General features: G+C 42.4%; 7 protein-coding genes across 12 annotated transcripts; 3 read left to right on the top strand and 4 right to left on the bottom strand.

Moving 5' to 3' along the window:
* The first annotated feature begins 3,753 nt into the window (after window positions 1-3,753).
* LOC117267312 (G patch domain-containing protein 2-like) lies at window positions 3,754-33,742 on the top strand. The gene is made up of 10 exons (XM_033643154.2): window positions 3,754-3,882; window positions 6,584-7,249; window positions 15,610-15,671; window positions 16,536-16,694; window positions 16,807-16,892; window positions 16,991-17,055; window positions 17,169-17,208; window positions 17,323-17,414; window positions 22,502-22,587; window positions 30,191-33,742. Exons 2-10 carry the CDS (start codon window positions 6,588-6,590, stop codon window positions 30,328-30,330), a joined length of 1,392 nt encoding a protein of 463 aa, XP_033499045.1. The 5' UTR covers window positions 3,754-3,882; window positions 6,584-6,587; the 3' UTR covers window positions 30,331-33,742.
* On the top strand, window positions 32,476-128,994 carry esrrb (estrogen-related receptor beta). 6 transcript variants are annotated; one of them, XM_033643146.1, is made up of 8 exons: window positions 32,486-32,601; window positions 87,565-87,633; window positions 99,259-99,668; window positions 106,681-106,806; window positions 112,701-112,811; window positions 113,327-113,488; window positions 122,279-122,548; window positions 125,723-128,994. In XM_033643146.1, exons 1-8 carry the CDS (start codon window positions 32,567-32,569, stop codon window positions 125,965-125,967), a joined length of 1,428 nt encoding a protein of 475 aa, XP_033499037.1. In that variant the 5' UTR covers window positions 32,486-32,566; the 3' UTR covers window positions 125,968-128,994. The 6 variants fall into 6 exon arrangements, with proteins under 6 accessions (XP_033499040.1, XP_033499037.1, XP_033499035.1 ...); XM_033643144.2 differs by lacking the exon at window positions 32,486-32,601 and adding an exon at window positions 83,133-83,681; XM_033643145.2 differs by lacking the exon at window positions 32,486-32,601 and adding an exon at window positions 83,135-83,681 and having other exon boundaries at window positions 106,681-106,797.
* A 40,821-nt stretch (window positions 128,995-169,815) lies between these two features.
* On the bottom strand, window positions 169,816-180,759 carry prox2 (prospero homeobox 2). Its single transcript, XM_033643336.2, has 6 exons — window positions 180,694-180,759; window positions 179,831-179,950; window positions 176,741-178,368; window positions 174,795-174,902; window positions 173,072-173,266; window positions 169,816-170,692 (listed from the first exon to the last, which is right to left on the bottom strand). Exons 3-6 carry the CDS (start codon window positions 178,292-178,294, stop codon window positions 170,525-170,527), a joined length of 2,025 nt encoding a protein of 674 aa, XP_033499227.1. The 5' UTR covers window positions 178,295-178,368; window positions 179,831-179,950; window positions 180,694-180,759; the 3' UTR covers window positions 169,816-170,524.
* Window positions 180,760-180,818: 59 nt separating this feature from the next.
* dlst (dihydrolipoamide S-succinyltransferase) lies at window positions 180,819-191,172 on the top strand. Its single transcript, XM_033642768.2, has 15 exons — window positions 180,819-180,968; window positions 181,976-182,009; window positions 182,119-182,158; window positions 182,938-182,999; window positions 183,108-183,182; window positions 183,310-183,365; window positions 183,785-183,893; window positions 184,851-185,030; window positions 185,200-185,285; window positions 185,436-185,533; window positions 188,337-188,467; window positions 188,846-188,919; window positions 189,023-189,106; window positions 189,215-189,382; window positions 190,471-191,172. Exons 1-15 carry the CDS (start codon window positions 180,906-180,908, stop codon window positions 190,603-190,605), a joined length of 1,395 nt encoding a protein of 464 aa, XP_033498659.1. The 5' UTR covers window positions 180,819-180,905; the 3' UTR covers window positions 190,606-191,172.
* A 565-nt stretch (window positions 191,173-191,737) lies between these two features.
* rps6kl1 (ribosomal protein S6 kinase-like 1) lies at window positions 191,738-201,162 on the bottom strand. Its single transcript, XM_033642767.2, has 12 exons — window positions 201,051-201,162; window positions 200,233-200,349; window positions 199,899-200,072; window positions 199,460-199,584; window positions 198,511-198,603; window positions 198,368-198,415; window positions 196,073-196,205; window positions 194,527-195,987; window positions 194,353-194,442; window positions 192,418-192,500; window positions 192,190-192,285; window positions 191,738-192,013 (listed from the first exon to the last, which is right to left on the bottom strand). The coding sequence occupies exons 3-12, from the start codon at window positions 200,032-200,034 to the stop codon at window positions 191,903-191,905; spliced, it is 2,376 nt and encodes a 791-aa protein (XP_033498658.1). The 5' UTR covers window positions 200,035-200,072; window positions 200,233-200,349; window positions 201,051-201,162; the 3' UTR covers window positions 191,738-191,902.
* An 821-nt stretch (window positions 201,163-201,983) lies between these two features.
* Window positions 201,984-205,082, bottom strand: LOC117266732 (olfactomedin-4-like). Its single transcript, XM_033642058.2, has 5 exons — window positions 204,961-205,082; window positions 204,714-204,878; window positions 203,212-203,424; window positions 202,993-203,134; window positions 201,984-202,907 (listed from the first exon to the last, which is right to left on the bottom strand). Exons 1-5 carry the CDS (start codon window positions 205,015-205,017, stop codon window positions 202,114-202,116), a joined length of 1,371 nt encoding a protein of 456 aa, XP_033497949.2. The 5' UTR covers window positions 205,018-205,082; the 3' UTR covers window positions 201,984-202,113.
* Window positions 205,083-206,580: 1,498 nt separating this feature from the next.
* Window positions 206,581-208,537, bottom strand: olfm4.2 (olfactomedin 4, tandem duplicate 2). Its single transcript, XM_078175029.1, has 5 exons — window positions 208,399-208,537; window positions 208,146-208,313; window positions 207,840-208,052; window positions 207,610-207,751; window positions 206,581-207,523 (listed from the first exon to the last, which is right to left on the bottom strand). Exons 1-5 carry the CDS (start codon window positions 208,450-208,452, stop codon window positions 206,730-206,732), a joined length of 1,371 nt encoding a protein of 456 aa, XP_078031155.1. The 5' UTR covers window positions 208,453-208,537; the 3' UTR covers window positions 206,581-206,729.
* Window positions 208,538-209,741: the final 1,204 nt, after the last annotated feature.

Below are 209,741 nucleotides of genomic sequence, written 5' to 3'. Positions count from 1 at the left end.
GGGACTCCTCCACTCTAAAAGGACAGGAGAAAGAATGCTACAAACAAAGAGGAACGGAAAAAAAACTCGAGAATCCAACTCATTTTTTACTGTATGAAAGTTTCACAAGGTCGTTTGGAGAGTAGTGTTAACACAACACCTGAATACAGATTTGTTTCCTTGTTCTACAAGTCACGGAGCCCCGAGTCTTTAAGCGATCATTATTACCATACAAATAGACAGATCTATTTAACAACCCCCTTTTTATCGCATAACACTTATTCTTTAGTGTTGCTCCCTGAAAGGCACTGAAATGCGTCTCCCCCCTCCTCTTTTTTTTTTTTTTTTGCAGGGAAATCGTCTCCGGGTTGATAAAGGCTCAGAGCAATAGAAGAAGCAAGGCTGACATCTTCTTAAGAGATGATAGGAGGGCCAAATCAAATAGGATGGAGCAGTCACTCTTTTCACAGATAGGTAGCTCATTTCTGGTGGCTGAGAGTTTGCATCCCTAGTGGCGCTCTGCCTGGGAAAGATAGCTCACTCGGACTCCATTCATTATTTCATTCCCTGCCTCCTCTTTTCACGTCTTAGCTGCTGCTTCTTCTTCTTCTTCTCTCTCTCTCTCTCTCTCTCTCTCTCTCTCTTTTGCTTTAATGAGTTGCCTATTTTTCTCAAGTGTTGATGGGGATCTTGGAATTTAGATTTGGAGACAAAATGTTTAATCACAAGCGTTTTTCATTTGTGGGAAAGAGGCAAAAATCAATTATTTCTATTAGACAATGCTGATTGGAAATGAATGGAAGTGGTAGCGTTTTTGAAACAAAGGCTCCATGGTGGCAAAGATAAGTGTCAGTCTTGCCCCCCTGAGGTAAGATATGTGGTTTGGCTTAATAAGCAGTTCGCAAACATTTGCCATGAATCCACGCAGAGGGTTTGCCATGCCAATATAAACACAGGCACATAATTCATGATAACAGTACTTATAAGTCGGTAATTGTGAAATAGAAGTAAATAAGCCAATATCAAGCTACAAATCTTGCAAACTGAAGATGTTTTTTATCTGTGCTGATACATCTGGATGTCCTTTTATCAAATATTATCATTCAATCTTGAGTATTCTTTACTTTCTGATCTCTGTCATTAGTCGTAGAGGTTTTCGCTGCAGTATAACTTCCCAGTAAGTCACAGGAACTTTTCCCGGACACTATTTACAGCCAGACTTAATCAATCAAGCACAAGCTCCGCATGATATTCAGCCCAGCACTTCCTGAAGAGCACTTTGCTATCATATCCCTCACATTCTTTGCAAATCCCTTTGAAAATTATTTATAAAAATTAACTTCTCTTGCAGAGGGCTCATTGAAAAGAAGAATTACATGAAAGATAAAACACTTTATCGCCAGTGAAAGACTAGACAATGTACGTTGAGAAATTGGGAAGATGGCAGAAACAATGAATATTAAGTGCCTAAGAATCTAAAGCTGCTGACTAAATTGAAACTGTATATCCTGAGGGGGCAAGGTTTCCAAATTGCTAATTACTGCCTCTGAAAGGGGGCTGTTTCTGATATGTTTGCTTGTGAAAGGCTGCCGCTTAATGAAGCAGTGGCTCAAATTTTTTTTTTTTTTTTTTAATATTCCCTCTCTCCAGCTTTCAGGGCTCTCTCCGGACTTTCCTCCCAGCCCAGAACAATGGCGGGCCCAGGAGCCCAGCTTCCCCACAGGCCCCGGCGAGAGGAGGCCGGGGGCTGGGTACTGAGGGAGCCGCTCAGCATGCTGAAATATGGAGGCGACAGATAAGGTGGCAGCGGCACAGAGAGGCCCTCTCCCATGGGCCCAAGGGGAAATTTGCAGTTATTAAGAGGAAGATGAGAGAGATTAAATGGCTTTTGTACTCATTTTCACAGGCTTTTATTTTTTTTATTATTTGGGCTGCCTTCATCTGAGAGATGAAAGAAGTGGTAAATGACTTTTTTTTCCTTCTTTTTTGTGCGTCATTCAGCAACACACTGGCTTTGAGAGACAATTCTTCATTACTGAGAGTTGTCACACATCATGAAACACTTGTTAGTGCGCTATTGTTTTAAAAGGTGCAGAAGTAATAGAATTACGGTAATCTACAGCTAATCTCAAATGTAACATGGGTTAGGAATGTGTTTGAGGAAATTACAATATGTTACATACATGTAGATTTATTAAGATGATGTAAATCTTAAATCTGTTTGAGTTCCATTGAAACTCTGTCACAGAAGGTTTGACTCAACTATATAACAATTACTGAGGTAAATGGTTAATGAACTGCATTTATACAACACCAATGCACACTCACAGACTCACACCTGCTGTAGATGGCAACGGAGGTACCGTACAACACCACTGACTTAAGGAGTAGTTGGGGTTTAGTGTCTCACACTTTGACATGTGAACAGGGGTAGCTGGGGATCAAACCACCAACTGTGTGATTAATGGGTGACCTGCTGTCTCTTGTTTTGAGGTCTTTGTGTGTGATTTATATTGTCTTGCATTGCATTACATTGTGAGTAGGCCATTGCTGGTACATCACCTGACAATATAATGCAATTCAGTGGTGACACCATACACAGCGCTTTTAAAAATCACCTTTGTGAGACAGTCACAACAAAAACTGGACTTAATTTTAAGACTTAAAGTAAGTTTATATTTAGTAAAAAAGTATGTGAAGATGCTTTGAAACACAACTTAGCTTTTTGTGACAGGGACTGGTTGTTTTGTTTTGGGGGTCTGTAATTTCCCAATAATTTCTTAAGTAGTTCCTGGAAAGACCCTTTTAATTTGGTGATATTGTCATATTAAGTTCAGGGTTATTAAGTTGTGTGGAATTTGTTTGTCTTTTTTTTTTGTTTTGAATCGTCAGACTTAAAATAAGGGGGACAGAGCGCTTGCTGTCAGGGCCCCGAGGCTCTGGGACAATCTACCCGAGGAAATCAGGTCGGCTGTGTCAGTGATCTCTTTAAGTCCCTTCTTAAAACATACTTTTGTAGAAGAGCCTTTCCTGATTTTACTTGTGTTGTCGGTAAAGATTCTCAGTCATCCAGGTCATGGTAATCATAGGTGCTATATCGTGGGCAGCTGGACTTGCTTGAGTTTCTTGAAAACGTTTAGCCTCTCGTCCAAGAGGCTTCAGTTCAGAACTAAAGATGCCTCTTGGATGATGTCCTCAAACAAGTCCATTTGCCTACGATATTGCACTTAAGATTCATTTAGACTGTATTTTTTTCCTTGGTTTTTACACACTTAAGTGCTTTTATTAGTTCTTTTAGAAGTTGTCGTTTGCCTGTTTTAGTTATTGACATGTAAAGCACTTTGTAACTCTGTTTTGTAAAGTGCTTTATGAATAAAGATTATTATAAAATAAGAAAATATGGTGGAACACCTCAGTATGAGAAATACATATAAAGAAATCTGAGACTTTCTGGGGGGGTGGGGTGGGGGGCGTTGACTCATGACCCTAGTATTTCAACAATCCTAGCTACGGCCCTGATGGTTTAAATATACAGGGACATTTTGATTTTTTCATCCAAGAGCCCACTATAGGAAATAAAATAAATACTACACTGCAGGATTTCTATTGGCTAACACAGACATAGTACAGGAAAACTGCAATGAAATAATTAAATAAATAAAGTCTAAACCCATAGTTTGTCAGCTTGCCATAGAGTTGTTATGGTGATCTTGTGGTAATATTAAACGCATTATCTGCAGCACAGCAGACTGACTTTTTGGTTTTTATCTGCAGGCGCACTGTGGTGGTGTGGCGATCTGTCAGCGAGACGGAGACACCTGATTGGCTGGACAGCAGGGCGGAAGTGCGTCTGGTGGTGTCCCAGCTGTGCTGCTGAAAACAAAACAAGACAAGCTGCGACTGGTGAGTGCTCAAACACAGAGGACTGTGTGCTGCCTATTGTTACATAACATCACGATAGCTGCTCTGAGTCGTATTGTGACACGGTTACTGTGCTAAACTAAACGCTGTTAAACGGTGTGTTTCGCTGATAGTTAACAGAAGGAGGATGTGTGGCTGGACTGGCTGTTGAGGCTGTCCTTGTGCTCAGCTCACGTGTTAGATGTTATGTAACACAGAGCATGCAGGCAGACCAGCCTGCCTCTGCCATTGTGTTGCTGCACTGATGTTGCAGCTTTCTTAGCTAGTAATGGAGATGCGGTGAGTGTTTGTTAGCTGCTGGTGGTGTGCAGGCGATCAGACAACCGTTTCAATCAAACAAGGGGAGCCTGAAAGTTTCACAGTTATATGCTGCTAGATAGGCATTAGCCTGGGTATATTTGATCAGATCTACCTTGGCATTTCTGGGTCCATTTTTAGCAGAGAGATTACAACCAAAGATGGAGATGACATCACTTCCAGTGGTCAGATTAGATTTCAATTGCAAGAGCTCCTTGTAAGATGTGTCATTTAATATCAGTGCTCAACAATTAGCTTATATGGGTCTATTCTGTCAGTGCCTAAATAAAGGACATCTGTGCAAATGAAACAGAAGTTTGACCCTGAACCATATGTAATATCTCGCTTATCTAGAAGCCAAAAATCTTTAGATGCACAGCTGAGAATTTGTACTCTTCCACTGGCCGTTGGGGTTGGGCCATTCAACAGTATTCAGGAGGAAAACAGATTATGTGAGTTATGTGATTGGGTGAAGTCGAAAGTGAGTCCCATTTTCTTTTATATTGTACAAACTATGATGACTTAAGAGAGTAAATGTTCCATGAAATGGTTTGTCTAAACCAGGGGTGTCAAACATATGGCCCAGGGGCCACAACTGGCCCGCCAAAGGGTGCATTTGAGCCCACTGGATGGCCTTGCACACATAATAGTGATGCACGTGTGAAGTTAAACAGTGAGTAGTATTCTTTAAGTAAAAATGTTGCTTCAAATGCTTTTCCACCAGAATACAGATCTTTTCTTTAACTTCAGTTTGGTGTGGTGATGTAAGGATTACTACACAGGAGTAGAAATGTACAGAAAAATACACATGTAATACCAGTGAGTAGTCGACTTAATGTGGAAAAACTGAGAAATATTGTTGAAATTGCATTTATTTATTTGTCATCTGTTTTGTAAATGGATTAGCATTTTTGAAATGTACGTCTTTAAACAAAAAAAGGGACAAATTTGGAGGTGTTTGTTATATCTAGGATATTATGCAGTGGTTTTACTGCTCCGGCCCACCTGCGATCAAATCAGACAGTATGCCTGTGAACTAAAATGAGTTTGACACCCCTGGTCTAGACCCTAACATTTTCTGGTGCTCAGATGATTGTTTAATTAGTACTTATTTTGATTTTCATCAGTGCTACATGGTAAATGCCTTCATGAGTGATCCATGAACTTGATCTTAGACAGTGACAATCTGATTATGTAGGAGGCTTTTATTGCTTTGCTACATTTTCCCTCCGTTTAATGTTGCCTGAAAATATGTACACTGGACTCTGGTCCTGGCTTATTTTGATTTCATGGTGTCTTGGAAGCCCATGCAGGCTGGGCATTACTGCATGCATGGCACAATAATAAAATTCCTTCCTTCCTTCATTCATTCATATACAGAGAGAAATCCTCTCTGGAAAAAGCAGAAAACATGTTTCCATTGGTAAAAACCACAGTTACAGACAACTTTGGGTAGAAATGGGTGTATGTAATGTTATGTTTGTTGAGATATTGATAATGATGGGATATTGAAATGTTCTGTAAAATCCCCTGAGAAACAGTTTAGGACTAAATAACCAAGACAACAATATGAGTTTTGGATAATTCAGCATATGAAATACCTAACAAGATACAAGATACATCATCACATTGATGCAAAAACCATATGAAAATACAATACTGAACAAAATCAAATGCTGCCATAAAACAGTCTTGCTCATTGACTTGCAACTTTGCTCACAATGGCATCATACACCTAGAAATCGTAAGTGACAACAATCACAACAGAAACGATAGACAAATGTATATCATCTCATGGTATATAATGTCACCCTGTCAAATATATTGATTTTTTCAACCCCTGCTACCACAATTACTGGTTCACCTGCACTTAACCATTCATAATCAAGGTCATTAAGTGTGATGTCACTCTTGGGTTCCTAAATGCATTGAAATGGCTTAAAGGGTTTTGCCACATAGCCATTTTGGAGCTAGAATCCCAGAATTGCCTCAACCATCTTGACACTATTTAATATGCCTACACCTTTTTATCCAGTGAACATGGCCCCAAGCAAAGCAGCCACAAAGTCCCAGTTTATATGAAGTGAAATTAGCTGCTGTGACGGTGTATCAGTCCTGCGGAAAATGAGGATTGAAACCATCTCAAATATTCTGAATCGATATGCATTGATACGTATTAACATATGTATTTTGCCAACACCAGAATATAGTGGTCATCAGAGGAGCTGTCTCTTTAGGCACTTCAGCATTAGCTTCACATTCTGCCTCTGTTTATTGTAATAGCTGTTGTATGTCCGACTATTTGTTTTCATGTAGCATCATCCATGATGTTAAACTTTTTGTCTTGACATCACCTGAGTTTACTCTGTTGTACCTTTGTTTCCAGCACCATGATGGATGAGCTGGTGCAGGACCTGGTGTCTGCTCTGGAGCAGACCTCGGAGCAAAGCAAGCTTGGGGAGCTGTGGGAGGAAATGGTCCTGAGTCCACTGCACCAGCGCAGGCAGATCCGCCGCCGCAGAGGCCGCAAGCGATATCGCGAATCTTCCCTCTATCCGCTAGAGCACAGACAATGTTGGATTGAGGCTTCTGAGTCTAGTTTGGACGAGACTAAAGGATACAGGAAGAACTCCTCCTCAACCATCACCACCTCCATGGCCAACTGCAGTGACTCTGACGACATGACTCCAACCAACCGATGGCGCTCTGTCATGAGAGGCCCGGTCAGGACTAGGCAGCCCTCCTGGCCAGAATCTGACTCCTTCACTGAGAATAATCCAGGAAGGCAACTCAGGAGGCGGAGGAAGGTCAAACGTATGACCTCAGATGTCACAGTTAGGCTGCAGCAGAAGTTAAAAGTTTCCGGTGTAGATAGGAGACGGAGACACAGGCCGTCCAGGATGCAGCATCTGTCAGGATCAAAGAAGAGGTCTGGCGGTTGGGTGGGAGCAGACCAACAAACCGAAGGAGCCCGGCTGATGGGAAAAGAGTGCTGGAAGAGGAAGATGGCCAAGGAACACAGAGAGGCTGCGGATGAGAACATGTCTGAGGGGTAATGTTAAATTCAAGAAAGGATATTTATACTTTCTTCCTCTTTTTGTTTTTATGTCAGAGTCAGAACTAACTCTTCATTTATTACAATTTAATCACACAGTTAGACCTTAAAGAAAAAAAGATCCAGCCCGTATTTGGGAGTATTCAAAAAGCTTTTAGGTTCATTATTTGTCCCAGTTTTCAAAAGCCTACGTTTAATTGACAGCATTGCAATAAGCCAAATGTTAAGCTTGTCATCGTTTAAAAAGTCAGGATTAAAACCATACTGAAAAAGGAGCACAAAACTCTAAAAGCCCTTTTTACCCTTTAAATGGAAAGTTACCAAGGCAGTTAAACCCATAACATAAAAGTCATGGGCATAACTACTATCAGACAGGAGCAATTAAACAAGGCGACATTTAAGATGATCTATACTGCCTGTCTTCATCGAGCCACTTGTCAATATTCAGCGTGTCCTCAACTAAACCAAAAAAAAAAGTATCACAATCATACCGCTCCACTTTAAAGTATTGAGTTGACATTAAAAATGAATGATAGAGTCTCTTCATCCTCATCTCCTATAGCTGAAATGATCACCAGGGAAGGATCTTTGATAGTTATGCCTCCGGGCATCCGCCAGCTCATTATTTCCTTTCGAGAAATATTGTCACAAATAAATAAGTGACTTGGTGTGGTATTGATTTGTTTTGAAATGAATTCCTTTCTTGGGCTGGGTAATTAAAGCCCGGCCTGTCCCAGTGTCCCTGAGTGCAGCCTCTTGTGTGCATTTTATTTAGCAAAACTAAATGTGGCTGTAACTGGCAGCAGGGGGGCATTATATTATCACAGCAAAGCAAAGATTACAATATACTGTGGAACCAAAATTACTAAATGTGACAGATTTTGTTCCAAAATGACTGATAATTGTAAGCTGTCATCTTGTCCCAGTGTTTTCTGGCATAAAGAGCTGCAACTAATGAGTATTTCTGTTTTGATTAATCTGATGAATATTTTTTATTAATCATTTGATCTTTTTAACATGAGGAAATCATAAAGTTAAAGTCAGTGTCTTCAAATGTCAATACTTTCATTTGTTTTGTCAAAGCAGCAGTCCAAAACCCAAAAATTTACAAGATAGGCAAGTTTATTTGTGTTGCACCTTTCAACAACAAGGTACAGTAATTCTCTTCTACAGTGCTTTACAGGTACAAGACATAAAAAGGCTACAATGATAAAATACCAAAATACAAATGTTGTGTCAATCCATGCAGTAAATGTTGAGATATTTCACTGGAAAAGTGAAAGTATAACCTGTCGGTGGTAGGGCTGGTTTATAAGGAGAAAATCAAATGTCACAATATTTTTGAGGGATTACCTTGATATCGATATTGTGATAAATTATGTGGATATAAGGACTAAGTGGGTAATGGCAAATAGTAGAACAGCTACAACTGTCTGGTAAGTTCTGAAAATTACATGACTTCAGTGTGATGTAGCCTTTATACCAGGAAAAGACAAGTCTTTTGATATTACAATATCCAGAATCCAAAACGATATCTAGTCTCATATCGCGATATCAATATAATATCGGTATTTTGTCCGGCCTTAGTTGGCGGTACAAGAGGAAAAGTCAGTAGATTCGTTTTTAGGATTCATTCTCTGGTGTTACCTGCCCTGCTTTGACAGGTTACCAGCTCTGTTCCGTAGTTGGGAACGCTGTCTAATTAACATTAATTTAGCTTGGCCAGTAATTAGCTGGTAACTAGCTTCTAGCAGTCCGGACTACTCTGCAAAAGGAAGGACGGTGAGGTGTTTGGATGCCGTTCACCAACAACAGTTTTATTGCAGTCTTCACAACAAAACAGCAAAATGGCCTTCTCATGAGGTCTAACAGTATCCCTGAGCTTATCTAGACACTTAATGCTGCTGACTATCATCACTCTTTGCCACCTGCTGTCTTCACCGTGACACACCGAGAGAGCTGCTTTTCTCCATATATACCATGAAGTACATGTCACACCCTCACAGGTTACCCACAAGGCCACCACCCCTAAAGGTGAAAAAGGGTTGGCTGGTAACACTGGGGACAACGAATGTCTGTACAGAAGGTCATGACAATCCATTTAACAATTGTTAAATCTGGTCTAATGTGGTGAAAAGACTGACTGATAGACATTGCCAATCCTACAAACACAGAAGGTGAAATTAGTAAATGTTTTGCCATTTCTGCATAAAAAACATCAACTATTAATTAATTGACAAAATTGTTGCAGATTAAATTTCTGTCAGTCGATTTACTGAAATATTGACTAATAATTTCAGTTCTACTGGTATCAGCACTGGTATGTATAAATAACGTGGTATATTGGATTAGTTAGAAATTCCAAAGCTACGACCATCAAAAACACAGATGCTCCATTTTCTATTAAACTGATACAGAGATGCTGTATTGAGGCGATGTAGTGTGCAGTGTGCGCCACCAGAGGTCAGTCTCTATTTGTGGAACAGGTAGCTAAGACAGCAGATGCGAATGGTGGGGATAAAAAAAATATCAAAAAAGAAAACTGTCTCTACTCCTGTCTGAAAGCATCACCACAAATATCTTTATCTTGGGATGACTCCTTCTAACTATAAAAGCAGTCATTAGCTGCACGATTTGATTCAACACATCATCTCCCCCCCCCCCCCCCCCCCCCAAATGGAGGGGGGGGGGGCATTACGCGTCGCCGCTGAAACGTTCACTTATAGCCTCTGTTTGTCATTTGAGCAGCTTTATAAAACTCTTAGCAAATTAGCAAGTTGACTTTACATAGACGGCATATCTTTTCAATTTCTCCTGACATTGTGTTGTTTGTTTTGTTCACCGCTCCGCGACATGTGCGTTAAGGCCCGAACATACTCGGGCGTAACATACACGGAACGGACTCCGCGGAGGTCCGCGTGGACTCAAAGCGGACGTCCGCAAGTCCTGTGCACGCAAAGCTCAGATTTTATGACCGCGCACCAGTGACTGCTCAGCATGTATTTTTCACATCGCGGGGATTTTTCACGGACATTTTTACAGGAAACTACAACGCGGAAGTGCGCTCGACTATGAAAGCCCGAATGACTGCGGACATTCCTCGCGGAGTCCGCTCCGCTTATGGTATGCCCGAGTATGCTTGTGTCAAGCGGGCGGAGGCGATGATTCCCCCCCCCTCTAAGTATGCTTATTTCATATTAGTAACAGAGCATTGTAGGCTAGACAATGAAATTCATGCTACAATGACTTAAACCGCAAGTAGCGTAGCTTTTGTGGGTTTCTTTAAACACAAATTCTGTCATTTACCATATACGCATGTGAAATGGCAGAAAGGTATTAAGGTATGAAAAAATAGATACTTGTATAAATGGTATTTTGGCATTAAATACCTCGTATGGTCCACATGCATACAGACAGAAAAGGTGGGCAGCACAGTTCAGTTGTGTGTGATGATAACATTCAACAACACCCAGTAGTCTTTTGAGCCTTGGAGTTCCTGTTCTCAGTATCTTGCCTCGCTCCTGCTCAATATATTTCATTTGCCAATCTCATTATCTGTTGATCATATAAAACATGTGAGAAGAAGACATTTGAGGTAAGCGGTAATGGGACAGACAGAAGGCTTTACATCTTCTGGTTTAATTTGTGCTGACCTCCCTAGCCCCTAAACGGTACTTGTTTTCTTACTTTATGGAAAAATCAATAGCCGTTCTGACAGAAAACAGCTCCGGAGAAGAAATAAATGGGAACACCAAGGCACGCTGTCAATCATTTCTCACTTACACAACGCCAACGCTCTTGATTGCTGCTCAGTAGACTGCCACACTGCACTGAGGGCTGAACAATCTAATGGTTAAGCTGCGGTGGAGGCAAAGGATACGAACAAATGGCAGCCGTGATGAGAGGTTGACAGTGGTACAACAGCAATATTTATACTCAGAGTGTACGCTCCATTTAATGTCAGACACAGATGCCATTGTTGAAATGTCTTTCGAAGCACTCGGATTTCTTTGGTCTCCATTCATTCCATTAACCTTTTTCATATGGAGTGTCTGGTCTCTTAAAACGTGCCTCTCCTCAAGGTCACTCCTCTTACGCACAGACTGAGTAGAGCTTTGCCTTCAGCCACCCAAGTTCAAGGGGAGCAGATGTTGGCAGCTCCAGTTGGGCTCCACATCCTTGATTAGACCTGGCCCAGCCTGCTGGCAGTGAGGCCACCTGGCACCCAGGCTGGCCCAACAAGCAGGCCTCACCTGTGGGTAGACGCCGTCCTGGGCTCAGCCTCCATCTCCAGCTGTGAGCTGCTACTGGTGATTTTGACTTGCCACCAGAAAAAACAAAGCCACCGCACGTGATTTTCTCACACTCGGCTTTATCATGCTGTAATTTATATTTTGAAAACTCTATGAGGAGTTTTGGAGAAAGCAGTGCAGCATTTGCCGAAGTTAATTTTCATAAATCTCTGAGACTAATCCAATTACTGCAGCTCAGGGATGGTGGGATAACCTTATAATCAGACACCCATGGAAGAGGGCATGGATTTGGGTTGGGGCTGCTTGTTTGAAGAGCCCACAGATCCATTGTTATCAGCGCTTTGCCCCCCTCCGTCTCTGCCTCTTCTTTATTCTTCTGCAGAATGAGCCAGGGCTCAATAAATGGCGGCTAGCCTGTAATCTCTGTGCAAACTGGTCTGCCTCTCCCAGGAGCTGCGGATTATATCCTAATGATTAGTGCTCATCTGGATACTGTGTTTTGCTTCACCTCTTTGGCTTGTATAGAGACAATAGGGCCATGTGGGGACTTAAGTTCAGCTTTAAAACACTGGAGTGCATTTTTTTTTTTGTTTTTGCCCTTGCCTTTGTTTCACCATGGACATATGGTATTTTATGTAATTAAGACTTATTTGTTTCTGTAGCACCTAATCCACAACAGAATATCTTATGACTGGGGGAAGTGCAGTTTTGTGTGTGAGCCAAAGTTGGGCCAAAATGTTTGTCAACTATCTTGGCAAAGGTCACTGCTGGAGAAGGAAGAGGTGTTTCTTTAGGTCCCAAGAAAAATGGGGGTCTCAATTATTCATGGCATTAATTAGGCAGTACTTAATGGAAATGGTTTCACATCGGCCCTGTGCTGCTCCAAGCGACATCACATTACACCTTTAATACGGATAAATACTTAATGGGTGTCTCTAATTAATTGTTTATACCCGTGATTCTTTTCAAACTTTGAACAAAATCCCTCCAATAGGAAGCAACACACATTTTTTTTACTTATAAAATGAAAGAAGATGTCACACTGCGAGAAACTGTTAATCAACACTGGTTCCAAATTTCTAAGAAAGGTTGTGGAATGAAGCATAAAATCCAAAGTGGTTGTGTTTGTAGAGCTTGTGGCTGTGTCCTCTACTGATGTTGAAGTGTTGAGTGCTCCAGATGCCAGCCAATGTGTCCAGAGGTGGGGTACAGCTGAGCAGAGGCCCGGGGAATCAGTCTGGAGAGAGGGCTGAAGGGGTGGGAAGGGGGTGGAGGGACGGTCCAGGACTGCATGGCGAGGCCAGACATCCTCCATATTCCCCGGAGAGGCCTGCTCCCTCTCACATCTGCTTCTTATGGATGTGAGGGGAGATGATGCAGGACCATCTGGCCAGGAAGACACACAGGCTGGACAGACATTTTTCTGATCCTGCCATCACTTGCAGGCCTCTGCAATATGGTGAAGCACGGTATCAGCGCATATCTGACCTTCCAGCTTTCTCCTGTAAGCAAGGTCAGCGATGAAAAACAGGAAGAAGAATGCAAGGCAATCAAGAGCATCAGGCCCTCCCTCCTTCATAAAGTAGTTTGGATGAAGATTAGCTTTATGCAAAGGATATAGCTTGCATTATTGTATATCTTTCTTATGGTCAACAAATTTCATGAAAAAACAAAACCAACAATGAGTTAGTCTGTCTCTCTCTGTCAACATATATGGCACCTTTTATCTTGTGTTTCTAGAGTTATGTGTTTCTGCCAACACACAAGGAATTTTAAAGGGAGTTTGCCGTAGTATTTTGCACCAGGAGCAGGATGGGAAATCATCTCAAAAGGAATCTAGTTGCACTCTTGCAAATACTGAGCCTGCAACATCCCCGGGCTTTGCAAAATCTTATAGTCTGTGACTAAAAAAATATTGTGTTTAGAAGTGAGAGGGTGTCAGACTTAATTCTTTTCAAAGTCTTCTAAAAGTCTTTTCAAACAAGATAACCACAAATCCCAGATAAAGTGTTTTAAAAGGAACTCAATGATTTCAATGATCTAAAAATAAGGTCTTATTTGGTATGGAAATGTTTGAAATCAATCATTCAAATGTCCTCAGAATGCTAAAACATAGGAAGTACAGCATAATAAATCAGTTTTCTGATGCTGCATTATAAAATCTCAAAATCATCAGTAATATTTTTAAATAATTTACAGATTTTTTTAAAATGGTAGAAACGGTAGATCAATGGTGGACTCATTGATGTTTTCCAGACTGAGCCGGGTTGAGCGTTAGCTGTTCTGCACAGATTTAAAAAAAAAAAAAAAAAAAATCATTCCCAAATTTTACATTTAATTCAGACTAGCATTTAAAATGTCTTAAAAAGTCTTAAATCTAACTTGCCTTAGGAACCCTGTCTTGGCGTGTATGATTGCATGGCATTAACCTTAACCTGTCTGAGGCCCTCTGCCCCAAACCCATTTGTTTCTAAAAAAAAAAATTGAGAATTAGCTGGCTAACACTGACCCATATACAAAAATCAGGGGTGTAAATATAGACAGCGCAGGCAGTGCAATTGCACTGGGGTCCATGGGGTGGGGGGCCTGTAGAGAGAGTTGTTGGAGGGCCTGCTCTTTCTTGAGCAGAGAAGGGGTCGTGCGAGTGATTCAGCTTACCAACTCAGAAATACGCCTGTGTTCAAGGAAGCACTCACTTTAAAGAAAAATTATGAAGTAAACTATAAAAAAAAAACTCATTAAAATAAATATTTTTTCATTTTATTTTGTATTTTTGTCATACACAGATTTGCAGTGGTAATTGCTGGGTAGTATGTATATTGATGTCCAATGTCAAGTCTCTTTGGGTCATGTGACAATACTATAAAATATATGGTAGCTGTTTGGATGCAAAATCTGGCACTAAGGCCCGTCATAATGGTGTGCACTGGGGCTCATCCTAACTACTGTACGCCACTCACAGAAATGTTGATCAAAATAAAGAAAGTGAAATTATCCTGTTTCATTTCAAAAAGGCAAAGTAATTTCCTAAAACAGCTGTGCACTGTAGTTTTTAGCAAACATTAACAAAACAGGAGTAAATATTGCCTTTGTTGGGGATTATTTTCATCTGTGGATCAGCACACATTAGTGAGCATTATGTGGCAGCAGTACAACCTATACTGTGTGAGAATGACTCGAAATAAAGTTAAGATAACCTGTATTCGGAAAAGGGCTTTAGGAAATAGAAAAATATTTCTAGATATATGTAGCTATACTGTGCTTGCTGATTTTGCTTGTTATAAGTGAGCAATGACAGCACTGTGACAGTTTACTTTCAGAGAGAGCAAATCCTTTTTTGTGTGTTCATCTCTGTCACCTCCACCCCTCCCCTGACCCCCCTCCACGACCTTGGAGTGTCTGGAGGTCCCAGTTCAAGGTGGCTGAGGTGTGAGAAAGCCAGAGAAACCCAGGGTGGTCTGGGGTAGCAGAGGGTGTGGAGGCAACATAACCAGGGGTTGCCCTGGGGGTGTGGAGAGGAGCAGCGACGGAGCAGTCTAGGCAGTAGGCAGTGGCAGCCCGCACAGCAGATGTTGGCCAGTTGTTGTATGGAAGCGGCACGTCTGTGGGTCGCTCCGTGTGTGGGGCACACCCAGAGGGAGGGGCGGGCAGGGGAGTGTGTTTCGCTCTCCTGTCATCCTCCACAACGCAGGCCAGATTAGATTGGAGCTGACAGCGGAGGATATTCAATTAGATTGTGCATGTCACTCAGTGGCTTCGATCAGAGCCTCTTCTCATGCCTTTGTGTTTGCTATCGCAACAAGGGAGAACATGGCACGCTCTGTCTTTTTGTGTCATTTCCATTTATGTCGACCTCTAGCTCCGGACTTCTCCATTATTTTTATTATTGAATGTTACATGTTAAATATTGACATAACAGCGGCATGTAAATTTTTGATTCACATTGTTCACTTTTCAGATGCTATAACATTGTCTGACCTAAAAAACCCACAGGTCTGAGATGAAAAATCAAAACAGAGTTCTTTATCCTCTGATGTCATTGATCTTAAAGAAACCGTCAGTGGCGATCATTCACAAGTGATGTTTTTCTTCTTTTCTTTGCAGGGAAACCAGCAGCACATGCAGCAGTGACCCTGGCCTCTTCACCAATGATGAGGGACGACAAGGTATCAAAAAATTAATAACTTAAACATATGGTGAGAACTATTTAACAGCTACATCAGTTAATGTGGTTCAAACTGGTAAGTAATTTGATTCTGTGTATTTGGCGCTCACAGATGAAGTGTTCCTAATCACGGAAAGGAAGATGACGAGTTGTCAGATTTGGACAATACCCTGCTCGACTCTGAGGGAATGTTGGGGCTAGAGAGGGAGGTTTTCGATACAATGGGCTGGTTGCTGGGCATCCAGGCGACTCTAATAAGACGTTGTCATGTCGTGTTAATGAGCGCTGAAGCCTTTGCTAATCTCATTAGCCGTGGTGGGGCCAGGCGGCCTCTGATTTAACAGTTGTCACTACACCTTGACTGTGAGAGGCATGGTTCCTGCGTGTTCTTTGCTGACTGACAGGTCTGAAAAGAGTTCGCCGTCAGGGGACGAGACTGGTGTTGTCTGGTTGTCTGGTAGTGTGTGGTTCAGGCTGTTTTCATTCACCGTTCGTACTTATACCTACAAAATGTGATGCAGTATAATTTGTGTATAACCCACGTAATCGTGAGTAAGGAGGCTGCGATCATATGACCTATGCGGTGCAGGCTGTCATCCCTCATATGTCTGGAGCAAAGGAGGAAGTCAGGTGATGTAATATAAACAGCGACAAAGTCCGTAAAGGGAGGTGGTGAGGGTGGTGGGCAGGTCAAACAAACACAGGACTTTGACCCAGGAGACTGGGATCTGTGTCCCATGTGAAACCAAAATGTTAGTTGCATACATACGTAACATCTCAGCATTTTAATTTAGTGATACTACATTGGTAGGAATATGCAGTAACATGCTAACTGATGCCGCATCTTCCCTGTCCCTGTGTGCAGGCGATGACGAGCAGAGTGACTGGTTCTTCGAGGGGGACTGTGGAGTGGGGACAAGTGTGGCCGGCCTGCTCCCCAGCTGGGACTCAGACACGCAGCTTTCCCTTGAGGACAGCCGTCCCCCACCCACCTTCCTGCAACCTGCACGGCCCTCTCAGAGAGGTAGTAGATGTGGATGATTTTGTGCTATAGACTCAAATTCCTGTTAACATTAATGATCTATTTTGACCGTTTGGCAACACAAGAAGATAAATGTGCTTCGTTACTATCACAGGGTATCGGTATCATTCACGTCTGAAGCGAGTGCCTGGCTCTGCTGCCTGCTGCATCAGGAAGGACAGGAGGCGGCTTCCCAGCAAGGTTAAAGCTAACTGGCATCTTCCTCTTCACTAGAAAACAGCTACACTGTTTTTATGGTCTTGGTTTCTCACTGTGTATATTTGATTTGTGTTTTACAGGGCAACGGCATGCCAGTGTTTGTAGAGAGACTGAGACACTTCTCCCAAGATCCTTACCAGAGAGAGTAAGTTATACTGTTTTAAACTCTTTTAAATTTATATAGAACTCTTATAGTTTAAAGTTCATCTGTTTCCATCATCATTTTGCATCTCGTGATTATACTTTATCTCCTTTTAGCTTTTGGCTGCCTCCTGTTGGAAAACGAGACCGAAGCCAGGTATGATGCAATACAAGTCTTTTCCAAGCTTTATTATCTTTTTGGCCCCACTTTGTTTAGACTTTAATGGTGACGTTGCAAAATCTAAATGTTATTGATACTTTCAATTTCCAGTTGAACCCTTTGTGCCCATTACCAGTGTGTCCTATTGACATGGTGTCAGAGAGCTCCCGTCTCAGATGTTCCGCCTCAGTCTGCAGAAACAGGTAGTTGATGCTACATGTTAGTTAAATAAAGCAGCTTCTCAAGGGTCTATTGGAGACACCAGTCAGTGTTTCCAATTAAAGCTCAATATATTGATAGACAAGTCTATGGCCATTTAAATGAACCAGTTACAGAGCACAGGTCACTGTTAACTAGAGTAATCTGTGTTAAGGTAATGCCTCAGAGACTTTACAGGAGGTAGTTGTTAGAACTGTTTTGCTGCACAACTTCATGTTTCATGTTGCAAACACACTATGGGTGAATTCAATCTTAAACTTATACTTATACACAGATGCACATATAATCTTAACCCATTTTGTTGACATTGGTTTTTCATCCTGATTTCTTTTGCTTTCACAGAATCAAATGCTGTATGTGTAAAAATAATAATAATTGCTAAATCAACCTTTTTCTCCCTGTAATTATAAATGTTTTGCTTTTCTCTTGACCTTATTAAAACCCAGTTAGTAGAAAAGTATTGTATTAGTGACCCCTTCCCTTTGAGCATGCAAATTTGACAAAGGTGGCAAAATACAGAATTTACAAACCATAATTATTACATCTAATAAGGTAATGTTTCATGTGTTACATGTGCTATGCATGAACAAATTCATTTTGTTGATGTCAAAAAGTCATCCACAGACAAAAAAAAAATCTACAGTATGCTCTCCTACACAGTGACTTTATTTATGTTTGGGGTCAGAGTGTCAGGTCCCTGTTAAATGTCTTCTGAACAAATTTCTAAAACTCTTAATAAGAGGATTAACTTGCAATTTGGGCTTAAAAAGCATTGTCAACAGCAATCCTAAACTTGTATCAGTCAAAAATCATGTTATAAGCATTTTTAATATTATAAGTTAAAGGGACAGTTCTCCCAGAAATCAAAAATACATATTTTTCCTCTTACCCGTAGTGCTATTTATCAGTCTGGATTGTTTTGCTGTGAGTTGCTGAAGGTTGGAGATATCGGCTGTAGAAATGTCTGCCTTGTCTCGGATATAATGGAACTAGATGGCACTCGGCTTGTGGTGCTCAAAGTGTCAAAAAAATACATTTAAAAACTCAACAGCAACATCTCATTCAACAAATCATGACCCTGTTACTACTGAACTACACCTGCCAACTGCATCACAGTGCAGAAGGAAGGGTGCATCTACTGCTAGATCACCTAGCTCCACTGAGCTAGCTAACGTTACAGCTCAGCTAAAGAGGACACCATTACTGTCATGAGCCTCAGTCTCTCGTTCATGAGCAGATGCAGGTGTCCTTCTGCACAGTGATACTCACACCAAGACAATCAAGACTGGTAAATAGCACCACAGGTAAAAGATGAAATATGTAATTTTGATTTGGGGGTGAACTGTCCCTTTAAGTAATGAAGTATCAAGGTGATAAAACAATGTTACGTGTGTTTGTCGAGGTTTTAAAGAGAACAAGCAACAGATTAGCATTGATATAAATCCTGGCCTCAAACCTGGGCTAACCTGACATTAGACAGCTCCAGTTGGACGCAGCTCTATTTCAGTTCAATAGTTTTCAAGGTCAGCGTTCCCAAATAGAGAAATACTATGTGTTGACATAGTTGTAATGCAGATTCAAATCCCTGCATTTCTGGGACTGCACACAAAAAAAAGGTTTATCCAAAAGATGTTTGTCAAAGCATTGCATCGCTCCCAGTCATCCCTGGAACTGTTGGATCTGCATGGGGGACTGTTGAGAAGCCGCTTAGCCCCCTTGGCCTCGAGACTGTGGGACTCCTCATTGTATTGTTTCCACTCTGCCTATTTATGGTGCATTCTTAATTTTGTTTCACACACACTCTTTCTCCTCCCTCTCTCTTGGGCTATTTCACAGAGCGCTCCAGCACTCCTTGATGAGGGGCAAAAACACGACTGCTATGAAAAGCCCCCGACTTCTTAGGGCTTTCTTTTCTAAACTGGCCCTTTCTTCTCCACCTGAAAGGTTCCTTCAGATTCCAGTTTGAGGCATTGTGAATACTAATTTCTCTCTATTAAAAAGCCCTCATATCCCTGCCATGCTCTCATTTGAATGGCAGACTCAGGGGAGACCTCTTAATTCCTTTATAGTGGGATTCAAGACCCTTCACTTCAAAAAGTATAAATCATACTCCCAAATGAATGAGGGAGAGAGGGGGGATTGACGAGAGGGGCTTCTGATGTGTCCCGTTGGACGGCACGAGCTGAATCTATCTCCCCAAGCTGCTCAAATCCACTCTCCAGTGAGATGGCTGCTCCGTCCTTACGACCCAGCTCTGCACACATGACACCCATTTACTTCCCTTAACTTCCTCCAAAATTCACATGCAAACACAACACTAGCTACAGTTATTGTTTTGCATGACAATAAGGAACGCTATAATTGCTGGTGCCTGCTGTTAACAAACTTAAAAACGTCCAATCCTGATTTCACTTCACTATATTTTCATTTCTTTTGAGCACCTCACCCGCGTGATCGATTTCTAGTGCCGAGCTCCCATACATCTGACTTTTCTTTGTTTCCAAACACCCTTGAGAGAAAAGTGTTTTCTCTGTGGGCAGAGTGTAAGCATTAATCTTGTACCGCGGCCAGGTTGAAATGATACTGTATTAATAAAAGCTGTCATCTCCTGTTTGCCGAGTGTTGACGGCGACAATCAGAGATTTGATGTTAAGTGATAAAGGCTGTATGAGGTTGCATGCTGTTTATCCTCGTATCGGGCGCGCGAACAGGCGCCATGCTTTGTGGGATTTGGCTGTAATGCTCGGGGCCGGTGGCCACGTTAAAATGCATAACTGCCTCCCACCTGAGCCGGGCAGCAGCAGCTTTTATCCATTGACTTATTTATTTCTAAATGACACTTGCGCTGTGAGATAAATCATAGTCTTACGCCAGTCCCTTCCCAGTTTTCATTTTAATTGTGAGCTCTCGGTGTCAGCAGTTAGTATATTGGTGTGAGTGGCCTATTGATTATTGATTTGGAGCTATTGATTATGTTCCCTGGAGACCCTAATCCTTTCTGATTCATTTGAATACCTCTATTAATCTTGAGATCCTGCTCACACCTGAAGCACCGTGTACCCTAATGAAAATAGATGGCCATTTTGTAACTGCAGCTCCTCACTCCTCTTTTGATTTATTATTTTTAATTGATATATTTGCTTTTGGATGTGGGCGCCAAAATTACAATTGACCCTGTGTCAGTGCTGTTTTACTCTGTACCCTAAGGGACCGCACTGCATTTAAAAGTGTCTCATATGACCTGAAAAATCCATCTTGGAGACTTTTTCCTCAGTGTCCTTGTGTCTTTGATAGAATTGAGTTGTTGTTGGTCGTCTTCATCACATATCACTTGTTTTTTCATTGCTCATTGCCTCTAAGTCAATCTTTGTTTTCTCATCACAGTTTCTGTATATTTAGGGACAAAACAACTGGCCGACATCTGTCACGCTGTTAAAACTGATGAAGTAACAGATGTTAAATAATAAAAACAGTGTTGTGCATTTTTTAACGCTTCTCTCAGTTTTACACTGAGCCACGTAACGTACTTATAAAAAGCCTTTGGGTTCGGCTCCGAGATGAATGGTGGTGTTTTGCCTTGGTTAATGAGCCAGCTGATGGTATTCTCATGTTTGATTAGCATTGTGCTGAGTGTCTCAGTGGGCTCCTGGCGGCCCCGCAGCGGCTCTGCCTCTCGGCTCTCAGCAGCAGGGGAGGGCCCTCGCCTCCCTCCAGGCTGCAGGGGCCCCGGAGTGCCTCGGCCTCGATGTAATGAGGGAAGAGATGGAGGGATGGACCTCCACACATTAAGACCAAATGCATCAGGGTATTACTTTTAATACCGCAGGCGTGCCTCGTGAAATAATGCGACGTTTAAACAGGGATCGATTTTGGAATTAAAAAGTTAGTTTGCAAAGATTTACTGTGGGGAGTTCAATGCCTGAGCTCTTTATCAGGGGCGCAAATGGCTGGTTATGTGCTGTCCGACAGAGGTGCGATTGAGGGATCGATAGGCGCGTGATTTACTAACTGGAGTACAGGTAATCAATAAGTATAAAAGTAAATGAAATATGCATTACTGGGATTTTATTAGAGAGGGGTAGCAGGGAGAGAATAACGGTCAGGCCATTTATTTTTATATCTATTGATTATACAACATAGAGACTTCGCTCAAAGCATGCCCCGCACAGCTCTCGACACCCCGAGCCTGCACACCCGTCATGTGATTTATGGGTGTTGAGGTCATGGAACACGCTGCCTGTTAAAAGGCTGCCCTGACGGGGCCTTATTGTAGCATGTGCCTGTTAGGGTTGTGAGCTTTATGTAGCCTGCAGTTGGAGATGAGCCGCGCTGGTTAACAAGGAGCTCTCCTCTGAATGAACCTCTGTTGTTTTGCAGTCTGTCATGAATTCATTTTTACAGGTTGTGTTTATTGGCATTTTCAAACAGCAGGTCATATTATTCTTTAAATCCTCTGAGATGCAGTCCAGCTGCGAATGTGAAAGATTTTAACTAAATTCTTTGTATCTGTCATTATATCATGCTGTAGCTCCCTCACACACTCCTCTCTTTCACTCAATCTGCCCCCCTCCTCCCATGCACAAACACGCACACCACATCAGCTGCTCCCCCCCCCCCCCCCCCCCACCCCCCCCCCCCCCCCCCCCCCAGAGATGGAACGGACCTTGACCTTAACTTTACATCTCCTGAAGTCAGGGCTATTAAGCTGGTGGGGGGGCTTTTCCTATTTCAGGGCTCCTGACATATGACACAAGAGGCATAGAGCAGGTGTAATTTGTTTATGTGAACTCTGCAGTGACTCAGCCCCATGCACCCCAGCACCTCTCCTCATCGAATATTCTCTCAGCTGAAAACATATATTAATGAAGAAAAATTAAGATGTAGCAAAATACAAGGCTAACTGTAAGTTGCAGTGTTGGCAAATGTGCAGCGCTTGCGTTTATCGACTTTTGTGAAATTATTTAATTTCTACATGTTCAAGTGTGTGTGTTGTGGGTGGGAGCTGCATTATCATATTTTGGGTAACATTTGTTTTTTTCTCTGTGTGTGCCCCCCCCCCCCCCCCCCCCAGGCGGACTAATGTCTCCTGTGCATACCAGTCCTGGAGTGACATCAGGAGGAGAAGGGAAACAGAAGCTGTGTCTGTCACAACATCAGGTATCACCCTCCACACATACTAATGAATCTCTGGCCTTCTCACCCATTTAAAATATTATTGGAGGTGTAATGTTGTTACATACAAAACTAGAGCTGCAGACTGAGAATTTTACATGTCCCAAAGAAAGATCTTCAGGTGTCATATTTGTTGTTGTAGCTTTGTGTTTATAGCCATGTTAGCAGCTAGGGATGACAGTGTCAGTCGTTTGGTTCACCACTTAAGCTCAGACTGAAATATCTTAAAGGTAAACTATGCAAGCTTTTGTAGCTTCCTCTTGGATGCGTGCTGCTTACGGTCTGGCACCAGGCTGCTTCCTTTTTTTTAAAATCCCAATCTCACCTGTGCGCTATGTCCAGGAGTGTCTTGAACATAGTAAAGGAAGACAAAACAAGAAAATACAGGCAGAGGGCAGAGTCTCTGCAGATAAATACACCACCACACACTTATCGAGGGCCATAGATTATAATTGAGAGGGATTATTTTATGAGACTATGCATTGTTTTTGGGGTTTTTTTTGTAGTAAAATCCTACATTGCAATTATTTGATGCAATGCCATGAAATTTTGTACAGACTATCATCATGCCCGGAGGATGACTCCTAATGACTTTGGTGATCCCCCCACTATTTCTTTAGCAACAACATGAAGTCGGCATGTGGTTTGTAATTAAACATCTCAACAACTGTTAAAAGAATGTAATGAAATTTGGTACAGACATTCATGTCCCTCTCAACATGAATTGCAATCATTTTGGTGATTACAATTAAATTCAGTGCCACCGTGTTTTAGTATTGTGATTGATGAAATGAAATCTGTTTTTGCTGGGGTGGTGGGAGCATGACAGAAAAAAAATCAGAGAATCACTGGACTAAGATGGCGAACATGATGAAAGTTAAACCTGCCTAAAATCAGCATGTGAGCATCACCACTGAGCATGTTAGCGTGCTGATGTTAGCATAAAAAAAGCATAAAAATAAACTTGTTTATCATGAAAAAAGTGGCAGGGGAAGATACCCCAGACCTCTGTCAGGGATGTCCAGGGGATCCTACCCTGGTTAAGCTCAGAATATGTTCCAAAACACTCCTGCATATACCTGACATGTTCGGGGCTGCTGCGACTGGATGTGCCTCTTGGCAAAAATAACTGAGGACAGGAAAGGGTAAAAACTGGTAATTCATTAATTATACTGTATATATTGCTAAATATCATTGATGTTTGTTTCCTGTCATTTTGCAAACGTGGCCCCTAAGCAAAGCAAGTTAAGTATCTCCTCTGTAGACTCTTAGTCTTCTTTATAATTCTACCAAATTAACAAAATGTGAGATATTTGGTGAGTTAACGGCAGAGGGAAGTGTAGTTAGCCGTGTTAAGGTCAGAGCTTCCAGTTAATAGCGAAAGAAGAGAAGTGTGATGTGGAGTTCACCCCATTGGAGGTGGCCTCTGAGCAGCAGCCGTTGTGTCTGTTTGGACCAGTGGAGCTGCCTTTTTTCATTAAAGTCATGGCTCGGGGCCTTGTGTCTTTGCCGGATTGAAATCTGAATTGGTTTGTCCACCTTTTCTTCTGCGTCCCCTCTCTGTGCTCCACTCCTGCAGCTGCTGTTTGTCATTTAAATAACAAATGCTGGTGGTTCCCTGATTTAGTGAGGGGTGCAGGCCTCTGATGTATATTAATATTGTCGCACAGTGCACTGTACCAGGGTCCATCATTCATTTGGATAAAAGAGGTGGAATTTAAAAACAGCCAATGCTTTACTTGGATACAGATTGCATCCATTTATTGCACTGAGTGATGGAACGGCCAGCAACTCTGTCCTTCACCTCCCCTGCGCTGAACCACTTCCCATAAAAGTAAAAAAGGATTCACCCCTGGCCCTTAAGGACCCCTCATATTCAACACGCGGAGCGAGGGGCATCCCTCAGTTTCCCGACAGTTAACAGACCCACAGTCTGTTTTAAAAGGTGGAAGAGGGGGAAAATACATGTGTTAAATCTTACACAAACATGATAACTGCTTTATTCTTTTTCCACAAATTAAAAAAATATACGAGTGTCATCTGTGCAAATTATAAAATAGGGCAGTTACCGTATATTACTTAAACAAGTACCGTATTTTCTAACATGTTTTTTTTCTAATGGAGATGCGGTAAGGTGCTCTGGGATATTTTATTGTATGTGTTTTGGATTAAGCGACTAAAACATGATCTGTTTCCTAAATTGAATAGAAGAGTCCCTGATTGGCACATCCCCCCTCAGCCCCGTTCACAGTGTTTTCCTGCTTCTGGAGTCTAGTGCCCCCTGTCCACCATGATTTATCATGCATCCCATGTCGTCCAATGTCAGTTTCTGCAGCTGCAACTGCTCTGTATAAATCTTTACTTTGGCAGCCTGCTGCACCATGTCTCTCCTCAGTAATCTCACCACTGCCAGGAGATGCACATTCACTCTGACAAGCTTTCACACTCCCTGTGTACAAATTTTGGTTTGTTGCCACTCTGACATAAATTTGTTCAGAGACAAAATCAGATTCAGTGATTTGTCGAGTGGACTTGTTTTCTGGTAAACATCTTGTTTGCATGGAAAGATTGTTTGCTGCATTTAGCAGAAGGAGCAGCGTGTTGCTCTTAGTGAACACGACAGCCAAGTCTTTGTTTGAGTTGGCTGGAGGAAGTGGATTGTTGTATGTGTTAGTGGTTGATTTGAAACTCTGTAATCAGGAGTGAAAATGGTCTGCGGCTAGAGGTGTCTTCCAGGGCTCCATGGGGAATTACTGAGGCGGTACCCAGCTGTTGCTTTGTCTTCTTTCTTTACCCTTTTAGCACTGCCGTAGAAGTGCTGAAGCTGGTTGTGAAGGGAAAAAAAAAGGCCACAACAACTTCTATCTATCCAACTATCTGTTTGGATTAGATGACCACTCCATTTCTCAGCCTTAAATTGGCCATTTTCTACTTTTCTCACCAACATCAATTCAACAAGCCAACTCAATCCAACAAGTCTTTTCTAGATACAAAGCAAGAGATGCTGTTTTCTATTATATGTTATTGGTTATTATTAAAAATACAGATTAAAATTGAGACTTAAAGGACTATTTCACTAATTAAAAAAACACATTTTCCCTTTTTTTCTGTAGTGCTATTTATCAATCGAGATTGTTTTGGTGTGAGTTGCTGAGTGTTGGAGATATCGACCATAAGGGTGGCCGCCTTCTCTTGAATATAATGTAACTCAAGCTTAAAGCACAAAAAAAATAAAATAAAATAAAAAAAAGCAAAAAACTCAACAGCAATGTCTCTCTCCCTCCAGAAATCATGACCTGTATACTCAAGATAATCCACAGACCTGTTCCATGTAGGAACTATTGTTTTTTTCTACCGAACTATACTTGCCAACAGCATCACAACACAGAAGGAAGCGTGCATCTACTCATGGATGAGAGGCACGTGACAGCATTAGTTGTAAACATTAACGGCATCCAGGGCTATAATATTAGTTAGCTCAGTGGTGCAAGGTGAGCTAGCAGTGGATGCTTGCTTCCTCTTGCTCGGTGATACATTGGGCGGGTGTAGTTTGGTAGAAAGAAAGTAGTTCCTAGATGAAACTGCTCACAACAAGGTCTGTGGATTATCCTGAGTAACCAGGTCATAATTTCTGGAAAGAGACATTGCCTTTAAGTTTTTCAAATGTACTTTTCTGACGCTTTGAGCACCACAAGCCGAGTGCCATCTTGTTCCATTATATTGGAGAGAACGTAGACATCACTATGGCTGATATCTCCAACATTAGGCACCTCACAACCAAACAATCTACATTGATAAATAGCACCACAGGTAACAGGAAACATATATATTTTTGATTTGAGGGTGAACTGTCCCTTTAAACTGGATTTATTTGGGCTTTGTCCTATTTCTACAAATATTGATATTTTCTAGAAATATTTGTATTTCTAGTACATTTTTGAAAATCACAGGAAGTGGAATTTAATACATTCTTCACACTCCACAGTTTTGGGAGAATTATTCGTAAGGCAAAGATGAATCAGTATGTGTAAAGATCCTGATGGATTTTAATAGCCTTGGCTGGTCTCACACACAGACTAATTAATTATTGCAATTTTACTCCTCCCCTGCTGTCTCCTCCTGTATAATGCCCTTCATCTTTATCTCTATAAAGGGACGATGGTAATAAACCCAAACTTAAACTTATTCGGCGTGCTACATTTCAGTAAGACTTAGAGTTTGGAGTAAATAGGCAGTTAGTTTAACCCCGTCAGACTGTGAGTGTGTTATCTCTATATGTTGCAAAGTGCCATATGTGGGTGCCCATGTGGAGGCCAGCCCCTCGGTCAGCCCTGCCTCCTCTCCTCTCCCCTCTGTCTTCATGTGTCTCCTTGCCCAAGCAAGACGGCTGTGTGACAGATCACCTGCGTCTGAGGCCCGCCGTGTTCCTGCCCGGCGGTCCGGCCCCCTCTCATTAATGCCCAGGCTGGTGCGAGGGCCGTATGGCAGCACAAGACAAATAACGCTACCACTCAGCCATCACTTCTGCTGACAGAAATGCAGCCCACCGCACTATTTCGCCCTCTCCGGCTCCACTCCGCACCCTGCTCGCGTCCTTCAAATCCCCCCCCACCACATCTCCTCCATCTCCACCTGCACCTGCCTGCGCTGCTCCACCAAACTTTCACGGTGGTTTTTCGCTGTTGCTGGAGGCTGAGCTTAACACTGAAACCCACACAAGTTGACATAGTGTAACCATGAACTCACTGCCTTTGTAACCACTCTAATTGTTTTCTGTTTGTGGAGACAGATTTGTTTTTAGCAGCTCAGTCTGTCAGGGGCTTCTTGACTCGCCTGTGTGCAAACCCTCTCAGCAGGAGGTCTGACTTGAATGTCCTATTTTTTCAATTGTGAAAAGAATGATGTGTCTGTGTGTGTGTGTGTGTGTGTGTGTGTGTGTACGAGAGAGAGAAGGAGAGCGAGCAGGAGAGAGAAACACAAAGGCTAATCATTAAAGAGCTATTCAGCCCTGTTCATTTAAGTGTGGGAATCAGCAGGCCCATTACTGTCAATGTGTAATTAGCTGATTAATAAACACGGGGAAGGGGAGTGCTCCAGGAAGCCCTGTAATGATTGTTTTTAGAGAGCATCACATGAGAGCTTATTAAGATGGTAAGATGGTTCCATTCAACCTCCCATTATCACCCACAATAAATGCGTGTACTGTAATTCTCCCATTGACAGAAAACCTTTACGTTGTAATGTCTTTATCGACCTTGATGTAACACCAGTGTAGGTGTTCTGACCAAATTAAACTATGTTTAATTTAAGCTGTTGATAATTCACATTTATCATTTTTAAATGATCTTGTATTGTACACATTAATGTATAGATATATTGTAACTTTAATGAGTTGTTGTCTGTGAATGCTTTATGTTATTTACAAACAGTGGTGGAAAGTAACAAAGTACATTTACCCAAGTGCTGTGTTTAATGCTGTGTTTCAGTACAATTTTGAGGTATTTGCACATTACTTGAGTATTTCAATTTTCTGCAACTTTATTACTCTTATAAAATATAATGTATTGTTAGATACTTCTCGGCTTGTGATCTCTTATATAGAACCAGTGTTAGATTTCCCCTCGGTGAGGATGGAGCACCTGCCGCACGGCAGGCAAACATGCGGTCATTTTGACTTGACCAGCGGACTTTACTACAAGCCGATTTGCTATTCAAACAGGTGACGTGCTTCACGTTTGAAAACCAGCCGCCAGCAATTTGACCAGCTGAGTCGCAGGTTGTACCATCAGCTGGCTCGAGTCAAGCTCAGACCAGCCAGTTCACACGGCTGCAACTGTTCTCTGAATTCTTGAACGGTTTAGTCTCATAGCAAATCATTGATCTGAACTGGGCTTAAAGGTTTTGTATATGACATCTAGAGCATTAATTTAGCAGCAAGCAGGTATTTGTTATGTAAAGACATAGTGGAGTCATTGTCCTGGGCAGAGAATGAAGTCAGGCTACCTCTGTGCGTTTCAATCTGAGCTTCTCTGTTCTTTGTTGTGGTAGACGGTCCCGCTGCTCATGCATGTTAATGCATGTGAGTTGGTTACTAATGATATTGGGACGTCGTTGTCGGTTAAGTGTGTCACCACACTCAACTTCCTCCCAAGTTAACTCCATTAGCTCTGTCAGCACCATTAGCTGCTAGCCGCCAGCTCATCTCTATGCTACAAACCATGGGCAGACAATGTGAATCAGACTGAAGCATAGATATGCTCTGAATGTCGTGTAAAGCTTCAATAAATACATTTAACACATTTTTACACATTTTTACTGAAATGTAATTTTGTTTGCAGAATTTTGTCTTGTCTTGTCTTTTTAATTATTGCATCGTTACTTTTACATACTGTAAGTAAAGTACTTCTTCCACCATACAATAAGCTAAAGATGAGAAACCTGAGTACTGGTGCAGCGATAAACTGAAATAATGTCACTTTCCTTACATTAGTAAAGCTTTGGTTTGTGTTGTCAAATGTTTACTTATATCTGCTGCCTTGATCACAATGTAAAATTGTGTATAAACTGCTTATTGTGATTGTGACCTTGACCTAGAATAGAGGCTTGTATCTGGTATGCCCTGTGCATGTTAACACACTCACAAACTAAATGTTCCCAGCCATTTCTGTGTATCTGTCAAATATGGAAACCTCTGAATTTTGATCCAAGCTTTTGACCATGTTTAACCTGAGTGTTTGGGTTGAAACTCAGCAACGGTTAGTCATCGTTCCCTCAAGAAATATTAATCAATTATCTTGCCCGCTGGATCAGTTTGGGGAAGAAGTCATCTGGAAAGAGGCACAAGCAGATATAATGGGAAGGAGCAAAAGCACATGCCAGTGAATGCTGTAATGCCTAATCCTTTGAGACAGCCCAGAGCCACAATGTCACTTCTAGTTCCCTTGTCCTCTGCTCTGGGACTGCCTTGCAAATGTCTTGTGTGACCGCCGCTAACTTTTTTTTGGGCGAGATCGGGAAAGATTTATTTATCAAGCATGTTAGGGAGCGCAATTGTTTCAGAGTTCTTCTGTCTTCTGCAAAAATTGGCCCCTTTTCTCTTTCAGATATTTCCCCTCATTCTCACAAACAAAAAGCTTTTAAGGTGAGCAAGATCAAGAGAAAGAGGATCTTTAAAAAGGAAGGAAGTCAGTGAGATGTGAACGTGTGATGAATGGAGTTGAAAACATACAGCTCCTTACACTGCATAACCGGAGAGAGGGGGAAGTTAAGCCATAGGAGCAGCACAGATTGGCCTTTTAATAACCATGTCCACAAGTCATATGGGGCCAAATTGGATTTGGCTCACTTGACCAAAAGCTCATTAATATTTAACCTATTAGAAGAGGATTGCTTCAAAGTTTTATTTTAATATACCTAAAACAGCGAGCGATCCATGAGTCGTGGGCTAAATTTAATTTTTATTCGAGAGGCTGTCCATTGAAACAGTGAAGGAAAATGTGATTTATGCGAGTATCTTTTACTGTTTGTCCTCAGTGTTGTGTTACATGTCCAGAATATGATATGTGTTTTTTTTCTCTCCTCTCTGCAGCTAGCAACCCATTTCATAAGGATCACCAGCGAGAAGAGGCACAGGGAGCCAGTAACACCTCAACCCCTGAGGCTGTGGGACCAAGTGCACCAGGTTCACAGAGTTTATCTTTCCTCCAGGGGGACCATGAGGAGACCTGAGCGGGACTGGGGACTCGACATGCACACCTAAGTGACAAAGAAAAAGCTATTGTGCCAGAGAACGAACAGGCCAAAACTCCTCTTGCTGCACAAACTTTATGACAAAGAAAAAAAATACAAAGCACATCATTATTCCTCAAATCAGCATGTTACTGCTAGATCCAGTCTTTCCAGGTAGTGTATTAAGCATGACAAATGTTAATGCAATCAAGCCTTGTTAAGCCCTTTGCCATCTCCTCAAAGCAGCTTCAAGAGGCTCCTCGTTTGACTCAAGACTGGAACGGCTCCTCCTGTTTCCACACACAGTCTCCAGGCCACCTGCTACCACACAATCCCAACAATTATGTCCACTCTAGTAGCGCAGCGTTTGTCAGCGGGAGCACTGGGAGGATGGTCAGGTGAAGCCGGATGGCCGGGGGTGGGGAGCCTGCTCTGCTTTACGGCAGCCGACAGTGGCTGTGCTGGCGGCACGTAGCTACCGCCGAGACAGGAGAGCATCAGAATGTTTAGCTACCACATGCTGCTACTGGGTTCAGAGAGGCGACCACCGGTAGAGAGCCACACAAAGTACAGGCCTCCTATTAGCATGGATTTGAAAAGCTACAGTTTGTACAAAGGTGCTCATTAGCACAACACAGAGGGAGTGTAGTCGCCGTCCTCAGAGGGCCGCCTCTGTTCTCTTTAGCTTACCTTCCATATTCAAATTCCCCCAAATGTATTTAAGTTCAAGGCCAGCTGCAAATCTGTTTGAACAGCCTGTTTTTCAGCAGTGGAGGATTACTTGCTTTTGGGGCTGTGCAGAGAGCCAGCAGAAAGGGAGTTGGAGGAGCAGTCTGAGACAGGAGAGGAGAGTCGTACACTGTATTTTCACCTACCCTTGGGGTATACATTTCCCCGGCTCCCTCGGCATCAGATGCATTAAAAGATCAATGGCAGCATACAGTGAGATCAAACACAACACTTCTCTCCGAGCTGGTAAACACGCAGAAAAATGCATTTTCATATAGGAGTCAAGTGAAATACAATTTTGCTTGACCCAAACCACACAGGTGATAACGGTCTGTAAAAACAGAGACACATACTCCTGTATGTAAATTCTGCTGGTGTCTTTTACAGTCAAAAAAGCAGAGTAAATTTAGTAATGTGCTGAAGTTTCATGCTTTTAAAGAAAGCTTACCTGAAATCTTCCCAGCACTAAAAGTCAGAGGTATGCACTTTCTCTAATGATTGCAAGATACCTTTTTTAGTGAAATGGACTGCATTATCATCAGCTACACTCTGCATGTCTTTTTCAGACACGTTAAAGCCTTATTTAAGAGAAGAATCGCATTTAGTAGAATGAGATTTGCCAATTAATGTGAGTTATATGTCTGCAATAATCCGTCTGAGAAGGCTTTATGTGATCATGTTGGCCAGGGATGACATTTATAAATGCTGTGTGTGCACACTCGTCTAAATGGATGCCTCACACAAGACATCCTGCCACGGGTATCAGTCAAAGTGTTGAGGCAGAGAGTACCCCCCCACCTCCACCCATCCCTTGCTACCGCTGCTACAGCATGGCCAGGGAGTCACCGTGGGCTCTTCCCACACCAGTAATACATGGTCCAGACTGAATACATTCATAATTAGAAAAAAGAAGCTTTTGATAAATACAATGGTGGCATCTTCAAGACATATGCCCCTGGACACGATGACAAGTATTGACTGTGTAGTGTTTTAAGGAGAGCTTCTCGCCGCTGCCCTATCCGTCAGTCTGTGTTTTGGTGCCAAGGCATTGACAGGGCAGGAAGACGTATCAGTTCGGATACAGTTCCATTACCAGGAGGAGGGGGATCACCTCGCCTGCCTCTCTGGTAATTAGCAGTCACCATAATGACATCTCAGCCAGACTGTATGCCCCAAAATGTATTTCCAATGGCCAGGAAGTGGGGGAATGGCTTCCGTGCAGCCAGTCAATTGCCCTGTTACAGTTAAGGAATCCAGCAGGTTGGTACCACTCATATTTCATCCCAGGTAAAGATTACCTGTCAGGCCCATGGGAGATGTATTGATCTGTTTTCCTTTTTCCGCCAGCAATCACCTGACAAAGGCACCTAGGAGGCGAGTGAATGAGTGATGCCTGGTCTGTCTGCTCCAGCATAGTGGCTTCTAGTGTCCACTGATGGGTGGAGAGGTGATGAGGAAGAGGAGAGATAATGCAGTCATAAACTCTGTTTGAACCTCCTCTGTATGCATGCAGGGCAGCCCCTCGATTCCCATGGGTCACAGGTCAGTGGGGAATTTGCCTTTTTTTTTTTTTTGGCTACTTTCTTGTCAGTTGCGTTTGTTCTTGGTGTGTAGTGTGTAGTGATGATAGAAACACATGCAAAAGAGGCTCTCTGGTTCCTGCTGACAAATGCATGTTGCGAGTCACTGTAGTTCAACTCACTTTGGGTTTCAAAAGTGATCCCGTTTGATCCCGTCACCCTTCTCACGATGAAATCCAACCTTGTGTGGTCAGGGTTTCCTGTGACTGTCAGTGTGGCGATTCTGCACTAGCAATGATCGATGTATTTTACATTACCTTGTGTTTTTTTGGCAGCTAAAAGTATTTATATATTTGCCTTGTTCAATGGAATGTCAGACTTGATATTATCCATGAAGCCATGCATTTTAAAGTGATTGCACTGTATAAAACGTGTAGTATTTATAATGTGATGCATAATAATAGGTCCATTAATTGAGGATTTAGGTCTAAGGACATTAAATTCATAAATTCAATTTCATGATAGATAGTCCAGTAGATATGTCTTTCTAATTTTTTACTGTCGTATTTTTTAATTTCATTTACAAGGATTTAAATATATCTTCCTGATATCAGGGCTCTTAGGCAGCTATCCACATTTGATATGTAGTACAAATAGCATCTTATCTCATAGGCTGTTATCTTTATATTTAATAGCAGTGGAGGCATGCCTAATTGCTTTGCAAATGATCTAAAGAGGATTACTCCTCCCTTAGAAAGCCTGCACGATGTCACTAGATGTTAGACGTTACAATGGTAAAATTCAATCAAACCTGCAGTGCAGAGTTTATGCAGCAGCTGTTTTCTATGATGGTGGTGTGTCAAAATAATTATCAGTATGAGGTGGATACTCTGCTTTTAAACAAACTGTATGCACATAATTATGTACTGTTATGAGTAAGAAGCTGTTTTAAGATGTTGTAATTCTATTTATGTCATTTGTGTATTTTCAAAATGGTATAAATGGGATTTTTTAAAAGGATGATGTAAGGTCATGCCTTCATGTCATCGGTGATGTTATAATCATTCCTCCATGTTATAAGTATTCATGGAAAAACTGCAGTATGTGTTTATTTCCAATGCTGAATTTGTGTCCAATAAATGAGTGATAATGATTGTGAGAAACGTGTAGATGTGACTTGAGATTAAGGTTATAAAGTTGTACAAACTGTTCTTAATTTAGCAGTATTACAGTATAGAAAGGAAACACTGATAGAGACGGTGTATTGAAATGGGAATGTCATAGTTAGGGTTTATTGTAAGCATTGTAACCACTCCAGCAACAGGACACCTCAAAGTATTTTTCTTCTAAAACCATTTTTTAGACAAGCTATTGCCCTGACATAGATATCAAATGCATTTGTGTTGAAACAATAGGCCTAGCTGATTAATCTATTAATCAACTAACAACATTATCTACTCACCCTCATGCCGAGGAAGGCTTTGGTGAAGTCCTCACATCCCATGCGGAGATTGGCAGGGGGAGCGGCTAGCATACCTAATGGCTGACGGCGCCCCAGACTAACGTCCAAGAACACAAAATTGAAACCACAAAATATCTCGCAACATGCTCATCCGTAGTGATCCAAGTGTCCTGAAGCCCCGACATAAAAAGTTGTTTCGAAAAACGTCATATGAACTCTGTTTTTAGCCTCACTGTAGCCTGTAGCTCTGACTGCTTCTCTGTGCTCCGCACTCACGTGTGCACGCTCAGGGTGATCGGTGATGCACGGTCTCTGAAGAGCAGCAGTCTCGTCAGTACTGATGTCCAGATTCCCAAGTGAAGGCATCACCAATTCCCAGTCTGAGCAGCAAAGACTTTCCTCATCCGTTGACTATGCTTTGCATTTGAAACAATTACACCACCAGGTTTCCAGTGGTCGACTCTGGTATTCTGCGGCTGGCTGAGGGTTAGGCTCATGAGCTGCGGCGGCTGCTTTGTCCAGTAGCCTGAGTTCCGCGTCCGTTTACTCGGGCTCAAACAAATACAGCTCAAAAAAGAAATGCTGTTCCTCCTCAATTTCAAAGTCTTCAGACATGTTGGGCTGTCCTTTGCTAAAAGACCGTAGTGCAAATTATCTTTTAGCTACTGTGGTTACTGTTGTCTCCCCCTGCGGTGCACGTGTCATGTGATGTAAACACGGGTAAGCAAAGCTCATGCTTTCGCTGGTCTCGCGCAAGCACGCACACATGAGCGCGGAGCACAGAGAAGCAGTCAGAGCTACAGGCTACAGTGAGGCTAAAAACAGTTCATATGACGTTTTTCGAAACAACTTTTTATGTTGGGGCTTCAGGACACTTGGATCACTACGGATGAGCGTGTTGGAGATATTTTGTGGTTTCAATTTTGTGTTCTTGGATGTTAGTCTGGGGCGCCGTCAGCCATAAGGTGTGCTAGTTGCTCCCCCCGCCGATCTCTGCAAGGGATGTGAGGACTCTATAACTTCACCAGAGCCTTCCTCGGCATGAGGGTGAATAGATAATGGCTGAATTTTCATTTTTGGGTGCACTATCCCTTTAAGTAATATACCAAGAAACAAGTCTAGGTCCATGCCAAGCAGCAACCTGCAAGGCAAAAAAAAAGAAAGAAAGAAATGAAGCCAATGCTGAAGTGCCAAAAGCTGCAGTTCATAAAATGACCACTAGAAGCAGGCTCCAAAACAGAGTATATTCCCATAAACCCTCATATTAAAATGCCGAAACTTAACAGCAGAAATAAACATGTTTACAGCCTGATACAAATAATGATTGGTTCTGTAGCTAATTTCAACCTTCATGACAACTGTACAAGGGGTGAATTATTTTTGGGTGGGTGCTTGAGTGACAGGCTGTCTGCAAGGCCTTGCTGCACTCTGTGAGCCAGATCCACCCCTCGCTCCTCCACAGCCCTCTCGTCCATATATGGTCACCTCTGGCAAAAAAACAAAACAAGATGGCGACAGCCAAGGTGCCAAACTCAAGGCCTCTAAACGGGAGTCCACAAAACAATGGGTTACACCACGATAGCTTCGTCTATTATTTTTACAGTCTACAGAGCTAAATGCTAACATCAGCATGCTAACATATGAACAACAACGCCAACATGTTTTTTGTAATCAGGTGTATTGTTCATCATGTTCACCATCTAAGATTGGTGTGTTAGCATGTTTGCTAATCATCACTAAACAAAAAAGTAGCCTACAGCTGATAGGAATGTCATTAGGTTGGAACTAGTTGAAAAGGTAAAGTTTCACCAGAGTGATTTTAATTTATACTGAGGAGACACGAATATGTGTACTAGAAAATGTCACTCAGAAATACAAATTTAAAAACAGTTGTGCAGTGCCCGTTCAAAATGTGCCTGTTCAGAATGGGCATATTGCTTGGTCTGCTGTATTGCCGCTTGCAGATTTCTCGAGAACGGCTCAGTCAAACAACTTCACACTCAACACTGCGCTTCCTTGAGAGTGCTCTTGTCATTTACTAACAGCTAGCTATTTGGGACCAGGCTATTTTCAGGAACAACAGCGTTCATTTTGAATATGATGCAGATGCTAACAATGTTTGAGTTTGCTACAGTTTAATATTTCTGGTCTCTGTGGTCTTTCTTTGTTCATCTGTTCTTGCATGTCCTATAGCAAGTGACGGAGAGCGTACTCAGCAAGCTGTTTAGCGGTGGGTGTAACAGTACTACTACTAATTATGTCCCATAGATCTCAAGAGAGCGCACTTGACACTGCACTTCCTTGGGTCCTCAGCCATTCATCTGCAAAGTAGATCAAATTAATGGCTGTCAAGTGAAATTTAGGATGCAGAGGCAGACAGGGACTCTTTAGTTAGACGATGGAACAACAAGAAAAGTCATTAGGATTCATCCTCTGAGAACCATGAATGTCTGTACAAAATTTCACAGCAATCCATTCTCTAGTTGTCGAGATATTTCTGTCTGACTAAAGAGGTGGACAGAATGACCAACAATCCGACATTGCTATCCACTGAGCTGCTGCCAGCATGGATAACATAAAATGAAATTATTTGCTGCGCCTCTCTGTTTAATATCATCATAGCTTGAGTATCTGTTGGTTTTGGACTTCTGGTAGAACAAAACAAGCAATCCCACCTTGGCTTCTGGGAACCTGTGATGGGCATTTTTTCACTATTTTATAGACTAAATTATTAATTGAGAAAATAATGAACAGATTATCCGATAATGAAACTAATTGTTTCTTGCTGCTCTGGAATACTTCTCACAATGGAGTGACACTGGCCCCACAAGATTTGACAGCGGTCCTGTTGAATACAAATGTCAGTGTGGCTGACAGTGAAAATACTCCATCGGCTGATGGAGATTATCAGTAGATCCCCCACTGTTAATCTTGCGGCTGAATGCTGAAGATGGTGGTAGTCACTTTGCCACGTGTTGAGAGTGGGAGCAATTCTCTCCGCTCACCGGTGGTCCAACGGTTACAAATCACATCATCAGCTGTCTGAGCACCCACAGCCACCTCTTCTCCACCAGATTGATGGTGAAATGGAGGAAAAATCAATGGCTTCCTCTCGTCAGAAAGTGCCAGCTCTGTCATGTTTGGGAGTTTGACGTTACCCCTTCTTACTCTCTCTAGGCGATGGGAAATTGAAAGCCGAGTTTGAACAAATTGACAGACGTGAATAGACTGGAGTGTCTCGAGTCGATATAATGACCGATTTCAATCTGCTGGAGAAGATCACTGTGATCAGGTTGAGTTTCTAGTAAATAATAGTTAGTCTTCAAACTGACTTGGGAGCTCCTGTGTAGGTGACCCTGTGAGTAACAGCAGTCAGTTTTCTTACTAGTCAGCCTCTCAGGAGTCCCCTTCCATCACTTCATCCTTATCACCACCATGACACACTGCAACTGTGAAGCAAGGTTTCCATTCAGTGCCTGCTCTGAAATGAGCAAGCATCACTGAGCTTTTTCACTCCGACACACATTCCCCCCCTAATGGGAAATTCAAATATCACATATCAGCTGAATGCAATATTCACTTAGCAAGAGATAACACTCTGCTTGATGTGTCTCATGTATCCGGTTCAGAATAGGCACAGCTCAGGCTCTGACACCAGATCTGACTGTGAAACTTGGTGTATAAATTCTGTCTGAAGCTCGTGTGTGCGGCCCGTTCATTCGTTCAGTGTGCTTTATTGGCGTGCATGTGTTGGTCCTCTTGTGTATTTGAGGGAGAGCAGATTCCAGGGCATCTGTGCTTGTCCTGCTGCCTCTCCCGTGTCTTTACACCAGCACCATCCCTTTTCATTTCTGCTGGCATTCTAATCAGAGCGTTACGAGCTTCAGCGGGTGAAGTACGCAGAAAGTTGTGTTTCCTGACAGCCAATAAAAACCGTATAATCTCCCTGATTCAAATGGCCCATTTAAAAAAAAATACTAACTAGTGCTATCACTCAGACCACCCCCTTCCCTTTTTCTTTAATGCCTTTTTTTATTTAATATATAGCCCATGAAAAATGAGAGACTCCCGCTTCGCCGTGTAGATATTTTGTTGCTGATGATGCGAGACGAATTTCCATCACAGCTTTGTTTCCAGCGGGTGAGCGGATAATCTTTTACAGCGCAGGGAGGGAGGGCACCACTCCCATCAATCTCCAGGGCTTATAGCCGCCGCATGGTTGCCTTACCTGACCAGAACGCCTGCACGGCACCACGCCGGTGGCCCACTCAGGGTCAGGAGCCACCAGGGGACGTGGCCACACTGGAAGCTCACTCATGGAGCAGCCACCTCCCAAACCTTCCTTCACCTGCAGAACAGTGCTTCACTTGTGTTCCATTATTCCTGTCATTGTTATTATGTAATTTTTCTAACAAGGCAGTCACGTCTGAGAGAGCAGCAATGCTTTCCTGCTGACAGCCCTGTGAAACTGTGTTTGCAGCGAGGCCCTTTTGTCGACACAAAGCTGCTCCAGAGGTTTCACCCCTCCGCGCTTCTCAGCCATGTGCATTATGTGTTGTAAAGCGAAAGGTTTCAGTTTTAGCTGTGGCATCCTGCCCAGGCAGCCTCTTGAGAGGGGGCCCCTGGTGGCCCCCGTGCTGGTGGAGTGGCTGGCAGGCGTGCTGCCTGCTGCTCTCCGAACCCTGCTGCCCTGGCAATCGCCCGATGCACAGCTCCTCCCGTGGAGACTGTGCCGCTCTGATTGACAATAATGGGAAGTGGCAGAATCGATGGGAGACGAGAGGGGTGCACGTGAAATTCTCCCGGAGCTTCCAGTCACAGACCACGGGCTCTGGCACCACTCACCTGTCATCCCCGCGGCACCAGGATTAGGGCCTGTGACAGCAGGAGCAGCCTGAAGAGGAAGATGCAGCGGTCGTCATCGCCACTGACAGCCAGGAAATGGTGCCTCTCCTGCACACTTAGACTACATATACGTCTTGTTACCTGGCTGCACGCGAGCCCCACACTGCTCCATGGGAGTTCTATCAGAGAAAGTGGCTAAAATTTTACCCACAGATGAAAAAAATCATACGTCAAATCGAGACAAGATAAAATGACCCCACACAAGAACACGAGATGTAGAATAACCTGAAAGGAGTGGATGGCAGTGCCTCTAATGAGCCATTTAAGTGAGTGCTTTCAAAAGGTATCTCATTTCAAGGATTAAAATAGCAGTTCACCTTGTGCTTGGGCATGTGATGTGTGTGTGTTTGTGTGTGTGTGTGTGTGTGTGTGTGCAGCAGCAGCGGATGGAGGGCAGGTGTCGTGACAGAAGGGGCACTCCATTCTCTAATTGATCAGCAAAAGATGCACATGAAGAAGACGTTAAAGCAAAATGAAGTCATAACAGTGGATTGAGACATTTATTAAGTCAGACGAAAGGCCCTCAGAAACGTTGAGATTGTTTATTGATTTTTGTGTTTTGGCTGGCTGCGCAGGAGTAATCGCTCGTGCTGCTGCCACACGGAGGCTACGGGGGCTTGAGTGCAGCCAAATGTTCAGGTGGAGGCGCTGACTTCCTCCTAAAGGAGGCAACTTTAACCAGCAGAACACAGACCCTTCATTACCACTGCAGTTGTTTCATCATTTAAAGAAGGGTCCTGACCTGATACGCTTTCAGTCATTTAGCTGAGAGTGCCACTACTGTCACGTGTAATGATTCCTGATGTGTATTGCTGATATATTAGCAGGTGGAAAAAGTAGGTTGTTCTGAGAGTACTTGATGGATACAGTGTCATAGTGTTCTCATGAGATGTAGAGATCTCTTGGCAGACTGCACTTTCCTGTTTTTGTTAATGCGAAGTAGTTGCAAGTAACATGTTTATGGGAGTGTTACATTTGGAGTTTTTTTTATAGCCTAAATCAATTGTAAAGCATGCATTTTTTTTGCCCAATGCCGTTTGATAATATATTAGCTCTGAAACATACATTATATTTCACATTTTCGTGCCTTTTTTGTATCATATGTCAATCTTTACTGCTATAAAGACATGAACAATAAAATATCACTTTGGGCCATTTTCACTATTTTATGACAGTTTATAAACTAGGCAACAATTTGGTGTCAAATAATTAACACATACATTTAAAGTCATTCTTAAAAAATGGAGCAAAACCTTTTTTTTTTCCTCTTCAATTGAGCCGGGAAAATATATTTGAAGATGATTATTAAAATATATTTTTTAAATCAAAGTCTTGACAGTTAAATCTTGTAATGGGCCAACCTTCCAGTGATTTATTTAATTTTTTAAAATAGATACATACATAATGTGTGTCAGAGGTAAGATCTGATGTAGTTGACATCTTATGAAGCTAACAAAAAGTCATATTTTTATTCATTTCAAAGCACTCATTGTAAGTAGAAATTTATTTTTCAAAGTTGCAAAGAGGTCTACTGTTGCAAAATACACATTTAATTTAAAACAATAATTCTTATTTAATTCTGATTTAGAAGGGCTATGAAGTTGCAAGTTTAGAAGTGTAAAAAAACAAAGAAAGCAGATCAAAATACTTTATAAATCATTCATTCATTCATCTTCTAACCGCTTCATCCTCATGAGGGTCGCGGGGGGGCTGGAGCCTATCCCAGCTGACATCGGGCGAGAGGCGGGGTACACCCTGGACAGGTCGCCAGACTATCGCAGGGACTTTATAAATCAAATATATATAAATATACAAAGTTGACCTGTTATGGTTGAAACACACCTGATAGCTATATTATTTAATAAATTTATCAAAAAAATATATATATATATTATAATTGTGAGGATTTTTATACTCCTGTGCTTTTTTCTCTGCCAGGAGAGGAAATGAAAATAATTTCCCTGCTTCACGGCTGTCCCGCTGTACATGTGTGCCACCGTGTGTGTGCTGAGTGGTGCTGGTGAGTGTTAGGTAGAGTTCAACCATACTGGTGACATCAATCTGCCTGCTCTTTATTAGACGGAGCAGTGAGGTGTAACTGACTGCATTGTCCACAGATGGACTGGGGCCCATAGCACACGGGACCCTGGTCAGCCACCCTGACAATACAATCAATAACCACACACTCATTATGGGATCCCTGCCTGCCTTCTCCTGCCTTCCTGCCCCGTGGAGCCTCCCTCCATGCTTCACCCTATCTTTAACTCCCCATTTCACTCTCTATTTCAGTCATCCTGTGTTTGGAGTCTTCCTCTTTTTCCTCCATGTATCACTTTGGAGTTCGCACAGGAGTGTTTTTCTCCCAAAATATATGAAAAGCTGAAACAGGACCAGGTGAGGGGACACTTGGAAGTCTCAGCTCAGGCTACTCAGGCTGCTGCGGTATTCAGCAGTCAGGCTGGACAGTAGCGGATGACAGTGATCCAGCATGGAGCCTGGGGCCTATAAATGGTAATGCCCTCCACTTGCCTTCCTCATAAAGCATAATAAAAGGAGGTTATAAATCCTACCAATTAGCTGCGTCCATCAGTCGCCTTAATTGGAGTGTCGTGACTGGCTAGGGGATGACCTTGTGTGCCAGAGAGCCAAGACAGACGAGGGGGCCAGGGGGGAGATCTATGTGGATGTGGAGGACTTGGGCTTCTTTAAATCAACTGTATCTAACAGGCCATACTGTAGTTAAGGGTCGGGCCATATGGCGGTAAAACGTTTATGCTGACTGGTCGTGTTGATGTCGTCAGTGTAAATGTGTAGGGTTTTTAAATGCATATGAATATGCTTCAGGACACCCGCTGGTAATAGGTAGAACTTAAAGGGACAGTGAGGCAAGGGAAATGGTAATTGAAACTTATTGATGTTTGTTCGAAAAGCTGAAGTTATATCAAGCTGATAAAGCAATGTTAGAGCGGCTGTCAAAGAGCGGTGTTTCTTCTTCCAAGTGTTTCTGGTTCCAAAAGGTCAACATGTACCTAATTTAGCTTATAACCCACTCCTGAGCAACACCTTAGTATCAACTCAACTCACTTGTCTTTCAGCCAATAGTAGCATCAGTGTGTAAACTTATTGTTGGAGAGGTAAGGGTTGCCAGTAAAACCCAAATCAGTGGACTGATAAATATTTTACCTAGCAGAAAACCAGTGTGCTTAACCCTCATCCTACCAAGATATTTAACACACAAGGACCATCTACTGGGGTCCCTTTATTAGTATTATCCTATTTAGGATAGTTTAAGTGAAGCTACAGTTATAGTTAGTTGACTCTGAACATCATTTTACCGTAGAAAGAGCAGTCTGAGGAGTCATTGACAAAGCACATGAAGACTGTGTCTGTCTCCTTCAAAATGACTGACAGAGGGTCCCTTATTGTATGTGATACTTTAGCTGAGGGCCCATGGCAAGCATGAACTCAACTCAACTCAGCTCAACTAGAAAACTTCCATCTTTTAAAACTGCATAGGCAGAATTTGGCGCTTTTCACTGGGGTGCTTGAAGACCTCAATAAGTAACAAATAGATTGACAAAGTTATAAAAAATTTGAATGCTAGAATAGAGCAACAGTCAGATACCTCAGGTTCACGCGTACCACAGTGGTTGGCAATGAAGAACGACAGCATAAAATGTCAGTACGACACCATACATGCCTATTTTGAACAAAACTATTCCCAAAGCACATATGGGAAAACTAAAACGTAACAAGCTGAAATCATCATGGCTACCAGCATAATAACTGTAGTCAAACATGACAAAATCCTCATTTTCAACTATGAATACAGTGAAAATCTCATACTGCAGTAAACTAAATACCACTTACACTGGTGGCTCACTGCACCTTTTGTGTTCAAGTTAAAGGACTTGGTTACACTTGGTAACTAGGGCTGCAACCATTAATCGATGAATTGCCAACTAATCTGATAATCAATTAATAAGTTATTTCTAAGGAAAAACAAGTGAAAATTCTTTGATTCCAGTTTCATTTATGTGAATATTTTTTGGTTTCTTTACCACTCTGTGACAATAAACTGAATATCTTTGAGTTGTGGATAAAAAAGACCTTCGAGGACGTCATCTTGGGAAATACTGATCAACATTTTTCACTTTCATTTTTCATTTTTCACATGTTTTGACCAAACAACTAATCGATTATTTGAGAAAATAATTGTTTGTAACACCAGAAATTCTGTGTGTTGACCTCTTGTATTTTCATACTGGCTGACTGTAAACTTCAGTAGAGACACAACTGACGTGTAAACCTTCCTGTAAACTTTTACTTAGTTGAGGTTAGATTCTCTTGAGTACCTGATTATGTGAACAATATGGCTGATACAGCTCTGTACCCTCACACACACAGAGACATTGCCTTTGATCAGTGACCACAGGTGTCCTGTGTTCAATAGGCTCCACTCATCCTGTAGTGCAGCGCTTGTTCTTTCTTCCCCTCAGTGCTGCAGTTAAATCTACCCTCCGTCCTCCTGTGGGCCCGTCCTCCACACCTTTCCTCTCAACACCTCAGTCAAGCGCTCTCTGTGGCCACTCAAACCTGAGACCTCAGCTTCCGCTCTCGCTACCAACATCCACTATCTCATGACACTGCTCTCTCCGAGAGGAAACACTGAACCCGTTTGTCTGTGGAGAGCTCCGTGTGCAGACGCTGATGTGTCCTTACACTGCGCTTTCTCTCTCTGTGCTCCCGTCCCTCCACCTTCGGGATTAGGCAGTAAAGACCAGTTAACCAAGCAGCTGTTGGAGGAGAGTTTCTCTCCGGCTGACTGAGGGCTGCCGACAGTTGTTTCCTTTCTCTCTTACCATCCGGAGATAATTCAGTCAACGGGCTTTGAACTGTAGATAAGAGAGGAAGAGGATGATCCCAGGGATGGGCCTGCTGTATATGAGGCAGGGGTAAAGGAGTAGAAGGGCAGCGCAGGCAGGGGGAAGCAGGGGCAGGTGTATGGGAACTGGAGAGGGCCAAGAAAGATAAGACCTGAGGCAGATGCAACTGTCCAATTTACAGTGTGCTCTTAGTTTTATGTGGTTTAAAATGAATGTAGATGTTTGTGCTCTCACATGATAACCTCCTAACTTCAGTGTTAATACTTTCCTTTTTATATAGCATTCAGTTATTACATCATCGTCCCACCTGTGCAAACATTTAATGATCACATGGTGTACAAGCTTAACAAACACCAACAGATTTTCCATATGAAAAATGATCAGAAACTAAATTGTGTCAGATCTTAATCTAAATTTAACTTCATTATACAACCAGTGAGTTTTATGATTATCTTAATGACCTATTGCCCGTGCTCAGTCGTATCTCCTGTGACTACACATATTTGAGTGCTGCCCCACATCATCCTGTTCCTTTCCGTCCTGTTTTATGAATGCAAAAAGACAGGGGAGAGGAAATTAATTTTCAATAAACGTTTGACAGAGTGGCTTTTGTTTTGTCTCAGGCACGTGGTTTTGCATACCTGCCAGGTGTTGTGCGGTGCGAGCCCCCCCCTGGGGCCCCGTGCTCCGTGGTGAGGTGCATGATGAAAGGCCTCGGGTGGCCCATCAAAGGGCCCATTGAGATGCAGCCACGAGCAGGACAGAGGGCCACAGTGTGGGCTGTGGAAATTTGACACCCTCTGACAGAAGTTCCATACAGCCCACTCAGGGCCACGCTGACAACATCGCTAGCAGGAGATCAGGCGCGCTCTCATTCACTTCTGCCTGCTCGCTACCTGCTGACCCCGGGCAGAGAGACAGTTAGAGAGACAGGGAGAGAGATGTTTACAGTCAGAGAGATTGAGCTGAACAAACATGGTGACAAAGATTATCTTAAGTTTTAAAATGTTTATCTTTCCTGAAACAGCTGATGATCCAGATAGATATTTTCAGCAAAGCTTCTGGGCGTTTTTTTATTTTAGAATTAAGACAGGAATATTTTATGAAATGACAATTAGGACGAACATTTATTTCTGCAGTGTCTTTACCTTGACATGGGACATGACTTTTTGACCCACAAGGTTATCTGATAAGCAATGTTCTGATTAACTATGATATGTAAGTTGTAGGTATGTGTGTGAGACAAACAAAGTTTATCTTGGAGCCGCTCACTGAATCTGCATGTCATAGTGACCTCCCACTCTTGTCCTGCCAAGACTGTAAATACTGTAGTAGTTCATGGTTGAAGGGAGCGTACTGTAACCACATGGTTGCTGATCTGAATCAGAGGGACAGTGGACATAGTTCCTGTTTCAAACTACAGTCTCCCGGCACACAGTATGTACTATTCTTCTTACTGTTGTTCAGTTAATCAACAATTAATGTACGTAACAATTTTACACTAACAGGTGAATACATGTGCTGCTGGACCTCAATCACATTGTGAATGAAAGTGTCCATGAAAAGTGCTCTCAAAAAATGTGGTATGCATACTGACTTCATTGAGTCATTCTTCCTGTGTAAACACTGTATTGCATTTAAATTCAGTCCTGAGGTACTTGTACTTGACTTTTTTCCATTATATGCTACTTTGCACTTAAACTCAACTACATTTCTTGCTTCTCGTCATAACCTATATTACATGTCATATCAACACAGAAATTCTGACCAAATATTAACATGTGCTCAAATGGCTCTTACAATGACCCCTTCACTGCACATAATCCATCTTATTACAGTCACATCTACTTGATAAATTGACCCAAATATGGATTTAAGAATGATTTTATTAGCATCTGTCATAAGCATCTATGATCAAAACTGTGTCCATAGCAACACTCTGTCAATAACAGCAGCGGTCTACTATTCAGAAATAAACCAGTGTATGACGTAACAGACCAATTACTATTAAATATTCAACAGAGCCGCGAATAAATAAGTTGAAATTACCCCCAACTTTACAAGCTACAACACTGGTGATGCTTACACTCAAATGCATCATCATCATGTATAATCCAATGTTATCTATTCTGCATGATAAGTACTTTAACTTTTGGTATTCTGAGTATCTTTTGATGTCAACACCGTTCTGAATGCAAGACTTTTACTTGTAACAGAGTATTTTTCCACTGTGGTGTTGCTATTTTTACTCAAGTTAAAGATCTGAGCACTTCCTCCACAAATGTACTACACTTTTTCACAGCATACAGTGCATAAAAACATGCTCAGAAATGGTGTGTGTCCTGGAATTGTCCATCTTAGTGTAGCCCGTTAGCATCCTAACATTTGCAAATTAGTTTTAGGTCTCTCAGAGATATGAAGACGACCCAGCACACTGACAATGCCATACCCAGAACCTCTAGCATGGCTAAAAAGCAACACATTTGCTCTGTCCTAAAATATGCGCAGTGGCTAAAACAGAAGAACAGCACTGTGAGAACATCACCTAGAGCCTTTCAGACGCCTTTGCCCAACTGACGTTTGCCTCTAACGCACCATGCACACAGCACCACTTCAAAGTTGAGGATCTTTAAGCAGAATGATCTTATTAACAAAGCACTTCCTGAATGTCATTCCTACACAGATAAAAAAAAAGAAGTGTGTTTTAATGAAGTGTAATATAATTTTAACTGTGAGTCTCTCGAATTAGCGGCGGCTGGGTCACGACTGGGCTACTGCTCTCATCGATGCCCTCAAATAAGTCTCACCTGTCGGGCAGTAAAAGAGCACACAGGACCTTCAATCACCAGCGAGTGAGCAGCAGACAGGTCCGTGTCCCCCCAGCCTGCAACTACAGGTATTAATAGACACAAGCAGAGGCATGACAAACAGACACGTATACTGATGATCTAATGCAGGCACCTGTATGTGTTCATTCTGTCCTTTTTATATCAGCTTTGTACAGTATATGTATAGTAGAATGAGGTGTTGTAGCACTCAAGAGGGTCTCGGACTCGACCGCATTTTTGCTGGGTCTTGTTTGGGTCTCTTGAGAGACTTGAGATTTTATTTAAAGACAGGTCAAGACCACAACTGTGGGGATATCACTAAGTTGTCTGTGCAAAAAGCATTGAATAAAGATAGTTAAGTTGATTTCAGCTCCTTAGTGTTTGTTTGCTCATAGAAAACAAAGGAAAAAAATCCCCACATATAAAATTTACCTCTGCAACACCTTTTGATTATTTTATCCAGGAGTTTCTCATGGTATACTTACTGTATACATACACACAGTAACTGTCCCAACACTGCTTGCAGGGTCGGACTCGTACTGGTCTGGTCTCGGTCTTGACTCGCTCTCAACCCCTCAAAGCCTTGGTCTTGTCTCAGTCTCGATACACTCTGTTCTTGGTCATGACTTGGTCTCGGTTTAGGTGGTCTCAACTACAACACTGGTAGTATATAATATTTCGGAATATATCAGTTGTTTGCTTTCTACTTAATCTTGATCAACTTGAGGTAAATAAAACAAATGAATTCAATTTATCATCCCTCCAGTTCTCGTAAATAACACAAACAACATTCAAACCCCCAACTTGATTGCACCATTCTCACCATTCAAGCTCATCACCTTTGAAAGACACAGCCTTAAATAATAAGAGGTGTTCGTGGCTGATGTTTGTTGCTCAGTAATATATTGCATCGGCAGCGCGGAGCAGTTGTCTGTGCTCTGCACCTGCACCAGCCATTCAGCCTGAAGTCTATAAATCCTACGGTGCTGCGAGCTGAAATGTTTCACGGCCTGCTCCCTGGACCCCGGCTTTGCCTCCTCTGTCACCTTACGCTATGTGGACCCTCAGATATGTGTTTTTGCTGGTGCATGTGTGTTTGTCTGTGTGGTGCACACTGGAACCTTTGCATGTGGCGGCGCTTTGATTAGCTGCCCTCGCCACATGAGTAAATCCCCCCCTCCACCCACCTTCTTCTACGTTGCCCCCAACCCCCAACGCCACGTGCCACCGGGCTGTGCATATACAAATCACTACGGCCTTGTTAGCATAGTTTAGTGAAGATGTCAGCTTTACGAGGACCGGGATGCTTGCTATGCGTGTCAGGGACAGCAGGGGAGGGGCTGACCCACAAGGGGAGTACACAAGCCCCGCACTGTAAATTTAGGTCTGAGGTATGGGAGCTGTGAAACAACAGGCCCGGACCTTTGTGGAACAGTGTGAACCCACGCCGCACCGTGTGATTTAACAGGGACACAGCAGAGCAGGCAGAATTGAAACTGAGAGAATGGGATCCTCGCATCAAATAAAAAGAGCTCCCTGTTTTCTGATATATCATAAATAATAATTTGATCATACATCACTGAAGATGCCTTTTCCCGTGCTCATAATCAAAGCTACGATAAATAGACATTTGCTTATGAGTATTGTTTTGTGTGTGTGCATGTGCGTGTGTGTGCGTGTGGGGGGTTGCTGGCATCATTAGATTGTTAATCTCATTTCCTTTCTGATGATTGAAAATGGAGAGAGGCTCTGAGTTTATCAGGCAGATAAATGGACGGACCATCCTCTGAGAAGATCTAATCTGTCATGCGTCAAGGCTAGGGTTCACCTGCCGCCGGATAATAACCATGTCGAAGGGCACAGATGATTTAGGAGAGCCTGGCTCTTTGTTTGCCTTTGCAAACACCTGATGGTTTCATTAATTAACCGGCCACAATTAGCGGCCCACGTCACACCAGGTGGACTCCTTCAAGAGAAATATGAGATATTAAAAAGCAGGGAGGAACTCCATTAGAGCTGACCTTTTCTGTGAAATTACTGATATTTGAGATTTAATTCAGAATTCAATGAAAACTTCATCTTTATTCTTATGGCTGAGGCCCTTTCTGTCTCCATTCTGAAATGGGGTCTCCCGCAGCCTGCAGGTCGTTAATTATGATCTTTATAAATTAAATTAAGAGGATGTCACTGCTTGATTTTTTTTTTTATCTTCCTGTCCTACAGGTTAAAGAGTAGATAAGATATTTATCACCCCTTGACTCATCTCCTACATATTAATTATAAAACAGAGCAAATCCCCGATTGGCTTTCTGTTACAGTCTGTCAGTTATCACGTAAACATTTATTACATATTACCAGAATACACTGTGAGGATCAGTGCCGCACCTTGCAGATCCAGTACCCTGGGCAAGCTAAGCCCCCCTACCAAAAAAAATTGTATATATTACAAACAAGGAAGTAAACGACAGAGCTAACAAACAGTTATAACCAACAAACAATAAAATAATACGTGCAAATTTCGTCTTTATTTTTCTTTTTGTGCTGTGCCCTGGCACCTCAGCTCCACCATACCCATCAATGCCTCACTGACAGGAATAGAGGTACATGAGGTGAACATGTTTCCCTTATGTTTGATTTTTTCAAAATGTAGATTTGGGTTGGTGGCACCCTAGACACCCGCCTATGTGACCTATCGGAGGATCCACCACTGGTGAGAATCCTTATGCGTTTATTTGAACAAATGGCCTTTCTTCCTGTGAGGCTAAAAACAATCTCCGCTATTCACCTGATAGTCGGGTGAAATATTCAGCGGCTGCAGCTGCCTTTGACATGTGACAGATATGGAGCCTAGGACAGGAAAAACAATGTAACTCGAAGGGTATCCATCCTGATAAAAACGCCTTTGGCAAGATTACGCGCAGTGTATTGTTATACAGTAACGTTTGAAGACGTGTAATACTCCAGATGATTTTCAGACGTGGAACTGAGAGTACTGTGCTTCCTCTATTCTCAGTCGATACGTACATCACATTTCTGTTTTACTCTCTTTCCCCCCTCTTTCACTTACTTTTAAACACTAAAACACAAGTCCACCACCACTCTCATCTCTCTGAGTCTCCCACTCCCGACTCAGGGCCACTGCAGCTGCCTGCTCTCATCTCATCTTATCTCTTCCTCCTCTCCCTCTCTCTTTCTCTTCTTCTCACACTACACACTCACATACGCAAAAACACACACACAGCCACTGCCACCCGCATGCATTTATTTATTCGTTATATTTCCTAATTCAGTTTGACGAATGAGTGACAGCTTGACACTTCATTCGGCAAGATTAATAGAACGACACAATATTTACGTGGCAGAGACAGCCAATTATCCCACCATCTATCATCCAGATTATCTTTCTGATTGAAAACTACTCGTCCATGTAATCGGAATTATTTGGAATTAGAAGGGAATTTATGGCTTCTTGTGTCACTTTTCCTGGACGGTGGTAAATTAGAAATATTAGATACATAAAGAGAGTATAGGAAATGGGATAAATAGAGGCCTGGAATTAATGTCATGCATTTCCATTTTATTTTTTATTTTTATTTGCCAGTGTGGGTGCCCCTGAGTGAACTGCATATTTGCCTTTGCATTTTATAGATTATCTTCACAAATTATTGACACACACTTTAGGTTATATATTCTGTTGATAATACTAATAAAACGACGTAGATATGTTTGATTGAGCAGTTGTTTTAATCAGAAAGCAGAATTAAACGTGTTGAACTTTGAAGACAGTAATGGATAGATGTTATCAACAGAGATAGCCTTGTGTGTATTGATCTCTGGCTATGTTTTTAAATGTCCATCTCACTCAAGGCAGAACCGACATTAGTTTACTCCTCCAACCTCTGTCCTTCAGCCTCTGTTGATTAATTTGCCCGACTCTTTCTATCTCACCCTACAATACTTTGTATTCTGTTTTCATACATCACCTTTTTGTACCATTCTCTTATCAAACTTTCATCACTTGATTAATTTACCTAATCTCTTAGCTCTGCTTAATGTCTTTGAGTATCCACGTTTCATAGCCAAACCATATTTCTGTTCCATTTTTAATGAAAGACAGAAAAGAGCAGAACAAATGAAGTATAGGTATAGGTATGTGATGTGGTTGTCAGGCTGTCGTCAGATCAGCTGTGACACAACGGATGGGCAGGACTGACAGTAAAAGCTCCAGCACCTCAGTGGAGGAATCAATATGCTTCACTTGTGCAGAATGGGAAACTTGGTTTTGAACAGTTATATCGTAAATTAAAAATAGACTTCTAATGCAATCTGTTGCCAAAGTGGTCAATAGCTGCTCCAAAAATAAACGTACCTAATATTTGTTATGGTACATGAATTGACTAAGCATTTTCCGCTGTAGGTCTTTAGTAATGAAATTTGGAAAGTGACGTTTCATCCATTTAGTAAATCCTGGCAGTCTAAAAGCCTAGCACTCAGTCATTTCTTCTTTTAGAAATGGTGAAAATTGCCACATATAACAATGTTGCAGGGGTTTGATTTTATTGGCCAGAGTGCGTTCAGACTTGTAAATGGGATTATGCCATCCCAATATAGTGCTTCAACAACTAGCTTGTTTATTTTTATCCTCTTATTAAGGGAGTTGAATCCTTAAAGGGTGCCAAAATTATCCTGCAAATCGCTGACAGGGAAAAATGAAAGGTCTCTAACGGTTATTATAAGCAATCTGTCTGCATTGAAGCACAATGTGACTGCTGTGCTTGCGATACCAACGAGGTGACCTCGGTGAGATGGGGAGGAGAGACATGTTGAAAGTCAGACACACCGTCTGGATGGGACCACCAGGAATATACACACACCTCACACACCACATTTACACCGCATACACCCTCAAAAGGACACTCGGCATGGACTGTAGAAGTATTCATGTGACTGATAGCATATCTTTTAAACTTTTGCGCGGTGAGTATTTTATATGCGTAGTTAACCGTATGTGGGACATCATAACCTTTGTATTTGTACGCTGTATGCTGTCTAAGCTAAATAAAATGGACTCTCTCTGTCCGTCTATATGTCCGTCCTTAAAATCTGTGTTAGATATTTATTGGTATTCCGACACTGTATTGAGAGTGGAAGATGGATGACATGACAGCCCCCCAAAAGTGAAGCTAAAACATCTCAATTGTCCCATAGTGGCTGGCTGCAGTATAGGTCATAAACCCCGGCCCCTCCATTTTAGCAGATGGGGCATAGGCCAAACTAAAAGGTCAGAGCCCTTGTCAAATTCTTCCTAAGGTTGTTTTCTGTTATTGTAAGTAGTTCTTCAAATGCTGATGCATGTTCAAGTTTTCCTTTATCTTTTAAGTTAGATATTTGATGCTATAAATAGGAGTGTGACATCATGATCAACAGCTATATGTGCCTGTGTAGCCAGAACTACTGTGCAGACTTTGGCTCCAAATGATGTCACAAGTGCAAAATGGCAGCAGCTGTATCTGGGATTTTTTTGTCTTAATTTTTGCACAGTGGGAGGAAGTGCGAGGAACATGCGCCATTACACACAGTCATTGCAGGAGCATTCTGCTTGCTCTTCGTCTTTCACTAGAATGCATTCAAGAAAAGATGACAGAGAAAGAAAGACCAGAGAGACTGGGGATGTTACTTTGTGGCAAATTCAGTTATTTTACACATCAGTGATGTAACTTTTTGTTCCTGAAAATATCCTGGCTTTGACCTAATTTAGGCTATAAAAGTTTGTGCGAGGTTTTGTATCCAAATGATGTGTATACTCTATCATTGCTGGTAGGGCACCCCTTAAAGTCAGGGTTAGTCGACAGAGATTACTTCAAGTCCAGCAGTTGTCCAGTAGATCTTGCCGCAGAGTGAGCACTTTTCGCTTTCACTCTGCTTTTCGCTATAGGCTGCTGCAGACACAGAGTCAGCTGCCCCGAGGTGGAGAGACTCAGACACACTGAGTCTGGTTTTTTTTCAGATGTGTTTTTTTAATCTTTCATCCAAAAAAAATTGCTACATACAGAAACCCTACACACTGATTCCAATGTGTATTATTGTTCTTTTCATTGTGAAAATTCACAATGCGTGACAAAATGAAAAGACATTTTTCCTCCTTTGCCACCTATCTGGCTGTCACACCACTCCCTCCCTGTCTTACATTTGGCACCGCAGCTGCATGACAGGTTGGAGCTGTCCTCCCTCTCAGTCTCTACATTCTGTGTGTGGTCCACATCCTTCTCCTTCATCTTCATCATCATCCACCTGAATATCATTATCTGACCAGTTGAACATAAGCTATCCAAGTTTCTCTGTCTTGTTGCAGATGTGTGCCGAATTTTCTTCACTGATTCTCGGTCAAGCGTCTCTAAAGGCTTCTGATGGGTGCGAAAAATGCAAAAAATAGAAACTGTTGAAAATTTTGATGATGGATAAAAGTTTTGGACTCAGTGTGCAAACATGATTGACACGTGACGTCATATTTATTTATGACACAACACTGTCATGACAGGTGTATGCTCAGCGCCCAGAGAAGTGCAGTGTTGAAACTGTTTGGATCAGGCATCGTCCCGTTCCAAGCAAGCATGTTTTTAACTGGCACTTGGTATGGAAATCTAAATGTACACAACAGGAATAAACTGGGAAATATTGTCAAGGTGAGCGGCAGCCTTCTCTGTCTGACATTTACATCAATTCAATCCATCATATCAGTTCCGAACCAGGATGGTTAGACGGATTTAGCTTCTTAAGTAATTTGACATCCTTCCCTCGTTTAGCCACATGCAATATCTACTCTTAGTGCTGATATACTTTAACCACCCTCTTGGTTTCCCACATGGCTTTGCATTATACTCTCTAATCTTTAATCTTTAAGTTACAGCCTCAGCATCATACAGCCTTTATTTTGTCCTGAACTGTGCACACAGTACTGTGTTTATGTTTCAGGTGCTATTATGTTACCTTGCTGCAAAAAGAATTTCCTCCTGTGGGACAATAACAATCTAAACTGAACTGAAGTAAACTGACCTAAACAATAAACTAGCACACAGTACTGGCATGCAACCAAAAGCTTGGCAAGATCCAGTTTGGCAAGATTAACTCAGATAACAAAACCTGCATGTGTGAGATGGACATATCTCCAACAGTGCAGAAGAGGACATGTCAGACACAATCAGAATATAACTAATCATTGTTTGCTATCGGTGGCTGGTAGGGTGATGACCTAGTATAACAATACAAATAAGTGCTTTGTGAAATGCAAAATGATGTGTTTTGGAATGGAAAAAAAAATGTTGTTTCAGTCAAAACATATTAGCATGTTAAATTTGTTATAGCCACACGGCTTGCTTTTTACTGTGTTTTAGGAGCAGGTCAAGATGAGTGTCATAGGCCTACTGAAGGAAGTGTAAAAGAGAGAGAGACGTCTACTCAGGGATGGATCACAGAGGCAACAACAGCTCAGCAGCAGACCTGTAAGCTAGGAAAAACTGCTGTACACCTTCGCAAACCAGTCAAGTTGCACTTGACAGTTTACATCCATGTCTGTGAAAACATGGATGCTTCACATACATCTTCCCCACAGCAGCACTGAAGATATATGCAATCAGCACAGTTTCAAGGTGGGAAACAAATAGACAGATATCATACAGATTAGAGTCACCAGTTCAACATCTGACAAAATGTCTCCCCCTCTGTTTCTGAGTTATGATGTTGAGTAATATCCAGTTTTCGCAAAACATTATGAAGCCATAGTGAAGTTGACCTTTGACCTTTTGGATACAAAATGTCATCACTTCATCATTTTATACTATTACACAGTTCATTGCTGAATCTAAATGAATGTTAGTGCTAAATATAAAGACATTCTCTTTGTGTGTTCCTGAGATATTGCATTCACTAGAATGAGACAGATGCAAGGTCAAAGTGACCTTTGACCACCAAAATGTTATCAGTTTATCGTTGAGTCAAAGCGAACATTTGTGCCCAATTTGATAGCACATTTAGAAGAATGGGACATACCACAGATGTACGGACTATTCGAAAACATAATGCCTCAAGCCACTGCGATCGCTAGCGCGGAGGCATAAAAAAAACAGATGACAATGAGGCTATTGATGTTTTAATTGCTTTGTATTTCATATTATAGGTTGTGAACTAAAATGGGCTAATCTGAGGCCTGAAACTCCTGGGCTAAAAATGAGTTCCTCTCCGACCCTGAATCCAAAGGAAAATAGGGCTGGCATTATGCCAGATTTTCAGATTTTCACAATACAATTATTGCTGACAACAGAATTTACGATAACGATATTATCATATCTATAGAAAATTTTAAATATATGTATACTAACTGTATATATGTAAAATACAATGCTATCAGTCGAATTCATCTTTAACTTTGTTCGTTGTGCATTTTGTCTCTTTTTTGGAAAACAAATGACGAGAAAATATGAGCGTAGGGAGGTGGAGAAAGAGTCATTAATGATTACTGTACAAAAGCATTCAAAAGGAGCAATTACATTAACGGATAGTGAAAAGGCAGCCAGACAGGGAGACAAAAGGAGAATGTAAGGAAACGGAAATGACTTAAGAGGCACTGGGTTATTTACAAGACATTATCATATGTGTATTATTAACACCATATCAATATTATTTTTTAAAATATGGTAATCACCAATACTGGTATATCATGACTCCCCTTGTTGCTGATAATTCACCTGCCACAGTCTGACTATTTATGTCATGGAGATGCTCTTTGTCAGATTTCTTTATCATAGATGGCTGCAGGCTGCCGGAGAAGTTGGTATTTTGGATAGTTCTCATGAGTTAGCGGAGCCAGATCACTCTGCTGGTTGACTCCTTGGACCCCGGGGAGCAAATTAACAGTATTGAGCTCTTGGCTTCCCTGTAACCTTTCCCCATCCTGACTGACATTTGTGTTTTCCTTTGCCTTGGGCCTGGGCGTATGGCGGCCTGTGAGAGGATGCATGGAGATGCTGCATATGTTAAACAACTGCATGCATGCGTTGCTGTAGGGTTGTGTGTGATGTGAGAATGTGTAAATGTGTGTGTGTTTGTCTGCAAGCCAGTCCAGCTGTTGTGTGTTTGTGTGTGTGTGTGTGTGGGGGGGGTTTCTACTGCTGTGAAACTGAGACTCTAGCTTCAGTGAAGGGGTCACGACCTCAGAACATGGCACAGATTCACAACTTGGACTGGGATGCAACCAGAGAAACACTGATGAAAACAAAAGCCTCCAAGGAGAGCTGGTATGTTGTTCTCAGGCTGCGAAATCTTGTCATGGTCACGTTATCGTAACACTTCCATAATACACAACAGTTAATTGTGTGTGTCAGGACTGTATGTTAGGCGATCAGATGCTCACTCATTTACTGATTCACTACCTGCTGACAGAGAGACAAATGAGGAAACAGGGAATGACAGATGTTAACAGCCAGAAAAGAACACAATGAGATTATCTTAAGTTTTAAAATGTTTATCTAGTGTGACACAGCTGATGATCCTTTAGATAGATTTCTGCAGCAAAAGTTGCGGGTATTTTTGACAATGAGGTTGTGGTTTGTTCGTTTACCTTGCAGGAAAAACTATCAGCCTGATTTCATGAAGGGTGCAGCACGAGTCAAAAAAGAACCAAGTATATTTTGGAGTGGATCCGAACCACGAGGTAGATCATTTTCATCTTCATGAACATTGCGAGAGAGCGCATTTGGCCTTGGCTGTACATCTTAAAATCAAGTAGATGGAAGTGAAGTTCAATAGTGATAATAACCTTAACTTTATTTATATAGATCTTTCAGAACACAGGTACAAAGTGCTGTACAATAAAACTAAACACATTTAAAACACAAGGAAAATGAAACAGACAAACAATTAAACATAACTACTGTACTGACCTTGACATGTGATGAGATTGTGTTAACCTGTGCACTGATAACTGATAAGCGATGTTCTGATTTATGAACGAGATGTGAGCTGTTGGTATGACAAACAAAGTTAATCTTGGTGCCACTCACTGAATCTGCACCAGTGTGTCATAGTGGCCTCCCACGCTCTTCCTGCCAAGTTGTTTCTACTGTGGCAGTGATGGTTAAAGGTGACAAGCTGTCACCATGCGGTGGCCAATCTGAAATTAGAGGTCCATTTTTATACTTCATACTATACACTAATCTCCCTTGTGTTGTGCATTTAATAAACAACACACTATATAAACAGGACAGTACATGCACTGCTGGACCTTAGTCACACTGCAAAAAGTTCACAAAGAAAGCAAAATGTTTTCCTATGAATAATTTTTGGTTTGTTTTCCAAGATCTTGCTTTAGTCGTCGCGCCACCAAATTCATTAGAATTTCCTGCAGCTGTCAGTGGCTCCTTTGTTTCCTTCTGCATTGCTTTGTGGATTATAGTGTTCATGAAAAGCACACTCAAATCTTTTATAATGCATATAAAACACACTCCATAATATTCTACTATGCCCAGTGGTGTAACTAAGTACATTTACTCTGTTGCTTTCCTTAAGTTCAGTTTCAGAGCTGCATCCTTGCTTGACTACATCCATTTCCTACTTCCTACTTTATACTACTACTATTACAACTACTCCACTACATTTGTTTGACAGGTAGTTACTATTAAATATGAAGATAAATATTTTACACACTAAACAGGACCATCTAATAAAATAGAATGCTCTGCTGTAGAGCTTTAAGTAAATCACATATTATACAGTTTAAATTAGCTCAGCCTCAACCAGCCATGACATTAAAATGCATCTTTTACATTTATGCATCAGCATTATAACCAAATGATATAATATCCTGTAATAATATTACTCCAGCAGGGGCAATCTGCTGCATAATGAGTACTTTTATTTTGATTCTTTCAGTAGATTTTACTGACAGTACTTCTGTACTTTAGTTAAGGAAGTATTTCATTGCTGGAGAGATGATGGTTTCATAAAACTAGGCTGTCTTTGCAGTAGAAAGGTGCAAATACTTTTGATATTGGTGCTACATGACCAGAGAAAACAAAGAAAAGGGCTTTGGCATTTGCTTTTGCTCAAGAGGTAGAAAACTACTAAAATAAACCACACTGTGCCAAACTGGACCATCGATCTTTTACACTCTTTGAATCCATGGTGGTGGGTGTACAAAAATGGGGAAGTACAATCTGTAGTTCAAGCAACAGCCCTAGAGCCAGTGAAAACATGTCATCCAGTGGACTTACCCTGAGAGAGTAACAGGGAGATGTGAGTGCTAGATGGAGGAAAGTTTACCACAGTTCATTTACACATACTATCCAGATTGTTATGATATTAAGTATCCCTGTAAGTTTTACATTTTGAAAGCAGGAATTTTTCTTGTTGTGGAGTATTTTCATGTTGCTTTTACTTACGTAAAGGCCCTAAATTACTCTAGCACCCCTGGAAGCCCTTACAAATTTTGAAGGCATCTCAATCGTATTCTTAGGGAGGTTGAATGCACTTATTTTAAGTTGCTTTGGACAAAAGCATCTGCCAAATGAATGTAATGATAAAAGGCTATGGTTATAATCGTCACATTAAAAAGAAAAAAAAAAAATCTAGTTCTTAAGGTCAAAAATCACTGTATTAGGCCTCAGCATGGGTAGATAGTCTTCTATAGTTAAAGATACAGAGGCAAAAGTCAAATGCAGTATGATTATATTTTTATTCCCTCTTTTTTCCCAAATCTATATTTCAATTACTGGTATTTACATTGCTATACTATAACATGTAGACCACTGTGCAGAACAAGAGCATGAAAAAGACACAAATTTTAAAATGTGAATGTCTTAACGCTGAGACTGGATGATAAAGCAGCACTCAAACAAGTGTAATTGAACTTGTGAGGAGTGAAGCGGACGCAGTGCATTTCAGTTCCCAGACCAGTTGGAGTGGTTTGTGAGAAGAGGGATGGAAAATACGGCTGGGTATATGAACCTTACAGTGGAGCTGTCATGGTGCTAATGGAGGAAGTGGAGCAGAGGGTCAGGAGTCCTCAGCACCTGTGTGGAAGATTAATGACCACAGAGCCACGGGAGGGAAAGACAGACAGGAAAAGAGAGAAACTCTAAAACAGGCCCCGGCCTATCTGGCGAACTCAAAGGTCGGACCTGCCTGACCTTTGCTAGGGAGCTGCGATATTAACTACGTCCGTGCACCACCACTGTCACTAGTGTTAGAAAATGATATAGGTATAATTCACTTCAACGGATATCAAAACTAGCCTGAGAACATGCTACAGCATCACCTGGGATCATCGTGCTGCATACAGAGTCTATGATAGAGCAGTTAGATTCATATTCAGCACAAGCTGTTGTCCCTTTAGACCATAAAAGGTGCTCTCAGGCAGTGATGACAGTAGAGACCTTTATGATTACCTCAGTAGCATGTAGCGCCACAGAAAAGAGATATCATCATTATCTCGACACAAAGGCGGCCCTCACATTGTTAAAACAATTTGCTGCTTGCTAATGTAGGCTGTCAGAGCAGCGCACAGGTCTACTTCCAAGAGTTAAGTTGTAGGGCTTTTTTCCCCCCTCCCTGCCCGCCTGCCTGGGGAATCACGGCGGGTACGAGGCTCATTTCCTCATCAAACACAGGACGAGTGATTTGGAATATTTATGAGGCTCCCAATTTAAGTTAAACATTTAACAAAAAAGCATCCGATTAAAATGAGACAGCAGAAAGGGTTAAAGTCCCCGTGGGCAGCCAAGGCTAAAAATTAAACATGGAATGCTGGAGATGAATTAAAGTAGCCGCTCTAAGACAGATCTCAGCTCGGTGGCATTACTGTATGGAAGCAGTGGTGATACGGTATATGTTGAAACAAGCTTTTCATTGACTGTGACTAGAATTCTAATTAGGTATGAAGAGATAATGCTTTGATAAAGTGACTGCAAGATCATTTTTGAATAATCTGCATACTAATGTGACAATTTCATATAAATGAGACATCATGTGAAATATGTTAGAAAATAAAACAATATAAAGACCTTAAAAACTAAAAATTTACATGTATTTGTACTTTGCCATTTCATAATCTGTTTGTGTGGGGAAAAAAAAAAAATTCCACAAGAAGAACATATCAGATGATCACTATGTGATATGGAGAACTGGTAAACTAGTCACCATGATAATTCAATCAGAACACTGTTTAAAAAAGAAGGAAAAAAAAAAAAGACAAACTCTGATAAGCACACATCTAAATGTCGACTCCAGATAAATGATGACTGTGTCCTAAAATACTCCTGTCACAATAAAGATATCAGACCTAGTAACCCTGCTGAGGTCAGAGGGCACGTGTAACACAATGCCACATTGACTTTATTGATAATCTATGGCTCCCTTTCATTCTTTCCCTCCTCTGCTCTAGTCTTTGTAGCAGCAGATCAGTGAGCGGCCCGAGAAGGGGGGGTCAGCCAGCTCCTGGTCTGCTCAGTGACTCTCTCTACTTCCTGTTTAATCACCGCTCCCTCAGGGATTTTCTGCCATCCATCTATCACACCAAGAAAAAGTTCAGGTGCTCTATACTGTGGAGGGATGAAGGGCTTGCATACACTGGTTTCTCTGAGATGCATATGAGATAGTGAAAAGGCATTAGTATAGGTGTGTGCACTTCTCTGTAGTTCTGTACACGTGGTGGACCAGATTTACTGGGTATGGTGAATGAATGGTGGTGATTGTGGTGGAAACGTCCCTTTGTGAGCTTGCAGCTATTATCCCAAGATGTCCCCTCACTCTGGCATCATTAAAGCCTCATGTCCACCGAACAGTGTAGTTGAGTCCCATTCAGTTTGGTACGCATCAGAAAGGTTATTTTTTTGTTTCCATGGTGTAAAATTGTGGACGGTACCAACAGAATGGTCCCCATTTTTTGTCACCCCTCTATCGGGGCACCTTGCACACTGATCTGGTACTACAAGTGAAGCTAGAAACACTGCAATACCTTGACTGTTCAATAGAGAACTGTCACTCTGCTCAGGGCTGAGTTGTGTCAGGTTTTGAAGCTTATATAACCATTGTTTATACCGTGGCAAGTTTTTCATACATTCATAAACCATGACGATAAAATGACAGATGTTTACTTACTTGAGCAGCAGTTTAAGACGGAGAAAGAGATACTAAACGTCGGCTCTTCCTCTATAAGGACTCAATGCACAAACCCACTATTTTTAGATATCCCATTGAGACATACTCTCACTACAGCCTGTTCTTTTTCATCGGTACAAAACCACCACACGTGTAAAAAACACAGTAAAAAGTAGCTGCAGATTTACAAGGGGTGGTGTTATGCTCCAGATTATTTCTTGGCATGGGTCAGTGGGGTCTACGCTGGCTGTCTGACAACTTAAAAGCTGTTTTACAGTTGTGTGTAGGTTCTACACAGAGACTGTGCTGTAGCCTTCGGAAGTGGTCTACACCGTTGTGAGCATTACCTGCGTGGCGGTGCGTCTGTGTCGCCCTGCAATTACACCTCCAAAAAACACTAGTTGGCAGTGGGGTTCCTGGCCACTGTGTTGAGTTTCTGTGAAGTTCTGTAAAGTTGACTGATTCAACTAAAGGCTTGCTTATAGTTGTGTGCAGGCTTTACACAGGGCCTGCACCGTAGTCTACTTAATTGGCCTATCCTGTTACGAGCATCTACATTGTGTGGGGATGTGTCTGCATGCTAAAGTTATTAGCATCAGCCTATGACATTTTACATTGCATAAGTAAGCCTAGTGGCTCTCAACCTTTCCTCTACTCATAAGAAGCCAGGATAAATCACACACAAGACTTAAAATGATATTTTGTGGGGGCTTTATTGTCTTTACAATTAATTGATTCTTATCAGTGAAATTAAAGTAAATAAAAGATTTGTTTTCACCAAAGGGAATGGTTATCATTTTTCAAAAATAAACAGGAGGTCTACAACGCTGCGTTTTTACATTTCTGGGGAGGTGCATGTCAAGCGAGGGTATGCGTCTAAGCAGAGCCCACACTGTACATAGGCGAGTGAGGATATGACTCATGGCTAAGATAAGCAGCTGCCCAGCTTCCTAGAGCCAGCAGAACCCTATGTGTCTTATCTCCTTTTAAAGACATAAAGTCTGATTCCCACAGTGACCTGATAGCAAGATAAGCTTCATCATTCATTTCGTTTCTGTCTGACATGTTTACAAGATCAGCATCACCTGTTTTTGTTTATCTCTAAGTTACATCCATTTAACTTCACTACAAGTTTTATGTAATTAAGCCCCCTGCCATACTTCCACATCCCACCCCAGCCCACAGTTTGATAACCACCGTATTACTGTCAGCAATACCTGCATTAATTCCCTTTTTTATCATAGTAAACGTTTTATATTGAAAGAGTTTTCTTGAATGCTTCCCCGGAGAGAGGGAATGCTGTTTGTTTATGTTTTCACTGGCAGCCCTGAGGGAAGTGACTCACGCCTCAACCTATGAAACACTGCCTCAGGCCATCATATGTTGCCCTCCAAGGTTCCCCGATGCAATCTTCATCCGCTAGTGTGTGTGTATATGCACATATATGTGAGTATTCAGGTTTTTCTATCTATCCATCTGCACAGATGTGGCAATGACATTTTTAGAAAACTTGCAAAGGTACACAGAGGCTGCATATTGCTGCATAACATATTGATGCGGCAGCCATTATGCTGTGTTGAAAGGCACAATGGTCAAACATGGACCCTACATGGGCTGAAAAATGCATAACTGTATATTGACTTAACATCTTGCCAATCTGCAGCCTCGCTGAATTAACAACCCTGGCAGTCCCCCCTCAAAACAAACAAACTCTATTTCATTACATTAGTATTTATTGCAGGTCTTCTGTACTGTATTGTAAGATGATTATATCTGAAGATCCTGTCTATAATTTAGTGTTTGAAAAAGTGCCTGAGTTCAAAGATGGTGTATCTCTGGAGCAGCTGAGAGCGTCCACTAATTTAGATTTTCATAACAAATCACAGAGGCCTTCCTCAGCTCTGTAGCTGCTGGTAAACGACAATAATTTAGAGTCAATTAACACCTGTTAGTGCTAAGCATTGAGAGAATTTATCACGGTGTCTGATTTATTATAATGTCCCCTTGGTTGATGCAAATGGTTTTCCGCTGTTATCTTGTAGCCTGGAATGAAGGTCTTCCAAAGGCAGCCCCCCTATTGTGGCGGTGTGATCTAATTTTCTCAGCGATGAAGCAAACCGCTTGCCTCCCTCTGATCCACCTGGCAGGAGGGGAGCTTGGACTGAGACAGGCTGGCCAGCCCACTGACCTCTGGGTAAAATCTCTAGCTGCGCTGGGCAGGCAGCCGGTGTGGGCCAACGATGGGGCACGAATGACTGAAGCAATAGGGCTGTGATTAGCTGACATGGCGGCTGGGTTTTGCAAGCTGTCCTATTCTCGGGCGTGGGTGGGCAAAGGGGCAGAGCAGCTAAAATGGGAATGAATGTATTGATCCTGCTGCCGTTATGAGAATGACACGCACAAGCTATTTTTACAGGAGGGGGAACACTTTGCTGGCGAAGGCAATCTGTCTGTGACGTAGATAAGCTCCTATAAAGGATAGATGGAAGAAAGATGCAGGCTTGACTTAAAGGAATAGTTTGCCTTTTGGGAAAACACACTTATTTGCGTTCTTATCAAGAGTTAAAGAGGCAAAGATCAATTTCACTCTCTCTAAACATGTAGCTAGAGTCAGGAGCCATTTAGCTTAGCTTAGCATAAAGACCGGAAAGTCCAAAGGAAACAAAATCCACCTACCAGTATCTTTTAAACTCACAGATTAACACATTATATGTCGTTGTTTCCATTCAAATACTCAAGAATAAAAATAAAAAGTTGTGGTTGCACGGGGGGTTATGTGCCGTACTATTTCTCGTTTCGGGCCAAAATAGGGCGATGAAATGTTGTTTAAAAACTTACAACACCAGGACCAGTATCTTTAAAGGAGTACTTCACACTCATAATGACCATTTGCACATCAATTACTCACCACCTTCAATTCATGAAGAAAACTTTGTTTCCTGGCATGCCGCTACTTTGAACGGAAAATCCAAAAAGCTTTCATGAATTAAAGTAAACATGGTCTGCTTTTAACAACAGCAATACTACAGTATATCAAGTTTAGGGATATCACAATATTTCTGACCAAATATTTCTCTAATAACTTTGTAGTCTGAGTGGGCGGAAGTTCGCTGCATAGATCAGCCTCTCATTGGGCGGAACAAGCCACCCGCTGAAGTCCCGCCCTATCACCTCCGGTTATGTAGCAGTTTTCAACCATTTTCAACATGTCCTTTACTAACTTTTGCGGTGTTTGATCTTGCGGGGATGTAGCAATTTTTCTGCCATGGTTCGTGTCCTGTAGGCGATATTTTTGTGGGCGTGTTACACCAAAACCTGTTTCCCCCCAGCAATATTTTTGCAAGCGCACCGTTGCTGTGGCACCGCCCAGAAGTGTGATTGGTTGAAAGAAATACAAGCAGCCGGGGTGTTTTTTTTTCTCCAATCTTAAAGTGAGAGTCGGCCCAGCCAGACCTTTCTTTTCTTGAGAAAGGTCTGGTGAGCGAGACTAATAACATTGTGACGATATAGTTGGATTGGCTTTTTTCTTTCACAAAATATTTACACAATCAGATATTTGAAGAATAATCTTCAGTAATGTGGATATAATGACAGTTATAGTGTGTAAAGGTAAGTAATAGAACAGCTTTAACAGTCTGGTATGGTTAAAAAATGACATCACTTTACTGTAATGCAGCCTTTGAAACCAAGAAAAGGCAACAGCTACAATATCCAAAATCTAAGAGGATGTCTAGTCTTGTATCATGCTATCTATATAATATGGATATACTGCCCAGTCCTAATCAAAGCATCCATTTACAAGGGCCCATAAAACTTATGCAGTATAAACCAAATCTCATTTATCCAGTCGTATACTCAGTACTTTTGTTTACTTCAATTCATGAAGAATGGTTGCCTTTTTTGGATTCTTGCAAGAAAAAGAGATAGTATGGCACATCAACTCCCATAAAACCACAATGTGTTGCTTGTTTTAGAAGAGTTAGAAGCTGGATTTTGTTTTAAATTTTATACAGAGCCATGCTAGCTGTTTACCCAGGTCTTTGTGCTAAGCAAAGCTAGTCTGCTGCTGGTGGTAGCTTCATATTTACTGTACAGAAAAACTGATTGTGGTTCCGATCTTCTCATCTAACTTGTGGCAAACATCCAAATAAGAGTGTTGTAATGCACAGTTTGAGTTGGATTTTGGGGGGTGGTGGCACCATTCAGCATGAGCACAATAACAACGAACCCCTGCAATTATGTAATATTTTTACAGCAGAATTTTATGAATGATGCTTAGATGGGCAATGTCACAACAAGATCCCTGTCATGGTGCAACAAGGCTGTCCTCTGCCATCTCCCCTCCCTCCTCGCTGCCCTTTAGCTCCCACTGGGAAGTGAGCTGGTCCTATTGGAATGCTGCAGCCTGCCAACAGCCAGAGTTCAGAGGAGGCTTATTCTCACTCACGCCACTCACTGAACTCCTCCACTCTTTTTGCATAAAGTAATTGCTGTCAGGGAGTGTGCACTGCAGAGAGTTGCTTGGGCTCCACAAGCACAGAGGGTGAGATTAGGGAATAAAAGAGCTAAGTCAGTGCTACTTAGGCACTCCCAGATCCTGCGTCTGTCATTGTGCTGCTATGGATGAGGGCTGACAGTGATGAATATTGGCCAAAAGTTGGTATTCCACATGATGATTTTCCCTAATGAGAATTGATGAATGCGGGAGGGAGGGACTCAGGATTGTGTGATGAGAGGAGGAACCACTCATTAGGAGCCAGTCATGCTAAACTGAGCGGCTTTAAGGTGGGCAGGACTGCTGGGCTGAGCAATGCCACTCCAGCAGTTCTTAAAAAAAAAAAAAACGTCAGCTGATATCATTGATCAATACTGCCTGACACAGAAGAGTGTCAAATGAGATATATCCATAAGAGGAAAAAAATCAATAAGCAAACTCCTCCCTGTGCACAAATAGCATTTAGCAATACTGTCCACATAGCAGAGCATTTATTAGCTGTGTGTCAGCTTCCACATATGTTATCAGAGATCTATAGCAATCTCTGAATCCATATGCATGAAGCTGTGCTACACACCTGGGTGTGGGACAGTCACAGGCCTCCGCTGTCCCAGCTGCACACCACATCAGCCGGGGAAGGGGAGCAGGGCCGCTGGTCTAGCAGATGGCAGTGTGGGCTTTGAAAAGCCATGGCCCTGAACGAGCCTCAGGCAGCCCCAGAGGCCAGCGCTCAGCCAAAGCTCCACATGTGGCAAGCCAGGAAGGACATTAAGTGGATAATAGTTAATAGTGAACCAGGTCATTTACTATCATGTGCGTACTTTATGGAGCACAACGGCCGTGTGTGTGCAGAAGGGGGTTTGGCTAGGAGAAGGTTTAACTTTTAGATGCAGATAAAAGTGCTAAATGATCATGCAGGGCCATTTGCACACTGTCACATTCCTGGATAAACATTGTGCAATACTTCAGGTCATTTAATAGCTTGTTGTTGGGTTGATGAGAAAGCATATTAGCGGACATGTTCCTTTAGTCATATGACTGACCACAGGATATGGCCCTACTCATTTCAACATTTTCCGAACTAGATGTTATTGCCCCCCTTCTTAACAGGGCCCAGGGCCATGTGATGTGTCATTCCACTATGGTTAAGTATAGATGAAGAGATAGCCTCTTTAATATCCAGGAGCTCATTTCACAGTGGCTGGCAGGTCACAGCATGATGACAGCTAAACAAGCCAGACTACAGGATGGAACACAGAGCACGTCGACTGAGGCCTGGCGCTCTCCTGAGTGTACAGTGGATACCAAACTCTCAAAGTGGATTATGGTTTGTTGTTAAGGGCCTAGTGTGGAGGATTTAGGGGGATAATAAATATGTTTTCTTCGATGTGTTATCACCTGACAATAAAATTTGTTGTGTTAGAATTAGAATGAGCGGTTTATATCTGCATAGGGAGCAGGTCCTCCTCCAGGAGATCACCATGTTGCACCACCATGTTCTCCTTTCTCCTCTCCAAACCAAACACTGGCTCCAGATAGGGTCATTTGCGTTTTGGCATTTTTGTGTTGGCCAGCCCCTCTGCAACAAGCAGTGTTGGAAAAACACTATTTTTTTTAACTTGAAACGGCTTATTCAGTGTTTTTACCGGTTTAAATCACCAGGTTCATTTGCTTTGGAAAGGAAGAGATCTCTGAAGATAACTCAGCTCCTGATAAAAACCTCTTGAACATCTAGATCTTAAGTTATCAAAGAAAAAAGGTGAGCGCACAGTGGTGGGTCCTGGGCGAACAGCCCGTTTCAGACGAGCTGAACTGCGTCACAGAAACACTTATTTGTAATATGAAACTGCTTTATTTAGTAGTTTTACCATTTTAAATCGCTGGGTCCTTTTGTTTTAGAGAGAAAGAGACCTCTGCTGATTATTCGACCCGCAAGAAAAATCTCTTGAATGTCTGGATCAGAAAAAAGGTGAGCGCAAACTAAGTTATCGGCGCATTATTAGCAGGTGCTGGTTGAGCGTCCCGTCTCTGAAGAGCAAAACAGGGTCAGAGAAACATTGATTTAAAATGTGAAGCTACTTCATTCAGTGTTTTTACCGTTTGTTTTTGAGAAGACGAGACCTCTGCGGATAATTTGACTCCCTAAAACCTCCTGAACAATAAACACTGAAGGAATCCTAACTGGGAGAAGTTTTAGCTGGTTGCAATCTGCAATCCTCATGGCTACATGCCCCTAAATCCCCCTAAATCTTTCACACTGCTCCTTTAAGATACAGTTAATGGTGAAAGCGTACATGCATGGCAAACATTTCTCAATGACGATGCATCCATCTTCACTCATAAGGACAGTCTGAATGTTTCCTCTTCCTCAGCCACAGTGACAGACTCTGTCATTGGCAGATGCAAAGCAGGGATATCTAGGGACACATAATAGGATTGCCTTGTCTACATTGTATTTTCTCTCAAAAGTGAATTAGGATATCTCTTTTTCATCTCGTAGTAAAATAATGTATCCAATGGGTGCATTCAAAACCATTTAACCACTTTGTGCTGTATTCATAATTGGATTTTAACTGCAGGTTTCCTCAAACATCGAGCCGTCACCATCTCCAGTATTAGATTTTCAGAATACTTCCATTCATGAAGCCCTCTCTTTATTCCCTTCCTGTTGAAATGACATGGTTTTTAATCAGCCAATGCAAAAAAAAAAGTCTGACTACACTGGAGTCATTAAACCTGCCTCTACACAGAGACATGCACACATCCCACTGACTGCAGCCTATTAGAGAGATGGAAGATTATGGCCTAAATGAAGCCATTAGTTACGCAAACCTAATGATCATCTTATTTGTATGTATAAATCTGATCCATTCCCCCTGCTTAAGTCAAATATTGCCTCCCTCAAATGATTCTGGAGGAACTAAGTAAAAACAACCGCAGCGTCAACAACAAAAACAACATCAGGAGCCGTAATGAAAGGAGAGGAGGCAAAGGCACTCAGGCGATTGCATCCATTACCCCTCTCCTCTATATGGACCCCTTCATAGGGATTACCCCCTGGTTCCAGAGAGGTTGATTATTAGACGCTCGCAAAGGTTTCGTTTGAATCGCCCCAGTTAAACGAGAAATTGCAGGCTGAGGAGAGAGGCTAATAACAGTTATTAACCCCGTGCGGGCGGCAGTGTAAAAGAGCGCCACAATAACGAGGTGCACCACCAAGGTTTGAGGCGCAGCGCAGCTAGCACACCCCCGAGGAGAAGCTAACTTATTAAAATAATGAATTAGCCGACCAGATTACTGCAGCCTGCGGCAAAGGCAATTATCCCCCTCCAAATCCCTGGACAGGGCTCCCTAGCGCCACCATAAAACAAGTGCTCAGAAAGCAGGAGCCCTCCGCTCCACACAAATGAATAGGCTGTTAATTAGGATCTCTCCCGCTGCGGGTAGCCTTCCCACTGCCATAACAGAAACCACTTCCACGACAGGCAGAGGAGGAGGGGAACAAAATAATGGGAGGATACAGAATGATTGCAAAAGACAGTGAAATAAAGAGTGAGGAAAAGTGAGACTGCGAATAGTTTCAGTAGCATGAAAAAATGCATAGAATGACAACGCAAGGGCTAGTTTGAGATCTGAGTGATGGAGAGACAGCAGGAATCGTTGGTGGCCTGGACTGAAAACTGTGTGTGAGGCATCTGTAGAAACAGCATTCAACCTCTGCCCAGTGCTGTGTTCTCTGAACATTTGATGGCTTTATGCAGAGGCACAGGTTTCATTTAAACTTTGGGGAAGGAGCACTTGAAATGAGGGGTTTGGGGTCCTCCGGCAGAAAATTTTGAGTGTCAAATACTGCATCTCCTGCATTTTGGTGATTTATTTTGCACCAATTTATAGTGTAGATGTATTTTATTTTCTTAAAACAAAAGTTCTCTGCTACTTTTGGGGGGACACATGCACGTTTTAAATACTGAGTCCACTATGTCCCCCTCGAAATCTACGCTTATGGCTTTATTGCAGTACCTGAATCTGCGAATTAGACAAGCTTTACACAACAGCAATTCTTGGTCCAACAACAAACAAGTGTATAAACTACTGAAGACCACCTACAGCAACTTACTGTTCCCTTAAAGGAGGAGTTAAAGTGTCTCTCCTGAAGTAGGGATTATCAGTCCTGGCGTGAAGAAACAGTCGGACAAGGATGGAAGTAGGCCAATGGCCACCCTGAAAAAGAGCTCGCTGTACTTCATGACATATATACAGCCCCTAATGGTTATAAATACTAAAGTATCACATGGTTGACATCATGAACCAAATCTGGCCACCCTTCTGCTATCACCTTCCAACTCGACATCGGTAGAAATCACAAAGTTTTGAAGGCTGGACTCACCTTGTCCTGCATAGCTATACTTACACAGAGCAGGGAGATAACTGTCAAAGTAGAAACAGTGCCAAAGGGATAACTGCTACACATATTGTACTGTAGTTCAGCCACACATTTAGATGTTCTCTTATGCATTTCAGTTCCAAAGCCTGTGTGAAAGAGCCTTGATCAGGAGTCTCTTTATTCACAATATGGGTAAAGATTAACCAGATGCAGCTGGTCTACATGTGAATGCTTCGACCAGCTTGTTAACTTTTCCTCCAAGCAGCTTTCTTTGCAGTGATTATTGCTGTTTGACTCCCTATGGATTCTTATGTTTTCATGAGGAATACTGCATGCCATCTTGCAGGAAACAAAATTGTTTGTTATGGAAATATTATCTTCCATAATGTCAGCTACTCTTGGGTATATTATGCCGCTAATTTTAATTAGAAAAGACTGCTATATTTACATTACAGTGAGGAGCATCGCATTTCCTTGACACCACACAGTGCTGTATTTACTGTATATATGTTAGTCGTTTGAAAAATGAAACATTATGTATTAACAGTTTCTAAAGCATACTCTTTATAGTGCGATTTGCTCCCAAGAGGACGATTATATAGTCACACAGATATGCAGGGCACGAAACAAGACATTATGCCAGTGTACTGTATGAATATGCCTGCGAGGCTTGACATGAATGCAATTTCATGTAATTTGAATGCCTTTCATGAGGCAAGGACTCTTTTGAACTGTCTTAAAAAGCTCATCCACCATGGTAGCTGCCAGTGGCCCTGGGTACAGAGGAGTCATGTCGACAGGCCCAATTAATGATGGGGCGTCTGAGAGTGAATGAATGAGGAGCTTTGAGAGGATTCCTCCACCTTAAATCCCCCTGTGCTGCTGCTCCCAGACTGCCTGTGAAGAACAATCAAACGGCAGCAACCCCCTCCTATTTATCACTTTAAGACATTAGCCAGACATGGGCCTGAATATTAACCAGCTCCTTTTCCAGGAGAGTTCCACACCAAAGGCTGCGTGTGGCAACATACATTTTTAATCACAGGGGAAAACGAGGCCTCTCAATCGCTCTCATCCGTTACTGTGTGCTTAACTCTCCGCATTTTTTCTCCGGGGCTCTCAAAACAGGAAACAAGCTGTCATTGTTGGTGCTTTTCCTTGCAGTTATTGCCTTAAATTGATATTGTTAAACATTTTATCCAAACTGCTGCAATCATGATTTTATGCTGTTTCATTCTGCCGTTTCTTAATGGATCTGAGTGAGTCCTTACCAAGTCCAAATTGTTTGTAAAGCAGAATCTAACTCTCTCTGTCACTATCGCGACTGTGCTGACAGAGTTCATTTCCCTGGGTTTACTGTGTGTCTTCCTGCGTAGGACAACTGGGCTGAGGCAGTGGAGCGTGAGCCAGGCTTCCACAGCTTAATTGGAGTCATGTTCTCCAGAGCCTGGAGCTGCTCCTCTCCCTGCACCGGCCTCTCTGGTGCTGGGCCTGTGGTGGGAGCAGGAAGGGTAGGGCACGGGTACCAGGCATGCAGGGAGATGATCTGTTCACCCCACCCTCTCCCTCTGGGTCCCCCCACTGTGACACATGGCACCCTGGTGACAAGGTCACTCCACTGTTGTGGCACCACAGGGGGAGCTGGCCTTATTATCAGGAGAGAAGACATTCTTAAGAAGAATCTAAAGGAGAATCTGATCTCCAATCACATTTATTCACGCAAGACAAGGTTTTTTATATCCAGGAGCTTTCTTAATAAGTTTTTCAAGGTTAAGAAAATACTTGAAATTATAGAATATCATCATGGTAACAAGTTTATTTCAGATCTTGATATGAAGAAATATCATAATGGATAATTTTCTTAAAAATATACTTATACTTTATCAGAGATTGCATACAGGGGGACATATTAACAGCAATACCCACAAGATAGCACAAAACTGTATGTAACTTAAAATGTCCAGAGACTTCTGAGACAGTGTCAGAGTTGTATGGAGTAAACATAATGGTAATTTTAAAATTCAAGACCTTAAAATGTTGTATTGGCATGCATTTAAGGTGTCCACTGCCTATACATAAATATATCCCTTTTTTTTTGCACTGAAATACAACACATAAGAGCTGCATCAGCACATCTCTGAAACATCTAACGAAAAATTAATATTTTTGCTTCATTTAAATAATATTAATGGCAGGAATACTGCATTATAGAACAATATATTGTACAAGTGTTGCTGATATTGTTCACTCCTTGTAGTATTGTAGCATACAACTTAGATGGCAAGGAAAGGGTAGGTGATAAAGTGACAAAGTTCTGGACTTCAACATATAAATATACAAACCGACTACAAGCGCATCAGCTCGTTGTGTACCAAATAAGACTTTCATTTTGAAATAGTTCTGTGTTTGCTCTTCTTTACGTAAGGTGGGCTTCAATGAAAATAGTTATATTACTTTCTTGCGAAATAAAAATGTATGTTGAAATTGAGCGGCTGAAAAATGAGGAAATGCAGAAGTGCCACAAGCTGCAGTTCTCGAAATGACCACTTGAGGCTGGCTCCAGAAGTGAGTCAAACCCCGTAGACACCCACATTAAAATGCCCAACTCTACAGCAGAAATAAAAATGTTTTCAGCCTGGTACAAAAAAAGGTTTTGGTCTCTATAGCTGATTTCAACATTCATGACAACCATACGGGGGTGAATTTTAGTGTAACTCACCCACTTACATTAAGGCTTACAGTTCCGCATATTTAAGGGTGGGCCGCTTGAGTGACTGTCTGCTAGGCGTCGCTACAGTCAGATCCACCCCTCTAATCCAAATATGGTCACCTCTGGCTTCAAATCACCAATATGGCAGCAAAATTTTGAGCTGGCTAATGCGTGCATTTGTTATATGGTGAAAGATGCAATTTATTCAATTTTTTTTAGAACAGCGGTTTGCAGGACGCACAGCAATGAGGTTATGTATCTATTTATGGCTATGTATGATTCATAACTGTATTGTGATGATGGTGTAACAAAGCAAACTTTGTTTTAGCTACCAATGTGACATCATATACAGATGTAAAACCACATCTAGCAATGTGCTTCATACATAAAATAGAATAAACATATTACAATAGGGCCAATTCAGGATCAGTAACAAATTCTTTAATATCCCTTAATTCTCTCCATTTGTTGAATGATCGACCGAGGTTGACTCAGTGTCCCTTTTAGCTTGTTTCTTTTTGTTCTTCGGTCAAATCTTTTCTTCTTCTCTTTGTTGATCTGGCCTCAGTATCAACCATAACCACAGAGTGTAACATCAAAATAAAACTCACTTAAGGAAAATCTCTTGCTGCTTTCTTCTGACTAGCTAGTGTACTACTGACTGTGTAACTACCTGGGAACATAGAAGCACAGGCTCTTCCAGTCTGTGTGCTGTAAATCATTTTGCCTGATTTTGTGAGGAATCAGACCCAGGAACATGCATTAAGAATAAATAAAGAAACAGAAAAGAAATCCTGTCACTGATGGTCTATAAGCTCATGTAGGTAATATCAAGGCATCAGTATTAAACTGAACCTTTTTCTTAACCAGTCAAAGCTCACTTTAGCAACTTTAAGAATATGAAAATCTTAGCAATTCTTTTTTGGCCTATGTCCCATTTATTTAGGTAACCATTTATTAATCACTGTTTAGTGAGGAAATTACAGAAATTGGTTAAATGGGGTGCACCATGCATGGGCTGGCACTGCACTGCCAGCATGTATCAATCTCAATCTCTCCCAGTGTAAGAAAGTAAAAACTGAGGAAAGTCATTTTGTGCCCAATAAAAGTTTTCCTTTAGAAATTTTGCCTTCCATTAAGAATAAAATTAAGCACTGGACCAGTGCTTTCTAGAAAGTTCACCCCTGTCAAAATACACACACTTCTAATTTGTGATTTATTATGTTCTTGAGGTGTTAGGAGCATTGCTGTTGAGTGAGAGGCGGTTTGTCCACTCCACGGTGGGTACAGTATATGCGTGTGTGTGTGTGTGTGTGTGTGTGTGTGTGTGTGTGCAAGCATTTTATGTGTGTTAGCCAGTGCATATGTGTCACAGAGGGGGGTGAAGCAGAGTATGCAGCCATCATTCACTGCTGTGGGTCAGCCCTCGCACGTGACAGCAGGTGACCAGTGTCAGACAGGAAAGGTCACAGGCCTGCAGTCTGCACTCTCGCACAGTTTACACGGCTTAAAAAATCCTGCAGACAACCAGGCAAAATCTGACTCTGTGAAACAGATTATCTGCCTCTCACGCAGTCATGGTGCTGTTCTGAAGTTTGGTTTGTGGTGAGATATTCAGTGGCTGGAGCAGCGAATCGTGCAAGCTCACTTAGCTAGATGCCTCTTTGCCTGCTGTGTTTCCTCTGTCCCACTCTCCTCTCTCACTATTTCACTTTCTTCACTGTCCCTTTTTCTACAAAACTTAGACAGCACGTAGCCTTTCTTCCTGCCTCGTCTGTCTGCATGGACCCTGATGACAGTGAAGTCTGGAGGCAGTGTTTTTGAACATCTTTCAGCCTGGCTACTCTCTGTGGGAGTCCTCTGACTTGAAGGCACTACCTTATTTGTGTAATGCGTGATGCACATTTGACATTCACCTGTGCGTGCGTGTTGTGTGTGTGTGCGTGCGTGTTGTGTGTGTGTTTGTCTGGACCTTATTCTTGTGTTCACAGGCCCATTAGTTAGATAGATAAAATGCATTCCTTTTTCATCTCTGTATGGCCTGAGGGGTGTTTTTCCTTGATTGCATTACAATCATAGTAAGCGTTCCCTCATTAGTGGTAAGCATGTTTTAATATCTTAATTTAGACAGGTAATTTCACACAAACACATGCACATTTTTGTTTCTTATTTGTGTGAGCACAAGCAGCCAAATTTTTGTTTTCCTGCTTAAAATGTTGGTTGCTTTGTTTTTATTTTTCAGGGAGGATAAAATCTGCCTGATGAAGATTAGCTATGAAGTGTTACGTAGGAAACCTTTGCGCTAGCCCCTCCATTGTGGGAAAAGGGCATTGATAGGAAGGCAGATACAGCTGATCAATAAGTAGTGCAGTTTTCTCCCCAGGCCTTCTTCCATATCTCTTTCTTGTTTGTGTTTTGAAGGGGTCGGGGGTAGGGTCTGGTAAAGTGGTGGCGTGGGCGGGCTTGTGCCCCTTTATCAATCAGGATTTTAATTACACACGTCTAGGGCGACAGCTAGATTAGAAACCAATCGACGCTATCGGCCACAAAATCTAATTACTGTTTATTGACAGATAAGGGCAGGCCCCCTTCACTTTTCCAAATAAGATAAACCTCCCCCCTCGTACACAATGAAGAGCAGCTCATACTGTCCATGAAAGACTCTATGATAAGTAAACCCCCACCAGAGAACTATGCTTATGGAGAGACGGCACCTCTATGGACTTCTCTGTTATAGATGACACAGGATCAGTGTGAGGGAGCCAAATTACACCTCTCCTTTAAACTGCATAAGCTTTGTAATAGTAGACGCTTTTTGCTAATACATGTGTGCTCTGGATTTCTTTTTTTTTCACTCTCATCTCTGTAACCTTTAACCTCTTGTTTCACAAACTACAGTGTCTCCCGTTTTTGTAAGTTACTCATAAATCAATGGGGTCTTAATGATGAGTAATGAGTGACCCTTAACCCTGCCAAGTGCACACAGGTGAACCATCGCATCTCCTGTAGACACACATCTCGCCTGAGGACTGAGTCCATCCTCGCCCTCCTCGATGTCCTCCTCTCTCCGGGCTAGAGTCTGCCCCCAGCACCTCCCGCACCCTCGCCCCTATCAGTCGTTTTACAGCCTCCGTCACCGCGCAATGCACTTTGCCTTTAAAGCCGAGAATCTGCCTCAGGTAAATATGGAGTAAATGATTGGATTATTGTTCTTTCATTTGGCTGTGTAGTAATGGCTGGATTATAAACATTGCAGAGTATAGATTTCCTGTCAGATCCTATGAATCAGACATCCTTATCTCATTTCCAGACTGCCGCTCCACCCCAGCACTGCCATCTCCCAGCCAGGGAGTCTGGGAGAGCATGGGGAAGCCGTAGTCGTGCATGCACGCACACATGTGGACATAAACATAAACAGACATCCAGACACAGTCACACACACATATGGGTTAGATGGGAGAGAGAGAGACAGAGAGACTGTTGTCACCCAGCACAGCACAGGCACTCCAAAGTCCATTCGAAGATTTCAAAAACCACTTAGGCCCCCTGTCCATATTTGTTAAGCAAGTAAATCTAAGGGCCACGGCGCACTGAATTCAAAGAGAGAGAAGAGACAGCGATGTAGAGAGCATGAGAGAGAGGGGGAAAGGGAGAAAGATGTCTCCTAAATGAAATTTAGGCGAGGGTTGGATGGAGTGTGGCTGACAGCAGGTGGAGGGAGAGAGGCTCAGGACCCTCTGATTTGGTTTGAATCGCGCAAAGAAAAATGTTTGGGTTTGAATTATGCAGCATTTTTGACCAGGGCTGGAGATTGATGCGTGATTCATCTGCTGCTCGGACATCAAGTCACAAGCTGCTATGTTTCATGTTTTTCCATCTCTGCCCGCCTCTCCGCCTCTTCACTGAATTTCTGTTCACTGGATTACCAACACTGTAATTGGGTTAGGGAGCTGTGTGGACCAGTAACCACAACATGAGCATGCTTTTGTTGGAATACATCAAAAGTCACTGCAGAACTAGGGGAAGTCAACAAAACGACACACGCAAAACTGGTATTACAGAAATGTAGGCAGCATGTATACCCCTATGTACATGGTGACATTGACTCTAAAGATAAAAGCAACAAACAAAAATGTAAATCTGCATATCAGCTTACATTTTTTCTCATGTATAGGTGCTATTCCAGTGCATTCCAGTTTAACCATTTAAGTACAGTAGCAGGCAGGACAGAAGGCAGGTGAAATATACTGTTATATGTCACAGTGATGGTAGCCAATTTCATAATGTATTGGATGGTGACTTTCAGAAAACCATGAGAAAACCCCTTGAAATCACATTTGATGGGAATAACCATTTAATACAAGCAGGGTGGAGGACTTTATAAGTGCTGGATTAAAGAAATCACGCTAAGACAAGAATCTGTCAAAAGATCCGCACATTGCATTAAATGCTCCCAACAATTTTAATTGTGCAACGTTTTGTCAAGATCTTCATCAAGTTCTCTCTTTGATCGAAATGTTGCACTATAAAAATTGCTGTGAGATTTTAATACAGTGTGCAGATATGGAGTTTGGCGATATGTAGAAAATAAAATACCACAATATTTTTCACCAGATACCTTAATATTTCAATTATATTGCTATTGGTGCTTTCACAAAAAAATTACAAAAGATTTTTGATGAATAATCAAATGAGTAATGGGGATAAAACCAGGAAAAGTCAACACTTACAACATTTCGCTCCCCAAAAGATGATATCTAGTCTCATATCACGATATCGAGATAATGCTGATATATTGCCCTGCCCTAGTTGTTTGGTCTATACAGTGTCAGACAATGGTAAAAATGACAATCGGTGTTTCCCAAAGTTCAAGATGGCATCATCCAATGTCTTGTTTTGCCCTAAACACAAAATTTTTTCTGTTTTTTTCTGTCATAGACGAGTAAACAAACCAGAAAATATTCAAATTCAAGAAGCTGGAAACGAAGAACTTTGACATTTTTCTTAAAAAATTCCTCAAACTGGGGCGTCGGTAGCGTAGTGGATAGTGCCGGCGCCCCATGTATAGAGGCATTGCCTCGCTGCAGCGGCTGCGGGTTCGAATCTGGCTCACGGCCCTTTGCTGCATGTCAGTCCCCACTCTCTGTCTCTCTCTGTCTCTCCATTTCACCCTCTGTCCTGTCAATAAAGGCAAAAAGCCAATAAAAATAATCTTAAAAAAAAAAAAAAAATCCTCAAACCGATTAATCAGTTATCAGATATCAAATTAGAGTTCAACTCTTTATCTAAACCAGCACTGACTCACATGTGTTTGAAGTAGAGCTGCCACAAATGCTGACCTATACTATCAAGTAATGGGCCACTTACTTCCTTGATTAATTGACTATTTTGATCAACAAAATGGAAGAAAATGGTTTTAAATGTTCACCACAATTTCCTGAAGTCCACAGTGACAGCTTTAAATTGCTTGTTTTGCCTGACCAATCGTCCAAAACCCCAAAGAAATCCAGTTTAGAGAAACTTAAAGCAAAGGAAGGCTGCAAATCCTCACATGTGGGAGGCTGGGAGGAGGTAATAATTGACTTTTTTGATTAATTAGGAATCAAATATAAAGATAAATTTTCAGGTGATCAACTAATCGACTGATCGACTCATGGTTTCAGCTCTACTTTGAAGTACATTAAGCAAAAACCTCAAAGAGTTGAAACTGAAATAAAGATTCTACAACTCCATAAAATCACTCTTCTATTTATTAGCAATGATGGCTCCAAGCAATATCTCACATGACATTACATATTACAGCCATCCATCTCATGGCTCCTACTTTTAAGAGAGGATTGTTTATGTTAGCCAATAAAAAAAAAAAAAAAATCACATGTGAATTCATAAATTTAGGCAATATTCTCCTTCACACTCTGAATAATCTCTCTGTGGGTTGTTGAGAGCCGCTCACTGGTAGTTAATACGCCTAACAGAGGGAACTGAACAGGACCGCTGTTGTCATTCCTTAGTGCTGAAGCGCTGTGCCATTACATTTATAGATTTTCTCTTTGATGGGATAATTTGGTCTTTATATCTCTCACAAATGAAGTGATCCTCAGTGCTCCTTGCACAGCTCAATGTGCAGGTCCCATTTTCAAATACAGTTAATTGCATTCGAAAAGAATCAATGATACTTTCACGGTGACAATATCATTCTTTTAATGTCACTTAATTTCCTCAGTGAAATGATTACATCAATAGCCTGGAACCCATTTCTATCTTTCAGCATGAATTAATCTATTAAGGACAATAATTACACGTTTGTAATGGATAGGTTTTTGTGCTCACGAGTAAATGCAGCCGAGTCTCCATTGTGCGCCTGGTTGTTGGCACTGTCCTGACTGTCATTCATTCAGTTTATGAATTACACTATCACCCTGGGAAAATAAATAAATAAAAGGTACCTCTGCTGCAGCTCCTTGGTGGCCTTGTTGTGAGATAGCCCTCCCTCTAGTGGAGATGATAAAGTCGGTTACTGCTGTCAGCTGGCTTCATGCTCTGCTCCACAGCTGAGGCAGTCAGTCAATGATGGAGAATGTGAGACGTGTGGAGGAAAACCTTTCATGAGACAGGATAAAACAGAAATTATATCAACAATTACAAATCTTTTTAATCACTTTTCTTAATTAAAAAGGGACTCCAGAAGTTGTAAAGTCAAGTGTACTGCTGGGAAATGTATTTTTAAATTGTTTGACATGCTGATGTTTCTGGTATATGCAGTGTTTTGCCATAATAAGACAGTAGATCCTAAAATAGGGCCCAAGAAGACTACCAGGGGTCATGCAGAGGGGTACCTCAGGAACTAGTAGTAAGTTTAATTTCACAGAAAACTGCATAACAAACTACACTGAAATGCATATTTAGATCACCCCTGAAAATCATATCAAATGGATTTTGTGAGCACCTTGGTGATGTGATACTGTGATCTCTGCAGCAGACGCGCCACTGCTATCATCCTGTTATTTATTCATCAATAGTGGAAACCAGCCGACTCCCGTTGAACCTTTTCATTTCTGCTGTCACCTGTTTCTCAGGTGAACATGTTTACCCACAACACCTCGGTGGTGGTGATGAGCAGAGAGGCACAACAAACCAAATTCGAGCCTCTGACAGAGCTCAACAGACTTCGAAATGAGACTGAGTGAGTTTCCTTACCGGGTTTGAGCTCTTAAGAAGCAGAGAAAATAATAACGGTGGAATAATACGCAGAGAATAGTGCGGTGTTAGAGTCACGAGACAAACAGGCATTTCCTCGTTCCTTGAATCACATTTGACCCCGCGCGCTAGGGTCCTGCTGCCGGTGGAGGTGTTTGGTTTAGCCACAGGGCGCGCGCCGGAGGAGGAGTTGATAGTGTGGCTGCCGTGTGTGACAGTTAAACGGCGCGCTCAGACACACAGAGCCACACCACCTCCTCCTCCACCACCACCACCACCACCACTACCACCACCACTGCAACCTGGAGACGTCTACTGCGCGCTGTGCTCACGCGGGGATGTGGCATGACTTGTCCGAGTAAGGTACCTTCATCAACCTAAAGTTCGTCTGCTTGTTTAGTTTTTCTCAGTTTCATTTACTTGTCTTTATTTTTAATTTAAAGAGTTTTAAATGTTTTTTTTTAAAAATGTAGCTTCGACGCACCTGTAGCTACTGTAAATGACATCAGTGTGCACGCGACGTAGCTCTAATTGAGGCATGTACAGTGCGCGCGGACCTGCTGCACTGTACCTTTTCCTCTGGGAATGGTGACTGAATTACGTTATCGATTTGGCCATTACTGTATGCATGAAGAGGTTAAATATGGCGACTTTACAAGGCCTGGCTGTCTGTTTATTCACAGAGGTAAAATTGTTAAATGGAAATCACTTGACAGTGCGGATTTATTTGCTTATTCTTCGCAAAAAAATTAAGTTTTAAGGATGCTGGGTTGTTTAAGAGCCAAACTTTTTTACAGCAGCAGACTTAAATGACAATTTATAGTGTGTAAAATTGACATGTAAATGAGAAAAGTTGATTAAAGCAACATTATAAGACCATAATCTTTTTGCTTTGGAAAGTTAAGCATGTTGTAGTTTAACTTAAGCACTGTGTAAACTGGAAAATTAGCTGGTGTTGTGTTTAAGTTCTGCTGTGTGAAAAACAAAATGAAGGCATTATCATTTTATGACACTAATTTAATTCACTTAAGGTGACCAAACTGCTTTAAGCTACTTAAGTTTTCAAGTGACTGATTAAAGTAACTTAATTTCAAAAAGTGACTACATACATGACATGTAAAGAGACATACACACACACACAAGCTGCACAGAGTGTATTAATGCAGATATATATGATGCCATAGGATAGAGATATCAATAAAAGATATATCAATTAAAAAAATAATGTTAGATAATCAGCCCTGCTCCTGGTTGTCATACTCCACTAACTTTGTCACGCCATGTGTGATCGAGCGTTTGCACAGTGCACCTCTATTCTTTATTTGTATCAGATCCCTTCCTGTCAAATCAACTGTCACATGCCGTGATTTTTTTTTCATAACAGAGCTGATAAGAAGCAATGATAGCAGCAGCAGCAGCAGCAGCAGCAGGGCTTTCATAGCTCACGCTGCGTGACAAAAGTCTGTGTGGTGTCAGTCAAAAACCTTGGGAGGCCAAAGGGAAAATATGCAGAAATGTGATTTATCAAGTGAAGACGTTTATCAACAGGACAGACATCACAAAGGCTAGATAACCAGGAAAATGCTGCAGTCTGTCCTGAGAAAGGACCCCCTCTTGTGAGTCTCTGGCGAGTAGTTACTAAGTCTCTTGACTTAAATCATGCTGGGTCAGCTGTTTGTAGAATTATGTTGTGATTTGTGCAGTGATTTGACTCAGAATTAGGGGTGTGTTGTAAGTTTTGGTTCCTTTATTGAAGCTATTGTTCTTGAAATGTTTTAAAATATTTTCCCACCCTAAATGAGGAGAAACAGCTGAAAATTATGGTTTTAAATTATTACAATTCAAAGGAATAAGGAAGAACAATACACATAATAGTTTGTGCCTTGTGAGGTGTACAGATGTGTTTTATTTCGTTCTTTCTCCTGTGTTTTGCGCAGTGTCCTATTGAAGTGTGAGAATGGTGTTTGATAGTGATTTTACTCCTCTGTAAGGAATTAAACTGACAGGTGTTTGATTTGGCATCAATCTTAATTGGATTTTCATTTATTTTGTCATTTGTTTTTGTCACAAAAAGAGAGCAGATGCTGTGTGATCTGTGCCACTGTGGAGGCACTCTTGCTGCACATCAATAGGCCTGTGATGATCAATAGGGATTGCGTGATGTTTTTGCATTGATTATAGAAACGTGAGCCGATGAATGGAACCGGATTCCTCTCCAAGGGTTACACTGTTCCTGTTCAGCAAAGAAAAACCCAGAGAGCAGCAGGGGCGACCTAACACACCTTTTTTTCGCATGAATCTGCTGGTAGATCTCGACTCCTCCTCACTCACTCCTATTTTCACTGAAGTAGCTGAAGACCGTTGTCAGACACCTTGTGAGTTTTCGAGAAGTGGGCAAGCTGCTGCGATTTCCCTTCTTGACTCGGCCAAGTGTCGGCCATTGTCGGACAGCTCATTTCTCCAATAAGATGCCATGGTAAGCTCTGCTCTTATAATGTGGGGATACAGTAACATGGAGACCCTCACTGACTGTGAAATGGTATCTGCATTCTCGGCATTCTTACTGAGCTTGATCAACAGTGAAACACAGGCGGTTCTAAAGCTGGGGTTAGAGAAGACAGAGCTGGATTTTCCGCTGCTTTAGAAGCTGATGGGCTTCCAGAATATGAGTTATGGCTTGAGATCATCTCTCACAGGCGGTGAAAGGTTCACAATGGTACCTCACATGTAACACCCGCAAATGGAGCTAGCGACACAGCTCAATAAATACATTTACTGTCCTTAGTGGTTTGAAAGCTATTGCTTTTTGAGAGTGAAGTGCTGCGGATGCACTCGACTGCTTGCTGGAGCTTCTATAGTGTGGCTTAGGCTGGTGTCAGATTTGACTTTATTATGTGTTATATAACAGCGCAGGGTTCATTTTGATATCTTAAAATGCATAGAGTTGATTATGGCAAGTTTTTATGTTGTCAGGGTCGAGTTCTGAAATGTCAGCTGCTTGGTGAAGTTCTCAGGTGTTGTCATGTGAAGTGGTATTGCTTTGGCTTTGCTTGATATCATTGCAATGCTTATTGATGTAAGCAGACAAACATGATATAGAAATGCAGACAAAATGTTTTTTTTCTTTTTGCAAATTCTTAAATTATAAATTACAAAATGTTATAAAAATGTTAAAATACTTTGCTATTAAATACAGTAAATGTTGTGTTTTCTACAAGTCAATACAGAAATAAATAATTCAGTAATTTTTTTTCATATATTCCACAAATTTATTATCTATACTTATGTTTTTATGTGAGTTTTGAGCATCCAGAAACTCACAACTCTTTTTACTTAACTGAGATGGAAACTTTGACTGCTCTCCGAGTTGCATCTCTGTTGTTCATGTGATAGGTTGTTTTGTCTATGTGTGTGTGAGCCATGTGTGTGTGTATGTTGTATCTGTGCATAGTGGAGTGTGTGAGCGAGCGTTTGGATCCCTCCTCCCTGGTGCTCCGCCGGCCCCTCTGTCGCTTTAAGTCCTGCCCCTCGGAGCCAGCCAACAGCAGCTGTTCCATATTCATCAAGCCCTTGAGTCTTAAAGAGCCCTATCCCGACCATGGAAAGAGTCATTCCTCTCGCTCGCGCTCTCATGCTCTCTCCATCTTAGCGCTCATCCCGCTGCTGCCTGCGCGTCTCTCTCTGTCTCACCCCCCTTTACCTCTCCGTCTATCTGTCCCTCCCCCCTTCACTCTCTCTCCCTCTCTTCCTCTTCCTCTCTCTCTGACATACACACACACACTTTCACTTACATACACTCAGACACACACTCTCTCTCCCCCACACATATATACATAAACACACACATACACAACACACATGCTCACGCACACACACGCGAGTCCAACATACCTGTGCAGGCTGGGGGGAGCGGTGCTGGAGGGGGCTTTCGGCAGCGTTGTCTCTGAGGGTGCTGTGCCATCATTTGGGGAAGAAGCGGGTCTCAATTGTTTTCTCTTTCCTCTTCCTCTCATTCCTGGAATGCTAAAACTGGACTGATGGACATTTCAGAACTTTGTCTTCCAGACCCTCTCAGCTATCATAACCAGTAGGTGTACCTTGTTTCTTTCTGTTTCTTCTGCCACTTTTAACCCCTCTGTTGTGATGCAGTTTTGTTTCTTCACTGTCTTTTCTTTCATTCTTTTTTTCCTCATCTCCTCTTTTAACAGTGCCTGCTCTAGTTTCCTGAACTAGTCTAGGCACTGAACTTTTTCTTGTTTTAGCAGTGATGTACTTTCCTCGGCTTCTATCTTTATATTCCCTCTCACACCTACTCACACTCTTAAAAATGCACTTTCTCTTGTTCATTGTTTTAAGGGCTCTTAAATCATGTAAGGACTTGACAGTATAGAGCAACAGGGCAGGTGCAACTGTGTATGTGTGTGTGCACGAGTGTGTAGATTTATTGTGTGAGCATATCACGTATGCCAGTCTTTATAAATTTTACTCAGAGCATGGCTGATTGATTAAGCTCGCCCCTCTGCAAAAAGTGTGTATTTTTTTTTTGTTCCTTAAAGAATTTGGGGTACCTGTCCAGTTGGGTTAGGAGGTTACTCGCTGATGGCTTTGTTCCTAGATCGGGCCGCCCGCAGAGAATAATATTTTAAGGAGATGAGATTAACGTGAATCCGTGGAATTGGAGAGGATAAATTACACACTGTAATATTTGTAGCCCGAGAAAGACGAATGAAAGCACCCTGTAACCTCAGTGAGCCGGCAGGTCTGTCCCAGCCAGCGGCACACGAGGCAAGCTGCTGTCTCAACAGTTCCTGGCTGCTGGGACAGTCCGAGCTCACAGCACCTGCCACACTTTAACTCTGTAAATCCATCAGTAACTTACAGTTAATACAAAATAAACCTTAAGTTGTGAAAAATATATTTTTTAATTTTATTTTTTATTGGAAACAGTTCTATATACTTACTTCAACATATTCCTGTTAATGTTTGAACAACACACTAAAACATTGGGCTTGTGTAAAGATTATCTGTTTCAATTAACAGATTATTTTTATATCATCCTTTATTATATATTTTATAAAATGCCATAGATAATATTGATAAAATGCAAAAGTTGGGATTTGTGGAGGACCTATCAGATGTTTAAAGATATTTCAATAACCTGTTAAAGTTGCCTGATAACTCAGTGCGTTTAGAAAAATTAAATTTTAATCTGTTTCTTGTGAAATGTCCACATCATTCCAGTTTAGATTGTGCATTCTTATTATCAGCCCAAACTGACTGTTCTTGTAACTTAACTTTTCATGCACTGAGCATTTTTTAATGGCACCATAATTGAAGAGATTATTTTTTATTTCATCAAATGTTAAAGCAATACATGCAGTAAAAATACCTAACAGAAAATAATTTAGTGTCAAGTTAGACAACTGGATGTTGTAAGTGTGTATTGCTTTACTCATCCCATGTGTTTACACATATTCCTTACTTTGGGCTTTAATCCCTACAAATTGAGAAAGTCATTCTATAAAACATATTAATATCTTAGACATTCATTTAGTAATCACCTTAATTTTTTCTCCAAAATTGATTATATAAGTTCACTTCTCTCTCTCTGATACACCTAAATACACATTTTCACAAACAGCAGTAACAAAGTGTGTATTTCTGTAACATGTCAGTTGTTATATGTACAAGTGTATTTATATTTTACATTGTGGTATTCCCTGAAAGTATTCCCTAAATTGTAAAGCACTATTAAAATAAATGTCTAGTTTTAAAACAGATCTTCACACCACAACACTATACATGTATATTTAAAATTTTAATACAGGATAATCCTGAAGTGTGAGGAGACATTGATATTTTTCCTTTTTTAAATTATTTTGCCTGCAAATGCACTTTCCAACACATTTTGAATCATAGTCATTCCAACAAGCAGAAACATTATTAGTCATGAAAACATGTTCGATGATGTTGAAAATAATCAGTTTAAAATGTTTTCAGTCTCAGTCGACTTTATTTGACTTTATCTCCTTTCAGATAATCTGACGAAATTCAGAATTGTTTTTTTTACTTTTTAAATTTTTACTTTACTCTCGAATGTTACAGTGAATTTATTGAGTACGAAATAAAAAGTTACTAAATTTGTAAATGCAAAAATATGTTTTAGTAATATATGTTTATGTTTGTTGATTTGCAAGGTATTTCTTCCAGTTACATATTAAAAATTAAGTGATGGTGTGCACTGAATTGCATTGTGTATTTAGTAAAAGAAAATACTGATTAATATTTAACAACACTCCACACAAGAAAAAAAAATTGCGTCTCATTTTCATACTATTTGATTAATTTGGATGCACGTAACATTTAAAATAAGGATGAACAAGGTATTTACTCTTTTAAAGCTGAGCTGTGAACAGGTATTTGATATATAAAAAACTTCAGAGACTCACTGTAGATGTGTGTAGAAATTGTTTGTGGTAAAATGTGGATGTCATGTATTTTTTTCTCACTCCTCAGCTAAAAATCCATCACAATAACTTATCTAGAATTGAAAATAGTAAATAAACATTTTCCTGATTATGTGTCTGCCCACCAACAGTTAGTTATTTGTGGGATCTCTCCAGCACTGGCCTGAGTGTGCTGTTAATTTTGGTTCAGCAGTGGCTCTCTTCTGCTAATTGTACAGCGGTATTTGCAGCCCCTCACTGTGGGCTGGATGTGTCCGTGATGCTTGGCTGAGAGGATTAGTGGGACGTATGTGCTCCATGTAATTAGCACAGCACTGTGGTGGAATCACTGTAGTATACTCTCTATAGATTGACCCGGGGGCATCGCCACTGCCTGGGAATTAGATGGAAACAGAGTTTTGCCTTCAGAGTAGACAGACACGCTCCTCTTGTCTCTTTGCACACTGGCGAGATTTAGAAACGTGAGCGCATGCAAGTTTTCACCAAGTATTCTGATGACACGTTTAATTCTCTGACATATGTATTTTCTCAAAATTGTTTCCTTACATTGCCGCTGGTATGCAGCCCATTATACTCCACCTGTTATTTACTTTTGCTCGACATGTTCGAGTCTAAATACCTCTTGGCTCATGCAGCGAGACGAGCCATTTACTGTATGAGTCTGACAGGCTTATTGTTGATCTTGTATTGCAGTGGCAGTTCGCGCCACTCAGAAGTCAGCCAATGCTGAGGATTGTCAGTTTGAGTTCCTCTGTACTCGCTAGAAAACACACGCGGTCTGAGCGGCAGTGAATTGAGATGTGACTTCTTTCTGCTTCTAAATGCTCCATCAACACCCTCACTTTCCTTAAGCCCTGGCACCGCCACTGCTGTAAACTAACTAGGCTATCCAATTTCCCTTCGTGAAATAAGAGCTTTTTAATGTATTTTTTAGAGAAGCAGAAAGAAGTTAGCACACAATGATGAATTAGATTTCAATTTATTTGACTTCATTCCCAGCTTGCTGCATTAGAGCCTGCAAACACCCATCCCTAGCAGTCCGTCTGCTTGATTCTTATTAGGTTTCAGAAAACAAGGCGAGGGAATTGCATTAGTGTATCTTAAGTTAAAAGCTCTTTGCTCTTTGACCAAGTGTTTCATTGTTATTGGGTTAATCAGATTTTTGCTGTCTTCATGGAGATGCTATCGCAGGCTAGAGGCAGTGGTGGGTAACCAAAGCAGCCGTGCACAGACACTATCCAGATGGGATCAGCTTACGGTAATTTGGTTTCAGAATACATTACCAGAAGAGGCTCCTGGCCGAGAATGGCCGCCCCGCTACGAGCCAGGAGCTGGTGGCCTCTGTAGCTGCAGCGTCCAGCCCAGCTGACCAGCCAGTCCACCTGTCCCACTCCCACCCTCCTCATCTCCCCGAGCTTATAGGGGCTGTTTTTAAAAGAAAACCTAATGTTTTAAAATTCAGTCTGTCACTCAATTCTAAATACTTCTTCCTTGTACCAACAGGGCTTTGTTGTCCAATTCATTAGAGAGATTCCTGAGTCCACTGGCCACGCTGGAGCCCTCTCATTTCTGGTATCTAGTATCATTACTTTCACTGTAAATATGTCACTCAGCTCAGGCTGAGCGGGGGGAGGGTAGAGCATGTTGTCCCTCTCCAGGCCAAATGGGGATGCAGAGTATATTGACACTCTGTGGATGTGCACTGTTCTGTAGCTTCAGATGTTTTCAGGATCATACTTGTTAGTGCTTAGGCTGGCTTTTATTAAGTCGCTTCAGCATCAAACTCACCATTCATTTGTGGTAGTTCTACCCCACCTTTGGGTGCTCTATTTCATTGGTAATTAATTAGAAATAAGCATAAGAAAAGCATGCAATATCCAGACTTGTTTTTTTTTTCATAATTCTTCATGTGGATTCCAGAGCACCATATTTAATATTGTGCATAAAAATCTGTGTAAAAATGCAAGTTTATTTCTAACATCACGTATGTAACAGAAAGTTTGCAGAAAGTATGACATTTATTTTTGGATATTGGACATTTTTGGAAGTTCCTGTCATTATAACATGCTGTCTCTTGAGACCCCATCTGATGTTCGGCCTTTACACCTCTCAGTGATTAGCTACCATGCCTCTTTGGCTATCTCACAACATCCACCCACACAGAAAACCGCCAGCCGTCACCGCACGCGTCCCTCCTGATTTCTCATCCATGGTAACCTTGGACACCTCCACCACAGTGTGAGAATCTGTTTAAAAATAACTAGGTCCATTAGTCTAGAAGGATAATGCTAGCCTACGTGGGCTCTCATGCCCTTGTGGCAGCAGAGTGCTATCACTGACACGGTGCGTCAGCACTTCTTCCTGTTGCTCCAACATTGAAGGGCTCCTCTTCATTTACACACACATGCATGTCTGCACACACACACACACACACTCTAAAACACAGAAGTTGAGAAAAACAACTGAGTCAAGAAAAGAGATATTATAATAACACAATACAAGAAACTTAAAACATTAAAGTAAAGTTTTCTGTGTTTGCCATGTGTCCTTCACTTCGCTCCATTAGTAGTGTGAAATATATGAATGCTCACCGCAATGCTGCAGCTTTTCAACCACTCTGAATGTAGCGGAGTGAAAATTCTAGGCGCACTAATTCACACTTGGTAAGAAAATGTGATGTAAGGTGGGTAACTATATGGGTGTTTATCAGTGAAGGCTATTGGTATTGAACGGCCAGTTGTTTGAAGGTTATGTTTCGGAGCAGTAATTGAAATGCAAAATAACATTAGGATCGATGGTTAGCTTTGTTTATTTATGAAATCAATATTGAAACCGTCCGTCACAGTAGCAGCTCTGATTCCCACTGACAGCTTCACCAAGTCTCCTCTACAAAGCCGGGACGAGCCTTGCACCCATTACAGCTTTTAGACCAAGTACTTTTTTTTCCTCATCACTCTCAGAAAAGCTGTGATTTAAATGTTTTACGCTCATTTTAAAACACACATCCCAGTGTGTTTATGTAATCTGAATAGCGTGGCATCATCAGCTGTTTAAGACTGTTCATTTAAAAAGACTAATGCAGTGTACACACTTACAGTAGCTATGTTATGAGTGGGTCTTTGAAACAGAGAGAGAGTACTACTATCAGTCATCCCTGATTTGCCCAAGGGAAGTAGATGTGACCAATAACCATCCATTAACATGGCAGTGTGCAAAAAGCCAGCCACTGTGGGCCTAGTTTCTCTCTGCTGAGCAAATCTGTATTGACGAATTTGCAGTGGCACGCTGTCAGGCAAATGTTTGGGGGCCACCCAAAGAAATTTGGGAAAAGGGGCCCCCGATGGCCACTGATATTGGCACATTTGCAGTGACATATATAAACCCCATTATACCTTCCATGAAGGCTCTACAGTGCACTGCTGCTGCCCCGAAAATCCTCTTCTAGCTTGCGTATTATAGCTAAATGTTCAAATACGGAGATGTGTATGTGTGCTCATGGTGTTATTTATTATTTTTTGATAAATTATTGTGACTTTTGATCAAGCAAAATTGACCGTATGCATTTTTTACTTAGATTTTCTGTGGGCATGGGGGGCTCGATGCCCAGGGCCCCCAAGAGTTTAGGATTGCCACTGCGTATTCTAGTCTCTCGACCCATTTCAAATATGCATTGCTCATATTACAGGTAATCTGCAAGTGGCTCAAAACACAGCTGTAAAATCCTGTTCCTAGACATCAGAACTAAATGGTCTTCATTATATTTTTGATGCAACATAAACCCAAATGTATTCTTACTTTATAAACTAATTTTTTCCCTTTGCTTTTTTGAACGATGGCCTGTCATTTGACTTATTTGTTTAAACTGATGGTGCTTTCATCTCAGTTTCAATCTGATTATGAGGCTAGGCTATAACTCTCTGTTGCACAAAATGTTATTCATTACAGGTAACTTTGTTTGTCTCATGTCTCATAAAATCTCTTGTTTACAACTTCACTTACACAATCATTTCATCTGATAACTGACAGTTTTGTTAGTGTAAAAGTGTGTATGTGTGTGTGTTTGCTTCTCAGTATGTACTCCTGCCTGCTTGTGTGCATCTGTGTGTATTTTTTGTCGCTCACAAAACACGTTCACATTAAAATGCCTCCTTATAAGACCATCCCTACAGCGCTAAGTGCGATCGAATGGTCACATTGAGTGTCTGGCTGTTGAACCTGCCACTTGGAGAGTCCCTCCCTCCCAGTACATCCGGTGACACCAGACGTGGCGAACGCTGAAATGTATGTTTAGATTGCCCCCTGAAGGAGACATTAATTCAGGAAATATCCCCAAAGTTTAATTATTCCTGAATGGTATGGTGGTGGACACTACCGTATAAATCAGTTAGGCCCACCCGTCTTTTTATTACCAGCACTATTTATGGGGAATGTGTGGCAGCTGGTAGAGATGAGCCTGTAAAAAGCTAGAGGCTATTGCTATGACTGTGTCTGCTGCTGTGGCAGACAGTCACAGCAGTAGTGTTGTGAGCAGCATCAATTCATGTTGGAATTGTTTGAAATGTGTGCTACAAAACAACATTTTATAAATGTGAGAAATCAAGTTAAATTTGATGATCATGTGTTATCATGCATGTTATTTTAATCTAACTTATGTGGCGTGCTGACACACTGACCGTGAACCTGTACAAACATTTACGCATCTGATTGCCTTTAAAATGATCCTGGACACCTGATAAACCTGCTAATTTTGGCCTGTTAATTTTGCAGTGTACGTGTGTGCATGTGTGTTTGTCTGTTTGTATTTGGCCCCTCTTCATATGAAGAGGACAATTTATGATGGAGGCATGGTGGGCTCTTTGTTTTAAGCAGGTAGAGTTCCCCCCTAAACAAGGACGGCCTATCAGAAGAAGATTAATGAAGTAATTTCATGCATGGCTCTATGCCTCCGTCCTCCTGTACGCACAGTCACTGTGTCTAAACCTGTGATTTACACTGGACTGTGTTAAATAGCCTTAACCCTTTACAATAATATTTCTTTCTGTTTGTGACACACACACATGCACACACACACACACACACACACACACACACACGATGCAAAAGACATGCAACATAATCAGGAATATCCTTCACCTCTCTGATAAAATTAACCAGTCTGGCTCTTTTGCTCAAGTTTCCATCATTCATATTTTATAATCCCCCCTCTTTATTTTACATAAGGAACCCTACGGAGAGTACGTGAGAGGTGTGCTGTGGTTGATATCTGCTGGCTTTCCACATAATTTATGGCAGTTAAACAAAACCTCGTCTTAAAAGGCTTTTGTAGCATAAAACAGAATTTTAAGTCTTATCCCTGCGACATCAGCCTGGTCAGTTATTTGGGTGCATATCACCAAATTCTTGTTGTTTCTTTTCTTCTTTTTACTTCTTTAACAACAGAGATGACACTTTGGTGTTCTTTGAATTAGAGGTTCACTGATCTCTTCACTGTGTGAAAGTGACTGGGACCTTTCTATTATGTGTGAGGCAACATCAGACATGACTGAAACATTGCGTTCCTAACTTTGTAAAACAAAATATAACTAATACATAGATATTACAGCTGTCAAAAATAACGATTTATTGATACATATCGTTCGTATGCTCATTGTCCAAAGTATCGTTGCTATTGATAGGACTTTATCTCGATCTCTCTTCTCTCAAACAGAGTTGACACACACACACAGTTATAGCGCCCCCATAGCTTCGCCTCCTCTCACTCACTCACAGTGCTGTCTTCTAGTCACTCGTGTCATTCGCTCTGATTATATAGAGGATTTTGTAGCACAGTTTTGTTTTTTACTTGCACTTGACTGCATTTTAAACACATGAAAATCTCAGAGGCTTTCTAAGATGTTCACTTCCACAAGAATATTGTTTCCTTTAATGTTAATGTATGAAATGTTAGTTTATGAAGTTTTAATTATTGTTAATGTTTACTATTTTTTTTTATTTTCATTTTAAATGTTATGCCCTCAGTGTCAGTTTTCTCAATATGTTGTATCCAAAATCGTATTGAATATTGATATTTTTCAAGGTATTGTATTAAAGTTATAAATTCCAGTATCGTGACAACACTTGTAGATATAAAAAAAAAAAATTGAAATGCCTCCAAACAGCTGATATGTCTGTTGTTAGCTCCGTCAGCTGTGCAGTCTAATAACGCACTTCTGATGCATGGCATAGTATAGCCATGTGTAATCAGCCTTAAACATACTAACTAATGCCTGATCCAGCTGTATGAATCAGTATCGGCCCGATATCCATTATCAGTATTGGATCGGGGCATCCCTACTTTGGATCTTTTACTTTATCCATTCATGATATTATCATATTACATACGTAAATGAAGGAAAATCACAATTTTCATGAGTGGCTGAGGTAACTAATGATTAGTGTCACGATACTGGAATTTATAACTTTGATATGATACCTTGAAAAATACTGATATTTGATACCATATTCAATACTATAGTGAAACACTGACATTGATGGCATACAATAGTGTTAGTTACATTGATAAGAGTTTAATAATAAGAGAAAAAAATGTTTCAATAAATCAATATTTTGACGACACTACTTATGATATTTTGTCTAGACAGTGTTGATGATGGCGTCATGATGCAGGAGATTCTGTGACAAAACAATATCTTGCACAATACCGTGTGTGTAACACGAGGAAAACACTCAGCTCCACGTATTATTATAGCCAAACAAGTGTAAAAATGGTCTTTTCAGTAACATGTTCCCTCATTCAAATGTTAATCAGTCATAAAGTGAAAAATAGTTGAACTGTCATAAACTAGAATAGTTAAAACATGTATTGTTGCAAAGGAAGGATCCACCTGTGCCTCAGCACTGCAAGAGTGTATTGGGATATTTGCATCAGTGTATCAGTGACATATCACACAACACCAGGTTGTCTCTGATGTCTTTACCTCCACCAGCCCTGGAGGAGTCTTAATATACAAAACGCTGATAATTAGAGACTGTTTTTAAGGGTGATTTTTGCCAGTAGCGGACTATAATTACTTTTTCTAGTTATCATGGGCCATTGTAAATGTGTGTTGTTAAATTATACCATGGCCATGCCACATAATGGGTGTAATGGAAACTAATCTTTTCTAATGAAAAGGCCGAATTAGAAATTTGATCCCAAATGTACTGCATGGCAGGCTAGACTTATCACTGAACTTCTTTTTTACATTCAGTGTGATGAGCCGTCTAATTCTGCGGGGAGCTTCCCCGCAGGGTCTGCACAGACTGTTAACTCTTTGCTCTCCACAGCGGGAAGTTTAGACAACTCTCTCACATCCCCCACTGACAGTAGCTCTGTCATTAGCCATTTGCTTCTCTCAACATCCTGAACTCAGCCCTCTTATAAGAACTAGATCTGCCCAGTGCGGCCCAGACAGTTTACGTCAGACAAACAGCAGCGCCTGTATCACAAGAGGCTCTCTCTTTCCTGCCAGCAGCAGGAAGGAGCAAGAGGGGGGGGATCAATAGATGTGATCTGCTTCTTGGCCAGCGCTATCTTGTGGTGCCGCTGGAGCATGGGGCTCATGTTGTCGTAGTGGAGTGAGCTCATAGCTTTATAAAGACTACAGTGACATCGCTGTGGAGCGGCTAAATATAATCCTCTGCTGGAGACTGAAAAACTTAATTGCCCAGGCCACAGAGCAGCATGGTCCCCCCCAGTGGTAACCCTGCACGAGCCCCCAGCCTACGGACTATTGATCCAGGGCCCTCGCTCTCCATTGGTACCATAAACACCGCTCTCTCTCTCTCTATCTCTTCTCTCTCTCCCCCTCATGTATCGCTTACTTTCTCTTCCCCTCTTTTCCTGTTTTTCTGTCTCCTCCACTTCCCTTTTGTTTGCCTCCATAGATCTGCACATCATAAATCTCTGTCAGCTTCTCCTGAGTGTCTGGCATATCCGTTAATAAAGAGGCCCCTCCCCTCCCTTCAGGTCCACCTCCTCCGCTCCCTCCTCTCTCTGCCAGAGCAGGACTAATGAATGAGAAACTCCAAAATTAGGGGCCTCTCCCTCATAGATTAGAATGGGTCCCTATGGAGTGCCGGGCTTGCCTCCAACCAAACCACAGCCATCAAACCCCACACCCACCCACCCCTACTCTCCTCCCTGCTATATTTCCATCTTTCATATTCTGTCTGCAACACAAACACACACTCTGACCAATGAGCACATAAGCCAATGCAACATTGATACAGATACACATGCATTACACATGCACCCCAAGAGTCTTTTGGCCCTTTATTCCCCTGATGGTCATTAACCTGGGACCAGTTAGACAGAGAGGCGTCCTCCATATTTCAGCTAAGTGTGTTTTGGAATTTCCATTCCCCTCATTTCTCCCAAGAGCCACCCCACCCCACCCCCTGTCTGAGTCCCTTTTCATCTCCATTTTCCCCTGTGAGAACACACACTAGGCACCCTTGGTGGCACACACACTACCGAACATATTTCTGGGACTTTAGTCGGGCTGTGCAGAATTTCAGCGTGGCGTCTGCTCTCCTAAAAATGAATCCCCGGCTGTGTGTTGGAGCGGTAAAAGGTGGCAGTGGCCCCTGGAGGAGAGGTCAGTGTGGCAGCTGCCAGTGGGTTCTTGCTGTGGCGGGGAGGCTGAGCCCGACTGAGAGGAGGTCTGTCAGGAGCTAATTGAGTTCGTCCTACCAGCGCTGACTCTGGGGCCAGTGGCTTATCAGGCCACATCGCCTGGGGCCCTCCAGACAGATCTGCCCCTACTGGGGCATCTGATATCACGATCACCCTGCCTGCAGATGTCAACCCCCACCTCCACCACCCGCCCCTTCCCCTCCACTTGCCCAGTCTGATCAGGTAGCAAGGATGTGACACTCCGGGATGAGGTTAGCAAATGTTATAAAATGGTGTTTTTGGCATCTGGTGGCCTTGAGAGTGAAAAGGACATCAGGAATTTGCTCACTCTTTGAGTTGAGCCTCTAGCACGGGTTTGTGTGTGTGCTTGTGATTTACACATGAAACGGAGCGAGAGCTGTAGTTACCCAGAGAACAGCGGAGGATGTCAGTATCCTCCTGTAGTGAGCAGGAAGCTCTCAGCAGGAATACTTACAAATTGGCTCAATTACATCCTGAATGTTCTGCGTTCTTACGACGGTGTCATCCAACGTTCAGAGTTTTCGCTCGCAGGCGAGAGAGACGTGAGAGAATGAGCGCTCCTCGGTTCTCCTCTCGGAAGTGGAGGAACAGAGAGTGCGAGACGAGCTGCCAGATCATTAGGCCAGCTAATCCTGGTCACAGCAGCACCAGTGGAATGATATTAGGGATCTGAAATGCTGTTAGGAGGGCCAGGTGGAATCAGATTAAAACCAAACTGCGCAGTGTGCGTTTGTGGGCCCATAACCCACTACTCAGCATGAATTTTGATCAGTACAAAGGGAACAAAAGGAGGAGGAACAGAGAGAGAAAAGGCGAGAGGGAGAGATACTGTATCTTAGACGAGCGCTGCTCCTTTGGGCAGCCAGGCAGCAGAATTTGAAATGCTCTTACCTTGAGGAAAGAAGGAAGGAAGTTAGAACTATAGATTTTACAGCATCAAGTCTCAGTTAGTTCAGCAGACCCTTTCCTGTCTGCTCTGTCTGTGTAGCACCCAAAAGTAATTAGCACCTGCCCCACATATTGAATTATTTATTACAACTATTGCTGCTGTCAAACTATTTAATGCTCATAATTCATTTTCCCATACAATGGTATTTATAGATTTAAATTGGACCTGTCCCATTAGAGATTACGAATATTTATAGAAATATTTTAGACTATTTGATTAATACGCCAGGTTCAAGTGGTTAGTATTCCCTCAGTATCATTAATCAATATATGCAGGCTTGTTAAAAACATAAGCATAGCAGTGGTATAATGTGTCATAGCGAGCATGAGTTAAGGGGATTCTAGCCAGCACATTTATTATAAATGACCACATTGAGCTGGAGGGGAAACAGTTAAGACACTTATGCAATTATGCTAAGTGTCACCCTGAAGATGGCCTTTGAACCGGGGTTAAGCTTACTCTGAATTTGTGAAATAAAAGCTAAATGGAGCCATCTTGTGCTCCCGCGTTTTAATATATAGCCTTTAATAAGCCAAGTGCAGGTGCCCTATCGCACAGGTGCACATATCCATCTGAAACAGAGAACATAAAGCAGATGAACACAGAGCCGTGCATTAATTTATGGGGATGCAATCTGCATTCATTATCAAGAGCGGCAAGTTCTATTTTAGAAAGGCATGAAATGGAGTCACTTTTTCAATTTCTGTCTGCAAGGACATTTAAGAGTACAAGTGGACCATTTTTAAAACAGCAAATCTGAATAACCGCCCCCGATGCCACCAGTAAAAATAATTTTTTTCTTGCATTGTTTAAATTAAAGGCAGCTGAAAGGAAGACTAAATTGGACAGCATGTTCTCCAGCACAGTGGTAGTTGTGTATCAGTTTTATACAGTGAAGGCTTTATATTACAAGAAGAATTCCAGGAGTGCTCAGGCAAAGGGCTTATTCCACAAGGTCAACGGTTTTAACAGGGGGCATTTTTTATTATTTATTTTAGCAGTTAACCTTTTTGTGAATTTCCAGAAGTGGTAGGCACCTGGAGCTCCGATGAATATACATGACAGCAGGGAGGGAAACCTGGGAATGAGATTTAATTTGACACGCTGACCCCCATCTCCACGGGCCTAGGAAGCCAGGGTGAGAAAATAAGGTTGACCCACTGACCCCTGGGCCTGAACCCTTCTGTCACCCACCCTCACAATTAAATCAGCCTCAGAGAGCAAGAGGCAGTCCGGCCGACCGATAGGGGACACGGCGGAGGCCTCTCGTTTCCTGTTTCCTCTGAAGCACTCTTAGACAGACAGCTACTGTCCAATCAGGCAGAGAGAGCCCAGCAGGGAACGGCCCCCTCTCCCTGTGCTGATGGTAAACTGACATGTCAAATATGTAAACATTACCATTAGTTGGCAATATGCTAATGGAACTAATGTGCTAAGGCACAACTTCGGGCTGTCTAGCTGCCACTCACTAGGAGCCCCTGTGTCTGAATTTGCATAAGCCATGCAAGGCTCAATTTTGTTAATGCAAGCAAGTGCAGGTGACCTTTCACCCCTTCCGTGGTACCTAATGCAAAGGGGTGTGTGTGTATGTAAGTGTGCGACCTCGCCTTGACCCGAAGAGGTCACTGTGTCTACACGGCATCCCCAATACATTGAGTTATCCATCTCCTCCAGCAGTCCACCCCTTTAGTTCACTCTCTTAGCGGACGGAAACAATGAGCTCAACATGTCCAGGCTAAGTTTTTCCCCCCCATTGTCCTCCCAGTGCAATTTCAAGTTAAAGGTTATAGAGTGAGACTGAAATAGATTTATATGGGCAAGGAAGGCTTCAGAGTGCATTTTGTGGCCACAGCCAAAAGGCTGCACTTTAGTCTGCACACGTTACAGCATCATATTCCATGTACTCCAAAATACAGTTATTAGGCAGACAGTGAAAAAGTCAATATCTTGCCATCATGTTTCCTTTTGGTTGACTGCTGACTCAAGGAGACAAGCCAAGGTCCACTCTGTGCTCTAAACTATGGAGATGCCCCAGACTTGATGCGCTCTGTGTGTGTTTGTGTGTGTGCACTTGCGTGTTAAGTTATTTGAGTGCTCTCTCCTCTCTCTATCTCTCCCCGTCTCTCTCTTCCACTTTCCTTTCTCTCTGTCTGTGTGTTTGTACTGTGTTTGGGCATGTGTGCAGCGGTGTGTGTGGACGTGCGTGTTGTAGTTGTGTGTAGTTGTACACTGGAGCGCTTTTTCAGCTGTCGTGGTGTGTGGCTAATGAAGCACTTAGGATCCTCCCTCTGGTTCACTGGTTTATAGGGAAGGTTAGGACACATAGAGGTGTAAAGAACAGAACATTGGAAAGACTAAAAAAACAGACACATGACAAACGTAGATACGCAATCAAGGGTTGCAACGGTGTAAGATTTTTATGGTATGGTAAATGTATCAGAAAATATCACGGTATTACACGGTTATTATTATCAGTTACAATGACCCTTAAAGGAATGATAACAGAAGTTTTTTTTTGGTTGAACAAAAGCTTTAAAAGTCTGACAGGCAGTCAAGGAGAAAAGATGATGCGCAGGTGAGATTCTCCATCCGCTTGCTTTTTTTCCCTCCAATACAACATTGTAAATAAGCAAATGTTCATGGTATCATAACAGTCAATTTTCATTTTATACCGCTGCAACCCTATATGCAAAACATTTAATTGGGATTTAGCTAATAAAAACTGTCTGACCACAAAAATCCTACCTACCATGATACTATGCAGGATTTTCCTAATAAATAAGGTATAGACAGAAGTATTTCCTCTCAATCATCACATATGACCCCCTTAGAAGTGTGTGGCGGTGTATTAATCTGCAGAGACTCTGTCTTCTGGCTGCATTTTCCTCTTTCTTTGCTGTGTTCGGGACGTTTATTTATTTAATTAATCAGGAAGTCCCATCACTTTTACAAGAGAGACCTGCCCAAGGTAGCAACCAGTTGAAACACATTTAAAATGCAACAAATATAACATATAATACAAAAATCCACAATGAAACAAGAAAAAAAGCATATCATCACATTCTTTATGATGCCCTTAAATTCATCAGTGGATACAAGTGTTTGTAATTTTAGATCTTACGGGCAAAGCACCAGGTGAGGTTGGAACTTTATGTAAAGGTAGCAAGTGCGACCAAGTGCCAGACCATAGGCAGCAAGCAAGCTACAAAAATCGTGGGCGCAGCGACCAAGAAACGCTAATATAGCAAAAAAGAATCTGGGGTTGGCTTCACTTTTGCTGGTGATACTGTTTACAAACAGTAACTGATAACTCCTGCGAAGTATATTTAAATGTAAAGAGCATTTATGTTGTAATTGTCACAAATCGCCACAGAATCATAATAATTTGTACCTAATGTCTGTTGAGTATTTTGCTGTTTAGGCATGTATGTCACTCCACTGGTTGATGAGATTCATTTGTAATCTCCAAAGACCTCTGCTAATCATCTTCCTCTTCTCCTCCTCCCTCTCCCATCAACCCTCCCCCTCCGTCTCTCACCCCATCCCTCAGGCTGCTGAATAGAATGGCCGCTGATGACCGGCACCTACCCTCCAGTTGTGGGTCCTACATCAAGACAGAGCCATCCAGTCCCTCCTCGGTCATTGACACGGTCAGCCACCATAGCCCCAGCGGCAACTCAGACGCCAGTGGTGGCTATGTCAGCGCCATGAACAGCCACTCAAACGGCCTGGACTCTCCTCCTATGTTCACCCCCAGCGGGCTCGGGGCCGGCACCTGCCGCAAGCGCTATGACGACTGCTCCAGCACCATCATGGAGGACTCGTCCATAAAGTGCGAATACATGTTGAACTCCCTCCCCAAGAGGCTGTGCCTGGTCTGTGGAGATATAGCCTCAGGGTATCACTATGGGGTGGCCTCATGTGAGGCCTGCAAAGCCTTTTTTAAAAGGACAATACAAGGTATTTTTCTCCTCTCGCCCCCCCCCCCCCCCCCCCCCCCCCCCCGTACAAACACTCAATACGAGTTACTTCATCCCATGTTGCTGCATCACCAGACATAAAAACACCCTCCATACAAGACACCTTTGGCCTTACAACAACACTGAAACATACTCAGTCCAAGCAATTTGCTATGTAAAAAAAATCACTGGAGTGTGAAACATGTCTTCTCTGCCTCCTGAGACCAGCAGCCTCCATAAAGATGTTTGTTTTTGGTTCCATTAGAATCTACAATACCTAACTACGACAGGATGACATTACAAACTTATTTAGTGATTATCAAATAACTGCATTTTAAAAACATCCACTGCACTGGTTTTAAAAAAATAAACAGAAACCAGAAGGATATTTTGACATGGGACAGCTCACAAATGTAGGTATGATCACATCATCTGTCATGGTTGGTGTTGTACGGTGGCCATGACATCATCGCTCAGAGGTCAGATTTGGCGGAGTGTAGGGGCTGTTTGCCCAGATGCCTTGGGGGGCTCAGAGAATGTGCTTTATTATCCCTGTCCTGTTTTGTGTTTGTGTGCATGAGTGTGTGACTTGAGACTAGGGTGCGATTGGCTATCTGCAAGGCATAATGTATCACAGCTTCTCATTAGAGAGGCAATGAAAGGCCCCCCACTGTGAAACTGTGCGCTCTGCTCCAGATTAATCAGGAAGACGGAGATATTGTTGAGCCTGGAAAAAAAAAAATCCGCACAACAGGCACAGCTGCCCAGGTCTAAGCTCTGCCGGCTTAGCAGTGCAATAAATACAGTGGAAAAACTAGATAAAACAGGTAAAACGAGCCAAAGGGTTGAGGTATGGTGAGATTAGATGATTGAGAGTGGAAGAATTTGATATTTAAACTAAAGAATCTGACATGTTTTATCCATTGCTTTCTGTAAATTTTCATCAACAAATGATTGCAGGCATTATATGGAGATGAGGCTGTCTGTCTGCTTGTTAGGTGTTGATTTTGGACCTTACAGCCCTATCAGCTTTAGACAGTCTATGTACCTTTTGCAGGCAAACAAAAGCATTAGGCCAAATCCTCCTGTTTACCCATGCTGCCATCAGCAATCCTGTCTATTGACAAAAGATGAACATTTTTTCTCAAGTAACATAACTGGGCTTTTGTCCCCTCACTAAAAGTACACTGACGGCAACACAATGGAACAGAAAAAAGGCATTGGGGAAGAAAGAGACATCTTAAGTGGAGCAATGGCCCAAACAATTAAGAGGAAGGTACATGGAAAAAAATTGAAAGCTCCTCTTTTTTCCCCCCCTCACTTTGCATTGTCGATTTGAAATCCCTCTCTTTCTCTTCTTGGAGGGCTGCCTGTAATGGAGCTAATCTGCCGTCGTTTGTCCGAGCCACAGGAGTTTTGTCAATAACAATCAGCGTTTGGAAAGTGTAATTAAGGCCGAGGCTTTTCATTAGGAAGAAGGGAGGGGGCCGTCTCCAGGGACGGGCATGCCAATTAGAAACTCAGGCACGCGTCGCCGGGTAATTTCAGGGAAAGGAGGGGAAAAAAACCCAGGACTTCTTTAGATTGGAGAGGGACCCTGCTGCTCTTTCAGAGGAGAGGAGGAGAGGCTTAATGGCATAATAATCAGACAGGGGTCCCAGGCAGAGAAGGCAGGAGGACGCAGGGACTTTTTGGGGGAGGTGAAAGCCTTTTCCGAAATGATAAAAGAAACACATGCAGGATTGCTGGAGGAAAATGGAGGCAGTAAATAGTGGGATGTAGAGCCCTTGAAAGAATAAGAGGGTGCCGTTGATGAGAACTGATTAATTAAAGGAATAACGAGGCAGTCAAGGGTGGAGTGTGAGACGGCCCTCTCTAATGAGAGGAAAACAAAGGAGCTGTCTTTGCCAGCCCTTTATCACATTGTTCTATAGCACTTAGGGCAAACAACATGCTAAGTTAATGTTAACCACGTACATGACAGTTTCTTTATCACCTTGCGCTCACCTTGTGTGTATTTTCTCGTAATACAGTGGCTAATTCTCGATTGGAGATTTGTAGTTGTTTTTTTAAAAAATATTAATATATAATTTTTCAATTTAGTTGTATTTGAGATGTTTAGACTATGAGTACCAGCATTTATTCACTGAGCAACTTCACATCTTTGTTCCATTTCCTGCTCCGGCCTCCACTTCCTCAGCTGATGCCCTTACCTTTTCAACAAAAGCGGATGGAAAATCCATCTTCCGTCACCTATTCATCCAGTGAAAAGCCCCTTGAACTCCTACGTGGAGATAGTTACATTAGTCAAGGCCAGGCCGAAATTAATGTCAACCTGGATCTCCATCCATCCCAGAAATACCTCTGTTCTCATTGCTCCCTAATCATCCCGCCATTCCTGCGCTTCACGTGCTCCACCAATCAAAAACATAAATCTCTTATTGAACCCTGTTTTCTTCCCATTTTGAACCCGAGTGCAAAAATTGCTTGAAAACCAACTGAACTCGGTGCCCCTCTTTTTATATGAAGTAATAGACCTTGACAGTAAGCCTGTAAAAGTCGGTTTAGATTTTGATGAGAAATACCTGCTATTTTACTGTAATTTACTTACAAGACCTGACTTTCCCCTCTGTGCCCTGGCATGGGTCCTGAAAAGCCATAAAATAGATTGAGACAGATACTTATCAAGAGAAGAAGGAGGGAAATCTTTTTCTTCTCCCTTCACTCTGTAATGTTATTGGTAACCATACCATAACCTCTCTAAAGACAGATAAACCCGAGCATGGCCTTCAGGTTAAAGGGGTTCCCGCCAGTATGCTTCATTTCTGAAAGTGAAACTGGCTGTTGTATTACTCTACAAGGCAGCATTTCCAGCCATTATTTCTGAATGACAAGGTTTTGTAAAACATTTACAGTAAAAGGTGTGTCCCTTTTAAGTCAGTGTTTTTATTTAATTTAACTAAAAAATACAAATTAAATCAGTGCTTATGTGACACTTTGTAACTACTGTTCAGGGGACTGTAGTGCTAAAGTAGATCTAAAAACATCACACAGTCTTATTCAGAGTCACAAAGCATTTGTTTCAGTTTATTTTACATACTTCTGTTTAGTTATCTTCAGGTAGAAATAGTGTAATCATCCCTTGGGTGGGCATTGTGATCAGTGAGACAAGAAACACCTAAAGACAGCTACAAACAATATCCCAGCTGGCACCGAACGTCCATATACGTCAAAAAGATGTTGGACTCTTACATCGGACAAACGTTAAATTTAGGTTTACGTTATTTAAATGTCTAATAATGTTCGATTTTCATGTTGTGTGAATGTGAATGAATTGTGTTTGACGGTGGGTCTTCTTCCCCATACGTTACAACTGAATCTTGTCATTCTACGTCAAGATGACATTGGTATGAGATGTTTAGAAGACGTTGGATTTTGGTTACTTAACAACACAACTTAAAATCAACAAAATATCAACATCATCTGTTATCAGTGTTCTACGTCAAATTGTCGTTGGCATTAAATGACATTAAATGCTGGACACCCGACATCGCAACCTAAATCTAACCAAATATAAACATCTAACGACGCTGGTGGCCAGCTGGGATCATTCATTCACATAAAGACAATAAAAGTATCTCACAGTAATAAAGCCTATTCTGTTCAAAGTAAAAAGGTAAATGCATAAACATAAATACCTATAATGTCGTTTTTCATTTAACAGTTGCATTTGAAACCAAATCAAATTGACAACCTAAATTACAGGTATATTTTGCATATAGTATAAATTAAGTATTTGCCCTAATGATGACTTAACACAATTGAATTACAGGTCTCTTACAAGTGTGGTCAAAAAGGTAACTGATAAAACCAACCTTTAGTGTTTGCATGTGTATTAAAATACCTGAAAACAAACTGGGAGTCAAAACAAGTTACAGTTGGTCAGTGGGGCTACAGTTTTGTTTAGATTGTGCCTTTAATATCAACATTGCTTGGATATTTTTCGTCTTTCATCACTATGAATTTATGTTAATAAAAACAACAGGCCAAGAGGGGTCATTTAGATCAGCTAAGGGGCGTTAGGCATGTTTTGAAGTGGGACTTACTGTATGGACACTGATACCGAAACACTCGCTCTCCTAAATATAAACCAAATATAGAGATGAAAAATTGGTTAATCCACCCCTCTCTCTGCATTGAGCTATGAGAAGCCCCCTCTGACAGAACATCAGACACACAGAGGACTTGACAGGACAGGTGGACACAGTAGCACAGCAGCATGTGAGTGTGCGTTTGTTTTTGTTTCTGGAGTGTGCGATATCAAAGGGCTAACTCTCTTAGTTAGCCACCAGGTGTGGGTTGGTGCACGTGTCCCCAGCACCCCTGAGAATGGGAAGGGAGGGGAGGTGGAGAGAAAAATACCCCCATAAACACAGCGTCCTCAGGGGACACACAGGGTCAACTGTGCCTGGTTGAGTTGCGCAAACAAACCTGCAACATAACATGAAGTGAATGAAGTGATAAGTAAAGATTTTTCAGATTTGAAAATCAAAATCAATGTTTCTTTCATGTATTAAGTTCTTTACATCCCAGCAAATTGTTGATTGGTTAGTCTGTAATAGGAACGCAAACCAAAAAGACCTGAATTGATTCCAGCGCAGGGTGGCACTGATTGCCTCCTCCCAGCATATGGGAGACGGATAGGATTATTATGGTCTGGTTCTGCTATGACAACAGAGAAAACAGACAGAGGAAAGACAATCAGAGCTCATCAGCCGCTTCCCTCACACCTTTATTTACCCCAATCCCAAAGAGATGAGGAGAATTAGCATAATGATTTCTAACCCAGATATAAGGAGGAATTTCTAATTATTTATAACATCTTGGGACCCTCCACTTGATCTGTCCAATAATGTTAACATAATTGCATAAGTTGTCAAAGGATGTTGGAGGGCTAGTGGAGGAACGCCGGCGGAATATTACACAGCTTTCTGTTGCTCTGTACAGAAAATATGGAGCGCGGGGCAGAGCTGTAGAGCAGTTGCAGGATGTTGGGACACAATCCTGATGTGTTTGAGCATTTTTTAAACACTGTAAATGTGAACTTGCTGCATCTGTCACAGGGGTTCTGTACTGTGTGTGTGTATTTAGTAGGTTAAACAGAAAGCATATTTGTTTACATATTATTTACTTATGAGACTCCCTAAAAACTTAGTATTTCACCCAGATAAGTGTGATTTTGCAGGATGTAGCAGGGCACGATTTGGCTGTCTCAGCCCATGATACCTTACACGATTACCTGTGTGCACCTTTATCAGAATGCAGAATAAAAATCCTGAATTATTTTGGTTTGATGAAAATAAGAAGTTGGACTTAGTGGCAAAGTACGGGCTAGATTTATTTCTAAAGCCTGGAAATTAGGCAAGCTAGACTGAATAATACACAAGTATCAAGGCACACAGAATTTATACTATTCATGTTTTTCTATAATTTGTATATTTGGTCTCAAGCCTATGTACATGGAAATTGATAGTCTGCCTTGTGAGTCCATTTTGGCATCTATTGATACAAGATACTACGTTGTTATCAGAATACATACGTCCCCCACCTGAAGAGATTTTCCTTGTTGAAAAGAATTTAGTCCATCTAAATGTCAGCATAATTTAGCAGTGATTAGTTGTACATATTTTCCAGTATAATGTTGTAATGGTCAATTTGAGAATATATCAGCAGCCTTTTGAAAATCAGCTGTACAAAGAGCAAATATCTACGTGTATCGTAAGTTGATGAGGTTTAATCTTGGAGTTGAGGCAAAGATGTTAATACACAACTTTGTAGATCATAGTTAGCTTATCCAAAAAGTGCAGAGATGACCCAATGCAGGCCGACGAGAAAGTGTAGACACAACAGGATGGGTGAAATTCGTCCTGCTACTTACCTGCATTTTAGTGAAGGAAAAAATATAGAAGTAATCATCATGATTAAATTAGATTTTTACATTACTCAACAGCTTATTTCACTGTACTAACAAAGACGTAAACCCTGGGTTAAAAGAAAAGTTTAGGAAAAATCCCAATGTCAAAAGCTTTAAAACTGAAAGCCCATTCAAAAGGAAGGATAATTCAGATTCTGAGGCTGAAGCAACCATTATATTGAAACCCTTTATTGAAAACCCCTGAATACAGTAAAATGTAGGGAATCAGACAGAAGCGAAGGCATTGCCTCACATCTCCTGCCCTTTCTGCTGCTAATGCTAGAGTAGAGCAGAACCGGCTCTTTTATTGTGTAGCAATGAAACTCTTTTTCATTGCTCCGTCCTGGAATCAGACGCTGCAGCTGAATAATGCATAAGGCCTCTTGCCTGTACACTATGTAAATAGTCAACAATGGCAACAGTGGTAACAACAGGTTTGGGTCTGCTGGAGTATTATGTAAAGTGGTCAGGGGCAGCGTGTCTGGCTCTCTAGCCCGCTATTGAGGCAGTGGCAGGCCCCTCTGAGCGCAGGGGGACATGGCCTGCGCCCAGGGCCCGGAGGGGACACGCACAGAATTAATGAGGCCAATTTAGTGTTGGACCTGGGTGGCGTCTACTGATGGGTCCTGAAGGACTATTGTAGCTTTACCTCCACCCCGCACCCCCACCCTTTACCTCTTACCCCCAGCTTCTCCTCCTGCCATGGCCCTCAGTGCTGGAAGGCTCTGTGCTCGCTGGAGAACACCTGAGCCACCTGCAGAAATGGTTTCTATAGGAATCTATGTGCTTAACAAGTGTGGTTGGCAAAAGATGATTTATTATAGTCCATTTGAGGGTACACACCGGTATTTATTTCATCAGTAGCAGCACCTTAATTACCATTAGGTTCCCTTTAGTGCCTGCTGAAATGCTTCCACCTCATATTCTACTAAAAATGTCAATATTTCCACACACATTTTGTTTTAAATTCAATTTTTTTGGATCTTTATCAACTGATTTGTCGATGGTGACCATGTGCTCTTCTTCTCTTCCTCCTCAGGTAACATAGAATACAGCTGTCCTGCCACAAATGAGTGTGAGATCACAAAACGAAGACGCAAATCATGTCAGGCTTGTCGCTTCATGAAATGCCTCAAAGTGGGGATGCTCAAAGAAGGTAAGAAGAGTAAGAGCATTTTTTATTATTCCTACACCCACAGATAAATATACTGTACGTATTTTTTTTTTTTATTGTTTATGACTTTCATATAACATTTACACATTTAGAGAAACTCCCACTGATCTGATAAGGAAGCAACATTACAGCATTACAGACTCATAGTTGTTTGGTTCAGTCCCACACTGCTTCCTCAATGAGTCAGAGTGAGAGATGCATGCAACTGGCTGGCCTCGACACCGGTTCCCAGCCCCCCTGTCCTCCCCCTACCTACACAGCAGTAAATAAATGTGCAGTTGAGCTGGGGACGGAAATATGCTGAATAGGTTGATCCTGCCGTCTGAGTAATAGAAATGTAACCATATTCCGCCTGGAAAGGCTCAGGCCGGGTCCCTGAGCACACACCGGGCACAGTCTCAGCTCTCCTCGGCATATTGATCCACTAAATGTTTTCCGAACATCTCGGCTCTCTTCCTGTGGATGGTTTTTTAAAGTCACGCCAGCAGGGAATTCAGTGACAATTAAACATGCTTCCGATGGATTTGTCTGGCTGGGTTTCTCCCCCCTCTGCTGCCCTGACTGAGCCCCCTGAGACCCCGAGGCTTGGCTGCTCTTCCGGGGGGGGCACCTATCCATTCTCTCATAGTCTGCTGCATCAGTGGATGCATTCTCACCTGCCTCTCTCTGTCTCCTCCTCACTTGTTGGTTGCTCCAAAAGAGCCAGACAAATGAATAATGAAAGATATATGGCTAGGGGGTGAAGTGGCGGTGTTATATTTATTCAAGCCTCCTCTGGGAGTAGCTCAGGGACTCTGTAAGGAAACGTGTTTTCCTCGAGTGCTGATGAGTGTGGGTCAGGTAGCACTTATGTTGTGCAAAGTATGATTGTCCCTCGTGTTTATACAGTGGTATAAATACTGCCGGGTAGAAGCTCTGATAAATGAATTTCTGCACAAACTTCCTCTTTTAAGTTCTCTGTCAAGCTCTGTGCAGTATATATAGTATATCCCGCCATTATTCCTCCCATTATTCATTGGAGAGCAGGATTTATAGATGCATATATATCCAGTCGCCACCTGAAGCCAGAGTCATAGCCCATATGGATCTCCACACAGTAACAGAATCCCCTGGACTGCATGCAGCCAGATAAAGCCTCAGTGCCAGAAAGACAGAGTAATCGCATTACTATCTGATGAAAAATTTATGCCAATATATCATCTTGGAGAATAAGAGACTACAAAAATATGTAGCTGTGGCTATAAATGAATGACCAGTGTCAGGTCAGAGTAAAAAGAGTGTAAAGCTCAAATATGCAGACTTCGGCTAAGCCCGAGGTTCTAATGCTGCACACTTCTGTGTATTCAGCACATTCCCAGAATAAGAATGACCCTACTCTTTTACACAGCGTCTGTCATCACCACACAGCAGCTATTATCACAGGCTGATTGAAGTCCTGCGCAGATGTTGTCACAGATTCCTCTAAAATAACTGATTTCTGTCACAATAGAAATGATTATTATTAAAATCACACATTTGTCATGATTAATGGAGAAATGAGAGGTGCATTTCTGCCCCGAGGCCCGGCACTTTTAAAGTGTCACCAAGACGAAATGGAAAGAGAGGCACATGGTCCCTGTCCACTGTAAGCTCTATGAAGCCGTCGGCTCAACGCCATGCTCAGGCCCAGGGTGTGGAGATGGCCACCACTCATGTGACTGAGGTTGCCACTTACTTTCATTACTGCAGAAAGGTCACATTGTGTCTCAATGGAAAATCACCTAATTATAACTTTACAGCTCCAACAAAGTACAGTGCTGCCCCCCAATGAAACAGAAGTTTAAATCCATCACTGTCCCTGAAATAATAACATCAGACATCTTCTGAGGAAGTTAAGATATTTTTGTTTATAGTCCCACTAGTAAAATTTATATCCTATCCGTATCTATGGCACAAAAGCTGCAATCATAACATTCATATCTCAAAGTGCAGTAACAGGTATAAGAAGAGTGGTCTTTGAAGATCGGCAGTCTGATTACAGGAGACCGGCGTGAACTCTGTGTTGAGTCGCTGCACTTTCCCTCGACTGTATAAAGGAGGAAGTGATCAATAGAAGAAAACGGATCAGAGCTTAGAGCAAGAGAGAAGACAAGATACTATTGAGAGATTGCATTGACATCATTCAGTGGCGGTTGCTCTTTGCACTGACTTCCTTTCTCCATCGCTCACTAACACACAGATCCCTCCACACATGGTTGCACACATACACCAGTGCAGACATGTATGTTTTATTTCTGTAAAGTTACATATACATATTTTTATCCACACATCTTCAGCATGGAGCAAATACAATAGCTTCTGGCTCCATTGTCCTCACGGTGTAATAGTGCTCTTTGTAACGGTACAAAGTATCTTGTCTTATTGTAGAGTAAGAGTGTGACAGTCGTGAACATTTGCTGAACAAAGGAGCAAAGTGTGTCTCTGCTGATATACAATACACCTCTCATTGTTCGGCAGGCTGGCATGCAAAGGACAACCACATCCCACAATAGCCATGTCATAGCCACATACGCAACATACAGGACATAAACCACACTACGCTCACATGTATAGTGCCTGAAATACTAGACACCTAAATGTCCACATGTGTTGCAGGCTGTCTGTACCAGTAAGGCATATACAGTCTGCATCCACAATACAGTACATTTACAATAGTGTAATTTAGAGCAATGTAAAGTGTAGTTTAAATACCGTTTAGTCGTTTCAATTAGCAGTAGGGGCAGGGATGTGAGCTCACTGGGGATATTGTAGCTAACCTGTAAATGGACTATGTGACGAGGGTGTCAGTATGGCAGCCCCTGGGGTCAGCAGAAGGGGAGGAGGGCAATGCGTGACAATTTTTCCGCTACCCTCGCTCATCACCACTCGTGATTAAAAATGCTGCGACACACTTACAAGCATGCAAAGCTGGCAACAGGAGCCCTTTGAAATAGTGCTGACGGCAGTTTAGCGGGGCGGCTTCCTTGAAAGGCAAGGTTCACTATGCCTTGCCATGTGGCCTTCTGATTTTCCCAGCTAAAATAGGGTCCGCCTAAGCCCCCCTTGGCATTGCCAACCATCCCAGACATCCTGACACTTTCCCCCATGGAGAGACACCCAGAACAGGTGAGAGACTCAAAATAAGGGCCCCTACCACCACGGCCGGCCACACAAAGTGAGTGAAGACAGGCCCTTTTGTAGGAGTGTACTCGGGAGGGGATTATTATTGTTTTTGGAGAGAAAGAAGAGCCCTAGGTCAGCTGGCCCCAGCCCCCACCCCGAGGCCTGCGCTAATCCGTGCACAAATGCCAGCCGCCTTGGCCCAAAGCCCTCTCCCCCTGCACCCTGCTTTGAAGAGATGATACCCGAGCTCACCCGCTGCTACTCTCACTGCACTGTGTAGTGGGCCATAAAACAGTGAGATGACTTTGGATGAGGTAGTACTCAACTCTCTTTACACATTTATAACACTCCTACTGTTTACTTTGGAGGGAGCACAACAGAGTCAGCTTCGGGTGCCACCAAAGGGACATATGAACCTCACAAAGGCGCCCATAAAGTCCCCGCCAATAGCGCCCAACAGCACAAGTGACTGAAACCGTCTAGCTGCTCTTAATCACTCCCTCTTCCTCTCTGCCTGTATCTGGCCCTGTTGGACAGTAAAATGAGACAGGTTAGTGCCAAGCTTTAATTCCTGTCAGCATCTGTTAATTATGGCCAGGACTGTTCTAATTAAAAGAGGCACCCATCTACCTTCATCACTGGCTTTACACTGGCTGACACAGCCACATGACTCAACCGGCAGAGAGGATCATGGAGAGCAGAGGCGCAGCCAACTGGCAGCGGCCGGGCTCATCGGGAGAGCCGGAAGAAACCGTAGAAAGTGGTGACATCACGTTTGACAATGAGAGGAATTTTCCATCCCTACAGTAGTGACGGCACCATCACAGCTGAATCTGAAACTTTTTTAAGCGCTTAAATCCAAGCAGCAAGTGGAGGGTGTTTGAAGAGTATTCTCAAGACGCCTTCACAGAAAAAAAAATCCTTCTTTATATGTTACACATAAAAACGAAATTGTCATGGTGTGTGTGTAAAGCACAGGTAGTTGCCATCAGATGATTCCCTGGTGCTTACTGGGAAGGATGAGGCTCTGTTGGGAATTGGGGGTAATTAGGTTAGTGGGTTGTCAGTGTCAGGAAATTGAAAGACAATCCTAATCAGATTTGTGTTTCTAGGGAATCAAATAATTTATATAAGTAGAAGAAATCTCTATTCTACAGTTACATGATAATACAGTTTACCGGACCCCCCTCCCCATGCGTGGAGTGTGTGGGAGAGGGGCCGATGGCCACGTAAGATAAGTGGCGAAAATCAAGAAGATATTTTGCATAAATCCACCGTTGAATTCCTCTTTGTTAAATGAAGGCCACCTTCTATCTTACATCATCTGATTTTCCTTCCTCCCCTCCTCCCATTCACCGAGCGACCTCCAATCACCGTGCATGGGACACATCCAAACTCATCCCCTCCAAGAGCACTTGCTGATGGGCAAATTGTATTAGGCTCATTTGCAGTGGCCACACAATGCCCAGGTTTGACACCGTCCTCCCTGTTATAAAGTGATGAAATCATCAAGGAAGTGCTCTGGCTGCGGGTGTTGTTCGCTCAAAGGACGCGGGCAGCTGACAAATTAACTCCTCCTCCACCGCAAGCATTTCATTGAGCCTTTTCTCCTCCACCCTTTAGTATTAAATTTGTTTGGGGAGCGGGGGGGGTGGGGGGTTACATTATGTATACAACGTAAATTGAAGGGATTCTCTCTCTTGACAGGATTAAGATATCAGGGATATTTAGGCTGCAGTGACACACTGGTCCAAATATGGGGATGCGGGATATAAATGTTTGCATACACTTGCATTTAATAACCAAACACCTGCCCGGTGGTATCAAATAAATAGAACAGCGTAGATGAAATATTTTAACTATGTTGAAAATTAATAGAATAGAAAAGACATCCAAATGGAAACATTCTTATCAAATAATGAGATAATAAATAACTTATGTTATGATGAGGCTGGCTTGACATTTACAGTATCAGTGTGGAACCTGGGCCCCTAGGTGTGGCTGGGGGTGATAAGGCCTCAGTGCTACTCCAGTGAAAGAGGGGTGAAATAAGGGTCTTTTATGGGAAAGCAATACCTAGTTATCTATCTGCGCTATGACAGCGGATGTTTTTGTACAGTATGTGTGGGACTGTGTCTTTGCTCGTAGGCTGGTCAAGTTTCTTTTTGCTGGATATAGCGAAGAACACACACCTGAGCTCGCACACCCGCCCCCACCCTAAACACACGAGCAAAGAAGGCATGTAGCTGGCAGCTAATTAGTATGCAGTCTGCCTCACCCCAAAAGCTAAATAATTAGAGGGCCAGTCTGTGAGATCATTGACCCTGCGTTAAATATTCATATGTTTAGACCTGCTCTGGGCTCAGCTGTGTCACAGTAGACCAGCCAGGCATGGACCACATATGGGAAGGCAGCCTGCCTCTGACACATTCACACACACACACACACGCACACACACTGGGGTGCAAGCTCATCCACGCAAACACACACACTTATGCCACAATGCAGTCCTTTAACATTACTGCTTTTACACATGATCTGATACAGAATATGTTAGGGTGTCATCTCTTATCACAAACCTGCATGTTTGTTCTTGTGTAATAGATGAACACACGCTGACTAAAATATATATTAACTTTTTTGGATTTATTTAAGTTTCATGTTTTTGCTATCCCTAAAAACATCTATTTTGAGCAAAAATACACTCTCTTAATCTCAAATCCCTCTTGTCGTTTCTCACCCAGGGGTTCGTCTGGACCGCGTGCGAGGGGGCCGACAGAAGTATAAGCGGAGGTTGGACACGGAAAACAATCCGTACCTGGGCTTGACGCTCCCCCCTCCCACCAAAAAGCCTCGTGAGTACTGCTCCGTCACTAGCCCACTGTCTCCCTCCTCCGAGGCCCCTCCTCTGCCAGGCCAGCATGCAGGTAAAACTGAGGCAAGGTTTCAGGCCAGCCTCATGTTCGTCCTGTCTCTGCCATGTTTGGGCAGTTGAGAGCTCATTGGTCAGAAAAAAAATAGGCCAGGTATTGTTCCGGTCAGAGCTGAATTATAAGTCCACGAGCAGATGACCGATATTAAACAGTGTGCTCGAGGACACTAGTGTCTCGCATTTTCCACACATACGTTTTTCCACTTGCATGCATTCTGTAGGGATAAGAGCTTTCAGTGCCTTTCACTCCATCCATTAGTTTGCATAATGATCCAGAGAAAGAAGATGTGAAAGTGAGACCACCATTATGTCATGTGTTACAGTTTCCCCAGTGTTTATCGGTGCGGTGCATCTTTGTGCCTCGCTGAGCTTTGCAGTGATCTGACCTCTGACCTTTGCTTTGCTTTGACATCTTCCTCCTTCCTCCTCTATCCTCAGTCACAAAGATAGTGTCTCACCTGTTGGTAGCCGAGCCAGAGAAGATCTATGCCATGCCTGACCCCACCATGCCGGAGAGCGACATAAAGGCTCTGACCACGCTGTGCGACCTGGCTGACCGCGAGCTGGTGGTCATCATCGGCTGGGCCAAGCACATCCCAGGTACACAACAAATGATTTTTGCTTCCTTTTCTGCTGTTTCTAAAATCCCCCACTTTTATTTTTTTCTGCCCCCCCCCCCCCCCCACACACACTTTATGAATAATCATGTGCAGTCACACACATAGATAATTAATGATAGCAGCTCATACAGCCTTGGGGTGTGTGGAGGACGGAGGGCATGCAAAATGGACATAGCTGTGCAAGACACAAATCAGTAGAGTGCATCTAAAACCCCTGCATTGAGTGCAGAGGGGGACACAGACCCAGTGCCAAATGTATGTTGTAATCACCAGGGAGATTTAGAACAAAGTTGGGGACCTGCCCAACCAAACAAGACATCATATCACTCACACACATGCACACGGGAACACACACAAGCACACACACATTGAATTATTGATGGGCATAATCATGTTTCTTCCTCGCCCCATAGACGTTCTGATAGACGAGGTGTTAGGTTATAAGAGGCTGTTGAATTAAGGATACAGCGCCTCACGTCAGCAGAGATTTTGCTTCCTTCAAGAGTTTTCCTCTGATTTTGACAGAGAACACATTGTTTAGCCGCTGGTTTTTTTTTCTGCAACCGAGGCAGATTCTCCTTGATCTTGAGCTTGACCCCCATAACTCTATAACATTACGGTGCTGTAGGCATGGAGGGGTAACAAACTAAATGAATGTGTCCCTCAGCGGCACCTCCATAACCTCTTCTTCTCATCAGCATAACTTGGACAGGGACAGAGCTGTCAGCATGCGGGAAATGTGCGACACCACTACAGCACTGATGCACACACACATACACTGTCTGCCTCTCTCACACACACACATGCACACATACATACAAGTGTGTGCATGCTTTGGGATTGCATTAGTTAACTCAGAAGATAAATTTCAATCCCAATTCCTATATTAGGAAGGTTCATTAATTTTCAGTAAAGTAAAGTGGACTCCAGCTGACCTCAAGCAGGTGCATTTTGTACTGAAAAGGTATTAGAGTACTTCTCAGAAGGAGGGGTATTAATCAGGTACAGATCTGATAGTAAGGAGATTAGAGATGGATATGCTCCCAGCCCATGGCCTCAGCCCCGGCCCCTTACGCGTCTAAACTGTTTGGATCACTCCCCACGGGCCCTGCATGGTCAGCACACTGAGAGTTTAACAAGGAGCTTAGTCAGGACCGGATCACAACTGACCCGATAACACACTCTCATCGTTGTGACCCAAAAATTACACTGGCGTCGCAGACGGGCACAAAAAACGACATTCCTGTGCTGGCTGCTGAGTATAGGCTGTGTGAACATGGCACTCACTACAACACACATACTGTGCATATAGAAAGGAGTGTGTCATCTTTTTATGTTTTACTGTGGCAAAAAATCCAGAATATTTGACAGGTCATCTGAGGCCACTGTGTAACCTGAAGCCTTGAAGCAGCCACCACACTCATGTGTATTGTTTATGACTTGTGTTTTTTCCTCCATGAACAATACTTTAACACACAATTAAATGTACAGTCAGTGTTAGAGGCATTAACTTGTACCCTGAAGTGCGACATCATATTATTATGTGTACACTCTATCTCGGATTTTGTGTGTCATAGTGTTGAAGCTCTGTTAATCAGATTATACTAACACGTATTGTACACTGGATAGATTCATAATGTTAATGGGATTTGCTGCGCAGATTGTTGCAGAGGACTTGTCATTCCAACTGCGTCGATTATGATTTAACCCAAAACCTGACGCAGTAAGCCCGGGTGTCTGTTCCAGCCGTGAGCGAGTACCTGGAACTGCGCTAAACAATGTGCAGCACCCACGAGATGAAAGAGTTTAAGTAGATTATTCTGATCTGCTGCTGTATGAATACACACAGTCACACTTGTGCTTTTGTTTAATATTTGATCATTTTTTAAATTCCTATCATTAAATCATACATATTCTTCTTGGATAAAAAAGACTTCCACTTCAGCTGAGTGCTTGGTCTGTGTCCGTCCCTTTGGTGGTGTCTGTATTAGGACAGTGGGTGTCCTCTGGCCATGAAATGGCTGCATAATTGAGTTGTACATGGCTGAACCTGATCAGAGACGGTTCACTGGTTGAGCGAGACTCCATGCACTAACACTCCATGCAACAACGGTACCCCTGGGCAGCCTACCATGTTTGCTTCCTACCATATTTCTCCCTCCATCCGCTCCGGGACAAGAAAGGAACAGGGGAAAAAAAACTGCTGATTGCATTCTGATAGATTTTTGCAGCCTTAGGCAATGGAATTAAAAAGATTAACAGTTCATTATGAAGTAGACCACATTGATTAGGCCATTGACAGATGGGCCAATAACCAAAGTCCAAATGTAACAATTTAAATGTCGTGAAAATTGGCACTTACCTTCTCCCGATTGATTTTTAATTTCCCCTATTCTCAGCTAACATTTGAAAATGCGTTTCAAAAGTGGCATAATGTGGAGTAGAGTGGCCCTATTGAGTTTTAATTGGAGGGCGATTGGAGGATATCAAAGCTCTGTCATTAATGCAGATGGTATCTTTGCCTTACAGGGTCCAATGTCAACTTTGTCATCACGGCTCTATTTAGCATAGCATGAAAGGTCAGTTTCCATACATGAAGTACTTTTCAGGTTTCTAAGATTTCAGACGAAATAAAAACGCAATTAATCAGATCAGGTGTTATCTTGGTTTAATGAGGTGATATTGAAGGCTGGTGTCACATATCAAGAGCCTTTTCACAGGTTTGCCATCGCCAGACCGCAGCCTTGCCCTCATTCTGAATCTGCCTTTGATTAATTGATAATCACTGCGGAGCTTTTGGACACTTGTGTCACTGCTCCAAATAGCACCATGAAGCAGAGTCTAACACGGCTGTTGCCTGAGGGGGGTAGGGTCATTAGGAGCAGTGTTAGGGGGATGCTGACAGATGGCTTGTTGCTCCTAAGGTGCTAACAACCTTTGACACACATAGCAGTCCACTGTCCACCCCTCTGGCCCCCTTCCATCCCATAAAGCTGCATTTCACTCCATCCCGGAGGTTTAGGGATGTATACTACTGACAGCTTCAGTACACCAGAACCTGTTTACCACCTTGACATTGCTGTCTTCTTCACGAGTGGCAGGACACCAATGTGACCTTGTGGCCTTGTGCCACCCCACATTGCTTCCCACCCGTGGTGGGAATGTCATGTGTTTATATGTAAAAACTGCCATGCATGCTGCTTATACAAGAGGCACTCGTTGTTTGGTGTTTGCCCGCTCACATCTTTCCAGGCCTGAGTGTTTTCAGCTGGGAATTCTTGGAAGGCTAAAGGGCCAAGCAAACATTGACTCTCTGCTGCTGCTGCTGCTTTGCTGCTAAACAATAAAACATATTTTTGCTCTGGCGTGTCACCCTGAGAATGTAGAATGTAAAAAAAAAAAAACGTATTAATGTCTCAAATTATTTTTTTTAAATGTTACTTTTAAAAAAATGAACAGCCTTCTCATGTGTCGTTGCATTTTTCGGTATTAAATTCAGACCAGATTAATCTAATGAAACAGTCTTGTTGGCATTGTTCGATTCATTACTGGTGTTTTGGGAATATTCATCATCTGTGCTTTATTGGATTCCAGCTCATCAGCTCCGCGTTTGACAGACAACCGCCTGGCGGGTTAGTTGTTAGCAATGGAGGCAGCGATGTTAAAAAAGAGATCGCGCCTCTTGTATGTTGTCGTGTTTGTGTCAGCTCAACCCTCCACCATAATCACCCACCCATCAGCCCACCCTCCTCCAGCCCCCTCCGGGCTCCTGTTTTCTCTTTGCCATTAAATTGTGAAATCTACTTACTGTGTTGCCAGCCTGATCCCACTCAAGCTGCGTAATCTCCTTGTAATAGTGTGTGAATACTGCCCGGCAATAAATCAGCACCTCATCAGTGCACTTTATTAAATATAGACACCAACAGACAGCTCTTAGTATATTCAATTTACCCTCTGACGTAGGCTTCAACACAGGAGATAAAGATAGATTGAGCAATCAGGTGGATGCTGAGGCCTGAACCCAGGCAGGAGAGCGGGAGGAAGGCGGAAAAGCTGCAGGGAGATTGAGATGGGGGCGTATTGGAGGCAGACAGGCAGTCAGGAGTATGCAGGGCCAGGAAAGGGACATCTGCCAGGCAGGGTGGGGGAGGGCTTTGTTTAGTTACTGTGACACATGAGCAGGTACATCCAGCATCACAATTATGTGTGTGCACTGATCATATTGTCACCAAGTTCAATCTGTGAATCTGAAATTGTCGCGTCCTGTGTAAAATTTTATATAAAATGCTTTGAAGGAAATCTCATATGCTGATGTGCCTTTAAGTGATCGTCAGCAGAGCGCCATCCCTCATTAAGCAATGTTGCTTGATGGCAGAGGAGATAAATTATGTGTAATTATGGCAGTGATTAAAGCCTGATTCGTCCTGGTCTTTGGGGCTTAACAGAGATATGTAACGTCAGTATTGGGCAGTGGGACCCTGGGGAGGGCTAAAGATTTCTTGGTTAGGGTCAGGAGGTCATAGGGTGCAGATTAAAACAAGGGGATTACTGTATTTAACGTTCTCGAACCTCATAATGTTCACAGGCTACTGGTCAAATCACCCATTCCCCAGCTACTTACAATGAGATAATGGGCTGGTTATCGCGTTGAAAGAAGGCTGATAGCGGACTTTCCTGAAAGTCAGCGCCAGAGCTGGGAAAAAAAAAAAAAACAAGATTAATTTTCAGTCATCACCCTCTTTTTCACCGAGTCAATTTAGTTTGTATTGACATGATTTTGTCCAATATAAGAACAGCCTTTGTGTCATCAAATCAGCGTCCAGGGAGAGCACACAGCAAACTGAGCTGCTTGTGTTGTACATGTGGCTGGACTTCAGGTCAAATTATTTATGTCAAGCGCAGCAATTTATTACCAAGCTGCTATTGATTGGGTCCTCCTGATGCTGTCATGTAAATTCAAGAAGAATCATGGTCGGCAGCTGCACACAAACAAGCCTGCACACACACACACACACACACACACACACACACAGCATTATAAAGCTGCTAAAAATTGCCCTTCATTCCTGTATTGGTTATACATCTTGCACCATGGTGTGTGTCACTCTGCCAGATCAGAGAAATCTATATGAATCAGAGGTGCATACATTTTCACCTTGTCCTCCTTTTTTTAAACTGCCATCTAAAATAAAAAAAGCTTTGATATAAAATAAGCTTATAGCAGCATGATCATTCAGCTCAGTTTGAGGTTAGGGAAAAAAAAGACGTGCTGAACCTCTGGGGTCCTGTTAGGGGCAGTTTTACTCCAACTGGAGCCCGGAGAGCACTTGACTTGGCTGAGGTGAGATTGCCGCTGGGCAGAAGTCTTCAGGGCCTGCTTGTCCTTCTGATAGCTCGCCATGATAGATCAGCTGCTGTCCAGCCAGAATTACTCTCTTTCCTCTCTCTATCTCCCTCTTCCTTTTTCCCCTCATGCTGCGGTCGCCTTTTCGCTGCCTGCTGCTGCTCCCTTTCTCTCTTCCTTATCTCCCTCCTCTCTGGCCCATATCTTTTCCTCTTTTATCCTCCATTTCTCTCCCTCTCTCTCTCTCCCTCTTGCCATTTTTTTCCCTTCCCTTTCTCTCCCTCCCTCTGTCTGCTCTGTTGTCTGATTGAGGGTGAGTTACGAGGGGGCTGCAGCTGGAGGGGGCCACCGTGCCTCGTAATTACATCTCTTTTTATTACCCGCGCTAATGGCCCTCGGGGAGAGGGAAACAATAATAAATTAATAGAATATGAACTCCAGCTCAACAGAAATCTCCAGCATTTCATTTTGGACCGTCCTGCGCTCTGGCAGATGAAACGGTGCTCTGATTAATCTCTGCGAGGGGTTTGAAGCAGCCGTCTGTGGGTTTGGGCTGCCCCCTCCTGCCCGCAGCCGAGTGCTTTTGGGGAGATAAAGGGAGAGGTGATGGTTTTGGCTTCTGTTGTTGGTCTTTAGTGGTCTTGTTTTCACCCTTTGAGCTATGGATGATGGTGTGCTGATGCAGTTAGCGGTCAGTCGGGCTGCTCTGTAGTGTCGTCTCTCTGTCACCTGTATTTATTTTTGTCCTTTTTGTAGATTGATCTGAATTTCAGTCATACCCAGGCAGGATAAAATATGTCACATCTGGTCATTTTGAAAGTGAAAATCCCTTTGAGGCATCTGATCGCTATATGAGCAGGGTGCTTAAGTCAAAGCGAACAAAGACAAACGCTGCATTGTTATTATCTCTGTATATCTGCCACAAAGACTCCCAGACAGAAATGTGCCGGTGCACTCAGCAGTGGAGTGGAAAAGGCCCTTCAAGCGCGCAGACAGGCCTCTCTGATTTGGTCAATATTGTGTCATGTTTGGTCAAACCCTGCCAAGGCAGTGGGCTGGAAATGAAGATGTAAATATTGATATTTCATTAGAGGAAATCACCCACTCCGACGGCACTTAACCGGGCCACCTTCAGAGTGCGGCGGCCGGAGCGCCGTGTGACCTGCGGAGTCGGGAAGTCACTTCATTACTCGATTAAATTGAGTGGAAAAAGGCGAGGCAACGACACGAGATCCCATTTGGAGCGATAATTTAGGCCCTGAAGAGAGGGGATGGTGCAGGGGAAAAACACCACCTCTCCATCTCACAACACTGTATTAAATTCAAGGACTTTTAGCATCAAAGGTAATTGTAGGCTGCTGGGCTGCATGTGTGCATATGGCTGAGAGGTGTCGGCTGTATCAGAACAACTCTAAAGCCTCTCCAACAAACCCTGAACAAGGCCTTCACACGGGCTGTCACATTGGGAGCAGCGCTTTAGTTCCGCTTCACTCCTCCTTGGCATTAAAAGGCTAGACAAAGCCTTGCCTGTGATTGTGATGCCAACCTGATGCGGCAATCAAGACCACGTCCACGCTTGCATGACAATTTCCCTCCGGCCAGTCCACAGTCTGTACAACTTAATGGCCACGTATGCAGACAAGGAAATAACACAACAAAAGATTTTAAGATGCAGTCTGGATATGTGTAATGGCACAGGCCTTTACAAAATATGGTTTATTGCCTCCACTGATAATAGCCAAGTGTTTTGAGTGCTTTCGGCAGTTTCCTTTGTTGGGTCTAATTTGGGCTCTTCAGACCTCTGACCAGTCCAGCCGGGCACCGGCACCTTTCTGTTAGCACTCTATTCTACTGACTATTGATTCCCCTTCAAAATGTGAAGGCCCTCACATTCTGATCACAATCTGTTAATTAATGTATCCTCCAGCTCTTCCCCTGCAGTGGTCATCACCACGATAAGGGAAATTGAACACTCAGGTACTACTCGCTCTGGCTCTTCTTTTCTCTCTGCCTGTCTCTCTGTCCATCCTCTTTCTTTTTCACTTTCTCTCACACTTCCTCATCATGTCTCTTGTTCTTCTCAACCTGCACGTGTGTATATATGTGTGTGTGTTCATGGCGTCCTGGCAGGAGTAGATAAACATCAGGCTGGTGGCTGCACCCCAGTGAGATCATTTATATTTAAGAGAAAATGTGGGGAATAGGTGCGGTGTGAACACCCTGGTCAATACTGTAATCTATCGCCACTTAATCACGCGGCGGCAGGTCGCGTGGCAACGGCAAACTTGTAAAAGCAATCATATTAATCAGGGGCGGAGCTGAAGAGCCTAATATGCTGTCAGAATGGGGCGCCTGCAGGCACGCTGTGCAGGAGGAGGGGAGGTGGGAGATGGAGGGGAAAGAGTGGAGGGGGTTCATGCAGTTTATTGACAGCTGAAGGGTAGCACGAAGGGAAAAGGGATGAGATGGCTATCTGGTTATCTGCTCCTCACTCTCTCTTCCTCTCTCTTTTTACCTTTACCCATTTTAATTTGTTTGAGTTTCTCACAGCTCATCTTTCAGGGATCTATCAGTTTGTTTTATTTAATGTTCTATTCTGAGCATATGTAGAGGTGTTGAAGGGAGAATGACAGCGGTTTGATGCGCCCGAGCCAATTTCAGCTCATCCAGCTGCTGTTGGAGAATGAGGCCCCGGGTTTAAGCGGGTCTTCAGGCTGGGCTTGAACCACGTGACCCCTGTGCTGTGTGTGTGTCTGTGCGTTCTTTTATGTGTATGGATTTATGTGCATACGTATAAGTGTCATGATCCGCATGTGCACACGCGTTTTGTTTCCCTGGTTGACACACGTTTGTGTATCTGTGTGTGCTGCCGCATCCCCTGATCACATCCTGTCGCAACACGGTGCATGTCATGTCCTCAACCTCTCCAATGCGAATGTGTCTCGGTGCTAATCCCCCCTCACACCAACAGAGGTGTGACAGGATACAAGGGGTAACCACATGGCTTTGTGTATCCCGGACCTTTGCACCGATTTACTGTCCTCACTTACAGTAAAGCCCACTCAAGTGCTCTGACACTGGCTTCAAAGAGGACCTTCCACTGTGCATTTAAAATTAAACACCGCTCGCTAACATGTGCCTCGGCATGTACTCCAGGCTACCAGGGCTTGACAAGTCGTGTTTGGTTTACTGATCAAGTCAAAGTGCCATCTGTCCTTTTACTTAGTAGAACTTTACGATGAAAGAAGACTTCTGTCTGAATCATGGTGGAGGCACAGTTATGTACGTTTGAACAGAAATGCATAAACACACACACACACACACACACACACACACACACACACACACACACACACACACACACAGACTCTGCGCCATTTTATATCCTCCTATCCTCACACAGTTTCCCCTTCTCTGTCCCTCCAGGCTTCTCCTCTCTCTCTCTGGGAGACCAGATGAGTTTACTGCAGAGTGCCTGGATGGAGATCCTCATCCTCAGCATCGTGTTCCGCTCGCTGCCATACGAGGACGAGCTGGTGTACGCCGAGGACTACATTATGGACGAGGAGCACTCACGGCTGACAGGCCTGCTCGACCTCTACGTCTCCATCCTGCAGCTGGTCCGCAAATACAAGAAGCTCAAAGTGGAGAAGGAGGAGTTTGTCACCCTCAAGGCCATCGCTCTCGCCAACTCAGGTGGGGTGTCTTCAGCACACTGGCGCATCGTAAATAGCATTCAGTTGTCGTGACTTTGCACTGATGCGAATTTTACATGCATTTTAATGGAAACTACGGTATGTTTTCCATTGGTATCAGAAGAATTTGAGAATAACTTCAATACAAAAAAAAATAAAAATCACTTTCATTGTTATTTTTAAGTATTTGATATCATAGTATTTCATAATAATCACATTACAATTGTGCTAATAATATTAAAGCAACAGAAATATCACTTTTACCATAATTTATCTGTCCTCTTGTTAATCAAATATGTTAAAAATTTCTTGAAATATTTATAATACTATTTAGAATTTAGAGTTACTTTCAGAGGAACAAATATGTCCCAAAGCAGTCATTGGTTTGCTAAATTTTACCCCTATTCTTTCATTCAACAATGTAATTGGATTTTGTTTTAAAAACATCTTGATATTACCACTCAATTTTTCTTTTTAATGTTGTAAAAGCATTATTGCATTAGGTGAAATATATATATTAACAAACTGCTTTTTTTGCAATAAAAACACAAAAATAAAATTCACTTTTTAACGAATAAGTGAAAACTTTAGCTTTCCCTATCAACTGACATAACAGATTAATATGCACACAATATATGAAGAATACACTACAGTTGTGCTTTAAAAAAAAAAAATCTTCACATGGAAATAACAGTGTTATACTCACTTAGAATATTTCACGTTTTCCTGACTGGACCTCTGAGTAATGCACACTAGCCAGTGTAATATCCAGAAACAGTGAGGTATTGTTTGACACAGTTTCAGAAATGACATTTCTTAGTTTTTCAGGAGTTTCTCGGTGTAACCTTTAGTTTGGAGCGTGAGATGGAGAGATGGAGGGAAGATAAGGGCAGTGTATGGGGAAAGAGGGATGGAGGGACTGAGCTTTTTTAATTGAACACCTTCCATGTTGTGGTATTTCTCTCCAGCACTCCCTTCTCCCCTCCCTTTCTCTATCTCCATAACAGTAGCTGCAGGGCACAGCAGCCACGGGAGATAAATTTAGCATTTCATTAGGAGCACAGGGGCTGTCAATAAAATGTGTTAAGTCGAATGGAATGAGTATCAGGGAGTGATGGGCCTCGTTTGTTCCAATGCGGAGACGGCACGCCGCTATTGACAGGCTCCTTTTGAGGAGGCAGGACCTGTCCCGCTCTGATCAATGCATGCCTGGGTCACTGGGCCGCTCTCCCTTGTTTTGTCCGGGGCTGAAAAATGAAAATGCTGATGGTGGGCCTTTGCTTTCAGACAACAGAGCTTTGGAAGGGAGGTGGAGTGTGTGTGGGAGAGAGGAGAGATGGGGGTCGAGGAGAGAAGAGGAGGAGGAGGAGGAGGAGGAGGGTGTCCGGAATGTTAGAACAAGGTCTCTGGGAGATCGCTCTCCCGGGAGCCCCTCTGTCTGACAGCTGTGAAAATTCATAGCGATTGATTTTGTAATTAGCAGTTTATCAATCGGATCGACGTGGGCTCACTGATGGATTGCAAGGAAATTGTTTCTTCAAAGTTGTTTTTTTTAAGTCTACCCCTCCTCCAAGGACTACAAGCTGCATGCTTGCTGTCTCCTGCCCTCTTTTCCTGCCCATCTGTTGAGATGTCTCCATCTCTCTTTTTATTTTCTCCTCCTTTTTATCCCCTCCCTGCAAAACATTCAATTATAGCAGGTTCAGATCAGGTTTATTGCCAAAACGTGTTTGCGAGTGTGAAAAATAGAAGAAAATACGAGTTTGATTTGTACAAAAAAAAAAAAGAATGCAGCTTGTTAGGTTGTGAATCCAGCCTCTGTGAAAAGAACAAGAGATAATTATGTCACACCACATCCTCATCTGTGATTCTTTTTTTCTTTTTTGCCTTTTGTTCTTCCACCCCCCCTCACCGCCCTCCCCTCCCACATTCACTTTACAAAACGACCTACTTCATTTTACCACTGTGGATTTGAAAACCGTCAGGGTGAGAAATGTCTCAAGGTCTTGGGAATACAGTTGTTCCAGTCAATGAATTTGGGGCGAAGTCTGAAATCTGTTTTGCCTTTTATTGTCCCGTGTGGTAAAATATGCACCGCCAAGGTGAGACAAGTCAGGCAGCCAATGACGTGCCGCCACCGGAGTGCCAGACACCGGTTAACCAGTGAGAGAAACCGCGACCCGGGACTGTCCCTGAGAGAGGCTGGGAGGTAGAAACAGGGGCAGGAAAAGGCGAGAATGAGAGGGGAGTGCTGTAACATGATGTACAGTAGGATCAGTAAAAAATGGTGGCAGTGTAGCGAAACGTTATAGGAGCAAAGAACACCGGAGAGAAGCCAGACTGAAATTGTAGACTGCTCTAAAACTGGCCAGGAGGTGGGAGAGATCTGGGCTGACTGAAGCTGAGAGAGTCAGATTTTATTTAGCACAACATAAAAAGAAAGACTTTTTTTAAATAACACAAAACATTTACAGGGAAATATCTATTTGCTGGTTTTAACTGCTATATTTAGAGAGCTGGTTTTGCTGCAGCATCTTGCTGTAAATTGAACCTCTTAGTGTTTGTTTTCCCTCCACTCTGATGGTCAGAAACTCCTTTGAGGGAGAAGGAAGGAAATTAATTGAAAGGAAGTGTTGCATTCATCTCAGGCTTGTTTATGGCGTCCAATTCTCTAATGGAGCCCCTTTCTTTTCCTTGTTTTTTTGTTCGTAAACAATCTGTCCTTTGGAACAGTGAGGTGTTTAATGTGTACTTGCTCAGAAGAGATTGGGTGCTATTCATGCCATTGTTACCGCAGGATAACATTGATTTTCAGTCTCGCTGGTCAAGGGCCATATGAATATCCCTCCTAGTCCACCAAAGACTAAATAAATAAATAAATAAATAAATGAAATAAAGCAGATGTTGTTTTTTCCTTTTTATGATCTATTCTTTATCTTGTCAGGGCGTGAGTTATACTGATAATGTGCTCCCCTACCTTACTGCTACAGACAGAGCAGTAAAGATCAATCATGAGATTTAATTTAGTTTTAGAAAAATCCATTTCCCATCACTCCTGTTATATTACCAGTGTCTCAAAGTGCAAACTACATTTCTTACAAGTTACTTTTCTCCTCTTGTCAAATTTGAAAATCCATCAATCCTCACGCTGCTTCCTCTGCTCTCGTCCCATCAGACTCCATGCACATAGAGGACATGGAGGCGGTCCAGAAGCTTCAGGACGCTCTCCACGAGGCCCTGCAGGACTACGAGAGCAGCCAGCACCAGGAGGACCCGCGGCGGGCGGGCAAGCTGCTCATGACCCTGCCTCTGCTTCGGCAGACGGCCACCAAGGCTGTGCAGCACTTTTACAGCATCAAAGTGCAGGGAAAGGTGCCCATGCACAAACTCTTCCTAGAGATGCTGGAGGCCAAGGTCTGATCGGAGGGCGGCAGACTGGCCAAGGCGACGGCAAAGGTGGAGGGCTGCATTAGCGATACAGAAAGTGACTTGAACCAAGGCTGAGGGTACTCAGGAGAAGGAGACCCCCACTGACTGTGCTAGGCAGGAGAGAGACTGACCTCTCTCACTCCTCCTCCTGGAACCCTGGGACACTAAAGAAAAAAATGCAAAACTTGGTTATTAGTATAAATATAAAAATGATGCAGATTAATTTAAAATATATAAGAAATACTATGTACAGTAATAATTTTTTTGGTTTTTGTTAATTGTCAGTGGTCATGCTGTATATGAAGACGGACCCCTCAGCATCTTCAGAATAAGTAGTTGCCAGTTCTTGATAACAAGATAAAGAGGTTTTTTTTTTTTCAGAGAACTAAAAGTTCCTTAAATTTGTTCTGAAGGCAGCCGAGGTGTCAACAACCATAAACAGACTCACTTGTCTTGCATTTGTGTTTTCTTTTTTTTTTTTACCTGGACTTGACCAGGACATGTATATATTTATTAATGGAAGACTGAGTGTACAGTTCAAAGTCTGGTGAACTTGGTGGCCATTTTCTCGTTCTCCTCCTGGGAAAAAAAAAGAACTAAAATTGTTACCTAAATGTGAACTCTTATCAGTTTAAATGTCCTTGGATATACCTCTCCAGAGCAGTAAGCCGTGTGATCTTTGTGGATCCGTCTCAGACTGGAAGACTGGCTGGTCCCATGTTTAACCAAACTAGCATAGACAGGTACAAGTAGTCAGTCGTCTTACTCTGTAGTAACTCAGCAATAAAGGGAGCTGTGGGGAAGCCGGGCTTAACCTCCTATCGTTCATGTGCTTTTCAATGCTGCTGTTGCTAGAAGACCATGCCTGTGTATCTCAGTCCCACCAGCGGGACACACCACTCTCGTCTCTCCTTTCCTCGTAGTGGTTTGTGTCTGTGCTGCTCATGTAACCCATTGAACCCCAAATTTGGTCATTGTTTAAGCCCGTGGAAATTGCCACTTGGCATGCAAATAGATGACCTGATTCGGGCTAGGTGAAAGATGATCAGCGTGTTTGGTGTGGCAGTATCAAAGGATTTATGCCGAGTGGCAGAAGTCCAGGAGATTCCTTGTTCAAACAATCAGAGGCCCATATGTCAACCACTCTATTTCGGGCCCCTTTAAGCCTGTGGCAGAGTCATCCCACACACAGGGAGCAAGGTGCCCAGCATCTGCTCTCACCATTTTAGACACCTCTCGTCTTTTAATAGCCGTGCCTGCATTTATAGAGCTTCAACCAAACAGAGGTAAATGGCAGGTGCAGAGCGGGAGTGGCGGCACTTCACACTGGGTTTATTTTTAACCCAGCAGGAGGTTGTTGTCTGCGCGGCCTCCCTCCAGGAGTACAGTAGACACGTGGAACACTTCTTCTTGACCTCATGTTGACACAGTGGCCAGTGCAGAGTAACACCCTTGCCACCGGCCAGGAGGCAGGCAGGCGTCTGCAAGGAGACCTCGGGATGCCCACGCGTGCACATGTGAATAGCTATGCAAGAAACAAAGTGTCACCATGCTCCTAAGGGTAACAGCAGCCCAACAGCGTGTCAGTACAAGGTGTGATCCGTGGTGGGAGAGAGAGGCCTTGAGTTCCCTTCTCCCTGTGTTTAACTCCATGTCCATTAACGCTGGGTGTGAGTAATACTGTAGTCCAGTCCAGCCGAGCCATGCCGCTCCTCTCCATGTGAGAGAGAACGTGTTGGAGGTGAATGCTTATACTACTGAAGGATTTTATGTGATGTGATAAATTGTGGCGCTGTCACAATAATATGATACTGTGATCAAAGGAATCCCTGACATTGCAGTAGGGTAGAGTTGCCGCCATGCTTGCGATATCAGTGGCTAGCACTGATCCAGCGGCCGGCATGCCTTTTATACAGCAGCGTGATTGGTCACGTGATGGAGGACAACTACCCCACTCCAGCACCCAATCACCCCAACTTGAACTAGCCGCTGTCCAATAAACAAGCTCCACTCTAGAGGGTGACAATATAACTTGAGTTATTTAACTGTTGTGCAATGCAACAGGGACCAATTCTGACTGGAACCATGCTAAACAAAGCATGCTTTTACTTAGATTTGGGAGAATTTGTATGCTACTGAGTGACATATTCTAAATCCCTCTAATCAGAAACATGTATCCTGTATAGCAGAAGAACTATATTTGATTTGCTCCACTGATAAAAGACTTTTGTTTCAATAAAAGTGCAGTATAAATGAAAACTTTTGCATAAAATCTTTACAACTAGAATTTTGTAGTGGCCCAAGATGATCAGCCATAAGAATCATAATAACGGGAGTCCTCTCATCTCCCTGTTTTTCTTTTTACCTTGCAATATGGCACTGTGTTAAGTAAAAGAAAACATGTCTTACGTTACAAGCTGTGTCTAAGTGTGTAAATATATCAGCGTCAATACAGTAGGTTGCCGAAATACCATTGAAAATAAAGTATGCAGCGCCCTGCTGACTACTACCTCATTATCATATTGTCAATATTTCTCTGATTCAACGCGTTCTGCTCTTTATCATCCTCACATCTGTGACAAACTGAGCCATCCATGTTTTTATCAAGAACCGTTTCTCTCCCTCAGTGCTCCTGCCAAAATATTTGTAATTGTAGTTACTGATCTTCTCTTCCCGCTCATTCTTCATAGATCTGTTGTAAAGGTAAAGCATGCTTCACGTTGACCACATGACTTGGCCATCAGTGGGTGTGACCCCCATTTTGGTTACTAAGCGGGTATGTGTTTTTATGAACATCAGTGTGTCAGAATTGGTCCCTTGATGATAAATTGCAGACAGAGGCAGGTTACTGATTTCCTGCTTCTGTGCTATGAGTATTTATGGTGTGAAATATATCATTTGGCAATGGTGTACATTGATATCTCTGATCATTGAATCACCAATATCTGTGTAACTTTTACGTTTTGATTTTCAAAAAGGTAAAGGATCAATGAATTAAATACTACCTGAACTCTGTGATTCTTTTGTGCTGGAACTTAAAATCTGTTCTTAAGCAAAGTATTAAGATAAAAAAAAAATTATAAATCATATTCAGTATGTTTAAAGTTACAGCCTTTAAACAAGATGCTAGAGGCTCTGTGAGGCTGCTAACATCAGCATGCTAACACAAAGACAATGCTAACATGTTGACATTTAGTTGGGACATTTACCGTGTTTACTATCTTGTTTTAGCATGTTAGCATGCTAACACTTACTAATCAGCACAAAATACTGCTAAGGCTGATGGGAGCGCCATTCGTGTTCCACATATTTGGTCATCAACCAAAACTAAATTCAGAGGAAACGTCTAAGGTAACAACAAAGTTTTTATAATTCATCCTCAGGGGTTTATGGATGTCTGTAACCTACCAAATTTCCTAGCAATCCATGCAATAGCCATCAAGCCTACTAAACTAAAGACAAAAAAATATTAGCCTCTAGTGGTCTTAGAGGAAAAAGTCAAGGAATTACTAAAGTTATGTGGATATATCATCTGGGAACTGTATATATAGATGGACAACGCATCTCCACTTCCTCCCAAAACCAAACTTATAAAAAAAAACATAAACATTTGAACATACATCAGGATGATAAGAACTACCAAAAATGACAGAGATCATCTTTTGGAAAAAAAAAAAAAAAAAAAAAGGAATTGACATGAACTTTGGTTTTTTAGTTTGGCACATGTACCATGGGCTAATATGAAAAGGGTGGGGTTTTCTACCTTTACTGCAGCCAGCTACTGAGGACAATCAAGATGCTCTGGCTTCACTTTTACGATGCTGTCATGACATCGATCTTTATATACAGTCTATGGTCTGTTCAAAATTTTGCACCAATATATCCAGTAGGCTGGATATTGAAATTCTTTGCATGAGGGGGCTTTTTCCCGCGGTGGTGGTGTGACAAGAAAAGTCAGAGGATTACTGAAGTCAGTAGGATTCATCTCTTGGGCACAATGAATAACTGAACAACATTTCATGCCAATCCATCCAATGGTTTTTGAGATATTTTGGTCTGAACAAAACTGATGGACCAACCATCAGATCAACAGTCAGTCAGTCCCCAAATGACAACATCTGGGGCTGAAAAATGAAGCCATAGTGGAAGTGCCAAGAGCTGCAGTTCCTTTAATAGCCACTTGAGGCTGGCTCCAAAAAACGAGTCAATCCCCATAGACCTCCATGTTAAAATTCCCCCGACTTTACTGCAGAAGTAAACATGATTACGCCCTGGTACAAAAAATGGTTTACACTCTTTAGCTACAGCTTTCTCCGGTCATGGTGACTGTACAGGGGGTAAATTATTATAGAACTTGCCCATTTAACATTTATTAAGGTTTAGGGTTATGCATAATAAAGGGCTTGGCAGCTTTGAGTGACAGGCTGTCTGATCCACCCCTCGCTCCTTCACAGCTCCACCCTCTCATCCATATAAACTCACTTTTGGCTCCAAAAATTCAAGATGGTGCCAAACTCCAAGCTTCAGTATGGGAGTCCAAAAACCAATAGGTGATGTCACGGTGGCTACACCCTTTTTTTCCCAATCTATACTCAATGCAGCATGCTTGCGATATCAGTGGCTAGCCATGCTGTTAGCATGGCTAAAAAAAACAATATTTATTCTACTAGTTGTAAAAAGAAGAAAGAAAGAAAGAAAGAAAGAAAGAAAGAAAGAAAGAAAAAGAAAGAAAGAAAAATCACATTTCAAATACCCATTTGCTCTGTTCTGTGTTTACCATCAGTGTAGTGTGTCTACTTAGTCATTCACCCGGTAGAGCAACCCTTACACTAACCCTGCCCTCTGCTCAGTGTATTTACCCATTCTACTGGCCAGTCACACACACACACACACACACACACACACACACACACACACACACACTGAACTGACTGAGAGTTCAGCATTGAGACAGAACAAAGAGCAGACCGAAGCTCCCAGCAGACCACAGATGGGTGGCAGTGCGTGAGTCGAGCCAGTCAGAGATTCACGCAGGCCACCCAACCATCCATCCAGCCATCAACCGCAGCCACTGCAGGGCCAGGAGCTGTTGAAAATGGATCCGTCACAGGAAACAGGCAGACAGACACACTAAGGCTGATGGAGGTGGGGGAAGCGAGGGGCTATAGCTCCATTATTTCAGGAAGCTGATATTCCAGGGAGTTAAAGTATTCCCTTCTCTATATAATTATAAGAGCCAATTTCCCTTTTTGAAATAATGTCTTGCTAACCAATTAATTGTAATAATCCTCTTTGTGGAAACAATGGCATCACAAGACGAGATGACTTGGGGATGAAAGGAATGAAAAAGGAGATCTGGAGGCCCCGCGCAAATAAAATGTGGAGCACGGTTGCCAGGTGCTGTATTTTTAAAAGCAATGTGCTCCTCGTTTCTCATGCAAATCATCCGGTTGGACCAGATATTGCCATCAATAAGTTTCCCACAGATACAGTAGCAAGGCAATCATTTACCTCCATTGACAGGTCAAAACACCTTTCATTAGAGTTACGAGGCATCTCATCAAGATGCGGCCCCGCTCGCAGCTGTATGACTGCTGTGTATTGCTTAAGTGTGTTTCATTATTCCCAAAGCAACGTTGATGATGGTGAGGGAAAGGATTACACGTCAGGGTGAGTGATTGGGTTTGAACAGAGCTGCTGCATACACTTTGTATCAACCCAGGGCTCAAATTACACTTAGGTTGAAAACGGAGCACGCAAATGCCCAGGAGAGCTTGTGGCACAGAAATGAAGAGTGGGCCACCATCTCGCTCTCTCTCTCTCTGTTCCCCTCTCACACACACACATACAGACAGTTTTCATCTCTTTCCTTTGTCAAATTTTCTTTTGACCCCCCACTCCCTCTCCCTTCCCCTTCCCCACACGCTCCTCCTTGTTTTTGAGGCACAACCATCCATTATAGGCATTCTTATTGTTCCACTGATTCTGTTATGTGTATTTATTGCTCCATTTGTGAAATTGGAGGCACCGGCCGACAAGCCTATTACTATTCAATAACAGGAGCTGGGCATTTTCACAACCGTGGGCTATCAATGTCCCAGACAGAAAACGTTACGTCACATCAATTTCAAACAACAGACAGATTGCTATATTGTTGTTGTGTATTATATTGGAGGAGAAATTTCACCCATCTCCACTGAGGAAACTGCCAGCGCCAGCAGTCAACAACACGTCTGATCTTCAACAAAAAGGACAACGTAACCAGCTCTGCAGGAGTAGATCTATTTCCTAATAGATCCTGGTTACTGCTGTCCTGTACCTGTCCCACTAGCAGTATCTGAGCCATGCATCCTCACACCTCTGACCCTGCCCAAGACTCTCGTTGGCTGATCAATAGGCTGTCAAAGTGCCTAGCAGGCACACAGGCTGGGGCCATCTGAGATTTCGCCCTCTCATTGTCCATCTTCACTGTTTTAAGTGCATTTATCAGGTTACACGCCTGCTCTGCTCACCACTTAATGCATGGCTGAGTTGCTGTCCTAAAAAACCTAGTGGCCATCAGCGGACCTTTGTCCCAGTTTGTCAAATTACTCTGGTTACATTTTTTCATCAGACCATCATGCAACCATGCAGTGAAAGGCGAGACTTTCACCATAAGTGCAGTTTAAGCACCCATTTGTTGATCTAATATCAATCTCCAAATAAAAATCTAGAGCAAAAAAAAAAGGAAATTAAATAATCAGGTCTTGTAGTTTCTGGACCAAACTGTGGTTCTGGTCCTTCAGAAGGAATCTGCATGAACAAGCTTCAGTGTTTCAGCTGATAAGAAATTAAAGCGAACCCACGAAATCCCCTGAGAAAAAGTCCCATGAGATACAAAGACAAGCGCACCACTGGGGGGCCGCCGCCGCCACCGCACAGGATGCCTGTTAGGATGAGACCACACTGACCCTCTGGCGCTGCAGAGAAAATACTGCTTTTAGCTAAAATCAGTTGTTCCCCAACACTTGAACATTGTAGGAACACAAAGCGCTGCGAGAGAGTGGGGCAGGTAATAAACTGCACACATACACACTCACACACAAGATAACTGCATGTGAAGGCTTTTCTTCCTTCATTTGAGATTTATTTGCCCAACTGTATCTTTATCTGTGCTGCTCACTGATATGAAGCTGTTGGGGGGGGGAGCAGAAATATTTCCAACTATCTGCTGAATGTATCTCACTCCACCCAAGGAAAACACTGGTGTGGGATGCGGTGGGGGGGCTCTTCTCCCCTACTGTTTTATTGCCTCTGCCATGTATTCATGTGTTCTTATGGGCTTTTCCAATTTAACCACTGGTTTGGAAATAATGAAGGGAGATAAGGAACATTGATAAGCATGGATACGTCCATCAAATGGCGAAAAACTCACACTGGGTGCTGTGTGTGCTCACTTCATAGGCGTTTAACACAATTACCCTGTTATTACTGAGGGTCGGGTCTGTGTTTTGAAACATATTAAGACATTTGCTTCGTCTGAGTGTGCAGCTGTGATTGGTCTGGGCATGTCTGGAACTTGAAACAGGCAAAACAATTGCTTATATTTCTACAGTATATTTGTCATTTCACACCATGAATTTTCTTTTTTTTTTTTTTTTTAAAGTTGCAAAATATTTTGACCAGTCATAAGTGTAGATTTTGGGGGGAACACAGAGGATATGTTCCCCTCAATATTTAGAGTGTGTATTTGTCTGCCACAACGAAATAATTAAAATAGCAAAGGACTTTTACACCATAAATTGATGCAGAAAAGTCACATTGCTGCACAAAAATTTACCAGATTGTAATAAAGTAAATGTTTGAGTCTCAAAATTTCCTTGCAGAGGACCCCTGAACCTTCCGTTTTATATGTGATGTGCCATTCCTGTGTGACAAAGACAAAAAATAGTGAGCTGTGATTAAAAGGTCCAGTGTGTTGGATTTAGGGGGATATATAGGCAGAAACTGATATGTAATAGATAATATAATAAGTATGTTTTCTTTAATGTATAATCACTTGAAAATAAGAATTGTGTTTTCAATCGGCGTGTTGCACCACTACATTGTTACAGTAGCCCAGAACAGACAAACCAAGCATTGGCTTTAGGGCCAGTCACACTTTTTAAAAATGTCGGGAAAACACTTATTTTTTAACATGGAACTGCTTTATTCAGTGTTTTTACCGTTTTAAATCACTGCATCCTTTTGTTTTGGAGAAGAAGAGACTTCTGCAGATAATTTGGCTCCTGGTAAAAACCTCCTGAATAATAAACACTAGAGGAATTCTTACTGGGAGAAGTTTCAGCTAGTTGCAAGCTGCAATCCTCATCGCCAAATGCCACTAACTCCTCCTTAACACAGAAAGACAAATTTTGTCATATGTTATTTGCAGACTACCTGCACAATAGCTTGTTGGTACCGTGGATCCAGGGATTTCCCAGGGTCCACAGGAGCAGCGAGGAAATGGTCAGGCTCAACTCCAGAGGGAAGCCACGGATGGGGCCTGACCTTTTCGGCATGTCAAGCAAAGGTTAGAAATCTCCACTGGCCTTAAAGCAAATGCACTTGTTTGCCATAATGGAGGAGGCCCCTGCCTTTTTTCAGCTAGAGACCAGGTCTGGTCCCAAGAGAGCTCCCTCTGATGGAATTCTCTTTGCGCACACACACACACACACACACACACACACACGCACACATACACACACACAGAGTACTGTTTCCATTGCTGCCTGCTTTGCCGTATAATTAAGTTCAACTAAGTGTCAAGCTTTCTTGTATCAAACAAACCAAACTTCAGCATCCTTTTATAACAGTAAATTACATGACGTATTTCAGGTCGTAAAACACACTGCATCATCTTCTTTATTTTGATCATCCTTGTTTCCATTTCCATGCCATTTGCATTTCAGAAAGAGATGAACAGGGAGTCAAACAGTCAACAGCGTGATGAGAATGTGCGCCATGTGAGAAATAGATCCGTGATCAACCACCTAAGACCCCAGCCAGGAAATCACCCATCCCTTATCCTCTTACGAGATATACTGTAGAAATCTCATAAATATTGGCAAGACACTCTGTCTGGGGCCTATAGTCATATTGTACATCATATAACACATATGACCGCTCGTAATTCACACATTTATATTCATAAACGTGATTTTGTATTTAAAATATGACTCATAAAGCGTGATATATGGAAATTGACAGATCATATGTGATTCCTGAATTAAATATCATACAGATCACATGTTTTATGTCCTTTTCTCTCCCCTCTCTCCTTGCCTAAGAAAGGAGCCTTGACCATGCAAGTAATTTACAGTGTTATGGGATGAGTGCAAAACATGCTGTAAATAAATAAGAGTCAACCCATTTCATTTTAGGACGGGGGGGAGGTTAGCCAGACCCCCCTCTCGAATACCCCACCCTGCTGCCCCTTTGAAGCAGTGATGTCCCATCACTGGGTGCATCTGTATATCACTCTGAGAAGAGGGGACCGCAAATGGGGCAGCAAGCGACACTATGCAGTCCATTTGCTAATTTCAATATGGTGTCCGTCTGTGTGGGTATGGCCTTGGGCATGGTAGCAACCCCCCTCTTAGTTCACCACCACCGCCCCCCTCCTCATCCCTCCCCTGTGTCCCTTTGACCTTGCACTCCATCACAAACACATACACACATATTGACTCCATAAGAAACTGTACACAAATCACATCTGCTTCCCAGCCCTCGATATGTTTCAACACAACACACGCACGAGAACTCTCAAATAAATTTGATGTTACACAATCAAATTTATTCATTTCAGTGTCCAGTCATCTCCCTTTGTAGTGTCACTCATGCAAAATGCAGCCACCCAAAGTGCCTCTCACACTGTCAGTCCTCGCCAGACACAAAGGTAGCCTCTGTTGATGCCTGACAAGCATCAATACCTCCAGTGTACAGCTGCAGGACTCTTCCTATTGTCTTTGTGCAGAAAAAGCTCACATATCGGCAGGCATTTTAGGGCACTTTTAGTGGAATTAACACTGTCAATGAGCACAGCCAGAGGATGGATTATTTTAGAAATCCCAATAAGGACTCCCAGTGTGTGTGTATGTGCGTGTGTGTTCTATAGCTTGTCTCCTGGCCCCAGCAGCACAGAGTTACACTGCATATGGCCGCGTTTGAATTGCTGTGATTTGCTCAATAACTCTCTACAGTGATATGGCTATGATCATTGCCCAGCTGTACGGTGTAATATCAAACGAGCAAATTAAGTGCGCTTTTGTTCTAATATTGTTCTCCTGTGTCACCCGCCCACCTTCAGCTGAACTGTTTATGCAGACCCTTCTCGCAAACTTTGAGGAACTATTTAAAAAAATGGTTATATATATTTTTTTAAAAAAGCAAAGAAGAAGCAACTTTATTTCGTCCCCGTGCTGCACTCTTTGATCATATAACAATGTCATTGTTTTGTCCTCGCTGCCCAGTGGGTCTGACTGACTGCTGTTTAAAGGTTTACTGGCCCATGAATCGTGATTAAAACATCTCCCGTGAAAATGTTTTACGGTTGTTGCAGTTTGTGCCTATCCCCGAACCCTCTAACACATCCGTATCTCTATGTCTACTCTCACCCTCCCTGCTCATTTCATCTGTGTGTGTGTGTGTGTGTGTGTGTGTGTGTGTGTGTGTGTGTGTGTAGGTGTGTGCGTGTGAGTTAGAGTGCATGTGCGTGTGTGTGAGGGATAGGTGTTAGAGCAGAAGCAGAGGGAATATTACACAATCCTCTGTGCATTATTGTAATTAGATTTCCCAGGATAGCTCAATTAAGTCATACTGCTCCGGGGACCCGGTGGTTTGTGGTTTGACACTCTCTCACAAGGGGTCCGGTGTGTTAAGTAAGGCAGAGAAACACAACGATAAAAATGGTCACTATATCATTTTGAGACAAAGTTAGATATTGCTCAACATTTCCCCCTCAACATCACGGCATGTTTGTTTTCCTGCTGCCTTTTTCCCCTGCTCACAAAGAGGGCAGGTAGAGGTAGAGCTCACACTGCAGCTCAGCTCTGCTGCTGTTGAAGAATGAAGGACAGCGTGCAGTTACCCGAGGACAGCTTTGTAATGTAATGTAATGTATATTCTAATGAGAAGAGCTCCATCTATGGACCACCTGTTGAACTGCATTCATGGGAGAAAAGCTTTAAATCCAGCTTTAGAAGAAGCTCCGGCATGTTAAAAGAAAAATGCTTGAGGGTGGTAAATAATAACTATTTTTAGTAGCCTCAGGATAAATCTGATGGACACTCAGTATTACTGTAGAGGTCAGCTTTAAAGCGCTGTCCTGGCTCCCTGTGATTATTTATTTGTATGAATGGCAACAAAACGTGAATATGTTTGGAGGAATTGCGTGTCATGTGTGGTGACAAAGGGAGATTCAGCACTTTTGATGATATGTGGTTACATTACTGGTCTCAAGGCTGGTGCCGAGTTTGAATGCTCCAGTAACATTTCCTTTTATTTATATCCGCAGACCTTGGCTGAAATAAATGAGTTGAGACAAGTGTGAGGGGGCCGATGTTACGAACAATTTCTTCCCGACATCGGGGGGAAACGAGTATGCACAAGACATTCAACTCTTTCACTGCCAGTGGCTGACAGGCCCGTCCCGGCACGGCAGCAGGAGGCCTCTTAAAAAGATTCAATGTCGGCATCAATGTGAAAGTCGTTGTGTCATTATCTTAAATCTTAACTATCCAGCAGGATGAAAGTGTGAGAGACAACCATATCTGTCAGGGGTCGGCAGGAGATGTTTTATTCTCTGTGTACAGTGAGTGCCCCTCTCATACGCCGAGATTAGAAGTCCCAACCGAGGAAGTCACTCCACAAGGGTCATTCTGCAGCCTGCCTTCAATTTACTGCCACTTTTAATATTCTGTCATAGTTAAAAATTTTATTGCTCTCTTTTATGACCATATCCTTATGTCCCGTGCTTATGAACTTTTCTATGCAAATCACTCACTTGAATCAAAAATGGTGTCCTGTGCTCTTTGTTTTCGGGCAGCTGAGACGTCAAGAGAATCAGCTTCCTTCTTCTGCAGTTCTTGCCATCAAACACTCTCTTCAGTCTGAATTCTGCTACTGCAAACCTTCAGTTGCTTGTCTCTCAGTGCGTGTGCATGTGTGGTCCAATGGATGGAAGGGCACAGCTGTCCAGACAAAACAACTGAAGGAACACTCTCAGATATTTGGAATTCAAAATGACGTCAACTCACCACTTTGTCTCGCACCGAAAATATTCAGAACAGAGGAAGTTTCTCCACGTATGTTAGAAAGTGGGTGAGTCTACTGTGAGAACAAACAGCAAATCCTGAGCTGAATGTAATGATTCTGTCTATTTTTTTGTGTGAGTTGGTGTGTGTGTGTGTGTGTGTGTGTGTAGTGCTGCACATGTACTCACAGGGGACTAGTTTCCTCTGAGCTCAACATTTGTACTTGCTTCACCTCGCTGTATTTTCACACTCCTCTTCCTCCCTGACGACTGGCCCGTTTTTGTTTTCCCTTCCTCCGAGGCTTGACAGGCCAGCGGGCGTTGGCAGAGAGAGGAAAAAGAGAGGAGAGGTAGGATGAGATTTACGACTATATGGACCTGCCACTTTGCGGGTGAAGTTTATGAATACATTTAGATTTTGTCCTCTGACGCTGCCGTCCTACGCGCTTTATGTTACCAGGCAAAGACACAGAAAACCATGCCTTTTAATGTGCTGCAGTATGGATCATCCAGCCAGCCAAGTGGGGGAGGAGAGAGGCAACAGAGGCTGCTGAAGGGACTGACCAGTGGCCGGGAGGACTGGACTATTGTCCTGGTGCCATGGTGACTGGGACCAATCAATATTACATTAGTATGATCGCGCTATATGGATACAACTAGCTTGCTGTCTGCGTCTCTGCCACACACACAGACACATTGGCTCTTAATGATAGTTATTTGATTGGGAAAGGTACATCGAGGAGAGGGCAGACCTGACCGGGGTGATGTGTAGATGTGCAGGGGGCCTCTAAGTGCTCATGAATGGCCCTAATGAGAGTAGAAAATGGAGACATAAAGAGGGAATGGGTACACTTTTCACTTTAGTCTGACATACCGTTGCTGCCCCCTGAAGCCCTTGAGGGGGCATTTGGAGAGGGTGCGACCATGCTTCAAATCCTCCTCCTCCTCTTCGGACTAATTGTTCAGGATATTGACCTTGGGAAGGAGCAGAGAACGAGGGAGGGAGGGGAAATTGGGTGAGGGGTGGAGGCGGCTCACAGTTCACGCTGCTTGTTTGACCTATAGAGAATGTATTCCTTCCTCAAAGCGGCCCCCACGTGCACAATATACAGTCTATATGCTGCATGTGGCCATTTTGGAAGTAAGAAGGATCGAAAGGAGAGTAGCGCAAATCAAAAGGCATCAATGAACGTGGCATCATAACTGCTGGAATCAATCATTCCAATTTCAGGCCCCATTTTCACCCCATGTCATTGATTTGGAGCACACACAGCACTATTGGATCCATGAGGAAGAAAGCAGGGGTCTCTCTCTCTCTCACGCACACAAACAAACATCCCCATCCTCTGTCCCCTGCCCTGACCCTGATCTGCGTTAGACAAGTTCACCATCCTGTTCTTCCTCAAGTCCCAGTCAATGGGTGTCAATACGTTGGACGACAGGGGCTAGAAGAGGAGTCGATGAGGGGCTGATAAGCAGCGAGAGGCTGCTTTGTTTTAGTAATGACGGCTTAAACGAACGCCCACTGGCCCTTCCGTTAACCCACAGCGTCACCTCAAACAACAAGCTCTCATCAATAAAGGGACAGACACAAACTGTGGACCCTCACTTAGCAGCATCCGCACACATTCCACAGCTCGGCGTTTCAGGAAAACTACTTCTTGTTGAATATTTGTCACCTCAAATATATGTCTCATGCACTTTGAAAGTCAACAACTTAGGGGGTTGCAGGGTTTTAATTCTCAACACTCAGTATTGTGGAAAAAATTAGAAATCTATAGGATTTAGAGCAGTAAAACGTCCCTTTTATTTTTCAAGCTGATTAATTGCCAGCTTAATGGCATTTTATAATGTTACATTAACACTTTAACGATTTAATACTCTTGCAATGTAATATCCAAAGTTCATTAGAAGTAAATCATATCTCATTACTGATAGCGCTGTGGTTATTGAAATTGTAATTCTGATTTATGTCTCAACAAGATATGTAGGGTAGTGGAATAATAAGGATGCACCAGAGGTTTTATCTGAGGTTTCGGTCTCCAGAGTCATTGATTCAGATTCAGTGTTTGTTTTGTGTCTGCTCCCTCGTCCCCACTGCTGCAGGCAGGCGTAACTGTGTGTTTGTTCGGTCAGCAAAAACAACGAAAATAGTCCATTTCTCACTGCTCTGCATGCTTACTTGTTTTTAACAGATGGTTTACAGGTTAGTCGGTGTAAGAGCTCTGCTATAATGCACCTGGTTTGATCAAAATAATCATTACCAGCACTCCAATGTCATATCATAGGACCTGCATTGTCATTTTACACCTTTAATTGACTCATATACTCCTGCTCACAGTGTTAATTTTACAATATGTAGATAGGGTTTACAGACATAACAAAACACTATGATAATGTAAATCACTACAGTATAAAAAGAATTGCTGTGATATATTTATTACATTAATATGTGAGGTGGTAGAAAATAAAAGAGTCGTGTTTTCAATGGCTCATTGCCCCTGTTAACATTTAGCATAAAGGCTGTTCCACCGTTGCTTTGACCACTTGCTGTACTGTGTGACTGCAAACAATAGCCTTTTACTAGAAAGCCCTCCTCCTCTCCTATGACAGGCTTTTATGGCGTGACAGTTGCACTATACCTCCACAATTACTTTTCAATTAGCGCGATGAACATTTCCAACACTGCGGCGCAATTATTTTATAGCCCAGTGTCTTAGCCCATTAATGGTGCTACCAACAGCACGGGAAGTGATAAACCATCTGGCCAGGCTCCCAAAGAGATAGAGCACACTTAATGGAGTGAAAAAGTAAAAGCAATTAATGTCACATTAATATAATGATAATAATGCCTTCCCTTACAGCTCTGGCAGGCAGAGCAGGGGACTGGGACAGGGCTTTCATAAGCGTCGCTAAGCTGAGGAGACGAACTCTGCTGGGACTCTGCACAGGCCCCCAAACAGCCTGCAGGATGGGGAAAACAAGCTCACTGCTCGTGCAGCTGTAATGTGAATGAAAACATTACTCCAGCCAGGAAGAGACAGTCTGAACGGAGAATGAATCAGATATGGGAGCAAGTAGTCGATGATGTCAGACAACTAATGTGTGTGCATCTGGCAAGGCAGTAATTATAATATACATTGAGGGGACACATCACTCCAGTATTCAAATATGCTCAAAATGCCCCCCCCCCCCCCCCCCCCCAAATACATAAACTGAACAAACTGCCATTATTAAGACTACCAGTTCTAGTTTTATGGTGTACTGCAGTTCTGTGTGTGGTTTGTCCAAGTGCTGTTGCCATACATCAGCATTCAGTACTTACAGATATATTAAAACGTGGAAAACTAGAATGTAAGTGTTAGGATACATCCCAGGTAGCCATCGGACTCGGTCCAGTTGAGCCAAGGTGTCAGCTGACTCATCTAAGTTCTAGCTTCATAGTGCCAAATGTCAGTCAGCCCGTTGCATTTTGCCAAACCTGGCCCAGATTTAGATGTCATAGGTGGATTAAATGGTGGCCAGCACCAAAATTTGTTATCAGGAGTTATAGACACGGGCATATCCCAGCTGAGACATGGTTGCCAGATGAAACCGCAGCCAGCACCAAAAAGTGCTCTGGCCCATTCATTGATGGTTGCCAAATCTGGGTGTGATTGGTCGTTGCAGATGTGGGCCTATCCCGGCTGAGACACCGCTGGGCTTCATTCATCACGAGTCTCAACCAAGCTGTGCTGAGTTTGGGTTAATGCAGAGCCAGGTCATTTTGGCTACTAGGCTACTGCCGACTGTGGTAGGTTTGCAAAGTGTTATGAAAATTATAATTTTATGAATGGTTATCTTCTCTGTTCCTTATGCTAAATTCCCGTCAGAATGCTAGCTAGCTAGCATATATTCTGTGCCTTAGCTAATGAACATGTGGAGAATATTCCCCTCGCTCTGGGCAACATCAGGATCTGTTAATGTTCCCATCAGTTGTTGATGTAACACTAACACCGTACCAATAGTAACAGGTCTCTTCAGTTAGGACATGCATGAAAAGGTAATGTTAACATTCATACATCATTTGTGCAGGAACTGTAATTATGGAAATAAATAATATTTTGCCAAATGAAAAACAAAACCTGATTCAGCAGGCAGATTTGATCCCCCCAGTGTTGATTCCATGGCTGGATTTTGAAAATTGGTGATGGGTTCAAAAACTGAGTCATAACTGCTTTTAAAGTGACAAAAAACATCAAACTATTTGTCTTTGTGAATATTCCTGCTGTCAGATTGTGGATGTGTGTATGGATGGGTTGTGAATAAGTTACAAAGTATATTTGAGTATGTCAGCGTGTGCACATGCTCAAAAACATCGTTGTGTGTTTCTTTTTATTTGAGCCCGTGTATGTGTGTGAGTGTGTGTGTGTGTGTGTGTGTGTGTGGCAGCGCCTGTCTCAGGAGTAGCTCCCCTGTCCTATCTCCTGACCCCTCTGTGTTCCCGCCGCCCTGCTCTGTTTGTGTTAATTCCTCTACATCTCCAGGGTGGCTTACATTAGAATATCTTAACCACTGGGCTGCATTAGCATAGCGTGATGGATGCCGCTGAATCTCCATGCCAGATAATGTCCACATTTTGCATTTTAAACTAAGCTACGCTATGGACGTGCTATCCATTTTCACAGGGGGAAATTAGGTCCTGGTGGGAGAGCGCCTGGCACTCTGTCATCCCAAGCAAAGCTCCCTGCCCAGGTTTTATGACACCTCTGGGGGCACCATACAGAGACAGGTTGAGGGTCATTGTCTAGCACTGGTCAGCTGTGATGTCACATAAACACTTAGTAAACTTGGGTGTCAGTTTACTCCACTTGTTTTTTAAAAGCTCGCCAAAGTTGGGGATGGAGCGCCTGTGCAGTTTTCCCCTCCTGCAATATTCATGTGTTTCTGTGTGTCCACCTGTCCGCCAGTCTTTCCACAATGCACGCTGTATTTCTTTCTCACAGAGTTACTTTCAAGTGAAGCGTGATAAATCATGCATAATTTCCATTTTAATCCGTAGAGTCCGGCAGACGACTTGTGTGCATATGTCTCAGTGCAGCCAGACTGCCTTGGCTGTGAGGGAGTGTTGATTTCCGTTACAAGGCTGTCGCGGCCCCCGGCAGTTGATCAATAGGAATAAATCAGTGGGCTCCTTTATGTGACATGAGATAGTTGTACATTTATAAGCCTCTTTATGAGATAAGATCTCAACACTTGAGCTTGCGTCATACACACTGACACACACACTTACATGCAGAGAGCCAGGTCCTGGATGCTTATTAAGCAACAGAATAACAACATGTCTGTATACTTTGCCCGAGGTGGGATGTTCCTCAATAAATATCCACATACAGGTTATAATTTTTTATCCTTATTGACAGCGATAACAGTACTCAGATGGGGTATTACTGAGTGCAAACCTTCAAATCTAAATGTGTATTAAGGAAAATGAAATGCCATAAGCACTGTGAAGAACTGGAGGGTTTGCCGTATATAAACACTATCCATATCCGTCAAATTTTAGGCTCATTGATTTGCCGTCTCCTTGCTTTCTCTTCACACAAGCATGAAAGGCATTGCTGTGCAGCCTAGTAATTCTGTAATGTTCTGCTAATTACGTTTGACTAATTATGATTCTTTTATGTGGCAATATAAGCTGGGAGTTTCCCCCCTTATTACGATATAGGTCCTCGCTCTGCTTCATTGATCATGATTTGATACCGAGGCCTCCGTTTTCTGTTTATTTTCTAATTAAATATTAGCTTTAACCACTTTGGGGGGGAGATAATTAAACTATTACACCCCCCCCCCCCCCCACCCATTGACCGCTCCAGAATGTGATCAAGTGAGACTCAAGCTTTAATTAGATGCTTGGACATTAGTGGGCTTTTTTTTCAGGTTAGGAAAACCAGGCAGGATGCTTTCAACACCAAGCACATTGACTGAGCTCAAATTACATCCGCCTTTAAGTAGCGGATTGATTGGGGAAGGGGAGGCTGACTTTACGAGCTAAGTGTTTCTGAATAGAGCTGCGGCACATACCTCCTCTTCTGTCCTTTCACGTGCCCCATAAAGAGAGCTCCCCTGGAATGGAGTGTGGAGTATGTGAAAAACAGGAGGGATAATTTAACAACACACGTGTAGATGAAAAGGAGGGGGCGGCGGGTGCACTGTGGCAAAGACAGGATGTCTCAACAGAGGGAAAAAGAGAGGAGTGTGGGGAAACGTGTGTATGTATGTGTGTGTGTGTGTGTGAGTGGGGGGTTGGTGGTGGAGGTGGAAAGCAAAGTGCCACTGCGCTCTCTTTCTCTTTCTCCACACATGATGGATAGCAACAGTGGGGAGAACAAAACCAAGCATTCCTCATGCTGTCACCACAATGAAACAGGGACATAACAGGATTTGGTCACAATGCGAGCGGAGCACTTCAGAGAGATGCCAGGCCATCATGCCACTTCTACTGGAAGTCAAAGACTCCATCCATCACGTATAACGTCCCTTTAGCATTTGACTGGGGCTGGTGCGGCTGTCTTCCCTGGGACTTCCCGCTCTAACACGAGTCTGTGTGATGAATTTATTGCGCTGGCCATTGTTTTGCTGTTGTTGTTATTCCGTTGAGGAGTGGGTTGTGAGTGGGGGTGTGGAGCATTTAATATCATGCATGTATTTGGAAAGAAAGCATATTTGGTTATTTCCTTGAGGAGGTTTTAAATAAATGCAGAAATGTACTCATCACTGTCTGGCTGAGAATCAGAAGAGAAGATACCACTCTCATTTCTGTAGGTTCACCATGAAGCTGCAGTCAGTTAGCTTAGCTTATCATCAAGACTGGAAACAGGGGAAACAGTTAGCCTGGCTCTGTCCAAAAGTATATGAAAAAAAACAAACCTATCAACATCCTCTAAAGCTCATAAAGTAACATGCTGTATCTTGTCTGTATCTTTTTGCTATTTTTTGCTGTTTTTTGCCTGTGATCAGTGACTTCCTGGAGCCTTTGCTGTTTATGTGGCTCAGAGGAAAAAATTGTCATTCTGACACTCCGTTTTTGTACAGATAAACCACTGACGTATTATAAGAGCTAGATACCGCACCCCAAGATGGAGTGCCTATTCAGTCCAGTGAGAAGTGCTTGTTTGGTGCATACGCCAAAAAAGTTTCTAGCTTCCAGTTTACTTCCAGGTTATATGGCTCACTGACCATGCGCAGTAGTCTTAATCCTATTAAATTTCAGTGGCCCAACTGTGAGCATACGGCAGTAGCCGCTGCTCAGCCTTGCAAAAAGGGTGTTTAAATACATGAGAAGTTAATATAATTACATTTTAACGGTCATGCTTGTATCAACCTTTCCGATAGTGCTGATTTGTGAACAAGAGTGGAATTAGCTTTTGTGATGGGCTACAACTTTGCCACACCAAGACAATTTTATTCATACAATAAATGAATGTCATTGTTGCGAATGGATGAACTTCTGCCATCAGACACTGCTGGCACACACAGATCACATAAACAATCATGTAAGTTAAATCACCTACTGTCCGGTTCACATTACACGATATCAGCTCAATTATAGCCCGACGCAATGTCATACAGTGTCGGCTCGGATCGTGAACGACTATTGGTGTCGCGATAATCCATTGTTTTATCCTGTGCAGAGTTGGGTAAGGGTTACTTTAAAAGTAATCAAAGTACTTTACTGTGTTACTTTTTTTAAAGTACTTCCAACGTTACTCTCTGAGTAAAGTAACTTAAGCACTTTTAAAGTACTTTTGAGTATTCTACATTTCCTATTGGGCAATGGACCACAGGGCGCTAAGCCTACATTTTTTTGTCTCCAAAATTAAAGTTATGGACCACTTGTCCTTCACTGAGATCCAATTCTCCCATCACAGCCGTCACTCTGACCAGTAGAAACACAGAACGATCTGCTGCCATAGACAACTGTATGACAACAACACCCCAGTGTTTTTAATATTTCCTCTAGGGATGTTACCACACAGAGTAAAAGGGGGAAATGATGGTGTGAAACAGCAGAGGCACTTTGTCAACCCGCTGAGTTAACCTTACTGTCATTAGCATCAAGCTAGCAAACAATTTTACATCCTCATAATGGAGACGGATATATATAATAATATATAGTAATAACATTAACAAATAGCGGCGGGGCTTTTACTCACCACAACTGCAGAGGCTCCCAGCTTCATGTGAAACAGACTACATTATAGACGGTCCGTTATTTATTAATCCCTCTGTGTCTTCATATTTTTACCTTTTATCTGCTCCCGTTGTCTTTATAAAGTTAACACATCTCAACATCTCAAACTCAACACTTCCTGAAATTCTTTCAGATTAAAAGCCCCTTATAACCTCGGCTGAGAGAATCCCATTTTCTAAATAGGCTTTTATTGTGAAACATTTGTAGGAACTTGTGGAGGATACAGCTTGAATGTTTGCGTACGGTGCTTCAAATGTAGCTCCTGCCATCTGCTGGCGCTTTTAGGTGACTACAACAACATGTCGGCTGGCACATGAACACACACAGTGACTCAAATAATAGTCAAAGTAATAAAAATACAACAAGAATAACCTGATGACATCACATACGCCGTGAAAGACGACCGGGGATAATTGGTGAGTACCAGCGTGTAGTGTGTCATGTCTGTGTCACGGCACGATTTTATGACTCCACAATCGTGTAATGTGACATAGTGATTTTCAGAACGGGCAGAAAAGTCGTGTAGTGTGTACCAGGCATAATGCAAGTCCTGAGAGTCCTGAGTCCTGTCAGCGAGTCCTCCTCCACCTTTTGAGTTGTGGGGATTTTACTGACAACCCTGTGGAATGTTTAGACTCCACCGTAGACAACGGCAGCATTTCTTCTACCACGTAGCGAGCCACAAGCCTCATGGCCTCGTTCGGACTGATAGGTTTAACGTTATCTCTGTTATTAGAACCAAGAGACAGTCGTTGCTGTTTCGGAGCTGAAGGACCAGCATTCTAAAAGTAACGGAAATAACTGATGTCTTGTTTGAAAATGTACTTAAGTATTTGATTACTCAAACAACAAACTAACACGTTAGATTACTCGTTACTGCAAAAAGTAATCAAAGTACTCTAACAGAGTTACTTTGTAACGCGTTACACCCAACTCTGATCCTGTGTAGTGTGTCATAGTAGATGACAACCAATGCCACGTCTGGGACGCCTCATGACGTTCCAACAGAAAGTCTAGCATATTTGATTTTCTTTTTGTTGTTCACGACTTCTCTCATCACAGCTATCACTTTGACCGATAGGAACACAGAGCGATCTGCTGCCATGCACACTGTATGTTTAGACATTTCCTTTAGGGATGTTACCATCATAGAGTAAAAAAGGAAAAGTGATGGCATGCAGAGGGTACCAGCTTCATTTGAAACAGACTACATTAGAAACAGGCCTTTATTCATTATTCCCTCTGTATTTTTCTGTTTTTGCTTTTTAATCTGCTCTGTTTAATCTGTTTTTGCTTTTTAATGTGTAGCACCATCATTTCAAAGTCAACACTGTCTCTACTCCTTTATTTTTATATTATAATTTTGGTTGAGAGAATCCCTTCATTTATTTAAGAGGGTTTTATTGTGAAACATTCGCAGGAACTCGTTGTGGAGGATTCAGTGACTTGCATAGCTTGCATGAGGTAATTCAAAAGTAGCTCCTCCTGTCTGGTGACAGTTTTTACATTAATAATATATAATAAAAATTAATGATTAAAAAAATGACATTTGAGAACAAAGGTTAATAAGTGGCCAATAAATGCAAAAACCACGAAATCAAAATATCTTGATGTGAGAAAGAATCTTGCCTTTGTATCATTTATCCAGTGTTACATTTCATTTTTGCACATCTGTACAGCATTTGCTTTAATCTAGCAAGCATACCCACTCCCAAGACACAACACACAAATGCACATAGCGTCATGCTCGCACACAGGTGATGTCAGTGGTCTATGGTGGTCTATGGGGAAAATGCTTTCTGGGTCACAGAAGATCATTCACTGCAATATCGCGAGTGACCGCTGGAAAAAATTGGAAGCAAAACTGAGCAGCGGTGCCCTATCCAGTTCTCTAATACATCCATGGAGAAAACAAAACAAATTTTATGTTGCAATTGGTGAGCTTTCATCAGACAGAGCCAGGTTAACTGTTTCCGCCTGCGTCCAGTCTTAATGCTAAGCTAATAGGCTGCTCAGGAGAGCAGGAATAGTTCGATCCTCTCACCTGTATCTCCACCACAAAGAGAATGAACATATTTGACTCAAAATGTCAAATTATTCCTTTAAAGCTTGTATCAAATGTCAAGATGTTGCACATTTAATCTTCTTTAATACTATTGTATTGATCCTTAAAATTAAAAGTATACTCAATAGACACAATAGACACGTAGGGAGTTTTCTTTTATTTGCATCAAAACTGTTAAAAATGTAGCCCCTCACTTTTTTCTCAGTACTTCTTACTTTATTTGTTGTGTGAGTCCTTTGATGTCTGTAGTCTACATCCAGGGAGTGCAGTGCTAGCAGGTGTTTCCCCTGTGTCCAGAGCTAAAAGATCAGCTCTATCTATAGAGGTGGGCTGTTCTCCTGTCTGTAACGTGAAGCCCCCCAGTCACAGTACACAAAAGGAGGACTAAGGAGGAGGACAGCATTTACAATCAGGCTCTTGAATGGCTGGCACTGGGTGATAAACATGATTGTGTAATGCTCCTGTATGTGATAATGTGAATATTGTGCTGTGAGGGCGCCGGTGGGGCTGGTGAGGGGGGGAGGGGGGATTGGAAAATGAGGGATTGGAGGAGGGGAGTGTTGAAGGGGGAGTTGCATTCTCAAAATTAAAAGTTGTAGCCTATTAGTCTGTGTTTGGTAGCTGAGCACGCGCCCATGCCTAACACGGCTGCTAATAGGAAAAGATGTGTGGAAGTGTATGATTTATGGTTGCACGCAGGCAGGGGTGGAATAATTTGGTGCAGAACGGGTACTTACTGAACGGCAACAACTCGGCTACTTATCCGTACTTTCTGGTGATAAATTAGCTCTTGTTTAAAGCAGCCGGAGACCCATTTTTCATTTTGATTACTACACTTGATATCTCTTTCTTTCTTACTCTCTATTTGTCAGCAATGGTTCTTAGCATTTTTTGTGTATGGTTTGGTATATGTGTTTGTGTGCGTTCAGCCCAGCTGCTGGTCCGGCCTTAACCCCTACGTGACTGGACGCCGCAGCACCCTCCCATGTAAAAACAAGGTAACGTTGTTAATTGTGAAGAGACCCAGTATGGCCGGAGTGACACGGCTTTTCTCATTGACCGTGAGCTGTCCTGCTGCCAGCTGGATGCAGGGCTCCTGTCAATCAGCGGCCGACCCCTGCCGGGACCTTCCCCTGCTCAGACAAGGTTCCCATTGATCCCTGCGTCGCCCCTCTGACAGGAAGCAGCCTCAGTGGGGGAAATAAGCAGGTGAAATATTAAGTTATAAGTCAGCTTCCAATCAATAAACAGAGCCAGGAGCGGGAAGGGGCAGGGCCAAGTCCCCACAGCGGGAGCCCCACTAGCCGGGGGGTAATGCGATTGAGGTCTGTGGATCACCCCAAAGACCTGCAGGCAGAGCCGAAACCATCCCTCCGATCCCTGACTGGGGCCATCACACCGATTCCACTGCCAAGTCCTGCAGCGCTTGCTGGCACCCGCTCTTATTGTCCTCTGTTTGGCACTGCCACCCATGCCAGCGCCCAGGCAGAGCTGGACACTCTACAGACGGCATAAATAAAACATATGAGAGCTGTAATGAGAAAAGAGCTGCAGGGCCAACAGAGCCAGAGAGCAGTGGCCATTGATATACACAGATAGACAGCTCCAAAAGGAGTCCAGTACGACTGCAGTTCTAACAGAGGGCTGCAGTGCCAACAGCTCCACCCTTAGTTCTCATGGAGAGCTGCAGTGTGACATTGATCCCACGTCTGCATGTGTCTCAAGTCCATTGTCCTGAGTAGTTTGTTTGAATCGGTGGTCTCTGGCCCTGGGGTTGGATAGCTTGGCAGGTGTCAGCGGTTATCTTGGCCTGTCTTCTGTGGACAGGGCAACTGAGGAGGTGGTGCCGAGCCCCTGTCAGCCCCCTCCCTGTTAAGCCTGGAGGGGGCAAGGGCATGGGGGCAGCAGGGCAACTCGGAGAAGGCCCTTTTTCCTGCAGGGCTGCATCTCAGGGGCCGCTGCTCCTCCAGCCCCCTCTCCACTCCCCTCCATGCTCATGCTGCTGACTGACAGCTATCTTCCAGCTGCGGGACATGCACCCCACCAACCCACCGCTGATAAAATGTTAATGTAATTAACAGATAATGGCTGTTGTTTTTAGCTGTCAATACTCGGACTGGGAAGGGATAAAGGATTGGAGCTGCACAAAGTCACATTCAGATATCTGCCAGCCATTGTAGAATTCAATTATTTCGGCAACACTTCCCCCACCTGTCTTCAGCTACTAACCTCCACACCACCGTCACAGACCCCCTCCACCTGCCTTTATTGCAAAGAAGCGCACATCTGATTGTCTTCATGGGATATTGACAGCATTTCTTCTGGCCTGCTGTGGAGGGAGGACCAGCTTCCTCTCTCACCAGCCGTGGTGAACTTTTTCATATTCACCCATGTCTTCCTGCTTGCTGCCTTAAGATCATAAATCATGTGACTGAGGCAAGCAGCCACAGGGCTCCTCTCACCTCGGACAGCGCGTCGGACACAGACGCACCCAGCCAGCCAGCCCCCGCCACAAGACAAATGTATTTATATTTGTAACCAAAAACACGCTGCCTATCAGGACATGGCCAGCGCTGCTTTGGACATCGGCTGCCTGACTATTCTGGTATTTTAATAAGTATCAAGCCCAAACAAGATTAGGCGCTTCCAGTTTACGAAATGTCAGTGAAGGCAGCGCTATCACTCATAATAAATGGGCTTATGCAAACACTGGGGTTTTTGCCATGCATAAGAGCTTGTTTGGTGTGCACCACAGTGATGCTGTATGCTGATATGCAATTATTCTAAAGAGTATCAAAGTTCAGGTGTGAGTCTACCATCTTGTTGTAGCAGTGGGGGGATGCTCTGAGCAGCTACAGATTACCACAGGAATATTCCATGAATAAAGAGGAAAAACTTGGGACGATAAGGGGGAGCCTGAGAGTATGATAAAAAAAACATACCATAATGGATGGTTCTCTGTGTATTCATATTTTGTTTTTGGTCTGGCTCCATAGCTGATATGAGTGATTATTCTGTGGCCCTACCCTCAGCTGGATTTGGGCTTAACGATGTCAGACTGGAACTTTGATCAGTCCATCTCAAGTGTTTGTGCTCCTGCTCCCTAATTAACCCAGTTTGTATGTGCTAATGACACCTAATTATCATTTGTGTAACAAGATTGCTCTCATTGCCATAATGAGAAAAAACTCCTTCAAATGTTGCACCGCTTACAAGCGGGTTTCTGCCGTTATTAGCCGAGTGTTTATGCAATCACATCTAATTGAAGTGTTAATTAAATCAGGAATACCATTTTGCTAAACAAAGACGCTAAGTAGTGGGAGTTGTGATAAAAGCTTGAACACCCCCTTCCCTGCCAACCGTCACTGTAGGTACCCTTCAAACCACAACTCGCTTCACCCCACCTGCCCCACCCCCCCACGGCAGCAGCATCCACACCAGAGGAAGAAGAGCCAATCAGAGTTGATTGGCACTTTGACTGGCAAGTGAAATCAGGCCCCTCCCTCCCACTGCTTCAGTGTTAATTGCCATGCACAAGAAGGTGGGAGGGCGCTGCCTCTTGACCTTGTCCACCCATCAATATTCACGCAACTCTGGACGAGGGTGATCTCAGGTGACCAGATACACACAGGACAAAAGAAATTATCAGTAGTCAGCAGATAGCGAGGCACAGCCCATTATAAGACATCTACTATGTGTGTAGGTGAAGACTGACAGCTTTAAATCGTTTATTGGATAATATCAATTGTATTATGATATATTATGACTTACTTGCTCTGGAAGAAGCTTGACACACTTGTTTCTGTGAGCTGAGCAGAAACTTGACTCTCACTTTATTTTCAGTGTGAGATCCTCACTTGAGAACACCAATGCCTGCTTCTTTCAAATAATTGCTGAAGTCAGAGTGAGGCACATTATGGGTTATGAATTTATATGATGTATTATCATATTATAAATATTATTAGTCACTGTAAAAGGCTTTTTCTTACTAAATAGCGGCTGAAGATAAAGTAAACTGTGTTTTTAAGATACTGACTGGTGGATTTGCAACCGGCGTCCAAAGGAAGAATTTATTTGTTAGCAGCTTGAGAGAAACAGTGTGAGTAGAGGGACTGCAGTGATTGCAAAAAGGCTATTATCAGCTGAATGTATGGTAGTATGAGCACACAAACACAGAAGTCACTTTGCAAATACAGATTTTGTGTTTGTTAAAAAACATATTTACAGAGCAAAAGACCAACCATATTTTGTTTTTTTATCTGTTAAAGTAACGGCTCACTCTAAGATTGAAGAAAATGTAAACTGACTTAAAACTACTGTATGTAAATATTACTTCTGTTTTCAAAAATCCAAGTCAAAATGAACACTGTCATATCAGCTGATATTCAATGGATGTTGGCACTTAGATGGGTTTGCTCAGCGAGTATAATCTTGAGTTGCACTCAACAAACAATTCCTTGTGTTTTTGGAGAAAAGGGTTGTAAACATGCAAAAAGAGCAAGCTTCAGGGACCCAGATGTAGAAGAGAAGTCCATATTGTATAGGCGGTAGCCCCAGGACACATGTTTTGTTTCAATATTGAGGGGGGGATATAAAACTGGATGTTTGGTGGTCCTCTGCAAGAAAATTTTGGGCATTAAACACTTAATTTGCTGCATCCTGGTAAGGTTTTATGCACCAGTTTGTGCCCTTTCTGCATCAGTTTATAGTGTAAATAGCTCTAATTCTTTCAAAATCAAAGTCCTCTACTATTTTCAGGTTTTTACTTATGGAAACAACTGCACATGCTCCAAATATTGAGAGGGGCATGTCCTCTGCATCCCCCCACAATGTATACCTATGCATTAACCTTCATATTACATATACTCCTGGTTCTGTAGCTTCCTGATATCATGCATATTCACAAATCAAGTGTTGGTATTTTCTATACTAAGGGGGCAGAATCTGAGCTGCATCTATGCATACAATAGTAAATTATATTTCCACTTTTTGGAACTAAATGACCAAACTAAAATGACCTAAACACATCTGAAATGTTGCTATAAATAGGCATGATTGAAAAGATAAGTCAAATTGCAAAGGAAACCTATCTGAATAAACCTCACATTTAAGGCCAGGTTTACTCTTACTGAGATTATGTGTGCTGGCCTTTTTTTTTGAAAAAAATATCTCAAACATTTCAAAGTTAATTTAAAACTCTGTATTTTTCACAAACTCTTAATTTTCCATTGGTTATTAACTTACACTTCAGCTAATTCTCCCTCTTTTATATGTCTTTGTTTTTTTTACAGCAAATAAATGTATCTACATTAATGTTTTTCTTGCTGCTGCACAAAAAGAAAAGAAAATGAAATGGAATGAAATGAATAGGTAATATGTTTCACATGAACAGAGTAATTTCATAAGTGTTGGCGCTACATCCGTCGCCCCGTTTGCATACTCATTCTCTGCCCTCACCTTTCTCTGCCTCTGTAGGATGATCCATTTCTCTCCTCTGTCTTTACGTTCCTTTCCTCCTCCTCTCAATCTCATTTCATACCCCAGTCATTATGTCTCTCCCCCTTCTCCCATCCTGCTCCTGAACAGGACCCATTGGCCCTGATTAATCTGCTGCATTTGACTTAATGAGAGGTCATTCACATATCTGATCACAATGGCTACAGGAATCAATGATAGATGGCCACTTGGCAGAAATACTGAGGTGCTGAAAAAAACCAACTGAATCTGTTAAGGCTTTATTAGATATTCCTCCTCTGCACTGTGTACCTGAGTGTGTTGTATTACTGTGTGTAAAATATCCTTTTCCGACCTTTTAAAGGCTCTGAGATTGCTTCTTTTCATTTATGCGGTATTATAGTCGATGCCTGCAACTCAACTGTGCTATTTAGATTCCCAGTTCAGCACCTCGGAGTTGGATAAGGTGAGTGTTGTGACTGAATTGTGTGTTTGTGTGTGTTAAGACAAGACACACAATAGGTCATTCGATAATATGGCATCGTGATACACACATCTAGAAAAGAGAGAGATGTGGCGGGTGGGCACGCACACAGAAAAACCTTCAGTTAGAGGAGATTATGAATTGATTTCTTCCGCCCTATAAAGCCCATGTCTTCCTTGCTGAATGCAGTAATGTGTCCACTTGACCTTTCTTGGTGGGCTCCTTTCTGGTGAATTGACTTCTAAGTGTTTGGCCCTGGCCTTTTCAGCACCATGGGTGTCCTCCGTCTGCAGTGTGGCCCGACTGGCAGACATCAGCAGCCTGTCAACACATCACGCTCACCGTACAAATGCAAAGGCACTCTGTCTCAAATACAAGTGCGCTGAATTGCTGAGACATGACACAGAAGGCCTCAATGCAGAACACTGTGTCCATCTGAGGCTCTGACAATGCATGCCGTTGCATTTTGTTTGGACGTGCGGCGTAGGCAGATGGAAAACATGTTGCACCATGTGACATTTTACGTAGCTGACCTACAGCATGCATGTAGCCTATTAAACTGTAGTGCAGGTATAGTTCTACACAGCATACTAGCCTGTCAGTGATTCATTCCACTACATTATGCAGCGGGACACGTGTATGGAGTATTTGCTGCCATTGAATTTCCTGGTCTTTGTCCAAGTGCCATCTCAGGTCCAGGGAGTGTGGTGGCAATGAGACTGGTCAGTGACACCGAGGTCCCGGGCATCTGAACTAGCATCTGTTGCAGACGGGAGCAGCACAGCGGCCGCCCTGTCCTCGCTGTTGGCCCGACACCATCCTGCACTATCCACTGTCTGTCACACCCGGCGCCCTGCAAAGTTAATTGTGAACTGGAGTGGCGCGTTGGGGCCCTCTCGCTAAGCAGCCCCTAATGACAGGCAGAGAGACAGCTACACATGTTCGCTGGCTCTCCCTCTGGAGGAGGCTACAGATAGCGCTCCGGCACAGACACTGACCTGTCACAAAGCTGTCAGCAGCCAGCCTGTCAGCCATGCAGCCCAGCACGCAGCCCAGCTATCCCAGGTGCTCGGCTGACAATCTCCACACCCTGTTCTGTCGGCTGCTCTGCCAAGCCTGCTGCCGCGAAGATTCATTAAGGCTTTATTCAAAGCGGCCTTGGCCACTTCATTATGAACACACCTAAGAGTGTGTGGGACACAAATAAACAGCACTTTTCATGCTTTGAATTGCTGTCCAGAGTCTTCCAGAGTCGATGTTGTTCAGTCATCTTGTACTCGGGTGTTAAATTTCCAGAAAAACTCTCACTACCCTGTTCCACTTGGGCTCCCTTGTTAAGATGACTCCTGAGGTGTGCGTTTTGTGTTTATGAAGGATTCTCCTTGTAGTGTAATGGAGCTCAGCACAGACGTATGGAACACATGTGCTAATATCTCCTCATAGGAGCCCAAATGAGCCATTACAGGAGCTAATCTGACAGGCATACTGCATTCAGTTCCCCATCTGCCAGCCGCGGTGCTGAGAGCCACAGTGTGTTCCTCCTGAGTGCAGAGCTGGGATGGATGGGCCAGATGGAAAACACCCTACTTTAGAAGCAAGCCACTGACCATGGATGCAGAGAGATGCGGGGAGGAAGAGGACGACTGAGAGCATAGTCACACCACGGATGAATCACCTGGTGAGAGCATAAAGTTTGAGAGAATCAACATCCAATTCAGCACTTTAGTTGTTATGGAAAATCCTTTTTCAGAAGCAGAAACAGGTACTGTATCTGCTCGGCTGTGGCCCTCCGCCTCTCCCCTCTCCATGCACTTCCTCGGTTTCTTCCACACTCTTAACCCATGGAGAGCAAGAAGTGAAAACGTGGAGGGAACAAAGGGGCAATATGGGCTGCCGCCTACCTCTTGGGGAAGAAGACATATAACATTAATGGTATCCGTTAACATCTCCTTAACCCCAATCCCCCTTGCTTGCCGAGCACCTCCCATCCCCTTCTTTTCCCCCTGCAGCCAACCGCAACCCACTCACAACCCCACCACGGTCCCCTCTACCTCCACCCCCCTCAGGCTCTGCTCCCTGGGGGCCTGTTTGTTTCCCTGCCAGGGGCACAGGCGGCGGAACACTGATGAGGTGCTCAGGCCACCGTGAAATGCGCCATAACCTGCCAGCGCAGGGGCCTGGTGAGATTGCCGTATTTACTTTTTAATCTGGCCGCCTTAATACATGCGATAAAAACTTTGTCACATTAGATGGTGACAGATGGGCCCGGAGATGTTATTACTGGTCGGGGGAGGCAGAGGGGAGAGGGTGTTGGGGAGGAGCGGGTGCGGGCTGGGGAGCACAGGGCGGCGAGGTGGATGAGAGGGAGAGAGGCAATGCCCCCAATCACGATAATTTTTCATCACCCCAATTACATTGTTGAGTGCGTCTCGGCGGTGGCATGTGCACACCCAGTCCTGCTGCTGGGTAAAGAGCGAGGCAGAGAGACATAAATAAAGATAAAATGAGGTGCCCTAGGTCTTCTATCCCGCTGACTACTCCTCTGCCATCTCTCCAAACTGATGGAGGCCCCGTTTAAATGAAGGGTAAATCTTATTTAGATAAGAGAACTGAACTGCTGCCCGGGAACGAGAGCATCATTGTTTGTTACTGATGGCTGGAGAGGTGGAGGAGGAGAAGGAGGAGGAGGGGGGGACTCAGGGAGAGTGGCTGGTCTTTGCATGTTCTTATGCTATAAGAGAGATTGAATGTTGTTTGTGCATTTGCAGGAGCGCAGGCGTACAGACCACATGCAGAGAATATCTGTCACTATACAGATAGACAGGGATGGTTTGTGTTTTCTAAGTGTGCATTTGTGAACTGAGTCCCCTGGTAATAAAATCTCATCGTAGTATATCCATCCTAATGTCGTTTCCTATCTCGGAGCTCTTTGGTTGTGTATTGCATGGAATACAATATCAAAATATAGCTGTTGTTTATAGCGTCTCTTTATAGCTGAACATCAAAATGTGTGTGTGTATTTGTTGCACAAACATTTTGTTTGAGCCATTGAACACACAGCACTCAGCTGCCTCCAGCAGCACAAGTTTAGCAATTGTTTTCCTTTTTTAATTGTTGTGGAAATTAAATAAGAGTGTTTGTGACATGAGTGTTGTAGGTAATGAGAGCCTGAGAGCAGCTGGGAGGCTACGGGCCTGCGTGCGCATCATTAGGAGCTCAGAGGCTCCCAGGCTCCACGCTAGCGTAAGCCGCTAATGAAAAGAATGTAGTCACAGATCTCATTTTTCAGGCAATTCTTGTGTAAACTGGAGATTTTCCAGTGTATGCACAGTGGAACAGGGGCCCCACATAAATCACACAGGCTGGCTGCCTCCAGTGAAAGAAAGAGGGGGTTTCGAGCACATGCTAACCACACAGACATATGCTGCAGGAAACTGGAAATCTGCAGTGGCACAGCTAGAGAGAGAGCCACTCACAGCACCTACACCTGTCTAACCCCCCCCCCCCCCCCCCCCTACACCCACTTCTCCCCATCTCTTCTAGCTCTCTATCCATCTCCACTGTGCTGTCCAAGAGCCCAACCCCCATCCTCCCCCCTCTCTAACATCCCCTCCTACCCGCAGGCAAACCAACCAGCAACGCCTGCATGCAAGCCATTGAAATGGGTCATTTTTTAATTAAATACAATATTAATTACTGCGAGCATCATTACCGATATGTGAGATTTGACTAATTAGTGTAATAGTTTTGGAGTCACGCTCATTAAATATGAAAATTACAGCAGTAGAAAAGATTGGTTCCGTGATCAATCTTGTATGGACAGAGAGGAAATGATTTAGAGAATAGCTTTTATTGTACAATTAACTCCATTACAACCTGCCAGACAAGAATAAAGAGAGCAGGGAATTTGGTCGGTGTTAAGAGTTTCGCACAAGTGCTGCCTTCGGCTGCCGGCTCTCCCTCACTTTCAAATGCAATCTTTTGCCTGTAACTAGATGAGACACTTGCCAAAGCATACAATACCCTCCAGAGAAGCCGTAGCCTCATCACCCACTCAATTAGGACAGCTGCTAAATGGAAGACTTGTTGATCTCTTCTATTTGACACCCTCGGAGTTCATTGTACTTTTAGTTTGGCAGCTTTGCACTTTGCATAGAAAAGCAGGTCATCGTCAGTTGACAGGACTAAATTGTTCCAGCGAGCTGCGACTCATTTTGAGCTTCATCTGTCTCTTGAAATGGCCTCTAGCACTGATCTTTTATCATATAAAACACTACAAGAAGGGAGCACTGGCATAAGAAAGATGATTTAGTTATCACAGTAAGTTCGGAAAAGGCAGAAGGAAGAATTTAAGTATTCAAACAGACAGTATTGTACAAAATGAACAGTGCTTGTGCTAGAAATAGAGTATGGACAGTCTCCAAGGTGGCAAATGGGCACTGTGCTTCACTTTTGTTTGTGTGTATCAGGGTCTCTCTCCACTGCTCTGGTAAACACATTGCATAGGACCACAGCCAGTGCATAAGAGCTGAACAGAGCTCCTCTATGTCCTCACCATGTGTACGACTAAACACTGAGCGACAGAAATTGGCCCCTTTGCTGGAGTGGGTTTTGTGTGTTTAGCATATCAAAGCTGTGAAAATAACCATGTTTGCGTTGCCTCTTCTCTTTCCAGGTGGTCTATCATATCTGGGCCCTCAGACCGGATGGCACGCGCTATGTGTGTTGATCACGATGGCATCTGGGTAAGGGGAACACCCCTGGCTGGCACCGCAAGTGTGTTCATTTCAATACAAGTGATGGCAGCCATGACAGAGCAAACAAGGCGCAAACCACGTTCAAATTGGGCTTCTTTTTACACAAATGTGAAAATGGTGATAGACGTATGCCATCAGGTACAGTGCTGAGCGTGCCCTTGTAATTATGATTTCATAAATTATTAATACACCAGATTAATTACTATTTCTATTAAATATTAAGATAATTTATGTAATGCATTGATCCTTCTTCACTGATACCACTTAATTTGTAAATGGATAGTCATTTATAATCACTTTTTACAGGGAATAAAATATGAGTATTGTAAGTCTATTTGCATCTCTTCACACCCTCCCTGTACTAAAACTCTCCATTGCTTATGACCTTGTGCCTTGAATGTCTTTGTGAACCTCTGCTTGTATACGTATGTACCATAAACATTTCCCCCTCTTTGAATATATGCAATAATCCTATCTCCAGCCACATGAATACTAGCCCTCCATATTATTGTAATGCTAACCTCCAGACTGCATGCCTGATAGCCAATACTTTATCACAGCTTTGCCTTTTTTATGGGTCTGGTGTCTCTTTAAAATGATTGCCCCTGTTTTGATCTGATTAATTTTGTGTGAGCACAAACAATTACTTTTCATCTTTATCTGCTCAAGGAATCACCCCTTTTTATGGGCATCATTTATTACAGGTGGACAGCTACTTGTTTATTAGAATTTCAAGCAGCCTATCGCAGCCGAGATCTCCCGTGGTCTATATTTACATTTCAACTTCAGCTAAACAGGCATGACAAACACACATAGCAAAGGGCCAGCCGCGGCCACACTTCATTTTCATATTGCCTCCTCGCAGGCCAGACGGAGTGGACTTAATGCAAAAGTTCCTGACATGGTGGCAGAAGGTGCTGAGCGGGAGGGAGGAGAGAAAAAGGGAGAAGCAGAGAAACTGAGTGAGGGAGGAAAAAAGGGAGATGGAGAGAGAGAGAGAGAGAAGGGGAAGGTGGTGGGATGGTGAGAGCAGGTTGACTAAGTATGTATTTGAGCTTTCAGGTGAGTGTCCATCATTCAGGGAAAGAGGATGGGTTCATGGCCTCTGAAATCCATCCATGGCAAGAGGGTCTTCACAGTGAATATAAATATATGTGTGTGTGCCATGGCCAGGGCCACTCTTGACAAGCCAACAGCTGTTAATTATGAATTGGCCTGCAGAGAGGGAGACAGGCTGGTGAATATGCAGAGCTGAAGGAGCGCGCAGAGCCCATGCAACACAAGTGTCAGACCCCCACTGCACCCAGAGTGGCAGGGGTTGACCTGGGTGTCAATCACTAGCACCGGCCAAGCAACAGGACTGGGATTGCTTGGAAATGACCCAAAAAACTGCAGTTTGACTCACGTGGAAATTAACTTTTTTATTTGATGGTAGCACAATAAAAGTTAAGTATATATTCCTGATAAATATTGGGACAATGCAAGTACAGGCTCAAGGGTTAGCAGGCAAAATAGGAAGCACAATATAATCTCCAATGTCTTAAATAACATTTTTAAAGGAATTTAGAGGCTTTATATATAGCTGCCAGTCACATTTATCACTATTTGCAGGCAGGGTAATCATGGTCCAAGCATCTAAGATGACTTGGGTCCACAGTTAATCACAAAATAAAGTAAGCAAAGTTTATTTAGGCCTATATAACACCCTAGGCACAGTGGTGCTTTAAGATAAATGCCATCTAATCCATCTAATAGTTGTTGAGAAATTTCACCCCAAACCACATGGTGGTACAAAGGAAAATTAAGGGGATGTCAGTAGATTCACCCTCTGGGCACCATGAATGTCTGAACAAAATATCATAGTATTCCATCTGTTTTTGAGGTATTCAGTCAGAACCAAAGCAGTTGGACCGACTAACCATCAGGCCGAAAGGGCCATCCTTGCACAATGCTGCTAGCATAGTCAAAAAAATGGCTAAATATGGATTTAACTTAACAAAGGCTAACAACCACAAAGCAATGATTAGAAAACCTACAGGGATCTATTGACAGGAATGGAAAGAGCATTAAAATACTTTACTCAAGTAAAAGTAATGTGTAATTCCATAAAAAAAAGTACCCAAATAAGAGTAAACATTACTAAGTTATATTTTCAATGTTTTCAATGCTGTTTCTGCAATAACTTATAACTTATTGCTGTGTTTACTCTACTAGGAAGCGAGAGACACCATTACTGTTCTGCTAGATGCAGCCTGTATTTTACATCATCAACGGCAACGCAGTCCCTGCGTGGCTGCTTATGTTGTCAACTACGGTGCGGATCCCTGATTGGCCCCAATTGGATTTTAATTTCTGGAAAGTGTTAAGTGCACCCGTGAGCCCAGACTGATACAGACAGCAAAACAGAATGTTGCTAATGTGCTAATGTCAGAAGTCACCACTGGAGGAGCCACAGTGAGCATTTTAGTAGTTAGCAGTTACGAATTAAATGGGTGATTTTTTTTATTCTATACAGAGGTAAAATAAGTCTAGTGCTCACTCTAACCTATAATGATGTTATTATTTATTACATTGCATTTTTGTACTGTAAACAAACTGCTAGCCCCGACACTCAGTCTACTGCGTATACAAGAATATGTGTCTTTTCCAGAGTGTTACAGGGACTCTGCCCTCCTGTGGCCACAGATATACCATCAGTGCATCTCTGCTGAGCAGCTGCATTTCATCTGTTCAATTTTCACGTTTTTCAGGAATTTTTAATGTTACTTAGTTTTTACTGTGTAATCTCAAATGTAGAGAAGTACAATACTTATGACAGAAAGTAAAACTAAAATGACTAATGTAAAAGTGCCTATTGATGCGATTCAATGTGATACGATATGATAAGATACCATACCATTTTGTGTCGATTGTCGGCTCCTCCCATGGCATGTGCCTGTAATTGAAGACACTCCCTCTCATCATAGAGCTCACCTGTGTGTCCTATAAAATGTTTGGTAGCTCAATGTCTTGTAAAACCCTGATGAAGACGGTCTAGTTGAAACATTGGTACTTGAATAAAAGAAAATATTTTTGCATCGAGTCTTAGAGTATGCGTCTGACATCTTTTTTCAAATTTGTATTTTTTCGTCAATGGTCAGCACCTCTCCAACCCTGGTGTGCGCTCCTCCCCTCTCTTCACAAGATACCATACCATACCATACCATACCATATGACACGACATGGCACAACACAGCATGACACGATACGATACAATATGATACAAGGCTTTCTAATGCATGCAGGTGCTTGACCATGCAGACCCCTAAAAATGACTGCAAAAATGTTGAATTGTATTCTGAATTTGATTGGGATCTACAGTGTAAAGAAACCATGTAGGCTGGAGGAAAAACCTGAACAAATGCAAAGAGTTCCAGCTCTGAACCCCTAATAACCTCAGTTAATGGGAGGGATTCTTAAGGCTTATTTGTCATCCCTAAAAAACCCATATATCTCCCTCCAGTCACTGAGGAGAGCCCCTGTGTGTACACACTAGCCATTCACAGTAAGACCAGGGTTAACAGGGCCTGTGCCTTTAATGACAGGAATATCTCCAGGAATTTTAATTAATTTTCCACTCTTAGCAGCTGAATCTGCGTTAATTTCCCCCTCAAGGACTTTTATAAATTTCATCATTAATAAAATCAGACATTCAATTAGTCCCAAAATCCAGATTGCCAACTGTTTCATAACAGTCCTGGTCTGATTTTCCCTTTTTTATTAGGTTGGATGAAAAAAAAAGTTAAAACTAATTTCATTAATCTAATTGTCATAACTTCGAACCATCTCTTAATTAGTTCAAATTAATATGATTAATCACAATAATGGCAAAAACTCATTCAATTACAGGTTTTCAATGGCAAGTGGATGTGTTGGGGGTGATAGGGGCATAAAGGATGAGGGCGGGAAGCAGAGCTGGCTGCGAGAGACGGGATTGGTCGTGATTATTCCGATGACTGACAGGTTATCAATCATGCTGCACTTTTAATAAACGCTGCTGGAACTTCAGTGGAAGGCCTGGCTCAGTTGTCTTCTTTCTTGTTTTATTTCTTCAAAATTCTTTGGAACTCTCCTTATTCCTCCATGAAATATGATCCTGCTTTGAATGACTTGAGCTGCACATTTTAATGAAGAGAGTGGTGTGCATAAAAACAAAAATGGACTCATCCATATGTAAATAAAATGATGGCAGTGCACATGCTCATCTCCACCACCCCATTATTGCAGAAAATTGCATACGTTTATGCGGTGGAATGATGTCACTTTATTTTCATTTGTCTGAGCGTTCGCTAAGACTGCGGATGAGTCTGCCCCCTCTCTCGTTCCTTTCCCTCTGCATCTCTGCAGACATATGGATCTGAGAGATGCCTGCTGCGTTGCTTTCAATCAGGGCCACCGATCTAACAAAGCAGGGGAGCAGAAGCATGTCACCATTTGTCACATGCCACTGGGGCACAAGCTGAGCAGCAGGCACACCCTCGGGTGTGTTAGGCCAGGAGGGAGTGCTGCAGCTGCCAGTCTCAGGCAGGTTCCCTCTTGTCCCATGCTGTACCCCTGGGACCAGCCACCCAAATGTCCCCAGTCAGTTTGTCTGGGACGATTTGACCTGTGATCCACCCATCTGGATGGAAGGCTGCATTGTGATGGCTGCTTAGCTTCCATCACCCTGAGGAAGGAGTCTGATGATCAGGAGGCCCATCTGGGGATAGAGATCCCCCCTGGAGAGTCCGAAGACGCTCCCTCTCCGTACCTCTCTTGGCCTTTCATGCGTGCTCATATATTTCAAACACTGTTGCTTTGATCCTCTCACTCCTGAGCTATGGCACTGAGCGGGGGAATTCACCTGCCACCCCAGGTAAAGTCAACCAAAGCCCGCTGGAGCGTTAAGCAAAGCATAGCATAGATACATATGTTATGTCTCTGTGACAGTGCTTATCATGCAGCTCAAGGGCTCTCATCCTTTACCCAATGGTTATATCTCACACAGCATTGGATCCATGTCCGATGCATATCTTGGCTGACAGCATAGTTGAAAGCCTGGAGCATGACAGACATGTAAAAGTATACATTGTATACCCAAGTGCGTTGAGCATTGTACGCTGCAGCTTTTAAGTTCCTATACTCTGCTGTGGCATGTGTTTACCAGTGCTTTGTTTGTAGAGCCCGGTGATTAGAGGCTATTGGAAGTGATGCAGAACCAGACAGTGAGCGGTGCCATACTTTCAGGATGCTGTGACCACATGGGGCAGCATATGGAGCTATTTCCTCTTCTCTCTCCAGGACTTTTTAGACATGTCAGTTGGGCCTTAATCATGCATTTTTCTGCATGAGGGGAGAACTGGAGTATCTGTGCCGAGCTGGCTTCTGTGCCCTGCGGTTCTCCACCAACACAGTCAATCAATAGTGCCCAGCACCACTGTGTACACAACACACATGCACACAAAGAGTTTACCTCAGTCCCATTTAGGAGCCTGTGCCTATTCTGTCCATTATTCAGGCCAACATGCTTTAGACCATTTCCTTATTGTCATCATGCTTTTTAATTAGAGCGGAGTGGGAACTGGTAAATGGGGGACCATACCTCAATAGTTCAGCCTTCCAGAGACTCAGGGACAAAAGGGGCATTTTTCAAGGTCTAAACCCACCCTCCCCTCATATGCACAGCCATCTCTAAGTCCCCAGCCACCCTTGAGAGGGAAGCACAGCCTTCCATGTGCATAAAGTTGAAATAAACTGCAGTCTGTATTTTCATTGGGGAAAGTGAACCCAATTTACACGCTGCTCCATTGGAGATGAGCACTCTAGCGTACCCTAGCTGGTAATCTTGCCCAGATTCCCCCTTTGTGTCCTGCATTATTGTTGAAATAAATAACCTTTCACTGCAATCAGTGTGGGGATCTTCACTTAAATTATCGCCCCACAGATAGCTCACTCATGATCTGCTTCTATATCCATTAACTATCCGGGAAAGTGATTTATTGGTGAAGGGTAAGAAAAAAGGAATGAGGAGGAAGGCGAAGGAGTTGGTTTGGTTAGACAATAGTGCCCTCTACTGTTTGTAAGGTGGATCGCTCTGACAGAGGGAGCCACTGTGGGAACTGGCACTGATAACATCTTCAATACTAATGTGCTGATAAAGTTTTGTCTTCTGACCTAAAACCACTTTGTATGAGCCTTTAAATGTGGTCATCTTGAATTACAATGACCACACTGAAGCTTGAAGACACCTGCAGCTGAAAAGAATTAAAGGGACAATTCATGCAATAAATAAACAGATCCAGATCCCACATAAAGCATCAGAAAACCCAATACAATCCTCTACAAAAGCCACCAAACACACAGAGCTCAAGTACAGTTCAGATTGAAGTATGGGCATGGACACTGTGCCCTCTCTCAGTAACAATCCAAGCCAGGGCTCCAGTACCTAACCCCCCCTTCATCCCTCCATCCCCTCCTCCGCAGTCCCTCCTTCCCCACACTCCTGTGATGTGTCGTTACACGCTCGGCTGGCTCCTCTTCCATGACAGACTGTTACTTCCTGGAGCGGAAACGCATTTGATTGTTAACATCTGGGCCATTACAATTGCAAACTAGGGCTCTGTACATCAATCAGGAAGTGATTTCAAAACAAAGAGACCGTCCTCCAATCAATCTATTGGGAAGCGGGGGCATTACATGCTCCTGTAATCCCGGCTAATTAGCGGGATAATGGGAATGAGATTTATGAATCTGCTGAGGAGAGTGGAGGTGCGAGGGCACACTCAAATTAGCAGGGATGCACGCCAGCCAGGGCTGCAATAAGGAGGATGTGCTGTTGGTTTTTATCAACTTCTTGCTGCCTGGCCACCTTTGGCTTGGTGTCACTGTGAAGAGAGCATCACAGGCTAATGTACAGGCACTGTGTACGGCACTGTTACAGTACATCAAATCTCTGTAAAAAAGGAGTTAAACTTTGTGTTTACATCCACCAGAGGAACATTTTCAGTTTCTGGTATTTGACCAAAAAAGGAATAAAGGTAGAACATCAGAATGACTAAAATCCTCTGAGAAGAGCAGACACATTGGAAGTATCTTCTATTTGTGGATGTTCAGCTTTGGTTTCTTTCCTTACTGGCTCCTGATCATTTACCTACCATGGGAAGCCTTCATATGGATTTTTATGTCATGGCACCTCCTCTTTCCCGCCCCATCCCGCCCAACATGTGCACCCTTTACACCTAAAATGACACCACTGTTATCTGTTTGCTTCATTTCAACAAACTTATAAAACAAATGACACTAATATGCAACATATATGAACTAACATCAAGATCAAGTACAATAACGTAAGGACATTCTGAAGCAATCGGGAAAAAAGGAGGCAGTTTTATCCTATTTAAACAAAATTAATTTAAAACAACAGATAAAGAGTGAATTATTGACACTGACAGTTGTTTCCATGACTTGTTTTTCATGCCAGTGATAAGAAAACAAGCTCGCACAGACATAGGTGTTGATTTTTTGGCGAATGCACGGGACGTGTTCTCCTCAATATTTAGAATATGTGCAAAAATGGATTTTTATTTTGACAAAATTTAAGACATTTCCACCATAACTTGATGCTGAAAGAGTACAAATTGGTGCAGAAAGTGTTTGATGTTTAGATTTCCTGGTAAAGGACCCCTGAACCCCCTCCTTCATATGTGTCTCCTCCCCAGTGTTCAGACAAAACCTATGTACACAGATATGATGTTAGAGAAAGTAACAGCCACAGACTGTGAAGTTAAATATGGATATGTGTCCCACAAGGGGCAATTTGTTTAATCAAATTATGTCCAGTAAATAAAAAAGAAATCTTTTAGCACTCTTGGTCCATCCTTAGGGTACCCCAAAGTGCCATGGCACCCACTTCAGGAACCATAGATGTCTATCAGTGTTGATGTGACAACACTATGATTTTGTATGTCATACAGCATCCTGTTGGCTTGGTTGTCTTCAGTTTAAGTTGTGTCAAAGACCTGAGAAATTTGTATAAAATCACCATCAGCTGTGACCCCTAAACTTTCCTATTTTCATCCAAAACAGACAAGGCAAAAAACAGAAAACAAAATCTTCACCATTGATTCCTTTCCCATAATTATTTGTGCTGGAGTAAATGATGGAGTGCATGTACAACACTGACTGTGTGCCAGCATGTGTGAGGCAGTGCATCCCTGGAGGTGGCTGCCTCGGTGCCACCCTGAAGCCTCTTCCTCCCCAGCGGCCCCAGGCCTGACCTTGCCCGCTGGCGGGGGACATCTCCCATTAAAGCAGTGCATTGTGATAAGGCCATTTCTTTTCCTTCAGCATCCCTTTAATGTCATCCCTGAAATATGAAGTCATTAAGCGATATTAAAACAGTGCTGACAAACTAATTAACAGAAGACATTATACGGGATGGGCTCGATTAATCCGCTTTAATTGCTCTTTTAAATGGGGGCTCCAATTAAAATTAATAAAGATTTACTGGTGATCACACCAAACTACACCAAGAAGTGGTTGTCTGAAGGGCAGCCTAAAGTCAGCGGCCTCCGTTCTCAAGTTGCACTCCCTATTGCTCCCTGCGCCCTCCCGGAGTGAGCCTGCCAAAAAGCCCGTATCTATGAGCAGGAGATTAAACAGAGGGACTGTCCCAGTGCTCCCAGTCCCCCAGCTGCTTTTGTCTCCAGATCAGTGGTGTTTGATCCTGCCTTTGTCTTTCCAGGACCCTGCTAAGGAGACATTTGCTCATTTTCCCATTAATATCACACACACATGGGCCGTGCTTTTTTAAACCACAAATGTATAAAATAGGATGTTGACAATTATAAATAATTTCACAGTGTCCACATCCCTGAAGAGAAAACTGAGCTGTGTTGAAGAATCCCAGAGCAGAGGTTCAGTTTCTACACAGTGACAAGAGCACCCCTGTGTGGAGACTTTAGTACACAACAGAATCAGTTGCTGCATATTCAATGGCTTTAAACAGTCATTTATAGAGTAGATTTAATTTCAAAAGAATGCTGGTGATTGTCTTAACTGTGAAAAGCTATTTATATTCAGCAAAGAATATCAAACTTACACTGTTACAGATGAATCAGTTTGAGTTTGAGGTGAGCTGAGCTGTGTGTATTACAGCAGAGATTCACTAGATGATGCTGTTACCCTTTTCTGTTCCTCTACAAGAGCTCAGCACAACAGCTTTATTAAAACCTGTATTCCTTTTTTAATAAATGTGCCTCTCAATGAGGGTAAAAGCATAACAAAGCATCTGTTTAAACTCTGTGTTCTTGTTTGAATTTTATGACGTCCTGTCGCCTTTCGCTTTTCATTTCATCTTCATTACAAAGCACGCTGCGCTTTATCTGAGACCCTCCAACACAGAACATAATTTCATATCGCGCTGTTTAAGTTGAAGCCTTGTCAGCCAGAGGCAGTCGCTAACAAACTGGAGGTATTTTTCTTTGTTTTCTTTCATTATATCAGAGGTGACCAAGTCTTGTTCAGAAAATGTTACACAACAAATTAATTTGAGCGAAGCACTTTGGTTCAACCAGAGGCATTTTAATTGAGTTGAGAATGTAAATCCATTTACTGAAGAAGACAGATCTAATTGAAAAGAAATATCTATTAAAAGATTAGTGAGGTTTATTGTCTCCAGTCTTTGTCATCAGCCAATTCAACTAATGTTTTAATTTCCTTAATGTTATCATTTCTGATGTAATTGGTGCTTGGGTGCCTAATTGGTTTTCCTATTAAATGTTTGGTTTTTGCACAGTGACAAATGTAATCTCACACAGTGACAAGAAACTGTTTATAAAAGTGGTCCATGCTGTTGTGCAGTCATGTCTTTTTATTTTAAAGGCACCTTGTCGCCTTTTTGTTCAAGTTTAAGGGATAAAATTACCCCAAAACATGCAAATTTTACTGATGTGCTAAATACTTTAAAATGATGTTGTGATTTTAATTCATCACGTTTAATTCACTGCCGGGATTCGTCCGGTTTACACTAAGCCCAAGGCATCCAAAGTAGCTCATCTGTGATTTTTGTGACATCACCATACTTGTGTGTGCATGTGCTTGTGTGTTTGGGTGCTTGTGTGTTTGCGACTGGCGTGCTTTGAGTGGGTGCCTGGAAGAAAGAGTCAACGGGTTTGTGGAATTTTGCTTCGGTGGCACAACTGCGATATGAGGTCACCTCGGGCGTTAGTCATTAGGAGGGAATGCATTGTGGCTGTTTTTAAGACATGGCGGTTGTCCGCATCCGCACAGGCCACACAATGAATGCAGGCCTTAGAAAGTTGACTTGAATTGGCTTCGGTGAACAATGTGAACAGCATAGTTTGGGGGGCATTTAACAGCTGGCTGCTGGACGTGGATTAGAGGCACCTTAGGGGCTCGGCACGGGCTCACAGTATTTTCACGGGGAGGGAGTTAAACATTAAAAACAAAGCATTTACCTGGTGTGTCTTCTTTAAAACATGTTAATTTCATTATTACTGCCAAAGAAACCCACATCACACAAGTTCTATATTATAATTTAGTGCATCTTTAATTTCAATAATCATCCAGTACAATGTCTGTGAATGAAATATCTGAAAATGATTGTACTTTACATGATCTTTATACATGATAATAAAACCCATAACAGCCACTTGCATTATTTCCACATGCACATTCTGTCAAGCTAAAAGTATACAACATAATCATGGAACATTTTGCAACAAACAACAGCAGCTCATGTACATTTACACAACACACACACACACACACACACACACACAAACACACACACACACACACAAAATGGAATTAAAAGCAACTAATACTGACAGTAATGCCAAAAAACTATTTCAGTTAAGCTAAATCAAGCTACACTACAGTTTCATGAAATCAAAAAAGATTGATAACACATTGTAAACAGTTTTTACACACCTACAAACTCAGTAACTCTAAATGTTGAGGCAGATAATACGAGAAAACACTAAACAATAGAATAAACCACAACAGCATTAATATTTATCGATGATTGCTTGTCGGTAAAAGTAGAACATACAGCATTTTAGACTATAGATAGCTTATCAATATTTCAAATGATGTGACTGTGTGTGTTTTTACAGGTCTACAAAATGATTAATTATCCAACATCTACATTTCACCTCACTAAAATGCACTACAAGAAAGGATGAAATAATACTGTCAAGTGACTAACTCCAGCTCCTTCACTGTTACAATCCTCCACTTCAGCCTATAAATAGGAGGATGTCTTGAACTCATCGGGGACGTCGCTGTCCAGTTTACAGATCACCTTGTATATGGCCTTTTTCCAAGAGGGGTCTGAATCTTTGGTTGCAGAAATGGCACTGTAAAACTCGTGCAAGGTGATCTCAGCAACCTCCAGGAATCTGTCTGGAACCTGTAACAGAGGAGAAAAGTGGATACCTGTAAGTGAAATCAGTCAAGTAAGAACCATATTAGTCTTCATGTAATGTTGTGTTACAAGCATACTGAACAATCTATCTTCAGATTTCTCAAAGTCAAAAACATATGAAACGAAGACCTGTAGCGCAATTCTTCAAACACTCAAACTGATGAAAGGGAGCGCATCTCTTTGTTCTCTGCACACACACACAATAAATGCAACGCTGCAATCATTAGCTTTCATTTAGAGGCCTCTTTGATTAGCTAGTCTTGTTTTCTTGAACCTAAACTAACTACAGGGAGTCTACCCAGCGCTGTCAGGGCCAGTCAACAAAGCGTGATTATGAATCCCACCAGGAATATGGCAGAGGCTGAAGATTTAAATGATTTGACTTCAGATTGAGATGCTTCGGTTTTGGCATAAACGTGGTTAAGGATTTAGTGTTGATAAAGTTGGGGTAAGACTCTGGGAGCGACCCATGACTACAGCAGGACCCATTAAAATGCATCAGATGCAAGGGATGCTGGGAGAGAACCGCCCTGCAGCCCTTGTTTCCCATCCACTGGCCAGTTAACACAACAGTTGTTGGCATAAGTTATTTTTCTTTCCCTTCATCTCCTGACACAAAAGCATCCCTGGGAAAGGAATGTCTTGGTCCCAAGGTAAAGAAAACGGTCCCATCCCTTTCCCACCAAACGGCCTTCTCCCTCGGAATCCACAGCGTCTTTCTCAGCATTCCGCATCAGTAGCAATCTCGGTCTCGCTCAGGCGTACTGGTCCTCTAATCCTGAGTTGTTTTAGTGGGATTTTGCGGCTTCCTCTTCCCACAGTTTGATAAAGCATCACTCTGGAGTTTAGATAATAGCTGTAAAGGCTGGCCAGCCACAGGTGCAGTGTGACACACAGGTCAGCTGACAGGAGGGCATACTTCAGCAGGTTAGTAACTGCTGTAAAGAATGCGTCAACGCCAATGCTTTTAAAGAATAATTGGACATTTTGGGGAAAAATACACTTACTCACTATCTGACAGAGTTAGATGAAAAGACTGATACCACTCTTATGTGCGTCAGTTCAGTATCAAACTGCAGCCGGTAGCTTAGCTTAGCATAAAGACTGGAAACAGGGGGAAAAGCTAGCCTGGCTCTGTCTGAAGGTAACAAAATCTGCCAACCAGCATCTCATTTGTTAAGTCCGTGCAACAGAGCTGGTTCTACCAATTAAGCAATATCAGCAGTTAGGGCCCTCTGGTCTAGCAAAGACAAACAATAATGAAATAAAACAAGAACTGACAATATTTTGTGCCATTTTTGCCAACAAATAGTGTCAAAACAATAAGCTCAGAGGCAAGCAAAAGGATCATTTAGGCAGAATAAGTCAGTAATTTGACAAACATGTTGGAAACTAGCACTCTCTGGATTTTGTAGTTTTAAAAAATGCAATTTTGTGGTTTAATTAGATATGATAAATTAAACAAAATGAATGAACAAAACTAGGACAAAAGTCAACATAAACTGGAATATGTATCTTCACAAGCTATTCTTTGACAGTTTGCCAGTACTGCAGCCCATAATTGAATTTACATAGAAAAAATAAACATATGTGGTTATATATGTATATGATAGATAGACTTTTATAAATATTCATGGTGTTGGGGGTAATAGACAATGCTATATTTACTGTGGTCTATTAAGAGAAAGTGTTGCTGCAATTATGTGTGTTTAAAAATAATATTTACAATACATGAGTTGGTTCAGTGCCATGTTAACACCCTACAATGAGGGGGCCCCCAAAGCAAATCCAGCGTAGTGCCCCCAAGACTTTACGGCCGGCCCTGGCTCGTGATAATAAAAACAAATTTAAAAAACAAACAAAACAAAAACATATTATATGTTTATTAGGGGGCTCTTGAGGCGCTGGACCTTATTACCTTCGGACAGAGCCAGGCTAGCTGTCTCCCCCTGTTTTCAGTCTTTATGCTAAGCTAAGCTAACCAGCTGCCGGCTGCAGCTTCATACTGAACTGACAGAAAGGAAAGTGCTGTCAATCTTCTAATCCAACTGTCTGCCAGAAAACAAAAAAATGCATTTCCCTGAAATAAACGTTTTGCTTTAAGATATAGTTTTTCTAATGTATTTCCTCTCATTAGCTAAAAAAAAAAAAAAAGTTATTAGTGGATTACCCTGTGAAGCAGGAATGGAAAACAGTACTGAAAATATGTTCTAATTTAAGAAAATATTGCTCATCTGCCCCACAGTATATGTACAGCAGTTTCCTTTTGACACAACCTCATGAGCAAAAATCAGCTGGAATTATCTCGATGCAACCAACACAAACCGCAACATAAAAGAGGAATGACTCATGAGTGGCACTTACGTGGAAGTCATTGGCTTTATTGTAGTGCATGTTCAGTGCCCGGAACAGCTCTGAGTCCCTGCTAACTGTAATGTCTTTGACATCCTTGATGCCGTCAGCAATGGCCTGGCGGGCAAACTTCTCCATCTGGATGTAGTAGAACTCCCTGAAGTTACTGAACCACTTGATCAGCTGAGAGGTGATGCAGCGGTTGAACTGGAAATGAAGAGAAAGACTTTATTTTGTATTTGACTTTATGCCATTCATAAGTTCACAGCAGATTGACAACTGTAGCCCCTGCATTGAGAGAAAACTCTGTCCATCTGAAGCGTCCTTGAGCAAAACAAAGAATCCCTACAAGCTCCAGAAGTGCTTTTCTGACCTTTGATCTCTCTGTGAAGAAGGCAAATGAAAGCACAGATCATCCCTTTCAGGATAAATGAAAACTGTAATTTCAGGATTCAATTTTAGACTTTAATGAGAACATACCGAAATTAAAAAAAAATATTAATCTTCCATGCTTTTCAATTAAAAATCAAATGGCCGTCTGAAGCTTTGGCATTAGCCTCCCTCTCCATAATTGACTGAAAACCTGCGTTTGGTACCTGTAGGGCAAAATGCCACCAAATGGTCTGTCACTCTACGCGACATTAATTGCTCTGAGCTTTTCCCACCAATGTCCGGGGTGAAAAAACATCTGTCAGGGCTCTGTATTTCTAAACTCAGTCTTGACATTAGTCTTGTTATTCTATCTCCTCATCCAGAAAGACAGAAAAAAATGCCTAAGGGCTGGGCAGGCATCAAAGACGCTTCTTCTCTCTGGTGTGGTGGGTGAGAAAGCGGCAGCGTAAGGACAGAAGGAAGCTTCCCTCTCATTGACTCGGGCTGATAGGATGGAATCAGACACTGGGATTAGGTGCTCTTTTGTCCAGTGCCACTTCCCACCACAGGATTGTAAGCAAGGAGGAGACGTTCGCAGGGCTGCAGCAACAGCATCCTCCCCCCTGACCCCAGGGGTCAGAGCAGATTGTGAGGCAGGGGCCCGCACTGGCTCGGAGAGAAGTGGAAGGAGAGAAGATAGGATAGGATAGGATAGGATAGGATAGGATAGGATAGGATAGATGGAGGAAAAAGTAGAGAAAATGTGAGGGCAGGCGGGAGAGGAGGTATGAGCAGGAGGTGATAATATAACCAGGAAGGATGTGTTGTTCGTATTAGAGAACACTAAAAAGAAGAGATAATAGGATGAATGAGAAGAACCCACAACAGGAGACAGATAAGGAGACAAGAGAGAGGACAAAAAGAGGACACAGAAGAGGAGGCATGACACGAGCCCAAGGCCAAAATACACAGGATGTTGTGTTTAGGGCCGGCTCATCACCGCTTGTGCTGCCGCGCAAGTCTCTAATACCAACTCTCTGTTGACACTCAATAGCAATGCCTTGCCTACAGAGTCCTTTGTCACTCCATTTGCTGACTGGAGTGGCTTTTTTAAAGAGAGAATGCCCCTGTATCTCCCTCTGCCCCCAGGACATACTAGCAGCTCAGTGGCTTTGTTATTTAAACCCTCTGCGTTTTTGTTTCTCTCCTCCGACACACTGCTGATTTTTCTGTCCCGAACACACAGTGACAAGTAGATACCGTGGAGTCAAACGCAGGACAAACAATACTGCAGGTTGTTTGACACATTGAATAAAAATAAAAAGTGAGCTTTTTTTTTAACATATTCAAGAAAAAAAATTACCTTGACATCAGGGAAGAAGGTTTTCAGCACGTTGGAGCTGGGGTAGCGGGTGTAGAAGAACATTAGCTTTGCCTTCTTCAGATGGCTCGGGGTGAGACCCTCCTGGATGTTCACATTTACGTTAAGGCAAAAGAAAAAAAAAAACAACATAACCTGACAATTAAACACAACACACAGCATACAGTCCCATGCAAAGCGATAGCAGGCCAGAGTATTGTGTTGCCTCAATCTTCAGCTAAATTGAATTTCCCTAAAGAACAGCTCGGCATTAACCAGGGAGTCAATAATGACCCTAACATGTGCTTATTGGCAAAACAGAATTACGAATTAGATTAGGGATTTTTAATTAGAGAGCAAAGCACTTCATGCCTGGCAGTTAAGACAGCTTGTTGTGAAATGTTTGGAAAAAAGGAGCTGACTTTTGCATATAATTAAGTTGATTTAAAGACGACATATGTTGCGGAAAAATATACAGAAGAAATTGGAGAAAAAAGCAAAATGGTAAAATGTAATCCTAAAAAGTTTTTTTTCTAAGAAATGTGGTATAAAATAATTGAAATAGTGTCGCTCATCACATATTACACATATATTTCCTTCGTTGACAACATTAATAAATTCAACACCTTCTCAAGTTTTCCCCCTGTGGCAATGAAGATGCTCAGGAGCATTTTCCTCTGTAGTCCACCACCCTGCCTTAGGTCATAATATTTCCTTATCAGGTCACCATGCCATACATTTATTAGGGACCCCTACCTTTGAAATATGGAAGTTTGGATGAAAGATTTATGTGGTATTGTTCAAAGAGAAGCAGAGCTCTTTGCTCTGTAAAGATAAAGCGAACCCTGAGAGGCACCACATAATATGCCTCTCTAATGCTTCTGCGACAAGAGGATGAACAAAACTGAACACCTCTGTGACAATTTTGGGACCTGTTTTAAGACCATTTACTTTATAATGGGAGCGATTGTAAAGATTTATTTCAATTAACAGAGGCAAAGATGAAATGTAGATATTAATGGGATTATATTGATTGTGGGTGTCAGCAAACACGTCATTTTTAAAAACAAATAACACGTTTTTTCCATGCAACAACTTATCACAGAGGGAGTTCCTATGAGGCTTAAAAAAATGCTATCTTACACTGTATTTCCATCGTGTACATTCTGACAAAGGTACCCAACAACAAATGCTCAAGACAAGAGCTCAAGTATTATGGTTGGGAGGCACTTTTGGTTTCCACCAGCACTCAGATGTGACCTTTTAGATGCACCCCTATCACTCTGATGATGGAGAAATAGATCCTGCACCTTTTCAAGTCTGAAAAAACGACGCTTCCTGAAACAGAAACCGATGCTTTCTCTGCCTTTGAAAAATTGGCTTTTGTTCCTGGCAATTCTTATCAAAGCCTTGTATTCCTTTTTATTTGTCTTTTTCTAAACTTAAAGTCATTACTCTGCTCAGATTAAAGAAGACGCTATAATTTTCTATGGGGTTAGCAAGATCAAAGAAAAAATTCTCCTTGAAGTTTGTTACTGGAACTGTCCATGCTGCAATGAAGCTCAACCAGCCATTGTTCAAATGGAAGAGCTGAAATACAGAGAGTTTGTATAAAATAAAAAGGTAAATACAGTATAAGATATTATCAAACATACGCTAGTATGGAATAGTAATGGAATAGTACAGAATAATATGATGTGACATCAAAGTTTTATCTGTAAATTTGTCTTGAGAAAATAAAATAAATTTATAATAAGATGTCATTCTATAAGAGCTGATTTTCATTTTACACTGCACTTTCAGCCTACATATAATAAGAACAAACATCTGACATCTTGCCTCTATTTTTTATCATCATTATTAAACAATAAAGTTCTCAATCCTGCATCAAGAAAAGGCAAAAAGCAAAGCAGCTCTGGCTCAGAATATTTCTATAAGTGAAAGGATATGTTGAGTGACATGTAGGGGTTTCGTTCAGCCATGCTCTGCAGTTCACCACACTCGATCTTGACATGAGGGAGGCACAGATTGTCAACCGTCACTGCTCCCAGGGTGGAGGGACGAGGGTGGTGGCCGAGGTGGCTGGATGTCACCTTGGACCTCATGGCGATGGTGTCCCAGGGTAGGTCCACTGAGTCTGGGGAGGTCCTGTCCATTGATGGGGGCATGCAAGGGAGACCCCCGAAGTTGGAATGGGGCCCGTACTTAAGGAGATGCTCGAGGATCTGACTGTCATGCAGAGGGGTACTGTAATTGAACTGAAATGGTGTCTGGTGCACAGGGTAGGGCCTCTTCACTGTCGGGGTGACGGAGCTCAGAGGGGCTACTGCCGGCTTGCGGACCACCAGTGACAGCGCCTCCGTCTGGTCCTGTGGGCTTTGAGCCTCGGAGCTTTCATAATACTCCAAAGAGCGGGGTTTCACTGTGGCCTCCTCAGCCTGGGGCTCTTCCTGGTTGGAGCCGGCCTGCTGGCTTTTCCTGTCTGCACTCATGCTGATCTGCATCTCTGGAGATGAGCACATGCGCTGCTGGGGGGACAGGTCCAGCCCTGTGGAGGACGCCTTCTTGAACACCCTGTCCACACAGTCATTCACAGCCCTCGAGAGCTCCTGCTTCAGGGTTTCCTGCAGGTTCTGACTTTCTCTCTGGTGTAACAGATAACCAACGACTTTCATTTGGTCCTTACAGTCTGCAGTCACTCTGCTATTCTTCCTCTCAAAATCATCTTCAGTGCTTACGTAGAGAGACTCTGTGCTTTCTCCCAGGGTGTGGTGCTCAACGGCGACTTCGGCCTCATCTCTGTTGTTGTGTTCGGGGTCTTCCTGGTTGTAAACTTGAAGGAACTTTTCCTGGAGCTGACGCAGGAGCCTTTGCATGCTGTGGAGCTGCTCTTTCAGTTTGTGACACTCCTCATCCTTGCTGTTGCAGTTATCACTACTGCTGCTTCCGGGTCGTCTGCTTGCAGGTCCTCCAACACTGTGTTCCTGATGCTGAGGCAGTCGCTGCTTACGTTTGTTCTCCCTGTACGCTTCTCTGGCCTCCCTGGTGTCTCTCCCATCTGTGTCAGACCTCTCACTGTCTCCATGCTGCCTGCTGTTGGGAGAGCCCGCCATGACCCTGATAATGTTCTCTACTCTGGCTCTTTTGGCCTGCAGGTGGTCAGTCATGGGATGCTCCCCCTCCGGGCTGGCTCCTGTGGAAACATGTCCACTGGGAGAGGCAGCCTCCACCGTGCTGTCCTTTGAGGAGACGCTGCACTGGTCCTCCTGGCTGGAGTCAGCTGCAGTTGTGCTGGAAAGGTAGAAATGGCTTTCATCTAGTGCCCTCTTGTTGTGGATCGTCTTGCGGAGGAGTTGGGAGATGATGGATCCGCTGGAGTACGAGGCCAGAGGCTCGTCATACATGTTTCTGCGGAAGCAAGGCAACATGACGTCAGGTTTTTCATCCTCTAGGCAGCCTTCACTTGAGTTGTGCATGTTCTGGTCGGGAAGACTGAGGTTCATGCTCAATGAGAGAACTGGCTGAGGGTTTCGGCTGCACACGTTGCACAATCAGAGTTATGTGAAATGCAAGAAATCTGAAAGACAGAAAAAAAGAGACACAGTTAAGACAATAAATAATGAGAAAAAACATTTTAAAATATTGTTATTATTTATTGTTTAAAAATCCTATACATGTCATTTTTATACTGCTTATTGTGTATTTTATATTTTAAAATAAAAAAAGACTAGTGTTTTTTTTAATTTCAGATAAACAGTTGCACGGTACACAGCAAAGATAAGGTGTACTCATATTTAAAATGATCAGACTGATCTAACAGATATAACCTTCAGAGGTAATTCTGTCATTTTGTGAAAAAAAAGAAGCTGAAATTACAATAGTGATTGTAAAATATCTACATTAACAAGCAAATGTACAATTACTGTTACATATGATAAAAAATCAAAGCACCCTACATAATTTTCAAGATCCTCAGTTCTGTAAAAAAAGAAAAGAAAAGAAAAAAGAGAAGAAGAAGAAGAAATCCTTGATCTTAAGCAATAAGGGAGTGCGCTCTTTTGTGTCATTTCATCTTAGGGGTTGTAATAATAGATATCACAGAGGATAAAAAGAGCAATTGTAACATTGCATGCCCAGCTTCTGAAAGCCAGAGACCACGCACAAGAAACGGCTCTGTTTATACATTATTTACAAAAGAAAATATCATGAAAACCTCTTTATTTTTTCTTGTTTTTCATCTTAAGGAATGATCAAGAGACGGTCTTCAGTGGTAAAAAGTAAAACGCTCAATAACCTGATTCTACGGACACTGACTTCATTCCCTTTAAGTATTTATTTTATATTATTTTTTGTGCTGTAACACGTTAACTCACACAACCGACTGCAAGTGCTGTTGTTAAACTAATTAAAAATACCTGTGTATGTACAAATGGAACAGATGAACAGATTCCACTTTTTATTTCTGTATCAGTCCCACATATATTCTGATTTCTTACTTTTGATATAATTAAAAATTCTATCAGAAAGACTTTAAGGAGAAAATGTAAACAAGCAGATTCACTTATACCACAAAGCAAAGTTTGAGACAATTTAATTCTCCTATGATTTGTGAACAGAAGGAGTCATTTCAATGTTTCATTTATGTTTCATTTACTCTTCACAGGCAGGTGAAAGTATGACTGCCTGACGACCACAACATTTACCACAATTTTGAACTAATTTGTACATGAAACTTTATAAACTATACATAATCATAACAAGCAAACCAAGTATTTTTTAGTTATAAAAACTGAAACATTCATTTAACACTCAATAAACACTTTGACTCAATTAAAAACTCACCAAACGTGATTACAGTTCTCAGCTGTCCTGTGAAAGCAAACGTGTCAAAAGCACTTCTCATGAGAAACCACTAAACTGAAGTGATGAGTTATGAAGCGGTGTGAGCTGCAGGCATGCACTTTGTCACACTCTCACGGGGCTGCAGTTTAACCACGGTTCACACAGAGACACGGTGAGCGGCAGTGATGGGACCTTACCTGTTGCGCTGGGACGTGCTGCCGTGCTGATGGCCTGCGCAGACTGTGAGTTGGACAGCAGGAGAGTCGAGGCATCAGACAGACGGAGCTGGGGCGTGGCCATGTGAATGCAATGAGGTGCTGCATCACCCACATAATGTCAAGAGGAGGAAAATATTTGTAAGGTGCAGAAGGGATATTTATACTGGTTAATATGTGGGTTTCAAGACTACTTAGTTACCAAAATAGCAATGGCGGAGGCAAATTGAAAACATGCGTGGCACCAATATTCACACTCCATAATTCAGTTTCACCTATAACTGTTAAATGTATGCATAGGTGTAGATTTTGATGTCGTCAAAGGACAACAGAACAGGTGCATTAGGTGCTTCTCCCAATAAAAACCTTAAAGTAGCAAAGGACTTTGACATAATTAAAGATTTACACCCTAAATTGATGCAGAAAAGCCACAAATTGGGGTATAAAAATCACTAGAATGGAGAAAATTAAGTGTTTGATGCTCATCATTTTCAGTCAGAGCCCCTTAACACCTGAGCCCTTGGATGTAGACCTACATAAAGTAATATGAAATGCTCTGTTGCCAATCTGTAATCAGCATATGATTTTATTTGTATCCAAGGGCCAATTGGCGGCCCAGCAGTGGAGGATTAAACACAATGAAGGCAGGTGTGACACTTAAGTAGCCTGCACAAATTATATAAGCTATTTAATTTATTAAAACAAATATTTTCTCCATATTTTATGAGTCTGCAGTATATTTAACAGTAACTTTAACAGCAATGACATACTCAAAGTTATCTAATCTAATCTTATCATCTTATCTTATTTATATTCTATTACATTCTCCGTTATTACATTGTTACCTGTAGGCTATTTGTAAGTGTGGTTGTTGACATGGTATTTGTAGATTATTTCTCAGCGGTGTAAAGGTCAGAGGGGACCACTGTGAGGACTCCCCCCGCCCCCCCCCCCCCCACTCGGAGCACTTGGTTTATCCCACACTACTTCCTCGCTTCTTGCTCGTCGGTGTGACCGGAGTTCCCTTCCGCTGACAGGCTGCTGTCACACAGCCACCATGCTATCCCATTCCCGGTGTCTCACCAGGAATTTCGGCCGTTCCCTCTCTGCCATCCGCCAGGTAGGCGACAAGCAAATAAACCGTCACGGTTGCCACTCGCGACAGGTCTCCTCGCTGTCTTTGGCTGCAGGCGAAGGCGCAGCTTCTGTGTGTGTCCGGCGCTAACAGAGCCAGCATTAGCATTAGCTCTAGGCCACGGTCAGGCCGTAACATTGTAAGCCAAGGACAGTATGACACTTCACTCCACAGAGCTTTGCTGCTGTCAGTAGTAAAGCTTGAAGCAGCTCCCTCTGTGTTTAGTCGGTCTCACGTCTTTAAATGAACATTTAAGGTGTTTTACCCCAACAGGAAGTAGCTTGTCCATATTCAGTTAGCACAAACTTGTCCAATATTATGGTAGCTAGCAAGCTAGCTGTACTAAGTTAAGCTAAATGAACGGGTTGGCTAGCTTGTGCTTTTAGCTGTCAAGCTGAGGTCAAACTGTGGTTTATGTGCGAAAACGCCCAGTTTAGCAAACTTAACAAAAGTATTACGTAAATGTTTTTTACATTTAGAGTGCAACTTCCAGTCGCTGCATTTGAAGCTCACAGGAAAAGTCAAATGTCAGTAAAGTCCTGGTTAGTGTCTATATAAGTATGTCAGTGAGATTAGCAGTAGATCATTGAGCTGTTGTGCAGCTGCTTGAGTAGCTGCTCAGATAAAATGTATTTTAAACATTTGCTGGTGCTATTCCAATGCGAAAACTCAAGCCACCCGTTTGCCAGATTCATTTATTGATTATGTCAAAGGTCATCTTCAAGCGCATAGAAGTGACCTTTGACCGGCAGCACTGACATGTCTTCCTGTTGTTGGTTACACGGCTGTTTATTTACGACCCCAACTGTTGTATATTATCACAGCTAGACACAACACAAGTTATTGACCTCGATGACATTGTTATCCAACTAATGAGTCCATATTTCGCAGACATGTTATGCTTGTGAAACCTTAGAGTTTTTTGTCTTCACAGTATTTAACATGTACAAAGTTGCAGACATTTTGTAATGCTTAACTGTATCTTGTCACAGGGGAATAATGCATTAGCTCGTCGGGCCACGGCAGGTATGTGTGCTCATATTTCAAGCATGAAGCGTAAAATCCCTGTCATTGCTTTAGGACTGTCCTGCAGCAAGAACTTATTAACACTTTGCCCTTGTCTATTTTGTTACAGCTCTGTCGACTAGCCACTCTATTACTTTGAACAACAGTGTGTAAGTCCATGAACTCCTAAAAACACTGAACTATTTGAAAACACAAGCCACTTTACTGTCAAAATTTAAGTACACCCTCTCAGTTGTCAAGGCTGGCACACTAATACCCCTCTTCCACTTAAATCAAACTGGTTCAGTTCCAGTATTTACACCTAATTTTGAACTGCTCAGAGCTTTTCCACCAAATATAATTTGGTTCAGAACCCAAAAAGTTTGTTCTCAGCTGGAACCAGACAATAGCAGGTTTTTCTTGACCTGTAGTGTAAACTGTGATGACATCAGTGGGCGTGTCATATCCTACAGGTTGGAAAGAAGGGATGAAGAAGTCAAGTGAGAGATTGTCACACAAAAAAGAAAGTGCAGTGGCCTCATTAATAGTTGGTGCATGCATGCATAAAACAAGTATTTATAATGACAGAACAAAAGTTTGCAGGTAAACAGTGTACTGTGTTATTTCCCTGCAACACACTCTGTTGATGACACGTCCTTGATTATAAGGGCTCCAGGCAAAACTGGTGGAAATGTGGAGTGGTTGTCTAGATAGCACTAATTTTGTGGAAAATGGGTAAAAGTGTCATAGCTTTTCCATCCATGCACAGTCATGAACCTAGTTGCCAATTATCAGTATATAACATGTGCTGTTCCATACACTCAAGCCAAATCTAAATCAGCATTTTTTTTTTTTTGCACTCTTGGATGATAAATTGAAGTACTTTGGGAGATTTTTATTACTTGTCTGATTTTTTTTAAAACAAATTTCTGGGTTGTTTTTTCTTCAGAAAATCCAATCCCCGGTCCAGCGTCTTCCAAATCCAGTACTTTAGGACGTCTGCAGCCTACAGTATGTTTGAGCCTTCATGCCATTTATTTCTACACTTATCTCAATATGAAGCACAACCACTATTTGATGGAGTAAATGCATCTCCTTTGAATTGTCTTTGCTCTCCAGGAGATGAAGTTGTCACAGTTAAGACCCCTGCGTTTGCAGAATCTGTCACAGAGGGGGACGTGAGGTGGGAGAAAGGTAACTCCGTTTATTATGTAACAAACATAATGCGCTTCTGCTACAGATATCAGCCAAATCACAACCAGACTAAACAAATGATTACCAGTTTGCAGTGAAATGCTAAAATAAAGCTTTCCCCCTACAGCTGTTGGAGACACCGTCTCAGAAGATGAGGTGGTGTGCGAAATTGAGACTGACAAGGTAAAACTAAGTCATACAAATTCACCATGCTTGTGATTGCTGGTAGTTCAGAGGCTTTGCTCACAAAAGTGAAAGCCCTCAAAGTTTGTGGCGTAACAAATCAAAGTATTTGTGCATGTTGTCCTTTTCCCAAAATATCTTTCCACTTTACCCTTTAAAACTTCATATTTGTTGGTTGTGGTGTGAAAGACAAGAACATTTTCCCCAGACTGTGAATATTTTTCAGTAATATCTCATAAAACTGTAACAAAGACATTGACCCTGTGCTGATATTTAAGTTTACACTTATATAAATGCCTGCAGTGATTACTTTGAAATCTCAACATATATGCAATTTAGAAAATATCCTAGAACTATTCACATACAGTTTTGAAACTTGCATTATTTTGACTCTTTTATCCTTTGTTCCTTGCCATTAGACATCAGTGCAGGTTCCCTCTCCTGCTGCTGGGGTGATTGAGGAACTTTTGGTTCCTGATGGAGGGAAGGTTGAGGGAGGAACTCCACTCTTTAAGCTTCGAAAAGGAGGTCTGAAGTATTTTATTTTCATTGAAAATGTTGCAATATTGAAATAAAATAGTATTTAAGTGCCAGTTAACCCCAGGATTTAAAAACTATATTTTTTCCTCCTACCTGTAATGCTATTTATTAATCTAGATAGTTTTGGTGTGAGCTGCTGAGTGTTGGAGATATCGGCGATAAAGATGTCTGCCTTCTCTTACATATAATGGAACTAGATGGCACCCAGCTTTTGGTGCATTAGGGTCTGTGTCCACATAACATTTTACTCTGAGGGCCAACCTCTTTTTTTCAGTTGTTGTTGTTGTTGTCAAAGAAACAAAACCCACACATAGCATGTCATTCAAAAAAGTGCTTGGAGTGCTCATTTTTATGAAGTGTTCCCCAGCGCCCTGCCACTGCTTATATGGTGAAGAAAAACACTGTGTGCCCCTAAAGGGCAAAAAATTACATTTGAAAAACTCAACAGCAATATCTGTTTCCGAAAGTCATGACCTGGTTACTCACTGGTTACATGACCTAGCAACTACTTTGTTCTACTGAACTACACCCGACAACTGTATCACCATGCAGAATGAAGCATGCATAGACTCATAGAGGAGAGGCTTGTGCTGTGACAGTGCATTATGAAAACATAATGGCGTCCTCCTCCGCTGAGTGCTAACATTAGCTAGCTCAGTGATGCTAGGTGAGCTGGCAGTAGATGCATGCTTTCTTCTTTGCTGGGATACAGTTGGCAGGTGTAGTGCAGTCGAAAGAAATTAATTTCAGCATGAAACTGCTCAGGCAGACATCTCTACAGCCAATATCTCCAATACTCTGCAACTCACACCTAAACAATCTAGAATGATAATTAGTTCTACAGGTAAGTGGTAAAATATGTATTTTTTATTTAGGGTGAGCTGTCCCTTCAAGATAATATTCAAAGGCTGTCTTATCCTAACTGTTCACCTCTGCGTCTTTTAGCTGGTGCTCCCAAAGCTGCAGAAGCTCCAAAAGCCGAGGCGCCGGCCGCTGCAGCCCCTCCGCAACCTTCTGCTGCTGCTCCTCCTCCCCCTCCCCCTCCTCCCTCAGCTGTGGGCCCCATTCCCACCACTATGCCCCCTGTGCCACCTGTGCCAGCACATGCTATGGACACCAAACCAGGTTAGATGTCATGAGACAGACGGTCTGTGTCATGTGAGAACTGTTTTGCTTGACATCTGTGCTCTTGACCTCTAGCTTACATGATTAATCATTGAAGGCAGTGGCTTTCACCAGTCCCACTAAACTGATGTCTAGAGATACTAACTGCTTCATCGTGTCTTTCTCATAGTTTCAGCCATCAAGCCCAGCGCTGCTCCAGCTGCACCAGCGGCTCAAGCTGAGGGAGGGACAAAGGCAGCCAGGACAGAGAGCAGGGTAAAGTGCAGAAATCACCGAAACACCTAAATCACATTTGGGAGTATCTGATGGCTTTTAGATTTGCTTAATGGTCTAGTAGAGCGGGGTAAGGGTTGGGAACTCTTTACTGAATCTGCTAATTCTGCTTATTCTCATTTTTTGTTTTAGGTTAAGATGAACCGCATGAGACTGAGAATTGCCCAGAGACTGAAGGAAGCCCAAAACACCTGCGCTATGTTGACTACGTTTAATGAGGTCGACATGAGGTAGGAAACTCTAAATTAGTTGACCTATATCGTTGAGCCGTCAGTCCTATTTTTGATATTAAACGTGAAATGTGCCCTGCTGCATTACCACATACAAACAGAAGACTTTGAAGGAAACATCAGACCTTATAGCTGCATTTGTCAAAAATATGAATTCATTGATACATATTTATTCTGAATATTTGAAACTGTTTCAATATTCAGACACTGGTGCCTGCCGTACTTCCTGTCTGTCTCTTATTGTTAATGATTGCTACAGTCATTCTGCTGTTCTCTGCTACTAAGCAAGAAAAGAAAAGCCATTGTTGTTGTGTTATGCCCTTGGTATATTTGCCTTTTAATAAAAATTTTAACTTTTTTATAAGTCTTGTATTTAAGTTAGAAATTCCAGTATCGTAACAGCACTTCCTTATAGAGTGTAGGCAGTATGTATACAGTATACATACTGTATGTATATCCGTGTTAAAAGCCAGAAAAACACTTGCACAAATGGTTATAGATTGGAATCTGCCCAATAGGAAAAGCTTTTTGAAACCTGATATCCTCTTAAACACTGGAATGTAAATATTTGGTCGTAATGCTATCTAAAACGAAGATAAGAATTGTTAAAACAGGTTTTATTAATTTACAAGGAAATGTTATTGTCTGCACTTGCCCCCTGTGCTGAAGAGGACACTTTGAGGATTTCTTTTCCCCGCAAATGTGTGGTGTCAGCTTTCGGCTATTCAGGGTTTTCTATGTATCCTAATTAGATTGACATTGACGGTCTGGAGGAAGACTTCCCATGCTAGGGCTCATCTGGAGCCGAAGGAGCTAGTCAGAGCAGGAGGCTGGAGCATCTGTAGGGGCCCACAGAGACCTGCGCTCTGAGTGGAAGAGCAGCCTCAACCGATATGGGCTTTTATGACAGCCCAATAAGATTTACAGGCTCTAGAAAGTGAAGATTTTTATCGCTTCTTCTCTCCTTTCTCGGAGAGTCTGTGTCTTGGGAGGGGCTAATTATGTTAGGGGAGAAACCCTAGAGCTTCAACAGGGTTAGAGACAGGAAAACAAACAATTAAAAAGAGAGATACATGAGAAAAATGAGCAATGATGAAACGATTAGCGGGCCAATTTCAATAGCCTGAATTCACCACAATCTGTGACAGCATTCGATATAAAGGCATAGTTTGTTTTCCTTTGAAAATGATGTTAGAGTTATGACCTGTGTCTTTCATAACATGGTCAACAATATTTGAAAACTGTTTTCAATGAGTTTCTAGTATCTGTTCCTGTTTATCTTTAGTAAAAGTATACTATGCAGGAATTGTCGGCTGCTGTTTGTAAATGGTCTTGCCAGCAAACGTGATAGCCAACTCCAGCTTTTTCTGCTTGACATTTCGCCTCACTGTATTTGTGTCTTTTTCAATGCTGTGTCCACAATTGTCATAGCTTCCTCTTTGCCCAGGAACTTCCTGAACACAGCAAAATTAGAAGGAAAAAAAAACAGGCAGAGAGCAGAATCTCTGCTGCAAAATACACTGTTAGTCACTTCTACAGGCTTCCCATGCTTGTGAAATTCCTGCAAAGTTATGAAATCTGAAAACTGTTTTCCAGTCCTGGAAACTTTTTCGAATTAACAGAATGTTTTGGAAAAGTTTTGAATACACATTGTTCTGGCTAATATGTATAATATGTTTATTAAAAATCCTGAAACATATCTAATGTTAAGTGAAATATGTTCCTTGTAGTATTAATTTAAAATCTAATGTTGAGCTGTGTGACAGTTGAAACATCACTAGTATCACATGATACGTATAGACAAGCTATACATGGAGGTTGATGTCCCGATAAGCAAGACCAGTGTGTTGGGTCAATGATCCACTTGCATGGGGGAGGACTAAAGAGACATGCAGCAATCAACCTTAATTTATTAAGGTGTTGTCTAAGTTTAAGTTCAGGCAAAGTCTCAGAACAATTATTAGACATGTCCATAAAACAAACGCGTTTAACAAGAAATAAATGCATGCAGACTTGTCAAAATTATAATCCAAACACATGCTAATATGCATTGACATCTAAAACATCTTCACTTTTCTATCTGCCCGAAAGGGGCGTGGCCTTGATGTTTTGTGAAGTACCTGTATTTGCCAGTCTGGTCGACTGGCATATGCAGCTGGTTGGCAGTAGGAATGATGAGTGATAGCTGTTTACTTCTCTGCAAATGCCTGAGAAGCGCCCATTAAATGTAGCTAAACAGGCCTACCCATTTTAAACTACTTAAATAAAGTCATGGAAATGGTGAAAACTATTGTGAAAAAGTAATGGAAAAGCTTTGAAAATGAATTGTTAAAAATGAGTGGGAACCCTGCTTCTAGTGGGTCACAAGTGATGATTGAGAGAGATAAGAAAATCCTACACAATACAGATGTTAAAGTTTACATTTAAATGCGTGATGACCTGTTTCAAGCAAAAACCATATTGTCTTATTCTACCTAATACATGCCCAGTTTTGATGAACGTCATATATGAATGAACTCATACGAATTTGTTGTGTTGCTGTACGACAATGCGGTAACCAGCTCAGTTCATCTGTCCAAAGCTATAATCTAGTAAGCGCACATTGAATTTCGGATTCAGAGTCACAGATATCTATGAATTTTTATGATAAAGTCCATTTCCTTAAAGTAAGTCTTAAGTAATTTCTACAATAAGCACCTCAGTGCCCTCCATTTTTTTTAAGATTAATGTGTATTCAATTCTGTGTCAACTTTCAGGCTAAATTGTCGGTTGATGTATGCATTATTTTTCTGTTTCCCCGCAGCAACATCACAGAGATGAGGAAGACTTACAAAGACATCTTCCTGAAAAAGCACAACATCAAGTTGGGCTTCATGTCTGCATTTGTGAAGGCTGCTGCCTACGCTCTGACTGACCAACCTGCTGTCAATGCCGGTATAGATTTAACCTAAAAGACTGAGAAACCTCACTTTGTGGTCTCAGGGTGACTATGCCTTTGCACGTACGGGTACAAGTCACTGCACATTTGTGTGGTGAAGAAACGATTTAAGTTTCAGTACACTTCACTGCCAGACCTCAAAACCAACACTGACTTATTTACTGCCTTAAAACCACCCTGACCTATTTAGATAGACCATAGTGAAGCGGGGGGTCTGAATAAATAGTCTGTGGGTATCACCTTTCGCGGGTAAGAGAAAATGGAACAAGTGAAAAGGAAATTAGTTTTGGTGGAAATGTTGGTGTTATTTACAGTTTTAACTTGCATGCATATTTCTCCTGTGTAAAGTCTTCTTGCTTTCTTTATGTTTTTAGTAATTGATGACACAACCAAAGAGATTGTGTACAGGGACTACGTTGACATCAGTGTGGCTGTGGCCACACCAAAGGTGAGACAAGTGCATTATAATGTAATGGTTAGTGTAAGTACTTGATAGCCACTCCTCTGTAATGTGAAGGGCAGAAAATTCAGTCATGTCTCTTCTCTCTCAGGGTCTGGTGGTTCCTGTAATCCGAAGCGTAGAGGGAATGAATTTTGCTGATATTGAGAAGGCCATCAATGCGTTGGGAGAAAAGGTAATATTTTACATTGCATATTAATACACATTTGAAATAATGTCTTTGTTATAGTTTTTGATTCTTACTTGTTGTGAAAGGTTCATAATTGTGGATGTGTGTTCGTAGGCCCGTAAGAATGAGCTGGCTGTTGAGGACATGGATGGAGGAACCTTCACCATCAGCAACGGTGGTGTGTTTGGGTCCATGTTCGGCACACCTATAATCAATCCACCACAGTCTGCTATTTTAGGCATGCATGGCATCTTCGACAGGCCTGTGGCAGTCAGTGGCAAGGTTTGTTTCCTCAATATTGAATATTCAAGTACATAAAGTACACAAAATAAGACAACATATTTAGCATTATAATGGTCACATATGGAAAATGAATTGACTCTTCACTAAGCCCCACCCCTTTGTGGTGGACAGTCAAGCTGTGGGAGTAAGCATGGAGCTCACACTGTAACTAACTGCACTCCCTGAAGAAATATTTTCATATTTTTGTAAAAATTAAAGTGATTCCAGAGAGAAGCAGACAGAGGGGTCTACAGTCTGTGATTGAAGGATATATCCAGGATGTCAAACTGACTCAGCAGCAGCAACAGGTTAAAAAGACAAAGATAGTTAGAGGCTAAAGCCGAGCTATAGGCTACAGCTTACAGTGTAAAAGTGAACCACCACATCACTGCTGATCGCCACAGAAGACAATAAAAAAAAGGGGAAACTTTGCCCATATTGAAATAGCTGTGTGGCATCGCAGTGTGTGCAGATGAACGGTGTTTGGCTTCCCCCTATCCCCCCAGCCGCTGGACCTCTACTGGTGGAAATGTGGGGAGCTCCCGGGGAAGCAAAACAATGTTCATCTGCCCACACTGTAATGACACACAGCTGGTTGAATATCAGCAGTTTCCCTGCTTCCTTCCACTGGTTCCTGTAAAGCAGGGTGGGTTTTTATTCACTGCTATAGCCATTAAAAAACTAAAGCTGCATGTGTACATTGAGTAGGCTATACCCTCAGTAGCTAGCAAGCCAACCCTACACTTTTCAAGGTTTGTTCTTGGTTTTGGAGCAGGTTGTTTATGAGTATCACTATTACACGATGTTCCCCAGGCATAGCGTTCAGCTCGAAATCCAGATGAAGATGAAGAAAATCTGAAATGATGCATGAGACTAAATGGAGCACAGTGGTGTAGTTGTCAGACCCTTGACCCTGGCCGATATTATGCTATGATTAGCCAGTCTGCGTTCAATGGGTGGGACTTAGCAAAGGTTTAGTTTATAAAATGAAAAGCGATTTTAGTTGTTTCTAGTTTAAAAAATGGGTTTGGTTTGTTAAATCAGTGGTTTCTATTCTTACATGCACTGACTCCTTTTCCCTTGTTTAGGTTGAGATCCGTCCCATGATGTATGTTGCCCTGACGTACGACCATCGTTTGATCGATGGAAGAGAGGCCGTCACCTTCCTGCGCAAGATCAAGTCGGTGGTGGAGGACCCCAGGGTGCTGCTTCTTGACATGTAAATCCTTGTGAACTCCAGGCCCAACCAAACAAACCACCCTACACAAACAGTGGCTGTACTCACCTGATGAACATTATCGTAACTGCAGTTGATGTATTGTTGTATTGGTTAACTAGAGAGGAAAGAGGACTTTTGGGGAACAGTTGAGTTGTGCGATGGACATTTTTAAGGATGGCAGTGATAAAAGGTTTGGTGACGTTACAAAGAAGTGTTAGGGTCTGGGGTTTCTGTGGTGCTGGTCTAGATCAAAAAAAGGATATTCTATTACTCATATGCGCCATATGTCATTTTCTACATGCAACTGAAAACACTTTCAACCTGTTGAGAGATGAATGACAAACATAGATAAAGTGCGTAGTGTCATTTCATGATTTTGGTTGAGAGAAGAACAATGAATGAACATATTGGGCCAGAAACCAAGAAACACTATGTTCTGAAATGTCCAAACTGAGAATTTATGCCATCTGTTTCACACAAATGAGGAAAATTCTCTTTATGCTGTGTAAGAAAGACTATTTAAGAAAAAAAAGAAAGTTTTAAACAATAAAAGCTACATTACTCAACTGTAGTTTTTGTTTGGGATTTTTTTTGTCCTATTACATAGACAGTCTGGGTGGCTAAATTTAAAACATCTGGGGCATAGTTAGCAGTTCATCCACATGTAGTGCGCAGTAGCAACTCTCACTGAGGTGTCATTTATTCAGGTTTTTCCTTTAATGTGTCACCTGTCTGTATATTGGTTAAGATGAAAAAGTCTTAGAACCTCAAAATAAAAAGCCCCACCCCACAGTGATCAATTTGGAATGGCTTTGGATTTCCTCTTTGGGGCAATGCATAGCCTAGTGAGCAATTATGACACACAAAGGCCACAAAACAGTGAGTAAAATGTCAGGGCTAGAAATTTTTTTTATAATTTATTGCCTAATTTTTTTTCAGTTTTTTAACGGCAGACAACCTTAACATTTGTAATTGTCAGAATTTAGTCTAATGTGGTGTCAGGTTACATGCGTGGTGATCATATAAAATTTAAATATACCAAAATTGCATCAAAGCTAAAATTCCCATCATATCTGAGTCTCAGAAGTCAAAATAAATCCATTTGTTTCATGTTTTGAAGGGTCATGGGTCACCACTTTTGTTCAAGTTTCAGTTTTTATTGTCATTTTTCTTTGGGAAGCACAAAACTCAAAGAAAACCAGGGATCTGGTGCTGCATCCCTTTTGGCCACACCAGGATTCAGTGTTCAACTTCAATTCCAGTGCAGGACCGAGGGATCAGAGTGGAAGCAGCTGCACCTGCTAGCAGCTCAGAGCTTTCCACGAGACACCGCTGAAGAAGGGATGACACTTGATGTCACTCACGCCTCCACCTCCAGAGCCCAGGCGGTAGCCGGCATCAAACTGAAGTAGCTGTGGAGCAGCATAATGGAGAGTGGGGATACTGTAAGATTTAATCACATCCTCTGTGTGTGTGTGTGTGTGTGTGTGTGTGTGTGTGTGTGTGTGAGAGAGAGCTACAAGTTAATGACACTGAGCACAATATTTAGAATTCAGGCCCTGAGGGTGTTTCAAGCCTTCAAACTGACCTCAGTGAGCAGAGACGCAGCTGCAGCGCTCAGGTGGTTGGGGATGAGCAGCTGGGTGTGGGAGTGGATTCCTGCAGGATGGAGCTGCCACAGTGGCTGGAGGCACAGTGAGCAGAGTATGAGAGAAAGCCATGATCGAGAATCATACTTGGCAGGAGTGATGCATAATGACAAACATGCAGATGTTACTCTGTAAGACTCAACATGTTCGTAGGGCCTTATGCTTACCATTCCTGTTAGGAGCTCAAACAACAAAGACCCGAGACTCCACCAGTCACACGCCTCTGTAACCCTGGACACTCCTCCAATTTCTGCCAACATACAATGAGGTGAGTTTAGTTGTATTCATGCACAACATTTTGCAAACACATTTGTTTCGGTGTCTTTATATTCCCATAAAATGTGCAGTACTTGACCTTTTTTTCAGAGTAAGTTGAACCAGCTTAATCTTACCACTAGGTGGCAGTTTACACAAAGGAACAACCACTGGTTTCAGTTTACAGAAACAGGCAAGAACTAAGAACTAACAAGAACTAAGAATAGGGAGCAAAATCTTCCAAATTGGGCCCCTCATCCACACCCTTAGTCCTAATACAAACATGGGTAATTTTGAATAAGCTCTTGGCCATTAGTCTTGTAGTGACAGAGATTAAATCTTTAACAAGCATTTCCAAATACAGTGTTATAAACCCATCCAGGCCATGCTCTGTTTTGCATAAAGGCAAAGCATAAAGGTCAGAGAAAACACAGAGAACTTTTTTCTTTCTGTCACAGTTATATTCCCCCTTTTAGCTAATAACAAAACGAGGAGAAAACAAATGTCTTATTGCAAGGCATTAAATCACAAGATCAAAACATGAGTGAACAAATAAATGCACTCTTCATTTATCACCATGTCAAAATCCAGTGTTTATAATGTGTTAATTTATTCATTTCCAAGACAGTTTAGAGACCCAGGTATGCAGAAATGTTTAAATACACCATTTAGAACAGTGGTTCCCAACTGGTGGGTCACAGGTCCATTCTGGATGGACTGCAAGTGATTCGTGAATGTGTCAAGTTTCTAAAAAAAAAAAAAACACACACACTTTATTTTGACATACAGTGAATATCCAGAACACAGCTTTTATTTTGAAGTGCCGTTTCCTGCTGTAGAATGAGTGAATAACAGACAGCTACTTAACAGAGACAGCAGACTAGCTCGACCACATGGCCAAACGCAAGTATGATGCTGAGTATTTTTAAACTGTACCTTGGACTAATGACTAAGGAGAAATCTGGACCCTGTGGCTGATCCAATTGGAAACCACTCACCACAATTTAGCCTAACTTTGGAGCATTATTTAGCCCCCTTGCTTAAAACTGAGCTGCTACAGTGTTTTGATTGTTTACTTTTGCTAGTCTGCCTAGCTTGATTTTTACCATGTTCAGCTTCAGCCTGCCATACCCATAGATATATATAATCATAGATGACTCATTCCTGTGGCGACTGTGCCTCACCGTCGCCGCCATCTTGGGGAGGTCACTGCCAGCTGGCTAGTACTGTTGTGTATGGAGATAAGTCTTAAGCAAACTTGGCGTGCTCACTCAAAAGTCTCAAAGTGTAATTGGGGGGGCGGCTAGGAGCTGAAACGCGTCCATTCGACTGCTGCTGTGCAATCCACTATATTAAAAAGTATTACACTTATTAGTGAGTGCTGTCGGGTTTTTCTGCTTTGCTGTAATATTTTGGACCGGCACCCAATTACACTTTGAGACTTTTGAGTGAGCACGCCAAGTTTGCTGAAGACTTATCTCCATACATAACAGTACTAGCCAGCCGGCAGTGACCTCCCCAAGATGGCGGCGACGTTGACGCATCGCTGAAGCGGGCCAAAGCCGTCAACGAGGTATCTACTGTATATGATATGTATGACCATACCTGGTGTGGCTGAAACTCGACTACACCATTTTCACAGTAACTGTGGGGGGGTGGGGTGTTGGATGACAATTAAAATGTGTTTTAATGATAATAAATTGGTGTAAATGTATAAAGCAAAGTAAAGTATTGTACTTGATCCCATTTAGGGGGGAACCATAGACCTTTGCATCCACCCCACCTAGGCCTCTGACCACGGTTATCTGTACCGTTTGACCCCGCTGAACAGTAATGCAAATGTTTACCTGGAGCACAGTACATCTGTTCCATGGCATTGGTGCTGATCTCTGACTGAACCTCGCTCCACTGTCCGAAAAAAGTCAAACACACCTTCCCTGTGAAAACATTGTTTTTGATCAAAATTAAAAAGTATAGTGGTTTTCCACATGCAGTCCTTTACAGGTATTCCATGAACTCACCGTTGCTCGTTAGCAGAACGTTTCTAGGGTTGAGGTCCCGACACAGGATGCCTTGCTGATGCAGACTCTCCAGAGCCAGCAGAATCTGAGCCCCCCACACACGCACCTCTGCCTCTGGAAGCCCCCAGCACGTCTGCATGGACTTATCTGTTGTATTGGAGGGCTTCACAGGTATCCGAGGCAGGTGGCACCAGCCGTCCACCTCTATAATCTGGTCTTCCCCCTGCCCCTCAGAGCCTTCTGATTTAACGAGAGCATCTGCATCCTCTCCGCTCTTGTGGGGAGTGGCTGCATGATGGCCTGAGGAGAACCAGCTCCCAAATGATCGCTCTTTTCCAGATGCCACCTTCTCTCCAGGGCTCCGCAATTCGCAGGCCTCCTCTACAGCCTCTCTCGTCTTACTGGAATATGTTTCCCCTTTGTGCTTCACCCCTGAGAGGGCAAGGGGGACCCCTGGAAGTGCCCCCTGTTTTGCTGCAATGCTGTGGCAGAGGGAAGCAGGGGAAGGCCAGGAGCTTTCTGAGGTGATCCTTGTGTCTGTGTAGTCAGAAAATACTGCTCTGTCTGTGCTCCTGATGACTACCATTCCATTTCTCTCCTCTGTGGTGGGGCTGCTGTCCTGCTTTGAGTCTGTATCCAGATCTGAAGAGTTAACACTTAAAACAGATCCTTGGTGAGAGCCATTGGTATCCCATGATGCCCTGCCACGGATCTGGGTTTGGCAATGGAGAGGAAGATGCAAAATGGCAGGGGATGAGCTCAAACCATTATTTTCACTGTTTGGCAATCCCGCTTTTATAGATGAGGTCTGATTTGTATGAGGTGGTGTTTGTCCTAGTGTGCTATTTAAATGACTGTCAGTCACTGCATAGGGGTTCACTTGCTCACAGTTACATGCTGGATCGGCAGCTTTCCAAGCCACTTCAAACTCAGAGCTGCACTCTGTGAGTCCCATTCCAGCTTTATTTTTATGGAGTCCTGACATGACGTCAAGAGCCTGACTGACACGAGCGCAAGCGAGAGGGAGAGCAGGCTGTTCCTGAGTTTCACTGGAGTGCAAACACAAACTAGGAGCTGGTGGATGGATGCGGGCGTTGACCTGTGTCCTCGTCGGGCCTGAATTCAGAGTTAGTCGATCGAGCTTGGTATAAAATGACGCTGCGGAGCGTGTGTTCTGCAGACAGCCCGTCTCCTCGATGTAGGAGTGAGTCCCGCAGCTCTCGAGTCGCTGCTGAGTCTCATTCCATGAGGTGGAGAAGTCAGTGTCCGGGCTCTCATCACTTAACTTCTGTGGAATCACTCCTGCGCTCTCTCTGCTGTTGTGCTGGTAGTCTGTGCTGATTGTGGGTGAGGTGTGGCTGGTCTTCAGCTTGACGCTGTGCTGGCCAGATGTGAAGCATTCTGGGTGTTCCTTGGCCTTCTCGTTCCTCAGCTTGTGCAGCTTCGAGAAGAGCCTCCCACCTGGGACAACAGAGGAAGAAACACTGGATCAGACAAAGGTGCAAGTGCAAGCTTCAATATCCAGGACAGAGCAGTGACAGCTCACCTTTGATATGCTCAAGATGTAGGTACACAGCATCCTCACTGACGTAATATCTTAGCAACTTAACCATGTATGGCACCCCCTGAGGAATGATGGTTGGCTGGTCCCTGCTCTCCCAGCTTGACTTGACCAGACTCTGCAAAGACACACACACACACACACACACACACACAATTCATCTATTTAGAAAATACACTTATTAAAGGGATAATTCTGATTTTTTTTGAGTGAGGTAGTATAGGGTACTTCTCCATAGTCATTGTATTACATGCAGTAGATATCTGTCAGCCTATCGCCAGTTTGGAGAAGCAGCAGGAATACCGACACAGGATAAGCAATGTACTGCTGTGGAAGGGGCAGCTGCTAAATGTATTTTAGCTACCTTAAAAATAGATATATGTTTAAGTGTACGCTATATTGAGAATATTTTCACCACTTTGAGGCCCTGCTCACTGGCTCCAAAAACACCCTATCTAAAATCAATATCACCCAAGTCCCACACATCATCACTGACAACTTCCCTGCACGCTTCTCTAGCCACGTCAAGAGTCTTGGTGTCATTCTGGACTGCACACTTTCTCGAACCAAACATAAAAAACATTACCCGGACAGCTTTCTTCCACCTTTGCAACATTTCCAGACTCATCCATCGCTGCTCCAGTCTAGCACTGGAGTCTTGGGCCACGCATTTGTTACATCTCGTATTGACTACTGCAATGTATTTCTCTCTGGCCTTCCCACCAAACTCATCAACTGGCTTCAAATCATTCAGAACTCAGCTCCCCGGATCATCAGCCACACCAAGTCATCTGTTTTATTATGCGCTTTACCGCTCTAAGGCAGCCTGTTCCCACAGGAAGGCTGTTAACGGCTTCAGTTCCTCATCTGTTCTCTAGTCAAAGCCACCAGACTCCACTGACAAGACCAGAAATTTTGGCTTGCTGAACATGAGTGTTGCTCGTCTACCACTGCCTCAATCAGTCAGTGCTACAGTTTATTTATACTCCCTTTAGGTACGAAAATAAATTTGTCTGTTTTAAACATTGTAAACATCACTGCCCTCATACCTCCATGTGTCCTTTATGCTGGCATAGATACCGCCAATAAATGGCACTAGAAGACAGAGTCAAAATTTTCACACAACAGCAAACGAGGTGACGGTGAAGGAGGACATAATATAGTGCCTTTAAACGGAGACAGCACTGTAGATGGCAGTCTGTATGCCATTATATACATGCTGATGTGCACGGAGAATTCTTTTATAATCAATTATATTACGGTTCTGCCATTATTTTAATTTCATTATCACCTCCTATGGTTGTATCTCGCTTGAAATACACCACACTGCCCCCATGATCTCCATTGCCTCCTGGGGAGCTGCTCCATTTCATCCGTATCTGTAAGCTCTCAGAAAATGTGCACAAATACAGATGAAATAAACGCGTAAACGAGTATAGACAGGAGGCTCTGTTTGTCTCTGTATCTAACGTTGAGCATAAATGAGCCCTAACTGTGTGACTTTGGTGAATCCTTTCAAACTTTTTCACACGCCAAAGTCACACAGTTACACAAACAAAATAACTGATCAAAGGCAGCAGTACACCAGCAGCTCCTGTGTTCAGAGATGTTAAATCACTCTTTTCTCAATAGAGTCTGGCTTTGATGAGAGCGATATAACGGCTTCAGTTCCCCGTCAGAAAATATTGTAAATACAGCAGATAGTTAAAATACTATTGATGTTTTAGGAGAAACTTATTTTAGGTGGCTAACATATGTTTTGCTGCTGCCCCTGTCCACAGCAGTACACTACTTAGTTTCTGTGACAGACTCCTGCCTGCTTCTCCAAACTGGGGGTGTGCTGTCTGACATCAACTCTAGGCAATACACTGACTATGGATAAATACCTCATACAACCCCACTTTAAAAGATCCAAACTTTCCCTTTGGTATTAGTATTAAATAAAGCATGGTCTGCTTGGATTGCCCCTTTAGAAATTACCATGTCTCTCTGGTCACTGAAATTTGAGGTGCACTTGCACTGGCTAAAAGGGTGAGAGCTTTCAGGCAGATCAATGCTGGATGATACTCAGGAAGACAGGCTGGAGAGAGCTCCCATCGACTGGCCTGCCACACAATACAAGGACTGGCTCACTGCCAGATGACAGCCCCCACAACATCTCTACTATCAATGGACCTGTCTTTAATTTAAATGTATTATAGGATAGAGCATATACTCTGGACTGCATCTCTGCTTTCCTTCAGTGTAGCGCGATACTTGTAGAAGAAACCAAATACTCACCTTTACAACAAATGTCTCCTTATTGACCATACTCTGGACAATCAGGACCTTTGGAATAAAGAAAAAATAACATCAAGTGGTGTCAATACACAAAGCAGACACTGATATGGAGACACAAAAGCAGTTAAGTGTTACAGTCTTACCTTATCAGTCACTCCCACCACCTTACACATCTCCAGATCCTCCACAGGCGAACTCAAATGTCTGATTGGACGGAATCTCAGACTGCTGTAACCCTGATGATGAAAGCCACAGAGGCTGTCAGCGACAGAGCAACACAGCAAATTGCAAGCAAGACATTTTCACACAGTATTTGAGATTTATAAGGCTCCCAGAGAAGTGCAGGTCTGCTGCAACTCAAGGCTAAATGCCTTTTTGTTTCCTGCTGCCTTTTATTGAATCAAAAATGTATGCATTTCACTACTGGAGAGCTACTTTGATTTGTGAATTCCATGCCTGTCTTATTCTATTTTGACCTTGTTTTTATTTTCTATTGTCTTTTGCTTCAATGAGTTTGAGTTGAGTTTTTTGCATTTTGTGTGGATGTTTCTGGTGTTTTTTTGTAGAGAACTTTGGACTGCCTTGTTGCTGAAATGTGCTTTATAAATAAACCTGCCTTGCCTTTGTATGAGACAGACAGGCACTGGGTGTTTCATCTAATGTAAGAAGCAATAAAGGACGTGCTCCCCTATGTTCTTATCCAATATTAGACTGACATGAAAACTAAAAATGCCTCAAGCCCGTACTGGAATTATATACACTGTACATTCAGAGCCATAGGCATAGATTGCAGACGGACGCAGGGGACATGTCCTCCTCAATATTTAGAATGTGTGCATTTGTCTCCCTAATACAAACCTGAAACTTGCACAGGACTTTGAAAGACATTTCCACCTTAAATTGATGCAGAAATATTCAGCAGAAGTCAGCAAATGAAGTGTTGGATGCTTAAATTTCCTGGGAGAGGACCCCAAACGCTCCATTTCGTATGTGTCTCCCCAGTGTTGGATGAAACGTACGCCCTTGTTTAGAGCAAATGAGTGACAATAAGATTTGCTTTCCGTAAGTAACAGTAAAGGATGATTGTCTTACCCCCAAATGAGAGCTTCCCTTCCCTAGGTTGTCCTGTAGATGTGTTATGAAGATTTCTTCAGCTCTCTTTAGATACTGAGTCGTCTTCCTCTTCACAGCCTCCCTACGATCCTTATTTGGGTCCACTGTAAAACAGTAGAACTCTGTGAGGCACCAGTAAAAACAAAGGAAAATACTGTAGCTGTGTGAATGAAGACCCTGATCTTATTAAACCTTAGCCTTTATCAAAGGTTTGCCTCCAGACGGTTATCTACTCACACTGTGGGGGAAATGTCTGACCAGTAAGGAAATCTGTGTTTAACCTTTGGTTTGTGACTTCCTGTTTTTATTCTGGTCCACATGCTCCCATCACATGTCTCGTGCAAACACGCTTCTTTGAATTCCTCATTATCACACAGCCTTGTATACTTGTGTAAAAGCCCAAATGTCGTTGACTTACACTGAACCCCGTTAAGCAGCAAGTCCACCCCGTTCTTGTAGTAACTGAAAGCTGCCTCATAGTCCTCATTGACCTCGCTGTCCAGTGCCATGCGGATCTGCTTGGCCGCCTCCACCAGGTAATCTCTCTTTGCCATCGCTGCCTTGTTTTGGACCTGTCGAGGACCAGATGGGCCTGAGCACAGCATAAAAAGTTAGACATCACTGTTGATTCAGTGGGGCTTAATTTAGACATGACAGAGAGAAGAGGTATGAGCAAGCTGTCTCTTTAAACAGAACTGAAACTAAAGCTGTTGTGAGTGATCCACGCGGCTGCTCTTAAAGAGTGTTCTCACCTTTGCTCCCTTGTCTTATCAACAGCAGCACACATCTCTGTCTGTTGTCACTGGGCTGGGTGTGTGTCTGCCCCCAGTGACTCCAAGGCTCAGGTCTTTGCGGCACAGCATGATTATCTGAGACAGCGGAAACAAAGAGTTAACCCCCGGACCAGTACAGGAAGTGAGCACAGGCTTGTGCCTACTATTTCTGATGAATGGAAAGAAGCAGATTTGCAAGATGACAGTGAGATGACTCACAGCCCTGAGGCACACTGTGGTGTGTCTCAGGTAAATGATGAAGTCGTGTATCCCTACAGGATCATGGGAACCCAAAGATTACAGTGGGGAAAGTGTCGACACCTAAATCTTAGTATATCATCCCAATAATATATGCCACACTGTGGACACGCTCATGTGATCTACAGACACACTTACACAATCACATTAAGTGGATTATTTCCAAGGGGCAATTAAATTATTTGCTGACATAGATGAAAAAAAAAACATCAAATATTATGAAATTGGTCTTCTTTTACATTACACACATGTACAATGGGAGGGCTAATGTTGACTAGAAAACCTCCCACTGGTGTAAAATATAATATTTCTTTGCTACAGACTAAAACACAAACATCACACACATACACACCCCATCCTGACTACAGTCATGGAGGCGACATCCTCTCTAAGGAGTGTTATGAAACACACAAAGCCATCTTCAGTCTCCTGCATCATCATCTTCTCAACATGCCCTTCCATTGCCAAGGAGGTAGCAACCCACCATGATACATAGATGAACAAATAGTGCAGAGCACAGATACACACAGACACAGTACCTGATGTGAGGCGAGCATGCCCTGGACCCTCCACCCCAGCAGCAGCATCAGCAGCGGGAGCAGCAGCAGCAGCAGCCCGTGACTACAGCAGCCTCAACACACTCATCTCAGGAGCAGGGGAGGAGGAAAGAGCTCAGGCGAGGCTGCTGATTGGCTGAGCATGATGTCACTTCAGGGTACCATTTCACACAAGGCCCTCACTTCCCCCTCTCTCATCCTGACAGATGCTGGCCGCTTTAAAGAGACAGTATTGTTTTTGTGTACACTGACTGAAGGCCTTCTTCAACCCTGACTTCTACTTCCATGATGGATTGTGTTCAGCTTTTAGTGTTGACAAATTCCACATGAAAGGTCCTCAATCTATAGAGTGATTATGAATTGCAGTATTGCTTTGAAGTCTCCCATCCACAGTGAATGGAGGGATCACCCTGCCCAGAAGCCATAATCTGCTGGGTCTTGGTGCTCAGTACCAGATGGAGCCAGGCTCCAGCCACAGCACAAAGGAGAGTCGTTACCCCCCCACCCCAAGGGAGGGCCAGCTTACAAAAGGGGGTGGAGGCTCCAGCATGGAGCAGGATGGCAGAAGAGGAGGGGGGCTTGAGATGTATCAGATGCTGCAGCCTTACCCAAAAAGCAGAAAGGGAGGGGTCGGGTTTAGTTTAAAGGAATACTCCAACCAAAAAGTGATCATTTTTACATCAATTACCCACCCTGTGTTACGTTGAGAATGTTAGAATCACCAATTAACCTAACCTGCACGTCTTTGGACTGTGGGAGGAAGCCGGAGTACCCGAGCATGCAAACCTTTCACCTCAGGTTCAAACCAGGAACCCTTTTGCTGTGAGGCAACCATGCTTTTTCTTCTCAAATGTTTGTGCAGTCATGCTTTATTTTGTAGACTTTTACTAAAATTGAAACAAAACAGGACAAAAATTTGAATGCTCAATTTTGATTTTATTTCAGAAATGAAAAGTACAGTTCAAAAGTACACAGATAGCTAAGAAAGTCAGTAAAGAAGATCATTTGTATCAATCACAATACGGCAGATCAAAAACAAGAGGCATCATCCTTTGTTAAACCTCACATGGTAGGACGCATAATAGCCGTTGTTGTACATGTAAAGCCTCTGATCGGTGGGATTGTAGTGCAGGTTGACAAAGTTCTCCTGGAACTTCTGAAAGGGAATACTCATGTATTTCTCCTCTCCAGTCTTGGTGTCATATGAGTAATAGATCTCCTCTGTGTTCAGATCTCCAGGCCTGGTGGCATACATAACTCCACACACCATGAAAGCATTCCCTACCTGAGGCTTATAGGCACCAGTGGTCCATTCATCCTCAATACCGAATGATTTCTCATCTATCTTAGCAATGACAATTTTACCCTTGGCCTCCTCTGTGGCATACATTACCCACAATCCTTTCTCATCAGCTGAGAAGTCCAGGTACTGGTTTGGTGAATACGTGTAGGTGAATCTTTCGCTTGCTTTTGTGATTTGTCTGTGACTATACACAGAGGACGTCAGGTTTAGTTTGGACATTCTGAATGGGTTGGCAGCCTGGTAATACACAGTGTTACCATGGACAATGTAGTTATTACCACTGCCTTGGTAACCTTGTGGCAGAGTGTGGTGTGTGAAGGAGGATCTCTGAATGAGTTTGTCGTAATTAGAATACAAGTAGAACTCATACACAGAGGGGCTGCTGTACGCACCGTACCAGTACATTGACTCATAGCTTCGAACTGGTTTGGAGTCTTTACCCCAGCCCCCATACAGGTACCCTGGGTTCAGATGAGCATTCAGTTGGGTGACAATAGGCTTGCTGATGCTCATTATTCCTGTGTGATTGCAGTTGCCTGGGAAGAAAAGAAAACATTCACTATCACATTCACCTTGCTGACCAGCTACTGCAAAAAAAAAAGAGCTGGCTGATGGTCTCACCAATATCTGGCTTGATGAACTCCTGCTCCTTCTGGCACTCCTGCAGCTTCTTCTGCAGCTTAGCAAACTCAATGCGGATCACCTCCAGGTTGCTCTTGTCGAACGTCTCCAGTTGGTTCACGATGAGGGTCATGTTGTGGATCTGGCACAAACAAACACAGTTACCATTATAACCGGTAAGATGACAGGAGCAGTAAAGTCTTGAGCTTGACCTCTCACCTCAGTGTACAGACTGTCGAGCATGGGCGAGGTGGAGTTGAGGGAGTCTTTGAGCTGAGACACCAGAGCCTCGAACTCTTGGAGCTCAATCCTGAGCAGCTCAAAGTCCAGTTTGATGTAGTTGTCGGGGCTGCTCTCCAGCATGGCCACTCTCACAGTCAGGTCCATCAGTTCTGCCAAGAAGATATCCAGTTTGCCTCCGTCATGGGTGAGCTGGAAGACACACATCCAGCAGTTTGTACACTGTGAAGCAACTGCTGTCATATAGTTGTAACACTTCCTTACTTAATTTTTATTACACATAATTGCTTCAATATAGAAACATACACAAGACAAAAATAAACCAAAATAAACTAAACTAAAATAGAATAAAATAAAATAAGATAAAATAAAAATTCATTAAAATCAAATTTAAAAAATATCTTTAAATATAGATAAAAATAATAATCTATCAAAAAATGTTTTTCCTGTAGGTAGTTATCACTAGGGATGTAACAATCTGGATATATAGTATATATCAATTTATTGATATACAATCCAATATAATCAGTGCAAAGTAAAAACATAAAAACATATTGTCATCTTTAAGTTACACCTTTATTTTGAAATGTAACACCATTTCTGTCCAAGTGTACCTCTTTTCTTAACACTGAATCAGTGCTAGTGTCCTATAGCACCAGGCAGACAATGAGGATATTTACTGATATCCTATATTGATTGCAGACCCCTGAACTGAATCGAATCAAAATTGAATCAGCTTGTAGAATCATCAAATATTGTATTGTCCCTGAAAGAATCAGCATAATATTGTGTCATGACTTCACTTGTGATTTACAGCTATAGTAATCACCAGTGTCCAACTTCATCCTACAGTATGGTCAACATAATATTTTATCTTCAACAACTTAACCACAAAACAGGAATGATGTAAACGTTATTCTGTATTAATTTTTACTCTAAACAGTCTGTGGCTGATTATGGTTCTCAGTAACATTTTGAATGGTTGATTATTGCAACAGCACATTGTATATTTTAGAAAAAATATACCTAATATCAGATTACTTGGTCTGACAGCAAATAAAAAAGAATATCAGAATGCATTTTGTATGCCAAATATGTTGGCACATACAAGGTTTCTGACTCTGATTGCCCATGGCTTTTACTAAAGATAGAGAGCAAATGCACAGGCAAATACAGTGTAGAAATACAAATCAAATAAGACACGAAAACCAAACAAAGACAACATATATATATATATATATATATAGTGTCAAAGTATCATATATAGTATCTATATACAGATAAAACTACACATGTAATTCCCTTTCATGATGTATCTACTTTTGTGGTTCAATTTTCATTTTTTCTTTTACTTATGATATATTTGGATTTAAGATTCTTCTTGAAAAAAATCTAACCAAAATATGGCTTAGTCATCTGACACACTTGCTCAAAACTTCTAAACATCATGAAAAACACTGGCTATGGTGTGTCATACTTACTTTATTCATGTGGATCTCCACCTCCAGCCTCAGGTCAGTGGTAACCTGCTGCATGTGTTCCACTCGGTCAGCGGGGAAGTTGCTGTCGGGCAGGAACACACTGCAAACACACTCATCTCTTCCACCAGATGTGGTCACGTTCCCTGACTCCCAGTCTTCCACCGGCTGCAAGGAAACTCAGTTATCTTATTAAGATACTACACAGAACACATTTTAATAAGGACTAGCAGTCATCTTTGAAACTTACGAGCCAAGCCAGCGCAGGGCTCAGTATGGGAAGGAGAAGCAGCAGAGTCAGAGGCATTGTGTGTCTGCTGGCAGGATGTCTGCTTGCTATTCTGATCGAAGGGTTTTACACCTCTATTCAGCCAACAGAGAGCGTGTGACGTCATCCCACAGTAATAGCTATTTTACTAGCATCCTTGAGATCAGTGCAGGTGTGCATGTTAAACACACTGTCCTGGGATTGCTACATAATGATATGTAATTGGGTTTTTTCCTCTGAGAAATTTTAGTTTATTTAGTGACTGAAAAAGACATAAGGATGGAAATATTAACTGCTGAAAAACTCTGGAACATTTTAGTTTTGTTTTTATGTAAGACAATACTTTGCTGGTGAAAACAAAGTGCACTAAATATTGAAAAATGAAACACAATTAAGTGTTTCATTTGACAGAGGCACCACATATGTAAAAAAGTGTTTTTATGTGAAGCAATGATTATCTGTTATCTCACGCTACAGTGTGACAAATAAATAGGGGGAAGGTCTCACCCACTTTTATGATGCTAAGAGCCAACATGTGGCCTGAAGTGGCACGATGATTACGAGCTCACTATACAACAGAGCTGTTTTGCATTCAGAGTTTATACTTAAATCAGGAGCAAAATACACAATTTTTTGCCTAGACTTGTGATATTTGATTGTCAATTTCTCTTTTCACTCAGTTGGTATTTTGATTAGCTGGAGCTAATTGCTTTAAAATTAATCTTAAGCTTTCATTACACCCTGGAGAAAAACTTAAAATGCTATATAAGTGTAGCAAAGCAACTTATTCTTGATTCATGCTGTCCCTCTGGATTGGAAAAGCAGACACTACCATGAGCATTGTTTCTCCTCTGTGCAAGCAGAAGAGAGCAATAACTGCATGTTGACTTTGACACTGTTGTGTGATCATTAAAAGATACAATGACTGATTACACTTCTCTGCTCCAGTACCTGCACCTTCTCTACTTGACTTTATATCTTTAACATGTTGTGTATCTCTGTTCTTTTGATACTGTTGTCCTTATATTATATTTGTGTGACATTTGGACATCAGCTCTGGCAACTTTACCCTTGGATCCATTATTCAATTTGATTGTAAATCCTGTTCAACCTCCGATGTAAACTGACTTTTGTTTTTGGTAATCATATTTCTGTTGGTTGACCTTTTTCCCCCTTTTCAATTAATCATGGAGAAGACTTAGAATCAAGTAACTGAAATATTGTGTTGGCAATGCATCACACATCTACTTCTATACATAAAGGTTATCACATGTCAATTACAAATGCATATAGAAAAGAAATGTGTACCCATGAAAACCCCAAATAAGTATGTTGGTGCACTGTGCCCAAGCCAAAACTCTTAATAAAATTTGATCACAGCTTATTATAAGTAATTTTCCAACTTCAATTTAAATATCATATGATCCTAATTACAACATTTATATAATAGATTGACTGATGTGTATTTGGCTTATGTGCCAATTTTAAATCTAATGAAGATACAGCTGGTTTTTAATCATGATCTTTTCCTCTTATTGTGTGTATCAGTTAATTTGTGATAGTTTTATTTTATGAACAGAAAGTTAAAAGAATTTCACACAGTTTCAATGCTTCGGTCTGATTTTATTCAGGAAAAGACAGTAGAAAATCTATGTGTGACAATACATAGCTTTATAGAGCTCTAGTGAAAAAGTGAGTAAATACAGATCAATCGTATCAATCACAATACGACAGATTACAAAGCAGAGGGATCATTCTCTGTTAAACTTGACATTGTAGGTCACATAGTAGCCGTTGTTGTACATGTAGAGCTTCTGATCGGTGGGATTGTAGTCCAGGTTGGTGTATTTCTCCTGGAACTTCTGGAAGCGGACGTTGAGGTGTTTCTCCTGCTTGGTCTTCGTGTCGAACGCGTAGTAGATCTCCTCTGTGTTCAGATCCACCGACCTGGTGGCGTACATGACTCCACAGGCCATGAAAGCGTTGCCGGCCAACTGCTTGAACACACCGGTGTTCCACTGGTCCTCAATGCCAAACGATTTCTCATCTATTTTAGCGAGGATGATTTTACCTTTGCTCTCCTCTGAGGCATACATTACCCACAAGCCATTCTCATCAGCAGCAAAGTCAATGTTCTGATGGTCTGAGTAACTGTACGAGAACCTTTGACTGGCATCTGCGATTACTCTGTACTCATATTTGGAACTGGTCAGATTCAGTTTGCTCATACTGAAAGGTGTGTTGTGCTGGTAATATATGGTGTTACTGTGAACAATGTAGTTGTTACCAGTACCCTCCCACCCGCTTGGTAAGTCATGGTGTTTGAATGCGGACCTCAGAATCAGCTTTTCATAGTCGGAGTACAAATAGAAGTCATACACATAGGGACTGGTGTATGCACCGTAGAAGTACATTGATTCATAGCCTCTAACAGGTTTGGAGTCTTTTCCCCAGCCCCCATACTGGTAACCTGCACTCAGATGAGCATTCAGTTGGATGACGGTAGGCTTGCTGACCGCCATGATTCCTGTGTGATTGCAGTTGCCTGGGAAGACAAGAAAAATGTTAATATTTGGTGAGAATATCTGATTTTTAAACTGTTCTCCACAATCATCTGACTAGCTGTCTCACCAATATCTGGCTTGATGAACTCCTGCTCCTTCTGGCACTCCTGCAGCTTCTTCTGCAGCTTAGCAAACTCAATGCGGATCACCTCCAGGTTGCTCTTGTCGAACGTCTCCAGTTGGTTCACAATGAGGGTCATGTTGCGGATCTGGGAATAAACACATGAATCAAATGCAATATTCCAATAAAGAAGAAAGCTGCGTTATTTGCAAGTAGGTTGAAAATGGTTCTGTTACCTCAGTATGCAGGCTGTCAAACATGGGCGAGGTGGAGTTGAGGGAGTCTTTGAGCTGAGACACCAGAGCCTCGAACTCTCGGAGCTCAACCCTGAGTATCTCAAAGTCCAGTTTGATGTATTTGTCGGGACTGCTCTCCAACATGGCCACTCTCACAGTCAGATCCATCAGCTCCTTCAAGTAGACCTCCAAGTTGCCCTTGTAGCTCACCATCTGAGGGAGTGAATAAACACAAATCAATATGGTGATGTCTCAGCAAAATGTTTAAATGAGTAAACGCTGTGGAACCCTTCAGTCTTACTGCACCTTTTTCACTTGAATATCCACCTCCAGGATCAGATCCTTGCTGACCTGCTGCATGTGCTGAACCCGGTCGGCAGGGAAGGTGGTTTCAGGCACGTACACATGACAAACACACTGACCTGCCTCACCCACTGACACAGTCACATTGCCAGACTCCCATTCATTTAATGGCTGAAAAGACAAAAAACCATTAAGACTGATTATGATGAATGACAGATGCACCTCTATGTTTCAACAGAAAATAAGCGTCACTTACAATCCATGCCAAAGCAGGACTGAGCAGCAGCAGCGGCAGCACAACTGGAATCATCTTGTCTCAGTTTACCTCTCAAATGTCTCCTTGGTGGCCTCATCGTTGGGTTTTTAAAGACAGCTCTTATCACGTCATCTCAAACACCTTCTCTTCTGCCATAGTTGTTATCTGAGCTGTCTGGAACTTCAACGCAAGAACAGATGTTTATTCTCAAGTACCGCATGAGTTATGGCTTCATCCTTGTTTGCTCACAATAACTTTTGCTCTGAACTTGGGATGCGAATGAGAAAAGTGCCATATGTAGTAAATTGTGGCGTCATCTTGTAATATTTATGGCCTGTTAGCTAAGTGTTAAAAGAGGTCATCATATCCACAGGTGGACAATGTCTCAGGCTTGATCTAATCCAACTAGACCACTTTTATCAATGATTTATCTTGCTACCATCATCTGTAGTGGTCAAGTCTCACTGTATCATGAATGAAAGAGTCATATATCCTCCTTGTATTGTTTCCTCATCCGCATGGTTAATTGTGTAATCTAATGCATGTGACTTGGGTGGTGCCTTTGAACAGTGCGGTTCATGAGTCGGAGATACTGTGCCACAAGGGAACAACTTGTGAAATCCTGACTCACACCCCAGGAAATCACTATGCACAAGCAAGTTTTTTTCACTTGAGTGGCAACTTTGAAAAAACAATTCAGTTGTACAGAGGGAAGTTTGAAGTTATGGCCATGATAAACATAAAAGTCTAAAAGTGAGCGTCTGTAATGAAAAGAAAACATTATGTATTTTAATCCGGAATCAAAATATTTTAAAGGTTTGCATTCAAATCAGCAGGAGTGTAGTTACCATCTAAACAGAAAGTAGTGGAAAATGTAGTGTTTGCTTTAAGCAAAAATGAGTCCTTCTCCAAATATTGCACATACCTGCATGGGACAGTAAATCTGCCTCTACATCAGTCCAGCTGCCAGAGGGAAATGTTAGCATGGTACATCACTGCAAACCACAAATATGTAACATCTGCGCATTTCACACATATCATATCAACATTTCTAAAGTAAAATAATATTTATGATATTTCTCTGGCTTCCTGTGAAATATCGTATCGACTTCAAGATTCTGCCTCTCACCTTAAAGGCCCTTCATGATCAAACCCCTTTCTACCTGTCTGAACTCCTTGACATCTACACAAGTACTCTTAGATCCTCTTCTGCAATCCAACTCACATCACCATCTGCCTGTTTGACTACCATGTTTTCTAGAGCCTTCAGCCATTCTGCCCCCGCCTCTGGAACTCTCTCCCCCAATGACATTCGCAATACTGACTCCCTTTCTACTTTCAAA

Source organism: Epinephelus lanceolatus, chromosome 15, assembly GCF_041903045.1.
Source record: "Epinephelus lanceolatus isolate andai-2023 chromosome 15, ASM4190304v1, whole genome shotgun sequence".
Lineage (NCBI taxonomy): Eukaryota > Metazoa > Chordata > Actinopteri > Perciformes > Serranidae > Epinephelus > Epinephelus lanceolatus.
Note: the sequence above shows the minus strand (reverse complement) of the source record. Positions and strands in the feature narration are given on the sequence as shown.

Coding starts and splice junctions, on each gene's coding strand:
- LOC117266732 (XM_033642058.2), bottom strand. CDS start 205,017: ATGCCTCTGACTCTGCTGCTTCTCCTTCCCATACTGAGCCCTGCGCTG. Junction 204,879..204,960: donor GCCCTGCGCTGGCTTGGCTC/GTAAGTTTCAAA, acceptor GTTTCCTTGCAG/CCGGTGGAAGACTGGGAGTC. Junction 203,135..203,211: donor TCGACAGTCTGTACACTGAG/GTGAGAGGTCAA, acceptor TGTTTGTGCCAG/ATCCACAACATGACCCTCAT.
- dlst (XM_033642768.2), top strand. CDS start 180,906: ATGCTATCCCATTCCCGGTGTCTCACCAGGAATTTCGGCCGTTCCCTC. Junction 180,969..181,975: donor CCCTCTCTGCCATCCGCCAG/GTAGGCGACAAG, acceptor ATCTTGTCACAG/GGGAATAATGCATTAGCTCG. Junction 183,000..183,107: donor TAGGACGTCTGCAGCCTACA/GTATGTTTGAGC, acceptor TTTGCTCTCCAG/GAGATGAAGTTGTCACAGTT.
- olfm4.2 (XM_078175029.1), bottom strand. CDS start 208,452: ATGATTCCAGTTGTGCTGCCGCTGCTGCTGCTCAGTCCTGCTTTGGCA. Junction 208,053..208,145: donor TGGATATTCAAGTGAAAAAG/GTGCAGTAAGAC, acceptor TCACTCCCTCAG/ATGGTGAGCTACAAGGGCAA. Junction 207,524..207,609: donor GTTCATCAAGCCAGATATTG/GTGAGACAGCTA, acceptor TTGTCTTCCCAG/GCAACTGCAATCACACAGGA.
- esrrb (XM_033643144.2), top strand. CDS start 83,632: ATGGACATTTCAGAACTTTGTCTTCCAGACCCTCTCAGCTATCATAAC. Junction 83,682..87,564: donor CCTCTCAGCTATCATAACCA/GTAGGTGTACCT, acceptor TTGTACCAACAG/GGCTTTGTTGTCCAATTCAT. Junction 106,807..112,700: donor GCTCAAAGAAGGTAAGAAGA/GTAAGAGCATTT, acceptor TTTCTCACCCAG/GGGTTCGTCTGGACCGCGTG.
- rps6kl1 (XM_033642767.2), bottom strand. CDS start 200,034: ATGGCAAAGAGAGATTACCTGGTGGAGGCGGCCAAGCAGATCCGCATG. Junction 196,206..198,367: donor AGGAGACATTTGTTGTAAAG/GTGAGTATTTGG, acceptor GTGTCTTTGCAG/AGTCTGGTCAAGTCAAGCTG. Junction 192,501..194,352: donor ACAGATGTACTGTGCTCCAG/GTAAACATTTGC, acceptor GTATGTTGGCAG/AAATTGGAGGAGTGTCCAGG.
- prox2 (XM_033643336.2), bottom strand. CDS start 178,294: ATGAACCTCAGTCTTCCCGACCAGAACATGCACAACTCAAGTGAAGGC. Junction 174,903..176,740: donor ACCCCTACATGTCACTCAAC/ATATCCTTTCAC, acceptor GTAAATGTGAAC/ATCCAGGAGGGTCTCACCCC. Junction 170,693..173,071: donor ATAAAGCCAATGACTTCCAC/GTAAGTGCCACT, acceptor CCTCTGTTACAG/GTTCCAGACAGATTCCTGGA.
- LOC117267312 (XM_033643154.2), top strand. CDS start 6,588: ATGATGGATGAGCTGGTGCAGGACCTGGTGTCTGCTCTGGAGCAGACC. Junction 16,893..16,990: donor GGAGGCGGCTTCCCAGCAAG/GTTAAAGCTAAC, acceptor TGTGTTTTACAG/GGCAACGGCATGCCAGTGTT. Junction 17,209..17,322: donor GAAAACGAGACCGAAGCCAG/GTATGATGCAAT, acceptor TTCAATTTCCAG/TTGAACCCTTTGTGCCCATT.